This window comes from Crotalus tigris, unplaced genomic scaffold (assembly GCF_016545835.1).
Source record: "Crotalus tigris isolate CLP2741 ecotype Arizona unplaced genomic scaffold, ASM1654583v1 scf7180000017933.3771270, whole genome shotgun sequence".
Lineage (NCBI taxonomy): Eukaryota > Metazoa > Chordata > Lepidosauria > Squamata > Viperidae > Crotalus > Crotalus tigris.
In genome coordinates, this window is record NW_024096726.1 from 801836 (window position 1) to 1090193 (window position 288358).

General features: G+C 36.9%; 2 protein-coding genes across 2 annotated transcripts in view; both read left to right on the forward strand.

Moving 5' to 3' along the window:
• The window catches only part of CALCB (calcitonin related polypeptide beta), a 7968-nt gene extending 5830 nt beyond the window's left edge, over positions 1 to 2138 (forward strand). Inside the window, exon 4 of the mRNA XM_039344585.1 lies at positions 1643 to 2138. The gene's annotated coding sequence lies outside the window, so the exon portion shown is untranslated. The remainder of the gene's footprint in view (positions 1 to 1642) is intronic.
• Positions 2139 to 22491: 20353 nt separating this feature from the next.
• Positions 22492 to 148612, forward strand: INSC (INSC spindle orientation adaptor protein). The gene is made up of 14 exons (XM_039344544.1): positions 22492 to 22717; positions 24083 to 24207; positions 62597 to 62652; positions 81440 to 81779; positions 83364 to 83416; positions 83997 to 84120; positions 85018 to 85131; positions 91288 to 91413; positions 129131 to 129302; positions 132874 to 133052; positions 140965 to 141031; positions 142283 to 142438; positions 143332 to 143408; positions 146995 to 148612. The coding sequence occupies exons 2-14, from the start codon at positions 24127 to 24129 to the stop codon at positions 147121 to 147123; spliced, it is 1674 nt and encodes a 557-aa protein (XP_039200478.1). The 5' UTR covers positions 22492 to 22717; positions 24083 to 24126; the 3' UTR covers positions 147124 to 148612.
• Positions 148613 to 288358: the final 139746 nt, after the last annotated feature.

The following is a 288358-nucleotide window of genomic DNA, read 5'->3' on the forward strand; positions in this document are numbered from 1 at the left end:
ATGATGTTGGAATTGTATTTATTTATTTATTTTATTTATTTATGAGACTTGTATACTGCTTTAAGTGCAAGCACTCTCTAAGCGGTGTACACCAGTAAGCAATGTATATATATATTTACATTGCCCCCAACAATCTGGGTCCTCATTTTATCTACCCCGGAAGGATGGAAGGCTGAGTCAACCTTGAGCCGGTGAGATTTGAACCGCTGACCTGCTGAACACAGTCAGCTAAAGTGGCCTGCAGTACTGCACTCTAACTGCTGCGCCACCTCGGCTCTTCTCGGTGAATATGTTATTTTACAAATATTTGAACAGACTCGTGATTTCATCTACTGTATTTTCCGGCGTATAAGACGACTCGGCGTATAAGACGACCCCCGACTTTGGAGACGATTTGAATGGTTTAGAAAGTCATCTTATACGCCAGAAAATACGGTAAATCTTTTAAAGGGATTATTATCTTTCTGTAAGCCTATAGCTATTACCAAGTCTAAGAGGATATTTAGTGTAGAGAGAAGATAATAATGAGAATTTTTTTAAAAAAAGATGTAACCTTTAGTTCAGACTTCCTGAACCTGGTGTCCTCTCAGTGCACTAAACCTCAACTTCATAATTTCATTTCTGAGCTCTGAAATCCAATTTACGTGAGCTCTGGCTCTTTTAGTAGTATTACCATAGTAGAATTACTCCTTTTAAATAATTGAAAATGAGGGTTGTGAAAACCAGCTATTCATTGTTGGACTAGGCTTTCTCCCTTATAACTGGATTTGGGATAGGAATCCAATGATTTTTTTCACTTGGAAAAAGAGTGAATATTGTATTAAATCTAAATATGTCACTCCAAAACCAGCATTATTTTGATTCAGATATCTTTTGCTTGTACAATGTAAACATGTATGCAGCCTTGTCATGCTGTCATTTTGTAATTTCATTTCCAATCCCCATATTAATTTTATTGCCATTTTAAAATGTGGCAAATGGCTTGGGCAATTTCAGATAATTAGGATGTTTTGTTTACAGAGACATTCCCCTCTTGCTTCCTTCTTTTCTCTGAGCTCTGGAGTGCCGAAATGGTTTTGAGAAGCTGCAGCTTCATTCCCCATTTTAAGCCCATGTGGAGCAGAGAGCATGGTGGACATGAAGGAAGCTGTGATGCAGTGGTGGGAACTGCAGAAGTGGGATGGGATGTCCTGTTTGCCAAGTTTGGCGGAAGTGAATCCACTTGCTTTCATAGATACTTGCAATTGGTCTGCTCTGTGACCCTTCAGACTGCGAGACAGAAATGTGCATCTAGCAGAGTCTCACTTAAATGTGGAAAACAATCTGTAATTATGCTATCCTTTCTACTCTAACTGCCCAATTATAGAGGCTTTCTTAAGATAAATTGTTTATATAGAAGAGAGTCAAACATTGATTTTGGAACCCTTTTAAAAACTTCTTTAAAACATATATATTTGGTAAATTTGCAAAACGTATGCCATCCTTATCTCATAAAATCTGATCCGGTTCCTCTTTATTTATTCAGGATATTATCCTATTTTAACTATGGAACATAAATAAGAGAGCTATAAGTCTAATGACCTGATAATTGCAAAGAAAAAAAGAATGCATCTTTAAGCTTGGATTTGTTTGTGTTTTTCAGCTGCCATGAAATCGAGCAACGAACACCTTTTAATTTGTCTTGAAAGCAACTTCCTTTCATAATTCAGTATGGCTGAATAAATTATTCATTTTCGCATCCTTCCACTGTTGAAGAAATGTTTTGTTTTAAAATTAAATTAACTTAGGTTATATAATATATATATATCTATATCAAATAATTATTCAATTATTGTATATTCTTTTTATAAGCAATTCTATTTCAAATAAAATGTGATAGCATCTATTTATTTATTTATCTTGTAGCATATCTGTGAAATTGATCCATATTATTTATCTTGGCAATGCTGTGTTGCCAAATCTCGGGGATTACACTAAATTGCTGCCTTTCAAGGTATATATGTGTGTAAGAGGCGGTGTGCTATGCCTTGATGTAAAACATTTAATTGACATGAGTGTATAATATGTTTAAAATACATTTACAATATTGTATTTATTTGTGAATTTATGCAAGATTAAAAAAGTATTTTAGATACACATAGATTGAGAAATGGATCTTTTATTTAAATCTTTTTTAAAAGGGTATTCTGCAGTTTTCTTTGAATCTGGATTCAAGAGAATTGAGATAAAGTCTAGTATGGAACTTTGATTTTTCTATGAAAAATGGTGCTATAGGAAGGTAAAGACCATAACATTTGAATGTACAGAATGAATAAACATACTTATTTTTCTAGAAACTTGCATACATGAAGCCAGATTTTTTATTCCATGACTTCTCACTCAGCCTAAGAGTCTTAAGCCTGCATATAACTATTATGTGCTACCCAAAGACAAAGTATTCTATAGTGATATAATGCAGAGAAACCCATAGTATTTATCTTCAGTATTGTGAATGTAGATTAACCAAGGGCAGCCTGTGCAATACTGAAGGAAAATTCAGGCTTCCCTGATCATCTCTTAGCTAAAATTCTACTGTATATGCACTTATCTTAGGATCAAACCAGGGCTTTTTTTCTCATAGAACCCCAGTACGGAGTTCCACCACCTTTTTTGGATGTTGAGTAGGCAAGGCAGGTTGTATGACACGTATGAGTTCCGGCACCTTTTTTTTTTTTTTTTTTAGAAAAAAAGCACTGGATCAAACTATGAAGTATATTAATCATAAACCACACAGTAACTCTAACTCCTGGACTTTACCTTTGTATAAAAATGTGCAGGTTGATTGGAGCAAACATTTTCCATTCCGGCCTCTTGATTTGGAATTTCCCATTTCTTCCATATGGGAATTAATGAAGAAAAAAAACCTTCCTTCCCTACTTAATTACCATCAAATTATTTTCAGTGGGGAATTTAACATAAACAAAAAGCTTTTCAGGGGAAGCTCTTGTGTCAAGGACTTTGCAAAATGGGCGGATTATCCATCACATCATAGTCTCTCAATTTAGAATTGTTGGGTTAATAAAACAGTGATTCTTTCTCTTCTTCCTATATTCTCACTGCCTTGTGCAATTTCAAATAATCTCTTGCCTCAAAAATTATTGTTTTATGACTGGTTGAAAGCTCTACACATTCCTTTTTAGGTCAGAAAAAACCCTTACTATCATACATTGGGAGATCCTGATTATTTACTGTACCCTGATTTTGCAGTCTCTGTAAGAACTTGGGGCTAACTTATATAGTCCTCATTGGTTGTTTGTGACAATACATCCCTATCTGTTTTTCTCTCCTGTGTTGCCTTTCTGCTTTGTCAATATCACCTCAGGCAGGAAACCTGCCCAAACTGAGGTGCTGTCAAAGGAAAAGAAAGTTATTTTTTAATTCACCATTTCAGATTTGCACCATTTCACCTTTATGCAAATCACAAACCATTCCTTCTTTATTAGTAGTATTTCTTAATCCTGATTGGGAGCCAAAAAAACTAGAATATTTCTAGATTGCATTAAGACTAGGTACTGAAACTGAGAATCTTTGGATATATAGACTTTTGAAAAGCTGAAGAAAGTGATCCATCTAATTTAGGGATGTCAAACTTCTGGCCCGCGAGCTGGGTGCATCATCCGGAAGCCGCACCCACCCCATAGCCGGCAATGGCAAAACCATCCTGATATGTTGCGCGATGTCACGTGATGTCGCGAATTTGACATGTCTGATTTAATTTGCTCCCGAAAAAGGACTAAGGTTCTTCTGGAAATTGGGTAGTTATGAAGATTAACATCAGTCTAGTGATTCTCATATTATTTGGGCCTCATAAAGCATGGTCATTTTATATAACATACATTCAACTTACTCTATCAATATACAGTCACCAAAGATACTGTCTCAAAGAGTAGAATCCTTGAAGTGACACCAACATACAACAACTCCAAGTCTTTGGGGGCTGAATAATAAGAATATTAAGAATTAATTAATTAATTAAATATCAGGAATAATATTATAAATCACTGAACTTTTCTAAAATTATTTGTGCTCCATTCTATTTATTAGCGTGCTTAGAGAAAAATATATGGATCCAATTCAGATTATTAATGTATCTTCTGACTTTCCCAAACACGAAGTTCTGATGAATTTTGGAAGAAAGTTAAATAACTACATGATTCATTAATGAATTCTGGACATACATACAACTGAACATAAGTTGAACACCATTGATTTAAGAATGTGTTCAGTGCTGCAATTTTATGCATTTTTGTTTAATATGGTAATTAATCTCACTGTGTTCAGTAACGTATTCCAAAATTGGCATCCATAGTCTGTAATACATTCTAAATGAAATCAGTTTGATATAATTCATCAGTGATTCATTCAAAGACTCAAATTTAATCAAAGAATTAAATGACAATCAGGTCTTTTAATAAATATTTGGACTTAATGATAAACATTAAGAAATAGGATTAGTGGAATTCTCCATCATTTCTGCATCTGGTGAATATTTATTTATTTATTTATAAATTTATATGGTTACCCAACACACTTTTGGTGATTCTGGTGGCTTTCATTTTAATAAATTGTTAAAAGGACACCTAATTAACTGAGTTCATTTGTTGGCAAAAGCATAATCCTTCAAGCTCCTAGTTTATCATTATAGTCTTGTTTACAATTGCCAACTGTTGATAGAAACATCACTGTAGGAACAGAGAAGAATAGACATTAGTGAATAATTTCAGTTATTGAATTTTTGCTGCTGAAATTGTATCAGGATTTTATGCACAGCAGGTTTTATAGTTATAAGAATAAATACACTCCTGCCATTATGCTTTATCTGTCTGCATATCTTCTTTATGTTGTCAGATTGATTGAATTTTCTCCTAGCCTTGTGATTCTTGTTAATAAGCAAAGAAAATGAAGAGAGTTGAGAGGAAAAACACTGCAAGAATGAATAATTCAAAAATAATATTTTGAAAGAACAGACATTCATAGTTCCTTTGCTTCAGTGATGGGATTCAGTCAGTTTGCACCATTTCGGCAGAACCAACTAATTTTTTGTTGCCCAAGCCCAGAATGGACTTCCGGAACCGGCATCCACACAGAGAACTGGTTGTTCACATATTCGAATCCCACCACTGCTTTGCTTGTGTGTATTCCAGCCAAACGGATAGAAAAGGTGAATGTAAGCTTGTTAAAACAATCTGCTGAATCAGACTGAAGATCAATGAGTTCGGTGTACCAGATACCTCTAAAGGTGGACATGAGGACTAAATGTCAATTCTGCTCTTTAGCAATTGGTATTAAGAAGCACATTACCTCTGCTTTTGTTCAAAGCCTACATCCAGTAGCCAGTCAGAACTTCCAGGAAAGTTCTGAAAATTTACATTATAGTTAATCAGTGCTGCAACTGGACAAAATTCTGATCCAGCTAAGCCTCCAATATTAATTTGCATAATTTATACACTCCTGGCTGATAGGCTTGTATCCTCAATATATAAAGAACAAAAATGAGGAAAGAACGGGAAAGTGCATCCAGCCTTGCTTGCTTCTATCTCTCTTCATCCTTCATACGCTTAGCAGAAAATCTTAAACAAATGTACATTCATGTTGAATGTAAGTAAAGCTACCTGGGGATTTGAAAGCCAAATCATCAAGATCACATGCCAGTTCAAGCTCACATTCAAGCTCCATTCAAGCTTTCAGTCCTGCTGTTACAGAAATGGCTAGTTGTTATAGAAATGGCTAGTTATAAAGTAAAAAAGTAAAAAAGTTGAGGTTGTAATGTTATTCTATACTGTGCTAAAAAGATTTGGAAGTCAATGCCTTTTTCTTTCTTCCCTTATAACTCATATTTTCTTTCCTCCTTTCTTTTTTCTTCCCTTAATTTCCTATTTTTATTTTTATTTGTCTTTTATACATTGATAAAACAATAAGAGTTATATAAGTCTGAAGAAAATATTTATTTTCAGACCTCGTGCTTGGAGCATGGAGAAAAGTGTGGATGAGGCCATGTATATGTTCTTATTCTCTCCTCATGGTGAGTTCACAGCACCTTTTATGACAGCTTAAGCAGGACTTGTGTCTGAACCTGAAGCAGCATGTAGCACCTGTCTGGCTTTAGTTGGACTTGGGTCCGAGTTAAAGTGAAGCACCATCAGAAAATCTCGAGGTTGTAGGCTAAACCGAAAAGTTAAAAACAAAACAGCCAAGTACCACATTCCTGGAAGGAGACAGTGGCAGAAATGTTTAAACGGATGTCAAGAAAACTGCAAGGTTGGGTTTCTGTAGTCAATCAGCAACAGGGCATCTTTTTTATGGCTTACAGTAGAAGATAAAAAGGGCAATTTCCCCAATTGCACAAATTCTACAAAACTTCTCCATCACTTCCAAGTCAATCACTGCAATAACAGACATATGTCACTATGCCATACAAGTTGAAGAGAAAACATCCTACCTTCTGTTTATGAATGGGTGACTCAGTGGTTTGGCAGAAGTGAGTCTTATACACTTTGGTCCAATAGTAATTATTACTCTCCTTTGCTTATCTCTTAATGGTGCCACGGAATCAAAGTTGATGTTGTGAAAGCTTCCATATTTTTTCTCTTATCTTTCTGGACAGAAATGAACACAAGGAGTACACAAACTGCTTCTTTCATGGAACCTTTGTCAAAACCAGAAGCCAACAGACACTGGTAAAATTTAGGATGTATTATTTAGTTCAAAACTACCAGGCACAATTAGCAGTTGAAAGGGTTCCATGAAGAGTGCAATTTTGAAAACTGGTTAGATAATAATGTAAGGCTATACATACTTTTATTATTTCCTGGATGAAACCAAATAATTATACCACTGTTGTTAGTTGAAAATTGCACCACACTGAAATCAATGAAAATGGGGTCATTGCCTTAATGGGGTCGAGATTTCACTCACATTATGGTAGGTAAATTTTGTTAAGGATTTATTTGCTGTCCTAGTTTTCAGAAAGGCAGACCTCCAACAGTTCATAGTTGCTTCAGTCTGAGTACTTATGCAAATAGTAAATATCTCTCCATTCTAACCTAATGGACACATGTTAATAATGGACTGTTGCAATTACTTCACCTAGTTAATATGAAATTACAAGCTCCCATTTATACAATCCATGCCTATTCTTGATAAGTCTATCTGTGGGTCCCGATTCAGTGAATCAGTGAGAATATATTTGAAAGCTAGAGAATATATGCAGAGAATGTTGCTATCAGGCTCATAGCCTTGTTCTATAAATCAGGGGTCCCCAACACCTGGGCCAAGGACTGGTACCAGTCCATGCGGGCATTGGGAACGGTCCACGCAAGTGGCAGGTAAGTGTGTGGAGCTTCATTTGCACATGCGCAGAAACTAAGTTGTGTGGGTGAAACCATCCCTTCTCCCCCGCTGCCACTGACACTGCTGCTGTTGCTGCCAGTTTGTGGTGCCAGCAAGGTTGGGGACCTCTGCTGTAAAGCACAAAATATTTACACTAGAAACTCAAAGTCAAAGAACTGGCTGGTTAGTTCAACTCACTATTCCCTACTCTTTTCCTTAAATGTAGTTTATCCATTCTGGCTATTTATTTTCTTAATTTGTTGCCTAGTTTGTATGTTTCTTTCTCTCACTTCCCTGTCCATTCACAGCTTTATTCTAATCTTCAGCATCTTGAAGATGTCTGCAATTTGTCTCCTCCAGTAAAGGTGTATGTGTGTGGGGAACATACTGCTGATTTTCATTTCTTAGTGCAGGATGTGAATTAGAATGAAAGTCTCAACCACCATGACTAAACAATGAAATGTGGAATTAACTCATTCATCAGGACATCCCAGAGACTATGTTTTCATTTGTAGCTCTGCCTCTCCTCAAGAACATCTGCCTGTCCCACCATACACGTTCCCTTAAATGATGGCATCTTATAGGACCAAGGAAGCATACCTTTCCTGTGGCAACCTCTGCCTCAGGGAACATTCTTCCCTCTGAGATCTTGTAGGCTTCTACCCTTTTAACTTTCCAGAAAACACTTAAGACCTGATTCTTCCTCCAAGAGCTGGGATATAGAATGAGATTGACATGGGACAAACTTGTGACCCGCATAGGAAAGTTTAGCTGTTACGCCAGGTCTGTTTTGTTGTTGTTTTAATGTTTTCATTTCATTGTTGATATTGTATATATTGTTCTTATTTTGGGGTTATGAGCTGCCAATAGCTTATTTATTTATTTATATTTCATAATTGTGAACTGCCCATCTCCCTCAAAGAGTTAATCTAGGTGGTGTATAATAAAATACCAAAATATAAAACAATATATAAAAATTAAAATGTTAAGAATTAAAATTTTAGAATTAAAAATTTTTAAAAGTGCAAACTTTTTAAAGGAGGCAGGAATAATTAAAACAATTAAAAAAATTAGTTGATAAAGGCAAAGGGAGGGCTCTCATGGCACCAACTGGGAAACTGTAAGCATCCTAGACCAAGCCAAGTCCAAAAGTACTAAAGAATTCCTGGAAAACTGGCACGCTGACGAATCGGCCATCACCAGGCACATAGACATAAACAATATCTACACACCATTCAAAAGAAACAATCAAAAAGCCAAAAAGGGAACAAAACTACCAGAACACCTCCTCACCAGCAATCAACAGCAGATTAGCAGAGATTAATATCAAGATTAATATTAGACCAACAATCAAGAAACAGCAATACCCCATCAAGGAACTATCAAATAAGTTAACAGTAAGCAGTGGAACTAAAGAGCCATCAAGACCAATACTGACAAGCCACTAGAATATAAAATTAAAGCAAACCCCACTCTCTACATAGCACTAATGATGTTACCTAGTTAGAGTAAGGGTCTGCAATAAAACAGCCAAGTGAGAGAGCACTAAGAACCCCTCCTTTCAGCCTGGGCTACATATATTCTCTTCTATTGGTATAAATACTTCTAGGGAAGGAATGCCCATCAGTTCCCAAGGCAACCCATTCCACGGTTGATCAACTTAGAACTGGGATATTTTTTAAAATGATATCCAATTCAAATCTATTTCTTTGTCATTTCATTAGTTGTTCCTTGCCTCTTGAACAAAACTAAATGAGCCTGCTCGATCTTCTAAAGGACAGTCTTTCAGATACTTTGGAACAACTGTCATCTCACCCTATAGTCTTGTCTTTTCACCTGATTTTGATCTGATCTAATTTCATCTTATCTCATCTCATCTCATCTCATCTCTCCAGAGTATCCAACTGTTGCTCATAAGATTTTCCTTCCAGGCTGTTTATCATCTTCTGGATGAACTCCAGCCTGTTAGTGTCCTTTTTAAAAATGTAGTGGCTAAAGTTTTGTGAAATATTCCTGGAGCACTGTGGCAAAAGCTGAAACAAATGAATAAACAGAAACAGTAACTTCTCTAAACTTAGCTCTATACTTCTATTGATGGGGCCTAGACTGCATTTATTACAGCTACCTTGGTTCATTTCTAGCTTGTAATGATGCCAGGGACACCCAGATAATATATGTATATACTGTACTGCTTCCCTATATGTTTTCCCCAACTTATACTTTGCTTTTGGCTTTGAAGCTCAGTTTTCAACATGAGAGGACCTTGAATGCTTTGGGAAGCAGCTTGGGAGGGGTAGCTTCTTAAATCTTCGAACACAACTGTGATGCATTTTTATAAACATTCTCTCTGGCTTGGAACTGCTGGTTCTCATGTTGCCACCATCATACCTTACTTCCCCCAACATTTTTTTTTTAAAATTCCTCAGGATGTTCTTTGCCACTTCAGAGTATCTTTTCATTTTTCTATACTGCTGAATGTTTGTGAAAAGGAAGTGCTGAATTGCAATCACCTGTCATTTTATTTTTATGAATGCCTCTGGGGAATAGAGGCATTTATGGCAATCATGTTAATGTACGAAGGTGTAAATGTTAAAGTCAGTGAAGTGGGAATTTCTGACTCTCATGCCAGACAAAGCCATTTCATAATGCACTGCTTACAAACCCCTTGTCTTAGAGAACAATAGAAATGCACAATAGATAGGATCACATTAAGCAAAAAACCCTGATATAATTATTTAACACTTAAAACTTAATACCCAAACAAATGTTTCATGTGAGCCCAGATTATTCACTTCCAGTTGATAGACACATTCTGCCCCTATTCTGCTGTCTTTCATTCACACATATATGATAAACAGAGAAAGAGGCAGGATAAGGCAGGGACAAGTAAAGGTGGGTAAGAGATTGTTACTCTTAGGCAGTGGTGAGATTCAGTTGGTTCGCACCACTTTGGCAGAACTGGTAGCTAATTTTTCATTGGCCAGGCCCAGAATGGACTTCTGGAAGTGGCATCCACACAGAGAACTGGTTGTTCACATATTTGAATCCCACCACTGCTTTTAGTCCATCAAATTTGAGCAAATAACTGACTCCCTAATAAGCTGGTATTCCCATGGCAGTCACTGTAAGCAAACAATTTCTCATTTATGAAAGTGGGTTGTTCTCTCCCTCCCTCCCTCCCTCCCTCCCTCCCTCCCTCCCTCCCTCCCTCTCTCTCTCTCTCTCTCTCTCTCTCTCTCTCTCTCTCTCTCTCTCTCTCTGTAGCCCCTTGTATGTCTGCCATATCTGATCAGCAGAGTGGTCTCTAGTTATCCATAGTGAATTAGGAGGATTTCAGGAACTTCAGGATGTAGGAGAACTTAATCTATCAACAAGATGGAGTCTGTTGGCAGAAGACCCCCAAATGGATGTTATGTATAAAAAGCACCAGCAAGCCACCATAACTAAATGGAATCATTAAATTAATCAAAGACAATCATGTCTGTCTACTTACATGATCATCTTGTGCCACACCGCTCTTCTCTTAACTCTGAGCCAAAGCAGCCCATTCACAACATTAAATCAGGGTGAGCTAATTGTCTTTCTTGGGACAATTCATTGATGCAAAAGAAACACTAACAACACTATGTTCACAATCTGTTTTCTGAAAATTGCTTCCAAACAATTCAAATAACATCTTAGAATGAATATTATATTTGCTATTCTTGGGAGGGGCATGCTAAGACACCCCAAGTTTCTGCACTACAGAGGGTATTTCCTCATTTCTACAAATTCCACTTTCCAATTCAATCAAAATTCCATTTTTCATTTATTGGCTGGTCGTACTTTCTAAATTTAAAAAGAGAAAAAAAATAAGCAGCTGCTACCAGGAGACACTTAATGGAGCACTTGACAGTTGAATCTGGATGGGGAGGCCTTAGGTCAGTGGTTCTCAACTTTTTTATAGCTGCGACCCCGGTCGTAGGTCGAGGATTACCTGTATTTCCCTGCCTGGGAGCACCGCGCATGCGTGGTGCCACCCCCTGTGCCAGCTGAGGCATAGCTGGCAAGGGGTGGTGGCAGGGAGGCCCAGGCGCTCCTGGGTGGCTGCGGCAGTGACGGTGCAGGGCGACCACCGGCTGGGCCACCAGCTGGCCCAGCCCAAGGTAGGTAAGGCACCCGCCGGGCCCCACGTGTGCCAGCAACCCTCCCTGTGCCCACCGGCCTCCCACCTCCCATCCCCGGCCCTCTTTTACTTACTTTTTAGTTGCTCAGCAGGGAGGGAAGCTTTGCAGAATGTTCGCCTTGCAGCACCGTTTGCAGACTGGGGCTTTTGGTGGGCTCAGCAGGGCAGAGACAGCCTGGACAATTTCTATTGGCTTTTGAAAGCCAATAGAATTAGACTCTATTCAAGAGAATCTATTCTATTGGCTTTCAAAAGCCAATAGAATAAGAGGGAGTAGCACAGCTAAGGAAAAGGGAAAAAAATGGCGGACTGCGTTGTTTGGCGACCCCCGTGAAATGGTCGTTCGACCCCAAATGGGGTTGCGACCCACAGGTTGAGAACCGCTGCCTTAGGTGAAGCTGGGTGTCAGATAAGACAAGCTGCCAGTCAGAAAATTGGCAGCCTGCAAACAATGCAAGTGGAAAAATAATTTTGTGTGCCTTAAATAAATGTGCTCAGGTCCTAAAAATGGAAAAAAATGTGAGAACACACAGGTGTGACATAGTTTCTTGAGCAGTGTAAAGATCACATCTCCAGTGTGAATGAAGATGGTTTTTCATGGGAAAAGAGATTTACATAAGGTGACCAACCGTCCTCCTTTAGGGAGGACAGTCCTCCTTTTGTGAGTTCTGTCCTCCCTCGAAAAGTGTCCTCCTACATATCCTCCTTTTTGATATTTGAAGACTAATCTGCAGGGCTTTTTTTTCTCATAGAACGCTCAGAATGGCGTTCCGGCACCTTTTTTTTGATAGTTTTTTTTTCAGCTTTTGCATGACCTGTGCTACTCCCCCTATTGGCTTTTGAAAGCCAATAGGAATTGCTGCTGAGTGCGCCAAAACACCCGGCCTGCAAACTTTGCACATGTAAGTTGTCTGCAGCGAAGGTGAATTGGCAGGAACTTTGCACCCCTCCCTGCTACCCAACTACACCATCTCCTAGTTAGTCCCGAAGATACCTGGAGGAGACTGGAGCGGTGACGCCACGATAACTTTCTCTTGATCTTCGGCCCTGCTAGGGCAAAAATGGCTGCAGGTGTAAGAGGCAGGGATGGCAGGGCTGCTGTGGGCGGGGGTGTGAGGGGCGGCAGTGGCCAGCTGCTTCCCATGCTGTGGGAGCCGTGGGGCCTGCTCTACACGGGGCTGCACAGGGTGGGCGGTGGTGCTGGCGGGGCGGCTGCAGGCGAGATGTGTTGATGGCGGGCTGCCGCCCAGGGCCAGAGCCAACACAGCTGGTGCTTTGGGAGCCGTGGGGCCCACTCTACACGGCAGGGCAACAGTGCTGGCGGTGCAGTTGGGGCGCAGCATGTAAGCATATTTACAATATAAAATGTTATTGTTACAAATGTTTTTTATTATGCATTTATCATATTATAGTGTATTCCGTATTATTGTTGCAATGAATAAAATATTTCTTTTATTTACAATATTTTTTCTTCAATTTATTTGTGTCCTCCTTTTTATTGTAAAAAAGTTGGTCACCTTAATTTACAAAGTGTATGAATATGAAATATTGCTTAATATATATCTATATGATGTCTGTTTTATTGCTATTTTAGTATATTTGACACCTTCCAAAAATTACCTTCCCCAGCTTTGTGTCTTCTGCACATATTGGATTTCGACTTCTTTTATTAATTGCTATCACAATTGTTGGACAGGTTGTCCTAACAGAGTCACACCTTCTACTGGTTAATTAAACTGTATTGATTAAGTTTCCATATTTTCTTTTAGCTCAATGCTTTTTATTGTTTTCAAGCTGTAAAAAATATTGAAAGTGTGAGGCAGAGCCGGTTACAAATTCTAATTTGTTTTTGGACTAGGTCAATCTGTTATCAATAGTTGCCTTGATATTCTTTTTTTTTTTGTGTGTGTGTGTGTTGTGTGTGTGTGTCTGTGCATGTGTGTAAAGAACAACAGAATAGATCATTTTCAATCATGCAAGGTGTTGAAATATGACAGGATTTCCCTGAGATCTAAACAATTATATGGCGGAAGGATTAGACAATCTGATTGTTCTTCAAGCTTTTTGAACACGAGGAGGCATTAATCTGAAAGGATCATACTCTATTTCACTTTAATTTTGTTACATCTATAGATTGTGGTTCCCTCCCAAAAGAGCATCTACTATTTTACAATCTATATCCAGGTGGCCAGGGTTAAGAAAGAACTGTGTGCACAGGTGGTCATAGATGACCCATGGACCAGAGATTGCCACCACTCTCTTGTTCCAAATCATGTTATCAGATAGGCTTTCTCTTATTGAACGTTCAGTTCTGTTTTATTACATACAATCATTACTAGGAAATTAAAAAAGCTCCAGATTTTACACTTGCATGCTAAGAATTGAGAAATGCAGCTTCTTAAAGCTAGAGGGCATAGGAGACACAGAATGTATGAGAGAAGTATTTAGTTAAAATGAGAAGGCTCCTTATGAGCCTTTTCTGATTTTATTCAGCACATCATGCATAGCTTATACCATAGTCCAGACACTCTATTTTCCAGAGAAAAATGCACTGAATTGTTTTTTGGATTTTTAAACTAATCTATCCTATGTAGTAAAAAAGTCACAAAGGTGTGACACAGTTTCTTGAGCAATGTAAAATCACATCTCCATATCTCTATTAGTTTATAAAAAGTCAGAGTGCAAGACTTAGGAGTGCCTGTGGTCTCTGGATTCATGTACACAGAACTTCCCAATTAGTTAAGGCTTATATGGCAAAAGAGTCTCTCTCTGGAGAAAATTTAATATCTCCTTTGTCCATTTTTCTATCTCTAAGCCTTTTTATGAAATGTTCCTGGCCTATAATTGTAATTCAGAATCTTTTCCGATCAAATGCACCCAAGCAACCTTGCTTCTGTTGGTTACTTTTTGACTACGTAGGATTACATAGAATTTGGGATTACATAGAACATAGGTCTACATAGAAAAAGTCAATGCAACATAGTCCAAAAACAAATTAGAATTTGTAACTGGCTCTGCCTCACACTTTCAATATTTTTTACAGCTTGAAAACAATAAAAAGCATTGAGCTAAAAGGAAATACAGAAACTTAATAAATACAGTTTAATTAACCACTAGAAAGTGTGACTGTTAGTTCAACCTGTCTAACAATTGTGACAGCAAATAATAAAAGAAGTCGCCAAGATACTCTCAATCTTACATGGGAAAAGACCCGAATATGCCAAGACCTGCATACTTGTACCCGTGAAAATGGATGACACTTTTGCTATCATTAAAAAGTTTCAAACGAAGTCCCACTCATCATCTTCAGGCTGGGGTCTTCGGCTTCATGCTTGTGCGAGCAAAGTGCGAGCAAAGTGTGATCGGAGCTGCCATCTCTCTATAAATATTGGTGGGTGACCATTACCCAGGTCGTTATAACACAAAAGACTAATGGGCACACAGCCAGCACCTTAACTACTTAGGATATTACGAAACAGCTGAACAATCTGCAAACAATAACTCCCACACAGCCAACCAATCCACCTACAGCAACTAAGCCAGCACTCCACACACCCCCACCAATATAATCAGTGAATCAGTAAGGAAAGGTTTCAGTCTGTGAACAATATGAATGTATTCTTCAGAAAATGCTTAAACCAATTCTATTCACAATCTCAGCAGAATATGGAAACTTTTCTCACTATGATACATGCATGATGCCTTCAAAGTTACCCCAAGAATAATCACAGGATTGAGAAGTAAAGAATTTATTATAACTTAAAGTAGGATGGGCAAATGTCTTATTTGTTGCAAGACAGGGAAAAAGACTGAAAGGAAGACAAAAATACATGCATTATCAGAGAAAACAATTTTTTTTTAAAAAAATAAAAAATACAAGAAATGAAAACAGGGTTGCAATATATCAATTTAGTTATAAATAGTTGCAATTCTATACATAATTATATAATGCAATTTTTACTCACATATTTTAATTAACATATTTTAAATTACTGTATTTTGTACAAATGAACCCCACATTTCATTATATTTGTCCATACAAAGTCTACATCTGTAGGCAATCCATTCATAAGTGGTAAGTACAATCAGGCCTTCAATCCATTGATGAAAGAGGCATGCATTTGTACACTTATCTTCAAATGATAGGTTTTAATGACTCCCATCTATTGATATCTGAAGAAGCCTCTCTCTATTTGTTCATTTACATTATATTTTATAGTAGAATCTATTAATAAAATTCACCTTGAAGCATTTAATGTCTTTGTGGAATTCATGAAACAAAGAGGAATCTAAAATTAATATTAATAATGTCTTTGCAAGACTTCAAAGATGTCAAGATAGGCGGGCTAATTGTATCAGATTATAGGGACCAAATAAACTATAGTTTTCATGAAAAGCCTTCTAGCTTTTCATGGAAAAACATGTGTTAATGCATACAGATAATTAAAACATTTCCTATCCAAAACATTATTTATTTATTCTGCAGATTTTTGTGGTTGCTCACCCTAAGCAGATAACAGACAAAGTGGCTAACAAAGGCATAAATACAAAAATAAAAATATAAACATGGTAAAAAAAAAGCAATAAAAGATATCAGGTAAAAATACTCAGTCAATGCAAGACAAACTGGGCTCCCCGTACATATTGTCCCTAAAGCTTGAGAGAACAGGCAAATTTTTAAGATGCAAATTTAATCTTGTGTGTTTATGATATGTAGTTACTAATGGGACATAATGCTAAGAAGTTCAACTGCTAAGGAACACAAAATCCTCCTATTTTGATATTTCAATCTTATATCAATATGATTAAAATATTGGACCAGGGTTAGGAATACTCAGGGTCAAGTTCTCATTTGCTCATGGTATTTTCCTTGTTGGTTTTTTCATTCCACAATCCTTCTGAGGGCTCTTCCTACATGATTAAGATAACAGGAGATCTCCATGGATTCTACTGAGGTGTAGGATTGCAAGCTCAAGTTGTGCATATAAAGGGAACTTCTTTTGGAAGACCTTGAGATACTCTATTTGAAGGTTATGTGGTTCCTTGCCATGTCTATGTTCTTGTCTATAATGACCACCTCCGTATTCCATGACATTTGCAGGAGATATATTATTTATTAAATAACACTCTGCTCAGGCTGATCTAAGTGTCATGGTTCCGACAGATGAAACTCTTCAAAGAACTTCAAGGCATTGTTTACCTTAAAGAATCTTTATCCGAGAAGCATAGCACTTACATAGCCAAAGCCAAAATCTGAATCCGCCCCCCAGTACAAAGCACAATTCCCTCCTCTAATTTACAGTCATAGATCACATTCTCCAATTAGTTTGAAATTTAGACTTTCCCTCCAGTTCTCCAACCCAATTCTTATCATCTCTTATTTCAAAAACCTTGGTTCTCACACTAGTTACAGTATTGTTATATCTAACTAAACTCCCATGCACATTCCTCCCTCTCCCAGTATCATCTAATTCTAACTCCAATTCTAAGAGTAAAACATAAGAAGGAAAATGGTTGCATTTCCATATGTTGTCAAAGCAAAAACATCCGATGTTAGCAGCGTTGACACTAAGTATTAAGGAAAGTGAAGCAGTTACTTCAAGGAACAGATGCTGACTGGCAGAGGATGTTGTGAAACGAGGGTGAATGAAACTGAGTGTGCAGCAGACATCCATTTTCTGACTTGAAAACTAACTTTTGTGCAGTGATAAGATGGTTTCACTGTTGTTATGGAAATAAGATGGTCCTGTCTACTGTTATTTAACAATGGTATACCATGAAAATGGTATATACAAAGAAGTTTTAAAATACAGGGGAAAGTTGTGTAATATATCCAGATTTTGTTTTGTTCTTGCATTTATGCTTTATGCTTCTGACAAATAAAATGACTTTAGTCCAAGCCTGTAATTTTACTAGGCTAGCATCTTGTAGAGAGACAGTTTATTTTTCAAGGGACAATTACTAAGCTAAGAAAAGAAAATTCTGTTCGATGCATTTATATTCGCTTCTCTAATTATATACATAGCACTTATACTTTTTTTCTTAAGACTGGGCTTTTTGCTTCTTAAAAAATACCATTGGGTGTGCCCCTGTCTGCCTTTAAGCTGGAAACCTAGAATTTCCACATGTGGTATCATTTACTTGTTTCAAAAGTTACAAAAACAAATATGCTGTGGAATATGCTTGAAAAGAAATGTAGATAAAGCTGCAGGGCCATACCTCTTCAATATAGTGTGTGAGTCTTGGCTTCTGGGCGTTTTCTTCAATGGATGTTTGGAGTATTTGCTACAGAGATTCCCTTTATCTTACTTTTAAGAGAAAGAAAAGGAGAAGGCTCAAAGAGTGAGAGGTAAAAAAAAAGGGCCCAGATGGTCAAGAATTTCTGATCCTTTGCCCACTCAGAGTGGCTTCTGAAACTTAATATCTTCAACTACCACTTTGGTCTTGGTGGGTATAGCTGATGTAAGTTCTGATAGCATTCCAGTGAAAGCCAGATTTGTAATGGGTGCACAGGGAAAGTCTGACCAGTAATTGTTAAGCTATGAGGAAAAGTACCAGTGGAATACGAAGAAACAAAGAAAGTAGTTGCTTCAAAGGAAGCAGTTACAGAAGTTGCTGTGAAGTGTTCAGAGGCAATGTAACCCACTATGTTTTACTGATTAGTTCCACTGTGTTGAACTAGCATTGATCTACCAGGTTAAATACAGAACTTTATTTAGAAGAGGGGGGGGGCTCTCTATCTAGAACCTGGGAGATTTTCCCCAAACAGTCCTTGTGAATTCTTTTCCTCCCACTAAACATTAACTTGGAATTAATTCAAATTCTTAACCTAAGGTTTGGGGAAAATAAGGGTAGTATCCAAAGTCAGTCTCTATTCCTATCAGAAGAATAGAGTACTTCCACCTTTCCCTTTTCTCTCCTTGAGAGAAACCTCAGAGATACTAACTTTTTTTCATCTGTTTTGCACTTTAAATTTCTGTCTCATTGGGCTTTTTTCAGCTTCCCCATAGACGGTTTGCTAAATACTGACTTCTGTAAATGAACTGGAGAATTATGACCAGGATTATTTCAAAACATACTTTGTCCCTTCAACTTGCTTCCTAAGAGATGAAATGTAATCTTCCTTCCTTCCTTCCTTCCTTCCTTCCTTCCTTCCTTCCTTCCTTCCTTCCTTCCTTCCTTCCTTCCTTCCTTCCTTCCTTCCTCATGAGAAGTGAAACTCAGTGATGCAGATTTTCTATTATAGCATATATATGGTATTTCTCAGTAAACTTTACTTGCTCTTTCAAACCTTAATCATCTAACTTCTAGATCCATTTAATAGCTGTGTTCAGTTTATAGAAAAACATTCTGCTAAATTTGGATTTCAGTGAATGGATAGATGAATTCTAATCAGAGTTATCTCAACATTTTTCTCTGTATAAGTCAGAATGGGAATGAGGGTGAAAAATGCATTCGTCAAAATTATGAATTGAAACGAGAACGGACTTTTAGCACTTGTGACACAAATCATGACCCATGTGTCAACAGTAAATGCAGGGGATGGTGAAAACTTTTAATATCCCCATTTGTTCAAAAGGTTGGGGCAATCAACGGTGTTTTAAAACAAACAAGACTTTGCATTTAAGGCTAACCTGTTAATGATTGAATTGACTACCGTATATCACTTTTCCCTCCTCTCCTTCTTTATCCTCCTTCTTCTCACCAAAGCATTGTACTTAACAAAGCACCATTTATTCATTTATTAAAAAACCCCTTTAGCATAGCTGCTGTGGCACCAGATCTTTGGAAATGGATGGAGTGACATATCAGGATTTGGATTTTCTTGGACATTTCTTCGTTCAGACAATCTGTGTTAGAGACTCTGTTTCACTTGCAGCAAGTAACAGTTTCTCTAAAGTGCCCTATGGGCAGAAAACCAGAACATACACTGAAAAAAATATCTGCACTGGTTTAGGGTTTACCTTGAGCTGAAGCTACCTAAGCTCTAGTCAGATCTTGGATGAAACTCTGGGTTCCCAGTGCACAGAGTGACATTCAGCCTTTTTATTACAAGAAAAAGTTTGAATTGGATAGTAATTGCTTATTTGGTCAAATGGGTGACAAAGAGTGACTATAAGTGTTCTAAGGCAAGGATTATGTTGGTAGCCAGCCGTATTCTATCACCAATAAAAACTGACTGGTCTGACTTACCTGTTTGCTGTTTACATGAAATAAACAGTCTTGTTCCAATATAGGATATTGGTAAAGTGTGGTCATTGGGTGGTTATTCTACAGAAACAGCATGAAGAGCAATTAAGTAATTCTCCATCTTTCGGTTGTTGAGGTGTAAAACAGGATCAGTAATGATGATAAGAAAAAGGGTGGCATTTCCTTTTCTTCAAACTCTAAATTACTGATTAAAAAAAAGAAGTAATACTTATTATTTTCCAAGTATATATTCGTAGGCATGGAGTTCTGGTGGAGACAGGATGGGGCCCAACAAGCAGGGCAATAATTCAATTATGTTATTTCCTTGGATGTCAGACAAGTAATATCAGCATAGAAATAAGTGGAAAGTTGGGAAAAATGAATTGTGGGTCAAGCTTGGTGTTGATGGAAAGTACTATTTTTTTTTTACAAACTGTGTTCATTTGCTCTGCCCTAGACAGTCTTTTGTTAACTTGAAATCCAAGAGAGACATTATTTTTTTGCTGAAGCCATAGTAAGAAAAATGTAATTATCCTGCAAATAAACTCTCATTGCTGCAGGATATCTATGTCAGAATCCATGGACAAACGTTTATAAGGCATGTGCATATACCAATTCATTTTGAGACTGATTTTTTTTTATAAATTCAAGAGTGGGAATGAGAACTAAAAAAAGAAAATTAACTTTTCCCCCAACGCAAAAGCATTCAGCAGAATCAAAACAGAAGCCAAAGAAGACCTAGAAAAGTAAATATAAAAAAATAAGGCGAATAAGAACAGAAATAACTACGCTGAATTAAGTAAAAGTATCTTGTTTCCCACTGTTGGCAACTAAGATATGTATGGAAAAACCACACAGGACTTGAGGACAAGAACTTTCCTGGGCTGTTGTTCCTTAGCAACCACATACTGCTTTTCATCCAAAATGCACTATATTGTGGCCATAACTTGCAATTGTCAATGGAGACAACTGCTGCTTAGGAAACAAAGGCTCTTTCAGTCACTGCTAGAACTTGACAAAGAGAGATGCTTTGCTTTGTCTGTTTACCCCAATTTGCTAAGGGATGAACCACGAATAATCAACACAATCTCATGACTGAGTTTCAGATCATTTCAGAAAAATCAGTCAAAAGAAACAACTGATGATCTATGACCTCCCTTAAAGTTAGGTGATAGACCTAGGAGTCATGGGTGCAATTCATGTGTAACATACATAGATCTTTAGTTCAGAATGAGTATTATTCTGGTATATGAAATACTTGTTTTCACTGTCTTCTCTATGAAGCTTCATTCACAAGCACAAGGCCAGGGCTGTTGTTATCATCAAGCAATGGACACGTTGGCATCAAGGAAAACTGTAAGATGTGTGGATGCTATCACAGAATTGGAATTACCATTGAAAGAGGAGCATATTTCATTTCTCATCCACATATATCTTGATACGTTGATAAGTGAAGGGATCAGAATGCATTTATTTTATTTTGAATTGTTTTGGTTTTTTCATATTAAGTGAACTTTACAAGAACCAATCTGGGTTAGTCACTGGGACCAGAGGTTTACTCTTCTGAATTTTTGGATTCATGCTGGAGCCCATCTTCATGGAACTTCTCTCTACTGGTCCCAGTGATCAACCCAGGTCGGATCTTGAAACATTATCCTGGGATACAAATATTTGCCTTCATTCGTAAGTCAACTTTAAAATTCATTTTAAGCAATGTCAAGTGTGTTTGCAGAGAAACTAATTGATCTATAAGCTTTCTATAATAATAGCTATTTATTGCAGAGGTAAGGAATTAGTCCCATAGTATTTGTTAGGACTCAGGAAAAATGCAGAGTCCTCTTGTAAACAAAACATCATGAAAGAGTGGAAAGAGATCTATGACAGATAATCAGAGCTTCCAAAATCCTGCCACTTGGCACCGGCCCAGATGGATAGGACATTTGATGGGCATTTGTTTTTGTTTTTTTCTGGGACTTTAATTGTCAAGTGATGTTCAGCAGGAAAACTTTAGCTTGATGTAGTTGGTGAACATATTTTGGAGGACTAGAAAAGAATCAGGGAATTACAGTCCAATAAAGTAAGGTATCACTCTTCCTGCCATATAAGAATATAAATAGTGATGAGATCAATGGAAGAAGCATTCCTGCGTATTTGCATTTTACTTTCCAAGTTCAGAAATTTAGTACACTAGACATATAATAATGGCCAAACTACTATTCATCAGATTCTGTTTCATTAGTTCTGAATGTTTCCTAATGCCTTCTTCCCATACAAAATATATTGCAAAGACATAAAGGTTTTAATGTTTTAAAGGCAGAGATTAAGGGGAAAAAGACAACTTAATATAAATGTTTATAAAGACTCACCTATAACATGATCTCTTACTGTGTATGTAAATTTGTCAAGAATATAATTTTAAACAAATTGAAATTTAAGATTTATGTGACAGTTATATAAATCTTGGGATTATAGCTGCAATAACAGATTATGACCTTTTTCTTAGCAATGAAGCCCATTCTTTCTATTGGTTCTTGCAAAGAACTTGCATTTTTTTTAAAAAACTTATCTTGCTCTTTAAAACTGTTCAGTCCTTTTTTCCTGGGCTGGTTTTAACCTTACCAGAGCTTTTAATTATATTTCTCCTCCTCTAACTGACCACCCTAAAAATTCAAGCCCTTGCCACAAATCTGTAAAAATGTTTCCACTGCAATGGGAGACAAAAATAGAATGATTCCACGTCTTTTTGGATTCATGCCTAGGAGAAACTATGCAATGTTTGATTGACAAGAGGATGTAGCCTTTACTGAAAGCCATTTCTTTTAAAATACCCTGCATTTAGTCTTCAAGAAGCTTCAAGCAAGTGTCTGGAGAAGGGGTTTCACCCTGTCTTGTGGCTGTTTTCATCTCTTGCTTCTGCTTGAGTTTTCCTGACTTATCATTCGATCGTTTTGGCTTTCTCGTACTTGTGGGACACACCGGCATTTTCATACTTGGGTGAGCATTTTCTTACTTGGATTTCTTTAAAAATGTACAGCTGGAAAACTTATAAACATCCTTTAGTAATTTGGCTTGTAAAGTTGCAATTCTGGATTACAGCAGATTTTCTTAAAGTGTAACTTTCTATTGTTCCCCACCTTTGTCAGTATACTCTTAAGTAGAGCCAAAGAGCAGAAATTAGTTGTAAGTGTTGCTATGAAAAGTTTTGATTAAGGATTCTCTAAAGTCTTCCACTTTACAACTTCTCTGTACACTCCCAATATCTGCCTGGGCTCCAATGGCATAAAAAGCCTCATAAAGCTAATTGAGTCATTAGGAGGGCACAGAAAACATAGTTTTTCCAGATGAGCTTGAGAATAATAATAATAAAAAAATGGACTAAAAGAAAGGGGGAGCCACAGCTTGGTCTTTTTCTATTGTACAATTTAATACAAAACTTCCTGGTAAAAATTCACAAATAGAGTAACAAGTTCAGTTAATGTTAACAATCTTTTCAAAATGCTGATAATATTACAAACCACTTCTGCACCTTTCTGTCTTTTTAAATATTTATCAGTATTGGAATAGATTGGAATAGGTTGTCATACGATTTTTCAAAAGCGTTTATTAATTTGATTTCTCTGTATTTTGGGGGGTGGGTTTTTTTGATAAAGGCATTTAAATCTGCTTGTTTTTACATGCACTTCATTATAACTTTGTGGACAACAAGAAAAAAGTTGGTTTTTGAAATACTGTATGTGGTAAATTCTTATAAAGGGGTCAAAAAATCAAACAGCAGTATGCTTTATTATTTTTTTTCTAAAATAAGCGAATAACTGTCATAGTCATCTTACTCACATGAATAGCACTGAGTTTATGTTCTGAACATCTGAAGATATTGCAGAAATGGGATTGTGTGAGCAGGATGTGTGATAAGTCAGAAATGCCACCATGTGTATGGATGACAGACAGTTTTGAATGTGCATGTGTGAAAATAAGACAAGCATGTGCAGAAAGAAAAAAAAAATATCCCATACAATTCACATCTATATATTTTTATAGAATTTTGGACTACTCAGCCAGGATCTTATCTCTTTGCAGTGTTTCAACTTTTAGCAAAATTTAGCTGCATACCAGATAATCACAAAAGTAAGAAGGGTCATCTGAGTCTACCTATGGTTTGATAATAGTTTGACAATCTTTCTCTAAGAAATCTGTAGCAGAAAAGAGGCTAATTATAGTTAAGCATCTGTTTTTTTCTTTCAAAATAAGTGTTTAAAATTCCATGCAGCTAATTCCTTGGAAAAGAGGAATTTAAAAATGCTGATTGTGTGACTTACATTTTCAGAATTTCAGAGAACATCCAGTTCTTTTTCTTTCTAGATGTATTCAGACATTCATTATGAATATGGGGAAGCAACATATGTATGGAGAACAGGGCAAACAGCTTCTCTGTGGCCAACATTCCTCTGTATTCGAGAGCTGGATCCTTCAAAGAGTTTAGAAAGGTAAAGATCAGCCCCAAACACCAAACCACTTTGACTTCATTGCTTGATGAACAAATGCTCCACACAAGACCTGCCCAAAATGCTGAATGCCCTTTTTGTTTTAATTTTCACTTTTGCCTACTCTTCCTGCCTTTATTCCTCCCACTTAATTTGCCCTTCTGTTATTTGAGCCGGGGGGGGGGGAACCCCTTCCATTCTTTCTATCCAAGATAAGTATTCCATCCAATCTTTCTTTTCTCTCATTTATTCACCTAGTCCTAGTGGCGCTACCTGCTACTGCTCAAAAAACCTCTATAAAAGATGACTTTGTTGAGGAATAGCAGAAAACCTGGTAGCAGATCTTCAGCGGACTGGGTGGCAGACAGACAACCTTGGCCAGAGTGCCCAGCTGGTGATGAGATCTCCATAGTCCTAATTTGGATATATCTAGAGCAAGGGTGTCAAATCGACAGCCCACGGGCCAGATACATCATGTGCAGACCACGTCCACTGTGGCTCCGCAAAAGTAAAAAACATCACAATATGTCACGATATGTCATGTGTCGTGATTGAATTTGACACCCATGATCTAGAGTATGTGGAAGAACTGTGAGACAGCCAGGGGTAGTCAAGAAGAAATATGCATATGTAATCATGTCCTATCTGCCATCTGAGTATCATGTCCTATCTGCCATCTGAGTGACATGTAATCATGTCCTATCTGCCATCTGAGTAATCATGTCCTATCTGCCATCTGAGTATCAAATATGCATATGTAATCATGTCCTATCTGCCATCTGAAATTCCACCTGAGTTATCTATAATATTTGTAATAAGATATGAATCTCAGCTTAAAAGCTTTCTTTTAAAAGCATGGGAAAAGCCAATCATGTAGAGCTTCAAAGATTTAAACCATTGTCTTGAACTGTCAGGTCAAGTGCAAAGAAGAGGCAATGAGATCCAATTAAGTCCAATCCTTTACTTGCTTGTGCCTAATGGACAGAATCTTGCCAAACTAAAGCTCTAACTTTCTAAGCTACTAGGTACATCTTCAAAGATTCTAAGGTTTGGCCACCATGATCCTCTTGCCCCTCCTCTATCAGCTCGGGGTTGCAAAATCTCTTGAATTGGGCCTCTTTCTGGGAAAGCTCTGAGTTGGCAAAAACCTTTGCTCTGCAGCTGCAGGTGCACATTCCATCACAAGAACTGTGCCTGGAAAATAACTGGCAGCTATTTGTGATTTTTCAATATATTCCAGTGATCACATGGTAGCTAGTAGTTTAGCATCAGCTGAAACTTTTGAATTCTCTTGCAGGATTATTTCAAATGAAGCACATTGCTCTAATCTCATCATGTCATTAAGCTACAGACATACAGTGTGTTGTTAGCTTCCTCTTGCTTCTTAATGCTTGCAGCGAAATCATCGGATTCAGTTATGGAAATACACCGCTTGGCAGTTTCTGGAAGTTCAAAAGTAGTTGAACTTCAGGAGATGCTGTCGTGTGTGTGTGTGTGTGTGTGTGTGTGTGTGTGTGTGTGTTAGTAGAAGTGCAACTCTATCTAGAATAGGCTAAAACCAGAGTTTCTTGTCTGGTTTCTTATTGACCAACATTATCTCTTCATGAGCTACATGCAGTGTAAGCTTGCTTATGCTCATCCAGCCCATTATCAAACTTAATCTGTAACTGTGGTATGAAACTAGATGACAAAACAGTATAGAGCCAAATGTTGTTAGCATCTCAGTGACATCACACTCTAGAAAATTTGCCCCAATGGTTCTTGAACATTATGGATGGAAATTCTTTTTTAGGCCAAAGGCTTCACTCTTTCAAAAGTTCCTGTGATGCTGTGGTCGTGTGATAACATTATTAGAGGGAACACAAATTAAACTTGAGTTTTCCTCCCCATTTTGGAGGTTTGGAATGTTTTTTTTTTAAAAAACCCAAGTATGTTTAATAAACATGTTACAGTTAAAAAGCAATTTAAATAATTAATGGACCTGCTGTTCATTTCCTACAAAAATATAGAAAATTGGCAAATAAAGTAATGCCATCTTTACATCGCTGTTGCTAAATTTTGACAATATAATGTTGCATGTTCTGGGAACTGGAAAAAAAGAAAGGGGGATGTGTGTGGACTGTAGTCCAGGATGATCAATGGCATTTGGAAGTGACAATGAGATATTGGAGAATTAATAGGGCTACACCATTCCCTTTTGTTTCTAAATACAGGTCACCCAACATTCAGTCTCAATTCTACATGCTGGCTGAAAGCCCAGTTGAAATGGGTCCATATAAGCAGTGTTTTCCAAATAACACCCTCTTGTTCATTTCAACCTTGATCATTCATACTGGAAATTGATTTGGCTTTATGACTTTTCTTACATCATTGCTATTGCTGCTAGGGGTATAATTTCAGCCCCCCCCCAACTATAATCTATTAGAAGCTTAAAAGTACAACTAAATTATACTAAACTATGGCATTAATCTTATCTATATTATTCTGCTTTTTAGCAATAAATTGAGAGTGAGTGGTACTAATTCATCAGCTTTACTATAAAATTCAAAAGATCACATTAAAATATCCCAACCCTTTCTTCTGACTGCTAGTATAAATTTTGTTTGCATCTGTCTCGACTGCATAATTTGGTTTCTTACTAGACAGCAACATAATTTTATAAGGAACACTTGCTATATTGTTTGAGTTCTAGAGAGTAGGTTGTACAATAATGGCAATGAATCACGCTATGAAATTTTCAAATTTTAAAATGAAAGACAGTAGAGCCTTTTAGATTCTGAAATGAGCAGATGTTGGTAACAAAAGTAGAACTGAGATTTCACTTATTTGAGATTGTGGAAAACATTCCATTGTAGGTTTCCATAGCTACACGTGGTAACCTATACAATAACAGCCTATGTCCATGTATATAGGCTGTGCTCTGTTCAGAAAAATTCTTTTTTCATAATTACAACAGGAAGCAAAGTGAAACACATAACAAATGTGGAATGATTCTAATAGCTTGACTTTACTTACTGGCTTAGCAGATAATAACTTTGAGGATATCCATAGTATGTGAGAACCCAGGTTGTTTATATGTGACTTTTGGCATTTATCTGCAGGAAAAGCAGTAAATGGAGCTCATAACCATTACTGGGGCAATGTAACATGTGCTACACAAACACCTTTCTTCTGTCTCTGATTTGAAAGACTGATCAAACACTAGGAGTCATGACACAGAAACTACAGATGACATCACTGGTTTCAGATGACATACACGAGAACAGAGATGGGCAGGATTCAAAATGTTCTTTCCAAGCATCAGAGCTAAGCATTCATAGATCCCTCTGAAGTGGCTTGCAGTTGTGCAGCTTAAAGAAAGAGATGCAGCTTAAAGAAAGAGATGCAGTTGCTATTGAGTGGTTCTCTCTCTGTCCCTCTATCTCTGGAAGGTGGAGATTAGGAAAGAAATAGGTTAAACATTAATTATCCAATTATTTAACAGTGATTAATAATGACTGATGGATGGAAATGGCTTGTTATAGCCAGGGGAGCATCCCAAAAATGATGCCCTTACACCTGCTTTTAAAAAATATATTGTGCACTGTGGTAAACTGTACCAAATTTCTCTAACGTGGAAAACACCCAATTCTTAGGTATAATTAACATGAGATACAAATATAATTTGCATTATTAAATAAGGTAGCAAAATAAAAAGATGGGAATGGAGGGTAAGAGAAATGGACTCAAATGATGATGGAATTCAATCAAGGAAATAGATGATCACACATCAGGTTGGCTCTTCACTGTCTCTCCCTCTGTTCCACCAGAATCATCTGTATCTGAGAGGGTGAATCTCAGGACTTTGCAGGAGCTGAATGTGGCCTTAAAGACAGAATAAACTTGTTCACTTTGAGCCCTCTGGCTGTTTGAGTTGGTGACTCCCACAATCCTTTGTGTCTGAAAGGCAGAAAAGGGCAGTGGTCTAAACATCTGGAAGGTCCCAGGCTGCTGCCCTTGACCTACAGCCTTTAACTAAGATAAAGATGTAAACAGCAGATTGTCTAACAAAAAGGACATTTATTGCTAAAATTATCAGCTTTATCAGTATAAGAAGTTGACAGAATGCTTTTTTTTTTTTTAAAAAAAGAAGTGGTTAAAACAATTGCAGTATTGTTTAGCCTATAATTACTTTTCAAGTTTAGTTAGCAAAACCCATATGTGCAATCTTTTAAATGTAGATTTTTTTAACATTAATTTCTTTCATGTATGTTTTTTTGTAGAAAGATGACATTTAAATATAATAAATGTTAGATCAAACCTTAGTATTAGCGTGGCTTCTGCAATGGGAGTTCTTATCAAGCTTTTAGAGATTATTATTGAAATTCTTTCATAAACATTTCCAAAACAAATGAGGTATGTTTATGTCTGTATGTGCATATGTGTGCATTTATATATTTATTTCTGAGAGGATCAGCAAGGTGTTAATCTTCCAGAGGAGATCTGGTATACATTATAGATCTTGGGAAAGACTTGACAACATGCCTTATGGTGGTTTCTGAGCCAAGACAGCTTTTAGAGAAGTGACCAGGCTGTCTTAGAGGAATAGACAGAAGAGGACAGTCCATTCTGGGCTTTTACATGATATTAATAATTCACATAATCCCAAGCAGTTTCAAAAGTTCCATACTGTGTGACTAAAAGGAAAAGGAGAGGGAGACAGAGAAGGAGAAGGAGAAGTCTTTAGAATCCATTTCAGTAACAAAAATTAGCACATACTGGTTCAACATTTTTCTACTCATAATTTATGTCAATAGGAAGTTCAGAAAGTGTGAACCTGCAGCCAATTACCCAATGAAACTGTTATATTTTAAAAGGTAAAATATTAGGAAAGAGAAAAATAAGAAACCTTCTTGTTTTATCTTGGCAAGTCTAGTAGACAAGGCTATTAAAACCATCCTTTTCATCTCTTTTCCCCCGTCTCATCATTTACTTCTCTAGTTTTTCTGACCCGCTCCCTTTGTGACTTGTTCATTGGAATCCTCTAGGGAGGATCACTATCAGGTCTAATCAGCTTGGTGTTACTTTACATCAAGCAGAGAGCAAAGGTTTCATCTGTTAAACTGGCAAATAGAAAACATTTTTGCCTTATCCTCATTATTCTTCTGACGGGAAGATGGCTTTGGCTCTCTTGTGACAGGACAGCAGATAAAATGGATTTGATGTCTTGGATTGGAATACCCTGAAATTACGAAAGGTTTGTGTAAGATTTTTCTCATTTTTTATTTGGTGGCCTGTACTGACATATGATAGGAAGAATACTCATGCTTTGTCCTATTGCAATACAGGATGTAAGCCCTGATGCTTGTAAAGCTGTAAGGCTTTGTCTGTACCATGTAAGAAGATTGCGCTGGAGGAAAATATTAGATTAGGAGCTGTGCTAGATTTCCAGGCTGTTTGTTTTTTTGGGGGTGGGCAGTTTTCTCAGGGGTTTCTTTTTCATTGACCTGAGTGCTGACAGACATGGGTCTATCATTTTGTAAGATCAGGGTCCCCTTCCCCACTTTATCTGTAACCACACTTCTTCTTTCACATGGCAATGACATTATTTAATACTTTATACTTTGTATAAAGTATAATACACTATACTTTAATAAAAAGGTATAGAATGTAGTAAGACTCTTTTTCATGTACTGATCAGAAGTACCATTTTAAGGTTTAAGTAGAGTAAACATGTATTCCTATGTGCTTGGAAGGTTCAAAGGCCTGGTTTTACTCTTTCCCAGAAGAAATTGTGGTTGTATAAATTGATACAATCATGTGATATCATTATTTTCTTTCTCTCCCCCCCCAAACCCAAGACTTAGGTGGCTTCACCTGCTTTCTAAAGCCCCTATTAGTAGGGAACCTGTTGAAGGGAGAGAAATTGGATGCTAATCCAGGAAGGGGATTGTACTCACACATTTCACATTACAATGCTTCAAAACATAATTAGAGGTCATGATAGATCTCTTTTCTGTGATGTTTTAAAGGGAAGGAATAAATAGCATGGCAAAAAAGATATTGTGATGAATTCCATGTAGCTCTCAAACATAAACCATTTAAAATAGATTTTTAAAAGAATAACAACAAGAAATAAGAGAAAAGTGGTTGTGTGATTGTCTGTATGTGTGAATAAGAGCATCCTTCTTTTTAAAATATATTTTATTGATTTTTTACAATAGCAATATTTAGTGCTTAGTAAACAGTCTGTTGTCTGGGTTCATATATTTAAAAACAATCAATAATAAATTTCTATAATTCCATAATCAATATATTAGTTAATGATATTTCTTTGATCTTCTCTTCTTCCAGTAGTATTCTCCTTTGTCAACATTAAGCGAATATAATTCTTAATACTTTCGATACATACAAGATTGGATATAAACATTTTTCTTGTGCTTGTACAAATAACAATAACATCCACATATAACATCTTTTCTGATTAGCTTGTTTCAATTGTATTTGTAAAAGTCATCTTATTAGGTCACTATATATCCTGTTTTCAAGATTCTTACTTAAGCTTAATTTCCCCTCAGTATTCAGATCATTCTTATCAGTCATAATTTTTTCAAAATTAATTACTTTTAAATACCCAAGTTTTTCATTCACATACACCATCCCAATCTTTTTATTCATATATTATAAAAGTCTAATACTACTTATATATCTTATCCCTCTTACTGTAGGGCCCCTTTATATTCAAAATTTATTTATTCTTTTAATCATATTCAAACAAGTGTTTAATTAATTATATAGTACTCCATCTGGTAAGTCAAATCGAATCTCTTGAACATAACTCTAGCCTTCTTCTTTTGCCATGTAGCTTTCCATGTCAGTATGTTCCGCTTGCCAGGGGAATTCTTCCTGTTTTTTTGTGAATATTGTTGGGAATAGGAAAGACAAGTTAAGTAGAATGTACATTTTTTGTCTTCTAAATTTTAATGATACTCCTGGCAGCTCTATAATCCATTTTGTTAGATCTTCTTTCTTATACTTAAGTTTGTTTTGAAGTCCTGAAAAATAAAATATCTTTTCCGTTTTCATAGTTGTGGCAAAATCTTGCAGATTTTCTTTTGTTTGTATTAAGCTGTGGTTCTCTTCATTTGCCACTTCCCCATTTGGGTCACTTTCCTCTGGTTTATGTTCTGTTATCTGATTTTTTGTTCATTCTTTATCTTCATTTTCTGAGAGTTTTTTAATTATAGGTTTTGGTTGGAGATGTGCTCATTTATGTCATCAATGTTGCTTTTATCTCATCATGTTTTGACATCAAATTGTCATTTGAATCTGTCACAGCATTACATACATTTCCTCTTGGAAAATATTTGTCTTGTCTTGGAGTATTGCTCCTGTAGATCCCTGATGTTCCAGGCTGGGGCCCTCAGAAGGGAATGTTAGGTGTGGCTTCCTGTCACTTTTAGTTAGGTATGCAACACCCATTTTGTCTCCCCCCCTCCAGATAGTCTTTCATTGGTACCATAGTAAGAGTATCCTTCCTGAAGTCCATATAGCTCTACTCTTTTCAGAGGACCTGAAAGATCCAATTTTCCACAATTACTAGACTGGATCAATAGTGAACCTGCTAAATGGTGTGTATTTGGATTTCTCTTGGTCTCCAACATGGTTGCATGGGTTGTTGTAATACTTATTTTTCATATCCTTTCTTAAAACCCTCTGTAAGCCAGTCAGAATCACTTGGCAAGTGGCTGATCTTAAACACTGAATTGGAGAGAAGTCCCCCATCCCATTAATGTCAGAGACACTGTTTAAGGTGCTTCCAGGTTGAAAGGATTAGCCAGTGACATCACTGTTGCCTGAGGGATATCCATAGGGGCTCCTTTCATGTCCTCATCAAGGAGCTGGACCAAGTGACAGGAGCTCACCACTCCCAGGCAGCAGCACTTGGATCTCAAACACAGGATTGCTAATCTCCAACCCAGTGTCCTAATCACATTAACCACTGTGATAGACTTCTCCCTTGTATCGTTCCAATTTCCCCTTCATCTGGAACAGTGTTTCTTAAATTGTTTGCTTTTAAAAATTATGCTGGACCCCAAAGAGATTTTGTTTGTATGTGTGCTTATTAATATTTGCTGTATTAAAATGGTGCATTTGTTGAATATTTATTTATTGAAGGAAGGAAATATAACAACATTATATGCATATTAACAAAAATATTTTTTAAACAAAAATAAGAATGAAAAGAAGAATGAAAAGAGTAGTATTATTTTAAATTTTTTTGAAAGTATCTTCAATATTTGGCAAATAATTTTGATTTTACACAACCCTGAGAAGGTCTTGGGGGGAATCTCTAAGGGTCTTCAGATTACAGTTTAAGAAATATTGATTTAGAAGCTGCTTTTAACTAGTAGAGAGACAATTTATTTTATTTATTTAAACATTATAATCTGCCCACTCCCACTGAGTTTTTCTATATTGTTTAAAGTCTCCTTTAAATAACTATATGGATATATCCATGTAGGTTTTTTGGCAACAATATTGAAAACAGTGGGTGAGTCAATTCACAGCTTATCTCATAAATGGCAACTTGGCCTAGATTGCAGGACATCTGGAAGGAAGCATTTCATATTATTCAGAGAGACTCCACCTTGATTAACTATCAACATGGGTGCAAAATTCCTCTTAGAATTTCCAAGATATATTTTTATGTACCTACAAGAAGCCTTAAAGAGACTTTCCTAAAATTGTGTGTAGTTCTTGCCCCCTTGATCTTTCCCACCTCCATGGGTCTTGATGGATGGATTGCAAATATTCATATAGAATAAAACAAACCATTAAAAACCACCAGCATAAAAGCACTCTAAAAAAACTATAAAAGGCCTGACAAATGAAATCTTGAAACACTTCTCAAACTATAAGAAGGAAAAAGGACTGTTTCAACTCAAGTCCTGCTTTAATGTTAATGGTAATGAGTTAAAGCTATAAGAATACAGGTTATTTCAAGGTAAATAGTCTATAATCTATGCACCAAGTCATTAGATGCCTAACATACTAATATATATCATCAGATTCTTACAGCCCAGGCATTAAAATTTTTATTACGTTGGTTTATATAACATTGTCCTTGAAGGTTTTTGGAAGATATTCTTAGTTGAAATTCAGCTAGTCCACATCACTATCTGACTTTAGCAAAAGCTTTCAGAAGGGTTATTATGACCTTCTCACAAGCCTTGTTTTTATAGCATTTGCAGTGGTTTTGTTTTTACACTTTGGGAAGATGGATGGGTAGAATGTCTACGATACTCCTGTCATAGGCTTTGAGTAAAACTGGCCTGTATTCTTTGCATTGTTTTATCTCATGAGCCACATTATTGTCCTAAAAATAATTATTTTAAAGAAATCAGCAATTTAAGTACATTGAATTGATTAAATAAATAAAATGATCAATTAACTTTCCATTAGTCAATTTTAAAATAAATTTGTTAGCTTATTTACCCTCTGAAATTAGTACTTATACAGCTTGTATAACAACATTTTCATACTTTTAAATCTTGTTTTTCTTTATCTAAAACGGTTTCCCTCCATTCTTTCTTCTAAGTGATACCAATAGTGATAATAGCTTTCTTATTGCAATAAGAAAATTGTTTGGTGCAATTACAGCTAATACTTAAAGCTACAAAAATAATTGCAAACAGAATAACAACAATGTAATTATTAGCCCTTACCATTAATTGATGTAATATCCAGCTGAATGTGCTTGAAGATATAAACATTAGCTGTATTTAGTCTAATCTCATGGAAAGCGGTTAAGGCAATTATTTTATGAATAAAATTGTTTCCTCCAGGAATGATTTGTATAGTGGATTTCAATACCATTTATATAGCTGTGTGCCAAAAAAGGCTTATAACTCTTATGCTTTGAAGACTCATCTTTTTCCATAATTCCGTTTTCACATTTACTAAAAGTTTTTAGAAATAAGTGAGAATAAGACATCCCTCTTCTATTTTTGCTAGCTAATATTACTTTTGGAAAAATGAATATGGTTTAGAAGTGCGTTCAAGAAAAATTAATAATGTAATGTAACATAAGAAGCAATGTAACGTAATGTAACATAATGTAATGTAACAAAACATAATATAATATAATATATTAATATAATACAATATACATTAATCATAACATAACCTTTTTTATCATTATCATTTTAGTCATTGTCTATCTACTGCAGGATGAAGGCCTCTTCTGTATGTTTCAACCAATATGGACCTGACTTTTCTTTTGCCAATTGGGCCTTTAATACATGCTGAATAACCTTTATATGAATAGGGTAATTGCAATTCTTTCAATATGATTAAAGTATTTTTTCATACAATCAAAAAGACTCCCTTGGAACAGCCCAAACAATACTGGAAAGAATGCCACTTGCATTTGCCCTGTTATATACCAAGGGCAGTCTGCTTCAGATGACTTTACTCTGTCTGAACCTTTTTCTGTTAGATAAAACATCCACCTGGATCATTTGGTACATCTTTTCTTAATTCTTTTTTTCCAATCTCCATAAATAATAATTCTCCAAATGGAACTCAGATGCTCACTAATTGGATGTTTAAATAGTTAGCAGGCAAATAGCATTAAGCATGCAGTGAAATGGAAAAGGCCTGATGACCTTGGATCTGTGAAATACAATGAGACCATATGCTAACAGCTTCTTACTAGACCTCACTGGTTCTGGCAAATGGCTAAATCTTTATTCACTTCTCATGATGATGCCAGGCAGAACTGTGGAACAGATGGTGTTGAGCACTGATGAAAGAGTGCATTGCTTGGGAGATGCCAGCATGGGTTTATCAAGAGTAAGATATACACAGTCTGTTTGGATCAAGGAACCAGTTAGTTGGACATGGGAATATGGTAGTCATAGTATGCTTTGTCCTTAGTAAAGTATTTGACAAAATCTGCCATTAGATCTAGTTTTCTTGACTTTCCTTGATAATATGTGGGCTAGGCCGTGCAACCACCAGATAGCACCAATGGTTGTATGTAAATCAATGGATGCACTTCAAGTTGAAAATAAGTACTGAGTATACCACAGGGATCTGTTGAAGGAAACATGGTGTAAAACATGGTTATGATTTGGCTGGTTATCAGTTTTGAAGATGACACAGATGAGGATAGTAAACACCTTAAAGGACAAAGATTTAGGAGGGTTTTTTTTAAAACAAAATTTTATTAAGTTTATATAGATGAGGAAAAATAGGAACAATACATGTATGGCAAAGGGAGGGGTGGAAGGAAAGGGGGAGGGGAAGGAAATAGGGTAAAATAAGGATAGGTACAATCACATATTTCAATAAACAAGCTACCGTCCGGATCATAATAATGAGTAAATATCATATTCAACCATTTTTAGTGAAGCTTAGACTGTAACATATTAAAAACAATTAGTAAACAAATACGTTGATCTATTAAGTAAACACTACTAATAAAATCTCAAAAAAATCCTAACAATCAAAAGTAACAAATGAAAATCAGTAAATCAGGAAAAATAATCATATCATCAAAATTTTGACATTTTGATTTAGGAGGGTTTTGACAAGTTGGAACAATGGCTAGATATATGTTAAGTGGGATAAATTCAAAGTCCTCCAGTTGAGGAATCAATGCTGCTTATGAAGAAATGCAAAATAAACCAGTTGTAGTAAAGGGGCTAATATTGCACAAGCACAACCAAAGCTTGAGGTTATCGAAGTACACTGACATTATTTCATGCAGTCTAGAGACTCTTTTGCAACAAGATATTGCTGTTCACACAGCCTCGCCTAGGAGAAAGATGAATGCACGACACACTGTTCAGCTAAGAAGCCATCATTTAGAGCTATTTTGGGGTTTTGCCACATACACAGATGAACAGAAGAGCAAAGGAAAGTTTTACCTTTATCTTTGGAATAATTGTGGGCATTCCTATACAATCTTTGTTTTCACCACCAAGGTTTCACAATTACACTTGTGGTATTCTGGTGATTGCCCTCATTTTGCTGGTACGTTACTCCTTGGGTATGTCAGCACCCCCCCCCCCAGTCATCATTCTGTTCTCATCTTCATGCTTTCCTCAGGGAGTGCCTTTATTCAGTTTGAGAAAGGGGTGAAGCCCTGCCTCAGTTTTTAGAATTAAGGGCAAGGGGCAATAGTACTGAATTCAGGAGACAGAGGTAAAGAAAAGAGCATGAGGCAAGAGTTAGACAAACTGAACTGATCTAAGTTGCTGTGAGACTGGATTTTAAATACATGCACCTCCATAAGCTGTAACATCACAATATCTGCGGCTAGTTAATTTTTTAAGGAAGAACAGGATGAACCTAATACAGACAGTAGGCACTCAGCCAGACATTAACCATGCTAAGTTTCAACTGACTCTCTTGAAAATTTTCAGAGTGATAATTTTTGAAATATTCAAAAATTCAAAATAGCATTTCTCAGGCTCATTTAACCCAGACAGCGGACAATCATGTCTTCTACTCACTGCAAATATAACCTTCCTTTGTATTTTTCTGCTTTGAAAGTAGTATTTTTCTGCTTTTCTGTAAACATATTTCTGGCATGTGCTGGCTGGAGTATTGCTGCTGATTGGTTTACTTGCTATTCTTTACTAGATCGGTAAGTCCCTGCATTTTGATAGGCTACTGGGCCGAGACAGGAATGCCCCTTTCACCTTATCTGCCCAGCTTTGGAAGAAGTATTCATTTTATTACTATATAAGTACACTAATAGATTTTGACAAAAACTCAGTGAAAAATTCAGTAGCTGAGCAAAGAATAAATATTAAAAAATGTTTCTGGTGGAATTTCAAGCAAAGACATGCTGCACATCAAACAAATACAACTTACAATTGCTCATTTAGTGACTTTTCAAAATTACAATGACTGTTTTTCCAAAATTAGAACCTTTGCAGCATACCTATGATCATGTGATCAAAATTCAGCAGCTTGGCAGCTGGTTCATACTTATGACCATTGCTGTGTCCCAAGGTCATGTGATCATCTTTTGTGATCTTCTGACAAGCAAAGTCAATAAGGGAGTCAAATTCACTTAACAGTTGGCTTGCTAATTTATCAACTGCAGTGATTCATTTAACAGCGGTGGTAAGAAAGTCATAAAATGGGGCAAAACTCACTTAACAAATGTCTCACTTAACAACAGAAATTTTGGTCATATGTTGAGGACTATCTGTATTAGAATCATTGAAATATCAGTAACAAAAGCAGTAGCAGTAATAGATTTTGAGGAAAATCTCAAGGAATATAAGGAAGGAGATGTTATTTTAAAACTGGTTGCTGTGCCTGCAATCATGTACATTTTGATGCTTCAACTTTCTACAGTATACATACATTTAATGTAATTTCACATATATAAATTTCTACACATATACATCTCCAGACATGCTAGAGAGCGAAAGAGAGTGTGTGTCTAAATTTCTAGAAAGATCCTAGCCTAGAAAATTTGGGAGGACATTGCAGCACACAATTGTCCCAGTCAGGGATCATAGAAGCTGGTGGCCTAGACATTTGCCAACATGCTGTCAAAGCATCCCAGTCTGGACAAAATTTCTGTAAAAATCCAACTGGCGCCAACAAGGGAGAGAAACAACTTAATGTTATAAAGTCTCCAAATTGTCAGCAAGGAGCCTCAATTGTCTTCAATTGATGTACCCAAAGTATGCTATTCCAACTGAACAACAAATGCTTTAAAAACTGTTTAAAAAGCAAGCTCTTGCTTTTCTACTTGCTTTTCTAGGGTGCCAAGCTTGGTATGGCACTGAAAAAAAAAGTCCATTCATTTGCTGCCATTGAAACTAGAATTTCCTTGATGCCAGGAAGGTTGGCAGGATTGGCACCACTTGGGAAAGACCCATTCATTGCCAGGGTTTTAGTGTGCTGACAATCATTGATGCTTGTTCATTTTCTTAATTTAGCAGAGGCAACAGAAGCAAGCTGGCCCAGTGAGGCAGACAGGCCACACACAAAAAAAATCTGGGTTTGTCGATGCTGCAAATATAGATAATCATTAGCTGGCAGCAAAGATACAAAGAAAACCCTCTTTGCTGGACATTGATGGTTGTCTGGATTTTTGCAGCCCAGTGATGCCACTCACTGTTGCTTCGTATTCTGAAAAAAGTCTATTAATTCAAAAGATGCAGGAATCCCCTCTCAAATCTTGAAATCTATACCAAGTATGTTCAAGGTCTCTTTTTTCAATGCTTCAAAGGCTTAATTCAATTGTCTATACTGAGCTATTGCCCTAGCTACATATTTGCACACTCCTGTAACAATCTGTCCAGTCGTATATGTGTCAGCTAACATCTTGCGGTTGGTTCTTGCATTTTACCTGAAGACTTAGTTCCACGACTGCAGCCAAAGCTTACTGGATTATACCCTCCATCTATAAACTACCCCCATGTGGTTGGTAATGGCAGGTTCCCATGCAGAGCTGAGGTTAAGAGCTGTCTTTCATGTACTATGAGTCAATCCTTGATTAAACAAAATCTAAGTACCTATGAGCTGAGAATTGAAATCCTTCTTAAGGCAAAACTCAGTGCTGTGAGAAGAATCCAAAGAAAGAAATATTTTGGGAAATATTAAAAAGGCAGAATATATTTCCCCAAAGGATTTTAAAGGCAGAAACCACCTCCCCCCCCCAAATCTCTCTGCTCCAGACAGAAACCAGGTCTGCGGAAATGCAGATATGATAATTTTGTTAGAAATATTGGAGTCAGGAAGATGGGATTAGAAAGAAAGATCCCTAGAATCAACAATCCCTCACACCAAAAATTCCAACAGTCATCAGCCAGAGCCCCAGGGAAGCAGGATATGATATTTGGGACCTGATAGGACTAACCCACTACCATCAGAATACCAGAAGGGCACACTCAGATTCAGGTCAAAGTACATGACATAGGAAATACAAAGCCTCAAACAGGAACAGGAAATAACTTCAAGAGCCCCAGAAGGTATAAAATCCCACTCCCTGCTACATGTACTCAGTTTTTTTTCCAGAGCCATCTTTCTGTCTGGTTCTCCTCTTCAATAAAGTACAACCTTCTTTCTAAAGCAGTCTCCATGTTTCTTTATTTCTGGCTCGGACTGGACCCTGATGAAGATTTTTCTTTCAACAGTGCTTTGGGGATATACCAGGAAATAACTTTTAAACATCTCTCTAGTTATCCAAATGTCTCTACACCATAACAGGAGGGTATATGGCAAGGAGAGCAATATGCTAGCTATGCAATTGTTGGAATTCCAACCAGAACTTCTGTAAAATGACCCACCACACAATCATTCTGGTTACAAATATGTAATCTTAATGCTAGATTCCACATTTATTTTTGGTTTGTGTATTCTGTGTATTCTGAGCAGGTGTTTCTCACATACAACATTCTCTTCTTCTCGAAGGATTCTTAGGTCAGTTTTAGACCTAGAAATATCAAAATATGGATGAATATTCTCAAACGGTAATAAAGGTGCTGGCCTAGAAACCAGGAAACTATGTCTGTCTTAGGTATGAAAGCCAGCTCAGTGACTGTGGGCCAGTCACTTTCTTTCAGCCCAACCCATTTTGCAGAGTTGTGGAGAAAATAGGAGGAGGAAGGATCGTTATGTAAGTTCACCATCTTCAGTTACCTACAAAGTAATACAGGTGGGATAAAAAAAAACCAACCAAACAAACAAATAATAACATTTGTCTTCCTTGAGGAAGATGGCTTTTTGCTAAAACCAAGTTGCTTTTTTTTAAAAAGACAATTTGGCTTTAAGAACAAATCCTCCTGTTCAAGTTTACGTGAACAGGGCTTTGATACATATGGATACACATATATTGTAGAGTACATCTATTCCACTCGATAATATAGATTTATAAGACTCAGGGGGACTGTAGTATTCGTCTTCTCAGTGCAATCATGATACTATTGTATTGTCCACAGTTTTGTCCCTTAAAACCAGAAACTGAGCTTGTCACACAAAACTATTTTAACCCCTGAAAGTGCTAGGCAAAAACAGAAACAAATGTTTAGATTGAAGTTGGATGTTTTAAAATATCAAACATCATATTGACCAACTTTCTTTCTTAATTTAGCAATGGATTTTTGTAAATATGTTTTAATTTGAAATATTGATTAAGTAGATTTCTTCAGCCTTGGATAAATGACTTTTACTGCTGTTCTGGAACTTGAAAATGATATTAGAGTTTGTGCAATTACAGTAAATATATGAATCTATATTTTATTTAGTTTTCTTTGTTCTGTTTCAAAAAAAATATACTTCGATTTTAAATTGAGCACTCTAGGCTATGCAACAAATTACAACATAGAAATATGGGATGCAACTCCCATACAGTTGCTTAATATTTTTCACCCTCCTCCACCAAATTCTTGGGTTCTAACTAAATTCTAATTCTTAACTCCTAGGGTTAACCCTGATTGATTGGGTGCAATTGATTGGAATAACTACATTTAATTAATTTAATTTATTTATTAATTGAATTTTTAAATTTATGTGTCCCCTGACTTCCAGTGATTCTGCATAATGGTCACAACTGTACCTCTCTGTTTTTTTCCTTCAACTCGGAATGTGGATTGGATCTTGGTCAGGACTGTCACTGGACTTTTTTGTCTGATATAAGCAGATTTTCAATAGTAATTAACTTGTTTTAAAGTGCTTTCATAGCATAGCTATTTTTAGATTATATTCCATTTTTATTGCCTGCATGAGTATCTGTTAAGTAACCTTGTACTACTGATATATTAAGTTATACAAATTCTACCTATACCTATGTATTTCTGAGAACCTATCTATTATATGATAAAAAACCCAGTGTTTTATTTATGCATGTTGAAATGGAAAAGAAATGTTGACTTACACTGGCTTATGACATTGTTATAGAGCTGCCCGTGAGATTCTGTGCCCTTCCCAATGGGCAACTATAATAATAATAATAATAATAATAATAATAATAATAATAATAATAAAAAGTTGGAAGGGACCTTGAAGCTCATCTTGTCCAACCCCCTGCTCAGCCATAACTCTACAGATATGGGTGAAGAGGCAAGTTTAATATACTGAAAATTAATCTGTTGCCTTCCAGACCTTTTCTTGAACTGATATGAAATTACCTAGAGATTTTTGAAAAGCAGCAGGGTAAATGTGTTCAGGATGATGACAGGTTAGTAATGTATCATCTGGATCTTAAGTGCTAACTGAGAACTCCTAGATATGCTACACAACTTCCTTTTACACAACCACAACGCTCACAACACTTAAAAGCTTGAGGTCTTTTAGAAATTCTAAAGTGCTTCGCAAATGATTACAGTTGCCTAAAGTAGTCAATATTTTAAACAATAACAATAATGACACATTTTCTAATGCAATGTCCTATTGTCACCACAGAAGCACTTCAACTAGGCCAGACATCTAATAAATTATTCATTGCTGTTTATATTTGGTAGTAATGTCACTAATGCTAAATGTGAGATTGGATAAGGAAGGAAGAAGGGAACGAAGAAATTGGGAGAGGTTTTACAGAACCAGAAGGACCATTTTGTGCATTAGTTACAAATAATTGTTGGACAACTTTGTTGGGCTGCGTTTAGGCCATTAGCTGGTCTTTATCCTGAGTCCAGATTGCAGTGGCTTAAGCAGTTATGAATACAGTTATGAACACGCTGGCTAAGGAATTCTGGGATTTGAAGTCCAAAAGTCATAAAAGGGTCAAGTTTGAAGACCCCTGACTTAGATTGTGTCACCTACAGGATGTCAACGCTGCTAATATTGGCTAATATTGAATATTCTTGCTTTGACAAAATATGCAGAACTGTCTGGTATTTTTAGAGTTAATTCAGATGACAGAGAAAAGGGAGGGGAAATAACAAAAGGCAGAGAAAAGGAAGGGAAGTGAATCTCTGCCCTCTGGGCTAATTGGAAGATGTGACTTGTGACTACAAGATAAGGGAGGGGTTTAGCAAGAAAAGTTAGATGCCAGAATCTGAATTCAGAAGAAGATCTTTCAACTGTGGTCTCCTTCTTTGAAGCTGCATTCCAAATATATTGGGCTTTAGAAATGGAATTAATCTCTGGATTTTCCAGCAGATCTTGAGAACATATTATGAACCGTTGTCCTTAGAACAGGGCATTCAGTTTTGACTTTGTTTATGGTTGCAACAAAACATTGGAATCTGTCAGGCTCCAAAGACCAAAAAGACAAGGGGTGATTCTTCCAAGCAGGTTTCTTTATTGATCCATATTAATAGACAGAATCTTGCCAAACTGAAGCACTCCACTATCTGCATCTGCCATGTACTCTGAGAACTATTAGGCAGGGGCTGTCTTCGCCCTCTTTCTCACACACAGACTATCTGAACTGTGCTGTCTCTTACTCCTCTGGAATGCACCTCCTCTTTTCTGAGAATCCATACAACATTTCATTATAGAATCTCTTGTTTCTTTTGATTTTTCTATATTTTTTTAAAATCTGGTTTTACAGCACAAGGTATGTAAACACTTAGAGTTAGTTATGATTGAAGAGGCATATAAACTTAATAAAAGGCAAGAAAAGTGTCTGTCATTTTGCCATGCTACATTGCCTTTTAATATACATGACTAGAACCGAGTAGGTACATGTCTTTCTTTCCCTTGAGAACTTTCCTTCTATATATCTGAGCTGCACTGCACAACAGTATTCATCAACTGTTTATCTTTATTGCTGTTTTTCTACTTGGAAAATCCATTGCTTATGCTACTGGCTATGGAAGCTTTCTGTTTAAGTATTTATTTTGTTTCTATTTCTTTCCAAAACTGAAAAAAAGAAAGGGAATGTAATTATAGCACACTTCACACACACATACATGCATACATGTATTCATATATACATGATCCACAAAACATGTACTTACTTACCTCCTTTTTTTTTTTTTAAAAAAAAAACCCAAACAGACTGTATGTTTCTCCATGATGTTTTCTTGAAGTCTGGAAAACCCATACTTTATACGTTCTGTCAAGTAAACCTCTCACCCAGAAAATTTATATTAATGAAGATCTTTACTCATCCTGAATAAATTAGTCAACAGAATTACATCATCTAGTTATGATGTTTTCATTTTGACAGCTATGGTGATATACTTTTTGGGTGCTGAGGTATTGGGCCAAAAATGCTGACATACAAATTTGCTCAGGAAATATTCTCTTAGCAGTTTGCTTTTTGTCCACTGGCTTTAGTTCCTGTTAGAAGAGTACACAATTATTTGGCATCATAGTTTGTTAGAATGAAAGGACCCATGCAAGACATTAAGCCATTATATGGTTTGATTTTAGGTCAGTTCCTATGATTGGTAAACCACATCTTATGACTTAGTGTGCCAACCCAACCAATGTGATTTATTTGATAAAACCATATTTAAACAAATCAGGACAATATAATGTATAAATCCAACTGAAATCCAGTAAATAGTATAAGTATTTGATTGACAACTTTATTTCTCTGACTGCAGTACAGTACATTTCAGAAACTTAGTGGATGATAGTTTCTTTAGTAAGGTTGTTGACATGACAGCAGAAGCTTTGCTTGCTTAGAGTGCCTGGATCTAGGCTGTAAAACTCTGGACAACCATTGGATGGCAACAGTGTGGTACAAAAAGCTCTGATTCATCTGGTACCTCTTATAAAGGCAATATGAGTAGATTTATTTATTTATTTATTTATTTATTTATTTATTTATTTATTTATTTATTTAACGTATGTCATATCATACCTGGGCTTGGAACATATCATCACACCTAGATTAAAAAAAATAAAATATGAGTGTTAAAAACTAATGAATAAATTAGTTAGTCCAAAGGGATGGATGTGGCTTTTTCTTGACACATTTAGAGAATGTGGGAGCATGCTTTCTGAATGGAGCTTTATTCAGTACGTAATGATCTTCCCTCCACTAAGATGAGCTCTATCCCTTAGAATTGGACTCAACTGGACCGGGAAAGCCTTTACTTTTACCTTTAATGGTCCTTTGTAGCAAGCAACAGGGACATACTAGCTTAGGTTCGTCCTTCTCATCTCCAATATTTGGAGCTCTAGCAGTGGTAGAGTTCCATAATCACTTTCACTGGGGATTTACATCAGATTTACTGTAAAATTCTTCAAGCAGGGTAATTGAGGATAGACACTTAACTATACAGTTTTGCTTTCAACATGTTTGCTGTTATCCAGTTATCATAATTTGTGCAACTAAGACTAATAGCCCACACTTGTTAAATTTCTTCTTTGTACTAGGGGCTAAACAATTATATAATAAGCTGGCAACTCTACTTATTCTTTTGGGTCCAAAAGGTGAGATTTAAAAATAATATAAAAATGAACCATATGAATATGAAAGTTTTGCTTCTAATTTGATAGAATTTCCTTTCTATCTAATAACAGCTTTCTAAAATTAGAATATAATGAGACAAATAAATGGAACTATTTAGTATAAGGAAGTGGTTTCCTTGGAAATGGTAACCATATGAAAGTTTTCACAGCTTCCCTGATTTGTAATATTATTTGGACAACAACCATTGATATCAAAAGCCCTTATTTGAACTAATGGATGGGAACATAACTGAGAGAGAGAAACACTATATTTTCCAGTTGGTGATTTGCAGGGTGTTGGCTGAAATGTTTGATTGTAATGAACCACATCTCCTATTATTTAAAATGAAATAACCAACTTCCTAAAATTCCCGTCCCTGCAACTTTCTTGAACGTGAGTGATTAAATAGTGACACTGGCATGTAATGTAAAATTAGGCATTGCCCCGAGTGAATAGATAAAATGATAAAAGATGGATTTGTCTGTTTCTTGCTGTTGTATGATACAGGTTTTTCTCCCTCCCCTTCCCAATTGGAGAACAGGCCATGCTAATCAAATTGGTGTCATGCTAATCAAATTGGTGAAGACTTCCATGCTGAGATTTAATGCTGGAGGAAAAATGCTGGCTTAGATGCCATGTCAAGCTATGGGTTGTGCCAGAGCAGGAAATAACAAACGGGTAAAGAATGGAAGGAAGAGGAAAGGGAGGGGTAAAGGAGGGGTATGTGCACAAGCCTGCCCTCATTCTATTGTTTGCCCGGTACAGAACCGGGCCTCATCTAAATATCCTTATGACCAATTGTTTAGGCAAGGATCACCAAAATAAATAAATAAATCCAAAAGATAGGAGAGTAAACTGAACCAATTTGATGTCTGCAAGTGATTTGATTGGAATTCCCCTTCTCTTCATCTTCTTTGGATGCATGAGCTTGCTTCATTGGCAGAAATTAAGCTTATGAGTCAGGGGTGGGGAACTATGGCTCTTTTATGACTTGTGGGCTTCACCTCCCAGAATTCCTGAGCCATAATAAATAAATAAATAAAAGAAACTGCCATGAAGCAGAAGCAATGTTCAAAATCCAATTCCTCTGTCCTGAGAATGGACATACTTTCTGGGTAGAAATGCCTATCGCCTGCTTCTGCCTCTCATTTTTTTTCATCCCACCTTTACTTCAATAGTGCAAGATAACTTCTTTATTTATGTATCACATTGAGAAACTGCCTATTGGGCAGCTAACCAGCTTAGCCAGATGCCTCCTGTAATAATTATTCCACAACTTCTTCTACCACTTGCCACATCATGGGAGGACATGTCTATAGGTAAACAATAGTTTGTTTAGTGACCTTTTGAAATTGCAATAGCACTGAAAAAAGTGATTTACGACCATTTTTCTACACTTATACCATAACAGTATCCCCATGGTCACACAATCAAAATTTAGAGTCTTGGCAACTGACTAATATTTATGATGTTAACAATAATAAGAATTGTATTGCCTAATGTGGAAAAGTTTGTTATTACCAGAAGCAGAGAGGTTGTATTGGCGGGTGTAACATTGGACTTAGTTGGAAAAACTTATATGTATCACTGAATTATTAATGGACTCAGTCACCACGTTGTTTACTGAGCACTTGTTTATGAAAATAGAAAATCTATCTGTCTGTCTATCTATCTATCTATCTATCTATCTATCTATCTATCTATCTATCTATCTATCTATTTTCATAGATTTTCACGGGTATAGGTATGTAGGTCTTGGTGTATTCGGGTCTTTTCCCGTGTAAGATTGAGAGTCACCAAGATATTCTCAATCTTACACGGGAAAAGACCCGAATACACCAAGACCTGCATATACATACATATATATCTGAGGTTTTCGCGGGCGTGTTTGTATGTAGGTCTTTGGTTATTCGGGTTTTCTCCCGCATCAAATTGGAAGTGTCTTGGCGGCGTTTCGACAAAGTCCCATTCATCATCTTCAGGCTAGTGTTTTCAGCTTCTTGCTTCTAGGAGCAATGTGTGATCATAGCTGTTTCTTCCTTTTAACTGTCAGTGGGAGTATGAACTGATTGGATGGGAGCCTGGCTGTGTTCTGATTGGGTGGAGGTATGCTCTGATTGGCTAGGGGCTTAGCTGTGCTCTGATTGGATGGGGGGTTGGCTGTGCTCTGATTGGATGGGGGAGTGTTCTGTTTGGGTGGGGGCTTTCTTGTGCTAGGGTTAGTCTGAGTTGCAGGGGGATTTGAGATGGTGAGCTATATTGCTTGACCAACCACTGCCTATCTGACCAACCACTGCCTATCCAACACATATTTCATCTATAACGGACAAAAATACAAACAAATAGAAGGAGCACCCATGGGATCACCCCTCTCACCTGTCATTGCAAACCTCTACATGGAACACTTTGAAGCCCAAGCTCTAGAAAAATCTGATCACAAACCCAAACTCTGGCTCAGATACGTAGATGACACCTTCATAATCTGGCCATATGGGAAAGAAAAACTGGACAACTTCCTCACACACCTCAACAGCCTACACCCCAAAATACAGCTCACCATGGAAAATAAAGCTAATAATCAACTTCCCTTCCTGGATGTCTTAGTCTACAAGAAATCCAATGGCTCCCTAGGACACACTATCTACCAGAAGAAAACACACACAAACTGCTATCTGCACGCTCTCTCACACCACCACCCAGCACAGATCAACTCCATAGCCAAGATACTCATCTCCAGAACAAAATGCTTAGCTGATGAACAACACCTAAAAACCGAACTACCACACTCTCACTAATGTACTAACATCCAATGGATTCCAAAGAAATAAGATTACCAAACTAATCCAAAAAGAAATCCCCACTAAACTCCAAGACAGAGAACAAGAAAACGGCAAAGCCCTCCTCCCATACATAAAAGGCACCACAGACAAAATAAGCAAGATCCTCGACAAACACAACATCAAGACAGCACTTTGCACAAACAGAAAAATATCCACCATCCTAAGAAACCCCAAAGACAAAATTGAGTTAGAAAATCAAGGCGTATATGAAATCCCATGCACCGCTTGTCCCACTACATACATCGGACAAACCAACAGAAGAATAAGTGCACGCATTGAAGAACATAAGAATTCAGTCAAAAAAGAGGAACCAACTTCTTCCCTGGTCCAACATCTTAAAGCCACAGGACATGAAATTGACTTTAAAAAGACCAGAACTATCACCAAAACTGAACACTTTAATAACAGAATAATCAGAGAAGCCATCGAGATAGAAAAACGCCCACATAGCATGAATAAACGAGATGATACCTCCCACCTACCAGCCATTTGGAAACCCGCCCTTATTGACAAACGAGTCCCTAACACAAAGAATGACACCAGACCCACACTCACGAAAATCACACATGATGTCACCACCACACATCCACGCAAAAAGCAAACCCAAACCCACACCAATGATGGGGCACGACCACAGACCAGGGGCCAGACCACAGTTGCATCATTGGCCACTTTAAACCCCTCCAATCCATACATGAAGCAAACTGACACCCACCATGAAGATGAGGCACGACCACGAATGCGAAGCCAAACAAGAGCAATGCAGCTCACCATCTCACATCCCTCTGCAACTCAGACTAACCCAGTGCTTCTTAAATAGTGGGGCGTGCCCCCCAGGGGGGGCGCGAGGCTCCGTAAAGGGGGGCTCGTTTGACCTCGGCAAATACTGTCATATTGGATTTCTAGATCGGATCATCCGACTCACTCGCAAGCAGCAGCCCGACACGGAGGACAACATGACCGCCAACGCACGTGACACATGCAAAGGACCCGATTGGATAGACATGATGCTCTATCCTGATTGGCCAAACCCGCCCATGTGACTTTTAGACCCGGAAATCGGTCCTCTGTACAGAAAAAATTTTTTTACAGTTGTGCGGGGGGCGCGAAATGTTTTCTTCTTCCTAGGGGGGCATGACAGAAAATAATTGAGAAGCACTGGACTAACCCGAGCACAACAAAGCCCCCACCCAAACAGAACACTCCCCAACCAATCAGAGCATAGCCATGCCCCTGGCCAATCAGAGCACACCTCCACCCAATCAGAACACAGCCAGACTCCCATCCAATCAGTTCATACCCCCACCGACAGTTAAAAGGAAGAAACAGCTATGATCACACATTGCTCCTAGAAGCAAGAAGCTGAAAACACCAGCCTGAAGATGATGAATGGGACTTTGTCGAAACGTCGCTAAGACACTTCCAATTTGACGTGGGAGAAAACACGAATAACCAAAGACCTGTGTGTGTGTGTGTGTGTATACACACATTTATGATGGATGGTCCTGGGGTCATGAGATCATCTTTTGAGATCTTCTGGCAAGCAAAGTCAATGGGGAAGCCAGATTCAGTTAACAATTGTGTTACTAACTTAACAACTGCAGCGATTCCCTTAACGACTGTGGCAAGAAAGGTTGTAAAATGGGGCAAAACTCACTTAACAACTGCCTCAACTTAACATCAGAAATTTCGGGCTTCTTTGTAGTCATAAGTCGAGGGCTACTTGTATGTGATGCCCCAGCCATCAAAAATATTACTCAAGTTTTGTCTGATTGGAAGTTAAATGCCCCTCTTAGACTCAGATACGTATCACCCCTAGTGGACAGAACAGCCACTGGGATCTAAACAATAGATTATCTTATTTCCTCCTGAGCTTTAATGTATGTATTATAATCAGCACTGCTGAGTTTATAATCAAGGCAACTAAGATAAAGGTCCCAATACATTCAATTAATTGAAGTTCCATGTAAAGAGGGATGCACTTATCTGTTTGCTGAGTCTTTGTATCACCACATATGTATTTTATCGCTGTATTTTCTTTTATCTTTTTAATCCAGATCGTGTATTTTAGTTTTTTGTTTTGTTTTATTTTGTTTTATTTTATTGATATAGTTGCAAGATTGATCAATGAATAGACTATAAAATAATCTATGCTCTTGTTACTAATAACTGGTAGTGCTAATTTTACAGTTCAGTGCTATATTCACCCTTTAAAAAGAATCTGCCGGGTTAAAAACCAGAATTTTACTTCTCTGGCAGAAATATTTACAGCTGTATTTTGAGGGACTGCAATATTAATAAAATATACCTAATACGTAATAGGAAAAAATGTGCTCAGTTTTAAAAAAAGAAAAGGTTTCTTAGGAATGTGTGTTGTGTTAATGTTGAATGTTGAATATTGAATGTGGAATATTAATCACTGATTATGATAGCCTTATTTCTGGACTAAGAGTACAACTGGTATGTATGAAATAATATGGGACAGTTTTGCACATGCTCATGTAAAATACTAGAGGAGATTAAATAAAAAAATGCTAGGGAGTTCCAGAAAACATCTACTTCTGCTTCATTGACTATGCTAAAGCCTTTGATTGTGTGGTTCACAACAAATTGTGGCAAGTTCTTAAAGAGATGGGAGTACCAGACCGTCTTATTTGTCTCCTGAAAAACCTATATGTGGGTCAAGAAGCAACAGTGAGAACTGGACACGGAACCACTGATTGGTTCAAAATTGGGAAAGGAGTCCGGCAAGGCTGTATACTGTTGCCCTGCCTATTTAACTTATATGCAGAGCACATCATAAGAAAGGCAGGGCTAGATGAAACAAAAGTTGGAATTAAGATTGCCAGGAGAAATATCAACAACCTAAGATATGCAGATGATACCACTCTAATAGCAGAAAGTGAAGAGGAACTAAAGAGCCTCTTGATGCGGGTGAAGAAGGAGAGTGCAAAAGTTGGCTTGAAACTCAACATTAAGAAAACCAAAATCATGGCATCTGGCCCTCTCAATTCCTGGCAAACAGATGGGGAAGAAATGGAGGTAGTGACAGATTTTATTTTTCTGGGCTCCAAGATCACCTCAGATGGGGACTGCAGCCAAGAAATTAAAAGACATTTGCTCCTGGGGAGGAAAGCTATGGCAAATCTAGACAGCATACTAAAAAACAGAGACATCACCCTGCCAACAAAAGTGCATATAGTCAAGGCCATGGTTTTCCCAGTTGCAATGTATGGCTGTGAAAGTTGGACCATAAGAAAGGCTGAGCACCAAAGAATTGAGGCCTTTGAACTATGCTGGAGAAGACTCCTGCGAGTCCCTTGGACTGCAAGGTGTTCAAATCGGTCAGTCCTAGAAGAGATCAACCCCAACTGCTCTTTAGAAGGCCAGATCCTGAAGTTGAAATTCAAATACTTTGGCCACCTAATGAGAAGGAAGGAATCACTGGAGAAGGGCCTAATGCTGGGAAAGATTGAGGGCAATAGAAGAAGGGGATGACAGAGAATGAGGTGGCTGGATGGAGTCACTGAAGTGGTAGGCATGAACTTAAATGGACTCCAGAAGATGGTAGAGGACAGGAAGAACTGGAGAAACATCCATGGGGTCGCGATGGGTCAGACAAGACTTTGCAATTAACAACAAAACAAACAGCCACTAGACTTTTCACTGCTTAATGTAACAAATGAAATTAATGCAGAACTTCTAAGGGAAGAAGTTATAGAGGCTCTCTGAAGATTGTTGACGACACATTGCTGCCTTGCAAATGAATTGGATCAAAACTCCTGTTTTAGTAGAACATATAAGTATATTGGTTGATTTATTTGCCTATATTACTATTTTTACAGCCACCCCAACTCAAAATAGACTATTTTGTATGGAAAACATGAATTTGTGGAAAAGTATGAGTTTACTGTAACTGCAGTTAATTTGACAGATACATTCAATCCTCTTTGGAAAAAAAAATCAAATGATGAAGGAACAAATAATATGCAAATAACTAAGCACTTTGCTCCAGAGGCCTTCTGGTTTGGTTCCCATAAAACCTTAGTGGCCAAAAGACCCCGATTCTTCATCTCATATTACCATTAGTTCATTTTTACCATGACAGAAATTCCTGGCTATTCCTCACTCTTTTTGACCTGAATGTTGAAACTCTTGGCAGCCTTTGATTTGAATAAATGCCAGTCTGCATGAATTTGTCCAGATTGCTTTACAGGTCAAGACATTGTTGTTACGTACTTCCAAACAGGGGCTCCTAATGGCCCAGTCATTCTCTCTCAGCCTTGTCTTCTTTGCTGTTATTGTTAGAAAGACCTCCCCTGAAAAGCAATGTTGAAGGATACAAGTCATACAAGCAGACAAATAATAAGGCTATCCTGCAGCATGTACCAAGTGGATAGTTAATATTTTTTCTATTTAATGCATTTATTCTGAAAAAGAGGGGAAAAAAAGCAGGAAATGGGAGTGTTGCTATCAACCTCCAAGTTAAATTGGACAGGAAACATGACAAAATGAGTTAATTCTACTTTATTATAAGGATATATTAAGAGAATCTTGCAAGTTGGAAGTCCCAACCCTCACGCCGTCTCTTTTTAGAGCCTTATCAATTAAGGCAGGGCTTTCCTAAGCTTCTTTCTGTGACTGTTAAGCAACTGTGAGCTTCTCCACCTCTTGTCTGAACATTCCTTAGGCAGCATCTCTTCACCTTGACTCTCAAAATCATTTTCATTACAGTTACAACCTATTATGGTCCCCATAAAACCTTATGAACAAGTGTGACTCCATGATAAAAACATTTGTTAAACAGAGTAGAATAAGACCCACAATGTTTATTGCAGGGGCTTCCTACCAAGATGATTTTCCTAGCATTTTGTAGGCTGATCTCCATATCATGTTTAGCAACCTTGACAACTTTAAGATATACTATGTTTCCCTGAAAATAAGACACAGCTGGAAAATAAGCCCTAGCATGATTTTTCAGGATGCTCGTAATATAAGCCCCACCCCAAAATAATTCCCAGTTAAGATCATCAGCCAGACAGACACATTTAGTACTGTATTTCCCTGAATATAAGCCCTAACCAGAAAATAAGCTGTAATGCATCTTCTGGAGCAAAAATTAATATAAGACCCGGTCTTATTTTTGTGGAAACACGGTATTGATTTCAACTCCCAGAATTCTCCATGTTGGTTGGTGAATTCTGGGTGTTCTGTAAGTCCACACATCTTACAGTTAATGACATTGAGAAACTCTGCTGTAGAGGAAGTGAAGTACCATTTCTCTATCAAAGAATGTGACTTAGTCTTTAGTGCATTTTAATGTCCAGATTCCCTTCACATCTTGTCTTTTCTATTAATCTGATTTGGTCTCTTTTTTATTGGTATTCAGACTCTGTAAGAACTAGTCAATCAGCAAATTAGAGTAAGGAGCTCACTGGAAACGGTCACTGTGAAGGGCAGAGCAAATAAATGAATTCTGGTTAGGAAACAATAGGAACCCTCCCATGTTTGTCCTTAATTTCACTAGTAAATAATAATTTATTAAATAAAACAGAATTTTAAAGGATTTTTTTAACAGTGTTCTGCACTGGATTCATTTTCATGTTTCTTCAGCTCTGTACATATAAATATAATAAGTAAAATGCAAGAAATAATAATGCATGACAGTGAATCTATAATTCATGATAAATATGAATACCAAAATAAATAAATAGAAATGTTTTTAAAAGATATCACTGTGGCTCAGATATCCAGTCTTTATTTAAATTAATTCCACTAGGAGCTATAGATTGCTAATATAGAACATAGGATTGCAAGTTACATTCAGTCATTTTGGTGGGATTCTCTCATCTGAAAATTAGATTCTTTGGGAGAACATTACTAGACATAATTAATACATCAATAAAGAGTAAGGGAAAATCTAAGAATCCCCTTAGCAGTTGGAAATATATGTATGGAATAAAAGAAAAACCCCATTTTGTGCATCATTCTTGTTTGCACCAAAAAATGTCACTAGCTTGATTCCTCAAAGCTGAAAAAAATTGATTGCCACAGATAAAAAATATAATATATTGCTTTTACAAGTGTTCTACATGCTTTCAATAATGCTGTGGAAAGAAAGTGTTTTGTGTTACCTAATTTTTGCGTACACAATGCAGTCCTACGTGCGCTCTCTCAGGGCCAAAAGATGTTCTCTTTATATATCTGGCTGAATGCCAAATATTATTTATCTAATTGAACAGGGAAGCTAGAGGTAACCCTTCCCTCCCTGGTAAGATCAAAGCCAAATCCCTCCCTACTAATGTGTGTGGGGCAACATTAAAGGGAAAAAAGTACAGACTGAACTTCTTCCATGAGTGTCCTAGCTGTGAGAGAAAAATGTGATTCTGATAGCACTGGAAAAGAGGGAAAAAAGCCTCCCTTTCTTGTGCATGGCATTCTTCCTTACAGGAAGAGCCCCCCCATCAACCTTACCTCACTTTAGGAGCCCTGGCTGCATAGGATTGACCCCCCCCCAAGGATTAACAAAATCTCATTTTGGTCAATGTTGCTTTCTTACTAGTAACTGTGAATAGGAATGGAGAGCCATTATTAAACACTTGTTTTGTTTAATACTTGTTAATTGCTGTCTCATCCCTTATTCACCAATTTTTTGGAGAAAATAGCTGAATGAGTGTAAACCTAACCTAAAAACACCTAATGATAGAAATATCTGTATTTATAACATCAGCTTGTAATATACGTAAATATGTTACATCATCTGCTGGACTTGAGTTTCAGGGATTTTGCTGGGCTAATTTAAGTATGATTCTGTCTGGATCCATGGCTATGCAATACAATTTTGAAGTTTTCATTGGAAGCTGTTGAATAGTATCTATCAAAGAGGGTGAGCTGGTGTTTAGATCCTCTCTTACCTTGATCTATATTCTTGCCAGTTTCTTAAAAACCTACTGTGATTCACTGGTCATTTCAAAGTCATTTTAAATAACTGTTGCCCCAAACAAGTTATACCAGATCTTTGCTTCAGAAAGAAAACAATTTGTTTTCTATTGCATACTTTTGTATTTTATTTCATTTTCATTACGGCATTTTAAAATGTGTTTATAGTTATGTAATAGCCAGTGAATGGGATGGGAATCTGTTTATTTTGTTAGCCATAACAAGGGAAGGGAATTGTCTAGCCTGTGGTTAGCATTAAATTGCAAATAAACTTCAGCATCTCCCACCTTCTTTGCTATGGTAATTGGATGCTGACACCCACACGTGGGAGTATATTTATTTACTCCCGGGTTGTAGATTAAACAATTGATTCTGTAAGATTAAAATGCCCCACCTGCATACTTGCACACTTCTGTTTTTGCTACATCAAACAATATAAAATGAACACAGCACTTTTCTCTCCAGCTAACTGAATAATTTACTGTAAATAGCTGTCATTTACTTTCAGAGGAATAGAGTATCATTAGCCAAATGGATGTGAGTAAGTCATGGCTTTAATGCGTTCAAGGGTCTAAAATGGAATAATTTTAATGGGACCATCAATACAGCAAGCTGAATAAAGCTCATAAGCACTTAAAGCTCAAAGTCCCCTTTCTTGTAAATTATATAATCAGTCTGCAAAAAAGAGAAAGGAAAAATATCACACAAGTGTGGCATTTCCCTTCCCCCACCTGCTTTGTTTTTAATGAATACAATAATGCTGTTTTGGATCCCCTTAATTTAATTATCTCCCTCTACCCTGAAGTCTCTGCAGGCAGAGCTTCTGTTGACCAATGTAGGCTAAATTCTCTGAGTAAACAGTAGAGAGAAGCAGGTAGTTAAACAGCCTGGCCTTGTAAATGATCCAGTTTCAGCCTTTATGCAAAACTGCCTTGTATTAGCCAATCTTTCAACACTGTAAGTTCAGAAGCAATGAAATTTCTTAAACTTTTTTTAAAGAAAATTTCATTTGGTTTCATTAGCAGTAGACAGAGAATCCTGAAAGAAACACAAGCTTAATATGGCCTGCCACTTAATACATAATCCAAAGCCTGCCAAAACCTCTCAAAATGTTTTTTTTTTTTGGAAATGTATGGCTGGAAGACGACCTGGCAAGAATGCATCTGGACCTGTTTTAATGTGATGGGATTGTTTGTCAACCATAAATTATTTTTTTTGCTCAACTCTCCTCCGACCATTGAAAGATTTTGGTGTTGAGCATTAGTAATTACAATCTCCAGTCAGCCTGGCTATTGTTCAATTAGCAAGGATGAAAGAGTTATACCCTACTTCTTTCTGCCATATCTCACATGTATTCATATTTTAGAGTCCACAAAATAATTAAATGTCAGATGGTAAAAATCTTCAATATTTTGGTACTCCTCCTTAGAAGAGACAAATGATAGGTTGCTCCTAGGAGTGCCATTAATAATAGAGAATATTTGTAAGAAATACTGTATATTTGAGCTATTGCATAACTGGCCCCTCTATTTCAAGTTAAAACTGAAACTGAAGGAGGCAGGAGAGAGATTTATTTTTCCAAGGTATTCATCATCCCTTCTCTTATTTGTATTTTTCAGATTAAAATGTGTAGTAGGTTCTTGTCTATGGAATTATGCAGTCATCCAAGTCATGGTTATCCCAAAGATGTTTTTTGCATGAGGAAACTGGACTTTCTTGTTTTCCTTTGAAGATGTTTCACTTCTCATTCAAGAAGTTTCTTCAGCTGAGCTGAAGAAACCTTGGATGAGAAGCGAAATATCTTTAAAGGAAAACAAGAAAGTCCAGTTGCCTCATGAAAAAGCATCTTTGGGTAGTAGGTTCCTATAAAAGTGGCTAGTGAAGAAAAATATTTTTTGAGGTTCTTAGTGCAATCAGCTCAATTTTCCATTTAGGCTGTGCTGAACTTGTCATTAAAATTGGTGCCCTGGATGTAGTATGTAACCCTCAACATATGACCACAATGGAGCCCAGAATTTATGTTGTTAAATGAGAAATTTGTTAAGTGAGTTTTGCCCCATTTTATGACTTTTTTCACCATAGTTATTAAGTGAATCTGGTTTTTCCCCATTGACTTTACTTATCAGAAGGTCGCAAAAGGGGATCACATGACTCTGGGACACTGAAACCATCATAAATGTAAGGCAATTGTCAATCAGCCGAGTGTACATCATGTGACCATGGGGATGCTACAACGGTCATAAGTGTGAAAATGGTCATAAGTCACTTTTTCAGTGCTGTTGTAACTTTGAATGGTCACTAAACAAACGGTTGTAAGTTGAGGACTACCTGTAGTTCCCACCTATTATAATTCTCCTTCCCCTATTAACATACATTTAGCTCTTTAGTGATGTTATTTCTTCCCTCTGTCCTTTTTATTCTATTTTTTCCTTCCATCCTTTACACTGAGGAAAAAGAGCATGGGAAAATTAAAAGTAATATTTTTGGAATAATATTCCTGGATAAAAAACATCCTGTTTATTCTCTTGAGAGACATAATCTCTAAGACTTTTCCATGTGTCTGTCTTGTTGTGCTATATATTTCCAGAGTACCAGTGTTCTCCTATAGGGCCAATAATAGCTTTGGAGTTCTGCACAATGTCTAAAGCAGTAATCTGGTTTAATCAATTGAAAGATGAGGAATAGTTGTGATAGCTTGCAAGTAATGTGAAATGCCACCATTGTTTACCAAGCCATACCTGAGATACCTCCAGTAATTGCAATCTGGGCATGCAACTAAACCAGTATTTTAAAACTTTTTAAAACCCTAAATAAACTATCCCAGCTATGAGATTTTCAAGGCTACAGATGATAAAATCCACAAAACCTTTGACAAATTTGCTGATCTTTAAGTTGATTCTCTGTTTCCATCTCTTTGTGTGTGTGTGTGTGTGTGTGTGTGTGTTTGTGTGTGTGGCAGAGAGAGAGGGAGAGGGAGAGAGAGAGAGAGAGAGAGAGAGAGAGAGAGAGAGAGAGAGAGAGAGAGAGAGAGAGAGAGACAGACAGACAGACAGACAGACAGACAGACAGACAGACAGACAGCACTCAGACTTCGTCCAAAATTCCTTTTTTGGGTGACAGGCACATTTGAAATCTTGAGAGCACATTGTGGGTACTATAGGATGGTTGCCAGGATAATTGCAACATAATCACTTCCAAGAAACCAAACTGTGAAATTGCTTTTCATCATCTTTTTTAATTTCCCCAAATGTCCTTTTATCACTTCAACTGATCTGTCCTTTTTCCTGAAGATTTCTAACTGAGCCTTGGGTCAGTCCTATGTTCCTGTATATAAAACATTTAATGGTAGTGTACTGTGTGCATGATCAAGTGAAGCAGGATTCTGGATATAACAAGGACAGAAACCAAATATCTCCTATTTCACAAAACATTTTCATAACTCTGAGGAAAAGCATTACAACGACAGCTATTATGTAATCTAAACCTGTACCACCTAGTCTTTAAGATTCTTCAAACCCTATCTAACGAAGACAAAGTTAGCACTATGTTATTGCAGCACTCTAGTAATTTATTATCAACTGACATTTGCCAACATCCATAACAAATATAGATTTCTATTCCATCAGAATGTTAAAACTCATATAATAGTAAAATGTCTTCAATTTATTTTTATTTTATTTATTGATATCCCATCTTTATAATTTTTATAAATTTACCCAAGAAGGTGAACATATCCAACACACCTTCCTCCTATTTTCTCCACAACAACAACCTTGTGAGGTGGGTTTGGCTGAGAGAGAGTGAGGGGCCCAAAGTCACCTAGCTGGCTTTCATGGCTAAGGCAGGACTTGAACTCACACTCTCCTGCTTTCAAGCCTGTGCCTTAATCACTAGACCAAACTGGCTACTGGTTACTTAGAAAATGCTGCCTGTAAACTAAGGGATTGTATTATTGAACAACTTCATTTGAAACTTGAAAAGATATTAGATATTGTAGTGTATTGATTGATTATAATCTGCTAATGCATTCCATAACCATAATTCTGGTGGTTCCACCAGAAGATTTGCAAGATTGGTATATTTTATTCTCCTGTGTTCATGGCACTCAGAACACTATTTAATTTTATATTCTCTTCTGGTGGTTCAGTATTCTAGTGCAGAATTAAGAGAACATTTATTTTAATTATTAAAGATTCATTCAGTGGTTGTAACTTTCCTCTGCCTTGTCCTGTATGCTAAGTGCTGCGAGGATACTCTGTGCATCTTATTATAAGGATTCTGGTTCCTTTCTTAAATTTTATGTCAGATTTATTTTTTTATACTCAGTTTCAAAACCATTTCTAGATTGCAGTTCTAGATCACCATATCCAAAATGTGGGTTTCTCTTTACATAAAGTGTTTACATCTTTCAGATTTAAAGGATTTCTTAAATCAGAACAGACTTGTAGTAATGCCAAAGGAGCAAGAGAAAACACAGTTTGATAGCATGCACAAGAGAAAGGGGATGAAGATTGGGAACTCTTAGGAAGTTCATATCCAGTGACATAACCAGGTCTCAAGAGACTTCCAGAACATTGTCAGGATTCTTGTTCCTATGTAGTCTCTTACCCAGCACACACAAGCTGGTTCTATATCTTTACAGCATCTTATTGTGTATCTAAGAATCTATCCAGAATTTTTTTTCCTTACATATGAGCATTTCAAAGAGGGGTCTACATCTACAAATACAAAGTATATGATAACAGTATTTTGAAAAAAACCTAATTATTTGAAAAAAAAAAAGATTCTTTGTATGTGATTTGTGATTGGTTTTAAAAACAAAATCCAAGTATTATGTTTTCTTGTTTTTATGACAGGAGAAAAGCAAAGCTATAAATGTGAAAAAAATGTTTTTATTTTCCAATTCAAAGTATTACTTTATCAAAATGGTTGATCTGGAAAATCTTAATTACATTTTATAAAATGTCCAGCTGTATTATGAAATGGGACTGGCAAAGTGTTTACTAATGTGAATTTAAACCACAAGAGCTGCTTAGATTCAGTTGGCACTATTATATTCAATTTCTAATATTCCTGTTGTTGTTGTTGTTGTTGTTAGAAATACATATCTTAATAAACAAGCTCATTACTTCCAGGAAAGAGCATTTCCAAACAAATATTATTTTGTGAGTTATAAGTGGAATGACTAAGTCGATTGGACAACACTTTTGGCTTCTTACCTGCAGATTTTGGAGCAAAGCAAGGAAAATGTTTGCCAGAACACTCTCCCAAGATTTTGTATTGGGAATTTTTTTACATGTTAGTTTTATTTAATATATATTTATTGTAACTAGTAACCATTAACTTATATTCAGAAATATTCCATTTTCAACAGAAAAGTATATTACATTTCTATTCAAATAATTTTTTACTTGAGAGCTACCAGAGTCAGTTATAAGATTGGCAGCTATATAAATGTGTCAAATAAAAAAATAAAGAAACACTTTTCTAATCTCTTAGCACTGCCAGTTGTTATTTTTCCAATTATAAAACTAGTATTTTCCTACTTTTCCTCTACAGTGGCTCTATCTGTCCTTTGCCTATTAGAGCAAAAACAAAATGATCACTTGGTTTCTTAAGGCAGTCTTTCCCAACTTGGTTCCTTCCAGATATATTAAGATAGGGCTTCTGAACCGGTGGTATGTGTACCACTAGTGGTACTTTGGCACGTGGCAGGTGGTATGCAACACTCCTAGATAAGTATAGCAGGGGAGGGAAATGAGCTGAAGCAACCCAAGCCTGAGGGACAGGCAGCTGGAGCTGCAGGACTGTTAGGGCTTGGCAGAAGCTCCAGGAGTGCCAGCAGGGCTCCAGCTGATTTGCGCTTCTGGAAGCAGCACGGAGCTGGAGGTGAACTGAAGAAAAGGGGGGGTGAGGAGAGAATATAAAAGGAAGTGGTTTTGGTGGGAAAGAGAAAAAACAACAGGGAAAGAGAAGGGGATAGAGAAGAAGCTGTGGAAGGAGAGCTCAGCAGGTAGGGAGGAAACAGGGACAGAGAAGAAGCAGCAACTGTTGTTGGAAAAAAGGTCCCCTGGTTAGTTTTCTCCAGCCAGGAAAAGCAATCAGCACTGATGAAATGAAAAGCCGGGAGACCAGCATGTCGGAAAGGAGGTGGGTTTATTTTGGAAGCCAGTAGTTCCTGATCAGCTGGCAGCTTGAATGGATTACCATAAGGATTTTTATACAGTTTTTACAGTGTTTTGTAATTCAGAGGCTCCGTTTGGAATATAATAGTCTGTTTCACAAAGGCTAGCAATGAATCCAAAATTTTGGCTTCTATACGTTTAATCCCTTTAAACAAATGTAATTAGTTTTACCCCCTTATCTTGAATCTGTCTATAGCTTTTAGCAAGTTTTCTTTGTAGGTAAACAGGCTTAATTTAAAGCTATAACTTTTCGCACTTGCTGGAGCCTGGTTGCTACATTGTTAAACTGAGACACGCCTGAGGCAGCTTAAAGAACACCCCCCCCCCAAATTCAGTGTTTCTTTATTCTGGGAGGTTTTTTTGAGCCTTTCTTGCTTTGCACTTGATTCCTGTTTCTTTAAGGGTAAAGTGAAGGGACTGGGGTGGGGGTATATTCTTACTACACTGTGGAAGGAGAGCTCAGAAGGCAGGGAGGAAGAAGAGGAGAGGGAGAGAGGAAGAAGGGCTGACCAGCCAGCTGGTAGTGGTGCATATTAATAAACATGGATAAATTCATCATACATTTGTCAGCGCATAGGGAAAATGATTCAGCAAAGGAACCGCCACCAAAGAAATTAAAACTGGTACTTTTTTTCTTTTTTTCTACAGTTTGTAAAATTTTATTAGATTATAGAATAAAATACAAAAATACAAAAGCAAACAGTAGAACACATTGGGGAGGAAAAGGGGAAAAAAAGTAAGGGGGAGAAGGGAAAAAGAACAGATTTCTTCTATTGCCGTAGAAAGAAGCATTAACTTTGAACCTTAACTTTTTACTTTTCCATAATATTATAAACTAGCCATTTCTATAACAGCAAATGAATCTAATCAGTAAAACCCAAAATCTTTTTTTAGTCATCAAGTTTTTGACAACCTGCTAAGCACTGGTGGTACTCAAATATTGTCATGTCCTAAAAGTGGTACAATCTGTGAAAAGGTTGAAAAGCCCTGTATTAAGACACTTCCAGGTGACCAATTTTTCTATCTTCTTAGTCTTCACATTCCAGTATAAAAGGTACTTGAAATTAATCCAGACTGTTACAACTGCTGGGAAATCAATTTCCCATCTCACCATCCTGACCACAATTCTGAAGTTGGTTTCTTTTGAATAGAAAGAATGGCTGCAAATTTACCAAAATGCAAAACAGCAGGCTCCTTCCTTCCTTCCTTCCTTCCTTCCTTCCTTCCTTCCTTCCTTCCTTCCATCCATCCATCCATCCTCCCTCCCTCCCTCCTCCTTCCTTCCTTCCTTCCTTCCTTCCTTCCTTCCTTCCTTCCTTCCTTCCTTCCTTCCTTTCTTTCTTTCTTTCTTTCTTTCTTTCTTTCTTTCTTTCCAGTTTTAAAGAGTGAAACAGTTTTGAAACAGATTTTAACCACCCACAGAAGCCACGGAGGTGTATTGCAAAGCAAAATCCTGGTCATGATATCGTTTATTCACTGAAATTCATTTGCCACCAAAACTAGAGCTATAAGCTTCTTCTAGTAAGCAGTCATCACTCACCTGTGATGAATGGCTGGACAATGTTAGAAGTAACATCACCTGTAAGCTATCAGGTTGGAATATTTTTTTCTTATGAAAAATAAGTCGTACTTCCATCAAGTGTTTCTTGGTTATAATCCACTTGTCAGTCAAATCTTGCCTCTCTGGATATTTAACCCGTTAGTCAGGAATAGGTTTATTGGGCAAAATGCCCTCAGATACAACTCAGTATGATTCATTTTTTATTGCAGACAAGAATGATGGCATATACAGAAGACTGTCTATAAAAATCAAAGCCCTTATATAGGCCTGTGATGCAGAGTTTAAACTTTAGGGATTTTCTTTCTATCTAGTCAATGGGTACTTGATATTCTTTTGATGGGCTTGGAAGACACTTGGTCTATATTGATATATAGTTCTCTGTTGCCTAGGAATTCTGGTTCTTGCCTTGTCAGGTTCATTCCTTAAAAAACAAGCAAAAAAAAGCATCTCATAGTCAAAGTTTCAGAATTATAATTTTAACTGTTTCTTTACCTTTCAGGCTACATGCAAAAAAGCTGAGATAATCATGGCTTTCCTTGCTTTGGCAGTTCAACGGTAAGTGTTACAGATAAATATTCTGCATTTTCCATTTCTGAGATGTATGTTTATTTATAATCTTAAAATGCACAACAATGAACATATATAAAGTGCAGTTAATGGGAGACAATAAGGACAAAATATGCATTAAGGAAAAACTGTCTGCTCAAAATGATTACTCTTACAAAATTGCAAATAGAAAGGCAATCAAGGAGGAGAAATCTACATAAAAATATGAATGGATTTTCATATAGAATGTTCTTTGCTAAATTAAAAACCCTGTTGCTGAAATTGGAAATCAAACTCCTGCTCATTTAAAAGGGAAGTTGACCAAAAGCATAATTGAGCTGATAACCCATCCATACTGCTTAGTTTAGTATTTTATACCCTGATAACTAATGTCTTCCTAGGATTCAGACAGAATCTTTTCTGAGTTGTATCTGGAGATGCCTGGGACTCTACTTGGCATTCTTTATATGAAGCATCCTCTCTGCTCCTCAAACGACCCTCTTCCAAAGTTTGATGCATTTCCTTCAAATAGATAATTGCACTGGATATTAATTCTCAATTCTTGCTTTATAGGCTGCAGCTCATTTTTAATTCCTTAGGTCAGGGGTGTCAAACTCAATTTCTTTGAGGTCCGCATCAGCATTGCGGTTGCCCTTGGGGGGGGGACTGGGGGTGTGTGGCCAGGGTGGGTATGGCCTACTGGGTGGGCATGGTTGGAGTGGGTGTGGCCTACTGGGTGGGCATGGCCAGCTCTACATCACTCGCATCAAGGGTGCCTGTGGGGGCCTGGGCAGGAGTGGGACAGATCTGAGGGTCTCTGGCAGAAAGGGGTGGGACCAGGGCAGAGCCCATCAAGCCGGATAGGTGAAGAAGGCAAGGGCCATTTGCTGGCCACTTTCAGGCGATGGTTCATTTCTTCATTCCTCACAAAGAGTGACACCTCCCCAGCATGCATCCAGGGGGTGGGGCCGATGCAGCTGGGGCTGGTTCCTTGCTGTTTCCAGATGGCCTTGTGGAACTAAGACTGAATGCATTTCAGCATAGATGGCCACCACAAAATTGTACATTGGCTCCCGGCTGGCTTGGGCCAGGGCCAAGGCAGTGGGGGCCGTTCCCTCACTGTTTCCAGGATGGCTTCGCGGGCCACATGAAACCACTTCGCGGGCTGTATCCAGCCCCAGGCCTTGTGTTTGACATGTCTGCATTAGGTTTTTCTTTCAAAGTATGGCAATTCATTTATTGCATGTACAGTATATCCCACTGCAATCTGGCCCCTCTTGGCTCAAATGGTTATTGCGTCTAGTGCCCATTATTGCGTCTAGTGCCTTTGCTGCCAAAACTACAAATTATAATTGGCGCCTAGATAACAAACAAACAAAACAGAAGAAATCAACCCCGTGCAATAAAATCTAATATTTTATAACAGAGATATAATAACAGACAATAAATTGTTTGGAAATGAAAGTGTAGATGAATGGCTTTTCTTTTTAAAATACTGGACTAATTGCATATGATTTTATTCAGAATGAAAAGTGTACATTTCCAGAGGGAAAAAGAAAATCTGTGAAAGGTTATATTAGAAAGTAGAACAATACTGTTGGCATCTATATTAATCACTCACAAGCATCACACACAACCCCTTTTGTGTAAGTAGTATAATAAGGAAAACAAAGGCATTATTTGCTAGCTGGGTGAAGAAAAATGAATGAAATGTATAAGCAGCATCAAAATTGGGCTATCTGGGGAAAGAGATGCATTCTGTATATTAAAAAATCTTGGTAACAGCAGTTCGAATAATAGGAATTCCATTATGTATGCTGAGCTTATGAACACATAATTTCATTATACTTCCAATGTTTAGCCCTACAACCTGATTGCAAGGAACAATGAGATCACTGAGCTCTCTTGTAAAATCTCATTTACTCTTGAAATTCCTTGGTATGGACAAAGAAAAGAAAAGAAAAGAAAAGAAAGAAAAAGAAAAGCCTGATTATTCCACTATGATAGTGAAACCACTTACTATCAAATCGGTGGTTTGATGAGAAAACATTTCTGTATAATGGGAATTAAGCGCAAGTGGAATGCTGATATTTTCTTCTCTTGTAAAAAAGTTATCTGGTGAAGTGGCTGTTTCTTATCTTTTGAACCCTCTGTCTAGGTCAGGCTACTATCTCTTTAGGGACCTCCCTGGATTCCTTTTTTGAAGAGCAATATAAAAATAATTTCAAGATTATTCAGTCACTCGTTCAGCCCATTTAGTCAGTCGTTATTCAATCAGACTTTTAATGGATGAGCTAGTTTGTTGGGTGGGTATGTTTTGTTTCACTGATACATTTCAGTGTTTTAATGCATTTTATAAAATGTTACTTTTATTGTTGAGTGCTTTTTGTGTCAGTCACCAGGGGAAAGATGAGTTGCCCATTAAATAACCAGATAATATATCTTAGTGATGGAGGGCAATTACAATCTCTCTCTTCCTCTGAACTTTATTTTTTTTTAAAGTTAAATCATATTGGCTGAAAGTGATTTTTTTAAAAAAGCAGACAAATATTTAATGTCTATGACGGTGCTTATTTTTATTTGGTTATGGAATAGCTTTGTATATATGTTTTATAAAAATGTGCATTTCTTTATGGAAAGCTGTAAAGAGCTGACTCTTTCCCCAAGCGCTGTGATAATATGAAGTTGGAGTTGGAAGACAAAACCGTTGGCTGCATCAAGGAAGTTGGATTGTGGTGCCACTTTATTTGTTTCTATTTTATTTTTGGCTTTCATTTTCTGTATGATGTCAGTTTTATATGATTGTAGGGTTGTGTTGTGGTTCTAAGATGGGCTGCTGTACAAGTCTGGTAAACAAATAGATCCCAATAGATTGCCTGTAATACTAGGAACTTGCTTTAAAAAGCTGTAACATTTAATGTTTAAGGAGCAAACTAACATTGCTGGCTGACCCTTTTGTACTATTTTTTAAGCACAAAATTTTGCAAAACTAGTTGACATATAGTATTTCCTGTGGAACTGAAACTTATCCACGAATTATCTCCTTTTGCTACATAGAACACTCTGAATCTTTACTGATTTGGAAGGCAATATTTTGACATTCAATAGATGATACATGCAACAAAGATGGGTCTAGGTAAGACCGGGTAATAAAGATAAAAAGTCAGTTTAGAAATTAAATGAGATACTCGGGAAAATGAAATTCTTCAACTGACACCTAACATAAAAGGTGCGGTAAGAAAGATATTTCAGAAAAATACTAACACTGAAAACATCAACAAGGAACAAACAGAAGCGTCTCATTATTTAATTAGCCTAATTTGAGCTGCAGAGTGGAATCAGCCCAGTTCAAAATATGTGGCTATTTGTGAGCTGACAGAAACTTGGAGGAAAATATAGGGCTAGTCAGCCATTTGTCCAAAATGGTGTAGTGTTTCCTGCCTGAGCAGAGGGTTGGACTGGATGACCTCCAAGGTCCCTTCCAACTTTATTATTATTATTATTATTATTATTGTTATTGTTATTATTATTATTATGATTATCATTATCATTATCATTATCATCATCATCATCATCATCATCATTATTATCATTATCATGGACCATCGCACAGTCAGCCAGATGTTCAGACTGGATTTGGCATTTTGTCTACCTATTGAGTCCTTACCCAGGACCTGGGATAGGCAGATGTAGATGTTTGATGGTATTACAGGTATCGTCGCAGGATGGAAGCAGTTCCTAGTAATTGCAATTGACTAATAGCAAATTTGTCAATGCCAATGGTGTTCAAGCGGTGCTCCAGTTCTTTTGGGATTGCACCCAAGGAGCCTATTACTATTGGTACTACCCTTGCTTGCTTTTGCCACAGTCTTTCTATTTCTATTTGTAGGTCTTTGTATTTTGTTATCTTCTCCAGTTCTTTCTCTTCTATTCTGCTGTCTCCAGGCACTGCCACGTCCACTATCCAGACTTTTTTGTCTTTCTTATCGACAATTGTTAAGTCTGGGGTGTTATGTTGCAGGTGCTTGTCTGTTTGAATTTTGAAGTCCCAGTGCAGTTTAATTTTATCATTTTCTATGACTTTTTGTATTTTATGATCCCACCAGTTTTTGCTTACAGGCAAATGATATTTTTTGCAGATCTTCCAATACACCATTGTTGCTACTTTGTCATGCCGCTGCTTGTAGTCAGTCTGTGCAATCTTCTTGCAACAGCTTACCAGGTGGTCCACTGTTTCTTCAGCTTCTTTGCATAGGCGGCACTTACTGTCTGATCATCATCATCATCATCATCATCATCATCATCATCATTATTATTATTATTATTATTATAATATTCAGATTTCCTCCTTCTCTATGTAGTGCACTAAACTTACTATAATCTTTCCTCCCTTTGTCCTACTGTTTTTCCTTCCTTTGTTAGTTTCAAAGTTTGGACAAAGCTGTGAATCTGCTTGAGGTCAACTCATGCATATTTATAGCCTCAAATAGTTTTCCAGTTTGCTTGAAAGATAATTTATCTATATAAGAAAGCTGTTTATATATAATGTCCCATGCATTAGTATCTGTTTGACCTCTGGCACTAAGAACAGTGTCTTAGAATGGCTTTTGTTGTTGTTGTTGTTGTTGTTGTTATTGTTATTATTATTATTATTATTATTAATATTATTATTATTGGATTAATGCATCACTGTATTGAAGCATGTGTATATTTGTATGACATCTAAGTGGATCAGTTACTGTAATATGCCAATTACTGTAGATATAAACGATTCAAAGTTATCAGCCTTGGGAAGTATTTAAGGAAAAAGTTAGCATCATTAAGAAAAATATGTACTAAGAACTCCTATTTTGTGTACAGAAGATTGCCAATGGGATTTATGTTACATCAGCATGATGTATTTCATTTTTAAAACCCTTATTTGTACTACTTTAAACTTTTTAGCTGGAACTCCAATTTCCAGAAGACTTTTAATTTTATGTAAAAAGCAGAATCCAGAGATAGCCAAAGATGACCCATTACTGTTGCTGTCATAAACATCCCAAGAAGTGCCAGGATCTTGACAATTGCTCTTATTATTATTTTTTTAAAAATGCCATTGTTGAATTGTGAGGCTGAAGCTCAGTTTTGAGGGACTCATAAGATTGCTCAAATCCCTACCAATAACCTCTCAAAGAACAATAGGTTATGAAGCAAAAGTAAAAATGTCTTCCAGTTGAACTGATCATGTAGGCATCAGACAGTCCATATCCCATGGTGACAGGGCTATATTGAATCCAGGTGAGCAACAGGACTCCTCCTCCTTATTTTTCTTTAAATATTTTTTTTACTTTATTGTTTTTTAGTTTAAAAATAGGTAATTTCTTCCACAATAGTGCGGCTAAAAAAATCTGCCCAGAATCAATGGCAAGCGGGCAGCATTAAAAACTGAAATTAAAAACAATAAGCTTGGCCATCAATAGGCATGCACAAATCTATAAGTTAATTAAATGCAGGTTCTAAAACTGTCTACCTGTGCTGGTGTCCAGTTCTGGCTTAATGGTGAGCAAACCTTTATAAGGTAAGGCAATGGAAGAGCAACTTCTGCTTGGTACTCCATCTGTGTGGTTGCAGAAATGGGCTGGAGGGAGAAGCAACTTAATATGTGGAGGTCTTTAATATAATGAGGGTAGTGAAGTCTTTCTATGCCTGCTGTCCACCCATCCAATAGGGAATCAACAAGGACAACAATGTCCCTATATCAAATTGGGTGTTGTTTTTTTGTTGTTTTGATATCGCATCCACAATGGCAGAAGCAGGATACTGGCATACCAATAATGAACAATTGCTGATTGAGATACTTGGAGACAAGTCATATTCATCGTGTTGTATATTATATCAGCTTAATCATTTTACTAAGCTTAGTTTTTAATGGAACTTCTACAGAAGGAAGTGACGAGAAACAAAAGATTGCCTTCTCTTGAGAAATAAGAAAGTCATCTTGTGTCTATTGATTTCAATATTATTTAGGATTTAGGTGCTTCATGAATGTTGGACAAATGTATATCTGGGGCAGGAGAAATGGTGCGACATTGCTGAAGGAAAATCCCTTTTCCAACTTGCTCTGTTTCCGATCTGCCATAAAAAGAATATATAAAATAATCCATACCTCTCTGGATTTGTGAAAGCACTTCCTTTAGCGCAAATGCTTCCAAATGCTTTAGCTATCAACACCCATTACCTGTAGTTTGAGAACTTGCATTGCTGATTTGTATGTCAGATTACAAAAATCCTGTTCCTCTGACCATCCAAATAGAAAGGAGAGGGGGAAAATATGGCTGCATTGTGAAGGCATGTCTTTACCAGGTTACATTCTATGTTGGAATGAACTTTAAAATAATATTATGTGAGGACAAGAAGTGAGGTATAAGGTTCTGGGCAGTAGAAGTGTTGGGAATGGCTACAGAAGCATTAGAACCAATCCTTTACTGTCCAATCTCAATTATATGAATTAAACCAAGGTGTCTAGTTTTAAATTGGGATTTTCCCCATTAAAAAAGATAGTGGGGGGGGGGGAAGAGGAAGTGGTTGTAGTTTCTTGCAGGCTTTCTGGCAGCTGAAACAGCACTGAAGTGCAGGCAACAAGCCCAGGTACTAGACTGAAGGGGTGGTTCCACAATAGGCTTGTTGTGCTAACTTGTTTTGTGCAATTAGCAGAGCCAATGTCTGATGCTAACTCTAGGAATTTGTTATAGTCGTAAATCTTCAACTGTAGCAACAAACGTATTGCCAGCTGCAAACTTTCATTTAGAGCAGTGTTTCCCAAACTTGACAATTTTAAGGCATGAGTACTTCAACTCCCAGAATTCCACATCCAGCAACGCTGGCTGTGGAATTCTGGGAGTTGAAGTCCTCATGCCTTAAAATTGTCAAGTTTGGGAAACACTGATTTAGAGTATGAAAACATGAAAGCTTATTTTTCAGATACTTCAGAGAAAAATGATTGAAGAGCAGTCAGATCTCAAGTTCAGCCAAGTAATCTAAGAAATTCAAGATGCTGATTATCACTTTTAAACCCCTGCATGGCAGGGTCCAGGCTACCCAAGGAACCAATCCCCCCCAGTGGGATTGACCTTCCCCTCTTGTTCCAGGAGAGGGACATCGGTCCCCATTGGTCAAGGCATTCTGATTGGCAGGGTGCAGGAGAAGACCATTTGGCTCCCGCCTTCTGGAATATCATGCCCCCGAGATGAGATCTGCACCTACCCTCTTGGCTTTCTGAAAAAGCCCCAAAACCTGATTCTGCCATTTGGCCTAGGGGTTCTGAGTGAGTTACCCCCCATGCTGGAGGTGGTTAGTGAACAAGGAAGAAGATCCACCTCTTTCCTGTTGTATTTTGATTTTTAACTTATTTAAACTATTTATTTTAAAATGTTAATGTTTTAACATTTTAGACTTGCACCCTGAGTTGCTTGACAGTGAGATGGGCAACATATAAAGTTAATAAATAAATACATAATAAATCAAAAGCAGGGTAGTGATAGAGATGCAGGCAGATAAGGGGGTACAAAGAGCTAGTTAAGCCATTGTTACATTCAATGCTTTTTTTCTAAAAAATAAAGGTGCCGGAACTCACACACGTCATACAACCCGCCTTGCCTACCCTACAAGGTTCCATTCAAAAAAGGTGCCGGAACTCCGTTCTGGGCATTCTATGAGAAAAAAAAGCCTTGGTTACATTTATGTAGTCCAGACATCCAGATGAGTTAATTTGCTGATTCATGCTTCTTTCATTCAAGTAGATGGCTTGACTTAATTTGCTCTTTTCTTCTTAACTTGTGAGATATTGCTAGGCTGATTCAGTCCTTGTTGCAGCTGGCTCAACCCGCCCTGCATTTCCTTCATGTGTTTTCTTTCACTAACTCCTAGGGTATAGAACAAGACTTAAACAGGCAACCCAGTTTGCTGAAGGTGATGCAGTTTGGAAAATAAATGCTTACAGGAATAAACTCTTGCTTGTGTTTGTCTTTCCATTAAAATAAATCTAATTTACTTTTGAAAATATATTGGACTTTTGGACGGCTTTTCTTTTCACAGCAAAAATATGCTACATGTACATAGCATTACATGGATTGTTATAAAGGCTGATCCTTTTTTGCCACATTTTCTGGAATGAAACACCACTCTGAGTTGGCAAGTATAAGTTCACTTTTCAAGAAAAATAATAAAAAAGCTTCCAGGAACAGAAATCTTCTCACTTGTTTTCACATTCGTAGACACAGCAGGGATAAATTGAGAGGTTGGCTACACTTGGCTCTCATGTCATGTTAAGCCAGAGTTTGTTGTGGGCAGGCTCAAGTTTTCCTTCTTGGTTTATTCTGTTAGAGCAGAGGTCCTCAACCTTTTCAACACCAGGGACCTGTTCCGTGTAGAGAGGTTTATCTGCAGACCGGAGGGGGTGTGTTTTTATGTACTGCCTGCATCCTGTGGATGGGGCTTTGCTTGTTTGCGCTGACTGGTTTCTGGCATGCCGTGACCTGGTGCTGGTCCACAGACTGGGGGTTGGGGACCCCTGAGTTACAGTAATATTGGGAGAAATCTACATGAACTTTGGAGGGAAATAAAGCTCTTGATTTGCACACAATGCTAAATAAACCAGAGGAGCCAGTTGAGACTGATTGAGCAGCAATGTTGCTACATCTGCTCTCTAGAATAAACTTAGCCCACATATTTTGAAGCCCTTTAGGCAAAGGAATCTTTTCATTTTGGCAAATAGCACATATTAGCAATTTATCCTTTGACTCATATCTGCAGTAGCTGGTTCACACAAAAAACACTTTATAAATATAAGCATGCAAAAAAAAAGTCACATGAAAATGACTTATTTGGGAAATTTGCCTACAGGACTTTTTACAATATACACCCCAAAGCCCACCCACCCTAACCCCCCCTCTCCCTCCCCCACTTCCCAGAGCTGAGTTCAGGGTTACAAATATACTAATCATACTCTAACTAACATTAACCAACTATATAAATAACCAAGTCCATAATGCACTTTAACGCTAAACAAATTAAAAGTAAACATAATAATATAAACAAGTTAACATCCTAATTATTAAACAATACAATATTCAAATTGTTAAACAATACTAATACTACTACTACTAATAAAACTAATAAAAATTTTACTATAATAAACTATTAATAATAATAATACTCTAAAATTTATTCATAAACTAGATGGAACTTTTTAGACCCATATTTATTCTGAATATAATCTATCCATCTTCTCCAGACCGAAATGTATCTTTCTTGTAGCCTACAGGACTTTTGATTGAATTAATTCTATTGAATTAATTCTAACGCAGGGTGAAGCATTCAATGATTATGAAGCATTACCCCCTCAGAGGCCACTAAAGCCCAGCCCCTCCCAGCCCCGTTCCCCTCCGTCGTGCCCAGCAGCTGTGCTCTTAAGGTGTTAGTAAAGTATCCTTTCTAGCAGAAGCTCATGCGAAGTGAGGAGGTGGCAGACGCTCATCGTCAAAGGGGGGGGGGCTTTCAGGAACAAAGATGACCAGCCCCTAGCCCTGATAGTCAATGCGTGACAGTGTTTAACAGCCCCAGGCAGTCATAGCAGTAATAGTTAATGATTTCACAGTGACCGTTTGGAAACAAGTGGGGTGGGGAAAACCCTGGCTCCAGGCAGCGATAGGAACATGAACGAAGGGAGTCAGCATTCTGCAGTAACAGCTCGCCAGCAAGGGCAACTCCCCACAATGTCTATAACTTGCACAAATAACAATAATTAAAGTTCGGATGGCCACTGGTCTCCAAAGCAATAATGATCAGCCTCTCCTCTTATGTCATCACTTGCAGACTCGGGTCTTTTCGATGTCAAAACCCCTCCCCTCTTTCCTTTATTGTTAAAATCTGAATTTAGCAAGCCCAGCAACTTTCTCTCTCCTCACTCTCTTCTTGCCTCCGCTCGGGATATCCCCCCCTGCAAAAGAAAGCAGTAATATTCTACCTTCTCACTCTCTCTCACTCTCTCCTTCCCTCTCCTTCACAGAAAGGGATCAGCTAAAACCTCAAATCCCTCTTCGACTTCACCTGGTCTCTCTCCGGCAACAGCAACCACCCCCCCCTTTCTTTCCTCCTTTTTCTTTCCTTCCACTGGATCCATGCCCGCCACACCCAAAACCGGCAGCAGCTGTCCCAGCTTCCCTCTCCCTGGGCAGGCTCCTGCAAAGCCTTTCAGACAGCCCTGCTACAATTAGAAAAGCAAAAATGTTTAATCAATAAGCCAACCTGTAGTAATGTTTTTTCAATTCATTTCATTTATTTGAATTTATTATAGCCACCCAACTCCATTGGTTTTTATACTACTTAATATAGATAATGTAAATCAATTTAGATTGATTATGTGCCATTAAGTCAGTGTTGACTCATAACCATGTAGATAGATTTTTCTCTATGTGACAATCTCTTCCTAACCTGAATCTACAGGTCTTCCAATGGTGCACTCATCACCACTGCAGATGAGTCTATACATTTTGCTGTTGGTCATCCTCTTCTCTTTTCACCAATAGAGCTTTCTCCAGAGAGCTACATATCTGCATAATATGTTTGAAGTAGGTTATTTGTGCCTTGAGTGAAGACTCTGGGCTGATTTGTTTGATGATCCATTTGTTTGTTTTGATAACTGTCCATGGAATTCTTAAGTGTCTTCTCCCAATAATTCCAAATAAATAATGTGCATCCAGGGGCTTTGAGTATGATGACACTGAAAGGTAAATGGGATATTGTATCCAAAACATCCATTAATGGCTGTAAAGACTCCTCTTTTCTTGACCTGAGATCACAATTGCAATTAGCCCCAAAGACATATTGGATATCTGGGAGGACTTTTGCAGTACTGGCTTAAAGAAAGAGAAAGGGCAATTTTACAATGATCAAACAAGGACTATGGCAATAATTGAAGATACCTGCCAGGTATGTTTCACTGCCTCCTTATATTGTAAGCGTAAAGATCTTTTGAGATTGAACTCAACTGGACCTAATGTAGTGAAAAAAACTTACTCAAGAAATGCCAGCAAATGCCAACAAAAAAATTTCCTATTGCCAAAGCTGGCAGGATACATCAAATGTTTTATCTCTTGAAAGAGAAGGGAAAAAGGGAGCATTAGCGAAAACAACAATTTCCATGCATTTTAGATTCTAAATCCATCTATTCTCTTCCTACCACATGGCCCTGAAGTAATTAACCTTGAAGAAATACAGCTGTCATTCAGCAAAGTCCACAGAAAGGGTGAAAATATGAAAAATGGCGGGCACATAACAAGCAGAATTATATGGCGATGCTATGCGTGTTCTCTTGCAGATTAGGACACCTCTGCCCATGATGTCTCTAGTCTCAGTGCACAAATACATTGTCTACCATTAGTCTGTTCTTTTAAAATATGAGAAATAGGCTGCAAGTAACCTTTAGTGTTGCACATCTAATGGCAAAGGCAAACCATTTCCTAAGAACCTTGCCAAGAAAACTGAGGGACTTGTCCAAAACTGACTAAAAGGCACTTATGCATGTGCGGTGCACAAAAACATAAAGGCACAAACACACACAAACATGCACACATACAAAAGGAATCTGTATGTGCTTAGGAGTACTAGAAATTCAGTACAATACTTTAATTTGGTTTAAAATTAATGGAGAATTGATCAATAAGCTTTGGGTTCCTTTTGTGAAAGGAAATATATAAAGCCTCTAACTCTAGGTTCCATTTTAAACAAGTTGTAATATTTTCCTACTTTGACAAAAGATCTGTCTTATGCTACTCATTCTTTTTTCTCTGTTAATGTTATAATATAGACTAATGTATACTAACTTTAATCTGTTTTATATTATATTGTGGCTGTAGTTCTAAACACTAATTTCAGCCTCTTTAAACAAATGCTATTTATTTATTTATCATTTAAAAATGGCTTTCTTTCAAAGTTCGAGATTTGTAACTAATTTTTTTTAAAATAAGGTCCTGGTGATGAGGTGGCTTCAGGAGGTGCAGCTTTCCTAATAATTTATCTTTTCCTGAACAAGTGCATCTTTCAACGTCTGCTTGTCTTCATGAAAAAAAAACCCACCTGGAATAATTGCTCCCTCTTTTCTTCAGACAAAGCGTGGAACCCCCACTCAGCACCCATATAGAAAGAGTTTGAGTTCTGATCTTGTTATCTTTGATCAGTAGCTGACCAGGAAATAATACACTTTTAGCTCTAGAAGGAGAACCGATTAGCACTGAGTAATGAAGCATCTTTGGTTCTGGGAGGGAAAAATCTTAAGGAAGAGCAGCCAAGAATAAGAGACAGGATTTGCAGGGAGAGGCAGAAACAGAGGCAACACTAGCTAACGCTGGACTTTTGCAGCAAAACTCCAGGACTCTATCAACCAAAATATTCAAATGACTTGTAAATGAGCAACAATGAACATGATTGGAGCAGTTCAACCAGGTTATCCATGTCATCTCTAGATCAGTTAAGAAAGAAGCTTGTAATGGATTCTGAAAAGCCACCATATGATGAATGGCATATACAGTATTCCAGATATATTCCAGGAATGTCATATGGGATGGTTTCAGGGTAACAACTGGAGATTCTCTGTCTTTGTTTCCCTCCCATTCAGCATCATCCATCAGAAAAGATTGGACAGCCATTTCTTTTGAAATGGTATAGTTTTAGCAGGAGGTTGGACTAGAGCAGTGTTTCCCAAACTTGACAATTTTAAGGCATGAGGACTTCAACTCCCAGAATTCCACAGCCAGCAACGCTGGCTGTGGAATTCTGGGAGTTGAAGTCCACATGCCTTAAAATTGTCAAGTTTGGGAAACACTGGACTAGAGGACTTCCAAGGTCTCTTCCTACTCTGTTATTCTGTGTCCTGTTCTCTCCTGAAGGTGAAGTAGGAAGGGTTGGATTACTTTTTCCTATTTATTGATTTACTTACTTATCTTTAATTCCTATGTAGTCACAAGAATCTTTGTGACTGTACTGAAAGCTAAGTAATCAAGTGAGGATTTTCCTGATTTCAAACTGAATGTGGTCTTTCCAGTTTGAAACAGTAGAGGCATCTTCAACATAAGCATGGTGTAGTGGATCAATATGGGTCAAAAGCTTTATAGAATTACATGGATATTAAGAATATTATTGCATAAATCATAGTTAACAAATGTAAGGTATTTTTGTTAACGGTTTAAACTCTACTGGACATACTAATTTATTTATTTATTTATTTATGAGACTTATATACCGCTTTAAGTGCAAGCACTCTCTAAGCGGTGTACACCAGTAAGCAATGTATATATATATTTACATTGCCCCCAACAATCAATTTAAGCAGTGGACTCGGATTGAGATACTTAGGTTCAGATTTACGTGCAACCGTTAGCTCTCTTGGCGACCTTGAACCAGCCACAGTTTTTCAGCATATCCTATCACATAGAGTTGTTACATAGAAAGAATAAGATGTGGATATGACACTGAATTCTTTGAAGTGAATATGATCACTCTCTCTTTCTGTCACTCACACACCATAAATGAGTATGCTTTTTTTTTACTTTTTCTATATCTTAAGGTGCACACACAGTAAAATGAACATATCAAAAATGGCACACGTAGAGATAGTATGTTTTGTAAATGAATGTAGTTTCAAGCTTTTAATATTTACTGCAGCTTTGGAAATCTTTTTCATTGGCTTCACTTGTGCGCCATAAGCATTGCATGGAAATTCCATGAAGGCATGTGACTTTGTCACTTAAATGTTTGTGAGTTTAAAACTGTCAAGAATACAAAAACATAAATGAAAAAGCTGAATGAATGAATAACTAGGAAATGATGTTCTAGTGTCTTTTTAAGAAAGAAAGAGATCAACTAAGATACAGTGGATTTGTGCAAATAAAAGCTCACAGTACAAATTGTATGACCATAGGGGGGAAAAAACCTCTAACCATTTAATTGGCAGGATCTGTTAGCGATCCATTAAAAATAATGGGAATAAGAGTTAAAGGAAGCAATGGCATTATACCAGGGAGAAAAGATATTATTACTGCCTCATATATCTGATGCCTATTTCCTGACTGTGCACTTTTTATGTATTTAATCAGTAAATTCCATTGAATTCTGCTCCCAGAAAAGTCAATATAGGATTGCAGTCTATGTGATTTAAGGCATAAACTAAACACCAATTAAAACTGAACCATTACTCATAACTCAATTTAGTGCAGCTGTCTTTAATGAAAAGTTCAGGCTTAATAAGATAATAGGTTATGATATTTTCAGCAGTCCAACTGTTACATATAGCATACTTTTATATGACATAACTGGATTAAAGATGGAAACCTAAATTGGGCTGTAAGACCTACCAGTTTTATCTCTACTTTAAAACTATAGTTATTTTTTAAAAACAAGTAAGGAAATAAATAGAAATATATTCTTAAATTGAACAACTAGAAAATTGGTCTAGTAGTGTTCTCCTACTTAAATAAAAGAAGTCTTTCGATAATTTATTTCAATCCATCCCTTTCACTTAATTTGAATTTCATGCTATATATTTTAAAAGATACTTATATTTTGTCTTCAGAGTGCTAATCTAAATCATTACAAAAGGACAAGACATAGGAGCTCTTTACACCCAAAAGCAATAACACTTTAATTCAACAAGAAAATGTGACTGCCTTTGTTCAGACATATAATTTACTTTGTTATCTAAAGTGTTTTGGAATGAATTGCTTGGCATACATTAGAAATTTTCAATTTTTAAAGACTTTTCTATAGTATAATACATATGGATCTGAGGATTGAGTAGAAAAAGTTATATTTTAAATGTATCTCGACATCTGTCAATGGAAGCTGAACATATTCTTACTGATATGCACTTTGGAATCATATCCAAATCAAACTTACCTCAAAATATCAGCTTTGTTATAAATAAAAAGGAAGGGAAGACTGAATATAAATATATTATTATTATTACAATATTGTTTTTATTATTAAAATGTACACTTTCCATATCTGCAGATGTGAAGTTAACCAAGTGAAAGCTGGTTCATCAAAAATTGTATTTAGGGTATATTGGACTCTCCAAAGAATGCATTTGAAAGGATGGACATCACCTTTTCTATATTAGAGTTGTAAAAAATGTGATGATATTAGGCCTCATATGATGTGGTCATGTAAAATGACAAGAAAAACATAATACATTTTTAAAATTTAAGGTGCAACTCAATTGATAATGTACCAGCAATATTTTGTATGAAGATTCTTTCTTTCTTTCTTTCTTCCTTCCTTCCTTCCTTCCTTCCTTCCTTCCTTCCTTCCTTCCTTCCTTCCTTCCTTCCTTCCTTCCTTCCTTTCCTTCCTTCCTTCCTTCCTTTTCCCTCCCTCCCTCCCCTCCCTCCCTCCCTCCCTCCCTCCCTTTCTTTCTTTCTTTCTTTCTTTCTTTCTTTCTTTCTTTCTTTCTTTCTTTTTGCTTAATGAAACCTAATTAAGTTCTGAGTCCAGAGCACTACTGAGGGGAACAATAATGGCAATGCTCTTTTTACTGCTGTCAGATTGGGCTCAGAATGACTGCCAGCATGTCTAACAATTATAGCTATTCTATCCTTGTAAGCTTTCTGACTGCTAGTTCACATATTGATTTTAATTTTAAGGAAGTAATATAAAATATTGTTAAGCCTTAAGCTATGAACTTGTAGGGTTTTTTTTTAAAAATGAGATTTTTTAAAATGGTGTGTGCTCTGAATAGCAGAATTATAACAGTGGTTAGGATTTCAGTTGGAAGTATGAATTACACTTAGTGCAGCTTGTGAATTTCAGCCTAGGCTTTATAATAGGCGTTTGTGTTCTTCTTTTACACACACACAAACACACACACACACACACACACACACACACACACACACACACTCTTCAGGCCATATGTAGGTGAAACACTAACCTGTTGAGGAATTGGGAAGGCAATATTCATGAACACCCTTCCTCTTGTAGGCCCTTGTTCATTCCCCCAAATCTGCTCTGGGGATTCAATAAGACAAGTTATTGGGATTGTAGGATTTAGGGAATATGATCATCTATCAGCTTCTCCCAGCTAGAGCTCTATTGGATCTTGTTGCCTCCGTAAACATGAGCCTTTCTATCACCAGGTCTGAATTCAAATATATGATGTGATAAGAAATATTTGAATGCACCTTAAACCACGTATCAGTATTTGTATACAACTCATCTTATTTAAGTGCAACACTGAAACTGCCAGTTTCATAGGAAGGCTAATTTGGATTCTAATTCTAGAATACTTAGAAATATAATCCACTAAGTTCATAGCAATACATTCCTAGGTCAATCCATTTGGAGGCTAAACAAGAGCAATTTGTAAAAGTAAAACAAACCCACCAATATATTGATAGAGAGGACAAGAATACAGGCCAACCTTTTCAAGAGTGTTGTAAAGGCTATAGCAAGTAGGAAAATCGCATGTGCAACCCTATGGTTGCTGTGTAGTCAGTGCAAGACAGGAAAGGGGGAAAGAAAAGTTAAACTGAAGAATGAAGAAAATGGGGCCTATGGGGATGACAAGTAAATACTGTAGAGAAACAGAATTTGAGGGGAGAGAGAGAGAGAGGAATCTTTACTTAGACCTGCTGCCTTCTGGTTATAGTTTAACGGGTCACTAAAGATAATGGGGGACTGAATTGAGCAAAACAAAAGTAGCTCAGGGAGGAGACAGGAGACTAGGTCATAAGGCTCCAACTATGGGTGTGGCAAGGGATAGAGGGAAAGAAGAAACAGGTTTGGATGCAGTAAGGCAGGAAGTCCCGTTGGCAGAAAGACTGCTTCTGAGCAAAAGGTAAAGAGAGAAGGCACAAAACGTCCTGCAAAGGATTCTGGACCATTGGTCGACTGTTCAGTTCAAGTGGAACCTAAGAGGTTGGAAGTTTCACTTCTGAGAGAATTGGCCAGAGGATTTGGCTGGGAATGAACCATGGAGGGCCAAGAAGAAGAGAAACTGAGAGAAGCAGACTGGAGACCTGCCCCAAAGGAAGGGCCTGGAAGAGAGGGAGGGAATAACAGAGTTGGAAGGGACTTTGGAGGTCTTCTAGTCCAACTCCCTGCTCAGGCAGGAAACCCTATACAATTTCAGACAACTGGTTATCCAATCTCTTCTTAAAACCCCTCAGTGTTTGTTGAACCGCTATATTAATCTTTATGTCAAGGTAAATTATAGTGAGTGGTAAATGGGCTTGTTTAAACAAGATACCGAGGGAATCATCTCCCTTGAAATCAGTAGCTTCACAACATCTGATGATAACATTCTACCTTTGTTATATTATCCATACTATATCTATATACCATTTCCTAATGATATAAGTTAAAGCTATAAAAAGATTACATTTGGGGAGGGGGGTATTTCTCTCTCTCCCCCCCCCCCCCCCGATTTGATGTCCCTAGGGGAAAGAAAGGATATCCCTCCATAGAGTTCCCTCTGCTGGTGAAAGATTTGATATTTATTTGATGGGAATAAATTCTGGAAGAGATTCTGCTTTGAAAATCCATGGGAGAGGGGAATCAACGCCCAAACTCAGGTGTAGCATTTGTGTTTTAGCAGGGGCTATTTAGAATATGCTGGGGGGGGGAACAGAATTTTGTGGATGCTTTTGACCACATTGTCTCATTTGATTCAGGCAAATGTCAAATTATATCCATAAAATTTATTGCACACTATACTCATCTGCCATGTCATATGTAGTTATAGCTCAGCAAAAGACTAATTCTTTTTTTTAGCAGATAGTTTCACCATCTCCAAACTGGAAAAAAAATCCTAATTTCTCTTTATAATCATTTCATTCCTTTCCTTTCATATCATCATATAAGCTATTTCAACAGCTGCTTTTTTTAAGCAGGGGAAGAAATGGTCTTGCAAAATTGTTACCTCCCTTCCTACCAATATCATGACTAATGTCTTCAGTCAGCTTGCAGAATCACAGCATTAAATAACCTTTAATCATGTTAGCTAATAATAAACTGGACTAAGTCTAAATTCAATTTTCTATGCTACTCGAAGTATATCAGTAGATTAGCTGGGCAGAAATACAACTTTTCGTTATTTGTTTATCTTAAGCTTTATGTTGAAGGATAAGAGAATATCCTTAAACTAGTTTATCAGGATTTCAAAATCAAGTGACTCCATTCCTGTTACTCTGGGTTAGTGACAGATGAGGGTAGAGGCTACAATGAAGTACAAATGAAGTCAAGGAGGATTATATCGTAAATATAATTTTACTGAAAGTTAAAGAGTGAAAATTAATACAAATTAAAATAGAATAAGAAAGAAAAACACTACATGTTAACTCATTGTAATATATACTCACTTCTGTTCAGCAAATTGAAAGGAACACTCCTCAAACTTGTAATGAATCTATGAGCTTCACTCACCACTGTGTTTGTATCCTACCTTTGAAATAAATTGATAAGAATTCATACAGAATGCTAGGCTCAAAACAGAATTACACTGCAACTCTCTGGAATTTTATATCCATGCATATGAAAATCAACTCAAGATCTTCTGCCCATGCTTTTGTAATTATTGATGGAATAGATTGTACCAAAAATCCATCTATTTCTATCAGTAGGTAACCAAATGTCTTGGCTGAAACAAAACTGGTTTGGCATGAAGAGTCGTGCCAAATACAGCATAACAGAAATATAACTGTTATATTATTATTTACTAAATATTATTTTGCTAAAAGTTTTTCTTTTCTTTTCTCCTTTTAAGTATGCATTTAATTCAGATGGACTCAGTCCAACGCTGGATGGAAGACTTGAAGCTCATGACTGACAGTGAATGCATGTGTATCCTTCAGTCTAAACCAATCAGTTTGGAAGAAGATGGCGAATTTTCCGTTTCATCTCAACATGGCACCTGTGACAACTTGCAATTGTTGCTGAAAAGAGCTTGGATTATAAGTACTGAGTTGACCAGGATTGTTCAAAAGCTGGAGAAGAATAGATGGCAGAGGGTGCACAGCATGACAGTCCGAGTCAGCTGCCATGTCCGATCAATGATCAATGAATATAATATACTCACAAGGAATTCTTGGGAAGAAATGCATCAGGTAAAATCAATGTAGAAACCAGTAGTATTATGAAACTATTACTTACAGTCTAGAATAAACATAAAAAAACTACCTTTAAAACAAGGAAATCTAGAACTCCATGGAACTGGAAAGAATGTGTCTGTGTTTATGTGTGTACATAATACACAGTATATAATAATGATGTCAGAATCATTATTTTGGCAGGAAGTTTCGGAATTAGCTTTGTACCAGATCAGATTCTATGAACATAATAATTATTGCAGTTTGTGCCTGGCATAGTACTTTTATTGCTGGAGAATTTTGAGTTTTTTCCCCTTATACTGATGATCTTAATCTTCTTGTATATCACTCAGAGTAAGTTGGTGAGGGTGAGGTTTTAGAAATGAAATCAAATTAGACATTTTTTTAAAGCTAATTCAATTTGCCTGATTTGATTGGCATCAAGAACTCGGTTCAAAGGACTTTACCATAATCTGTTGCTTGAACCATTCAGCTGGAGATACCAAGAAATAAACCTGGGATTTTCTATATGTAAATCATAGTCTTACCTATTGGGTCTATGGCCTTCCTCTTTATGCTACAATTCCTTTTTGCTTTAACTCTGGACACAAACTTTGCAATGTATATAATGTGTTATTCTGCTATAGCACATCCTACTTTTCTTACATGGTTGGTAATACTTCACATTCTAAAGTAAGATTGCCATATATAAGAATAGGAAACTTTAATTCAGCCCTTCCACTTGTCTGCTCATTTCAATAAGATCGCTCAATAGAATTTCAGAATGAAAAAGTGCAGGTCATTAAGTGTATAATTTTTTTTTAAAAAAACCCGAGGACTTGGAAAACAATTAGCTGTGATCCCAATCCAGATCAAGCTCCTATATGTTTATGAGCAGTATGGATATCAGGGATGATAGAAAAAAATAGCATCTTAGATTCACATAGCAATGTGATTCTAATATCAACAGAGGAGTTGTGTGTGCTGTGATCCAGAACATCAGCCTGGAGATGCTAATCTATTTTGGATTTCAAATGAGTATCTTAAATCTTGGTTTTAATGGAATTTTGCTTTTGTTTATTTTGATTAGCTGCTCTGGGTACTTTTGAGAAGAATGGGTATTACTTGAATTTAGCAATCAGATAATTCTTCTCTAACCACCTGCAAAAAAGAAAGAAAGAATGAAAGAATTCTCCTTTCCCAATTCCATGTAGTACACCACTTCTAGGTGCAACTGATGCTTCTGAATATTGGAATTTTGATTTTAGAGATCACAAACAAGTTAACTCCCTACCCCCCCCCCATCCAAAAACAGGATTAAATGTGACAGGATGAGAGACATCCCATGGGGTTCATTCATCATTATTATTTGACATTAAAAGGGAGGCGGAAAATAGAATTCCACGTAGAGTAAACCTTTGATATCCAACTCCCTCACCAGAATAAAAGGTTGATCATCCATTTTCAATCCAACTTGCCATCAGCCGTATTTTTTAAGATTTATATTTTGGTTATCCACACTGTTCTGCTGAACTAAGAATGAGTTAATAAATCTCATACAAATAAGTTAATGCAACACATCTCTGTTCCTATTTTCTGCAGTATAAAAAAATGCTGGTGGAAAAGTGCTCGGAGCTTACAACAATTACTGAAAGGTAATATTAAACATTATTGATTCTTGTACTTTTATCTTATCAAACCTATATTAAAAATTGTGGACAACCTTAATGGGTCGAAGAGCTATAATATTATGGTAGGTTTGAAACCAATAGGCCTCTTCCACCTGCAGAGAAAGCCTGACCTCTACCAAGTCTAATATGTATAAATCTTCCAGTGGTGGGATTCAGCCAGTTCGGTAGAACCGGTAACTAATTTTTTGTTGCCCAGGCCCAGAACGGACTTCTGGAAGCGGTATCCACACAGAGAACCTGTTGTTCACATATTTGAATCCCACCACTGAAGTCTTCTTTTTGGATTAATAGCTAATATTGTGGTAGAGGTTTAATATGTGTTTTGTGGGAAAGTATGTATTTAAAAGAAAAGAATGGGAAATCTTTAGGCTACAGAATTATATATCGGTGGTTCACAAACTGTGGCAATCATATTAATTATGAATTTTAATTTATCTTTATGTTGATGCTATAGAGCTGCTATTTAGTGTTGCATCTTGATTAGATCTTGGATTATAAATTACACTACCACTGGACTGAAACGTTGGTATCTTTTTCCTTCCAGGTGCATACAGATTGAAGATGAACAAATGTTAAAATCAATGAAATCTTGTATTAATGATGCACTAACCACAGTGGCACAGTATTTTGCCCAATTGATAGAACTAGCTCTAACATATGAAATAAAGGTTAGTATGTTTTTCTTTTCAGTAGTAAAAACATAATTTGGCAATGTTTCTATTTTTATCTCTTTATATCTCTTAAAATACCCAGAAGTATTTTGTTGTTTGTTGTTTGTTTGACATTGGAGGCTTATACTTATACAAAGACTAAGACCATGTCACCACCCTGTGCAGTCTAAACATTCTGGTGCATTAATCTTGATTTGCCTGTAAGTCCATGCTGTTTTCTTGGCCACAAATCTGAACAATAAAGGAGAATATTTGTAACTTAGTATTGAAATGAGGGATCCTCTCTGAGATTGGTAGTTTTCTTGCAGAGATTTCATTACCCAAACTAGATAATCCATCATCAGTGCTCGTAGGGAGAGCTAGTGGCTTGCCACTAGAACCATAAACCCTAGAGGATCAAGAAGCTGAGCAGTATTTTCCAATAAGGAGACCCTCTGAGAGAAGAATGGAATACAACATAGAAAAGGAAGAGTCTTTTGTCCTCTTTCCCCACCCCAAGTAGTTGTGAAATTGGAAAACAAGTAGTACCAAGGACACTAGTGGTGAGTAGCCCCGGAAGACTGGGGGAGGAGGAGAGAAGAAAAAAGACAGTAAAGATTCACTTCAATAGACATATGTAATGGGTCTGGGGCCTCTACAGAGCTAAGGAATATTTAATCATACCTTTGACATTATCCAAACATTCTGAATTTTGGAATATACTCTATGCCTTTCCAGATACTTGTGTCCTAATAAAGTTGCTTCTCTATGAAAGTTAGCACTCTGAATATAGTACTAGAAGAAGAGCTGTATGCTTCTTTCTGGTTTGAATGTATGTCTGATTCACTGTCTAAATATCCTAAGAGATAAGTCTTACAATTACTTCTTTTTGTCTGTTTTTGATTTGTTACACAGAACTTGGTGAAGGAGATAGATTCATCAGATAACATCTATTGTGTAGAATCAGCTGTAAGCAACTTATTCAGTCTTACTCAAGAAGGATCTCATTTGTGTCGCATCATTGCAAAGGCAAGTTACACTTGGGATGATTCTAGAACAACTATTTTGTTGAGCTCCAGATGCGGGTAGCCTCCTTTTGTAATGTTTTGTCTCTCCCCTCCCAATATTAAAATGTAAAATTTTCTTTCCAGGCAAAATAATCAATATCATAGGCTGTTGTTCTTAAAATTTAAGAATTACTACTGCATTGGTAGCATTTTATCTCAAAATGTACATTTCCCATCTCTCTATCTTTTCATTTTTCATCTGTGATTATGAGAATGTGGGCCAAAATTATTCAGGCTAAAGATATTGTAATATTATAAATGTGACTTTGCATTGCACATCTAGGAATTCTCTCTTACTTTATCTGGATCAAGCATGATAGAAGAATTTGTTCAATAAAAACAGTTAGAATGAGAGGACATCTAGTGCAGTGATAGCAAACCTTTTAAAGACTGCCCCAAAACTGGCCCTGCCCCACTCCACTCCCCTGCCCTGCACTGTTCTGCCCCCATCCCCCACCCCACCTGCCCACAGGACCACTCACCGCCTCCAGGACTCGCTGCAGATCGCTCAGGCAGCCTAGCAGCGCTATGGTGGCTACACCCCCTGCCCGTGCCCTGCAGCATCAACTGCATGATGGGGTGTGAGGGCAGAGTCTTGTCTATGCTGCTGACTGCCATGTCCTTGGCTGCGCTGCTCCATGTGGGCCACACTCGAGGGCGACTCTCCTTCAGGGGGGCTGCTGGAGAGAAGGGGGTTGCAGGGGGAGGCAAGGCTGGGGCAACGGCACATGTGCCCACAGAGAGGGCTCCGAGTGCCGCCTCTGGTCTAGTGGAAAAGCTGAATTGGAAAAAGAAGCTAGCTCCCCAAAGAGGGAAGAGAATTTAAAGTTGTTGACTCAAAGAGCTTTAAATTCTCTTCCCTGCTCAAAGCCACTGCTGTTTTGTTCCTTAGCTCTTGTACTTCATTATAGCACTTGCTCATTCTTCACACATTAGTTCATTTTAAAGAACTAAAGTAATATAAAAAAATGGGTAAAAGCTTTGAGATCAAAATTGATAAAAGTTAAGAATGGATTGTTTTCTTCTAAATTCTTTGTTAAAGTTATTTAGCTTTTATCACAGGTAAGATCAAAGTACTCTCTAATACCCACAATTATTTTTAGGATACAATTTATATCACCAATTCTTTTTCCAAAATTATTGATTTTTTTTTAAAAAGTGAAAGCTGGCCTTATGAATGCCTATATATCTATTTTCCTCACCAAACATGGCTGATCAAATATAGATTTTAAATAAATTAAATTAACTTATGTTCTTTCACAGAGAGGCACAAATAAATTTGTCTATTATTACAGGCAACAATGTGAAAATCAATGGAGTTTAATAAAAGAAATTGAATAGGTCACCATCAAAATCCTTCTTAGTCTGATAGTTAGAAGTCCTCTTTATTACACCTGCTTTTCCAACAAAACTATTTAAAACCTGAGAACAAGAAGTCTTTAAAATGTTAAGCAATTTATTTTTTCCAATAAATTTTGGCTTAGGTTTATGAGAAGGTTCAGCTTCTTCTCATCTTTAAACTGTATGACTACATAACCTACTGTCCTCATAAATCTTAGAATCCATTTCCAAATTCCAAAAATTTTACTTGAGGTCTATGTTTTTCAGCCCTCATGACTCTGGGTATTAAACCTGTCATTTGATTTGTACAGTATTGGAAATGTGAGATTCAGAGGAGCATAAATCAGTCTGTAAACTAAGATTGAATTTGACATATTTAATTTTTTTATTAAGATAATAGTATAAAATACAAATGAAAATAAAGGTAGTAGGAAAATAGGAAGGTGAAAGAAAGGGGAAAGAGAAGTGTAGAGTGAAGGGGGAAAGAAAAAAAGCGTTGACTTTCAACTTTTTTAGCTCAGTAAAATACAAAAAATATTTTTTATTTTTACACATACTAGCCATTTCTATAACAACAACTAATCACCAAATCGCAAGGTCAAGATTTCAGACTAAATTTAATTTGAGCCACTTTGAGATTGAAAGAGATTATCTGAAAAAAAAGTATCCTTAGGCTGTAATAGGGAAGTATTAAAATACTTACAGCTATTTCATTTTTTTCCCAGAAAGAAATCAAAATAGCTATGATAATAACCCTTTAGTGCAGGGGTGTCAAGTTGCCAGCCCGCAGGCCGGATGTGTCATCCAGAAGCCGCGCCCACCCCATTGCCAGTAATGGCAAAACTGACCCGATATGTTGTGCAAAGTCACGTGACGTCGCGAGTTTGACATGTCTGCTTTAGTGGTTTATACCAACTTTCCAACATTATGATGACTGTAAGAGAAGATAGATACAGCAGTTTCCCCCTTGCACATACAGTAAGTTATTTTCTACGTGTGAAGAATAGTGAGGATGATGATGAAAAGGGACAAAGCAATTATGTTTATCCTTACTTCTTACCCATGAATAAAGTGTTTATCTGTGTTAAGCAGTATTGAAAAAAATTAAAATTATGAACTTGGCTGTACGTAGCATTTCTGAAAGGGCTTCTGGTATAATTGACTGGCTCTCTTAACATTATTCCAAAGATTCAAGCCTCTTTATTTGCTGAACAGATGTTTGTTTGAAATCTTCAGACTGGTTCTTGGTGGAGGCAGATCAGAAGGAAGAAGGTGCTGCTCTACCATGGCCTAGATTAGAACATGGTTTGCAGTGCCAATGCAGTAAGGTACCCACTCCCTTTCCAGTGATGATGAGCTGGCTACTCAGATACTTGCTTTCTCCCAGAATAGAAAGTTATTAAAAATAATGTCTCTCCTGGCAAGCAGATCCTTCAACATTCATTGTTTTAAAGCTCGTTTGGGAAGATTTTTATTCTAAAAGGGCAAGATATAAATTATCCTAATAAATAATAGAAAGGCAGTTTGGTTAAAGGCCCCAGGCCAGAAACCAAAAGACTAAGTTTGTAGGAACAAAGCCAACTGGAGGCCAGTGACTCTCTCTTTCTCAGACCTAGGAAGAAGACAAGACTTCTGAAAAATCTCCAAATCATTTGTCTACATAGTCATCAGGAATAGTGATCGACTGAAGGCATTAAATAAATAATCTATTATTCCCATTTTTCAAGATTAAAAGTGGCATAAAAAGAACCATCAAGCTATTTTTATATGTAACAATGTTCACAGCAATTGTTGTTATTTTGCCATTGTATATAGTGCCCAACTGCAGTGACTTCAAGAGTGAGTGATTTGAAAATAAAGTCTTTGCTTGTGGTATTAATTCCAGAAATCAATAGAATTTCATTCACATTTTTTATTGTATCCATGCCAATAAAGCTTTCTGAATTGCTCTGTAGCCATATGCTACAAATGAAAAAGGATTATTTCAGAAAACTGAAAACCATTTAGGTCAAAATCCTAATTAAATTTATCTGCAAATAATTCCCATCTAGTCAGTAATAAACTTTCTGTAGGGTTAAGCAGATTTAAGATTATTTCTGCACTAGCCAGTTGATGTATTGAACATTCACAATTATATATTGCCTGAGACTGGCTTGGAGCTTAGAATGGATTGGATCTAATTAGTTTTTGAATGAAAGACTATCTGGGAAAGACTATCTAGTTATAAACTAGATTGTAAAATAATAATAAAACAAGCAGAGGAACAAAAGTTCAGCTTCTAATTAAAAAGCTGATTTTGGAAAACTGCAAGACCAACCTGAATATAGTTTGCATTGACTATAAGAAGGCTTTCCAGTCCCTGACACATGATTAGATAATCAAGTGCCTAGAAAAACAGGAAGAAACATCAGAAGATTTGTGCGAATGTAAGGCACAGTTGCTGGTCAATGCTAATAAACTGAGAGCAGTTAATATCAAGAGAAGAATCTTTCAAGGAGATCCACTCTCACCACTGATGTTTGTCACTGCACTGATTCCTCTATCAACTATACTGAACAAGTTAGATTATGCTACCTAACATTAAAAACATATGCCAGGCTATCTACCTCCTTTACATGGATGACCTGAAGCTATATGGAAAAATACATGAAATGGAATTTATTTATTTACAAATATTTATATGCCGCCCCATCCCAAAGGACTCAGGGCGGCATACAAGGTTAAAAACAGTCATAAAAGAATAAAATAATCCAGTCATACCGCGAGTCCGATCATATCCTGCCCCCCCGGGGACATCAGCCCCAGGCCTGCCGGAACAGGAGAGTTTTAACGGCTTTCTTAAAGGCCGGCAGGGTGGGAGTAGTTCGAACCTCGGGGGGAAGTTGATTGCTGCTCAGTGCTGCATGTATACACAGCCAAAATATTGCAATGAAGTTAGGACTGGATAAGTGTGTGTCACTTTGGCAAGGAGGCACATAGATTTTATTGGTGGGATAAAGGAATGAAAAGAACCACTTGATTTAATGGCTAAAGCATCAGACTAGAAACCTGGAGACAGTAAATTCTAATCCTGCCTCAGGCACTAAGCCAACTGGGGGAATCTTGAGCCAGTCTCTGTTCTGTCTGTCTGTCTCTGTCCAGGTCTCTCTCCCTCTCTCCCCCTCTCCCCCTCTCCCTCTCTCTCTCCCTCTCTCTCCCCCCCTAGAGGAAGCAGGAAACAGCAAACCATTTCTGAAATCTTAGCAAGAAAACTGTAGGGACTTGTCCAGGCAGTCACCAGGAGTCAAAAATGTATTGATAACTCATGAAGCTTTCCTTTTCAAAACTATTCTACAAACAGCCATTGTTACAACATATCTGCCATCCTTTGGGAAAGAAATGGGCAGTCTTTCTGGTCTTAAGATGATAGAGAATACACTAAGTAGAAAGTAGGGTCAGGACCCAACAAACTGACCATGAACAACTACTTCAACCTTACTTTTGCTCTGGGGGCTAATGGGGAAGACGAGATTCCCAATGATTACCCATTCCTGTTGTAGGATAAATAAAACTTTTCTTTAAGGATATTTAGGGAAGAATAATGCATCATTATTTGAAGAAGTAAGCAATATTCTTGGAAGGAATTGATTTTATTAATGGCCATTAAACAGCTCCTTGAAGTTGACCATAAGACTGAATAGCAAACGACAGCTTGTTTTCCTTCTCATGTAATTTACCTGCTAAATGTTTAATTGGTTAAGAAAGAGGGACATATGTTTGATTACAACCATGTTAACATCCACTTGGTGTTGTTTGCTTTTCCTGAGGACTAATAAAATAATGTCCTCTAGAGAGAGTTTTGTTTTAGCATCAATTTAGAGACATTCAAGCTACCAGAAGCTGATTAATTTTATTTTGCTATAAGCAGCTATGTTTCCAATGCACCAGGACACAAGGACTGGAACTTTCTCATATTTTTTAAGAGATGAAAACCTAATTGCTGAATAAATTGTGAACTGGGTCTATGCAGGCAGTCACTAGGCAAAGAATTGGCCTGGGCAATGTTAAGTATTTTGCTTGCCTGGCTAGCTTTCTTCATGGCTTTCTTCGTGTGCTTGTGATAGGTATTTACCAGGAATTACTAAAAAGACAATGACACAATGATAGAGTTGGAAGGAAGCATTCAAAATGCTGCACAAAGCCCCCTACCCAAATCCAAATTAAAACACTTGTGATAAATGGCTGCCTGGTTTCTTCTTCAGTGTGATCTGCATTTTTGGATTAATCCACACATTTGGAATTTGGAGACCATTTTATGACTACAAAATATTTATTTAGCAGAAGATGAATTAGTGAAGTTACTCTCCATCACTCCATCATATAATCTTTTAGTTACTTTCTATTGCTATTTTTTTTTCTGAACTTGAGGCACACTGTCAAAGAAGTACTGAGTCACAGCCAACTACCATTTTATTTTCTAAAAATGCCTCTGGGGTTTACCTGGAGTCCAGAAACATTCCTGGAAATAAAGATTATGCATGAGGACATTTTTGTTTTGCAGAAGGCTGTATGTCATTTATTTTTAATTAAAATATTGTGTGTGTGTGTGTGTCCGTGTGTGTTTAAGAAGGCAAGTAGAAAGCCTGTTGGGACATTTTGATACAGATGTTGCAGCACAGAGGGACTGTACTGGAACTTGATTCTAGAACATTGCTTCTTCACTTGTATTGTTGGGAAGTTTTCTTCTTCTTAACTTGTAGACTTACTTCAAGTTTTTTCTGATTTTTTTTTCTTGCAGGAAGGAGGTATTGTTGCCTTGCTTAAAATCTGCCGTCAAGATTGCTTCAGATGCCTATATCCTCAAATACTTCGAACACTGGCCTCAGTATGCTGCGTGGAAGAAGGAATCCAACAGCTGGAAAAGGTATCTTCATGTCATGTGTCTGCAAAAAAATGTGCTGTCCTTAGCAAATTGCTAACACATGCATTATGCAACCCCAAAGTCCACCAATGACAAGTATTGATTATCCAAAAGAGTTCGTCACAAATATGTTATTGCTGGGGATGGATTTTTAAACAATTCTTCATGTTTATTTGTCAGCAGGTGGGTTGAATATTGCAAATATTGTTCCATCAAATCAATATGAAACTTGCCATTTAGTTCAATATCTGGGAACAGCCTGTTCATTGGGATAAGAGGTTGTGCCTGCAGATTCTAAACACCATGTATAATCCTGCTGTGCAGGATGATTTCTTTTTGCAGATTTAGAAAGTTGTTAAGATATTTAATTTAATAGCTGGAGCAGTGAAGGATTGGACAATGAACAAGAACACACAGTTATAGCTAATTGGTTGAAGAGAGCTGACTACTGGATGAGGCAATCTAAGCTGTGATTCATTGCTGTGAGTGTAAATGGGGGAGTTTCCTTGTTTTCCTCTGTGTGCTGTGCATGCTCTGTAATTTACCTGATGATTAGATTGCTAACAAAGAATAAAGGGAGAACTGGAATAACTATTTTGAGCTTCTTTTTTATTGAAAAGTTTTATAAAAATTACAGTATACACCCCAAAACCCACCCACCCTAACCCCCCCTCTCCCTCCCCCACTTCCCAGAGCTGAGTACAGGGTTACAAATATAATAATCAAACTCTAACTAACATTAACCAACTATATAAATAACCATGTCCATAATGCGCTTTACCTCCCCTTTAACATAAGTATAAACAAATTAAAAATAAACATAATAATATAAACAAGTCAATATTATTAAACAATACAATATCCAAATTGTTAAACAATACTAATACTAAAAATAATAATAAAACTAATAAAAATTCAACTATAATAAACTATTAATAATAATAATACTCTAAAATTTACTCATAAACTAAATGGAACTTTTTAGTCCCATATTTATTCTGAATATAATCTATCCATCTTCTCCAGACCGAAATGTATCTTTCTTGTGAATGATCCTTCAAGTAAGCAGAAATTTTCACCATTTCTGCTAAATTTGACACTTTAAGTGTCCATTCTTCTATAGTAAGCAAGCAATCCTTCTTCCAATATTGCCCTACCAATAACCCTGCAGCTGTTATCAAATTCAACATCAAGTTAATTTCTTTAGCATCACAATCTACAATAACACCCAATACAAATAATTGTGGGGTAAACTTTATCTTTCTCCTAAAAATCTTTTGAATGTTCCACCAAATCTTAATCCAAAAAGCTTTTATATTTCTACAGGTCCACCAAATATGAAAATAAGTAGCATCCAAGCTACCACATCTCCAACATTTGGGCTGTAAATTGGGATACATACAAGACAACTTTTTAGGATCCAGATGCCATCTATAAAACATTTTGTAAAAATTTTCTCTTAAATTTTGGGCCTGGGTAAATTTTACATTTCTAACCCAAATTACCTCCCATATATCCAATGGAATCGGTTCTTGAGTATTTTGGGCCCATTTTACCATACAATCTTTAACTAAATCCATTTCTGAATCCAATTCTATTAAAGCATTATAAATTCTCTTTATATGTGCTCGATTTTGATCTTTAATCTGTTTTACCAAATTCTCATCCATTAAGGTAATACCAACCTTTTGATCTAACTTCCACCTAACGAACAATTGATTATACTGAAACCAAGACTGTACAATATTTTCTTGCTTTAACTCAACTAACGGTTTTAATTGCCAATCATTCCCTACCAATCTAAGTAATTCCTTATAAGAAATCCTATCCAAATTCACAGCCATAGATACCCTCTCTATCACGTGTCCAGGAATCCCCCAGATTGGTATTTTATAATTTAACCTATAATAATACTTCTTCCAGACACTCAATAAAGCACTTCTTAAAATATGAGATTTAAAAACCTGGTCAACTTTTTTGTTATAAATTAAGTATGCGTGACACCCATATAATAAATCCCATCCCTCAAGGTGAAGTATACTTTTATTTGTTAAATTAAGCCAATCACTAACCAGTGTTAAAACCACTGCATCATAGTATAATTTCAAATTAGGCACCTTAAGTCCTCCTCTTTCCCGTGCGTCTTGTAAGATCTTAAATTTAATTCTTTTTCCCCGCCCAAATAAATTTATTAATACCCTTCTGCCATTCATCCAAATTGACATCTTTTTTCAAAATAGGTATCATTTGAAACAAAAAAAGAAACTTTGGTAGAACATTCATTTTAACAGCTGAAATTTCCCCCCAACAAGGATAATTGTAATTTTTTCCAATTGTTTAAGTCCTTTTGTACTTTTAACCATAATATCTCATAATTATTTTTATACAATTTTACATTAGAGGCTGTAATATATACTCCCAGATATTTAACCTTTTTCACTATTTCAAAACCTGTCTGTAAAAATTCTTGCTTTTTAAATAAATAACCAAAGTCTAATACATTGTTTAAACTTTGTTTCCAAATGTCTTTCTTAACACTTTCCTTTCAAACAAAGAAACAACATTCTGGTGCCATTTTTTTCCTTTAAGTCGAATTAAAATATGGAGAAGATTATTTCTCCCAAGTTAAAGTTTCAAGCATTCACAATTTTAACTTCTCCTGGTCAGCTCCAGCTGCTTTTAAATTACTCACAAGTCCCTTTGAAATGCAGATGTGGGTGTGGTGTCTTGCTTTGCTCCTGAAGCTCGGAGCAAAGGCGCCCTGGAGTGCGGAGAATGCCTCTGGCTTTGAGGGAACTCACACCCTTCGACCTCCAAATAAATAAGGAGGTCTAGGGCAGTTCTACCTCTACCTGAGGTAAACTCTTCCCCCCTCTTCTCCCGAGGAGGAGATTTCCAAGCCGCAGGACAGTTGATTTTCACTGTCTCCACGTGCTTTTACACATTCACAGGGGTGGCAGCTCAAAGAAAGCTGCCATCAGCACAGCATCCCCACCAGAAGCTCGCTATTTTGAGCTTCTTAACCCTCTTCAGCCAGACATATCCTTCTGAGATTCGAACCTGGGCTGTGTGCATGTTAGGCAGCTGTATTAACCTCTAGGCCACAGGCTCTTTCTCACTTTGTCAGCTGTATCAGGGAGGGAAAAGACAGGGGGAGAAGATTTACCTTGAGTGTTTTTTGATGTACCCTGTCAGCCCAAATATGGAAGAAAGAAATCTTCTTTCTTTTTATTTTTATTTTTCTTTTGCTTCGACCGTGCAATTCCCTGATATTGGTCGTAGCAGAATTCAGTAGCATAAGATCCAAGAGAGAGAGTGCTGTGACAAAATTTTGCCTTTACTCTCTGGGGTATTAGCTTAATTATTCCTGTCATAATTTATATGTAGTCATATGTTCCTGAGATCATGCCCACTTTATTCCAACACCTGCTTTCCTCCCAGAAATACAAGGTTGCACAAATACCTTGATTCCACTCCATAGTTTCCAAAAGAAAACTTTGTCTGAAAGACTGGTGTTCCAAGAATAGTCCATGAGCTAATTAGCTGGGTGGTGACTTCAAAAGGCATCTCTCAAATTCTTTCTCATGTTCTAACTACTAGGCCTCACAGATTCTGAGAGGTATGTAGAATGCTACTGTTCCTGAGATATTTAGCCTCCCTACAATTTTAAGTATCTCCCAGCACAAAAGTATGCACCGTTGTGCACATTTTGACATCTGACAGCCTGTAGTGGGCATTGGTTGAAAATGAATATTATTGATGATGTAAGAACTGGTCCATTCATCTGCATGGCCAGTCACAACCCACCCAGTTGTAGGAAGGCTAAGTAATGAGATCCCTTATCCACATTATTGAATCCCTCCAATTAGTCACCACTTAACTAACATTCCTTTTTCTCCTTTATTTCCTGAACGAATGGTGCATCCTCAGACATGGATTGCAACCAACCTAAATATTTATTTTCTAGAAGTACCTATGGAGTATACTGAATATGGAGCTTTCATCCATTTTGAAAATAAATATGATATCAAATGTATAATTCAGTAGCATTTCAATATCCAATTAATTATTTTTAAGCAAAAGCATCTAAAAAAAGACAAGGGCCTAGTAATCATACCATGTATAGGTAAGTACCTATTGAACTTAACTGCTTTCTATCGCCTTGTGCATATCTACATACATTTGCCTAAGAGCTGCACAATGGCATATGAATTGTAATAAGCTATTATGAGGAGTCTAAATATGAAGCATCTAGAAGCTTTCCCTGTCCACTGATGAAACTTGGCCTTGAGGTAACAACTGTTCAGGTACTCTCAACTATCTGGGTTACCTTCAAAACTGAAATTATGAATTATCAATTTTTGCTCTTCCATGTTGAGTTTACGTGAAGATAACAAATTATATTTTCTGAGCACCCAACACTTTAATCATTTATACTCTCCTGTTAGAATGGTAATCCATTGACTTGCCTGTAATAATACTTCTGTGTTTACCATGCATTGGCATAAAGTAAATGCAGAGTGTCTGAAAAAAGGTATATGAAATTACAATATATGAATTTGTAAGATTATTTTGTGTAGTAATGTATGCATTCACAAAAAAAACCACTCACTGAAATGGTGAATGTTTTCTATGGGTTCAGGTCCTTTTCTGTTCATCTCTGAAATGTCACCTTGGATGGTAATGAGATGGCACATCACCTCACCACCACACAATTTACCATAAAGTGTAGATTTATAGTCATTTTGAGACAAATATAACAACTGAGTATCAGAAAAAGGTGTTGTTGGTTTTTTTTTTTTTTACAAAAACTAATTTTAACTCTGAGTGGTAGATACTTGACAAACTCTAAAGCATGTCATTATCACCATTGTTCATTTGAGTTGTTGATAAGGTTCAATTCTTCAGAAACACATTGTTAAACAAAGGAAAACAAAGGCTACTAATAACTTCCTAAATCATGATATTCTTCGAATTTGAACAATGTGTCTCTTCAACAAAACAATATTACTTCATTTCTACTTCACAATGACATACTTTGTAATTCAATGATTAGAATGGAAGAAAAGACGAGTGACAGAACATCTTTAATCAAAGTACAAACCAATTTTGAAAGGAAATTCCTCTCCCCTCTCACATTCACACACATTTAGAAACTCACTGAATGAGATTTCTCAGTTTTTCCTTCTCGTCTATATTTGTAGTCTATGAAAGATTTATAAAGACTTGTTGATAATATTTTAAGAATCTGAGCTGCAGCAGGAGTAACTGATAGAATGGAACGTAAATAAAGAAATGTGTGAATTATGTAAATGATTCTACTATAGTTCTTGCAATTCTTTGGTAATCATTTGTAATGAGAGTCTGATTTGGGCACGCTCTGCTTTCTAACTGCATCCCTTCCTGCTCCATCCTTACTTTTGTTTTTGAAGAAAAAAAATAGCAGAAGAGAAACAATCATTCATATTTGTGTTCCTGATCTGGTGATCTGGCAGCCCAACTCTCCCATTTTATTAGCCTTGTGGAAGGCCATCAAGACCTGACTATTTACCTGGGGAGAGTGATGGGAGTTTATAAGAGATGATTGAGATGCTAGTCCCCCCCACTTGGTTTTACTTTTAGTTTCTATGGTTTGTAGTTTTATTTTATATATAAATTCTGCTTTATGGTTATTTATAAATGTACACAGAGGGTGGAAATAAGATAGAGGACCATTTTTTGCTGGCATCTCCCCAGCTTTGAAATGTTCTTCCAAGTAAAGATCATCTGACACCTGCATTCAGTAGTTAATAGGCAATAGTGTTTGTTTTTAGATGCTTAGGTTTAGTGTTTTTAATGCTTAAAATGCAATCATTTACTCTTAGTAGCATGGTTTTAGTTTTTCTGTTTGATCATTGCTTTGATTTTTGTGTTTTATATTAATTTTTGCTCTGCTGGCATGTTTGTTCCATATATTTAGTATATTTTAAATTATCATGTACAATGCTCATAAATGTTTTTCTGAGGCATATAAAATAAATAAATTAGCAGTGAAGAGAAAAATTGTTGGTTATGTTACATCAGTGCTTCTCAATTATTTTCTGTCATGCCCCCCTAGGAAGAAGAAAACATTTCGCGCCCCCCGCGCGACTGTAAAATTTTTTTTTCTGTACAGAGGACCGATTTCTGGGTCTAAAAGTCACACGGGCGGGTTTGGCCAATCAGGATAGAGCATCATGTCTATCCAATCGGGTCCTTTGCATGTGTCACGTGTGTTGACGGTCATGTTGTCCTTCGTATCGGGCTGCCGCTTGCGAGTGAGTCGGATGATCCGATCTAGAAATTCAATATGACAGTATTTGCCGAGGTTAAACGAGCCCCCCTTTACGGAGCCTCGCGCCCCCCCTGGGGGGCGCGCCCCACTATTTGAGAAGCACTGTGTTACATTAACAGGCAACATTCGGGGGGGGGGAGGAATTCAGTAAAATACATATTTTGTGCACTGATAGATTCAGTTTCAATCCTTCATACATTTAGACACTAAGTGCCCAAGAAAGAAAAGTATTTTTTCCTCTCTAATTTTACTTATTTTCTGTAAATTTTCTTTTTTTGGGGGGGAGGGTAACTTTGAGTCAATGCTGACTCATGGCAGGATTTTGAGAAGCCATTTGCTATTGTCTCTTTCCTAAAGCTGAGAGTGAGGAACTGGTTCAAAATCTACAGCTGGCTTTGGGCCTAAGGCAGGACTAGAATTCACAGTCTTCTGGGTTCTAGCCTGGTGCCTTAACCACTACACCAAACTAGCTCTTCTGTAATTGTGGTTTGCTAAATTAAAATAATTTTCTATATTAGATGTATAGATGTAGCCCTACAGACAGTTTGCCGGGTTAAAATATGGTTGACCACAAACAAGACAATCACATTGTAACTTGACAATTCATAGCATAGGATAAGTTAATGTGTTATGCAGAGGAAGGATGATTGTTCTTGTTTCTCTTGTTTTACATGGAAAAACAAAACTAGCTCTAAGCGAGGGGCTGATATTGTCCTCAAAGCACACTCTTCAAACAACATGGCCTGTTCCTCTTTACCTAGTAAGCAAGGACCTGAAGAGGGTTGCAACCATGTTCAGCTAAAGGCAACCAAATACCTGCATTTGAGAACTCCAATTAGGCCTTAATTCTGTAGATGCATTCACACAAATAGGTCTCTACACTTATTTTATACAAAATGGGCAAAGAAAAATAAGTCACCATGTTCATAGAATATTGGAAATGGGGCTTGTACGAAGGGGCCCGCAGCATCTTTTAGTCCTCACATGATCTGATATAGTGTCTACATAGATATTCTCCAATTGAGGAAGCAATTGAGTTCAGCATTTATTATTACAGGTAGTCCTTCACTTACAACGGTTCATTTAGTGACCATTCAAAGTTACAACAACACTGGAAAAAAGTGGTTTATGACCTTTTTTCAACTTACGACCACTGCAGTATCCCAATGGTCATGTGATCAAAGTTCAGACAATTGGCAACTGACTCATATTTATGATAGTTGCAGTATCCCAGGGTCATGTGTTTATCTTTCATGACTTTCTGACAAGCAAAGTGTCAATGCTGCTAATTGGATATTATTGCTTTGAGAAAATATGCAGAGCAATGTGGTATTTTTAGAGTTAACTCAGATGATGGTGGAAGGGGAGGAGAAAGAATATATGTGGGTAATTATTTTAGATAAAAATCCCTGCTGCAAACAAAAGGGAACCTTTGGCCTTCAAACTAATTGGAGAATGTGATTTATGACAGCAAATTAAGGGAGGGAATATGCTAGCAAAATGTGTGCTGGGGGGGGGAGAATTTAGATCTTGGCATCCCTCATTCAAGCCATGCGGACATTTTGTTACATGAATAAAAGACTTTTTTGGATAAACAATGCCTGGAAGTTCTTTGAAGTGTTTCATTAATCGGAACCATGACACAAAATCAATGGGTAAGCCAGATTCATTTAACAACCATGTTATTAACTTATCAACTGCAGTGATTCATTTAACAACTGTGGCAAGAATGTTCGTAAAACAGGACACTTAACAAATGTCTCACTTAGCAACAGAAATTTTGGACTCAACTGTGGTCTAAACTAAGGACTAGCTGTAATTACATTTAGATATCCACATCAAAACATCAGTATTTAATTGCTGTATGATCTAATATTGCTTACATTTCCCTTTAAGAGGTAAAAGAACATCAAAGCAACTAAGAAAGACTAGGAGTGATATGATAGCAATGTTATATGATGTATAATAGCAGTGATAGCAAGAAGTACTAGGGGTGATATGATAGCAGTGTTCCAATATTTGAGGGGCTGCCACAAAGAAGGGGGGGGGCAACCTACTCTCCAAAGCACCTGAAGACAGGACAAGAAACAATGGATGGAAACTAATCAAGGAAAGAACCAACCTAGAACTAAGGACAGATTTCCTGACAATTAGACCAATTAATCAGTAGAACGGCTTGCCTTCAGAAGTTATGGGTGCTCCAATACTGGAGGTTTTTAAGAAGAGATTAGACCAGGGGGCTTCAAACTTGGCTCTTTTATGACTTGTGGATTTCAATTCCCTGAATTCCTCAGCCAAGTATGCTGGCTGAGGAATTCTAGGAGTTGAAGTCCACAAGTCATAAAAGGGCCAAGTTTGAAGACCCCTGGATTGTCTGGAATGGTATAGTACAGTGATGGCGAACCTTTTAGAGACCAAGTGCCCAAACTGCAACCCAAAACCCACTTATGTATCGTCGGGTGCCAGGTGGGTGTGGCCCATTGGGTGGGTGTGGCCTATTGGGTGGGCTTTGCTGCGGTGTTAACAGCAGACTGGGTGGGATTAAAAATTTCAATCAATCAATTCCAACTTTGCGAGATCTTTTTTTTTCCCCGCGAGAAGTTGAAATTGATTGAGTGAACCTTTTTTTTTTTTGCACAAGGCAGCGGAGGCCTAAAGCGAAAAGATTTTATAAAAGCCAGCTGAAGGCCTAGGACTGGGGCGATGGCGCATGTGCCCACAGAGAGGGCTCTGCGTGCCACCTGTGGCATGTGTGCTATAGGTTCGCCACCACGGGTATAGGATCTCCTGCTTGAGCAGGGGGTTGGACTAGAAGACCTCCTAGGTTATTCTGTTTTATTATTCTGTTGTTAAATTTATTTTTCCAGGTATAATCTAATTGTAAATTTCATCATTTTGATTAGAGCTACACTTTCTGAATTGCTAAGATGCAAATGTCAGTGGATGGTAGCAAAGAGAGTTTGTGCTGCCATCTAATAGTCTGGATGTTTGCCTCCTAATTATGGTCACTTTATGAGTTATCATTGGTAATGCTGGCAAGGAAATACAGGAACTTAAAGCCAGCTGGGTGACCTTGGGGTAGTCTCTTGTTCTCCCTCGGCACTAGAGAGAAGGCAATGGCAAATCACCTCCAAAAGTCCTGCTGATAATTGCAGAGACTTCTCCAGGCAGTTGTCACTGACTCAAAGATGTGCATATGTGCACCTCTATTAACATCTGGGAAGCTTCAAAAAGATTGCTATATGCTCTCACCTGACATTTAAATTCAGTTGGATATTTCAGAGCAAATATGAACTAGATTGTTAATCCTCTTCTTAAAAAAAATATTTTTCTGCAAAAGAGTTTTGCTACAAAGTTATAATATTTTGTATCTCTAGGCACTAAAGAGCTTTTAGTATAGAAATTATAGAGATCCCTTTTTAGAATTCTCTGTAATATATAACAGTGGCAATTAATCAGGTTTCATAAAACCATTTTGCAACTACCATTTTTCTTTTCCTTGTACCTTTATGTGTTATTTAGTTTGCTCATTCTTTAGTCTATTGTGATCACATCATGTGATACCTAATAGTACATTAGATTTTTTTTAAAAAAAAACCTATTGTTTTAAAGGACAGAAGCATCATGAAAATGGAAGTTGTTTGGTGACAAAGTAATGCAATTATCAGCCTATCAAATGATTTTATTATCAATTAGTTGTCTAAGTTAAGAAAGTTTAGACCAGCATCATTTCAGAGGATAAGGCAGGCAGTATCACCTAATGGATAGTCAATGCTGCATTGCAGTTATTGGGACTCACACTCAACAAAAATATTGTGACACTTTGTTGCAGAAGATAATAGCAGCACATTGCACATGTTTCTCACATGATAATGTAGCTGATGTAGTTCCCATCTTCAAAAAAGGAAAAAAAAGGACCCAGGAAATTACAGACCTATCAGCCTGACCTCAATACCTGGGAAGATTCTGGAAAAGATAATCAAACAATGAATCAACGAACACCTACAGGCAAACAAAATCATTACTAAAAACCAACACGGGTTTGTCAAAAACAGATCATGCCAGACAAATCTTATTGCATTCTTTGACCAAGTGACAAAATTAGTGGACCAGAGGAATGCTGTGGATATAATTTACTTGGATTTCAGTAAGGCATTTGGCAAAGTAGATCACAATCTACTACTTGATAAGATAGAAAAATGCGGGTTAGACAGCATCACTACCAGATGGATCCATAGCTGGCTGACTGGCCATACTCAGCGTGTGGTCCTCAATGGAACTGCATCTACATGGAGGGAAGTGTGTAGTGGGGTGCCCCAGAGCTCTGTTCTGGATCCAGTGCTCTTCAACATCTTCATCTATGATCTGGACGAGGGGATAGATGGGGAACTCATCAAATTTGCAGACGACACTAAGCTGGCAGGAATAGCCAACACTCCAGAAGACAGGCTTAGGATACAGGAGGATCTGGACAGACTTGAACACTGGGCACTATCTAACAAAATGAAATTCAATGGTGAAAAAAGTAAGGCTGGATGTAAAAAAGATGTTGAGACTCTAGAAAGAGTACAGAGAAGAGCAACAAAGATAATTAGAGTGCTGGAGGCTAAAGCATATAAGGAACAGTTGCTGGAATTGGGTATGTCTAGTTTAACGAAGAGAAGGATGAGGGGGGACATGATAGCAGTGTTCCAATATCTCAGGGAAGAGGGAGTCAAGCTATTTTCCAAAGCACCTGAAGGCAGGACAAGAAGCAACGGGTGGAAACTAACCAAAGAGAGAAGCAATCTAAATCTAAGGAGAAACTTCCTAACAGTTAGAACAATTAACCAGTGGAACAACCTGCCTCCAGAAGCAGTGAATGCTCCAACACTGGAAGTTTTTAAGAAGAAACTGGAAAGCCATTTGTCCGAAATGGTACAGGGTTTCCTGCCTGAGCAGGGAGTTGGACTAGATGATCTCCAAGGTTCCTTCCAACTTTATCATTATTATTATTATAAAAGCAAGTCTTTCCCAGTCAATAACAGTGTTGAAATAATGAAAAACTCTTGCTTTGTTATTTTTCATCGTAATGACAGTGCTTTCAAATTACTTAGAGAAAATAAAAGGGATTAGTGGAAATCTAGCATGCATGCCTGTATCTTTGAGAAATGAAATCACTTTTCTCAAATCCCTACTTATCAAGTAACCTCAATAAAAGGCACAACTGAGTGTCAAGCAAGATCAGATTCAAGATATATCCATTATCAAATCACATTCTGGTGGGAAAATAAAGATCCCAAAATCATCTTTCTAGTACAATTCTAAAAATATTTCTATGTGGAAATTATGGGGACATATTTAAAGTTTCAAAAATTCCAGATGCAGGCTGCCTATTTCTTATTTAATACCTCAGAATACTTTGGAGAATAGTAATAAAAATGTTTTTTCTTGTTTGATATATAGGTGTTACTATTATAATAATCACAATATTACTTGTGAATTGTCTCCTTAATCAAATAACTCTTCAGAAAAAGCTGATCTGAAGGGAGGTCTGCACCAATTTACCTTACGAGATTGTTGTGAGACTAAAATTGGGATGGCTTTGTCATATATGCTACCTTGAATTCTGGAGGAAGGGGAAACACAAGAAACAGTCACTTGTGTACTGTCCATCTAAATCTATTACCTGTTGCCTTGGTCTGATTGTGATTAATTCAAGGCAGTGTCTAGCTTAGCAGTAAAATGCTGGACCTAGGAATATCAGATTCACAATAGTTAAAACATTCTTTCAATTGTTTGTATTTGGTGCATTTTAACATTACATTTGCCCATTTAATGTTCTGAACAGCACACCATATGGTTATCATATGGGCTTCAGCTGTAAGACTTAAGAAAAGGTCCTAAGATTCACGGTTTTAAATGAGATGAATGAAAGGCCCATGTAATGGTAAGATTGGAATTCTAAAAAAGAAAAAAAAGAATTAAATATAGTTACAAGCAGCTTGCATCCCTAACCTCTTTCATATTCTGAGAAAGCAGCTATAATGGAAGTTAGCAAAATTGGTCTGAAGGATGGGGTACTCTGGCTATCATGCTTTCAGACAGATGGGATGCAGACAAGCAGATTGTTCTGTTATTAAAATGAGGGCATCTGTCCAGAGCATTAGACAGCCACAGCAAATTCTGGATGTTGCCAGTAGGTTCAGCTGAAAATTTCTTACTCAGGGATAATGTTTAATTAGAGTGAGAGATATGCAGCACCATGCCAGTACTGAATATCAGTTGCAGCAATATAAATTAACACTTATGCTTTGCGTCATAGCAGACAATGTATTAAATAAATCTACTTCTTTGGAACTTAAAGGCAAAGAAGAGGCAGCATTTTATCATTCTGAACATTAATGCAAATAACTGTCCCAATATTAAGATCGGGCAAGGTCTATTTGCTTAAAATATGATGAAGAATATGGATTAGGCTCCCAGGAAATTCAGCTCAAATAAAAAACAGATAAAATTATGTACCACATCTTTATAACAATGTGAAGCAGACCTTTATATGACCATAATTGAGACTGGAAAAAGATAAATTATGCATCTTGAAGGTGGGAGATACTTCTAATGTAAGATGATCGTGTAACTGCAAGATGCCACAATTGTCATAAGTACAAGGTAGTTGGCATGTGACTGCGTGGGTACTGGGTGTAAGTGTGACAACTGGTCGTAAATCACTTTTTAAATAATTTTGAACTTTTTAGTAACTTTGGTCACTAAATGAAAGGTCATAAGTTGAGGTCCACCTGTATTGTCAGTTTCTAGACGTAGTTTACATGTAGTTTTTTCTACCAATAAAGCTCTTAATAGCCTAAGACGGGATGTCAAACTCGCAACGTCACGTGACGTGTCGCGACATATCGTGACTTTTTTGCCATTGCTGGCAATGGGGTGGCCGTGGTTTCACTATGATGCATCCAGCCCGCAGGTCGGCAGTTTGAAACCCCTGGCCTAAGATCAGTCTATTTGAAAGTTTGCCTTTGGATACACATATCCAGCTGATCCTGAGAGCTGTCAGTTCTTAAGATACTTAGCTGGATCAAGCTCAGTTGCTCCGAAAGACAGAACTTTCTCAGTGATGGTGCCTAGACTCTGAAAGAGTCTCCTGAGCATAGCTCCTTAGAAGCTTATTTTTCATTGTCTTCAAGGCCTTATTCAAAAAGGCCTTTTAAACAAGTTGTGTATTTGTTCTGAGAAAAATCTCTTAAAGACTGGCTTTAAATAAAGCTGGCTTTATTTTCCAATTAATTAAAAAGGAAAGCTTTTTAGCAATATTGTGTTGCTATTTTTAAATATTATATTGTTGCTTTTAATTCGAGCTGCCTGCAAAACTTATGTGGATGAGCAAGCGTATACTTTTGCTAAACCCATTTTAAAAATAAAGCAATGTCATATCCCGAGTTTCGACAAATTGCTTCTGTTGACCTTGCATCATCATATATAACTTTATAAGGAATGGCTGAGGATAATCTCTGTTCTCTTTTGACGCTAAGAATATTACAATGAATGGTTGGAGCTGACATAATAGCCAGTTATATTACCATACAATGAAGTCTTTCTTTTATTTTGTCATGATCATATTCATGAAGCCTGGAACATCTCAGACTGATAACCATCCACTCTGATAACCATTTACATCTGGTTAATGAATCACACAGCTTCTTTTATTCAATGATAGATTATAATTGCAAATAAAGCATGAGACTGACAGATCTAAAATGACCACAATTCATGAAGAGAATGGAACAACTCTATTTAAGAACTGGATGAGTATATGTGGCATAAACAGATGATGTTAAAATACTAGCTTCATGACTTTACCTACCGCTGCCTTCCCCAAAACTGTTCAATTAATTAGCACTGAAAGATAGTTGGGTGATTTATTTAACTTTAAATAGCCTGGAAGTTCATTTCTGCATTTTCACAACTGGTTTGCACTAGATATGGGTTCTGTGGATTTTAGATTTCATTCTTCTAAGTTGGAACAAAGTTGAAATAATTTGGTGAATTAATCTTAAAATACTTTAACAGATTTTTGTTACAGAAATATGATACTATGAAAATACATTTATTACATGCACAGACATTGATAACTGGAAAAACAGATACCTTGCTAAGAGCTTGGACAACTTTGTGAAATGAATGTTTGGAATTACAGTGTAGCCAAATTGGCAATGTTACTGAGAGTATTTTATATTTCGTGATTGGTGAACTTCAGTTAAAAATGTACCATCTGAAGAACTAATGCCTAAAGCAGTTCATTGCTATGTTTTAATATTTGCTATAATTAGTTTAAAAAGACCACAGGGGTCCATTATCCACAGTTTCACATATCTACGGTTGATAATTATAAATCAGAAGTCATCTTCAATAAACAGCTTCTCATACTGTGCTTTTTGGCATGCAGTTCTGATCTGTTTACCATGTTTTGTGTTTGTGTGGGAATATGTATCCAGTCTCCACTCTCTCAATTTCCCAGCATGCAAATTTATGCATTGCATTCTGACTTGATATTGTCATTCCCTTCATATTGTACTTCATCCACAGAGAAACTGAGCAAGCACGCAGAGGAGAAATCTTGTGAGGGAAAAAGTAAATGTTCACCCAGAGTATTGCCCTTTGACTGAAACATTAAAGGTCTCTGAGCTACTGCTGCTTGAACATTTGAACTTGACTTCCTCATGGAACACAGCATCATGTTCAATAAGCAGGCAGATCCAACTTTGGGACCCTTAAAAAAGCACTCACCAGGCTCTGCAAAGAGAGTTATACCCACTATAATTGTGGGCATCAGTGTGACAATCATTAGACACATTGACACGTTACATGGAGGAAGGAGGAAAAAGAAGAGGAGTACTCCACTGCTTCCTTACTGATTTTGTACTATTTATAAACTTTGTATTTAACATCATTCTGGTTATTTTTGTTCACTTCTGATGATACCAGAACACTCACCCCCTTCTTACAGCTTCCAAATGTTGATATATGTGGTTTTCTTATTTGCTGTTGTTAAGTTAAGCTTGTTGAAAAGCTTCTGAAATTCTCAACTACAGTTTTACCATGAATGAACAATATACTCTGGTCTCTGCAGTGTGCTGCAGCTGCCAAAAAAGCCAACTCAGTGCTGGGCTGCATTAACAGAGGGATAGAATCAAGATCATGTGAAGTATTAATACCACTTTACAATGCCTTGGTAAGGCCACACTTGGAATACTGCATCCAGTTTTGGTCACCATGATGTAAAAAAGATGCTGAAACTCTAGAAAGAGTACAGAGAAGAGCAACAAAGATGATTAGGGGACTGGAGGCTAAAACATATGAGGAACGTTGCTGGAATTGGGTATGTTTAGTTTAACGAAGAGAAGGACGAGGGGGGACATGATAGCAGTGTTCCAATATCTCTGGGGCTGCCACAAAGAAGAGGGAGTCAGGCTATTCTCCAAAGCACCTAAGGACAGGACAAGAAGCAATGGATGGAAACTAATTAAGGAGAGAAGCAACTAAGGAGAAACTTTCTGACAGTTAGAACAATTAACCAATGGAACAACCTGCCTCCAGAAGCGGTGAATGCTCCAACATTGGAAGTTTTTAAGAAGAGACTGGACAGCGATCTGTCTGAAATGGTGTAGGGTTTCCTGCCTGCCTGAGCAGGCGGTTGGACTTGATGACCTCCAAGGTCCCTTCAAACATCATCATCATCATCATCATCATCATCATCATCATCATCATCATCATCATCATTATTATTATTATTATTATTATTGATCATCGCACAGTCAGCCAGATGTTCAGACTGGATTTGGCATTTTGTCTACCAGTTTTTGCTTACAGGCAAATGATATTTTTTGCAGATCTTCCAATGCACCATTGTTGCTACTTTGTCATGCCGCTGCTTGTAGTCAGTCTGTGCAATCTTCTTGCAACCGCTTACCAGGTGGTCCACTGTTTCTTCAGCTTCTTTGCATAGGCAGCACTTACTGTCTGTTGCTGTCTTCTCAATTTTGACTTTATATGCATTTGTCCTTAAGGCTTGGTCTTGTGCAGCCAGAATTAGTCCCTCGGTCTCTTTCTTCAATTTTCCTGCTCTTAGCCATTGCCAGGTTTTATTATTATCTGCTTTCCCAGCTATTTTTTTCATGTATTGGCCATGTAGTGCTTTGTCTTCCCATGCCTCTATTCTGTTCTTCATTTGGTCTTTCTTGTAGGCCAGTTTGGTCTCTCCAGTAGTTAGTAAGCCTTCCTGATATACTAATTTCAGTGCATCTTCATCTTTGTTCTTCAGATATTCTTCCAAAGCCATTTTTTCTTCTTCAACCATCTGATGTACTTGTAGCATTCCACACTCACCTATTTGCCTTGGTAGATAAAGTCTGTCAATGTCACTGCGTGGATGAAGGGCATGATTCATTGTCATTATTTTTCTGGTCTTCCTATCCATTGCTTTTAGTTCTGCTTGAGTCCAGTCCACTATTCCATCTGTGTACCTAATGACTGGGATTGCCCAGGTGTTGATTGCCTTTATGGTATTTCCTCCATTGAGTTTGGATTTTAAGATCTTCTTCACTCTCTTGATGTATTCACCTCTAATCTTTTTCTTGACTTCAGTGTGCTTGATGTTGTCAGCTTGAAGGATACCCAAGTATTTGTAGTATACTTCCTCATCCAGACTCTTAATGTTATTTTCGTGGGGCATCTTGATTCCTTCAGTTTTCACTATTTTTCCTTGTTTGATAGTAAGTGTGGCACATTTGTCCAAGCCAAACTCCATTACAATATATTGGCTATATATACAGACAGTGTTGAGCAGCGATTCTATTTCAGATGATGTTTTTCCATACAGCTTCAGATCATCCATGTAAAGGAGGTGGGATAGTCTAGCAGATGTTTTTGATGTTTGATAAACATGTCCTGAGTTATTCAGTATTGTTGACAGAGGAAACAGTGCAATAACAAATAGTAATGGTGATAATGAATCTCCTTGAAATATTCTTCTCTTGATATTAACCTCTCCCAGCCTCTCACCATTGATCTGCAACTGTGTCTTCCATTGTGCCATCGATCTTTGCACAAATTTTCTGATGTTTCTACTGACTCCTGTTATTTCTAGGCACTTGATTATCCAGTCATGTGGCAGAGAGTCCAATGCCTTTTTGTAGTCAATCCATGCCACATTCAGGTTGGTCTTCCTTCTCTTGCAGTTTTCCAAGATCATTTTGTCTATTAGGGGTTGATCTTTTGTTCCTCTGCTATTGGGGCGGTTTCCTTTCTGCTCAGGTGGAAAGAGATTGTTTTCAACTAGATGCTGTTGTACTGCATCAGCTACCACACCAGTTAGTAATTTGAAAGTTGTTGGTAAGCAGGTAATTGGCCTGTAGTTGCCTGGTGTTGCCCCTTTTGCTGGATTTTTCATTATTAGGTAGGTTTCCCAGTTGTTAGCCACTTTTCAATTTCTCCTCCTTGTAGTATATTGTTGAACTGTTTGGCAATGAGTGGGTGTATAACAGTTAGATGTTTCAACCAAAACCCATGCAGTTCATCTTCACCTGGTGCTGACCAATTTTTGATTTTCTTTGCTCTTTTTTTCTACCATTTTTGTTGTTATTACTAGTTCTTTCATTTCAACTTCTGTTTTATTTGCATCCACCTCTTTTAACCAAGCCGCATCCTTGTTGTATTTCTTTGGGTTATCCCATATCTGCTTCCAGAACTGCACTGTTTCTTCCTTGTCAGGTACTGACTGATTCCTTGCAGTTTCTCCATTGATGGATTGGTAGAAACATTTCTGATTGGATTGAAATTGGAGGTTCTGCCTATAGTTTGCAATTCGAGCTTCATATCTACTGATTTTCCCGGCTATAGCTGTTATTTGTTGCTTTATTATTTCCAGTGCTTCCTTGATCTTCCTTGTTTCTAAGTGGTATTTCTTGATTAGGTATTCTTTGGTCTTTTTGTTCTTCAGCTTCTTTTCTTTCATCTGTTCTAGCTTGCTTGCATGTGATCTTAACTTGCTGATCTTATTTTCTAGTCTAACCTTCCATTTTTGTGGTGTACTGTTTGTTTGTTTTTCTTCTTTGTTGATTTTGCATCCCAGGTATTCTGTTATAACTGCAGCTGTGCTGTACATTAGTTGGTTTGTTTCTTGCAGTGAGTTGGTGCTTATACTTGCTACTGCAGTATTTGCATCTTTTAATGCTTGTGCTAGCTGTTTCTTTGGAACAAGCTTCAATGCAGGCAGCCTTATTCTGTCATTTTTGTGCTGTTCTAGATGCTCAGTTATTCTTTGTTTCAATTCTTTTATTTCTTTAGTTAGAGGGTTTTGTTCTTCCTGAGGAAGAGGTGCCTGGTTTCCAAATGAGAACAGTTGTATATCTCTACTGGATTCTTTCACTGCCAACTCCCCCTGGTTTGCCTCTACATTCTGAATTACTTCTGGTAAGGCTTTGATTTCTTTGCCCTGGGTAAACCTTTGCAGTTCGTCCAATTCTGTTTCTGTGAATACTTTATTTCGTGTTATAAATCGGCATTTGATCTGCTAGTCTCTGTTCTGTTATTTCTGATTCTGGATGTTGTTCTTTCCAGAACTGGTGCATTCGTTTTAGATATCCTCTTCTTGTTGGACTTGATCTGTAGTAACAGATCATTATTTCTTTGTTTTCCATCACTGTGTATCTGCGACGGGTAAACACCTTTTCTTCCAGTAGTTCTGCAGCTGCTGGCCCTGGTTGCTCAGCCAACAGTCCTGAGTCCTGTAACCCATTTTTCACCAGATATCCAGGAACTCCAATATCTAGTGCGGACCTTGTTAACCCGGGCGACGTCCGAGCCGGTATGGCATTCTGCAATTTACGTCTCACCATATTTTTTATGGGAGAGACACTCTTTGTCTGACTCCTCTGATGAGACCTGTCCAGTATGGTTGAACGTCTGGCATAGCTCTCATCTTCCTCAGAGTACACAAGCCCCACAACCACGTCAAGGTAGTGCCTCACTGGGGGTTATTATTATTATTATTATTAATCATCGCACAGTCAGCCAGATGTTCAGACTGGATTTGGCATTTTGTCTATCTATCGAGTCCTTATCCAGAACCTGGGATAGGCAGATGTGGATGTTTGATGGTATTACAGATATTGTTGCAGGATGGAGGCAGTTCCTAGTAAGGCCACCTTTTGCAATTGACTAATAGCGAATTTGTCAATGCCAATGGTGTTCAAGTGGTGCTCCAGTTGTTTTGGGATTGCATCCAAGGCGCCTATGACTATTGGTACTAACCTTGCTTGCTTTTGCCACAGTCTTTCTATTTCTATTTGTAGGTATTTGTATTTTGTTATCTTCTCCAGTTCTTTCTCTTCTATTCTGCTGTCTCCAGGCACTGCCACATCCACTATCCAGACTTTTTTGTCTTTCTTATCGACAATTGTTAAGTCTGGGGTGTTATGTTGCAGGTGCTTGTCTGTTTGAATTCTGAAGTCCCAGAGCAGTTTAATTTTATCATTTTCTATGACTTTCTCTATTTTATGATCCCACCAGTTTTTGCTTACAGGCAAATGATATTTTTTGCAGATCTTCCAATGCACCATTGTTGCTACTTTGTCATGCCGCTGCTTGTAGTCAGTCTGTGCAATCTTCTTGCAACAGCTTACCAGGTGGTCCACTGTTTCTTCAGCTTCTTTGCATAGGCAGCACTTACTGTCTGTTGCTGTCTTCTCAATTTTGACTTTATATGCATTTGTCCTTAAGGCTTGGTCTTGTGCAGCCAGAATTAGTCCCTCGGTCTCTTTCTTCAATTTTCCTGCTCTTAGCCATTGCCAGGTCTGCTTTCCCAGCTATATGTATTGGCCATGTAGTGCTTTGTCTTCCCATGCCTCTATTCTGTTCTTCATAAGTTTGTACTGGTGCCTGTAGTGCGTCTTCTTGCCATTCCTTCATTTGGTCTATCGTAGGCCAGTTTGGTCTCTCCAATAATCAGTAAGCCTTCCTGATATACTAATTTCAGTGCATCTTCATCTTTATTCTTCAGATATTCTTCCAAAGCCATTTTTTCTTCTTCAACCATCTGATGTACATGTAGCATTCCACGCCCACCTATTTGCCTTGGTAGATAAAGTCTGTCAATGTCACTGCGTGGATCAAGGGCATGATTCATTGTCATTATTTTTCTGGTCTTCCTATCCATTGCTTTTAGTTCTGCTTGAGTCCAGTCCACTATTACAGCTGTGTACCTAATGACTGGGATTGCCCAGGGGTTGATTGCCTTTATGGTATTTCCTCCATTGAGTTTGGACTTTAAGATCTTCTTCACTCTCTTGATGTATTCACCTCTAATCTTTTTCTTGACTTCAGTGTGCTTGATGTTGTCAGCTTGAAGAATACCCAAGTATTTGTAGTACTCTTCCTCATCCAGACTCTTAATGTTATTTTCTTGGGGCATCTTGATTCCTTCAGTTTTCACTATTTTTCCTTGTTTGATAGTAAGTGTGGCACATTTGTCCAAGCCAAACTCCATTGCAATATCTTGGCTATATATATAGACAGTGTTGAGCAGCGATTCTATTTCAGATGATGTTTTTCCATACAGCTTCAGATCATCCATGTAAAGGAGATGGGATAGTCTGGCAGATGTTTTTGATAGCCATGTATTATTATTATTATGGATTATCGCACAGTCAGCCAGACGTTCAGACTGGATTTGGCATTTTGTCTACCTATCGAGTCCTTACCCAGGACCTGGGATAGGCAGATGTGGATGTTTGATGGTATTACAGGTATCATCGCAGGATGGAAGCAGTTCCTAGTAAGGCCGCCTTTTGCAATTGACTAACAGCGAATTTGTCAATGCCAATGGTGTTCAAGTGGTGCTCCATTTGTTTTGGGATTGCACCCAAGGAGCCTATTACTATTAGTACTACCCTTGCTTGCTTTTGCCACAGTCTTTCTATTTCTCTTTGTAGGTCTTTGTATTTTGTTATCTTCTTCAGTTCTTTCTTGTCTGTTCTGCTGTCTCCAGGCACTGCCACATCCACTATCCAGACTTTTTTGTCTTTCTTATTGACAATTGTTAAGTCTGGGGTGTTATGTTGCAGGTGCTTGTCTGTTTGAATTCTGAAGTCCCAGAGCAGTTTAATTTTATCATTTTTATGACTTTCTCTATTTTATGATCCCACCAGTTTTTGCTTACAGGCAAATGATATTTTTTGCAGATCTTCCAATGCACCATTGTTGCTACTTTGTCGTGCCGCTGCTTGTAGTCAGTCTGTGCAATCTTCTTGCAACAGCTTACCAGGTGGTCCACTGTTTCTTCAGCTTCTTTGCATAGGCGTCACTTACTGTCTGTTGCTGTCTTCTCAATTTTGACTTTATATGCATTTGTCCTTAAGGCTTGGTCTTGTGCAGCCAGAATTAGTTCCTTGGTCTCTTTCTTCAATTTTCCTGCTCTTAGCCATTGCCAGGAAAATTGAAGAAAGATGATGATGATGATGAAGAAAGATGATGATGGTGATGATGATGATGATGATTGTTGTTATTATATGCTCACTCCTAAGAGTGACTCCTGGTTTGCATAGTAGTCAGGGCTAAAAACTAAACACTGTGAGTTCTAGTCTTCCATAGGCACAAAGACAATTGGATGACTTTGGGCCCCACTCTTAGATCTAGAAAAAAGACCCAGGCAAACTGTTTCCAAAAACTTTGCTAAGAAAACGGCATGGACTTGTCTGTTGCCTGGTATCAAAACTGTTTTGAAGGCACAAAATACGAGTTTCATAACTTGTTTCATGTAGCTGTGGACTACTTCAAATCTTTTTTTATTCAAATTTAAATTCTTTTGCAACTTTAATCAGACAATTTAATATAGTTTATTCTTGATTAGCCAATAGCAGTTCAAGAATTATTTCTAATCTGAATTAGAAGTTTGTTAGAAAATTAATTAGTTGATGCTTCGAAGAAAAGGAAAATTAATCAACTGACTGTTTCTGTGATCTAGATTTTTCTGTTTTGGGCAATTACATTTTGAAAAAATCTAAGCACGTGAGGGAAGAACTAAACCTATAGAATAGAAACAATCAGTTAAAAGTTAGTTAAATTTAAAGACTATGGAAGGAGTGCAGGGAAGAGCAACAAGAATGATGAAGGGGTTGGAGACTAAAATATACCAAGAATGGTTACATGAATTGGGTATGTCTAGTCTAATGAAAAGAAGGACTAAGGGAGACATGATTGCAATGTTCCAATAATTGAGGGGCTCTTACAAAGATGAGGGGGGTCAAATTATTTTCCAGAGGACCAAAAGGCAAGACAAGAAACAATGGATGGAAACTTACCAAGGAGAGAGGCAATCTAGAACTAAGGACAAAATTCCTAATAGTGAGAGCAATTAACCAATGGAATAGCTTGCCTTCAGAAGTTGTGTTCAAAGTGTTCAAAAAGGCTTTCAAAAAGAAACTGGCAACCATTTGTCTGAAATGGTACAGGATCTCCTGAGCAGGGGGTTGGACTAGAAGACCTCCAAGCCCCCTTCCAACTTGGTTATTCTATGTTCTATGTTCTAAAGATGAAATATACCCTATAAAGCCACACAATGTCCATGACCGTGATTGTGGGAGCCAGTTTGACTTTTTATATCCCACTTTCTGAAAGCTTTGGATATAGCTTCTAGAACTGCTCCAAAGCCAGCCACTGCATTGCAATATTTAATATAAATGAAGAGGAAAATCAATATAATGGAAGTGCTCATATAGTCATAAGGTAATTTTAATTCCATTTAAAGGTTACTTTAATCAAATTTTGATACCACTTACACTTTGCCATTCAAAGACCAAATGTAGCCCTCACTCTCTGAGAAGGGGTGTGTCCTTGGGCAGTCTATTATGAAACTTTCTTTTTCCTAAATCCCATTTTGGGGAGCTATACTATGGAATGATACTAAGGTTCTCTTGTGAATGAGAACAGGTGTACCATCTCTTGACAATGTTTTGGGTTTTATTTAGGGATTTATGATAATGGACAAAGGGAAAGGCAGGCATGCATTTGACAAATGATTCAAAATCAGCATCTGAGAAATCACCTCCAGTGAGACTAATGATAATAGTCTAGATTATCCACCTAGAAAGCAAACAGATGTTTTTTTCTTAAGAGAAAAGAAAAACTTGCTCAGCTTTTAAAGTCAGGGCAGTGTTTAATGAAAATCAATAGAGAGATTTACAGCAGTGTCATCTATATCTTTCCTTCCCTCTTTAGTAACTAGAAGAGAAAGCTGAAAGTGATAAGGACAATTAGGAGAATAGATCACTTTGTATCAAATGCTTTTATTTTCTTACCTGTAGATTTTCTTACCCAAAAGCACAACAGGGTTTTGGGGTTACGTATTTGTGTGTTGAAAATTTATAAAATGCTTGGGGTCATTTATACGTGAATTGAAATATTTATAAAATCAAAACAATAATTTTAAAAGTATATAACCAGATACAATTAGCACATGCTAACTATCTATTTATATGGAAAATTGCCTTAGCATAATTTCCTTGCTATTTGGCTCAGATGAACTCAGTTTGTGCCTTAAATTCATGTCCCACTGAAGATATATCTCTAAATGTTAAACCCAAACAGGCACTGTTTATTGTCCTTTAAATTTCCTCTGTGTGGTGGGTTGTATCATGACACATACTGCCCCTTGTACATTGCATGCCACACCTATAACCTATCTCTCCAGCTACACAAGGAATCCCAATTTTGTAAAGAAACTGCTGTTGATGTCCCATATTGCAGATAGGAGGTGGAACACAGCTATTGTGGCAGGAAAGACAATGCTCCTGCCATATGCATGCTGGTTCAATGTATGGCTGAGCTCAGTAATGTGTGGACGAAGCTGCAGCAAATGTACATTTAAGCTATTCTAATAGTTTAAATGGCAGTGGAGCACACATACCCACAGATTTATAATTGTTTAACAGGGTAGTCTTGTAAACTCTCTGAGCTTGCATATCACAGATCTTTACAGGCATCGGCTAGCAGCAGCCAATATGTTTAAGAGCTGATTGAAATAGTTCATAAAGGAAAAAGCAGGGTAATTGGCACAAAATCTCTTTGTTGAAGTGTATTCTGTATGGGAGCCAAACACACTACTATAATGAAGTAGACTTGCTGACACGCTGGCTTTGTCTCCTGTTACAAACCTTGCTGCTGACTTAGGGATTTATCAATTTTTTTTTTTTTTTTTAAAAAAACGGGATGCTGAAGGAAAGTGCAAGCCTTGAAGTTACTCAAATATATCTCTAGATCTGGAAAAGAACCCCCATTCAAAGTTACTGCAATCAATAGTGGTTGTGAATTGCTAGCACTAAAGCATCTACCAGCAGGTAAAGCCATATGGCTGTTGTTTTCTTCTCTCCCAAATCTTCCCAGTATGTGTTACTACCAAAAGAATGGCAAACTTACTTTCTCTTTCCTTCCATTCCTTTTTTGAGAGTTTCCTCTCACCTGTGGAACTCACCTTCATTGCTGAAGAAGTGACTTTGGCCACATGAACTCCCACATTTCCAGAGTGAGGTGCGCAGCATATAAATTTAATAAATAAATACAAATATTGAATTAGTTTGGCATGTTCTTCTTTCCATATATTGGTCTCCCACTAACTCTTCATCAGGCACAAACATTTTAAATTTACAGTATGTGATGTCTGCCTGCAAAACATGCTCCTAGATTGGAGCGAAACACAGAACAAACTGATTTATCTTATACTTGGTAGACCGGGTGCTTCAGCCAACACACACACACACACACACACACACACACACACACACACACACACACCTTACATTAACAAACAACCTCAAGTTAAAATTCTCATTCTGATTTTTAAAATTGTAAGTTTGCCCCAAGAAATTGAAAGACTGCCTGCAGGTATAAGTGACAGCATTATTTTAAGATCATCAGTGTATACTCCCCTTGCTTGTCTTTGGGGTCAGATGCCAATAGCAGTAGCAGTAGCACTAGCAATAGCAATAGCACTTAGATTTATATAATACTACTCAATAGTGCTTTATAGCACTCTTTGGGCATTTACAATATAAACATATTGCCTCCAATAATCTAGTCCTCATTTTACTGACCTTGGAAGATAGAAGACTGAGTCAACCTTGAGCCCATTAGGATTGAACTATTGGCTGTGGGTAGAGTTAACCTGCAATACTGCATTCTAACCACTGTGCCACCAATGCTCTTGATAGGCTGAAGTTGCTATTTATTGCTATACTACTTTTCTTTCCAAAGTAACTTAGCGTGATTTTTCAAAGAATAATAAAGACGAGAATGAAGAGCTGATGAATGAATGTGGATTAAGCAGTATAAAAGAAATATATACAAATGAGGTTTGAACTGCAAAACAAATATATGAAGGAAAAGTGAACACATTGAGCTGAAGGAGAAGAAGAAGAGCAGGGAACTGGCAAATTCCTTTAAAAAGAAATGTTTAGGATTCTATGTATGGAAATGGTAGAAAAAAAAGTAGATAGTGATAGAAGTTATGAAGTGATGTAATGAATTATGTTTCTCTAAACTAGATTTAATAGCTGTCATTTTCTCATACTTCCTGTTTCTAAATTAATTTGCTCCCTACTACTTATTCTTTTTCTCTGTTTTGAATAACTTTGCTTACCCTGAAAGGTAATAATATGATGGGTATGAATCAATGTAATAAAAACAATTAACAATAAATTAACAATGGATGGATTTGAATGAGTCTTTCTACTGCCTGTCCAACACTTAATCACTATACCACTGTTTTTCTGTTTTATTTTTATAATTAGTATTAATATTTCAAAACATACCAATTTATTTTGTTTTTATACTATTGCAATTAAATTGCAATGTCTGGTAATTCATGTCTATGATGAATTATAGACAATAAAACATGCAATTAATAGCACATAAACACAATTAATCATCTTTATTAGTTTGAAATTATTATATAATTGTCTTTATCCTTAACATGGTTTAAAATTATTACTGTGTGTATCCTGTGTAAAACAATAAAAAAAAATTCAGACTAAAGAATAACCAAAATGCATATTTTCTTAAGGACATTCTGTACCAAATCCCTTTCTTTCCCCCCCCAGTGTGGTCAGAACATTTAAATATATTTATTTGGCTTAATCCAGCAGGAAAACTTATTATAGTGCACTGCTCCAAAGAAAATAAGAGACTACATTATATTTATCAGTGTTTTCCATTACTTTCAACATTACGCAAAATGTAATTCTTATTATGCCACAATCTAGGGCAATTACGAATAGGAGGAAAACTGCTATGCAACCCTATATGTTTGCTTTTATTACTCCCTATATCCATCATGATATAAACACAAAGAAAGTACAATTAATAGAATCTATAGCATTATTGAACTGAAAAATCTTTTCAGTTCATTAATTCTAGCTAATGTACTCCCAGAGCAGCGATGAAAGCTTCAGAGAGAACAATCCCAAAACTCAATATAATGCATCCAAAATTATAGGACTGTATAATAGTGACATCCAGTGGTTATAAGAGCTGCAACAATTGTTCTTAATATCCAGCTAGTTAATAGGGATTTGTGCTAACAATATTATCAAGGTACTGTAAAAACAGAGTCTAGGATAGTCCGTTCCAACAATGAATAGGATCTCTAACAAGGAACTAATCAAGGAACTACCAAGAAGAAAAACCCACCCCCACCAAAACTGCATATAAACAGACAAAAAATTCCTAGACTGATTCACACTGAATATGTTATTTAGTTGGGTAATGAAACATCTGTGAGTAAACAACCAGGCTCAGAAAACATCAAGAACTCTCATATGGATGCTCTGGAGTGGGGGTTCTAAAATAAAAAGAAGACAAAGATTTATTATCCCCCCCCCAAAAAAAAGTGACAGAGGAAATTACATTTTTTCCAAGGTAGAAATAAATGGAGAAGCAAGCAATAACAGTGACAACTGAAAACAAGAGACACAGCTATTGCTATTAACTTGTTCAGTACTGAACAGAGTGGGATGCAGTACTGATCATTGCATTTTTCCTGTTTCTCTTCTGAATTTTGTAGACATTATTTTATTTTTAAATATACATAAGAATGCAACCAGAGGAGAAAAAAGAAAAAAAGAGAGAGTTTTACAAACTGTAAAGATTAGATAAGAATTCACAAAATGTTAAGAAAAATGTTCCTCTATCAGTAATATTGAATTAAGAAATATATAAGGATAAGAATACATTAATTTGGCACCTTAAAAGCTATTATTATACTCAAGTTACATGTAACACTAATAACAAATCCCTAAAATAAAAACAATCAATAAAAATAATACAATTTAGGAAATATGTTAGTTAATGTGAAATAGCCAATCCTTAACTTACTTTTAATTTGGAGTTTTAAGATTTAATGTTACGTTAAATTAAAGTTAGGATGGGATTCTGCAGCTTGTTGTGCAGATAGGTATATCTCTTGATGTGACACACACACTTTTTCTGTGTGCATAAAACAATAATAATAATAATAATAATAATAATAATAATAATAATAATAATAATAATAATAATGATAAAGTTGGAAGGGATCTTGGAGGTCATCTAGTCCAACCCCCTGCTCAGGCAGGAAACCCTATACCATTTCGGACAAATGGCTGTCCAGTTTCTTCTTAAAAACTTCCAGTGTTGGAGCATTCACCACTTCTGGAGGCAGGTTGTTCCACTGGTTAATTGTTCTAACTGTCAGGAAGTTTCTCCTTAGTTCTAGGTTGCTTCTCTCTTTGGTTAGTTTCTACCTGTTGCTTCTTGTCCTGCCTTCAGGCGCTTTAGAAAATAGCTTGACTCCCTCTTCTTTGTGGCAGCCCCTGAGATATTGGAACACAGCTATCATGTCACAAGATTTATCACCTGAGAATATTCATAAGTAAAAACTTATAATCAGCTAATGGAATATTTTTTTCCTAACTTCTAAGTATTAGGCATTAAACAATGATCAGCAGTTTTATCTAAAACTGAAAGATTAAAAGACATGTTTATAGTGAACACATCTAATTTTAAGGAGCATAGTTACCCATGTGCACATGGGTACGCATACACATATACACATACATACATGCATGCATACATATACAGAAAGAGATTCCAATTGTTAATCCCTGTGAGTCATTAAAAATGAGAATAGTGTTAATAATTGGTTTATTTTCATCTTGGGCTTAAACTTATCATTATTACTAGTTGCCTGACAAAGGTATTTTTTCAAAAGGCAGCTGGACTTTCTTTGTTTTTCCTTGAAGACATTTTGCTTCTCATCCAAGAAGCTTCTTCAGTTCTGAAGGAAAAACATCTTCAAGGAAGAACAAAGAAAGTCCAGTTGCCTTTTGAAAAATCACCTTTGGGACAACCATGACCTGGATAATTGAGAATCTCCACAAAGATTTAGTTGCCTGACAGTTTCTGTCCTTGAATGCTCATCTACCAATGGATGAAGAGGCCTGGTAACTTCAGCCATCTTCTCATTGTGAGTATCTGTCGAGGATATATGCAATGGCCTTGAAGAACAGGAGGAAAAGCCACTAGCAAGGCAATGGTTGGATAAGTGGCATTTGAGTCCAATGCAAGAAATTAATTTGAGAAAACATCTCAGCAAGCCCTTTCCTAGTATAGATATAGATAAAGTGAGGAAGGGGGTAACACATCCAGACTTGTAAGATTCTGTTAGTAGAGTTGGTCCAGTGAAAGTAGTTTTAGACATATATGTTCTTTGTTTCTTAGTCTGGTCTACCTTGTAGGTCTGACAGTTTCTGAAATGCCAAGGAATGTGTGCACAGTTAGGAAGCCTTGATTAAAATAATTAAAATTCATTAAAATTAGGGAGGCATCTCGCAGTATTGGAAAAAAAATTGTTTTACCATTAAATAACACAAGGATTCATAACCTGCTTCTTCTCTCTCCAAATAGTGATGAAGACCAACACTGTGTAGCTGTCCTAAGTTTAAAATAAAATGGGAGAGAAAGGAAAATAGCCCGAGTGCCACTGACAGATGTGTTCTTGTGGCATTTCCATGGCTTCCTAAGAAAGGAGGGAGGAATAGCCTGTGAGGCTTGGCATGTTACAACTTGCCTTGCTTATCTGAGAATTTTAAATTAGAATTGGGTGCATTTATTGCATTGAGAGATGATTTGTTTTACTAATACATGTTGGACAAAAGGCACTATAGCAATGGCACTATTTAAGCTGGTTAGAAGTTGTGAATTGAAATCACTAATGGTTTCTTACACACACATACACCCCACCTGAGATGGGACAGATATCTTTGATTCACACTGTCAGTGACTGTATTCAGTTTTGTGATTCAAATTCTTCTGTGGAGTTTTGCCTTCAAACAAAGGCTTGAAACTCAGTCCGTAGGCCGCTAAACATGAGTGAATGGGTGAATGAGTGAATGAAATGATACCGTTTAACATTTATATAATACTATGCTGAAATGGGGAGACAGAGTGGTATTGGTATGCACTCATATCAAAAAGACACTTGCAAGCTTTCTAACTTTCTATTGCTCTCCATTCCATTCCCCTCCCTTTTCCTCCTTCTTCAAAACATATTATTATGCAATATATTATATGATAATTCTTTATTTTGTTCCAAGGCAGTAACTTTCAATTATTATTGTGTTTAGACCTCCTGTCTCCTTCATTTACCCCTCATACACATCATACATTAGATTATCTTTTTTCTTATCTTGTACAATTGTAAATAATGCAATATTGTGTGTGTATGTGCGGGGTTCTGGTCCTACTGATAGGGTTTTATCTGTGTTTGCATGAGTATATTAGGCTGTATTATGGGAGAGCTGACAACAAGGAGAGCAGGGTAAAATTTATTAAAGTTGTGATACTGAAGGAGTATGGAAATTTGGGGATATTATTAATGCAGCTGAGATCTGGTAGGCTCTGACTATTTCATTCCCATAGATGCTCAGTCAGCTATGTCCTCTATGATATCTCTAGAAGCAGTCTTAACTTTATTTTATTTTTATAATACTATTATACAATCAAATAATAAAAACTGAGTGCATGGATAATTCAGACCAGGTCCTTCCTTTCAAGATAGGGCTACATGCCTCCCAGTCTAAATTGGGAAAAAGTCCTCCTGGCCTTGGCATTAATCTAGACTTCTCCAGTTAGCACAAAGTTTAAAAGATCTTCCAAGGTTTATTGAGGTTTCAAGAAAGCACAACCGCTTCTATCCCTGGCTAACCGCCTCTGTGTAAAATAGGGGAGATGATTTTGAGACTGCCTAAAGATTAATGTGTCCCCCAATGTAGTAAAGGCAGCCTCTAAAGGATGATATCAAATTATAATTATTAATTGACCAAAGGAAATTAATAAATACACAAAAAATAAACTGTCTCCAATAAAATGAAAATTTAATCAAATTTAATTCTACCCTGGGACTGTCAAATCTTTGTCCTGGCCCCATTGGCTTCTTGTAGTGCAACTCTAGCATGCAGTTCAAAGGTTAACGGCAACACTCAATATGAATATGTTTGTGCGTCCCTAATCTAGATTTCTGTAGTTTAACATGACAACAGGAAGGGACCTTGGAAGTCTTCTAGTCCAACCCCCTGCTCATCCTATACCATTTCAGACAAATGGTTGTCCAATCTCTTCTTAAAAACCTTCAGAATTGGAGAATCCACAACTTCTGGAGTCATTTCACTGATTAACTGTTCTAACTGTCAGGAAATGTATCCTTTCTGGGCCAGGCTTCAGTTTTTTTTTTTATTATTACTCACTATTAAAAAGGGTCAGATCTTTGTTTGCAGTAACAACTTGTGTTCAATTTCTGATACCTTGCATATTACTGACTTGCCCACTATGACCAGTGAACAGTTACAATACCAAACTAAATATAAGAGGAGATAAGGGATGCAATTGATTCCCTGAAATATCTTAACTGGAGGGAAAACCATCTTCATTTATATTCTGCATAAATCACACCTTCCTAGGCTGTAGTGATCTGGATCTCAAAGTGAAAGGGTGATCCAAAGCATGTGTAGATTTCTGCTGCCCAATTCTCTAAGATCTATATCTATGTGTTGTTTAAAGACACTAATTTACTTTCCCTGACAGTCTTTCAAACTTCCTCATCTAAAGCTAAAAAAAATTAAATGGGAAGTTAATGAGCAAAACAAACAAACAAAAATGAAACAAGACAAACATCTATGTACCACACAGATTACAAACATCTATGTACCACACAGATTCTTTACGAATTACAGATGTTACTTTCTTTGGAGGTGGGTCTGCTTGTTGAAAAAAAATCTATAAAATTAAACTGGCAACGATAGGAAACATCCTAGAACCAAGTTTTGTAATTTAGTAGCCTTCATGATATGCGGACTTCAGAATTGTCAAAACAATTGTGTTCACTGGAGAATTGTGGGAGTTGAACTTTACATAGGTTGGGAAATAGATAGAAAAAAGACATGAAATTTTCAATAGTTTTTTTCCCCCCCCCTCTGGATAGGAATTTTGTGATTCAATGCCCTTATCATGAGAAATGTGAATTTCAAATCTGTCAGTCCAATGGGCAAAAGCTCTCTCTCTATTAAATGTGGAACTATGAAGTCAAATGAGCCTTTTGTGTGTGCAGCATCACTAGTGTGGCATTGTGCATATATGAACTATAATGTCTGACAAATACTTTTATTCAGATAAAGGGACTAAGATTGCAAAAAAACCATTCACTGCATAGAAAAGTGAATTGATTTGATGCCTAAGAAGATTGTCCTTCAACTGGCTATACTTGACAAATTTTACCAAGCAATTTCCTTAACTGGAAAATCTTAAACTTTACAGTTATGATTTCACCACTCAAATATTCCTCAAATGCAAAATCTCTCTTGTATTATGCTGCATTCATAGAATTCTTTTGTTTGTATTATCTAGCTGACCCATTCTCTTGTATTGCCAAGATATTGAACATGTTTGACATTTTAGCTGATTACTTCTCCAGAATTAAGCGGAAAGCAGGGCAACATTCCAAAGTTCCTTTCAGTGTGAAAGCTAATTATATAAATGCTTGGAGCAGCAATTTCTTTTGGGATGTTAAAGTGCTTTTATTAGATTGTTCTCCTGTCCTTTTAAAATTTATTATTGGACACTTATAAATGGTGTAGGCTGGTAAGTTTTATTTCCCCTCCCACACACTTGCACATACTTCCACATCAGGTCAAAACAGTGTAAAGTACATTTGGGTTTATTGCACCACAATGATAAAGGAGAAGGAAAATTGTTGGTGAGAGGAGCAGTGGTCTTGCCTCAGTATAATATAAAACACTTCCATTTCTGGACAAGCCATGTAAATTCACATAGTTTCATTCTCACAATTCAATCAAATCCTCCAAATCCAAGATATCAGCAAATTTCTCACCTTTATTTTGTTCTTCTGTTTCTAATAACTTACTCATAATCAAGGCCAGCAATTCACTGTAAAACAGACCTGGAAGTAAATAACATTCCAGTTTTATATTGTGAAGCAGTGAGACAGTAAATGGCATAGACCAGTGGTTCTCAACGTTTGTGTGACGGCGACCCCCGTCACACAAACGTTCTGCGCATGTGCGGCGGCGCCGCCCCCATGCGCGGCGCGCATGTGCGGCGGCGCCCCCTGAGGGGAGAAAATGGCGGATCGCCTTCTTTGGCGACCCCCCAAAAATGGTCGATCGACCCCAAATGGGGTCGCGACCCATAGGTTGAGAACCGCTGGCATAGACTAAAGATGATGAGAGGAGATATGGCTTATCTTTGGCCCCAAAGGCAACTGGACTGTCTTGGTTTTTTCCTTTGAAAACATTTCACTTCTCATCCAAGAATCGTCTTCAAGTTCTGACTGTTCAGTTTAGTTCTAACTTCTTCAGTTAGAACAGAAGAAGCTTCTTAGATTAGAAGTGAAACATTTTCAAAGAAAGTCCAGTTCCCTTTTGGAAAAAATACCTTTGGGACAACCATGATCTGGATGATTGAGAATCTTCATAGACACGGCTTATCTTTGCATAAGAAGAGTTAAACCCACTAGGCTATTTCACTGTGAATCACAACATGATCTGCATCATAACAGGAGTTTGTGGCTGCAAGGTTAGAGTGCTGGACTGATGATCAGCAGGCTCCCATTTGAGACCCGGTTGCTGCCACAGGACAGGGTGAATTCCCGTTACATGCGCTAGCTTGTGCCAATTCAGCAGTTCAAAAGAAGGCGACTACAAGTAGATAAATGGGTGCCATTTCAGTGGGCAATTTAACGGGGACATGAAATGAGCCTTCACCTGGGTGTCCCCCAAACAAGGGTAATGTCAATCCTTTCAACCTGGAAGTGCTTCCGCACTCTCAACATGACTGTAGTAGTAGTAGTAGTAGTAGTAGTAGTAGTAGTAGTAGTAGTAATCCTAACTCCCTGAAAATAAATCCTAAACTCTGTCTCTGAACTGGCTGCTACTCCTTCAATATAAAACTGTGTGTCTTTTCTTCTGGTCTGCCTCTATTTCCTCAACCAATTTCAAGAGTGTTGGGAAGCTGAGAGAGTTCTGGGTAAGAACTCTGGCCTTTCCCCTTTCAGAAACATGGACACTCTATCCTATGTTTTTCCCCAAGTTTTTATCTCCCAATAATAAGCCTTACTCAATAATAATAAGTCTTATTCTGTAATATCTTCCTAACACTGACACTCCATAATGTATCATTTGGCATCAATTTCTCCTTTTTCCTTAACTAAGAATATAAGAATGCTTCACAGCAAAGCTGCAGTCATAGACAAAACACAATATTTGCTGTTTGTGTGTTGAATTTGGGACTTCCTTCTTGCTAGTTTTGGTTCATGGCTAATACTTTATGAATACATGCAATAAGCAATTTGGACAACTGGTTCAATGCAAAAAAAAAAATCTAGATATTGCTGTTGTAGAATTTAAGGGGCTCCCTATTACAGGTAGTCCTTGATTTACAACCATTCGTTTAGTGACCATTTGGAATTACAACCACACTGAAAAAAAATAACTTATGACCATTTTCACACTTACGACTGTTGCAACATCCCCATGGTCACATGATCAAAATTCAAATGGCTGTCAACTGGTTCATATTTCTGACAGTTGCAGTGTCCCAGGGTCATGTGATCACCTTTTACAAGCTTCTGACAAGTAAAGTCAATGGGGAAGCCAGATTCACTTAACAACTGTGTTACTAATTTAACAACTGCAGTGATTCACTTGACAACTGTGGCAAGAAAGGTTGTAAATTGGGCAAAACTCACTTCACAACTGTCTCACTTAGCAACAGTAATTTGGGGCTCAGTTGTGGTCGTACATCGAGGACTACCTGTAACTGCCATGTTTTTCAGCCAAAACTGGGCAAAACCACAATGTAAGTATGAAGATGTCAACCTGTTCAAGCTAAACATTCAAACTAAATGCAGTTTGCAAGTCACTAGATAAATTCTGTCTTGGCGAGTTCTGTTATCAATCAACTGGATCCATGTTGATAAAACCAATATGAAGTTTGAACTTTGTATTCGCGGCCTTCTTGACACCCTAAGTATTTCTACAGTGTTTAACTTCAAAAAAGTGTTAAAATATTTTAAAATCTGATATTTTGATAGTGAATTATTTTTTTTTAGAAAATACAGATTGAAATACTGCTTTAAATATAAATATTCATATTGACTTATAATCATATTGTTCAAGCAGAAATATATTCCCTGTAATAAAGTGAGTTATGCAAATGATTAATGTCCCGTGCCAGGGAGATTCCGGCAGTTCAAATGAGTATAAAGATTTATTGCTTAAACTCTCTACAAGAATCTGAGCTACTAACAGTCAAAACAAATTGGCAGTAGATAAGAGTCAATGGAATTGAAGGTGGGCTGGACTTAGATCTCTTGTGGGCACGCAGGGACTCATGACTTATGACATGACCCTTCCCTCAGGCTCAGCTTGGTCATCTTCTCCAGTTACTTTTCGTATGATTAGAGAAATATAGATCGATGATGATTCTTGTCCAAAAAAATAGACATTGGGAACATAACTTTCATTTCCGAATAGTACATGCCAAACATTGTGTTCTATAAAATAAATAAACCTGTGTTATATTTATCCTTGCTATAATCATAATTATTTCTAAAGATAATAGTAGCGTTTATTTTTGTAAACTTGATGGCACTTCTCATAAAATGCTGTTATGGATAACAGAAAATCAAATGTATTAATTTACATCCAGATAGGGATAGGTAAGGTAATTTAGCGTGGCTTATTAATGAATAATAAAAGTGACAGCCCAGAAAAAGCTTTAAATAGGTCGCTTAAGGCATCAGTATTAAATATTAACAAGAACTGAAGACATTTTGAACATGTGAACCGAATACTCTATGATGAACAACCCAATACATTTGATAACAAAAATGTGATAATAGAAAATTGGGATAATAGATAAAAGTACTGTATTAGATACTACTTTTTGATATCCTAAAAGGAAAACTCTTCTTTATAATTTAATTTTAGGGAGAATACTGACTTCTGGGATATTTTATTTATTTAGAAAATTTATGTAGCATCCCACACACCTTACAAAATGTGATTCTTGACCCTTATAAACATAACAATAATTAAAACTATATAACAATTCAGGAAACATCAAGCAAAAATAAAACAAAAATTAAAAAAATAAAGACAAGAGAAACATGAAAAAACCACTGTTTTCCCCCATAGTAGAAGAAGAACAGTGCCTTAACTTCATAAAAATGATCCTTGCAGGCTTAAGTTTGATGGAAAAACTCACATATTCAGGGCTTTCTGTAAGGCTAGCAAGGATGCCACTAATCCATAAAAGGATGCCATAAAAGAAAAAGTGCATGTCCTGGATCCCATCAGATAGCACTTTTTAAGAGGCAGGATTTAAAGCATAACTCTTCCACTTGACCTGATGGGAAGGGGACATGAAACTGAGAAGAGGCAATCCCTCAAATAATCTAGTCCCAGGCCATATAAGACATTAAAGTTCAAAATCAGTGCCTTGAATTACATCCAGAATCGAACTGTCAGCCAATGCAGCTTGAGGAACAGAGGTGTAATGTGTGCCATGCTAGAGAGCACATAATTGTCTGTACAGTTGCAGGCTCACCAGCTGAACGTCCGGATGCTCTGTAGGAGTAGCCCCATGTAGAGTGCACTACAGTAATCCATTCTGGAGAGGACCAAGGCATGAATGACAGTTAATAGATCCTTATGGCCCGAAGGATACAATGGGCAAAACCATGAAGCTTTTCAAAGGCCCTCCTAGCCATTACTTGCTGCTCCTCAAAAAGGAGTTATGAATTTAGGGAAAAAACAACAATCCCAGATTGTGCACAGTCTATCTGGGGTAGTGCCATTCCATCCAGTACCAAAGATGTTAAAGCCCCAGAAGGCCCCAAACCCCAGAGCTACTCAGTCTTGTTGGGATTCAGCTGAAGCCCATTGTTCCTCATCTAGACCATCATAGTTTGTAGACACTGTGACAAGATATCAACAGCATTGCTGAATTTGCCAAGAGCAGAGATGTATAACTGGGTATCATCTGTATACACTGATCGAACTTCACTCTGTGGTGATGGATGATCTCATCCAGTAACTCCATATAGATCAGAAGTGTCAAACTGCTGGCCCGCAGGCCGGTTGCATCATTCGGAGGCCGCGCCCACCCCAGCTCCGGCAATGCAACAAAAGTTGCAATATGTCGTGACACGTCATATGACACGGCAAGTTTGACACCCGCTATACAGATGTTACATAGAGAGTACTGAATCCTTCAGAAGCCTACATAGCATGGCTCAGGCTCCCAGACAACCTTGATCATAGAAAGAAAATGAATGAGTGCAATACCGTGTTGCTCATTCCCTACCCACAGAGCCAATTCATGGTTGATGGTATCAAAGGCTACTGAGAAGTGAAGAAGAGCAAGCACAGATGTACTATCCCTATCCTGCTCCAGACAGAGGTAATCCAAAAGGACAACCAATGCTGTCTCTCTCATACTGCTAAAATTGATAGAATAAGCATGTATTACCGCCACTCACAAAACGTCCAGTACCACTGAGTGGTAAACCCAGCTTGAAAGACTGTGAACATTGTTTTACTTATATATCCACTCCTATAATAAAGAGTCTTGACTGTGTACATTTTACACAGGGATAGATAAAAAAATAGGGGCTTTCTGTTTTTTTTACCTGACTAGCTTTCAAATAGGACTGCTACCTTCAACTCAAATAATTCTTAATAACCCTTATCATACCAAGGTTTGCTTTGTCAAAATATGCTGTAATACTTTCCCCCCTCCTTCTCTCCTTAGGTTGATGGAATATTATGTTTGGCTGACATTCTTACAGATGGTATACATTCCCAGGCTACTCATGCTGAAGCAGCTGCAGTAATAGCTCAGATCACATCTCCTCAGCTCACTTCCACTCAGCATCTCAACAGCTTTCTTGAGAACATGGAAGAAATTGTCACCGCGCTTCTCAGTATGTATATCCATGGAAATTTCATGTTTGAATGTTGTTAAGATACAGAAGGCTTTGGGAATTTTTAGACTAATTACCACATGCTACGTCTGATATGTTAATTGTGTAATCTTTCTTTCAACTCTGTTGTTTTTCTCATTTTTCTGGGTCAGTCAATCATCTGTAATTGAATTTAAACGTGCTTGAGATAAACACATGTCTATCATCTGACAAAAATAAAAAAGTTAAAAATAACAAATTAATAAATTAAAAAGAAAACAGCAACAAGAAGAAAAAACTCCCAAAGGGCTCAATGGACCACTGGGTTATTTTTTCCTGCTGTCAGTTTCCTATATTTTTGTTTTAGAGAGCCTGTCTGGATTGACAGACTGACTCTTAGCAGGAATATTTCTACAGATTAGGAGAAATTTCAAATATCCTACTCTCAGATTGCTTAGGAAAGGAAAGGGGTGAAGAACTGTTTTTAATCAAGACCTTATTTCATTGTTCCTTAACTTCTATCTCAGTGTTTCTCAACCTTGACAATTTTAAGGCATGTGGACTTCAACTCCCAGAATTCCACAGCCAGCAATGCTGGCTGTGGAATTTTGGGAGTTGAAGTCCACATGCCTTACAATTGTCAAGGTCGAGAAACACCGTTAATCTTAACGAAATAACAGAGTGGAAAGGGATCTTGGAGGTCTTCTAGTCCAACCCCCTCCTCAAGCAGCAGACCTCATACCATTCCAGACAAGTGGCTGTCCAGTCTCTTCTTAAAAGCTTCCAACGATGGACCACCCACAACTTCTGTAGGCAAGCCATTCCACTGGTTAATTGTTCTCATCATTAGGAAGTTTCTCCTTAGTTCTAGGTTGCTTCTCTCCTTGACTAGTTTCTGTCCATTGTTTCTTGTCTTGCTTTCTGGTGCTTTGGAAAATAGATTGACTTTGTGGCAGCCCCTCAAATATTGGAACACTGCTATTATGTTGCCCCTAGGCCTTCTTTTCACTAGACTAGACTTACCCAATTCCTGTAACCATTATTCATATGTTTTAGTCTCCAGCCCTCTAACAATCTTTGCTGCTCTTTTCTGCACTCTCCAAAGTCTCAACATTTTTTTTTATAATATGGTGACCAAAACTGGATGCAGTATTCTAAGCGTGGTTTTCTGTGTGTATTTGTCTATGATGCCTCTTTCTCAGAGATAAGGGATTCAGAGTTAGTGATGCAATGTCTTTCTTTCTTTCTTTCTTTCTTTCTTTCTTTCTTTCTTTCTTTCTTTCTTTCTTTCCTTCCTTCCTTCCTTCCTTCTTTCTTTCTTTCTTTCTTCCTTCCTTCCTTTCTGTTTTATATATATGCCCATATGTATTCCATATATAATAATACGATAATATTTCCATCCATCCATCTTTTCGGTTCTCATATTGAGGTATTCTCATTGTATTACTTTTTTCATTGTTTATTTTATTGTACTATTATTTTACTTCTGTTTACACTCCTTTCATTTTCTTCCTTTTTATTATTTTTATTTTTATTATTGTAAGCCACCTAGAGTAGACTCATTTTTAAGACTATGTTTTTTTTCTGTTAAAATTGGTTGGAAGCAGATTATATTTACAGTACATCAAGTCCAAAGTCACTTTTTCTTCTGTGGATGGCTTGCCCAATGTTTGGATCATGATACTGCATCAGCCACCCACATGCTTTGCAAGCTTCTCCTTTTATTCTTGTAATAGTAAAGCTCCAAAATTGGAAGAAATGAAATTATATGATTATTAGAAAGAAAACTGAGAGGTCAGATCTTTCTTTCTTTTTTTTTTCTCATGGTGGACATTAGTTTCTGATCTCAAATGAATTTAAATCGGTTCAATTCCTCTTGGCTTCTGGATGCCCTCTATAGTGTTGCAATCAGCATCACATCAATGTTATTAATGATGCCACAAAATTTGTGGCACACTTTCTGGCAAAAATTGCCATCCAGTGGATACTTTATAGACAGGAAGAAGGTTTCAAATAGGCTTGCTTATGCAAAAAGCCACATTTTAGCTGGAAAAAAAAAAAGCCCTGCCAAAATATAGAAAAAATCATCAGGGGAAAAAATAGTGTTTTGTTTTTTTTTTTAAAAAAACAATTTTTATTTAATTATCTCTAAAGTTAAAATGCCAAATAGAAGAAAAAAATCAGCTACAAACAAAATAACCAAACAACATATAGAAAAATAATAATAAAAAATTTTGTACAACAACAAATAACAAACATATTGCTAACATTAAATATAAAATGTCCACCCTGGTGGAATGCTGAAAAAAAAATAACTCAAATATCTGATGCATTCTTCCCCTTGCCTAACAGTTCTGCAAGTAGTTACAGACTATCCCCCATCTATTTTTATTAAGAATGTTAGGCTAAAAAGATGTCACCAATGTGGAAATCTATGGTCTATCAATCAAGTAGAACCACCATTTATTTACAATAAAAAGAAACAGGTAACAGGTAATGCCAAAGGCTTTTACATGAAATATTTTACCTGAGAAAAAAAAGCTCTTCCAAAATATAGAATGAAAGAAGAAAATAATGTTGAAGTTGCTCCAGAAGTTCCATGATGCACCACAAGTGTTCCTCTGTCTTCATATTTCAAACTAGGAAAACAATCATGGTTTAAGCACTTGACTTACTACCATGTTGGAAAATGAGGCTCTGCTGTTAGAATCATGATTAAGAAGTAGAAAATTATCTGTTATTGCCATTAAAGCATCTACTTTTTACATTCAGGTCCAGCTATACCTAAGCACATTTAGAAAGAAGAGACTGCAATAGGGAGTCTTCCCTCTAATGAATCTCTAATTTCTCTATAATATTTATAGCTAAGTAATTGAATTACTATTCTGATTTATTTAATCCCAGAACCACAGACAAATCAAATTGCTGGGTGAGTCAGACCTTAGTTAAAATAGATGTGTACAGAAATTAAAAGACACTTAGAAGGTTATAATAACAGCTCTGTCTGCAGCATTTTAAGAGGTCTTCAGCAGGAAAGGAAAAGTTATATAGCACAGTCTTAGATTAAATATATAGCTGTAATGATAGCAAGATATACTGTAAAATTATATATTCTTGTGAATCAATTAGTTTGTGCATACGGTTACATTTTATCTAGCAACCCAATCTACCATCTACAGCCAAACTCTATGCTGCAACCACATTTGTATTGTGCATTTTTATTTGAAATAAACAGCTGCTCAAGGATCTTCCCTCACGGCCATAAAAAGTTTTAGAACATGCAAGCAAACAAAACATGGATGGAAACTAATCAAGGAGAGAACCAAGCTAGAACTAAAGAGAAAATTCTTGACAGTTAGGACAATTTATCAGTGGAACGAGTTGCTTCCAGAAATTGTGGGTTTTCCATCACTGGAAGTTTTTAAGAACAGATTGGACAACCATTTTTCTGAAATAGTACAGGGTTTCCTGCTTGAGAAGGAGGTTGGACTAGAAGACTCCAAGATCCTTTCTAACTCTGATATTCTATTATTCTGTTAAATAAATGGACTGGTTTTAATTTAATATTTTAATTAGGCTTTCTAATGTCTAGAACTGTGCCAAGAGGCTGCCTCTGGGGAAGTTTTCCTATTGGCTTCAGCTGCACTTGCCAATATTACATTCTTGGACTCAAAGGCCTGTGAGATGTTGCTTCAGCTTGATGCCATGAACATTCTTATTGCAGCTTGTTCTGACAAACAGAAAGTAGACAGTTCCTATTCTCGAGATCAGGTAAGCATATTTAACATATGTCCAGAAAAGTTAACATGAATGGCTGTCATAGTAGAAGGAAAAAAATATAGATGTGGAAAAGAGTCCAGAATAACCTTGATTTAATAAATCTCAATATAGCCCAGCGTTCCCGAATGTTTCTGGCTTTGTGGACCTGTATGGGATGGTCCCGCGGGAGTGGTTGGCAAGCACACGCACACACAACTCCACTTGCATGAGTGGCATGCATACGCATGTGCCCCTCATGCAAATGGAGCACACATGCACATGTTCACCTGGTGATAGCCAAGTGAGGATGCCCATGCGCAACCTCACTGATTGTTTCCGTGGCCCGGTTGCACTCCCCTCATGGTCCACTAATGGGCTGCAGTCCACAGGTTGGCAACTCCTGTTGTAACCGATTTTGGATTTAATGGACAAAATCTTCTGAACAGGATATGCCCAAGAAATTTGAAATAACAGCTTCATCTTGCTGTCCTGTTCATTAAGTAACCATTATGATCAGTTTAGTGCTGATGTCCCCAGAGTTTTGGAATTCTCTTTCATGGCTTTTTTTTTCTTATTGTAGCATTTATTAAAGCTGTTCTCATGCAAAGCCAGCTTCGTGGGGTAACATAGCATTGCTTATGATGATGTAATAACTTCAGTAGCAATTCTGGAAATCTATTTAGAAGTGAGCACCTTTAAATAATGCCATGGTGCTATTAGTTTGAAAGGTTATATAGCCTAGGAAAGAAAATAAATCAACTGAAAAATAATTAAAATAATACCAGTTTTCATCCTTATTGGGAATCGTCTTATTGGGACATGGGTAACAATTCCCAGTAAGGATCAAACTGATAACATGGTGCGTCCTGGTGGTCACTATAACAAAAAACAGGATATATGCTGTGCAAAAATAAAGAAATTTCTCTGTCTTCTAAGCCCCTTTTTGGGAACTCATGTAACCCTTGTCCACAGTGGCATGACATAGAATAATATATGTATCTTTCTGTTCTGTGGGAAGGCGGAGTGTATATACCATTCTGATAATGGTCAGAATATTTTTAAATAGAAAGTGTTCTCTTTGATTGACCAAATTGCCCCATTCAGTAAAATGGATGGATTGGCTATGGCAAGCTCCAAATAAACTGTAAATTAGGAATGATTAAAAGAGCAAGTAGATTGAAATGACATTTGTATCCAATGAGTCATCATGCCAAAAATGGAAGAGGGATAATTTAATTGAGATCAGAAATTATTCAGTATTTCTCAAAAATAGTATTGTTCCTACAAAGATGATAAATTCAAATAAATTCATTTTTCTAACAGAAAATACATTATTTTGGTTTTGCTCCTTTTCTTACATCATTGCTAGCTGTGTTAAAATCTCAAAAAAATCATATTCATTTTAGGCAGCACTTTATAATGGTTAAATCAGATGGGTAGTCTAACTTCTCACTTTAATCCACAAGTAAAAAATGTTTGGATTTAAATTAATTTTGCTTATATTTCTTTGCTTTTTCTTTCTTAACCGCTCTTCCTCACATTTACTCATTTATTATAGCCTTTAAAACCTCTAGGTCAGGGTTTCCCAACCTTAGCAACTTTAAGTCCTGTGGAATTCTGGGAGTTGAAGTCCACTGGTCTTAAAGTTGCTAAGGTTGGGGAACCCTGTTCTAGGTATTAAAACTCAAGCACTCTGTATCAGAATCTAGTTTTCTGTCACAATTCTATAAAGGATAATCCCAAAAGCCAGCCAGAAGGAAAACCTACTAGACTTCTAAAAATCTGCTAATGTTTGACCATGTTAAGGGGAAAAAAATCCATATTAATGGAAAATTTCTTAGAAATGCTATTTCATATATGATCTATCTGTCTTTTTATTGATCAGATTTACCTAGTAAACTATTTTTATATAGGTGGAGGTTTGTCCTCCAAGCTTGCTGCTTGGCTCCCAAATGTTTTGTTACCAAATTAGGTAATATCTTCAGTGGGGTTTTTTTGGTGTGAAGTGTCTTGTTTGTTTATATAGGTCCTGGGTGGTCAGTTGGTTTTGTGATTGGTTGAATCACAAGACTGACTGAATCACAAGAAAAACAAAAAAGTCCAGTTGCCTCATGAAAAAGCATCTTTGGGATAACTATGACCTGGATGATCGAGAATCTCCATAGACATTACCTAAGAGAACAATATGCAGAAGCCCTTTCTTTTTATTGGAATTGTCAGTTGAGGCTTTAATGTAATCTGAAGTTCAGGGTCAGAATCATGTTGCTTCTTCATATTGCTTCTTCTACTTGGTAAGATGGGTAGTGTCACATCTGCTCAGAAAAATTGCAGTAGGGCTGGAAGCAAATATTTTCTATTTTATATACTAAATAATTTTGTAAATTTCTGCATGATGTGTGTATATGTGTGTGTGTGTGTGTGTGTGAGAGAGAGAGAGAGAGAGAGAGTGAGTGAGAGAGAGAGAGAGAGGAGGAGAAGAAGAAGAAGAAAGAGAAAGGAGAAAGAGAAGAAGAGATTATGGTGCTGGGTTTTCCCTGTGTTGGGATGCTTTAGACGAACAACCTTTCCATAAAAAAGATTCATTCATATGACAGTCAGCATCTTTATTAACAGTCCTTTATTTATTTCAATTCCCAATCAATATATGGCATTTGGAGATTAAGAGCTTGAATTATGTCCAGAAACAATACTCTTTTTTTGTTTAGTTTTGTTTTGCAAACGTCACTGCATGGCTGAAGTTTTTTTTTGTTATTTCTCTTGAATGCTTTGCATAATAATATATCCTGGCATGTGTGACAGTCATTTACAAAGTGACTGGACTTACATTTAAAAAACAACTTCAGGAACAGAGTAAGAAATGAGGTAATCAGTTTGTCTCTGTTAGCAAAGCTGAAGATGATGAATTGTGTAATTAAATTTCTCAAAAATACTTAAGAAATTAAAAAGTGGTACACCAGTTCATAATGGATATAAAAATAAATGCAGGAAAGAGTTTGGAAGGTTGGCTTTTAATAACCCTAGCAATGTGGAATCCACTTTCTTATTCTAATTAGTGTAGTATATCAATTGGTCCCTTGTTTGTATCTTTTGATGCTATCAACTGTTTTGTTTACAAACATATAAGAAGCTTCCAGATATAAGAATTCAATTCTTCCTTTGTTCACATTTTCATATATATGAATGCATATATGCAGTTTTACAGAGGATTCTTCAAGGAATAACTAAGTAGAGTCTGATTATTTTACCCTTAGATATCTTTAGTGATCTTGGAGAAAACTCTTGAGAGTCCCTTGGACTGTAAGGAGATAAAATCAGTTAGTCATAAAGGAAATAAACTCTGACTGTTCTTTGGAAGGACAGATGTTGAAGCTGAAACTCAAATACTTTGACCGCCAAATGAGAAGAGAGGACTCACTGGAGAAGACTCTGAAGTTGAGAAAAATTGAAGGCAAAAGGACAAGGAGACAGCAGAGGATGAGATGGTTAGACAGTTCCATTGAAGCAATGGGCATGAGTTTGGGCAGACTCAGCAAGAGAGTGGAGGACAGAGGAGCCTAGTGTGCTATGGTCCATGGGGTCACAAAGAGTTGGACACGACTTAACAACAACAATCTTTAGTGAGATCATCAATTCCCTATCTTTATTTGCTGTGAGGAAAGATCATTAAGCAAATAAATGGATTTTTTTCTTCCTTAAAAAGAAAGCTTTGTCTTTCTCAGATAAATCTAAGGCCAGGAGTGGCTTTTCCTTTGTGCTGTAGGAATTTCCCTTCTCTTCATCCCTGAAATATTCTCGTCCACTCATACAGATTTGCAGAGCTCAAGAGGAGCATTAGAGGAAGGGGGAATTCCCCTTTCCCCTGCTTTGTTGACAGAATCCATTGCATTGATAAAGCAGTTAATTGAATCTCTCTCTCTCTCTCTCTCTAATGGAACTAATGCATCAAAGTTCAGCTATTTCTAGATGCAAATAATGATCCCTCATAGTCTTTGGCAACCAAGCCACAACAATGCAAATATCTACCATCAAATTAAATAAAAGAAAATTAATGTGTTTCATAGCATATTTAGGTCATCATGAAATGACTATTGGCACTTTCATGTTTAGGTACTTTGCCACCTAACGAGATGATGCTATATTTTTTGTTTTATGATTCATTTTTTTTCTACTCACGTCAGCAATCATAATAAAAGTGCAGAAAAACTGTTTTCCTATGAATATTAAAAATTAATTAACATAATACCCTACAGTGTAATTTGCTGACCACTAGAAAACTGGGGTAGTTCTTTAAAAAGAGAGATTGTAAGGATGAAAGAAAATCCCATTACTTTTTCGATTTCCAAATGCTTTTCTTCATTGTTTCCTGCACTTTCTCCCCTTTTCTTATTCTCTCCCTCAGAAACCCTAAATACTATCGTTTTCAATTCTGCTAAGTTGTTATTTCCCACATTTAAGTCTTTTTCTTCGGTTCTCTGCATAAGTGCACTTCTAAGGAAAAAGAGCACTTTTCTCATTTTCAAAAGCTTTTCTGATATGTCTTCCCTCTTTTGTGCTTCTTCTCATATCCCTTGTCCATTTGCTTAATTTTTCTTTTGCTTAATTTTCTCCATGCCATAGCTGCTTCCTTCTGTCTTTGCAAACCTTTTGAAAGATAATCTTTTTATGCGCAGTATCAGCTAAAAGCAAAAGAAATCTCTGCAAGCCTCTGTCTTTTTGCTGCAGAAAAGACATGGTATTTTTTTTATATATATATTCTGGACACTAAAACTTATAATATGGTTGCTTGGAGACCTGGTTGCTAAAAGTTTATACTTCTGCTTATCGTTCACTAAAATTATTCTTGTACACCTATTGTATTGTCATTGCTTATTTGTTTCGCAGAAAAGCCCAACCCGGAATGAAGCAGAACATTTCAGGGTGCAAAGAGTAGATTAATCAGAGGTTTTTGAATGTACTGTGACTGACAAAAAAAAAAACTAATGACCCTCAAGCACAATGAATGCTTAAACATTCCAGCAAATTGATAAAAAAAATTCTACGGAATTAATTGAGGGTAAAATGGGTTCCTAGATCAAGATATTTTGAAATTGGAACAATAGGGAAGTCTAGGATTGCCAAGTAATTTATTATGGGAATATTTGAACACTGGAGACTGTCATATCTCAATTAAAGAAAGACTTAGACTGATGAGGAGCCAGTATGATGTAGTTGTTAAGGCATCAAGCTAGAAACTGGGAGATGGAGAGTTCTAGTCATACCTTAGGCACAGAATCTGCTGGGTGACTTTGGGCCAATCCCTATCTCTTGGAATTAGGCAGCAGGCAAGGGCAAATCACTTCCAAGAAAACTTGCCAAGAAAACTTCAGGAACCAGTCAAGGTAGTCACTAGGAGTCAAAAACTGACCCAAAGGTACACACAGAGACTGAAGGAGGAGAATTTGGGATAGTTAGCACAGTAATGTTAAAGTAGAACCAGGGACACACATATTCAAGTCCATCTTCAGGCATGGAAGCTCAATGGATTACTTTGGAAAATCATTTTCTCACTACTATCTACTTTACACAGTTTTTGTTCTAAGGAAAATAGGAGGAACGACGTGCCAGGTATATCAAGTAATAGTGATGAAAGAAAGACAAGCTATATATTTCATATATGAATAAGAATAAATTACATTAAGGAAAAGGAATGGGCTAATGTAGATGAAATAAACCACCATTTAAATTGAGATACCTTTGAACTTCCCTAAGTACAGTAACAACTTCTCTGGAAAAAAGAACAATTAACTAATAAAACATATTGGGATTAGCCTATGGGGTGTGACTTTTGATATGCCATACATATATTTCTCTCAGCCCTAGGAAGAGGCAATGGGAAAAAGAAGCCAAAAGAAAGAAAACTTGTCTTTGGTATATTGTTTCTATTACTGAGGGTGGTTTGGTTGAACTCAAAAACTAATCTGGCTTTATACAAGTGCTTCCATCTTGTGAATATCCCAAAGGTGCTTTTTCAAGAGGCAACTGGACTTTCTTTGTGGACTTTGTGCTTCTCATCCAAGAAGTTTCTTCAGCTCTGACTAGATGTAATATAAATATAAATCCTTCCATTCCTCATTGTCCAGTAAGAGCTGAAGAAACTTCTTGGATGAGAAGTGAAACATCTTCAAAGAAAATCAAGGAAGTCCAGTTACCTCTTGAAAAAGTACCCTTGAGACAACCATGACCTGGATGACTGAGAATCTCCATAGACATCTTGTGAACAGTTTTCCTACAGCAGCATATCTGTATTTATCTCTCTTTGATTATTAGAATTAGAATAGAATAGAGCTGGAAGGGACCTTGGAGATCTTCTAGTCCAGTCCCCTACTTAAGCAGGAAAACCTATACCATCTCAGACAAGTGACTGTCTAGCCTCTTCTTAAAAATCTCCAGTGATGGAGCGCCCACGATTTCTGGAGGCAAGCTGTTCCATTGGTTAATTGTCCTCACTGTCAGGAAGTTTCCCTTAATTCCAGGTTGCTTTTCTTTTTGTTCAGTTTCCAACCATTGTTTCTTGTCCTGCCCTCTGGTGCTTTGGAGAATAATGGGACCCCTCGTCTTTGTGGCAGCCCCTCAAATACTGGAATACTGCTATCATGTCGCCCCATTTCTTCTTTTTTTTAGACTAGGTCTTACCTTTTTTAATGTATAATAATGCCTTTGTAACAATATTTATAATTTATTTAATGTGTCAATGCAGTGGGCACTGAAAAGAATCCAGAACGCCACATTCTCTGGTTCTTGGCTTAGTATTGTTCTTTTATTCCTGGCAGGTTCTTCAAGAAAGGTCTCCATGAATATGAAGGACAGGAAGGACACCAGTTTTCTAATCCTCTTTGTCTTCTCTAGTCTCTATGCATATTCTATGACATTTCACAAGACTCCTCAATGGGAAGCTAGTTTAGGGGGAAGTGGAAGAAGTTGAAGAGAAATTAGCAAAAGATGTTCCTCCCTTTTCTATTCATAAAGTTTCCGATAAGAATGTCTTTCATCTTAGGCAACAGGACCCAACTATTAAAAACAAAACAAATAAAAAATACAGTAATTTCTTCAGTTGCATAAATTTTTTTTTTCATATTTATGTGTTGCTCATGCTGAAAGGGTTGTATGAACCAGGAGCACCTGCACAGGATAAGCAAAGTTAAAATGATGGTTATAATTGCATAATTAAAACTGCCATATTGACATATCCCTACTGCCTCTGCAGAAATCTCTGATGTGAGTATTACAGAAATTTAAGCTGAGGAAAACAAAACAAAATTCATCGTCCAACATAGGACTGAAGTACTTTTGGGAGCCAAGGCCACTATTTTTACTGTTGTTCTGCTGTTATTAATATTTTTAGTCTTTGAGAGCTGCAGAAAGTATGGCAATCATGCAGTTACACTCTGTCATTAAAGTGGGTTACACAATTTCCCCCCACCCTTTTAAAAGTGTCTTTACACAAAATAGTTGCAACACATATTCCAGTCTGAGATTTTTTTTATATTTGTGTTAAGATTCAACCATTTTTGCCTGCAGATTTCTCAGTGAAATCTGGGCCTGAGGAAATGTGGGCCTGAAGTGAAGACCAGTACACAGTGTTTTGGCTGCCTATCCCTGTCTACAGTCTTTAAAATAAAATATTATGTAGATTCCTAAAACCTTCTGACACAAATCAAAACCTTTTGATTTTCTGAATTTGTGTCCAACAAAGGCCCATCATACTTGCACAATTACAGGTTATGGGAATATCACAATAAGAATAGAAGCATATGTGCAATGGCAATAAGCACAACAGATCTAAGGAGAGGAGTCATTTCCCAAGTAGCTGATCAATGATTTATAAGTCATTATAATATCAGTTGTATAATGTAAAATTCCAAACTGCTGCCTCTTTTTAATTTAGATTGTAACAGTATTAGCAAACCTGTCTGTCCTGGACCAGTGTGCTTCAGAAATAATGCAACAAAATGGTATGTATGTTTTGACAATGCGCAAAAGAGTTATCCATGTGAAAATAAAATTGAAATGCCATCCTTTATTTAGCTAAACAGCATTTAATGTAACACTAGGATTACTAAAGATCTAAATTTATATGATTTTGAGACAAAATTCTGCATTTTCACCTCTCCAAATCTCAGAATCCTGACCAAAAATGTGTCAGGATGCAAGTTTATGTCATTTTCTTTCTGAAATACCTGCAGGTGGCACCTTGCAATTTCAAAATCATAGCTTTTTTTCCTATTTCAGATATGGAATGCTGATATTGTTATATCTCCCTATTTTGAGAAGCGTGCCAGTGAAGAAATAGAGAAAGAGCCATCTCTCTATACTGCTTCACTGTAGAATTCCTCATATACTGTCATTCAAGATGCTTTTGAACATAGACTTAACTTTCTTCTGGAGAGTTAAGTGCTCTCTTACACCCAAAAGTTGCTCTGACAACAGTTGACCATCTCTCTGTGATTGTTGCCTGGTGAAATGGCAGAGAGAAGCAGCTTGCTGTTGTTGGACTGTCAGCGAGTAGGGCAGGGGTCTTCAAACTTGGCCCTTTTATGACTTGTGGACTTCAACTCCCAGAATTCCTCAGCCAGGCATGCTGGCTGAGGAATTCTGGGTATTGAAATCCACAAGTCATAAAAGGGCCAAGTTTGAAGATCCCTGAACTAGGGCTTATCCAGGTTTCCAAACCAGGGATCAACTCCAGTAAAAATGCTGTATCTCCTCCTTGCCTGCCGTCTCTTCTAGCCTAGAAGAGAAGTTCTTGAGGCTAGGAAAAGTGGGAGGTGAAAAAGGGGATGAGTTCTGACAAATAATTACACTGAAGTTCTAACCATTTGTCAGAACTGTAATCCATACTATTGATGGATGATTTTTACCTCTTGCTTGTGACATTACTGGCTGAAGTCATCCTTTCCTAAATGGGAAATGAGGATGCCATTCTCATCCCATAGCAGAGGATTGACAATAGAAACAGCTAAATCTATGCTGGTTAAGTAAGTTACTTTCTTAAAATTACCACTTCTCCTTTTTGTATTTGGAATAATGATGGGGGATTATACCTTTAGGTAGAATTTGAAAGAGCAGTGTTGAGGGCATTTGGCATTTAGCTTTGTCCCCTGCAATTATGCTGGCTTGGCTTCATCTTCAACTCTAACTTTTGTACCAAAATTCTTTTTACTGTGTTTTTGTATAATTGTCAGCAATATTTTACACTTTTGTAGGTATTCAGGTTTTAATGGAAATGCTATCTGAAAAATCACCATTTGGGAATTCCCCCGAAAGAGCTGCTTGTGAACAAGTTCAACAAAAAGCCGCAGTGACACTCGCCCGGCTTAGCCGTGATCCTGAAGTAGCTCATTCAGCCATAAAACTCAACTGTACGTATTTAAATGATTTTATACGTCAAAGGGACATTATTTAGCCCATTATTTGCTGAATGCTACTTTTCTCTACTGCATGTCAACTAAGAACCAGTCTGTTCTCCAGAACTGGTCATTCATTTTTTAAAGATTTCTGATTTTACAAATCAATTGATGATTGCCCCAATTGGCAGCATGGAGTTCAGTTAACAGTACAGATAATCCTTGACTTATGACTGTAATAGAGCTTGCCCATTATGGTTGTAAGCTGGACAGTCGTAATGTGGTCATGTGGCCAACCTGATTTTATAACCTTTTTTTGTGGTGGTCATTAAGTAAACAAACTATTTGCTATGGACTAGTTTTGCAGAAAATCCCATTTTTTTTTTTAGCAAAAACACTGTAAAACCTGGCCGAAATACAGCCAATTGAAAAGCACCTAAAGAGCAGTTAGGGTTTGGGGGCAGCCATCATAAGCAGTCCTGGGGAGGTCTTTGAATGAAGTATGAACCTTTTATGTTGATCATGACAATGCACTTGTCCATGCTAACCCAGCTGCCTAAGAAAATGATATGTTGTTCACAGAAAACTCAGTACTAGCTTTCAAAGGTGTGAATGGGATTCTTCTAAATAAAGGGGGAAAAAAGGAATCCCTTAAAATAGCATTCATCATTGAATAAACTAAGTCTGATATGCCTGGGTAAAGATTCACTGGCTTTGCAAAGAGAATTATGAATTCTCTTAGTGTTTATAATTTGAGCTATGTAAAAAGAAGTAGGTTTTTTTCTTTTCCTGTTTTTTTTAGCATCACTTTTTATGGCATTACAACATTTTCACTGAAATGGATAAATCTAGAAAATATGCCACCTAGAATAAATTGTTGATCAATGTTCTTTTCAAATCATTTTCAGGTATTCCACGTCTCATACAACTTTGCAGGTCTCCAGGTGAAAGAAATAACAGTGATTCTGTTCTTGTTGCTTGTCTGGTAAGAGCATCTAATTGTTCCCTCTTTCCTTTCATTTTATTCTGCTGATGAGACATCCATGATCAAGAATTTCTGTTGCCTGGAAAAATAGGAGAGCTGATCTTGGCAGATTTCAATCTTCTGATTCACATTCTTCACTATTGAGAAGATTCCTTCCGCTATCCAGATCAGATCTGCAACAGACAGGAGCAAAGCAATATAGCAATATTGTTCTGTCCCAGCCTACGCGAGTACTGCTCAACTGCTTACTTGTGAGGAAAACCCCTTTGCATTGAATAAGGCAGGACTTTGTAAGAAAGTAAACCCCTTTTATTTTGACACAACTTTTATGGAACAAACTCCAACAGTCTTTTAGCTGTAGAAACGAACAAGATCAGTCTCCGAGTTCTCATCAGGAAAACTCAATGTTCAAGTCATTCAAACATACAGAAATCTGACAAACCTGGTTAAATATCCAAGAATCCTGAGGCAAGAAATCCAATGACAGAAGCACAAAGTTATAGCATGAACGGTTGCCTTTGGCAACCAGCCCCTCCCACGCATGGCTTCTTAGAATCTTTTACTTTTCCTGGAGAGCTGCCCCACCGCCATCCATTGTCCCACACGTCTTTCCTCTCTGCACATGTGCATCTGGAACAGGCCCCAGCTGTTCCTCCTCTTCTCTAAGTTCAGGCCCCCCAACCCAGCTTGAGCGTGAGTAGATGGGCCTGGTGTCACATCTAGCTCTGAATCTTCTTGCTCTTCAGAGCCTTCCACAGACTCCAATGTGAACCCAGGCAACCCTTCCCCCTCATCCAATTCATGTGATTCGGCTGCCGGATCTGCTGGCAGGCGAGGACTCACAACAAATATATTCAATTCCATATTATCAGCTGTTGCAAGAGTATCTCCTCTGTCTATTGATTTCTTTCTCCTGCAGTGCCTCAGTTATATTCCATTGAGGCATGTAAGTAAAAAGGAGAAAATACACTTTATTGTGCAAGCAAACATTTATTTCATAACATCAGATGCTAATCTTTTTGGCACATGTGACATCCTGCTTTTTAATAAGTTGCATCTGCAAATTTTATTGTAATCTGGCTCTTTTCTGTCCTTAAAACTTGTCCATTTTAGACAAATATGTCTTCAGGATATTATCAGGAATGGAGGTTTCAAAGTTAAAATCTTGAAGCTTAGTAGGCTGAGATCATTTTCTTTTCAACGAAAATATATTTGATCAGATTCCTGTATGCAACTTCTGCAACCTCCTATCTTATAATATAGTAAAGTAATTTCTGTAACAGCTGCCTTATTTTAATGAAGATAAGTAAGTAATATTTGTTTCTGCAAAAGAGATTTGCATTCAATTTTTTTGTCTCCACATGGCTGGAAATCAAATGATTTATCAGTTGTAATATCATAAACTTGCTGACATCCATTAAAATAATTCTTATCTTAATTTTAGGCTTGCCTAAAGTCGCATTAGAAATCTATGATTCACCTTCATTGGCACCAAGCATCTAGAAACAAAATTTCCCTTTACTAGAAAGGTTGTTGGGGTTTTGAGGCATGGAACTCTTTTATATAACATGGTTTAAATTTTGAAATTATATTTCTTTGTTAAAATGATTCAGTTTGTTTGCTTGTTTGTTTACTGAGAACAAGCCATTTTCCATTCCATCATTAAACCAAGGAGTTTGAAGTATAGAATTCTTGTACACAATACTGAGACATAATCAATGCATCCCAAGTGGGCGATAGGCTGAAGTTACTCTGTGGGGTTCCTAAATATATTGGCAGTAAAAAGAATGGAGGTGCAGTGATAACTTTAGTTCAGAAGGGAAAGTAGGCAGATTCTGAGAATTATGTCGGCCTGCTGCAATATAAATCTATCCTTTATTAGCTTCCTTTTAGGATGTAGATCAGTGGTTCTCAACCTGTGGGTCGGGACCCCATTTGGGATCGAATGACCATTTCACGGGGGTCGCCAAACAACGCAGTCCACCATTTTTTCCCCCTTTTCCTTAGCTGTGCTACTCCCTTTTATTCTATTGGCTTTTGAAAGCCAATAGAATAGACTCTCTTGAATTGTCCAGGCTGCCTCTGCCCTGCTGAGCCCGTCAAAAGTCCCATTCTGCAAATGGTGCTGCACCAGTTGAGTAGTCCTCAACTTATGACCAGTTGAGTAGTCCTCGACTTATGACCGGTTGGGGTCGCGGCATTAAAAAGGTTGAGAACCACTGATGTAGATAAAAAGGAAAAGAGATTATGAAATACGAATCCATCATGAAATAGACTTCAGCATGTCTGCCTGTCAGAACTGGTTCTTCTATTTGACAGTTGCCTCACCTGAAAATGTAGGGGTGTCAGGAAGACCAACCTTAATGTATTATTTAGCAATAGCAATAACACTTAGACTTATGTACTGCTCCATAGTGTTTACTCTCTGAGTGGTTTACAACATCAGCCTATTGCCCCCAACAATCTGGGCCCTCACTTTACCAACCTTGGAAGGATGGAAGGCTGAGTCAACCTGGAGCCCATCAGGATCGAACTCCAGGCTATGGGCAGATTTTGCCTGAAATATTGCCTTCTAATCACTGTGCCCCAATACTCTTGACTGCGCCAGCATTTGACTTTCCTGACTGAATTAAGGGGCCTGCTAGCCTCAGTTACTGGAAAATGCTGCAACATTACTAATGTGGAAGTAAGATGTTCCTGGAAGTTATGGTAATTGTGGAACTTTTCCTTGCCTAAGGCAAAAACATCCTGATCAGTCCTATCTCTCAAACTCTATTAAGACAGGGTCTCAACAAGATATGATCTATATAAATGAATCCAGTAGTTACAAATAAAGTTACAATTTATGACCCAAGTGATTTGAAAAGTTCTCTTTTGTGAAAAAAGTAATTTTTTCAATTTCTTTAATTAGAATAACATTTGTGTTAGCAATTTCATATGGACATTTAAAACAAACAAACAGATGCTGTTAGGGAAGGGCAGCATTCAGTGTGGGCAGAGCTGAGGAACTCAGAGATAAGTCCTTCCTCTCCTGCCTTCTAGATTCCCCTGAACAATTGCTGCCCATTTCTAATTAATTCAAGGGAACCAACTGGTCAAGCCACCTATATGCATAGCACCCAATTTAGCCTTCATTGGGAGGTAAACAGAACAAGGAACTTTCACTGAATTTCAGAATATTAGTCTTTTCCCAATTAGGTTTGTTGTATATAGCCGGGATCCGCAACCTTCCAGTGGGAAAGGGAAAGACAGGCACCTTTATGCATGCAAATGTGGCTGTGCACGCATGTGCATGAATGGGGCTGTGAGCATGTGTGTTCCACAAATGGGGCTGCTAGCGCCAGTGTGAGGCTCACACGAGGCTAGCACTGGCTTGAGGCTTGCGGTGTGCTGAGTGGGGCTAAGCGCATGCACAGGCATGCCCGCAGTGGCCAGCCACTCACGTGGCCCAGTGGCCAAGAGGCCATGGCCCGGTAGTAGGCTGCAGCGCATAGGTTGGGGACCTCTGGTATATAGCACTGACTAAATCAGGAGTCATTCCAATTAAAAATTAAAATCTGAAAAGTGTTATCACATTTTCTTGTAGGCAGCTTTACGGCGGTTAGCTGTGATGAGCCCTGATGGTCTTCAAGAGTCAGATTTCCAGCAGTTGGTGAAGCCCAGGCTTGTGGATTCCTTCCTGCTTTGTACGAATATGGAAGAAAGCTTTGTTTAAACAACTGCAATTTTATTATTAATGTTATTCATAACTGATTGACTGCTTATCATTTATTTATTATAAGAGCTAACATAGAAAAAAAATGCCACTTCACATTTCTGATCCCTATGAAAAATTGTCTCTACCTCTTCTAGGGTTTGCACATTATAAATATAATAATTTAAATAAAATAAATAAATAAATAATACAGAATGGGAGATAGGTCCACTTCCACAGCCATTCCCCACTCATGGTTTGATATCGGACATCAGTGACTTAATTTTGGGGGTGGAAACAGCAGTGTGATTAAGGGATGGAAGGCAAGCAAGGGGCAGGGATTGGTAATCCATAGTTGTGGGTCTATAAGCAGATTTCATACTTCTTTTTTATATCTTTTGGGACCTTGACAACTGTGGAAAATTGTTGGAATATTTTTAGAGAAAAACAGAAGAAAGTGAATATATAAATAAGGGATAGGTTCACATAGCATGGTGCAAAGTGGCACTTTGTACTGTGAATTCAGTTGAATTTCCTCAAGTAGAATATTACTTTAGTATTAGTGGCTAACATGATTGCATGGTACACATTAGGATATGCAAAGGTTCATCAAAGTGTCCTTTGATGTTGCTACATAAACCTGAATAGTCTCAGGTATTTACCAAAGCTTTATGATGGCCAAACCATGTTGCAGCAATGCTTCCAGAACTTTCCATGATCTTTCTATGGCCTTATATCCTGATAAAGCAAAGCATAGTTGCCCATTTTGAAAGGAGCTTGAGGTGACACTTGCTTTTTCAAGATGAGGCATTGCTCCTTCAATCATATTTAATGTAGCCCCACAATATACAGTAATTCCATCTTACACAGGCCTGATAGAGAGGGAAACAACATTTGGAGGGGAGGGGAGCAAAGGGGAATTGAATAACAAAGCTTCTGTCATGAATTTCCAACTCAAACCCCACAAGTTACATACCTGTGGCAAATGCAGGATGCAAATATGAATGGAAGGGCTTTTCTATGTACATGTTTGATTTTCCAACATTTTAACTAGTTGAGGATGCAGATGCTTTTGGATCTCTAGATGCAATCTCCAGTTTCTTAGTCATTAGTCATACTGTTGAGACTGATAAATGTTGAAATCCAAAACATCTGGATAACATCAGGTTGCTCACTTCTTGTAGTCCTCAGATATACATGTACACATTTATATTTTTTAGAATTTTGCAATTCTGTTTACAAGTATGAAAATCTATGTAAAAACACACCTGTTCATTTCTTGAATACTCTGCACCCAACAATAATATATTAGATAATAATTACATTGTAACAAATAAAAATCACCTGCAGGAAATGCATAATTAGGAAAAATACAGAATTGCATATAGAATTATTATTACTTTTTTGCTGAATTAGCTAAGTCATGTACCAAATCACACTAGTACAGCGGTTCTCAACCTATGGGTCGCGGCCCCATTTGGGGTCGATCGACCATTTCACAGGGATCGCCAAGCAAGGCTGTCTGCCATTTTTTCCCCTTTTCTGGCTGGTGCCTTACCTCCCTTGGGCTGGGCCAGCTGGTGGCCCAGCCGGTGGTCAGCCTGCTCTGTCTCTGCCGCTTGCCAGCTACACCTCGGCTGGCGTAGGGGATGGCACCATGCATGCGTGGCACTCCTGGGCAGGGAAAATCCTCGACTTACGACCAATTGGGTAGTCCTTGACTTATGACCTGTTTAGTCCTTGACTTACGACCGGTTTAGTCCTTGACTTACGACCGGTTGGGGGTCATGGCATTAAAAAGGTTGAGAACCACTGCACTAGTAGATGAAGATAAGAAAAAATAATTGGAATCAATTGACAGATTTGCTAAAATAATAGCACTATATACAGTAGTAGATAAACAGCCATGTAGGCCAAAATAACTCTAAAATATTCAATCCAGCATACTATAGTATTTCCTAGACTGGCCAAATGCTTTTCTGGCAATGATGGGGAAAAAAATGGAGGATGATATTCCTTTGAACTATTTCATAGATGCTTTTCCTTTCACAAAATTTGATATATGAGCATATAGTCCTGAAATTGTATTGAAGGAAGAAATTTACAGTAGACAAAGTTTTAGAAGAACATTTATCCACATAAACACACATATGGAGTTCAGCATTATAAGATTCTTTTAATTTTTTTTAAAAAATATGAATTTATATAAATGACTTTTTATTTGTAGCTTGATTGCAATCACATAGCAGCATATCTGATATTTATACTTATGATTTGATATTTGAACTAAAGCAAATTAATAGGTTTACAAAAAATATACATATACCACGTAGTATGATTTTTAAAACAACAGCTTAATATAATTGCAGCGCAAGTTGGTTGATTCAAATATTTTAATCTCAACAAATAAAAAGAAGCCAAAATTCATCTCTTATTAAGCCAACTTCAATCTTTAATGATTAACACTGGACAGTTTTTAATATTCAGAGTTTAATTTTATAGTTGCAAATGCAAGGCTTGATCTAAAAAAGAAGAGTCAAGCTATGCATGTCCTGTAGTGATAGTTTTCCAGTGGTTGATGGAGCACATAAATGAAACTCAAAGTTTCTTCCAAGGTCTCCTTTGGTCTTGTTGACTTTGGTAGAATTGCCAGGCAACTTTAATTAAGGACCTGATAGCCAACCCACAGCTCATATATTCAGCACCACTGATGATGATTAGAACTGAAGCATGAAAAGGAGTGTCATTTCAAGGTCAGTGCTTCAAAGGCTTGTGGCAAATTGCCAGGCAACTCCTAGTTGTTTTCTTGTTTTCTGAGGCACATCTTTGCCAGAAATAATCTTGCATCTCTAATTTCTTCTCAGGTTATCAGAATCACATTAGATATATATTTAATCATGCAACAAGCCTGAAAGCATTTACATAGCACATTGTAAGGTTGAAAACTAATCTTTTTTTTAATCTTAGCATTTATTTGTACTGCTTATATTTGGTTGTGTCTCCAGTATTATTAATTGCATTGAATTAATTTGCATTAATTGCATTGCATTGAAAATCCATGGTCTAATATTCATTTAACTGATCTACAGCCTGAAAAAGGACTTTTCCCAGTCTCCAACCCAATTTTGACTCTTAGATCTGATCATAAAGCTTTAAGGATTGATGTTCTAGGACTGGAAATACAGGTTTAGCTCCTGAGGCAGCCAGAAGTACTCAGGAAAGTCATTAATTCTTCCAGATGGATTCATAACATGTCCTGCAATTATAGTGTAGATCTGTAGTTAAGACTATATTTGGAACTAGTCAAGTCAAGTCCACAAAGAACATGCATTTTAGCAATGTAATAATATAGTTATAATTTTACTTATACTAGTCTACCCTGCTTGTCGTGGCAGAAGGGGCCTCCTACAGACTCCCTCAGCCAAGGAATTTCAATTGTGTGATTTAGAAAAAAACACTTGTGGACTATAGCCTACCGATCTTATGCCAGGGCCATTTTTCAATTTTTTTAAGGTGCCATGAGATGTTTTATTATGTTTTTTTTATATAATTTTATCTCAGTATGCAATAACCTATTGTACTAAGTAACATTCAATGGCCAGTTTTACAAAAATGGCCATTGAATATTATATTTCACAATATGATAGTTGCATGTTTTTTTACATTGCATGCTATTCCTTTTATGCTTAAAAATTCTGCCCACAATAGAACATGAATAAAGGGCAGGACTAAGAGGGCAGGACTGCACTGTGCCCCTAGTTCAATATCACCACACCCTGGTAACAAATTCACCTTCTCCTTATGTCACCTTCCCTGGTCTTTGCCATCTTCCTCACCCCAAGGCACAAAACATGCTGCTTATATTCTTAACAGACATAACGAGAATCAGGAAGTACAGCATAAACTGTACGCAAAGCAAATTCTGGGGTCAAATTGACACTGGAGTATCATTAAAATGCATCCAAATTTAAGACCTTAATACCACACATTCAGTATAATGTTTATCCTCCTCATTTAATCAGAATTTTTCTTGGAAGAACTTTGAGGTACGTGGCTGTTAGGTCTATTTATTAACTAATGTATCTAGGAGAAGGCTGCCATCAAAGCATGGAGCATTTGTAAGGTCTCCTGCTGAGAGACTGGTGTCAAGCAGATCATACCTCAGACAGGCTGCTGCTGCTGCTGGGATCAGTCCAAATTTAAATTTGCCTTGAAAGATGAGAGAGACTGGACGTCATCATAATGGCTCCCCACCAAGGCAATGGTATGCCACTGAAGTTGTAAATGAAAACTGAGTTAAGTTCTCTTTAAAAATGTTGATATATAGTAAAGTGCTTTTCAAATGTTGAGGGCCATTATTTGCTTTTGGGGAGTTTAGTATGTTGTTAAAACAGGGGTATCTATGAATATACCTTACGTCAATAAATCAGGGTTTGACACTGTAATTTGCTGCTGGCTTTCTGACCTCAGATGTGGTCATACTAATAAAAAGGAAATAAATAACAACAACAACAACAACAACAACAATAATAATAATGTTGTAAGGGACCTTGGAGGTCATCGAGTCCAACCCTCTGCTCAGGCAGGAAATCCTACACCATTTCGGACAGATGGCTGTCCAGTCTCTTCTTAAAAACTTCCAGTGTTGGAGCATTCACCGCTTCTGGAGGCAGGTTGTTCCATTGGTTAATTGTTCTAACTATCAGGAGGTTTCTCTTTAGTTCTAGGTTGCTTATCTCCTTGATTAGTTTCAATCCGTTGCTTCTTGTCCTGCCCTCAGGTGCTTTGGAGAATAGCTAGACTCCCTCTTCTGTTGCGTTCAAAATTTGTTCTGTCACAGTTTGCCAAATTAAGCTTCACTTTTGTTTAAGAATAGTCTTAATGTACAAAGAAAAATCTGGTAGTGGTGAAAATTTAAGAAGTCTAATTATCACTAACATGTGACTACAGAGAGCAAAGGCAACAAGCATAATGAATATGACAGAATTGTCTCTAACACACATGAAGCATTTTGAAAATGTCAACATCTCCCTTATAGGAAAGCTACAAACTTTTATGATTTCTAATATTAAAAAATGAAAAAGGATTTAATCATTAACCATTATCCCTTGCTATCTGTAAACTATCAGTCTAAGATTCTCAGTGTAGTTTTCTCATATTGCCTAACATTATAGCAAAAGCTGATGTGAGAATGATTGATTGATTATATACCATCAAGTCTTAGTGACCATATAGATCAGTGTTTTTCAACCTTAGCAACTTTAAGACAAATGGACTTCAACTCCCAGAATTCTCCAGCCAGCCATGTTGAAATCTACACATCTTAAAGTTGCCAAGGTTGAGAAAAACTGATATAGATTTTCTCTATGAGATGTGAGAATGACATGTCTTATTTACCTTAGTCTGCTCACTATAACCTCGAAACAAAAAGGCCCTCATTTTCCAAGATTTATGGCAGTTATCATATATCATTTGCAACATTTTTTTTAAAAGAAAGATAAATACATTTATGAGATACATCTTCAACTTTTTAATGGATATTGTACAGTTCTTGCCAGAAGAGCTTATGGGGTTGTTAAGAGATCAGTTATCCTTTGGGTATTCTTTTGTATTCTCTTTATGAGAAACTGCACTGAATTCCAGATATACTCAAATAATCACATAAATCACTCAATAACTTGATTGCCCCACTCCAAAAAGATAGTAGTGAAAGCTGATAAACTAAGTGGTTTGTCATTTCCTTGAAGCCCCCATTTATTACTTTCTTATGTCTGCAAGGAACTTCTGGATTGTACTTCCATTTGCATTTCATTTCAGAGTCAATTAATTCTATTCAAATTTGTGATTCAGTTCTGAGTCAAGACGAGCTAATTCACTTCGACTTCAGTTGTCAAATCAAGCAGATTTTATTTGAAGATATATTCAAGTTGATAAGAATATATGTGTATATACATACTGAAAGCAGATACAAGTTTATGAAGGCACTTGATTCAACTCAATATGTCAGATCATTTTGATAATTCAGCTGAAAGATTCAGTTTGGAATTAGCAATTTGAATCATTTTTCAGTCAGGTTGTTTTTAATACAAACATCATATATCCCTATATTAGCAAGAAGTAATTCCATCAAATTTTGTGAAATTTATATACATTTTATATATAAGGCCCAATGTTGCATATAGAACAAATGTAACACTATTTCCACCAGTGCATGAGTTACATAGGATAGCTATATCATGGCAATTTAAAACCATCCACATGATAGGATCATTTTATTAACTTTATTAGACTCTGTAGTCACTTCTGCATTAACACAGTCAAAATGAGTATGGCCCATTTTCTAGAACTCTGAAGATATCAAACCAGGTCACATAAACTACAAAAAGCAAGCTACAGTATGATGCCAGAAGGGAAAAACAGCTAATATTTAGATTTTTGAAAAGTGGAAGATGTTCATAACAAAGGTTAGAATCCTTAGAACTAATCGAATTCTACCAAGTAGTGATCATAGTTCCCAAAGTACAGAACATAACTAATCAACTCTTGTTTTATGTATATCATAAGTTCTTTGGTCAATTTTCTCCTTTTATGTCCAATTTCCCTACAAAAATTTCATTTGTCTGGTTTTCCTCTATGTAAAAGGCTGCACATATTGCTAGTCCTCCCTATTTTTTATGAATGAATCCATCACTTAATTTCTTAGGTGGTCATTTCAGTTATCACAAACCTCTGGAAAGAAACCAATGATTGAAAGGACTTTTCCATCCCCCCTTCCCTCCCTCCCTCCCTCCCTGACCTGTTTATTTTAAATATTTGTCTGTTACCCTTTACTGATTCTTTGAGAAAAAGTGTAAGTATATGAAAAATAAAATTATCCTTCCCTTGCTTTTAATTAATATAAATATAAATGGATTTCTTTGGGAAAAATGTTTTCACAGTTAGAGATAAATATGTGCTGCACATTGCATTCAGTGATCTGCATTCAGAGTACATAGAGTCTTCCTAGCTCTGGATTTGGCTTAGAGTATCAAAATACTTCCTCAAATTCTACTATAATTTAATTATAATGCTGCAAATATTTGAGAGAAAAGCACTGTGTTGTATTGATAAGAAGCTATTAGAACAAAAACTGACTATGTGTAAAAATGAAATAATAAAATGAATGATTAAATGATGAATTTGTTCTCAAATATAATATATTTATAAGTAATTAACTTGGATCCAGCCAAGTTAACTGTCATGGGCCTGGTCACCAGCAACAAATGAAGTGGTCACAATTAAATTGATACCGAAAAGCTGTTTTCAAGATTGAAAATTATGGACATTTAAATAGAATTGCATTCTGAGATGTCATTGAAACTTATATACACAAAACATGTTATTAAAGAATAATAGCATAATTTGTTCATATGTATCTTAATATTTGAAAAAAGCATGGGAACAGATTTCAATAAAATAACCTTAGTAACACAAAGGAGTGCTGCAAATTTACTTTGTCAAGGTTTGCTGCGTAACCAAATGAAACCCTTTATTTTTGTACAATTTTGTCAATTCTCCTAAGCAAAAACATCCATAACCAAGAAGAAAGAAGGAAAGAATTTACTAACTAGAAGCTTTAGAGCGCGGGTGTCAAACTCGCCACATCACATGGTGTATCTTCTTTGTTATATTCTACCAAGCCAATAGGGATTGTTGCTTTGATTTTTAATTTCTGCTTCAGTTCCTCTTTTTTTAGTGCAGTGTTCAAACTACTCTTCTGAAGTGGGTGGATGACACCATAATCCCATGCACATCTATTTAGAATGAATTATGAACTGCAGTTTGAAAATGTGATAGTTTTATACTGGGAAAGTTCTTTGTTCTTGCAGTTTACTTTGTTTCTTTTTTTTTCTTAGTCAATATTTATATATCTGAAATTCCAATAATATTTCTTCTGAATGTTGGTGACCACAAGCTGTAATTTTATTTGCTTCTAGTCCTTGTTGCTTGCTGGGCAGATCAAAATATCTTTCCTAGGAAAAAAAAAGTTAAAAATATTAATGTAATTTTCAGCCTTTCTTCTTTTCTTTTAAGTATTGTTTGAGACTTGAACTGTATCAGGTCTCCAAAACTATTTCTGGTATGCCCTTTTTATTAACTCTGCGCAAAATATACGATCCAGACCAATTTTTAAATTGCAGTTATAATTATTAGCTTTTTGCAGCTGCTTTAATAGTTATTCTAATTAAAGAAAACTCAATCAGAGATTAATTTCCAAGACAAAACTTACCAAATGAGGTCATATCTCAAAGTTGTTTGCAATATACAATCCTATTTTCCGTATTTCAAGTATCAGAATTAAAGTCTTCTAGGCACTAAAGATCTCATAGAGTGAATATAAATTCCAGAGCAAGCTATATCACCCAATGAATAGTGAATTATTTCGATAGGCATTTTTTTTTCTTATGTGCTCCTGGACAGCCTTTACTAAGGTGCCCTGTAGACATCTGAACTTTCTCCTGGAACTTGACAAGGGCTGCTTTTTCTCGGTCTACTTCAAGGCAGCTACGAGTCATAGCTTTCTGGAGAGCTTTGACCTTCTCAGCGTACCGCTGCTCCTCACCACGATTTACCGTCCTAGCCCATTTGAGAGCCATTGTGTCCTCAACTTTTGTAAGAGTCATCTTCTTTGCTTTCAATTTATTCATGATGGACATTTCTTGGTTTTAATAAAAAAAAATATGTATAACAATCAATCCAGGTAAAGAATAACCTCTACCAGACGAATGCTCCCTTTTGCTTTGTCTTCCTTCTCCTCTTGGGTCTCATTCAAAAACAATATTGCATTCTTTTTTCTGGAAGCTCTTGAGATTAATAATTAGCTCATTTTCTCTACATGGATTGCATTGTGTCCCTACAGTACCATCCTTCTTCTTTAATAAACTGCTTGGAGTGTTCAATAGGAAGACAATTTTTCATTTTGTACCTGGCTTTGAAAATAATTCTTAATTCAAAGGCTCTGAAAGAGAGCAGTTCACTCTGGGAAAAGTCATTGTTCTTTTACAAGAACTGACCAAGAGGAGTTTCCACCAGCTTTGGGGAGGAGTCAATTCAGAACATTTCTAGTTTCTCCCAACTTTTTATTCTTGAAGAAGAAATCTTTGTCAAAGAATGCTATATAATAAAATGCAATAGTACAAATAGGCTACATACATACAAAAAAGAACCAATTGTAAAAATAAGTTAAATTAAACTGAGAAAATTAAATTTACTAAAAAATGAATTAAAATCATTTGGTCCACTAGCTGCATGTTTTCCACAGTATATAGCACAATGTAGCTACTTTTAGAGTAATAGAGTATTATTTAAGAAATATCTGAAAGTAAAAAATTGCAAGCAAAATTAACTAGGAGGATCAGGAAATTTGCTAAAGTCTGCAGTTATCGACTCTGATCATGTGCCAGCATAAAAACAGGGAATATAGTAAAACATATTTAATGGTTTTGATAAATCCTTTGTCCCATGGGCAAAACTGTAGCCCAAGTGAGAAAGTTTTGTATATCTCTACCAGGACAGCAATAAGAAGGGCACCAAATCAAGTCAATGAAAATAGTCTCCTATATTTTTTGATTGTGATTTGACTTAAGCTGATCTATATCCTTGGGAAGTGATGGATGGTATAATTAGATCTCAATAGTTTTAATCTGTTTCCTCAACATAATAATATTACTATTGCACACCAATATTTACCAAATGTGTAAAATTGAGTTAATAAAAATCCAAAGAGCTCCAATTTCTTGCCCGTGTTTTGGGCCAGGATGATACAAAGCTATCCATACGGATCCAAGATTTTAGGCCTATATAAAGTGAAATGTATTTTGGTCAATATGTGAAAATATATAAGCAAGTAGAATTGCCTGTCGAAGTTGCTTATATTATCAGAAATAAATATGACAAGGTATAAAGGCTCTTTTAAGAAATATCTGAAAGTAAAAAAATTGAGAAAGAGTTGACATGCATTTATGTCAGATTTAGATTTATTAATTTCTACTTGGCATATAGTGCTTAATTAATAAGTTCAATGAACTTTTCAGAAGTCTGTCTCATAATTGTCTTCAAGTTTCAAAGATGAATCTAGGAGAACTCTATTTGTGCATCAACAACTTCAGAGAAGAGCAATAGAATCCATCAACTCACAGTACTCTGTTTGATCAAGATTCAGTCTCAGTTTAATTGCCCTCACCTTACCTATTTCCATGGTGGTTTTGGCTAGAGATTGTGTATCAAATATGGCTACACATTTTTTTTCCTTCCCCATCCTTTAAAAAATATATACAAAACCAAACTCTGATTTCCTTCTTTTTTTCTTTTAAATTAGCTAGACTTACTTACTAATAGAGATGTGCTGACATCTTCTGGACACTTAAAATATTTCACTTTACATGTACAAATCAACTTAGCAGAAATCTTTGCTTTACATCTAGAGTCCAATGGCAAAACAGGTGGTTGCTAGAAATGCTTCCAATGTCTTTTTCTTTGTATCATTTTGCCCCCGTTCCATATGCTAACTCTACATCAATATCAGTTTAGAGACAGCTAGTTCAGTACAAGGAAAAATACAATAAACCTATCCTAGTGGGGAATGTAGAATCCAAGTAAACTACTGGTATGTGCCTTCAAAGTCTTTTTCTTAATATTTGGTGGTTAATTATCCTAATTTAGTGACAAAAAGGAAAGGAAGAGGAAGACATCAGGTTCACTGATAGAAAATGTAATTTATTATAGTGGTCATTAATACTGGGTTAGCTTGGCCTTCAATTGTTTTGTAAAAGCTAAGCAGGCTCACCACTGGCTAGTAACTGGATGAGAGATCCCCAGGAAATTCCACTGCTATAGATTAGATGGACATGTTGAAAAAAATCCCAGATGAAGGTTATCATAAAAGACTTCTTTCATGTCATTGCAAAGACTATATGGGCATCTGGTTACTAGGAAGGTTACTCACAAGAGACTTTATTAATAATGAACCATGTCAGAGCATGCACAGTCTTATTGCATGAGGTAACCCAGGAGTAAACACGGTAAACAGTGGTCTATATTAAATGGTGGTTTATCTTATACTATCTACAATCTTTTTAGAAATATTTGGCACTTTTTCTATGCAATAGCTGCCATATGGGGATGGAACAGGACTTTCTAAGGTCTCCTTGTTTATCAGTGGTTATGACACTAAGTTCAATAGCAGATGTCTGTATTGTAAGCATGTGATCAATAGACTCATATGACTCAATTCTTGTGGAACTCTGCTTCAGATTAGGTTGGACCATTGAAAAATTGAAATTCCTGTCCACAATATTTCTTCTTCACCCCAGGCTGGGAATGTGACATGCCAGGGAGCTCCACACATGATGCATTTCAAATATATGGCAGAGGAGTGCGAAGAAAGAGAAAATCATGCATTTCTTGTTATTTGGTACATGGAAAGAAATGGGAGATATGGGATTTTCAAAGCAGAGAAAGTAGTAAGAAACAGTTTATCAGTTGAATTTCTCTTCCTCTACCTTTGTGTGTTCTTCTCTTTCTTTTATAGATTTAGACCTGATCATAAGGTTTTAGATGACATATTGTTTCAAATCTACAGGGCCACCTAGTTTCTATCCACCAATCAATATAATTTAATCTCTTAGATAATACAGATTGTTCATGTCACAAAAAAGTTCATCAATATTCACACGTTCTCATACAAATCAGTGTTTGCATTTCCTGCTGACCCTGCTGAGGACTTTGTACCTTCATAGACCTTGCTTTGAACTCAATTGTATCTCTTTGGATGGAACTTTATGGATATATTTTATAAACCTTTGTCGGAGTGTGCACAGTCTTATTGCACTGAGATAATCCAGTTCATTTAGTTACATGCAAAGTTACAATGGTACTGAAAAAATGACTTATGACCACTTTTCACACTTATGACCATTGCAGCATCCTCATGGTCACGTGTATCCTGGGGTCATGTGATCAGTTTTTGCAACCTTCTGACAACAAAGTCAATGGGGAATCCAGATTCACTTAACTGTGGCAAGAAAAGTTGTAAAATGGGAAACTTCTGGTTAGGTGTCACAGATGCAGGAAGATGGGGCTTCGTCTTCCACATTCAATTTTGCCCTGCTGGGGACCCTAAAAAGGGTTGAAAGTTGCCCTGGAGAGGTGATGAAGAAGGAGGGGACCTCATTGATCTCAGAGGGGTAGCAGCCCTTCCATTGGATCCGAGGAAGCCTTCTAAACTGGTGGGGGAAAGACTGGCTACATTCATGTGGCCAGTTAAAAGCTGCTGACAACCAAAGATAAGCACTAACTAGCAATTTTTGAGCAACGTGGATGGAACTGGGTGAGACTTTATCTTCTTTTATAACCTTAATACTACTTTCCTGGAAAAAAGAATGCCCAAAGCAAAGAATCCTCCCCAATGAGAGAGGGAAGGGAAGTTTTTGCCCTGCTCCCTCAGGAAAAGAAAAGTAGTGAATTAATTGCTTTGGGGGAAAATAGAGAAAACTACAGGATCAGTAATCCTCATTGTATTAACAGTAACAAGAATTGTATTTGCCCAGTGTGGAAAAATGTATACCACCGGAAGAAGACCAAGGAAGCACTGGATGGTGTAGTATTGGAATTAGATTGAGAAAGTTAATATGTACCACTGAATTACCAAAGGACCCAGACAGCATGTTGTTTATTAAGTACTCATGATTGTAAAATTAGAAAATTAATAAAATATTTATATAAAAAATAAAAGTTATAAAATGGGGCAAACTCGCTTAACAAAGTTGTAAAATGGGGCAACTCGCTTAACAAATCACTTAAAAATATAAATTTTGGATGTCGTAACTCGAGGACTACCTGTAATTCTCACCCAGTATCACATTCAAGCAAACGGTTTCAGGTTTGTTTACTGAATATGTGAAGAAGGGGGATGGAAAGGGGTGGGAAATTCTCTACGTAATTTGAAGCTTCCCTGTATTTGGGTGAATGTTTAAAATGGCTCTAATAAAAAATATTTCAAGATCACTCTGGAATATCCCAGTTCAGTCACTGCATTTCAGTCAGCAAAGGGAACAGACATCACTGTGTTTAAAGATCATTAAGATGCTTAAAATGCAAAGGATCAAGTACTGCTTTTTGTTTTTTTAGGAAACCTGTATTTATGGATTTTCAATTTTCATGGTGAGGAAAAAGTAGAAGGCTAATCCCAGAAGCAGTTTGATGGAATTGATTTCTTAGATTCAATTCTGTCTGCTTTAAGTTGATTTTTTGGGACTAGATTTTCTCTTGGACAAAGACTACTTCTGAAATAACAAAGGATAGGAGAGCAAAACATTGTTTTTATTGGGCTTTCAGTCATGTTTTCTTTCCAACTGGCAGTCTTTTGGAGAACTGCCATGGTTTTACAGCACTTTCATTCCTATTTGTCTGGTCATTCCCATGGCCAACATTATTGTTCTAAAAAGAAAAAGACTAATTTGAACTGAACTCCTAGTAACAATATCAAAGTTGTATATCATGTTTACTAAGGTTTGTTCAAAATTCCTTTTTGTCCCCCATTCAGTTGAACATCTAAGTGGAATCCCTGGGAGAGGCTATCCTTCCTATGTAAATGATGCCCAGCATCACCTTTTTTTGTTCTTAGCTCCATTCATAGAAGCTTCTGCTCCCAGAGGCAAGCTGATGTCTCGTTGGTTTTCAGTTTGGTAGCATGGAAAGGCATTCATTTTTCCTATATACGTTAGACATTTAAAAATTTCACAGCTTACTCTTCACATTAAATGTATGCATTATAATGGATAGTAGTGTTGATATATTAATAAATTATATTAGTTACATTATAATAATTATTATAGAGAGCCAGTTTGGTCTAGTGGTTAAATTACCATGCTAAAATCTGTCAGAGTGTGAATTCTCATCTTCAACATGAAATCTGGCGAGGTGATTTTGGGCAAATCACTCTGTCAACCCAACTCACCTTACAGCAGACATATCAAACTCGCAGCGTCACATGACGTATCGGGACAGTTTTGTCATTGCTGGCAATGGGGTGGGCGTGGCTTCCATGTAACGCATCCGGCCTGTGGGTCGGCAGTTTGACACCCCTGCTTTACAGGGTGGTTGTTGGGAGAAAATAAAAGGAAGAAGGAATGTTAGTTTTGTGCACCATCTCGAGTTATTAGTAAAAGTAATAAAGGCAAGACTTAAAACAATTAAATCTAAACTCTAATTATTATATTTATAATAGCTATCTATCTCAAAATGAGACTCTGGATGGCTGATAAAGATTAAATATACAATATAAATGTAATATAAAAGAGTACATTTCACAATCAATGGAGACATAAAGTGGCTTCCAAAGTTACTACTCACTAACAGTGTGGGCTCAGATCCTCTCCTGGCCCCATATTGACAAAGGCAACTTTTAAAAAGAATTTATGAATCAATTGCCAAATGTTTTCATATGAGAATTTGGGTACTGCTATGAGATTGGAATAAAGTTGTTTTTCTGCAACTTGATAGAACTTCAGCAAAAGGAGTCAAACTTAATCAAGAATTAATAAGATATCGATTTCAAAGACTTTGGTAAATAAGATCACTAAAATGGATACTTTATCAAAGACATTTTTGGACCACAGCCCAGTCAGTTTAAAACTTAAGAATAAAACCACAACTATTAGATGAGATTAAATGAAGTGATATTACAAAAAGAAAGAGTTATGGAGGACTGCAAAAAAGAAGTTGCATGAATTTTATGACAAAAATGTGGACAAAAGTATGCATATAAAAACTGGGATGTTAGTAAAGCTGTAATGAGAAGTTATTTTATTCAATATAATCATGAGTTTTAAAAAAAGAACTAAAAGAAAATGCTGACTGTATTAAAGGAAATTAAAAGAAAAGAGGACAATTTATAAACAGTGCCAACATACTCTGCTGTTTTATTTTAAAATTTTACATAAACAGTTATCTATGTTAACTTTGAGAGAAATAGAGACTAAATTAAAATGTGTGGAGCGGAAAAACTTTGAATCTGCAAATAAACTAGGGAAATGGTTGTCATGTAAACTGAGCAAAAGAAAAAGTTTAGGAATGTGACACTATTTTAACAGATAATGTGAATGTCCAGAAATAATTCCATGCTTTCTACCCAAATGTGAAAAAGAGACAGGAAGGAAAAAAGTGATGAATATTTGGAATTATAAATATCTGGTATGGATGGAAGATTGAATGACTTTGAGAAATAAGAGAGTATTGGAGTTGGAAAGGCATGATTTGAGATTGGGTGGCAAAGCTACTTATTATATGACAAAGTTAAGGTTATATGGATTTTCAAAATATTTTGTTAGGTGTGCCATATTGAAGAGCTGGAAACAAGACTGATTACCCAAATTCCTCTTGGGCTATTGCCTTTGGCTATTAAATGGGCAAAAATTGGATATAATGCTTGACCAATGGGAAAATAAATATGTGAACTAAAGGAATGAAATTTACAATTTGAAAAAGAATTTTTATAAGATGATATATAGTTGACATTTAACATATGATAAATTGCCAAAAATGTGTGAGGATGTGCTAAGATATTTATCACCTCTGGTGGAATCTAAGAAAGCTAAGAAATATATGGGATCAGATATGTACTTTGATTCAGATAATTCTTAAAATAAAGTTATAATTGAAACTAGAGGTTTTTGTTTTGATGAATAAACAGCTTGAACAAAAATCAGATTCATATGTATGAGAATAGCAGCAAGAGTGTTGTATGCAAAGAGATGGAAGGAACTAGAAACGCCCACAATCGAAGACTGGATGGTGGAACTAATACAGTTATATGAGATGGTGAAATGGACTCTTTCAAGAAAATATTTTCGGAGCTTCCGGTGGGCAGCGACGATGATGGCGGCTATTCTGTAGCCGTCCTCCTGGGACGGCGTTAGATCTGCGGAGCACAGCGCACACCAGCTGGCCCGCGGCTCGAAATCCCCTTCCCGGGCGAAGGGAAGGGGTAGAGATCACACGAATAGACGTAGAACCTCTTAACCCCCCCTGGATTTCTTTTTTTGGGGGGTAGAAAGAGTGTTCCCTCGGAGTTCGTGCTTTCTCCGCCTCCCAGCTGTCTTTGTTTCTTCGGAAACAAAGTGAAACGCCGCTACCATCTCTGCGCTTAAAGTTTTCTGGTGAGTGACTTTTAAAGCGGACAGAACTGTTTAAAGGATTTTACTTAGAGTGTAGAGTTTTATTTCTTTTTATTTCTCTTTTAGTTTATGTAGATTCTTTTTCTTTTGTTTTTTTTGTGGTGGAGAGTGAGAGTGAAAGTAAGATGGCGTTTTGAAAGTGCCTTTTTTTTTTCCGGAAAGAAAGAACGGACTTAAATGAAATGTATGGACAGCACAGTCCTTTTTTCTTTTAAGTTTTCTTTTTCTTTTAAAGTGTTTTGGAGGTTTTGAAGTTCTTTTCTTGCACTCTCCTTGGTTTTTCTTTTTTAATTTTAAGGATTTTAGTATTTTTCTTTTTTTTAAGAAGAAAGAAAGAGAGAATAAGATTTTTTTTTTTTTTTTTATTTTTTTTATTTTATTTTTTATTTTTTTTTTTTATTTTTTTTTATTAAAAGAGAGAATAAGATTTTTAAAAAATGGCTTCAAAGAGACAACCAGCTTCTATAGTTTCTAAGGTGGTTTCCTCTCCTGCAATTGCAACCGTACAACAACAACTTAAAGCTACACTACCAGTGCTGCAACCTAAGGTTACACCTCCACCTTCTCCTCCCTTGCCAGGCTTATCTGCACAAGACATTAAAGATATAATGGGAAATGCTGTATCTCAAATCAGGGAGGAAATGAAGCAACTTCTTGAACAGAGCAAGTCTGAAAGCAAAGAGGAAATGAAGGATCTATTTGAACAGAATAAATCTGAAACTAAAGAGGAAATGAAGGAGCTTTTAGTGGAGAATAATATTATTTTGAGGCAAGACATAGTTACAGCTTTATCAGGTTTGGCTTCTGTGGTTGTGAAGTTGGATTCCAGAGTGGAAGAGGTTGCAGAAAAAGTAGACCTCCTTGAGGACAAATTTCAAGATATGGAAAAAAAGATGGAAATCTCACAAGAGGATATTCTTATATCTCAGTATAGGCAAATGGAATATGCTTTGAGAATTAGGGGTCTTAAAGAAGACATGAATCAAGATCTGATGGAGATGGTGATTAATGATCTAGCTCTTGTTCTGAATAGGGATAAAGATGGATTACATAGAGAAGTGGAAAAAATTTACAGAGTTAATTCCTGGATTGCGAAACAAAAGAACCTGCCAAGAGATGTGGTGATCTACTTTGCAAAGAGATCTCTGCGTAATGAAATTATACAAGCTTTTTATAACAAGAGATTCCAGATTGCTGCCCAAGATGTTATCATTTTAAAGGAAATCCCATCTAAAATTTTAAGAAATAGAAAAGACTTCGCTTTTCTAGCTAATGAGCTTAAAACAAGATTGATGCCATTCAGATGGGAGATCCTGATGGGTATTGTTTTGAGCCATGCGGGGACACGTTACAGACTTAATACAGTTGTTAAAGCCAAAGAGTGTTATAATACGGTCCTGGGAGCAGGCTCATCTTCATCTATGACTCAGAAAGCTCTGGGTGGCAAGGAGGTGGAACAGCAGTCTGAAGGATTAGGTTTGATGGTTGCTGGAAAATCACAGGTGGAATGGCTGCGCCAAACAGAGGTTAACGAGCAAAGAATGACTCGTGCAGCATATAGACGTAAGGAAAAGGAACAACAGAAGAAAGAAGTTAAAGAATCTTCTCATGAAAGTGTCTCGTTGCCGGTGGGAGGAGCAAGACCCAAGAGTTCTGCAACACATTCCTCAATGGCAGAGCTTCAGGCAGTCTTCTCCAGGCTTTTGGTTAAGGGAGATGGCAAAGTTCCTGACCTGGAATGTTAACGACTTTAACTCCCCCCAGAAAATAAAGAAAATCTTTTACTATTTAAAGCAACATAATAATGACATTATTTGTTTGCAGGAAACTCATATTCAACTTAAAGATCAAAAATATTTAGTCAATGCTCGTTTGGGATCTCACTTTGTATCTCCTGCCCCTGGGAAAAAAGGGGGTGTGGTTATTTATGTTAAGCAAAATCTACCAGTTCGTCTGGTAGAATCAGATCTTCAAGGAAGATACGTTATGATTGAACTGGGTTTATATGGTAAGAAAATACTTATAGTGGGATTGTATGCACCAAACCAACAACAGGAACAATTTTACAGACTGTTACATCAGAAAATAATTTCGTTGGACTATAGATCTGTGATATTAATGGGAGATTGGAATGGTGTTTTAGATACACAAAGGGACAAAAAAGGTTCTTCCATTTTTTTTAAACAGGCTAAATTACCCAAAGCTTTTTTTGATCTGAAAGAGGACTGGGAGCTGAGGGATTACTGGCATGAACGTAACCAAGAGGAGAGAGACTTTACCTTTTTCTCAGATAGACATCAATCTTTTTCAAGAATTGACTTTTTCCTGATTACAACTGATTTATATAACAGGGTAAAGAATGTAAAAATCTTTCCTAGGTCATTGACAGATCATAGTCCAGTCTGGATGGAACTATTTCATGAAAAAGAGGAGAGGAGATCCTGGAGGCTGAATGAGAACTTATTTCGACAAGAAAGGAATGTTCAAAAATTAAAGGAGTGTTTAAAGGATTATTTTGCTTTAAATATGCATAAGGGAACATCAATATCAATGGTATGGGATGCAGGTAAAGCTTTTATGCGTGGGATTCTGATAAAAATGAATAATGTCCATAGACAAAAGCAGATCCAGAAACGTAAGGAATTGGAAGATGAGATTAAATTAAAAGAAAAATCTCTGATTCTAAATCCTACAGATGAAAAGATTACAGAATCTATAAAGTTGTTAAAAACACAATTTAACATGCTGATGGCTGATCAAACTGCAACTAACTTATTGTTTATGAAACAAAATACATTTTGTAATGCTAATAAACTAGGGAGATGGTTGGCCTATCAATTAAGAAAGAAACAGAGACAGAGAACTATAGATAAAATAAATTATAATGGTAAATTAGTGTATCAGAAGGAGTTGATTAATAAATCCTTTTTAGATTATTATCAAAAACTATATAAGAGTACTAATGTACAAATTTTAGATATAAATAATTATTTAAGTGAGGCTAATTTTCCTAAATTAACAGAAGATCAGAAACAAGAAATTAATGATTTAATTACTAATGAGGAAATTGTGACAGTTATTAAACAATTAAAACTAGGTAAAGCGCCGGGTACAGATGGTTTGACATTTATTTATTACAAAACTTTAGTAGAAGAGATGACCCAACCTTTATGTGAGCTTTTTAATAACATATTACAGGGTTCAGAGATTCCTCCGTCATGGCGCAGTGCTTTTATATCCTTGATTCCAAAAGAGGATCAAGATCTTACCTTACCAAAGAATTATAGGCCTATATCCCTCTTAAATGTAGATTATAAGATTTTTACAAAAATTTTAGCGAATAGGCTTATGAGGGTTTTGCATCAGCTTATACATAAGGATCAATTGGGTTTTATAACTGGTAGGTATATGAAAAATAATGTTAGACAAGTTATTAATTTATTAGAATATTTAGATAAAAATAACCAAATTTCTGCTGGGTTGATATTTTTAGATGCTGAAAAAGCTTTTGACCAATTGAATTGGCAGTTTATGCTAAGAGTAATTGAGGAGATGAATTTTGGAGAAAAAATATTACAAGCTTTTGGTTCTATATATCAAAAACAAACAGCACAAATTATTGTTAATGGGGGTTTGTCAGAGGTTTTTGCAATAGAAAAAGGTACAAGACAGGGATGTCCATTGTCACCGTTATTGTTTGTTTTAACATTGGAAATTTTGTTGATTAAAATTCGAGAGTCGCAGGAAATAAAAGGAATAGAAGTAAACAAAAAAGAATATAAGTTAAGAGCTTTTGCAGATGACTTGGTGGTTACTTTGTCTCAACCTACCTATTCTGCAGTAAAGTTATTACAATTGATTTATCAATATGGACGGGTTTCGGGTTTTAAAATTAATAATAATAAGACTAAAATATTACCTAAAATATGACCAATCTGGATAAGCAGATTTTGGTTAATTTGACTGACTTTGAGGTTGTTGATAAGATAAAATATTTGGGGGTCACTCTGTCTGTTTCTAATGCAAAATTGTATAAATATAATTATGAAAGGCTGTGGGTCAGGGTACAGAAAGACTTGAAGAATTGGGAGAAGTTACAGTTATCTCTTATGGGAAGAATTGCAGTGATTAAAATGAATGTTTTACCAAAATTTCTTTTTTTGTTTCAAATGCTACCCATTTTAAAGAATGAGGTTAATTTAAATGAATGGCAGAAAGGTATTAATAAATTTATTTTGGCAGGGAAGAAACCAAGGGTAAAGCTCAAAATTTTGCAGGACTTCCGTGAGAGAGGTGGACTCAAGGTACCGAATTTGAAATTATATTATGATGCTGTGGTTTTAACATTAATTAGTGATTGGGTAAACTTAACAAATGTAGAAATATTCCATTTGGAGGGTTGGGATTTACTTTTTGGATGGCATGCCTATTTAATTTTTAATAAAAAAGTGGATCGGGTTTTTAAATCTCATATTATAAGGATTCCTCTACTTTGGGTTTGGAGGAAATATTATAAAAGTGACTTTAAAATACCATTATGGGCTATACCCGGGCATGCGATAGAGGGGATAAGGAGAGGAGTTAAAATGGATAGGGTCTCTTATACACAATTACTTAAATGGGATGGTCAAAATTGGCAGTTAAAATCTTTGGAAGATTTAGTACATGAAAATATTACCTATTCATGGTTTCAATATAGACAAATAGTGGATAGATGGAAGATGGATAGCAATATAGGCTTGCTTAGAGAAGATGAGAATCTCTTTAAACAAGTAAAAGATCAAAGGCGAACTCATATTAAGAGAATTTACGGGGTTCTAGTGGAACTGGATTCAGAATCAGAATTAATCAAAGATTGTATGATTAAATGGGCACAAAATTTTGGTGAACCAGTTCTATTTGATACCTGGGAAATTATCTGGGTGAGAAATGTTAAATTTACGCAAGCCCAAAACTTAAGGGAGAATTTTTATAAAATGTTTTATAGATGGCACCTTGATCCACAAAAAATGTCTCGTATGTATCCTGACTTACAGCCTAAATGTTGGAGATGTGGATGTTTGGATGCTACCTACTATCATATCTGGTGGTCGTGTAAATATATAAAAGCTTTTTGGATTAAGATATGGTGGAATATTCAAAGAATTTTTAGAAGGAGGGTAAAATTTACCCCACAATTATTTTTGTTAGGTATTGTTACTGATTGTGATACTAAAGAGATTATATTGATGTTAAATTTAATTACAGCCGCAAGGCTGTTAGTAGGGCAATATTGGAAGAAGGAATCTTTGCCTACCTTGCAAGAGTGGTTTTTTAAAGTTTCTTATCTGGCGGAAATGGCAAAGATTTCGGCTTTTTTAAAGGAGCAATCACAAGAGAAATTTTTTGCCATATGGGAAAAATGGATAAATTTCATACAATATAAATTGGCTATAAAAAAATACCATTTAGCTTTTTCATAACTTGTATTTAAATTTGATATTTTATAGATTGTATTCTTTCTTTCTTTTCTTTTCCTTTATTTCTTTTTTTCTTTTTCTTTTTTTTCTAAGTATTTTTTTTAATGTATATGTTTTTATTGTTATATATATTTTATTGTTAATTACCTTATAAGTTGATTAATTCTTTTTAGAATTTTTAAAATTTTAATTAAGCCTATATTCAGCTCTGGGAAGCTCGGGGGGGGGGGATGGAGGGGGGTGGTTTGGGAGGGTTTGGGGGAGGGTTGTTTTATTTTTTGTTGTTGTTTTTTTTGTTTTTTGTAAAACTTTTAAAAAATTTTCAATAAAAAAAAAGAAAATATTTTTTCTAGCTTTGTTTATATATGTAAACCAAAAGTTTAAATTAAAATTTAATTTTGAGATTTGATAATTAGAAGTGTGCTACACTACACTGTACTGTAACAAACTGAACTGTACTTCTAGATTGTAGAAATATTGTGTACTATTATGAATTTTAGAGCAAGAGGTTAATTGGAAAAATTACTTGGAAATTGGAAAAAAATTCTCTCCTGGTTCCCATGCCTGGTAACACAGCAATGTCTTTGAAGCTTTCTGCAAGATGAGCAGAATCTGAGCTAACCTAATCTCACACAGCAAGGTGTTCCCGAGGGAGCTTCATTTATCATTATTGTTTACCAATTGATACATTTTGTGAAGGTCAACAAGTGTTCATTGTTTTACTGTATAACTTCTCTTAATCTTTTACAGCATTATTTTCTTTGTAGATTTGTAATCTGGACAAAGAGCTGTTACCCTGGGTTATTAAAAATACAATTAACTAATAAGAATATACATACACACTATCATACATTCACTTCCTTTGAGGCAATTATCATTATGGAAATACTATATTAAAATATTTCAAACTTATCCTTTTGATAAAAATCCAGAAATATGGGATGGGGAAGATTAATTTACAGCATGTAAGTATATTCCCCTGCGGTCCTATGAAATGGATCAAGCAGATCTCAAATTTCTTACATTCTTATTATTTTAGAATATCATATCAACATATGAGAAACTAAAATTCCAAATTTCATGCTGCATGAGCATGGTTACACAGCTGGGTACCCAGGTATTTTTTTTGTATAGATTTTATTAGTTTTTAAGGGTTAGGAATAAGGCGGGGTCGGGGTTGGGGTTAGGATTTGGGTTAGGGTTAGGGTTTTTTCCAAATAACATTCTCAATATTTAGCAAATAGCATAATGTCTGGGTTCATGTGTTTAACAAACAATAATAGATAATAGTTAATTATCATAAACAATATGTTAATTAATTGCTCAATAGCCTTCTACTTGCTAATATATATTCAAAATTACATCACATTCGTTTCTCTCTAACTCGTTTTTCTAGCCATTGATAGAAATTATTCCATGTTCTAAAATACATTGAGTTTTCTTTCTCTTTTATCTTTAAAGTCAATCTATCTATTTCTGCACACTCTAGAATTTTCTTAATTAGTACTTCTTCAGCTGGTAAATTTTCATTTTTCCAATGTTGGGCAAATACAATTCTTGCTCCCCTTAGTACGAGTAGTATTAAATATCTGCAATCTTTCTCATAATTAGCTCTATTATTCCTAACAAAAATAATTCTGGTTTAAAGTCTATTTGTTTTTTAGTCATTTTCTCCAACCATAAATGTATTTTAACAGCAAATCCTTTTGCTTTAGGGCATGTCCACCAGATATGATAATAAGTACCTAGTCTTTGTTTGCATTTCCAGCAGTTGTTTCAAAGTATTTTAAAACATTTTTGCTAATCTCACTGGTGTCATATGCCATCTGTAAAACATTTTATATAAGTTTTCTTTATATGCCAGTGCTTTAGTTAATGTAATATTTCTTTCCCATAACTTTTTCCAATCTTCTAATTCTATATTATATCCAAAGTTCTTTGCCCATGTTATCATTGTTTCTTTTACTTGTTCTTCCTCCATCTTTAAGTTTAACAGAAATCTACAGAGTTTCTTAATCAACTTTTCATCTGTTTTTAGCAGTATCTGATCAAATTCTGTCTGTTCTTTATAAAAACCTCTTGAATTGCTTGTAGGGTCGCTTGAGTGTCCTTTTGGAAGGTATTAGCCTTTTCTTGTTGAAGCATTGTATCAATTGATCTTTGATAGACTGGACTTACAGAAGCCGAAGAGGAAGCAGAAGATCCTTTTTTTCCAATTTTAGATAAGTTAGGAATACTCATCTTTATATTTAAATCATACGTTGTAATCCACCAAGTAAGTCAAAATTTATAATCTAATAGGCTCCTAACAAATAGGAGAGATAACAATAAAAATAGTAAATGATAAAAAAGAGCAAAAGGGAAAAAAGCAAAAAAAAAGCAAACAAAAACAAAAAAAACCAAACACTAAAATTTGTAATCCAAAGTATTCTGTTAGGAGGGATTTCTTGTTATTCACTCTTTCAAAACAGCTTGTAAAAATTCCAGGTCAAGCTGTATTTATAATCCGATGATTTCAAACACAGGTTTTATTTATAATTGTAATCCATTCTGTAAGACAGGACAATCCAAAAAGAGTCTTTCTTTTCCAGCCACAATCTTCAGGACTTTAAATTCCAAGGACACCAAAATGTTTAAACTATAAGCTATGTCTGGGCATACAGCCAAGTTTTACTCCAATCAGAGCAACTCAGTAAAATAAAAACAAAAAGAAAAGCAAGGTTGCATGTAGTTCTCAGTTTTGCCACTAGCTGTCATTAGATGTCCATTCCCACCATACTTTAAAAAAAGTTTAAGAAGTTAAAACCCAATGGTTTCCAAACAAGAAATAAAGAAAAAAAATTGTAAATCCAAAAGTTTTCCAGGTTATCCTTTTTTTATACCTCAGTCATCTTCACAATATTGTTATAAGTCAGTTTTATTTTCCCCAAAGCTTAAACCGCTGTTTATAGTTCAGGAGGGAGGGGTAAGGAAAAAATTGCCCCCCTCCCTGGAGCTTGGGGATGCTTTTGAATGCTTTTTCCCAAAACCAGTATTTCCACTTGTAGAGAGATAAAGAAAGTAGTCTCACCCAGATCGGCTGTTTTGCCTTCCACTTTAAAATTTATTGTCTCCAACAATCAGCTGCTTCTGGCAGACTGCATGGGTGTGGTCTTTATTCTTGCTCCTTTGGATCATGTGGGCCAGCTACTGCTGGCCTGTGATCTGCAAAGTTTCATCCTTTAGCCAGTCGCCTCTATGGGGCGACTTTTGGTCCTATTGGATTCCCCAGCTGGTAGAAATCAGGCTTGCGGAAGGGAGATTCATTCCCCAGCGCCCATCTTGCAGCGATGTCACCGGCACCCAGGTATTTTCAAGACCATCTCTTACAAATAAAGTAAAATCTACTCGCTTTATGTATTCAGCACAGGAAATGATGCTCTGGGTCCTTCTCCCCAAGAGATCGGGGACTTAGAAACCAACCTTCTCACTTATTATGGTGCCAACTCTTTTAAATAGCCTCCTTCCACAGATTTGCATCAGCCCAGACTTGCTGTTGTTAGGAACACAGGTAGTTCTTGTTTAGCAATTGCATGAAGGTATGAAGATAATAAATAGTAATAAAGATTCACGTGCTGCAGAGAAAAGTTGCTCAGGAAGAGATAGCTTGATTACGTAATCTCTGTGCCTTGTGAGGAGGCAAAAAATGGGGGGAGAATGGGTACAGCACAGTACAGTGTATGAGGGAAATTTATTGAGCTGGCCGCAAGCAGTGATCTTTGCAGCATTTCTCTCTTTCCCTAATGTGGCTTGCTTAGTGACCAAGATGTTTAGTGAATCAATGCAGTCATTGAATGAGGACTATCTGTAAAACTATACTTTTTCACAGGGGCTTGTGACTGATACACTATCCCTTGGTGGGGGTGCTGTCTATTTATTTATTTATTTATTTATCTATCTATCTATCTATCTATCTATCTATCTATCTATCTATTTCTATGATAATTTTCTTGAGAAAGTATTTAATGATTTTATTTTATTATTATTTATTTTTATTATGCAAACTACCTCAAGCCATTTGGAGTAAGTAATATACAAAAGATAAGAAGCAAGTAGACAAACAAATATTGTGAGAAACAAATCTACACCCATGTGCTTTATAATTTTCATGGATAAGCTATGCAATTGAAGAAGATATGATTCTGAAAAGCAATGGTTCACAGTATCAGCCTATGCTTGGAAAAATGCCATTTAGACTCCAATTACTAAAGTTATTCAAGTGCTAGTGGAGTCAGGAGCAGCATTTTTATTTCACAAAATTGTTTTCAGAGAATGAGGAAATTGAGTGGGTTTTTTTGGGTGGGTGGGGTTGAAATGAATGGGGAAAAAGGAAGTATAATTTACCCAGAACTCTACCTCTATTTTGATCATACAGTACCTTGTTCCTGTAAGAGACACAGAGTTAATACAGTGGACAATTTGGCATTTAGTACTTCCTAACTCAGATGGTTTTTTTCTTTCTTCCTCCTCTTTCTTCTTCAGCATAGGACATTTTGCATTGCTCTTTTGGGGTTGTTCCTTTTGAAATCTTTAAACATCTTTCATTGTTTTTCTTCTCAGTGATGTTCTGTTGATTTAGACTTGTGTAGATTTCAAAACCAGAAGCACAAATGTATTTTAACCTGAACCAGAGCTGACAATTCAAGAGCAGATTTGCATCAGGTTCCAGAGAAGGAGGTGGAGTGTCCTCCACAGATACAGGGTGCATTTTTTTTTGCAAGTGGGCTGCTGAGGGGAACTGACAGTTACTGTCTGTTAGGTACAGTACTTACAGAAACCTGGGCTCTCAACAAAAAAGAGATTTGTCTGCTTTTCTAATCATTTATTCAGCTCACTTTAATAACATTTACAAAATGAAATGTGAAATAAGGAGGCAACAAACTCTATTAGAGCCATGGTAATTTCCTAGAAATAACAAATACAATCAGCAAACTACTGACTTCTTTTACTACATAATTGTGTTTTCAGGGAGTCACTCAGTCTCTCTGGCTAAGCTGATGTCAGTTCTAAAATATTTGTGTCTAATAGGTTTTATGCCTCTGTTAAATATAAATTTTATGGCTAATATTAATGCCAAAGTAAATTCATTGATTAACACTTTATGCATTGAAAGGGATGATGCATAGATGTGAGCAAAGCTGATGTGTTTGTTTTTAAAAAAGTAGCCTGAAGGGTGTAAGCTGTGGAATTCCTGACAGTTTAATGACTGCCACTTTAGTACAGGTAGTCCTGAATTTACAATCACAGCTGAATCCAAAATGTCTGTTGCTAAGCAACACAGGTGTTAAGTTTTGCCCCATTTTATAACCTTCCTGGCCACAGCTGTTAAGTGAATCACTGCAGTTGCTAAGTTAGTAACACAATTTTTAAGTGAAAAATTGACTTGTTGGAAGTTTGCAAAAAGTGATCACATGACCCTGGGTTATTGCAACCACCATCAATACATGCCAGTTGCCAAGCATCCAAATTTTGATCATGTGACGATGAGGATTGTGCAATGGTCTTAAGTGTGAAAAACGATTGTAGGTCCATTTTTGCAGTGCTGTTGTAACTCCCTGGGTACTCCAGATAGCAACTTGAATGCTCTTCTATGATTTCATTCTCCTTGGAAATTAAAGTTCTTCTAGTACAACGTCACGTGACGTGTCACGACATATCATGCCTTTTTTTCCATTGTCGGCAATGGGGTGGGTGAGGTTTCACTATGACGCATCCGGCCCATGAGCCGGCAGTTTGACACCCCTGTTCTAGAGTTTTGCACAGAGTTTTGACTGATCAAGATTGCTTGTATCACAGCAGACAATTCACTAGAATCAGGACAATAAGAAAGTTGTAAATTTTTTTTTACACATTTTGGTGGATTCTACAAAGGATGGAAATATGTGCCCAAGAGTAATTTAAATCTGAATCTGGTACAGTTTCACTAGATCCTCCAAATGCCCAGTGACTTTTGAAAAATTAAGGATTGGTTGATTTTCTCTAGCTTATGGCTGCTTGATATAAGTTGATAGCCAGGAATTACACTAAGGTTGTGAGGTTATCAAATTCCCAAGTGCTAAATGCTCTTCCAAATGATTTCCTGTTCCTGTTGTAATAATTTGAGAGTTGCTCTTCCTTGAAGGACTTGGAATTTTGAGTTAGAACAGAGCTAGTTGGCTATGACTGCTGTAAATAATGTTGAGTTTTATTAATAAATAGTATAATTAATGTTTCACTAATGCCTGCAATTATTAAAAACAGGGATATCAAGTGGCTTGGGATAAATGGAATGTTTTTATCATCCTTAGTTCTGGATGGGATTGCACTATCCCATTCAGACCCAGTTTGCAACTTAAGAGTTCTCCTGGACTCACGATTGTAGCTCAAAGAATAGGAGGTGAGCGTGACTAGGAGAGCCTTTGCACAGCATCAGCTTGTGCACCAGCTGCGATCTTTTCTGGATTTGGACTCTCTGTGCTCAGTCAGTCAAGTCCTAGTCATCTTCTGGGCTACCACAATGCACTTTATATGGGGTTATCCCTGAAAGCCATTTGGAAGCCTCAGCTGGAACAAAGTGTGGCAGTGGAAGCAGTCTTTGGGGCCCAAATGGCCCATATTACACCTCTGCTCCTCAAATTTCACTGGCTGCTGGTCTGCTTCTGAGTGTAGTTCAAAGAGTTGGTTATGATATTTAAAGCCCTGAATGGCATGGGTCTAGGCTACCTGATGAATCTTCTCAACCATCTAGGTCAGGCCTGGCCCCCTTGTGCTGGCAGAGAGGGACTACTGCAGATCCTGTCAGTCAAAAAACTCCAGATGTTGGGATCCAGAAGAAGAGCCTTCTCTGCTATAGCACCTGCCCTCTGGAACATCCTACCCCCAGGCTGAGATCACCCCCCCCCTGCATCCCTGCTTCCACCCACCCATCTTTTAATCTCATATTGCTATATTTTCATTGTTTATTTTATTGTTTCATAATTTTGCTACCATTACATTTACACTTCTTTTCATGTCTCTGTTTTTACTGTTGTAAGCTACCTAGAGAAGTCCCACAGTGACATAGGTGGCAAATAAATGATAAATAGAATAGAATAGAATAGAATAGAATAGAATAGAATAGAATAGAATAGAATAGAATAGAATAGAATGGAGTGGAGTGGAGTGGAGTGGAGTGGAGTGGAGTGGAGTGGAGTGGAGTGGAGTGCAGTGGAGTGGAGTGGAGTGCAGTGGAATGGAGTAGAGTAGAGTAGAGTAGAGTAGAATAGAATAGAATAGAATAGAATAGAATAGAATAGAATAGAGCTGGAAGGGATCTTGAAGATCTTCTAGTCCAGCCCCCTGCTCAAGCAGGAGAACCTATACCATCTCAGACAGGTGAATGTCCAGCGTCTTCTTAAAAGACTCCAGTGATAGAGCGCCCACAATTTCTGGGAGTAAGATGTTCTACTGGTTGATTGTCCCCATGTCAGGAAGTTTCTCCTTAGTTCCAGGTTGCTTTTCTCTTTGATCAGTTTCCAACCATTGTTTCTTGTCCTGCCCTCTGGTGCTTTGGTAAACAACCTGTCCCCCTCTGCCTTGTGGCAGCCCCTCAGATACTGGAACACTGCTATCATGTCTCCCCTATTTTTTCTTTTCTTTAGACTAGCCAAACCCAAGTCCTGCAGCCGTTCTTCGAATGTTTTAGTCTCCAGGCCTTTGATCATTTTAGTTGTTCTTCTCTGATTTTTTTTCCAAACTCTCAACATCTTTTTTGTGATGAGGTGACCAAAATTGGCTCAGTATTCCAGATGTGATCTTACTAGGGTTTTATAAAGCAGTAATAATACCTCACGTGATCTTGATTCTATGCCTCTGTTTATGCAACCCAGGACTGAATTAGCTTTTTTGGTTGCTGCTGCACACTGCTGGCTCAAAGTCAAGTGATCGTCCATAGGACTCCAAGGTTCCTTTCACATGAATATCATTTTCACATTCCAAAAGTAAAATTGGCTACAGTAGTTGTATTTAATAAATGATATTATAAGATGGAATCTTTGAAATTTCTACGTTCCTACCCATAAGGCCCTAGAGCAGGGGTAGGCAACCTTGGCTCTTTTATGACTCGTGGACTTCAACTCCCAGAATTCCTGAGCCAGCTTGAAGCTGAAGTCCACTAGTCATAAAAGAGCGAAGGTTGCCTACCCCTGCCCTAGAGACTATTTTTTTGTTAGCTAGTTGGCTGATACATCAACAGCTCAGAAAATAGCTCCTCTTCCATCCCCCCCCCCACAAAATGAAGAGTATCTGGAAGCTTTAGCTGGTACAGAATCCAGCATATGCGCTCCTAGAAAAGCACATGTTATACCTCGACTTCATGAGCTACATTGGTTACCAGTTTACTTTCGAGTCCAATTCCAGGTTCTATTTTTGACCTACAAAGCCCTTAATGGCATAGGACTGGGCTAACTGAAGGACTGTCTCTCCTCAGTTACACAAGCCTGCTCCATTAGATCTGCCAGAGAAGGCATGCTGTGAGTACAATCAGCTAGGGATCTACATTTGGTAGGTCCCAGGAGACATACTTTTCCCTGAAATTAGATTAGCTCCATCCTTTTTGATATTATGAAAGGCCCTTAAGGCCTAGTTATCAGGCCTGGGGCTCCCAGGGAATCAGGGACATACTTAGATGGCTCCATTGCTGAACTGACTATTTTTATTCCCTCTTCACCTAAGTTTTGTTTCTCTGATTTTATAACACTTACTGTTAAGTGATTTTTATATTTTTTATATCTGTAATTTGTATATATGGTTTTATCCATTTGTTGTGCGTCAACCAGGTTGCCTATATAAATTTGATTAAGTAAATAAATACATATACTAAATGCATGATATATTTAATAGGCTTTATCTCTTTACTATTGATGAGCCCTAAATATATTTGTATATGCTACATTCTCCTGCCATTAATCAACTAAGAAACAGCAAGACTTCTTTCGAAATCATATGAGAAGAAAATGTGATCATCCTCGCTATAAATACATGTCCTACCATATATAGAAGAGGCCTTTAGGCACCAATTCATTGTTAAAAATGTAGTTTCCACGTTTTAAAATAGTTTGCTCCACCAAATCTCATAAGTTGCAATTACCTCATATGTTGACCTTAAAAATAATAAGTCTGTGATTTCCCCCCCTTCCTATGATATTATCCATATAGCAATATCTTTTTTACCCCTTTTGGACCAGAAAAATACATATTCCTCACTCTTCCTTTTTGAAAATCTTAAAGAAATATTCCTGGCTGTGGAAATGGTTCATTTTTATAAACTTCTTTTTAACTTTTCATGTCTCTGTTCACTCCCCCCCCCAAATGAGAACAGCACATCTTCGAGTTTATTTGTTTATAGCATGATATTAGTTTGGCTTTCAAAAACCTCAGCATCGAACTAGATATGGCAGTGGACATATCCTTTATTTTTTACAAATGGAACAATTAACTGTGTGGATTGCATTAGGCTGATAATGGAGACATCTGAATAAGAAAAACAGGCATTACAGTACATCGTCACACAGATCAGAAAATTATACCGACTAGATGCAAATATGGAGAGATTCAGATGCAGGATTGTTTTGTGATCAGTTTCCCATTACCGCACACACAGGCAGGTGGTATTTTCTGAAGAACTCTCCACAAAATACGCTTGAACAGGCTGGGAAGACAAAGATTAAAAAGCTGCTGTCTAATTTTCTGCAATGTACAGTAGCTGATAAAAGGATTTCCCACTAGAACAGTGGTTCTCAACCTTTTTAATGCCGCGACCCCAACCGGTCGTAAGTTGAGGACTACTCAACCGGTCGTAAGTCAAGGACTACTAAACTGATGCAGCACCTTTTGCAGAATGGGACTTTTGGCGGGCTCAGCAGGGCAGAGACAGCCTAGACAATTCCTATTGGCTTTTGAAAGCCAATAGAATTAGACTCTATTCAAGAGAGTCTATTCTATTGGCTTTCAAAAGCCAATAGAATAAAAGGGAGTAGCACAGCTAAGGAAAAGGGGGAAAAAAAATGGAGGACTGCATTGTTTGGCGACCCCCGTGAAATGGTCATTCAATCCCAAATGGGGTCCCGACCCACAGGTTGAGAACCACTGCACTAGAGTTATCTGCCTCAGAACAAATCAATGGTTTATTTTATTCTGAGTCAATGAATAATAGCCTTGTTGGTAATACGTTTATAAACTGTGGCAGTTGTTTTATAAATACCTGTTACTAGAGACAGACGCTGAATAGTTGGTAGGAGCATCCCATTGTTGTTGAGTTTGTTTTCTTCTTTGTAACAAGCTGAGACATCTTGTCTGAAAATGGAATTTTTCTGCCTTAGAATAAAAAAGGGAATTGTTTACCACAGGGAGAGAAAAAAAAGCTACAGTTATGTTAAAGCTCATTGTTCTATAGAGCTAGTTCATTAAACTGTAATGTCAGAAGATGTCAAAGTGAAATGGAACACTCACTTTTATGAGTTTATCTTATGTCATATGGCTAGAGAAAAATGCACCCCCATGTAAATATTCATTGTATGACTTAATTGGCTTGATAGACTGTAGCTGCATGTGTTGTGTCAGGGGCTTGTTATGTAGGTCTGCATGTTTTTTTCAAAGTCTTTATTATAATGACAGCAAAGTCTTGTTCATTAAAGTTTCACAATCCATTTTCATTAGGAGGAAACTGATGCTGTAAATGAACAGTTGCTCTGAAAAAATCAAACCCTTGGAGGTATCGCGGGGGAGATACAAAGTCTGTATTAATTATCAGGAATATGGTGTCGATCGAAGATGTTAATTGCCCTGATGGTTAGTTATTTGGGGAATTGCCATGTATTTCATGCAGGGATAATAAAAATGAATTTTTAAACAAAGAGATCTTAAAATAATATCTAATCTATGGAGAATACCAACATCAAAGACTTCTCTCAAAGCTTTGAATTTTATCTTTGTGGTCCAAAATGTTAAAGATGAACCAAGCGGTATTTCAGTTGGTTCAAGTTTTTGTGACAAAAACAAAACAAGAGTTAATTAACTGTTATTACTAACCTTTTCAACTTTAATTTGACTTTCAAATATTAGCATTTATCTCTGAACTATGCTTCTGGGTTTGACAAATTAACTTTCACAGAACAGGTCTAATTAAGCTTCATTGTGCTTTTCTGTCGCTTTGCACAGCTCCAAACAATGAATGTATTAATTTATTAAAAGTCAGATGCTTAAAAGATTTTGTTGCATAGTAAAAAGGTTGAGCTTATGAAAAAAAAAGTGTTTGGGTTTTTTAATTATTTTTTTCTTGCTGACCAGATGTGGAACGATTTATTTAGTTTAAAATCACAGTGTGTGTTCTTCATAAAGAACAGCTGGCACCAATGTAGAAAAGTTATTGTTGGATTCCCATGAGACATTCTGCTGACATGATCCTTTGTAAAGTGTGGGATATAAGTTTACTACCTAACTTTAATTTAAGAAAAACAAGGAACAGCTACTGGTGCTCCCCACCTGGATAAGTGATTTATAACCAGAAAATATGTTTTCATTCTGTAATAATATTATGATTTTGCTATCTAGCTGTATTTCTCCATCAGTTTGTCACAATTGTAGTAGTACTTTTTGACTATAGTTCTAGAGATATGCTGTTCCTCCTAAATTACAATATACCATGGGATTTAGTTTTCAATAAACATGCACAGCATTCTGTTGTCCTATTTTCATACAGACAGTCATTTATTCCTTCACTTGCCTGAGGAGAACATACAATTCTCTTCTAATAAGGGTAAAAATAAGAAGCATAGATCTAGCCCTACAATGTTCAGGCTCCAAAGATTCTAAACAACTAAAAATTAATGACTGCCTTGCAGTTAAAACTCCATCTGAACATCTGAAGTCTCTTAACATCAAAGATATTGCAAACAGATCTGTAGCCTGAACTTAGCAATCAGAAGACATTGCCAAGGCAAGATATGGTTTCCAGGGCAGGAGAAAGCAATGTGAATACACAACTATCAATCAGCAAAAGAAGTTATTAGAAGACAATCACTGCTCTTGCACTTTACATGTCTTATTTTCATATAGAAAATCATGTTCATTTAGGGAGCCATTAAACCTGGAAATAAAATGCTAATTGAACTATTTTTGGTTTTAAAACCAAGATGTTTCTATACCCCATCAAATGGAACTTGAAGAACGGCACACTCCATGTGTTTGGAATGACTGTCCTTTTCCACCAGGCATGCAGCTTTGGGAGAAATACACATGGAAAGGAGTGTCTATCTAGACAAATCAGATCAATCAATCAGCCTTAGCAATCAATAGATGAGAATTTTTTTTAATCTTCAGCAATATCTAAAGTGAACATCCATGAAGGGATTGGTTTAAGGGTTAGAAACCACAAACTGGGATTGTTTGCTTACCATGCTTTCCTTATCTATTGTGAAACATTGTATTGGGTGGGAAGTAAAGGGTCTGTAAGCATGCATGTTTTTATACGTTCTCTTCCATTGTCTAGTAATCTCTCCACAGCTGTCTGTAGCCCCCTTGATTTTGCAGCCTTCTAATTAATCCCAAAGCAAATCTTCATATGGGAACTCATCTTGTTCTTCTGGGAAATTTGGGCTTCCTGGGAGGGAGTCAATGGGATGGAAAAATATAGCACTTAACTTTAGCAGTATCAACCACTAGCGCCTCCTCCAATGCAAATTCAAAAACATTAACAAGAACAGTTAAAAAGACATATCCTCAAATCTCTGAGAATAAGATTTTAAAAATCCTTCTTTTACAGGGGAAATTTTTGTCATAGCACTATTAAAATTGGTCCCACTTTCCCATAGGGGTTTCAGATATCACCCTCTATTAAGGTGGGTTGAAGAAGTTTAACAGGCAACCAGATAGAGCTACAACAGTCTAGATGGCCGCTAGATGGAAGTAAAGTTCCTCTTTGCTCCTGTCTAGAGATCAAGTACACAGATCTGGTAGCCCTGCTTTCCATAGGAACAAACTAAAAAATTATTACATACTGAGATTCTTGCTGATTTCTTACAAACTCTCTTTTTAAGGTGGTTTATTTCTCCTCATTATTGTCCTACCCACTTACTTATTGGCTTCCTAAGGATAACTGATCCTTAGAATACACAACCTTCTTGATCTGATGTAGCAGGTACTTACTTTGTCTATGTTTAGTGGTCCATTTAGACATAGCAGAGAATTTATTTCTGCGAAGATGCAACATTTATTGAAATTGCCTCTGTGATGAATCCCTTATATCACTGGCTATGTGTAGAAAGGATGGAGCCTCTGTTGCCCAAGGTTATGTTTTGACAGCAGATCAGGATTTCCAAAATTATACTTTGCATTAGTTGACCTTTTGTGGCTTAGGAAGAGAGTGAAGAGAGTTTTTTGTAGGGTTTTTTAATTCATAGAATTTAACTGTTAATATATGGTGGGAAATTAATTTGCTGTTTATATATACATTGTTGTTTTGTTTTAACAAGAACAAGTTCCCAGGAATGGTTAAGCAAGCAAAACCAAAAACACCTCCTGTAACCTTCTGGATGTACTGGACTTGCAAGAAATCTGGAGCATATCAAATGCATTCACACACATGGCCACTTTGGGGCACCATTGTTCCAAAGACAACAGTGACAAATCAGCGCATTGTACATTCAGAAGACACGAATCTTCACCTACAATATGACTTTTTTTTTCAAACACCGAATAAACATTTACAATATTTGTGAATATGTACACATATGTACACAATGTCTTCCTTCAAGTACCAGTTGAAATTTGGATTTCAAAATCTGATCTTGGATTATCCTTCTGGTTTGAGGAAAGATCCCTTGTTTTCTCATGCTAGGAATGTAAAGTGGGAGAGGGGAAAAGGGTTCATAAATGGCTGGATGTCAAAGGGCTTGTCCATCTTCAACATGAAATAGCTTTTTATCACTCTTATAGTTTGAATAAATGCCTGCACACTCTCATTATTTATAAGGAGAAAGGGGGAAACTGGCAACCTTTATTCAATCTCGATCAAGGGACAGCTATTATTTCCTCATAAATGCTCCACCAGAATAAACTCAATAGCTTTGAATATTCCAGAGTTGTTGGCTTTTTTTATTAAGAACATGGAAAAGATTGCAAAAGATTGTCCTGCCAAATAATCAAATTTCATCTGCTTTTAAAATATTTGATGTAAATCTGTGTGATCATTGCTAAATAAACATTTAAGTCATCACCTTCGCTATTTAAAAAGGAATCCATAGAGTTAAATACAATATAAACTGTTTCAATATGGACTGAATGGAAAATGGGAAAAATTGCCTATCAGTATCATTCATAAAATACTCCTTTTATATATTAAGATTACAATTGACCTTGTCAGTTGATTTGAACAATAAGAATATATCTTGGCTCTCCTATTTGCTTCTCCCTCCTGCCCCTGTTCCTTTGACTAAATAATAAGGTATTGCTATACTGGAGGGTGATATCCTTCCAAACCCAGAAACTGCTCTGTGGAAACTAAAAAAGAACAGAATGTTCTAATGAAGTGGATTCAGGAGGCAGCTGCATACTGTGGTGTCTAAATATAATAGCCACATTCATCTACAATACCGGTATAGTTACAGTGGGAGCAATTCTCTTTGATTTTCTGCATAGCAGCACTAAATATTTTCCACAAAGAAAAGCCAGAAAAGAAGGGGAAACTCCAGTTAAACCAGCATTGGGGACAGAAAATTGAAAAATGATAGTTAAGAAAGGAACCACAAAGAAACAAAGTGAAAGCCCCAAACAGGATGCCAAGCAAATTAGGTTTTATATATGAAATACTTGGTAGAAAAGACTATGATGTAGTCATGGGTGTTTCCTTTGGAATGCTGATATTTTCAAGCAGTCGTTGTGAATGTGAGAAACATTATGACAACCATAAAAGCAACAAACCTCAATCAGATGTGCACCCTTAAGCAGGCTATGTTGACTGAGAAGGTGTAAGTTGGAGTTTAAAGCTTCTGGAGAGCACCAATTCATGCTACTGCCTTTAGTAACATACCCAACCAACCCGTTAGACTATGAGATCTTTCTGGAAAGAAATGAAAGCAACCTTCAATAGGGAATCTGTGCAGAAGTTGCCAAGAGTAGATGAACTCCTGATATCAGATGGGAGGTTCTTGAGCCAAGAGGGGAAAAAAATACACTTTGTGGATTTCTTCTCCTTCTAAAGCTTTCTATAATTGTTAAATAAGGGTTGGAGGATGGGGCACTAGAGAGAAGGGAAATCAGTGCAAAAAGTTCCTGTTTGTTTTCCACCATTCCATCATCATGGAACCTTCTAAGAAGACCTTGGTTTAGAATATTCCATCTGATAATAATGGACTGAAATTCTGGAGTTGATACAGTATGATCAGATGGCAGAAAGGCCCCTATTCCAGAACATCCCAGAAGAGCAGTTTTCAGCAGCTGTCATTGGTTGTGAAAGTGACACTTCTTGCAATATCCTTCTTGCACAAATTTTAAAGATACAGACATTCTGATTACTTTGGCATCGGCCTAAAAACAGATGACATATTTTTCTTGCCACAGTTGGTTTTATTATAGCCTATTTGCAAGACTATCTCTCTATTTGACAAAATCCAGAGTGGCAAACTTACCAACAGCAATAAAAGACTGAGAGCCTTCATTAAGAACCCCAAACATCTATGCTTTATAGCCACACAGAGCTCCCAATAGCCCAGCCCCAATGCCTGGGGGAATAACTAGGTTTTCACAGTCTTCTGAAAGGCTGAAAGTTGGGGTTGTCCCTGTCTCTGGGGAGAAGCTGTTCCATAGGACAGGTGTCCTTAAAATCCAGAGATATTCAGTCTTGTCACCATTGAGTGGAAGCCAGTTCCTCCCCATCCAGACTTGTACAGACTCCACAACTGGGAAAGCACTTGGACGGCATCACTTGGACGGCCAGAGATATATAACTGAGTTATCAGCATGCTGATAAAACTTCACTCTGATGGATAATCTCACCCAGTACTGTAGTTTCATGTAGATGTTAAATAGGAGTGAGGAGTAAGTTGAGCCCCATAGCACTCCAGAGGCTTAAGGTTTGATGTTCCCCATCTTTCTTCTCATAATGGAAGCTCTGGAGTTGCTTTATATTGGGGATGTCACATGGGAAAATGGGCTCAAACCCAACTTACATCTCCATAGTGGATTTTAGGGGAAAAAAAGAGATTACATAATTCATCTGTCTGCCCTGTTAAAAAGAAATATCCCTTTTCACATTTCATTTCAGTTTATTCATTTACATACTTACTTTCATCTACTACTTCATCTATCAAAAGATGGAGGAAGAACTGGGAAGCAAAGGTATAATTTTAAATATTCATGGTGTATACTATGAATGTTAATGTCAATGTTTCTAGCCATTCACAAGGTATATTTTTCCCTAATTTGTAGAATGTGCTATATCAATGAAAAATTCGGTCTCATTGCCATTTTAAAAAATACTCTAATTGAATGATTTCATTCTATGATATCTTTCAGAGTATATAGCATTCCATAAGGTACTTGCAGGATCATTGGTTTATATGGAACTAGGTTTGTTGAGTGTAATGACTTGCTGTGAGTCAGGACCAACCAGCTATGAACATCCACACCATAAAGGTCAATATCTATGCATCATAACACACCATTTCAAAAATTGAGATTAATTCCCCAAAAAAGGAAACAATACCACAGAACAAAAAAATCTAAATGATTCCTCAGACATCATGTTATATATTGATGTCATTCATAAAACATGAACAAGTATCTCATAGAATGGAGAATGGAAATTAATATAAAGCCAGATTACAATTTAAAAATGAAATATTTATATTTAAATGGCCAAAGTCTGAACACCTCAGTATCAGAATTTGATGGCTTTTTGCTTTAGTTATAACTTCAGCTATGACATCAGATATCCAGTATTTCCAGGAAAACAGCTGCCAAAATATTTTACCAGTGTCCTCTTTCCCTTAGGAGTTTATTTATCTATTTGTTTAACAAATTTTTACACCATCCATCTGACCTAAATAACTTTTAGATTCAGTGATAGAATGATTGAAATTTAGGCTTTCAGCATCTTACAGTAAATTTCGCATTGCAAACAATTCTGTGCATTGCCCGTGATCCATTATGGAAGACATTGATCACTCCATAATAAAAGTTTGAAAATTTACTCGACAAGCCTTCCCATTTCACTCTGATGCCACACTTGAACATTAAATTAAAAGGAACACATTACAGAAACTTCTCATCAATTAATGAAAATATCACACAATGTAATTGTTACTTTCTAAGCATGAAAAAAGGTAGCAGAAGTCATAAGGAAGGCATACAAACCTGGATCCAACCATGACACATTATTATATTTCAATTCAAGGTTTTTGATACTGTTTAGATCTAACTTTGATATTATGCCTAGATTTACTTTTTTCCATAGGAACAATATCTTTGCCTGACAGATTTCTTTTCTTTGCCAGTTTTCTGGGTTCATTTTACTAAACTGTTTATATATATATATATATTTCCCTTTTTCACATAGCTAGTTTTTCAGTGTATCAATAAGCATACAGTATATATTGTTTTCATTCCCTAATTTATATCCCAAAGAATTTATTTATATCCTTCTAGATGATGATGATGATGATAGATAGATAGATAGATAGATAGATGAATATAAATGATAGACAGACAGATAGATGTAGACATCATACCAGAAGACTGAATGCTATTATTTAATTTTGCTTGAATGACATTGCTTTTAATAATTATTAGGATTTTTAGTGTTATTTTCCAATGCAATCTTAAGAAATTTGTTCTCAGCATTTGACATATTTCTTACAATTATGCATAGGATTAGAGCACAAGTAATTTTGAATTTTCTTTCCTTTTAATGTGACATGTATGTGTTTTAAGATGGAAAGTCAAGGCATCATTTATTTTAATCAGTAAATATATATATATTTGGATGCTAGCAGTATTTGCAATGTACTTCTGGATGGATTGTTTGGTATTCTGTCATTAAATTTCTGTTGTTTCTGTCTGTGGCCTATAGGGGCTAATATTGTGCTATGTAATATTCAATCCTAGTAAAAAATAAAACAGGATCAGATGTTCCTTTGTGTAGTGGAGATGCATATCTAAAAATGGAACCCACAGTGGTCTGCTTCCAAATGTAGCCAAGTGTCCATAAAGTGAAAACCACACACTCCTCCTGCAACTTTGATCATTAAGCCATTTTCTCAGAAATAGTTCTTTTCATGTCATTGGTCTTCAAAATAGTGATGTTTTAGTCTTCAATTTTGGCTGGATTTATTTCCCAATCAGTATAGCTCTTTAAGACTAGATTGACTTCTTACAAATGGAAAGTCCAAATCCCTAGCAATTTTCAGCTGAATGAAAATATGGTCTAAAATAGTACCATATTATTAATGTCGCAAGTGTTACCAATTTACCATTATCAGTTCTCTCATTTATTTATTTTAGATGTTGTGTATTCTGTTTAGGGTTTAAAAGTCTTCCCAAAGATTTTTTAAAAATAATTAAACTACTACAAAACAAAACGAACGAAGAACCTAAGGAGATCCTAACTAAACTTTTTTCTACTTGTTCCGCTTCCAACATTTCTCCTTTGTGTTGCTTTCTCCTTAGCTCACAGCATTTTTTTCCAAATACAGCTATGAGCTTCATATAAAATGCCAGCTTATCAGAATGCAGGTATTTTTACTACAATTACTCGTGTAATTATGTTCAGATTGTTTGGAATCTACAGCTGGTCCAGAAAAAGTTCACAAGGCTAGGCAATGTGAAATTAGGCAATATGATCATGTCACGTCATGTCACATCATGTCACACTATCCTAGCTCTAACCTAACTCTAACCATTTCATTTTGTCAGCTATACTATTTTGTTTACCCAAATGTTTTCAATACTGCAATTCCAAGTCTTATTTAACATCTATGTTTTAATTATTTTAATTCCTGAGAGTGAGTGCCCCCAAATTACCGAATAAGCTTCCATGGCTCAGGCTAGATTTGAATCTGGGCCTCAGTCTTGACCCAACAGTTTAAGTACCATATGATATTGACTCAATTTTCAGGGTGATGATTTATTTATTTATTTATTTATGAGACTTATATACTGCTTTAAATGCAAGCACTCTCTAAGCGGTGTACTCCAGTAAGCAATGTATATATATATATATATATATATATTTACATTGCCCCCAACAATCTGGGTCCTCATTTTACCTACCCCGGAAGGATGGAAGGCTGAGTCAACCTTGAGCCGGTGAGATTTGAACTGCTGACCTGCTGAACACAGTCAGCTAAAGTGGCCTGCAGTACTGCACCCTAACTGCTGCGCCACCTCGGCTCATGATTCATCTCAATGCCGTGAGATACTTCATGGGATGCTATTGCTATACCTCAATGAAGGCTAAGATGGGGCTGATCTGCCTCCCTGAAAGAGTACAGACACGTGCTGCTATACACATGCAGAAGGTGCTGTTAGTCATTTAGAAATGGGCTGCCAAGTAGTTTGGCTCAAAGCTTCAACAGAGCAAAAGATCCTTTTGGAGATCTGTATAGCCTGGTGCTATACAAATTTAATTAGTAAGCTAAAATTTTAAAAGGCACTTCTCACCTGTCATGGATATGCTCATTCTGTTAGCCAGGAGCCCAATTATTGGCAAAGTTTCAGGATTCTTAAAGAATAGATTTCTTAAACTATTCATCCATTTTTGCCTCTTGGTTACATCCTAATTCTCCAAAATGTAAAAAAAAAAAAAAAAAAACAACCGACAAATGTGTCATCCTGATGGCTCTGTGGACTACTCAGGTCTGCAAAAACAAACAAAACAAAACAAAACAAAAACAAAACCCTGTTGGTTTGCTTCAGGTAGCCTGCAGCTGCACTATATATACCTCTATGCAAAAAGAATAGATTAGGGTTTGATTTTTTTTTTTGCTTTGGGAACAGTTGGCCTTTGCATGACTGTTTATTAAATCCTAGTAATGGGAAGGCATAAAAAGGAATATAACTTTCATATCTGCTGTAGTCCAAATCCAGACAGATGCACCTCTCTTGCTATCCATGCTAAGAGAAATTAATCTAATAAATACATTATTCTGTAGAACATATTGATAATTCTAGAAATAGGTGAGATGAAGTTATACCACTCAAATCTTGTTGCATATGTGACCCTCATAAAAATAAGAGCAGTGTTGCTCGCCCTGAAGATATTTTGTTCCCAACTGCATTTATTTAACGAATATGGGAATCTCTTCAACTAATTTCTGATGTCGCTGAAAAGAAGATATTTACGTGCTATTACTGCAATTCCATCCTAATTAAACCAGTTTAATACAGACTGCCAATAGTTCTGTCCACACGGAGAAGCAGGTAGAGGGAGATGGATTTATAATGTGTAAGAATACTTCTCCCCCAAAGTAACAATTTCTACAGCAGTCTGTTGGCCCCGGGTGTAGAGAACAATAAATCAGTCTTGTTTATCTAAAATGTAATTCACATGTCAAAATCTTACTCTCTTTGGCAATTCATATCTTCATACTATCTTCCATAATCAGCCCCAATATTTTTAGAAGCCCCGGGCTAAGTGGAATTGAATGCCGTGAGCATTATGTTCCTGATTATTTCTTATATCCATTTTCACATCCAGGATGTCTGACCATTGCCTCTGGGCAATGGCACTATAGGTGGAGGCTGACTTGATATTGCTGTCTGTAGCCATATTTGATTAGCTGTTGAGCACTTCTGGACTTAAAAAATGTCTGGTGACAGTTAAGAAGCATAATAATCAATTCAAATGCAACACTTCATTGTTTGTGGGACAATAAGTGATCCTAAACAATAGGCAGGCTCGTAAGATCCCACATTTCCACCTCCTGCTCAAGCTTTCTTTAAAAAACAAATGTAACTCCTAATTAAGGCCAATTTCTTAAAAAGTAATTAGTACAGTTCCAATGAAGCAATTCCTACTGGAATTGCCATCCTTTTTAAATCTTAACATTATTTATAATAGGTGTTTGATTTTTTTAGAAGAGTAATTAGACTTCACTAAACGATATATGTGATTAGCTCAGTATCGGTATCAGTGAAATAAACTTTTTCTACACTAACATAGAGAATACTGTTAGCAATTCCTAATGTGAAGAAGAAAATATATAGAATGATAAAATAGTTCTTTCCCAGCATATGCATATCTGTATTTACACATAAAGCATTTCTCTTTCCATGGATTCTTGAGAGGGGTCACTTCAAAATACACCTGGTAAATTTTGAGAGGACATTTTCCTAGACAAACAATGGGAGTTTTTTTTCTCTTATTTTACAGACTTTATTCCTTTTCTTTTACTTTATTACCAGAAAGTATGCATGGATGTATCTAGAGTTCTTAAGGGAAAATATTCTTATCTCATACCTCAAAGGAGAAGATTCCTTTATTCCTATAATTTTTATTGCAAAGGATGCAGTCCTTTACTGCATCCTTTGCTATAGCGATGATTTGAGAATTTGCTTCTCCAGCCACTTTTGACGAAGGATTCGTGTTTTTTGTTCTCCTTATCATCTATTCCTTTTTTCTACTTTCTTTGTCTCATTACTTCTTTGTAGTCATCACCTCCACATTTATTTTTTTCTTTTTCTATCTTCTCTCTACTACTGCAGCCTTCTCTGTTTTTGGATTTCTCTACCTATTATTTATTCTTTCCAGAACTGACTCTTGTTTTCATTCTTGTTTTCACTTTTCAGGCTGCTAAGACTAGAACCAAGGAGCATTTAATTGCTACAGCCAACCATAGTTTTTAGTGATTTAGGGATTCAGAGAACAGAAATCTACTGTTGGTATAGTCAAAGAGGCAACAAGCTAACAAGATGCATGGTTGGATGGCAGGTAAGAGACAAATAAGACAATTTGTCCTTTATTAAAAGGCAATCTGCTTATGATCAGGAACAAAATAACTTTACTGCACAGCTGGTTCTTTAATCACTGTTAAACTAGCAAAATTCATCTTAAGTTTGGAGATAGCAAATCCATTATGAATGTAATTCAGGGCACCTTCTTGCAACAACACCTCTTCTTCTACTATGGGGTCTTCTTCAACAGAAAAGGCCTGTTTTGTATCATGCTTATCTGATGGTGTCACCCTGGCACCAAAAACTATGGACAGCAAACATGAAAAATCTGTGACTCCACATGTACTCTTTTAGTATGATGAGATAAAGAGCTGAAACTAAAGTTGAGTTTCCAGAATTCTTTGTTTGACATTTATGAATCCCTAGTCACTGCCTTCTATGTTTTATTTATTGTATTTATTCATTCAAAAAATTATATCTTTCTAACTAAAAGAATTTGAAAGAATGAATAGTTGTTTGTTATCTCCATATTGATAAATCTGAAAACAGAAATTCACTTGGAAGCATTTGTATTTTATTTATTAAATCTATCCCATAGCAAAGAGAGAGCAATCCTCCTCCACTTTACTTACTTACTCCTAGTACTTAATTTTGTACCTTCATGCTACATCTTGCATTAGAATTGCTTAACATAAAAAATATTTCAATACCAAAAATAAAAACACATTATATTGAAAGACAGCAGATTAAAAGTATTACAAACTTTAAATATGCAACACATTTCTCCCCTCTACTTAGCTTTATCTAAAACAGTGCACAGCCAAGCTACAGATGTAAACTAAATGAAAATTTCATATGAATTAAAAATCTAATTTAGGCCTCATGTTTGGAATTCCATATTGTTTCATTAAAAAAAATCATAAAAGAATATTTGTCAAATCCGAATCAAAGCAAATTTTAATTGGTTAATTCAAAAACAGACATTGTGGAGTTAGATCTTTGTATTGCTAGGTGCTGCCATATTGTTTTTTTTCCCTCAGAGAATCTGAAATGATATTCTTTTTGGAATATTCCAAAAAGACAAAATGATGGTTACCAATAGGGATAATATCATTTTGTTTCAAAGTGTCCTGCAAGTACAGAAAAATCAAGATACTTGGGGTAAATGAAATATTAGAAACCAGAAATAGCTACCATAATAAGATGTGACAGGGTATTGTAATAAGGGTACTAAATAATGAAGGGACACAAAAATAATGTGATTAACCAAGCTGAACAATGAATAAGGAAATAAATAAGATTTAATTAAAATTTTAATAATGATAATACATAAAGTAGCAAAATAAAAAATAGTATTTGTGCCATTCCTATCATACTGGGAATACTGACCACATTCTACATAGAACATGAAATTAAAACTTTCTTTTCACTCTTTCTTTAAGCAGCGATCTCAAGCATTTTCTCAATATCATTTGGTTTCCTCACTTACTTATGAAAAAAATCATTTACTTAGATTAGCTGTGTTTATTTCAAGTAATTTCACTGCGTATTAGAACCATTATACATTATCTCCAGTAATCTTAATCTATATAACTAATATTGTGACTTGAAAGAGGTGAAATTATAAGGTAAACTACAGGGCAATTCTAAACAAATGCCCTTAATTTTGGAGATTCTTTCCTAATACAGCTTTTTCTTCTTCTTCTACAAACTGGAACTAGAATTAATTAGGAATTAATTAATTAATTCCACAAACTGGAATTAATTAATCAGTGGAACGACTTGCCCCCAGAAGTTGTGGGGGCTCCAATACTGGAGATTTTTAAGAAAAGATTTGTCTGAAATGCTATAGGGTGTCCTGCTTGAGCAGGGGTTTGGACTAGGAGACCTCCCTTTCAACATTGTTCTTCTCTGGGCCAGATTATCTGGGGATTGTGGGTGTTGAAATTGACAAAAACTAGAAGGCATCAGGTTTAGGGAAGGCTGAGCTAAAGAGCTTTGCAGTCTGAAAATGTGAATTGGAATCCTTTTCCTATGATGTTCTCACTTCTTGCTTCTCCCTACAGACTCTCAGATATTCCACCCCCCCCCCATTGTTCTGGAAGGTTGGGACGTTCAAGAGCAGCATTCAACACAGGGTGAGAAGATGCAGCTGCCGTGTATACATGGAAATGTTTTCCACTTGCGAATGGGGCTGGTTGGAACTCAGCCATGAAATACATACAGATATACAGTAGCCCAACAACACAGTTGCTGTTATTAGCAGTAAAAATAGGCTCAACGAGATATTGTCAAAGCTTTGTTTCTATGCAGCTGTCTACTGAACTATGATCATTTTTGAATGCCATGAAAGTTGTAACAAAACACACTGAATTTATTAACAGTTTGTTACCATAAAACTTGTTGGGGGAAGGGGAAATACAGTGAAAACATCTGATATCCTTTGTTCTTTTTATGCTGGTGACATCTTTGGAGTTGCTTTTCAGTGAGAGTGCTGTAATCTAATTTTAATCATACTTATGGGGACTGATATATATATACACACGCGCGCGCATGCGCACACACACACACACACACATTCATTCCAAGGGAAAAATTCAACACAAAGAATGTGAAACTCATTTATGCAATATGTATTAATTCATATTTTTTTTCCTGTTAACAAAGAAAAGGCTTTTTTTATTTCATATTCCCAGAGGAAAGGGCATCATAGCAGAGTATCTGAGTTCTGCTTTTCAATACTATAATTAGCTACAATCTGAGAATTTACATACAGAATATATAGTGTATTAATTTCTTACTCATTGCATACTTTAATGTATGCACTTTGTATTTGTTTGTCCTCTAGCTCATGCGAGAGAAACCAGATCCATGCTTAGGGATCCTGAGGGTATTATAATTAAAGCTAATTTTTTTTGCTTGCAACATCAGCATGTAACATGATAAGAGTTGATTGCATCTGAGAACAAACTAATCGGGATTCATTAAAATAGAAGTGGGATTCTCCTCTTCATGTTTATCAGTGTTCTTTGGATGTCTCTAAATATGTAGCCAGAATTACCCTGATGACTCTATGACATGCTATGCAGTATAAGCATGCATTTTATAAGAAGAAATGGATGCCAGGTCAATAGCCAAGTAAATGGAATCAAGGTCATTCAAGGTGAGAGGACCCCTCAAAGTAGGACTGTGACTCACTAATATACTTTGTATATGCGATCTTAGAACTTTTATTTGGGAATGATGATGATGATAACCATGATGACAATAACATTTCAGGACTATCCAACAAATACAGCTCCTATAGGGTAAAACATACACTTTCTTATCTGAGACATATTCTTTCCTAATCTTCCTTGTGCAAATAAGTTAGATACATTGTATTATAAATGATATCAGAAGATGTAAGATACAGGAAAAAGTGGTATAGTGAAGTTGGCAGCCCAACTTTTCCCAATTTCTCCCTGGAATTGTCAATATACTCTTGATTGCTATCTTGGACTTTGGTGTCTCCTCCCTGAAAGTGATTTCTTATATTTGTCAAGTACTATGATTTGGGCACAATATTGCCCCAACCTCGCTAGCAGCTATAAACTTCTAATCTACTGGATTCAAGATGGGTTACAATAAGCTTTCTAAACAGTTCATCTTCCATAATTGGTTCATTTGCCTTAGCTATGATAACAAAATAGTAAACACATCAGCCCCATAAACAACAAAACATTTTTCTGGGGGAAAATGACAAACATGTTCTACCACAGAAAGTCTGGTGGATATGAAGAAACACTTTGTCAGTTTTCATAAAGATTCAAGATGCTCACTCTATTAAAAGATTATAGGTTGGAGCACATTGCCAGATTTTCCCGTGATTTAATTGCCATGGATAGATACAGCTCCAAATATTGTCCTTCAGCCTAGATTTTTCATGATGACAGTTAAACATTACTTTCAATTTTTTGTGATCTAAATCCAGGGGAGAAGCATATGGAGAAATTATCTGTATTGATCACAGTTGCTCCCAGACATCTTTGACATAGGCATGAATTAAGATGAAACTTCCCAGAAACTTGGATGAACATAGCTAGGAACTAAATCTTGACTGCTTTTGAATTGTGGTGTTGGAGAAGACTCTTAAGAGTCCCTTGGACTGTTGGAAAATCAAATCAGTCAAACCAAAAGAAAATCAACCCTGACTGTTCTTTGGAAGGATAGATACCGAAACTGAAGCTCAAATATTTTGGCCATCAATGGGGAGAGAGAACTCACTGGAAAAAACCTTGATTTTGGGCAAGATTGAAGGCAAAGGGAGAAAGGGACAGCAGAGGGTGAGATGGTTAGATAGTATCATCAGCATAGTAGGCGTGAATTTGGACAGATTCAGGGAGACAGTGGAGGATGGGGAGGTGCTGGTGTCCATTGGGTCACAAAGAGTCGGATACAACTTAGCAACTTGAACAACAAATCTTGATTGGAATTCCAAAACAGTAATTGACACAGGGAGTGGACAGTCACAGAGTGGGTAGTAGAGAGGGAACAGAATTTATTCCCAGCCCTACTTCAGATCCTGCATACTCTTTTTCTGCACTCTCCCACTATGCACTATGCTTTCTTCCTATTCCCCCAAGTCTTGACATTTGAAGGCAATTGCATGTTTACATTTTCTGCATTCTTGTTTTTCTGTCAAAATAAAAAGAGCCTTGACAATGCCATCTCCCTACCATTCTGCAAGGTGCCTAAATAATGCTTTATTCTAATAATAAGTGTTCAGCCTTCTTCAAAATGCATATCCCTCACTGTGTCAGATCACCCTTGATGGAACTAAAAATTACAGAGAACACGTGACTGGTGTCAAAAGAGCAGCCTCTACATGCCCTTCTTTTCTTTCCCTATTGTTAAGTGTCTGTTGCATCTATTCTACATTATATATTCAGAGTTAACTCCCTTCCCCTCTACCTAACAACCAATGAATCAGAGCAGGCAAGCAGAAATCTGGAATAGGTGAATTCATATTATAATGTTTGCATTGCCAGATATAGTGAGGAGGAGAAGATAACCGCAAAGCTATTTTTGATTCTAAAGATATATATCATTGCTAACATCTACCTAAGTCAAATGTGCAAAGCCAAATATCTTTTTCAAAAGCATTATCTTTGTTCTGGTCTATCAAAGGTGATAAATGTGTGATAGCTGATTCACAAATGCAAATTGCCATTTGCTACCACACTCAGTGGACTGGTTCATCTATCACATTAAACATAATATGGTTTGCTTGACTTTAGCTTTGGCCTAGCACAATATATGAAGCCAATTACATGCTATATTTATTTATTTGCAAATGTGCATGGTAGCCATTCCACTAAAATGATCCTATAAGATGTATATGTAGGAGCATAAAATAATCTAATGTCTCAAATAAAACCTCTAATAAGGATGAGACTGGTCTCAATTCCATTAATGCTAAACAACTTGGAACAAGAGAACTTGACAGACTCCCTTTATCACTACAGACCTCATCTGTTTCTAAGATCATCAGGAAATGTCTGGGTGCATGAGCTGAGATGACAAAAACCATCTTGCAATTATTCACAAGAGGTCTTCTTTTGGGGTGGCCCCCGCATGCTGCAAAATCTCCCCTCTAAAATTCAGAGCAGCTATTATCAGTGTGGTTTCATGCTTGTTGACAACCTGCCTCTTCCTTAAGGCTGAGTGAAAACATTTTAATGATTTTTTAAAACAAAGAATTTTCTATATTTGTTGATTTTATCACAGCATTTTTATTAGGGGTTGAGATTTATAAGAAGTGATACAAACTCCTGCAGTAGTTTTTTTTTTTACCATAAAGGCCCTATCATGCAAAAGTGGAATGTGCTGTTAATATTAGTGGTGGGCTAGTCTAAGAATGATGGATGCAGGAATAAGGGGCTCAGAAAGGACTGAATGACTAAATTCAATTTTAATTTTCTTCTCCCCCATCCAGTTCTATACAATCTGGAGTTATACTGAAATGTTTGCAATATGCAAACTTGAGTTTGCTGGTATGAAAAAAGTACAATAGGTATCTGAGCATTAGTTCCGACCTGTTCCAAATCCACATATGATCCCTATATAGACTTTCTCGTTAACATCGTATGGATATCAAATAACATGAGAGATATAGTTGCATTTCACAAGATCTTTCCCATTGGAATTGTAAAGCACAATTTCTTGAAAAACTTAAGATTGATCTAAGCCATTATGGTTTGCTTAAAAAAAGAAAAAGGTTAATCCTGAATGTAGCTTCCTGGGTTATATGAACAAAGCCAGGAAATTCCTATGAAGATTCTCAGTCATCCAGATCATGATTGTTCCAAAGGTGCTTTTCCAAGAGGCCATTGGACTTCCTTCGTTTTTCTTTGAAGATGTTTCGCTTCTCATCCATGAAGCTTCTTCAGTTCTTGGATGAGAAGCAAAACATATTCAAGGAAAAAAAAAACAAGGAAAGTCCAGTGACCTCTTGAAAAAGCACCTTTGGGACAAAGCCTAGAAATAAGGAGAAATTTTCTGGCAGTGAGAACAATCAACCAATGGAACAGATTGCCTTCAGAAGTTGTGGGAGCTTCATCACTGAAAGCTTTCAAGAAGAGACTGTACTGGCGTCTGTCAGAAATGGTGTAGGGTCACCTGCTTGGGTGGGGGATGGGGGTGGATGGGCTAGATGACCTACAAGATACCTTCCAATTCTGTTATTCTATTCTATTCTAAATTTAAAAAATGGTGAACGAGAATTTTGACTACTGTACTGTTTAGTTCCAGTTTTCTCTACAAGAATTAGTTTACATGTATTGTAAAAAAATGAAAGGAGTCACGGTATTCTTTCTCCAAATTAACTGAGTTTTTTGCCTTTATTTTAGGTTTTGTCTGTCCTACATTATGAACTGAAACAAAGAATAGAAATAATAACAATAAGTAAATATCTAAGGTAAATAAAGGACATATAAGAATACTAACGAGAGCGGGATTTGTAACAAACTGTAGTGACAATAAGCACACCACCCCTTAATTGCATACATGTTGTCATTAGTTCTCTCCCCAGTGCTTTCCCTGCAGACATCCACAATCAATGAATATCAAACTTTTTTTTAAAATAAATTTCAGTCTACAAGGGAAAACTGTTCTCTTGTTTTAAAAAAATGAAATGGAAAAATGAAAGTTGAAATATATTGGCTTGGGATTCTCAGCACAGTTTAAAAAACTAATTAAATGGAATTGCAGGGTAGAAAATGTTAAAATGTGCAGTGATTTTTAAAATAAGTATAAAGTATCAGTATAAAAGATTATTTTAATTAACCAGTTCTTCTGAAATAAGATACGGGGGTCAATAAAAAGATTTTCAGAAGACATTTGGAGATATGCAGAATTAAAATATTTTTCCAGTGATTGGAAATGGAAATGGAATACTTAAATGAGAAATTATTTGAATTAATAGAGCTATTATTTGAAATAATCATCCACTTATAGCAATGGCCTCCAATGTCTGGGTGAGGTCCCACCATTAATCCATCCATCCATCTCTTGAAATGTGTCTGTCTCTCCCATTTTAAAATAATAGCTCGTAATAACAGCTTAATTTTTGTCCTTAGGAATGATGTTACAAGTTAATAGTAGTGTTAGGAATAGCATTAAGTATTTTCATAATGCATATTTATGCTAAAAAAAAAAACCCTTACAAATAAATGACATTTTGCAGTCCACAATCTAAGAGCCTAACACTGAAAGAAAGGACAATGCAGGAAAGACATGCTCAAATAATTAATGTGGTAATTAATAATTTATATGAAAGAAATAAAATGACAGCAAACAAATACTTTAGCTGATAGTGAGTGCTTGTTTAGGACTGAGAAAAATGATTTTTTAAATTATTTTTAAAAAGGAAGGAAAATAGAGGGCTAAGCAGAATAAAGAGAATAAAGACTGTTGAAAGGAAAAGATCTATTCTTTTTGTTAAAGTATGCTTAGAAAAATCAGGCAAAAATCAGACAAAATCTGAGCTTCTTTCAGACAATGACTGCAGAAATAAAGATGATATGGAAATTCCTTTGGAGGTTAAGGAGGAAAGAGTAGACCATTCACAATGGAGCATTCTAACAATGGAGCAGGAACGGAACAGGAGAAATTTGGATTTACAAGATTCCCTCCCTCCATCGTTTCATTGCAAGATTCCCTCCCTCCCTCCTTGATGTCACTGGATAATAATAAACATAGGACAAGGTAAAAGTTAAATTACACAGCTTCATTCATTCTGGCTAGTATGAACTGGCTGACAGGATATGAGTACCTGTGGACATGGTTACACCTTCCAATAATTCCACATAAGGTTCACAGAGGGGAAATCTTGTCCGTGAAGAAATATGGTACAAAACACTTTTCTCATCATCGCTAGATCTCTTTGTGACCTCAAGCAATATCCTGTCCCTTCTTCTCTCTGGTATTTAAATTTCTCATATCTGCTTTAAATACTGTCTGCCTCTGCTCACATCTAATAATGAATTTGAACACGGTGCTTTGTGCTCAGCATTATTTTTTTTTTAAGCATAAGATGTTCACCTATATTTCTCCGCAATCATCTCTTTGACCTCCAGCTATCAAAAAAAAAAAAAAAAAAGCTCACAAGTGTTTGGTTGTTGTAGTTTATAGGAAGAAAGCAACTATGGCAAATGTTGGTGTTTTAATTTATTTGAACTCCGCCACCTTGCTGGAACTCTGTAAAAACTGAGCTAAAAATAAATCTATTTGGTTTGACAGAAATGAAATCAGCAATATGCTTTAAATATTCAGGACAATTATCTATAATTCTGATAAAAAATTGTGGGGTTTTTTTTCTGAGGGGGTGGGGTGGAGGGGTGGGAATACAGCAATTTCTGTCTGCATTTCTGATTGTTACCATTGGGTGGTGCCAGACAATCAGAGAATTTAGCATAAGACAATGGCTTCATTTTATGCCCTGGGAATGAAATAAGACTGAAAAACATTACGAAAAAATTGCAGCGCAATAGACTGAGACACTAGTTCAAATAGTTGACTGCTTTTTAAAAATATGTTTTTAATGATTATGATAAAGAACACCACTCTCTCATTTTGGCATGAGCTTTTTTTTTTTTATGATTAGCTAGCCTGACCCAAAATGTTTTCATGCCCCTACGATACGGCTGTCTATTTTTATTACTTTTATTGAGTTGTGCCACAGTAGCATAATTAATTAGGCCATTTAATATCATGCTAATATTACAGGGACTTTTGTTCAGTAAGTTTTTAATAAGCTTGTGTTAAAAGTCAAAGCCTACTGGAAATCAAATCTATTTTGAATAAAAATATAATTAGAAGACAGTTAACTGAGACAGATTTAAAACAAAAAAAAATGTGTCCTTTTAAATTCAATTCCCTTGTCAAATATGTACTAAGAGGTTAAACACATACACACACAAACACACAGACCACATTTTAAAATAAAAAATTGAAATATGTTTGGAGGTTTTTTTTCCTCCATAGTATGTTATAGTAATAGAACAAATCCTCTAAAATAATCCAACAGTGTGGTAAACTTGATTTATGAAAAGTACTTGCTGAGATTTGTGGAATATTTAGACTGAAATTCAATCTGCTTTTGGAGAGAGATGAATTTCCATTGTACTGACTGGAGTTTACTTGCAATTCAGTTTGTACAAGACTATGTTTTCAGCTTAAAAGAAAAAGAGAAAGAAGAGTATATAACCTTTTTGTTATCTTTCCAGATTATCTTCTGTGTGCAATTGTATTACCGGGGAATTAAAATGTGTCATAACAACTCTGATTACATATTGACTGGTTGAAATAATTTTAGAAACTTTCATTTTAATTGTGGAAGAAAATGAATTATTTTATAAAAAGCACAGGGGCAAAAATAGACATTGATTTTGTTTCTTTTTAACAATAATTAACCCATCAACCTTTTTTCTAAATACTGATAGTTATTAATTACAGTAGAATTACATGTTCATTGAAATAACGGGAACTGCGTTCATGCAAATGTATACAGATCTGTTATAGAGATACATTATAAAGTAAATGTTATGTTTAAGCTTCAGTCTGCAGTTTCTGCCCTATTTCCAAAACCTATTTAATTGTCAAATATTACTAGCTCTTGGATATTTTTCAGCTGTGGATACACTAAATGTGAACTGCTTTACATTGACTGGTTTCTGAAAACACACAGGAACCTATTATGTAGGCTTTATCGGGTTGCCAGATTAGCATGTGTGGTCCAAATAAATAAATCAATTCAAAATGGAACAGAAAACAAAACAAATCATCAAGAACCACATGAGGCTAAAAAGTGTGAATTTTCTTATCTTATATTGTTTCACCAAGCTAGGTCAGGCCAATTCTGTAGTTAAAATGACCTATATTCACTGAGAATTACATTTTCCAACTATTCATACTTACATAAGCAGCAATAGTGATGCAACCTTTTTTTAGTCTCCTTTGTGATTTTTGACTATATTTTTATAAGGTAAAAATCACTTGACATATATAAGTACCTGCAAAATAAACTTTCTAAAAAACTGTAGAATACCATGAGGACACAAATTTTAAGTGCCAAATAAAAGTATTCTGAATTAGTCATCTCTAATATTGACTTATTTGCTCTTGCTTGCTGGCCTCTCTCTCTCTCTCTCTCTCTCTCTCTCTCTCTCTCTCTCTCTCTCTCTCTCTCTCACACACACACACACACACACACACACACACAGAGAGAGAGAGAGAGAGAGAGAGAGAGAGAGAGAGAGAGCAATACTTAATAATTTGTATAATAATTTGAAGCCTGATATAAATATTGATCTTTATTTTTCTTCAGAATAATCATTAATTATTAAGTTACATCAAGACAGCTGGATTTATATGCTCCACAGTTATAAGGAAAAAGGTTATTGTATGTACATAGATGGAAAGAAATCCCTTCCACAAACTGTACAGATACAAAAATGTTAATCAATTTAGCTCAGGAAACTCAGATTATGAGCAACTAAACAGGGGTGGGAAAATTCGCATTCTGGTGGACATTCAAAGCAGATGGCAAAACTCAGTTTTATCTTTGATCTCTTGTTATCCCATCTCTTCTCAGACTGGGTATTGTCAAATATGAATTGGGCCCTAATTCAGAAGAATCAGAAACAGCAATGAAAATAAGGAATTAGGTTTGAATAAATACACATTTTTTAAATATATATTATGGATTGATCTGAGTTTTTTTGTATTTTCAGTTCTATTTCATTCCACCAGTAGTGTGTGTGTTTGTGTGTGTATGTGCGTGTTTATGCCTGTAAAATTAGTTATGTGTTAAAGCCTTCAGAATTCATTGTATTTCTGTTTCCTATTCTCTCATTGTCTTAAATCCTCAATTATTTAATAATCTTAAGTAATAAGATAAGTAATAAGATAATCTTAAGTAATAAGATAATCATAATAAACCATTTTTGTCTTCTTTGAAATCTCATCCTAACAGGCAATTTAGTATATCACCCATTTTAGCTATTCTACTAACTATTCAAAAAGGCAAACAAGGTGAAAGGGGTAAACCTTGTCCACTCTTTTCCTCCTGAATCAGGCTAAAAAGATCCCTTGTCTTTGTAAAAGACTGGATTTTGGCAGCAACTTGGGAGTCTCTGAGGACTGTAAGGACTATGTGAGAAAGTTTAGGGATCATTTTCAGTATAACCAAAGAGACAATCTACCATAGCATTTGTGCATGTAGAAGCATAAATTCCATCAAAATGGTATATTAACATGAAATAAAACTGAATAATTACAGAATTTTTTTTAGATTAAGGTTTCAATATTATTATTTTTTTTAAAAACTGCTCCAGCATTTTTTCTTGCCTTCCTCCACTATCACTCTAATCCCAAGCAATCATATCATTTGAAATACAAATAAACTCTTTTATTGAATAGAAAAATCACTGCAGAGAATTCTTTGGGATTCATAATCTTGGATTAGGTACCCAGAAATACTGATTTTATAAGCCAAAATTAACCAAACCATTAAATAGTTCACTAGATACTGAACTCTGATGCTATTCATTAAAAAGTAAATATGCTAAATTGATTACATACTGATTTTATTGTATGAGTATGAAAATATCAATTCCGTTAAATAGGACCAGTCTCATTTCTAATTATTAATGTATCTAATCTTAGAATCTCCTTTATATAAGTAAGAAGCTAAGGTAGAACCTTATTGGAACAAGATTTAATTCAGAATAGCTTAACATTTTTAAAAGTTTGTTACTCATTATTATATAATTAAATATGGCAGTATTCAAACTTCTATCTTTCCTGTTGTAGATAATAATGACTCTATACTATCTTCTGTTGATAGAATAAGTCCTCTAAAATTATATTATTCTGTTATCTGATACACTGATAAATATTGAAGAAGCAAATACTTATATTGTATTAATTTATTTTCTTAGAGGGTGATTCCACATTACTTTAATCCAGATTACTCACTGAAGGTCTTCAGAATTTTAATCTTAATCAAATTAAATATATAGTTCCAGGTCTGTTAGTTAGAAACAGTATCCTCACCATGCTGGGGTTGAAGTCCACACATCTTAAAGTTGCCAAGTTTGAAAAAAAGTGGTTTCAATTATGAAAAATAATTCCAGTTTATTACTTAGGATCTTCCACATGGAAGTATAAAGTTAGATTTTTTAAAAAAGTTCTCAACATCTAGTTAGGTGGAGGAGAAAATACAGAAGCACTTTTAATACAACTTCTAATAAAGTAAATATTCATCTGATATTATAAAATATTCTGAAGCAAAATGTGGCTTTAAGACTTTTTGGTGGAAATGCTGTAAATTTCATCCTTGAGTTTAATGGAGGCAGTCATTATTAATATTTAAATATTTCATAACAAAAGTATTAACCTAGTGCAGGAAAATGACTGTAGTATAGTTTTTGCCTTTCAATCATTAGATAGCAATAAAGATTCTGCCAATGTGTCTTTTCTCATAGGCAGTTTCTCTCTGACTTGGATGCAACACGGCCTCATACATCTTTTTATGCAGCCTCACTCACCCTGTTTTCTACTTTTCATTTAGGGGGGAAAAAAACCTTCTAGAGCTTAGAGACACCAATCTTTTAAACAGCACATTGCAACTATGCAGTTGTCACGTTTGAAGAAAACTAATTGCATGGTAATTTCTCTCCTTTTATAGCTCAAAATAAGATGTGCCTTCAGTTCAGCATTTCAACCCTGATTTAAAAAAAGCAAAACCCAGGGATGCTGGAGCCCATGACACAATTGTCTACATCAAATACTGAGACGGTTTCTCAGATGGCTGGGATTTTCGAGGAAACTTACTCCTTATTTTGGAAAGTTTACCTCAGGCCCTGTTTCCTTTACCTGGTGCTGCTTCGATTTAAGAGTGACATCCTTTTCGAGCACTCCAAAGGGTTTGTGTTATGTATGTGTGTGTGTTTTTACACTCTGCAGTATTCCCTCCCTCTTTCTCCCTTAGCCCCAGATGCCTTTGTAAAGCAGTCTGGTGAAGCAGCGAACAAAACCTTGTGGGATAAGTCTGACACTGGAAGTTAATGATTATCATTTGAAACAAAACACTTGTTTACATGTTGTAGTCATTAGAGGATCTAGGCAGTCATACCTCGACTGGGATTCCTGCCAAATGTTTTGAGGGTTCTTTCACAAGCTGTGCCGTTTTGTAAATACAAAAGCACTCTTATTAAGCCTTTTTAGTATTAGACTGAGCAATTAAGATGATGGTTAATTAAATTCCTTTATTTGGAGTAGGATGTGTCCGAGACAACACACTCCTACAACTTTTTTACTTCCAGGAAACCACCAGATTCTTTACTGGATGAGGTTCCACTGCAGAGCAAAACACTAAAGGACAAGTTTCACAGATCACACTTTTTTTCAGAGGGATTTAAAAAAATATATCCCTAAATTGACATGCTGGGATATTTGTTCTCATCTTTCCCCTTTTCCTCAGCAGTGGTTTAAAATTTTCCTTTCCTATTAGTAGGCACACATTTTCTTGGAAATGCCTTGGCATTTTCTCGGTTTTTCTCTCTCTGGTATTACAATTAGAATTAAAGCAGTGAATTAACTTTGAAGGAATTTGGAAACCCTTCTAAATTAGCTAGGGTGCTTTTAAGGTAACGTGCTGTCCATACCTTTACTGGAACTTGAAATTTCCTTGCTGTACTCAGGTATTCCTCTGTACTCAGAGGAATAATCTTAATCCCATACATTTTGAAATCGTACAACTGGGATAGAAATAACTCTGACAGGGCTTCATTTTGTAAAAGTCTTTAACTAGGCTTCGATTGCATTGTGATATAAATAACGGAACTATTTTTTGCTCAGGCCTCTATCATGACAGAACCCTCTGTTTTTTTCACAATAGTAAATTATTCCAAATTTGGGAAGGGATATTTTGTAACCGTGATATTGGGAGACAACTTAATTGTCCATACATATTTTATCTCTAGGGTTCTTCTTTTTTTTCAATTTGCCAAAGAAGACATTAGTCTGAGAAGCTCCTATGGAGGACTGCTTGCTTTGACATTTCCCGGTTGTCTATAGTGCTAGGCAATAATTAAATATCAGGTGCATAAGCTGCTCTTTAATTTGACATGTGTGCTCCAGGCAATAAACACATGGAGTGCAATGTGGGAGTGTAATTGCTAAGGAATAAAATCTTGTACCAAGTGAGATCATTGTATCAGGTACTGTGTGACAGCTCATTTGATCATTATGCCCAGGCTAAAGAGGTTGCCTAATTAGTTTCCATTAAAACTCACTCTTTAATCAGGAATTATTCTTGCATAAAGAATGTCACTTGGTCCAGATGAATGAACAATTGTTTCCCCTTGAGATGCAGCTATCTGTTACACTTGGGATGCCATATGTCTTTTCAAACCTTTGGTGACAACAGAACTCTACAAAGGTGATTCTTACATCACGAAACAGTGCATATGTTTTCTTCTGTTCCAAAGACACACCCCAAAAGCAGACATTTCAGAAAAACATCACATCCTGGACTTTGAAAGCACATAGCAGTTTGAGGAATGTACTTTTCACCAAGAAAACCAAGTTAGGGCCAGTATACAGTTCATTTTTCCTGATCTGTAATCATGAGTGGTAGATGTAGCTGCTGTTAGCTTTAAAAATCAGAAGAAGATAGAATTCAAAGACATGCTTTGTGTATAGTTATTCTTACCATAATGTTCACTATTACAAGACATAGTTGCATTATGTTGAAGGTAGTACAGAAAGAAATTTGAAGTGGCCCAATCCTTGATTTTGTTTTCATCCATTGCTTTCCTGAAATAAAGTACTGCTAGATAAGACCAACTTCCCTTCTTATCAAATAGTTTCTTCAGTTTGGGACCAGAAAAATGCTTTTCATGAAACTGCACAGCACTATCCAGCAAAAGGCATTCAGGAGAATATTGCCTCTATTCAAAAATTCCACTTAGCTTTCCTGATTAATTAAAAACCTGTTCTGCGTCAATGTGTATAGTACAATTTTAAAGCCGTCTGAGAAGCTTGTGTCCATCAATATGTGGGAAATATCTTCCATAAATTAAAATGTCTACTGTTCCTTCATTCAGAGTTTATCTCTCCTTAAGAGAAAGAAACGTACTAGAAGGGAAAAAAAAAGGATAGAAAGTAAATTAGAAAACCTTTGAAAAGTTTGAGGCAATGTGAAATAATTTGCATTGTGCATCATTCTTATTCTAAAGGTAATGTAAAAATAGTTTTGAATATTCTAAAGAACAATTCATTGGATTTTGTATGAAAATGTAATTAACTGATTAATATTCAATATGTACAACAGGCAAAGTTTTCTTTAACTGGAGGATGATTTCATAACCTTGTCAAAAGTGGAAATTTCTGTTTCCCCACATAAATAAGCTACAATATATTGCTTTCCTGTCACTAGATGATGCTCTAGTGCTATTTGCAGCAGCTTATAGAATATACAATCCCTCCTTCTTTCACTTTTTATGTATATTTGAACAGTAGACATCTTTGAGTAGAAAAAAATGACCAGTTAACACTATACTAATACATTCATAAGTATTCCTATCTCCAAATTTAAATCAACTTTTTCACATTTGCCTTTCCATAACCTGAAACACAGGTGTTTTTTTTTTAAAAAATAAACTATTGAAAGCCTAATAACTTTGAAAAAGAACCAAATCTATTCAGTTTTGTAAAAGTTTCCTGATCTGGTGCCTCAGATGCCATTCTTATTTATCATAAATAAGGCAAGTTGATGTTTACAGATAAACAGAGCCCTGGTGGCCCAATGGTTAGAATGCAGCATTGCAGGCTGACTTTGCCAACTGTCAGGAGTTCAATCCTGACTGGCTCAGGGTTGTCTCAATCTTCCATCCTTCTGAGGTTGGCAAAATGAGGACCCAGATTGTTGAAGTAAATATGCTAACTCTTTAAACCTCTTAGAGCCTGCTGTAAAACACCATGAAGAGGTATATAAGTCTAAGTGTTATTGCTGGTGCTAGAGTGCTTATCAAGGCATGTAAGGAGGTATCTCAGTAAACCAAAAGTGACTAAACTGAAGTATTTTAAAGGCAATTTAGCTGATGGAAGACAGAAACCAGTACTTGTAGAATGGTCCAACAGTCTGAAAATGGTTGCTATCATGAACACATGATTGAAGCCTTGCTCCTTTTTACATCATACCCACATGTAAGAAGTGATGGGATGTCACATCCTCCCCCTATGCAAATGCAGCAGATTGCAGTGAAATATTGCAGATGTTTCTACATGGGATTAAATAAGTCGCAATCCTATTGCTTGGGACCTACAAGATTAAAATTAGAGGAGTGGGAAGCTCTAATTAGAATGGAGAAATCTTATGCTTTCTTAGTTTCTCACTTCTTCTGCTTTATGTATGAATAGCCCAGTGTCTTGTCCCACCTGGTTGATCTGTTGACCACTAAGTGGCAACCAATTAAGTTTTTTTTTTAGGGAGTGGTATCTTTTGGCTACCATCTGGTTGTATACAGGATTTGTGCAACCACTGGATAAGTTGAACATCTGGAGTATGAAAAAGGAATTTAGCTGTGAGGATTGTGTGGAAACTGTAAACTACCCTGAGAACAATCTATGGAAGAGTAAACGGGTGGTTGGAGCTGCTGGAAGCAGCAGTATAAATTCATTAAGAAGAACATTCTCTTCTAGGCAGCTCTCAGAATTATAAGAGATGAGTTATTTCAATTAAGCTTCTAATTACTTGCTGTAAGCTATGGACCCTCTAGTCCACTTCAGGGTTCTATACTCTTAACTTGGCCACACATTTTATTTATTTATTTATAACCTTTATTAAAAATTATAAGTAAAAGATAAATTTAAAAGAGGGATGAGACAAGAAAAAAGAAAAACACACAAAAGAGAATAAAATGCAAAGCAAAGAAAAAAAGGTTTCCTGCTTGAGCAGGGAGTTGGATTAGAAGACGTCCAAGGTCCCTTCCAACTCTGTTATTCTATTCTATTCTATTCTATTCTATTCTATTCTATTCTATTCTATTCTATTCTATTCTATTCTATTCTATTCTACTCTACTCTACTCTACTCTACTCTACTCTACTCTACTCTACTCTACTCCACTCCACTCCACTCCACTCCACTCCACTCCACTCCACTCCACTCCCACTCTACTCTACTCTACTCTACTCTACTCCACTCCACTCCACTCCACTCCACTCCACTCCACTCCACTTCCATTCCATTCCATTCCATTCCATTCCATTCCATTCCATTCTATTCTATTCTATTCTATTCTATTCTCAAAACCTGGCTAGATATTTTAGAATGACTAACCTATTACAGGTAGTCCTCATTTTCTGACTACTCACTCAGCAACATTCAAAGGTACAACAGCATCAAAAAATGAGACTTACAACTGGTCTTCGAAGTTGTGGCATTCACAGTGTCCCTGTAGTCCCAAGACTGTGATTTGGGCACTTTGCTTCCGGTGTGTATTTATGATGTTCAGCCATGTACTGTGGCCACATGTGATTGCCTCTTTCAACCTTCACAGCTAGCTTCTGATAAAGCAAAGTCAGTGGAGAAGCTAGCAGTAAATCACAAGCTGTGGCTAGATGATGTCGTGCTTAACAACCCACAGTGATTTGCTTAACAACTACAGCAGGAACTTTGTAAGTCATTATGGTCACTTGATGATGTGTTAAAAACTGAAACGAGCACAAAAGTTCCATCTTTCTGATTGCCAAACCACGGTTGAAAACTAGGAACTAGATGGAAGGATGCAGTCCTATTGGCAGAAGCTACTGCAGTCCAAAATTATTGACAGGGGCATTTCATTTTAGACCTCTCCTAGACTTATTAGAACACCCTATGTTGTCTTACACTGTATCTGGTGGTGAGGGAAAAGGAAAAACTAATCTTGCCTTGTCCCAGTAGCTGGTTAGCAATGAGATGCAGGCATTAGCACAAAGAGATTAGTGGGCTGTCCTTGTGCAAGGGCAAAAAGGTTGTACATTGTACAAAATATACAAATGTACAAAAATACATTTTTTCTGTTCTCATTCTACACTGATAGGAATTATGGCTATGCAGGAGTTCCAGGTTGCATCAGAAACTGCCCCTGGAAAATGAAGACACAGCTCATACTAAACAGAAGTCTTTGAGAAATGTCACATTTGCCAGTTTTATTCTGAACTAAATAAACAAATCTTCTGGGTTATTGTGTGATCTGAATCACAGTTATCCAGTGGAGTTTGCATTTCTCCAAATATGTGGCATGCTGAATGACTTCAAATAACATATCTTGAAATAAAGCTTATTTTAGAAATGGCTATCTACATATGTACATAAATTGATTGACTGATTATGTGCCACCAAGTAGTTTTCAACTCCTAGCAACCCTATAGATAAATTTGAAATATTCAATTTCAGCATACAAAATATTATGTCTTTAGAGTTGACTTCATTTTCAAGGTTAGATTGATGGATGCACAATCTTCATGAGGCCACAAAGCAACTTGTTCACAGGGACAAGGAAAGAAACATCTCTCCACATTCCATTTTAACTGGTCTTAACTCCTAAAAAATTGATTTTCATTGATTCAAATTAAACTTTGTTCTCTATTCTTTGTGTGTTTGAGTGTGTGTGTGTGTGTGCGCATGCCTTTGATTCAGTCTTGACTCTTGGTGATTGTCTGGATGAGTCCCTGCAATTTTCTTGGCATTTCAGAAGTGGTTTTCCATTGCTCCTTCCTAGGGATAAGAGTGAATGACTGAGCCAAAGTCATTCTGTTGACTTCATGCTTAAGCAGGACTCCTGATTTCTAGGTTGATGCCTTAATTACTATACCAACCTTTTTTTAAATGTTCTATCAAACAATATTATAAGATCTTTCAGCTCTTAAAAAAAGCCCAGGTGGTTCAGTGGTTAAAATGCACCATTGCAGGAAAACTCAATTGGGGCTCAAGGTTAACTCAGCCTTCCATCCTTCCAGACGTCAGTAACATGAGGACCCAGATTGTTGAGGGCAATATGCTATTATTGTAATCCATTCAGAGAGTGCTGTAAAGCACTGTGGAACAGTATATAAGTCTAAGTGCTATTGCTATTAAAGACATTATTTTATTATTTATTCATTATTAAAGCAAGTAATTTTCAAATGAATTCTTTTATCACATGCCATTATTTCTCCAGTTAATGCAGATGATAGAGATAGATAGATAGATAGACAGATAGACAGACTTAGCAAGAAGAAAGTGTATCATGCAAAGTAAAGTTTTTGGTAGCTTTCATGTGAAATATTTCTCTTATAAAATGGCAATAAAAGAGATTTTAAAAATTGAATAAACTTGGGTAACTGATAAATATTACAAAAACATGTGACTTGGATTGACTATTTCTATGGATGCATTCACAGCAGGTTCCAGTTAGATAAGGTGACTTTTATCAGATGCTTTTCCTTTTGCAATGTCCTTCTGCACAATCCCTTCTGCTAATGACATCCCCTCTGACTGGAGAAAGATATTTCTAGATTGTAACCTATACATCTGAAGAAGAATGTGATTTACTAGATCAGCTTTCTGCTAGTAGTGATGATAGCTCATAATTAAGGGACTCATAATGACAAATTAAAGCTGTTTATAGGGGATGGATTGTAAACAAGAATTTTCATAAAGTCCTTGATCAAGTCCAGATGAAGTTCAAATCCAACTATAAGTGTAGAAAGTAAGGAAAGTAACCTTGGCAGAGATATGCAAGCTTTGTTGCCAAGGTTACAAGGGATAAAACATCATGTAAGCCCACCACAGACAGATAACATTAGGAAGAAGCTCAGACAAACATCTTCTTAATTCATTCACCCATTAAAAAGGAGAGGAGATACAACACAATTAGACTTGCAGGATTCTGTTATAGCCAATCTCAATAAAGGTGGTTTTAGCCTTCTGGTGGGATTGATTTCTTGGTCTGGTCTACCTAAAAGGACTGATGTTAGTGAGGCAAATGGGCAGGCCACTGCAATCACCATGTTAACACACCCCATTACCTATGGATGCTGCTATTTGAATTTGACAGCCAGAATCTGAGAGACTTGCTAATAATCTTTGAACACTTGCTAATAATCTCTGAACACTTTGAAAAAGGCTTTATTCATTTTAGAGTATAGATTTGTGAGTGGCTATATGTAAGTAACATGTGATATTTCATAATTGCTTGATGTTTAAATTAATGCTTCCATGGTTGATCTCAATATGAGCCCTTGGAGCCAATATTCATCTCTTCTGGATGTTTCACTCCTATTATATCTTGATGTTCTTTATTTCTTTTCCTAGACTTCTCTCCATTTTTCTCTTTTCTTTCTCTTAGGGAGGCACCACAAAACGTTTTGCGGAGCCTAGTACTCCTCAATATTTTTATTAATGATTTGAATGAAAAGATGGTACAATATCAGCAGGGGTAGCCTAAAGACAGAAACAAAATTAAAAATATATTTTGATTTTCTGATTTTGATTTCAGAAATGGGCTATAAATAGCATAATTAAACAGAGCAATAAATGCAAAATTCTTAACTGAGGGGAAATGGGATAGGCAGCACTAGTTTAGGAATTGAACATGTAAAAAAAAAGATCTTGGAATTATAGTTGATCGCCATGTTTTAGCAGCACTACAGTTTAATCTGAGTGCCTCTCAGCTGTAAACAGAATCCTAGCTACAGTTGTTTCTGAAATATTTGTTTCGGTAGGCCCAAGATAAATATTGTGTATGACTGTCAGAAGTGGGACTAGGAAATCAAAAAGGAAAAAATAATACATGTCTGGGATGAATACATGCAGTGCTTTTTTTCTAAAAAAAAAAAAAAAAGGTGCCGGAACTCACACATATCATACAACCTGCCTTGCCTACCCTACAAGGTTCCATCCAAAAAAAGATGCCGGAACTCCGTTCTGGGCTTTCTATGAGAAAAAAAGCCCTGAATATGTGTTTATTTTGTGCAAGATCTTCTGATGTGATTTCCTTACCTAAGATGCCAACTTTTAAAAAGTCAAACTAAAGCAAAAGCATCTTTAGAATGGCGTATAACTAGAATGGTGTAAAGCTGACTTTTCTAGCCAGCTGTGAAATACAGTGATTAGGGTTTAGATTGGGGGGGGGGGTGTTAAATGACTTCTGGATTAGATTAGGTTGGGATATGTGAAGGGGTAAGAAAACCATGATTAATTTAGACAGCCTTTTGCTACTTGCACAAATATATTAGGCTGGCTGCTGGACGGTGAATAGGGAGCAGAATGTTTTATGAGAGCATCTCTTTCTATCTTGAGAGGAAGTGATTAGTTAGAATGATAGGACAGATATAGAAAATAATAATAAACAGTGACTCTCCAATTACAGGTGGAAACTAAGTGATTTTAATATGTGAATGCAGCCTTTAAGTTTTGCCACGCTCTGTAACAATTTTGGATAGTTTCTTTCAGAAACTCTGTCTGTGTGGATCCTGTTCTCTTCAGTCCTTTCTACAACATTTTACATGTTTTTTTTCTTTTGCTAGCAATATCTTCACTAGAAAAAAACCAACCAGTTTTGCATGGAGAACACCATTAATAACGAAATGCAGTCTGTGTGCTTTTAAAAAGTCTATTTCTTTCTTATAAATAAATGGTAATTTGTTTTAAGGCGTCATTGCACATAGTGTTCTGCCAGATCTCATGCTTTCGATTATTTTAAATAAATGTACCATAAATGGAACAAGTTCTTTCTAATTTGCAAATGATATGCAACATTTTTCAAAAAAGGGGGGAAGAGAAGAAAAAAAAATCTGTAAAATTTCTCCTTAACTACTTCTCATTAATGGGAAACTGTTCAATGACCTGTAAAGATTAAAGAATTAGTGAATTGGTAAAATTATCAGAATGAAAAATCTGTATAATTTTGATTTCATTTAAAAATCTGCTAAACAGTCTAGAGGCTTTAGAAAAGGATATTACTTTTTAATTTCACACTCACATATGCCCTCGTATCAGTATTACAAATGGGCTGAAATATAGGCAACAAATAGTATGCTTAAATGTACAACATTAGAAGAGTCGATTTAAACTCAGATTTCCTACTATGCCCCCCCCCTCTATTTCATTAAAACAACTGAAGACATTTAATTAAGTGACCACTCTGCTAAGTGGAGCAAAAATTAATATACATAAATGAATTTATGTATGGGTGATGATGCATAATTAAAAATATGCTTCAGATGAGAGGCTGAGGATAAAAAGAAAACATTTTTACAAGACTTTATCAAGGCTACTAAATTCTGCATTTTAAAGATGTTTGATATTTATATACACAGAGATACATACTATGCTATATACCATGCACATAGATGCACACCCAGGCACACAAACACACAGACACAAACATGCAATATAAACTAATTGGCTGTAATTTCTCAAACAAACTATTCCACAGTTGCCATAAAGTTTAACATATGAACGGAGCTGTAAGCTCCATTTAATTTAATGAGATTTACTACTATGTAGGTAAAAATAAGGACTGAAGCCTTAAACTTGAGTCATAATCATACTGAGGTACAAGGAATCAACCTTAGCTAAAGCTTAACTTTTCCATAAAAATTACTTGTTATTCTACAACATTTACTATGTCATGCTACCAATATGGTGAAAATGATACTTGAAATGTATTTTATAAACATATATGATGAGCATCAGAAGCCAAGAGTAAGAGAAAAATTTGAAACCCTAGATGTAACCTCCATGTTTCCTTGTGAAAAACCAATATGAAATGTACCTTTGACACAAAGCAGTTTTATACAGATGTAGTTTTGTTTGCCAAGTAAATAAATGTGCCACAGTGGGGGCGCATACATTCAGCCCACATCAAACCAATGAAGGAAGAATGCAAATAATCAAGAGGATGACCAATATTGTGCAGGAAAATAAATTTAAGATACTTGAGATATTGTACTTGGGATACTTGGGAATTTCCTTTAATTTATGCAATTCTTTTTGGGCCATTTCTTTTAATATCCATCCTTTATTGATTTTTTTCAGGTTTTTAAATTCTATCCTTTGCATTTATCATCTGGATGAAAAGAATTTTTTTTAATTTCATTAAATCCCTAGGAGAACTGGTTCTTCTAATTTATTTAAATCACAATATAATAACATGAAGAATATGTTGTTTCATGCTCCTTTCCCAAAATATATGAAGGAAAAAGTGCAAAGAAAGTGAAGAAAGAAAGAGAGAGAAAGAAAGAGACACACACAGAGAGAGAGAGAGAGAGAGAGAGAGAGAGAGAGAGAGAAAGAGAGAGAGTGCTACCACCAAATAGCACCAATTGGAAATGTACACAGAATTTCTAAAAAGGGAAATGATTTTTTTTTTTAATATAGTTTGCTATTCCAAGTGTAATGAACTAAATTGTATTGTGATTTAATTGCATGCTTTTAATACTTTTTTAAATAATGGTTATATGTTTTGCAATTTTTTGTCATTTAGAATTTATTGTTAGATGCTGTTTGGTAGTTTTCAGAAGCAAGCTGCCCTTAAAATAAATACATGATACTTGATAAAGTATTTGAAACAATAAGTAAGTATTTGTGTATATTTTGTGATCTTTCTCACTCTTGTTCTTTTTATATTCAACTATTATTTCAGGGTGCAAACTGTATATTCCAAGGTGCATTTTTGTAAACTAAGAGTCTCAACATTCTATCGTATTCAGAATTTAAACTGTTAACATTTACATTATCACATTGCCTTCTCTACCCTGTTGCATCTGGATGACAATTCCCACAGTTTTATATCAATAGGAACTTCTGATGCTGTAGTCCCAAGGTATGCATCCAAAAGATATCAGGTTGTAAATGGTAGGTGCAGAATTAGAGAAGTTTTGATTGTTTTGGCATTATAGAAATTGATTAGGAAAGGAATTCAGAAAGCACAATTGCATCAGTTCCAATTAAAAAAGAAGATGGAACATACCGTAGGAGAAGAAGCTTATGTTGAGATTACTGGGGACAAGCCAATGGTTGATGTGGAAACAATGAACTCTTGAGCCCTTCCCAACCCAATCCTCAAGGACCTGGAGATTGAAGACAGCCAAATTGAAAGGTGTGGGGACTTCAAATCCAAGTCAATTTAGTATCTTAGATGAAGACCCTGATGGGCAGCATGTTACCCAATATATTAGCTGTATCCTAATTTTTTCCCCTATAACCCAAATACCTTCTTTTACCTTAGGAACAGAGATCAGCACTACCTCCCACTCCTAGCCTTGGCATCTAGAATATTGAAAGACAAAATCCAGAAGGGCAGAACTTCACAAAGACCACATCCTGGCCCTTGCCTAACCAGGTCTTAGTAATACATATCCACATATTTCTCCAGTTCCATATCATGGGAAAATAAGATTGTATTTCATAACAACCTGGTAGCTATCATCAGCAGTTTGAACTAAGGTCATCAGCAGTCCAATCTTTAAGATCTAGTTGTAAGGCAGTTGAGATAGAAATGGAGACTGATACAAATTTTCAAACTCCCTATATAAAAAAGAGGAAATAGATGTGGAGAGTATTAAACAATATCTAAAGGTTAATGGTTTGCCAGAGAGAAATACTGAATGGGAAAATAATAGCCCTGGAATTAAAAACTGCGGTGCAAAAATAGAAAAGTAGACGGCCTTCCAGGGGAAGTATACAAGATGCTTTACGAGGACTTTGAAAAGATATTATTGGAGGTGTATAATGATGTGTTGGAGACAGCCAAATTACCAGACTCCTGGATAGAAGCCACTATATCCCTTATCCCAAAAGAAGGCACAGATCCCAAACAAATTAAAAATTATAGGCCAATCTCGTTGTTGAACACTGATTATAAAATTTTTACTACCATAATTGCAGAAAGATTGAAACTAATATTACAGGATATAATACACCCAGATCAAAATGGTTTTTTACCTACAAGACAAATTAGAAATAATACGAGAATGGTGTTAAATGTCTTAGAATATTACGAAGCACATCCGGGAAAACAGGTAGCACTAATTTTTTTAGATGCTCAGAAAGCATTTGATAATCTCAGTTGGCAATTTATGTTCCAACAGATTGAGGACATGAAATTTGGAGGGAAATTCGAGAATACGATAAAGGCAATATACAAAACACAAAGAGCCAGCATGATAATTAATGGAGATAATAAGGGGGTAAGACAGGGATGCCCAATGTCTACTTTTTATATTGACTTTAGAAGTACTATTAACTCAAATTAGAGCGAATAAAGAGGTAAAAGGGGTACAGGTTAAAACTGAAAAATATAAGATACAGGCATTTGCGGACGATTTGGTCTTTTTTATTGAGGAACCAATAGAGAGAGGAAATATTTTGATGAATGAAATAGAAAAATACGGAATAGTTGCAGGATTAAATATTAACAGAGAAAAGACCAAAATGTTAGTTAAAAACCTAAATGAAAAACAGAAAAGGAAATTAGAAGAGAATTTGGAATTACAAATTGTAAAAAAGATTAAATATTTAGGAATTTGGCTAACTATAAGGTGTTCCTCAATAAAAGAGGATAACTATAAAAATTGATATTACAAATGAAAAAATATTTTGAGACCTGGGGGAAATTACAATTATCATTATTAGGTAGGATTGTGTTGATTAAAATGAATGCATTACCAAGATTATTATACTTATTCCAAACAGTCCTGATAAAATTAGAGAAATTTTTTTTCGAGGAATTGGACAAAATAATAAACAAATTTATTTGGTCGGGCAAAAAAGAACGGATAAACATGAAAATATTACAAGATAGTAGAAGCAGAGGTGGACTTGGGCTCCCAAAATGGGAAATTTACTATCAAGCAGCTGGACTACTCTGGATCAAGGATTGGATAAACCTAGATAATAAAAGGGTGTTAATGATAGAAGGGCATGACTTACAGGCTGGTTGGCATGCCTTTCTAAGGGGAAAACATAAGAAAACACACACATATTTTTATCAACATCAGATAAGAGAGGCACTGATTCGGACATGGGAAAAAGTTAAAAAAAGACACTAGGAAAATCCCAAATTGGACTTCACTGATGGAGGCAATGATCCATCCTAACACCCTGGATAAAAAAAAAGATGATCAGATACAAAGAACTATTAGACAATCAAGGAAACCTCAAATTAAGAGAAGAATTAGAAGAACAAGGAATAACCATAGACTGGTGGCCATATTTACAGATCCAATCTAAATATAATAAGGATATGGAAGAGCACGGAATAAACCAGACCCCACATCAATTGGATACAATTTTAACAGGTAACTTATAAATATTTATTAAAGGTAGATTTAGAGGAAGAAATAGTGAAAGGGCCAATGATAGCGTGGGCACAAAATGTGGGCCGAAATATAAAACTGGAAGAATGGGAAAGATTATGGAACATAAATTGCAAACTGACACTGTCAACTGCTTATAGGGAAAATCAATACAAAATGTTCTATAGATGGCATTTAGCACCAGCGAGATTGGCCAAAATGTACAAAAATATGAATCCGGAATGTTGGAAATGTAAAAATAAGGAACATTTTATCACATGTGGTGGCTGTGCCCTAAAGCAAAGACCTATTGGGAACTGATTAGGAACTGGATACAGGAGATAACTAAGGTGCAAATTGAACTCAAACCGGAACTATTTCTTTTGGGTATAATAAATTTAAAGATGGGAAAACAACTCCAATACATTATTATACATATATTAACAGCAGCCCGCATAGTATATGCCCAGTGTTGGAAGGGTGAAAATATACCTACAAATGATATGATCATACACAAAATTCTAGAATGTGCAGAAATGAATAAACTTACTCTAGAATTAAAAGACAAGGAGGCAACAGAATTTTATGAAATATCGAACAAATGTTATAATTGGCTAGAACAGAGAAAGAGAAAGATATGATTACTGATGTAAATAAACTGTAAATAATATATAGGAGATGTATAACACAGTTCTGTTAAAAGAAAAAAAATGTATTTTTTCATTTTTATTTTTTTTTGTTATATAGTGAAAAAAGAATAAATAAAAATTAAAAAAAAAACAAATTTTCAAACTCCCCTTCCTTATAAATGCAACTGATACCTTGGATAATATTTTCCCCAACTCAGTCTAATCACTAACTTCTCTTGAACTGAACTTTCCCAACATAGTATACACTCAAGTCTGCTTCCTTGCAACCTGTAATGGTATGTGGGAATGACCTAGGGAGACAGGAGAAAGAGTTGCAGACTGAGCAGTGACAGATAAGAGATAGCCGAGCCTGAAGAAGGAATGGGGACATAGCAAACCTCTCAGTAGGGACTTATTTTTTGCACTGTGAAGGCAAAGCTTTTTCACGAGGCAACTGGATTTTCTTATTTTTCTTTGAAGACATTTCGCTTCTCATCTAAGAAGCTTCTTCAGCTCTGACTGGATGGTGGGGAATGGAAAGATTTATACTCCTACAGACAGCTATTCATTTCCATTCTTTTAGCGAGTCGTTAAAACTACCTGGAGGCTTATCTGTGTCTCCAGGGTCACTTGAGTAGTGCAAAGGGGTGTGGAGCCTTCTTGGAACTGGAGACACAGATAAGCCTTCAGGTACCTTTAACAACTCTCTGAAAGAATGCAAATGAATAGCTGTCTGCAGGAGTAAAAATCTTTCTCCCAGCCAGAGCTGAAGAAACTTCTTGGGTGAGAAGCAAAACATCTTCAAAGAAAAACAAGAAAGTCCAGTTACCTCATGAAAAAGCATCTTTGGGTAAACATGACCTGGATGCAGTGGTGGGATTCAGCCAGTTTGCACCACTTCGGCAGAACCAATAGCTAATTTTTTGTTGCCCAGGCCCAGAATGGACTTCCAGAAGCAGTATCCACACAGAGAACTGGTTGTTCACATATTTGAATCCCACTACTGCCTGGATGACTGAAAATCTCCATAGACATGTGAAGGCAAGGGGATGGGAAACAAATATACTTTCAGATTTGCAAGTTTGTTACTGTAACCTTACAATACAGCTAGTACTTCTGGATATGCTTCTTCTCTGGACTACCTTGCAAGGCTGACACAACCTTAATAGTCATCCTTGGTACTAACAATTTGAGCAAGCCATCCATACTTGCATCCACAGCACATCTCCCTTGACAACAGAACTTACCACCTATTAAACAAAGGGTGAAACCGTAGATTCAGATATCCTGTCAAAAATCCACTAACTAAAGCTCCCAACTATACTTGCACTACAAATGAGGGCCAACCTCAGGTTGTCTTCTCCTGCATAGATAAACCAGTGGCTACTGGCTGAGGGAATTCTGGGAGTTGAAGTCCAAATCTTAAAATTAATTAAGTTGAAAAACACTGGTGTAGAGAATAGGGAAGATGAAAACAAAGATCAGGGGAAAACATATCTTAAGTCCACAACACAGAGAAAACACGCAGAAGAAATCCAGACAAAAACCTTCCAAATTCACAGTATAATAAGAGGAAGAGGAGGTATAGTTCCATCAGATTTGCAAGATTTTCTTATTATAGTGCTTTAGCCTTCTTGTAGAGTTGATTTCCTAGTCTGACCTATTTTGTAGCATTGACACTCTGCTAGATCACCATATTCTCTAGGCAACTTTACTAATTAATCCCATGTAATTTCCCATATCACCAGATTCCTGCTAACCCTTTCTAGGTCTTCAGAAAGCTGATCCATGAAGCTGCCCTTAGTTTTTCTCTAAGCACCCAAGCTCAACAATATCTGTTCAGCAGGTTTCCATCAACAACCCTATTGACAACATCCCATCAAAAGATATTTGAGGACCAGGAAAAGGCAAGGGACTTCATCCCTAGCTCTTCCCCCCTTCCAATAGAGATCCAAGCTCATATACCAGCAGTGCAGCCATTCGTATGACCTTTTAAACCAGGTCTAGGAGGAGCAATCTCAGGGAGAATAATAAAGTCTAGACTTATTTTCAACCTTTGCAACCACAAACACTTCATAAAAATCCACACAAGCCATCCCTTCACTTCTTCAGCTGACCGTTCTTTTAATAATGGAGCCGCCACATTGTTCAGATTCTTCTATGCTGTGGTGATTGTGCTAACTGGTGTTTTCCTGATTTTATCCTATTCTATAGTTGGGGAAAAATAGATGAAGTAGAAGAGCAAGCTTAAGTCCATCCTCTTAAGCCCTCAGCCGACTTCCTCATTCTCTGTAGTTCAGTCTTTCAAATCATACCCCAAGTTCTGATCTCTAAACTTCAATCCATATCCACCTGATCCAATGAGGTTTTTGAGTGGTTCCAAAGTGAATCCACAACATTTACGGTTCAAAGCTGACAATTCCAGATTCATCTTCTAACGCTAACATCCTAAACCCATATTCTAAAAATAGCTTCTTGAAAAAACAAACAACACAACAGCAAACAAGGATGCCCAGAAGACTGCAAATTAAGTCCTATGAAGAGAGACTGATGGAGTTTGTGTTTGTGTGAGAGAGTGCTGTGAAAGCACATTTCAAGTACCTGAAAGAAGGGAAGGACATAGAGAAGTAGTTAAAATAAGATTGCAATTAAATGTTAGGGGAAAAAAATCCTACCAGTAAGAGCAATTCAACAGTGGAACCAATTAACCCAGAGAGGTAGTGGGTTCCCCTTCACTGGATGTGAAGGCTAGACAACGTCAGGAATACTTTTAATTCCTTTTCTGCACTCTGCAGAGAATTAGAATCAATGATCTAAATTGTTCCTTCCAAATCTGGTTTTATAAATGTATGATTCTTGATAGTGAAATGATCTAATGCCTGCACCAAGCAGCCTATATCACCGATGCCCTTGAGTGAATCATGCTTCATATAAATTAGAAGGGTTGGAAGATTTTTTAAAATAGATTAAATAGATAAATAAAATGTACAAAATGAATGAGTTAATGACCTCCATTACACAAAACACTTTTCTCTAGCTGAACCTGCTTTCACAAGTATCTTTGTCCTTTGTAGACTTTCATAGTCAGTTGATATGATTATAATAGGGATACCCACACACATGCATCCATACATGGACAAGTGTAATCACTCCTGGCAAAGAAACGCCAGGCTGCAAATTATATGCTTAGCGGTTGTTTTTATTGCTTTCATGAGTTTTAAAAAATATCTGCAAATAAATAAATTCCTAAATAAATCTCTTGGTCAATTTTTCTATGTAGAGAGTGATAGGCTCTCTACATAGTTCTCATTTTTCTTTAGATTAAATATTTGAAATATTTTGAGGCTTAATCTGTTGAAACAATGAAATTGCTAAAACCTCTATGTTTATATTGGTACTCTGAGCATCAGCTATATAAGCAAGACATTCAGAAGCATTAAAAGAAATTAGCTGATAGAATTCAAAACCTTCTTTCTTAATTAAAGAATAGTCCTAGGCAGTGCTTTTTTTCTAAAAAAAAAAAAAAGGTGCTGGAACTCACACACGTCATACAACCTGCCTTGCCTACCCTACAAGGTTCCATCCAAAAAAGGTGCCGGAACTCTGTTCTGGGCGTTCTATGAGAAAAAAAGCCCTGGTCCTAGGTTCTTAAAACTTTTATTTACAAAATCTGAATAGCTAGAAAATGATGCACAGGAATCTGGCTTTCAAATGCCTTTTCTTAGCAATGTTAGTGAATATGACATTTCAAGTGATATAACAGGTTAATATTACTATTTAATATGAGTAGCGTAGTAAGATACATCAGTTCCAGTTTACATCATATTTTTGCCACAAAGATTTCAGCATTAATGTTCTGTAGAATATTGTCTCTGAAATTATAAACATCTCTCACAGGCCATTGTCATTAACAATGCTGTCCTTTGTTAATTGGTCTAATGTTCTTTTAAGGTCATCTCAGATAATATTTTTAAATCGATGGTTTTAAATTCTCAGTAAATGCATGGAATATCTTATCTAAATTGTTATTCAAGAATCTGTACTAACACATGTTCCAGAAGTGATTTCTTATACTTGCAATTTGCATTGTCTAGATAGTTTCCATGAACTTTAATATATCATTTTTAGGTGATCATCAGTAAAAGGTGAGAGATATATGACTGGAGACCAGAGACAATCTTTTTACATAAATAGATTGATTATAACACAGGCATCCTCATTTAGTAACTTCTTCTGGCAGCAATCATTTGCAGTTATGACAATGATGAAAAAGTAACTTTTCAATCAATACCCACGTTTTTGACTTTCACAGCATCTCTGGCTCCATCGTTACAGTCAACTAGTACACCTTGTCCTGTGTTGTATCTGTTTTTTTCTGCCTGGTCCTGCAGAGCAGAGAGATTGCCTAAAAAGGTAACTCTTCTCAATCTGCTTTTCTTCACAGCATAGCATGTCCTCAAAAGTGCTAATCTCAAGTTAACAAGATCAGTTCTGGGACCTTAATTATTTGCTTAGAACTGTCTCCCCAGCAGGCAGCTGCTGCCTGAAACTGACATGACCCTAATCAGTTTCACATCTTCAGTTTTCTTTGACCTTCTAAGTGGCTTCTGGCTTACATTCTAGGCAAACAGCGGGCCCACGTGTATTCCCCATTATCTGTGCCTGTTTACTCTCTTGTAATCCCTTCTTCTCCAATGAATGTAAATACAAACACTAATTCCCTTCTTGCTAATTATCCCTGTGCCAGATTCCAAAGGAAGAAGGAATGTGGAAAAAGGCCTTTAAGATTTCCTCTTTTACCTGTCTTCCTTGGAAGTTGAGTACCAGACCCGATTGTCTGGAGTCATAATTTCTGACACTGTAAATCAAAGGAAAGATGAAATAAAACTGTTGGCACAATCACAGTCACTTAATTTTTCACTTACTGATTACTTTGCTTAATGACCAAGTCACTAGAATCAATTGCAGTCACAAAATAAGGATTGTATTGCTAGAGGCTCCCAATGTAAGAAAGAAGGAATAGAAAGGCATTTTCAGTTTGCCTGGATAAACTAAAGTTATCCAGAATTAAAACCCACCAACCAACCAAGACTGCCAGTCAAATTGCCAAAATGCTCCAAACAAAACTGTCACCCACTCCCAATTTTTCCAAGCTTACTCCATGATAGACCATGTTTGCCTGATTCAATGTTGTAGATTACCCCATCAGTTTGTAGCCTATTCAGAGCAGAACAGAGCTGGAAGGGACCTTCAAGGTCTTCTAGTCCATTCTCTTGCTCAAGCAGGAGACCCTATACCATTTCAGACCAATGACTATCCAATCACTTCTTAAAAACCCCCAGTGATGAAGCATCTACAACTTCTGACAGCAAGCTGTTCTAATGGTTAATTGTCCTCACTGTTAGGAAGTTTTTCCTTAATTCCAGGTTGCTTGTCTCCTTGATTAGTTTCCATTCATTGTTTCTTGTCCTGCCCTCTTATGCTTTAGAAAATAAGTTGACCCCCACCTCTTTGTGGCAATCTCTTAAATACTGGAATACTGCTATCATGTCCCCCCTAGTCCTTCTTTTCTCTAGACTAGCCAAACCCAAACCCAAACCCTGCAGTCATTCTTCATTATGTTTTTGTTTCTAGGCCTTTAATCATCTTAGTTGCTCTTCTTTGCACTTTTTCCACAGTCTCAACATCTTTTTTGTAATGTGATGACCAAAACTGGATGCAGTATTCCAGGTGTGGCTTTATAAAGCAGTACTAAAACTTCATGTGATTTTGATTCTGCCTTGATACTGCTGCCTTGATACTGTCAATTAATGCCTCCCCATTGCCTCATCTAGTATAGTCACACCTTTCATAATGGTGGAGTAAAAACTCACATTTTAATTCATAAACAAGACACTGTAAGACACTGTGATCTAGCTTCCTTGATAACATTGCTGCTGAGGGAAACATGACCATATAACCCTGTAATGCTTCCTTCCCAGAACTGATTAGGACACCTTTGTCATTTTCACATCCCTCCACCTCAGTGTTCTCCCATCATCTTCCACTTTTCTGCCCCCTGTTAACCACCACTCAACTAAATTTCCCCAATGAGTCCAGTGTGCAAGGAACAATAGGCAGTTTGAACATGAAATGTACATAAAAGCAGAGGAGCTTTGAATGAAAGATCTGTATGATTGTGGGAAGAGAGGGAGATCTATAAACAGATACACAGACTTGCCTATAGCCAGAGTAATCTGCAAAGCCTTTGAAATATTTCAGTTTCATGTCTGTGATAATTAAAGAGCAATGACCTTCTCATTAGTGCTAAGAGGCCTGGTGATTATTGTTACCCGTTTTCTTAATGGATGCAGGCTACACACATGAACTTGGAATATCAAAGCAATTCTCCAAGATATTTATTAGAGTCAAAATTACAAAAACACATAGCAAACCTTTAGTTTGAATTTCAAGTGTTAATATATGCAGAACCAAATGAATAGCTCATCTTTCCTCCCTTCTTGTATCTTAAATTTTTCATTACAAATTTCCAGGGCTTCAAAGTAGCATCTCACAGTCAGCCTCCTTTTTTCTTTCTTGCATGACAAAGAGCTGTCAAAAATTGTTCCTATGTTTGTTAATGTTTTTTTTTCTCTTCCCTCTTTTTTCTCTCATCTAAATGTCAAACAACTTAGCTTTAATAAAGCCCAGCATTCTTCATCTGATGCTTCTCAGAAAGAAAACAACGCCAAAGAAGGCATCTAAAAAGGCCCTAATTAATGTTTCTCATTGATTTTTGTTTTAGTGTGATGTATTTTATGAAAATATATGAATCCAGAAGGCACTCTCATTAAAATCATTAGCAGCTCAATGTTAGCTGAAAACAGCTCATTCTTTGCATGGTAGTGTTTAAAAGCACACTCTCACACAGCTCCTTATTAACATAGCAAGCTTGTGCGAGCTGAAAACTAGCATTATGTTTGTCAGGTACTATTGAGCTGTGATGAGCACAATGTTCAAAAAAGGCTCCATCAAGGTGAATAATAAGAGCCTATAGTAGAGGTATTCTGCTTATCTTTTCAGGACCTCCTTTCACGCAAGCGAGCATAAAAATGTAACATCTCAAAGCATGCTTTTTCTGCATTTTTTCTCTAAATTATAGTCATGACTGAGAGGGGGGGGAAAGCAACATATTTACCTTGTGGGCTCTGCTGTGTCGGCACAAACAGACCTACACTGAATACTGAAAGAGCAAAATGACATTGGATTAAGCAACGGTTTCTACTTTGACAAAATGCATAGACTTTATTCAACTCTTGAGAATTGTCTGTCTGGAGAGCAATAACTAAACATTTCTGCCAGCTTTGGAGTCAAGGCCTAAGATGCTGAAACTGAATCATAATGAACCCAAAGTTGTTTTACTTGCATTCTTTTTGAGCCACCGAGTGGATGAGTCTTTGATATTAAGAAAAAGTATAGATATGTCATAGTTTCATAAAGGATCGATTTCCCCAGAAGCTGAGGATTGGGAAACTGTCTGCAACCTGAGAATCTAATTTGGAAGTCTGGAAGCTCTAAGGAGAAGTACAAATTTGATTTAAAGGATTTCTGCAGACTGATAGGAGCTGCTATCGCTTCCAAATGTGCTGGCTTAGTTGAGCAGTGCAGCAAGGGGAGGGTGGGTGCCTGAAGCCCACTGAGGTAAATTGCTTCAAGGACAAGTGGCTTTGTCAGAGCTTCCGGATCTCGCTTCCAAAAATCCAGATGAGATGGCAGCAAAAAAATGTTTTCTCTGTTCTCTGGAACTGGGCAGCCCAGGTCAACTTGCTCTGATCAATTCTTTTGTGGGTGGACCATAAAACATGCCCCAAAACTTTAGATGGACTTGAATCTTAGCTCTGGGCCCAACGTTGCCTTTGCAGATAGTCCTTGACTTACGACAGTTCATTTAGTGACAGTTCAAAGTTACAACAGCACTGAAAAAAGTTACTTATGGCCATTTTTCACACTTATGACTGTTGTAGCATCCCCATGGTCACGGGATTTACAGTCAGATTGTTGACAACTGACTCACATTTATGATGGTTGCAGTGTCCCTGGGATCATGTAATCCCCTTTGGTGAACTTCTGACAAGCAAAGTCAATGAGGAAACCAGATTCACTTAACCACTGTGTTACTAATTTAACAACTGCAGTGATTCACTTAACACATGTGGCAAGAAAAGTCTTAAAATGGGTCAAAACTCACTTAGCAAATTTCTCATTTCACAAGATAAATTTTGGGCTCAGTTGTGATCGTACGTTGAGGACTACCTGTATTTATGCTTTGGAGATCTAGAGCTTGCATTGTTTCATTTGCCTGAAGTGCCCGTCTGCTCTCCATTTCTGTTCAATGGTCTGTTTGCTTATTTTAGTTTATAAGGAATATAAAAATTTGTTATCTCACATCCTTGGCTGCCTCCCTGCTGACTATTAGGTGGAGAGAGGAATATGATAAAATGAGCCTGGACAGTTTACCCTAAACCATTTCTTGTCAAAGGAAAAGAGATTCTAAAAATTATCCCTTGCACTTATCTGATATATTTATTTATTTATTTATTTATTTATTTATGAGACTTATATACCACTTTAAGTGCAAGCACTCTCTAAGCGGTGTACACCAGTAAGCAATGTATATATATATATTTACATTGCCCCCAACAATCTGGGTCCTCATTTTATCTACCTCGGAAGGATGGAAGGCTGAGTCAACCTTGAGCCGGTGAGATTTGAACCGCTGACCTGCTGAACACAGTCAGCTAAAGTGGCCTGCAGTACTGCACTCTAACTGCTGTGCCACTTTATAAAGTGTTCTCCGACCACTCTTTGGTAAATGTAACTGTGGTTGTTGGTAGCTTTGTTTGTTTTTCTCTTCTGTGTTGATGAGAGGCAAAATTAGTCACAATATTGTATATTTTGTAAGATCTTCTTGGAATTGCTTGCGCTGAAAGAAAAGTCATGGCAGGAAAAACAAATCACAGGCAAGAATGCAATAAACCCAACCCACACATCTTGTTTTCGGACTCTCTATTCAATTTTTCAAAAATATGCAAAAATGTCTATATAGATTAATATTAACATAGGCATCATCACGTTTATATAATTAAGAAAATTAATAAATATTTTAAATTCATAATTTGAATACTGTATGTTCGAACTGCAAATCTTATCCGGCCTATATATGAAACAGCATAACCAGGATTCAGGTTAAATTATTTTTTGTTCCTTGTGCAGTTGTATAATTTGATCAAGATCAATAGATAACTTAGACCTGCAAATTTATGATTATTTTTTCCTGTTACAAGAAAAAAAGGAAAAGGAACCTTTACACAAATCTTACATCAGTATTTTAATTTAAGTACAGGGCTACTTAGACAAGCATGTAAGCAGCCTGGTTTTAATATTTCTATTTAATAATAAAAAGCACCTTTGGGAATACAGAAAATTATTGTGCAGTGCTTTTGTAGAATGTTATGCATTACTATTTTTTCTGGTTCCTGGAAATATTAAATTCACTGCAAAATTTCTTGTTGCAAACCTGACAGAGTTTAATTTATATTTACAAACACCATGATGGACTGCAAAATTCATACTCTTAGTATTACATTTCACTAACTTTTTTTTTTTTTGGCCTGATATTTGCTAATGGGGTTGTCAACCAAATTATCATAGAAAAATAATTACATTGCAAGTAACAAAATTTAGATCCAGATATGAACGGTAAATCAACCTTAATTTAAGGGCTCAAATATGTTAATGTTTTGTCATATTTTTTCTTTATAGGGAGCACAATAGTGAGGTCATCTGTAATAAACTTGTTAATACTGAACCTTGGTAGTTTTACCTCTCAAATTGGTAAGACATTTATAGCTGAAATATGGGAGGCAGATCCTTAAAATGTTGTTTTATGGCCACCTCTCTGCAGGACTATAAAACACTCCTATGACTGATGAATATAAACCAGATATGATCTATGTTTTACTAAAGGGCTCAGTGGTTATCCTTGTAGTAATATGATTTTTTTCAACGTTTAACTTACTTCCCTTCATGAGGCCAGATTTAAATTTCTTTATACCTGCCGGTTCATTCAGTGTTGCAATAGGGAATGCAGTATTGTACAAATTGGGAAAGATGGTTATTAACTTGGAAATTAAAAATGCCTGATTTTTAAATCTTTAATACAGGTAGTCTTCAACCTATGACTACAACTGAGCCCAAAATTTCAGTTGCTAAGTGAGACAGTTGTTAAATGAATTTTGCCCCATTTTACAACCTTTCTCGCCACAGTTAGCAAATCTGGCTTCCCCGTTGAGTTTGCTTATCAGAAAGTTGTGAAAGGTTGCAAAAGATGATCACATGACACTGGGATCCCATCATAAATATGAGTTACTTGCCAATGACTACCTGTTTGCAGGGGAACCTATTCTAAGTATTGTATCTGAGTCCACCCACCATTCTTGAATGCCCCCTGGCTTGCTAAATGGCCTAGCAAGTCTCTGTTAAAATGGTCATTAAAAAAGCACTTTCTTTATTGTGAGATAAAGTTTTGAAGATCATCTAGTGGGAATTGTATTTTCATTCCCATATGATTCCAGATACATGAGTTCCCATGTGGGGAACATCAGTGACAAAAAATAGTCTGTGAACTGGAAGTAAGCACTCTGTGGTAAACTAATGTACATTGCCATTTAACTATCATGGAATGAAATAGTGTCTTAATTTATAGCAGTAAAAGAAGCCCAGAGACTCCAATTAATCTGATTCGGAAGTATCTTAAATCACAGCTAATTGGACTGCTCCTATTGTTCTCCATAAATTGTTGCTGTATGCTGTACAGGCATATTTTCATATTTTTTTCCCCAGACTTCTAATTGTATGGGAGTAATTTGTGGAAGAATTCTATTTACCTCAAGATAATTGCTTTAGATTTGATTGGTTGTTTTGATTTGAGACTAGCTTTTAAGTTTCCTGGTTGGTTGTATTGGCTAGACTTGCTCTTCCATGGACTAAAATACTCTCATCTAACTTCTCTGTCTCATTGAAGTCCCCACCCTTCGGAACAGAATCCAGTTGCAGGTCTGTGCAGTTCCCACTCTCCAAAGGGAAGACATTCTTCAGACCAATCTCCATTGCCAGGAGTGTCTGGGAACCCCCTGTCAAATCTGTTTTTTAATGTTGGGAAATGTTGCTTTAGTTGTGTGTTTTTTAAACTTAATGTACTGGATGTGTTGAAAGCCACCCAGTTGCATTTTTTTTTAAGTTAGATGGCCTTAACAAGTCTAATGAATATCATTAGATAAACAAATATCACAAATCCAAACATTTGCAATAACCAGGAAGTTACTAGAAGAAAATTGGGGTATCCAAACAAAGAATCTTAGTTTATTGTTTGCCTAAAGCCAGCCTACAAATTGCGTTTGTTTGAGAGGAATAAAGCAGTAACCCAATCTGAACACATTGCTAAACTTTTTCTTGATAGCAAATTCTAATAAAACTTCTATCCTATCTGAATATATTGTATTTATTTCTGTATGTTGTATAATGTAGAACATATTTTTTGATATACAACAGTTAACAGACTAAAGCACAAACATCAGAAACATAGCACTACAGAGAATATGCAGGTGACAAAAGCTTAAAAAAAAAAACTGAACAAAATTGGAAAAGTCACATTATTAAGCCAAGTGTAAAATATAAGAGATCTTTGCAACTATATTTACAATATTTTCAGCAGATAATAAAACACAATTTACCATCAAAATAAATAATTCTAAAAGGCCTAGGAAAACAATAATCTAATATTCTTAATACGATGCTGAAGCAACTGTGCTGCTAATAGAAATGGCTCTCCAGGGTAAGTATATTGTAGAGAAGGGGCCATTATCAAGGCCTTTTTAGTTAGCTAATATAGAAATATTAAAATGAACCTCAGTTAATGGCTAAAAATATCCAATAAAACAAGCACCATTAAAGCAGTCAGAGAAAAATCTTACCAAATAGCTCATGGAATTCTTATCCTCTCAGGACTTCAACGCTCCTTCAAGAGGACAGTTTTCTCCTGGAGTTGGAAAACTGAAGAGCAAAGAGACTGAAAAAAATGCCAAGGACACAATTTCAAGAGTTTTGGTGCCATCAAAATGGATGCCCTACTCCAGTTGTTCTTCAACCCCTGATGCAAGGGAAACAGGAGCATGACCCCCGGAAAACAAAAATGTTAATACACAGGAAAGTAGATCTGTTGTTTCTACTGCAAAACCAATGCTGAGCTCTTTCAATGTCCATCATTTTCATCCATTCAAGAAAGGCAGTAACCAGGGACTAAGTGGGGCAGGTGGCCTCACTCCAACATCCTAAACCTGTCCATAAGTGTTGGATAAATCCCAGCTCCTCACCCAGGTGGGGGAGGTCATCACTGAAGGTGGTTAGTGGACTGGGAAGAAGTTCCACCCCCTCAGTTGCATTCTGGATCTTCATTTATCTTAATTTATGTTCATTTTAATATGTAATATTTTAATGTTTTGTATTTTTTGCTTTTATGATGTTGTAAGCTGCCCAGAATCACCGGGCAGTGATAATAATAAATTTAATAAAAAAAATAAGAATCAGTAACAATACATTTAATAATTTTAAATTAATTTAAATTTAATAAATAAATAAATTAAAATAAAATAAAAAGATCATGCCAGTTCACAACCAGAGCAAGCAATTGTTCCAGAAGAAGCAGGAAAATATTATTTTCAAACTGGAACAGCTTATAATGATGCTAAACTGCTTCTAGTATGAGATGGAAGGGAATAGTGGAAAAGGTTCATAACACATCTGCCTCCATATAGATGTCTCTCTACAGTTTATGAATAAATAGAAAATTTTGTAACCTCCTGTTACTTTAAAATATCTTTTCAATGTTCCTAGCTAAACTTTTTCCAAAAATAAAAATGCCCCAAAGTAGTATTCGACTCTTTGTAGATGAAAGATCTTTTCAGTATCGCACAACTGCAATACTTATGCTTATTGCTTGTGTAGTGGCAATAGATGAGAGAAATGCACTGAGGAAGTGAAGCTTCAGAACTCTGCTTTTAATTAACAAGGGGCAGGATTTAGCAAGTCACAGCTTTTCTTTAAATACTTTTGACATAACTCTGCTGTTAGCAGCAAAATTAAAACTTAAGTCCACATTAACAAAAACAGATGGCTTTTGCAAGCACTCTCTCTGTCTCCCCCTCTCCCTCCATCCCTCCCTCCCTCCCTCTCTCTCTCTCTGGAAAATAGCTGCCAGATACAGGTCAAGCTGTGAGCTTCATCTGTGTACAACATCTGTACAATTGCATTATCACTCTCTATTATGTAAGAAAACTATCAAGCAGATTACATTCAAAGCTTCCTTTTCTTTCTATCTGGGATTTGACCTTACTAATTATGTTCTAAAATTACACACACTTGTTAATTGTTGTATGTCCAGCTGAATCTTTAGTGCATTTTTAATGGCAAGCCCTTATGACCTCTCCTTTGCATTACTGCAATGCTCTCTTCATGAGATTGCCCTTGAAAAGTACTTGAAATGTAGTTGCACAGGTAAGTACATGGTGTGGGATATTTGATACATGTAACACTATTACTGCATGACCTATATTGGTTGCCAGTGTGTTTCTGGGTCCAATTCAAGGTGCTGGTTGTAACCTTTAAAACTCTCCATGACTTGGCATTAGTTTATCTGAGGGGGCATCTTCTCCCAGCTGTTTCTGCCCATCCAAGTCTGGGCATGTTATGGGTCTCATCAGCTAAGGAGTAGGAAACATGCCTTCTCTGCTATAGAACCTGCTCTCTGTAACATGCTCCCTTCATCAGCATCAGGATGACCCTGACCTCATGAAGGCCTGGCTATGTGCTCATACCTGGGTCACGAGGGCATGACTGACATGCCGTTAAAAATGCATTACAGATTCACCTGAACACATAACAATTAACAAGTGTAATTTTAGAATGTAGATTAGTAAGGCCCATTTCCAGGTTATATTAACATCCATGGCAACAGTTTTATTGATGACCATGTATATTTATTCTATATTTTTTTAATGTTTTGATGATGTATACTATCAGAAGCACTGCTTGCGATGAGCAGTTATAGAAATAAGTAACTAAGTAAGTAAATCAAAATCGTAAGCATAGTTGTGATCACATAAATCTTCACTTCATTGCTTCACTTAAAGTCCAAGTTGCTGCTCTCAATTGTGATTGCTAAATGAGGAGTATCCATAGCCAATCCAGGAGGAAACACTTTAAGTTTTTTTGTTTGTTTGTAATGCCTTCTTTCTTTCTTGGGCTTAATTCATGTTTTGCTAACTGTCTCATTTCTTCTCCATTTCTACAGTGGAGAAATTTACATACTTGCTTACCATATCACTGAAATCAACGATAGATAGATAGATAGATAGATAGATAGATAGATAGATAGATAGATAGATAGATAGATAGATAGATAGATAGATAGATAGATAGATAGATAGATAGATTACCTCAGGGCTGCTTATTTGTGTGGGTTGCTTATTTATCTGAATTTATCTGCTGTATTTGTATAAAAAAAACCCCTTTCCTTTGCAAATTCAAGGGAACTTATACAGAGATTTCTCATAAATCTGTTACCCACAACCTTTTGGGATAGGATGGGCAAAGACAGAGTGATTCAAAGTTTGCCAGATATTTTGTGGTCAGGTATGAGCTTGAACCTAGACCACTGAAGTTCTAATTGAACACCTTAATTGCTGTGGGTTCCCTGGTTCCTATAGTGTTAATTCTTACAAATTCATGAATTGTTATGAGTGGAGCCAGATGTGGATTCCTGGAGATAATATTTTTGAAAAGTGACACGTGTACAAGATTTTCTATAGAAAGCATGGGAGCTTTCTGTTCAGCCTCGCTGCTTACATGATTGTGGGATGTTGCCATTTGCTCTGTCTCTGTTACTTGTCAGCAACAATTTTCATTTCCTTCATTCCTTTAGGCTGTTGGGCTATAAAAAACACACTTAAGTCTCAAATCAATCTAGACATAGTTGCTCTGGCATTTACCACATTTGATGTTCTGAATACAGCTTCAAAGATAGCTAGCCTATTCAAAAGATTAGTTTAAAATCTATTACTTCCATGTCAGAGAAAGCTCAGCATAGTTTGTATAAATGATTCTATAGAGTATGGGCAAAATCGAAATGGAGATCTGAGGATGGATTACTGGAAGCCCAACACCAAAGCTGACCAAGATATAAGCACGGTTTTAGAACCAAGTAAGAAACAACACCCAGCTGAGAGAAAGAATTAGAGCCTATATCAGGAGTTGTTGAAATTAAAGTTAGGGTAACTATCTAACAGTTACTTAAGTAGAATGAGGATCTATAGATAAGGGTCTCAAGGTGTGGAGGGAATCAGGCCTTATTAAGGAAAAAGAAATACAGGTTGGGATATGCAAAGAAGAAGATTAAAACTAGAAGTGGAGAAGTATATTGCAAGAGAAAATCAGGAAAAAACTATTGACCACTCTCAGGGATTAAAAATAGTGAAGCTTTGATGGGGCTCGTGTGTTCTTCTACCATTAACAGGAGTAACATTCAGAAAAGGCAAGGCAACAAAAATTACAATGCCCTGGGTGTGAATTCCTATTGATCCTCATTGAGCCTACTTTTGCACGTGTGTGTGCATGTATGTGCACCATATTCTGTGCAGTTATTTATCTTTTGAGACAATCTGGCAATAAATGAACCAATAATAATATCTGGCTCTCAGCAAGTGATATCTTTCCCTCAGTTTAACTAGGGGCAGGTTTAATCAGAAACCAACAATTTCTTATTAACAGCAGCACGAACTGCTCACTGAAGGAAATATATTTAAAATAATTTAACTCAATATAATAAATACATTGTTCAGCATTTCTGGTTTACCTTTTGGATTTGCTATGTGTCCAACTTAATGAATCTCAGTAATGGGCAGAGCAAAGGAAGAATTCTTTTCTGATTTTTTTTTAAAGGTAATAGACAACTAATGCCCTCCAGATGCTTGGAGACTACCAGCCCCTGCCCAAATGGCTAATCTCCAGAGATTATGGGAGCTTTGTTCAAAACATCTTGAGGGCACCAGGTTGCCTATCCTGATGCAATATTTAACCAGCAATTAAAAACAAAACCAAGGGGGCTTTTTCATTCCGATGGATTTTTATCTTACTGACATTCTTCCTTCTGGGAAGAACCTTGAGTAACCCAATGGTGTACAATAAAGTGCAACAGAGGATAAACAGCAAGCATTTTCTTAAATAGCAGTATCCACTGCCAGAAAAAAATATGATAAATTTGTCACTTTTTTTTCTCTCGGCTATTTTCCTACTCCTGTTCAGTGTCCCTCCTCCATCCCTTGCCCAAAAAATCTTCAAAAGGAGAAACAAAACTATTGGACTACCATCTGCACATATGAGTGTAATGGGTATTTTGGACTTTATTTTCCCGAAACAGTAGAAGAGTTAAGAAAAACTTTTCTCTCACATGTACCATTTCAGACTGCAGTGAGTGGAACACTTATTGAAGCCTTATATATTCAATCTGTTGCATATTTCTTTAGAGGCAAATTCAACTGAGTTTTATCCTTGAATGAGATAACACTACTTATATTATTTAGATATCTTTAACTCTTAGCCCTCCCTTTAAAAAAAAAAAGAAATCATAGTGTATGAAGAGTCATGGTGGTGCAGTGGTGGAATGCAGCTGACTGGCTCAAAGTTGACTCAGTCTTCTATCCTTCTGAGGTCAGTAAAATGAGGATCCAGATTGTTGGGGGCAATGTGCTGACTCTGTAAACAGCGTAGAGAGAGCTGTAAAGCACTATGAAGCGGTATATAACAGCTATTGCTATTCCTATTGCTATATTAAACAAGAGTTTTTTGGATATAGCATGGCTTTTAAATAAGAATCCAAACAGATCTATTTGTATGTAATGTTGAAACTAAGGAGAAGGACCATTACTAAAAAAATTTTGTTGGAAATAATTTCTTTAGCAACAGGATCATAGTAGAAGACTCTACCCTCCATGCTTAGTGGGAACACAAACTACTGATTTCACAATTCTAAGTTCAATTTTCTATTTCCTTAGGCAAACCATTGACTGTACTAACAAGGAATTCTGGCTATTGAAAATCCAGAAGCTGTGCAAAGCAAACATTTGCAAAATATTATGCTCAGCAAAGCTATTTATTTTTTGGTGGGTGAAGGAACAGTAGACTAATTCTGCTTGGAGAAATTCATGGCTGGGTGTTTCAGTCCCTCCTGCTTCAAAGTGGGCAGCTCCTATCTCTTCTGTCTCCTTCTCCCCCATCATTTGTCTGGGAGAAGGTAGCAAGAAACCACAGTATCTCTTTGTGTCATAGAGCAGAAAGTTCAGAAGAAGTTCACAATTCTTTTTACCCCAAACTCTGTGCTTAGACTTTTTTTTTTTTAAGAATCCACAAGCATACATTTATTTTTGAACATCAGAACAAGGCTCTGGAGTTCTAGGAGATTCTGTGATTTATTTTTTGGAGGGAGGGGAGGTGTCTACTAGTGTAATGGGTGCTTATTTTCTGCCATCTCCATGTTTCTTGGGAAAAGCATCAGGGTTTCATTGTAAATCCATTATGTCTTCCTGGGTCAGAAATTATAAATGACAACTAGTCCCAAGGTAAAGAAAAGAAAGTATTATTTTGTAGAATAAAAAGGGGTTAAATCACTTTTTACCATGACTGTCCTCCTGGTTATGACACATTCAATGTATTATTTAGCTTAAGTGCATGATTAAGAAAGAACTGGGATACTTGTAGGGAGCATTTTCACATACACTATACTTATAGGATCTCAATCTGCAGTAGAAAAGAAAGAAAAATGACATGTCCCTTTGTGAACCTTTCCATTTAAAATTAGGCTATAGATGATACGGTGGCAGGGGCTCCTGAAAGAAATTCTGGGTCAGAGGTATTTGCACTTGTATTCTTTATTCAGGGGAAAAGAAAAGTCTACTGTTATATGCAACATTATTAAAAATATATTTTTCCTATCCTCCCTATTTTTATATTTAATGAGGTCAGAATTCCCATAGTGACATATAAATGTGATAATGCAAAACTTAAAGAAAATAAAAGGAAAAGAGCATTTTTGTCAGAAAAAAAATACTTATTCTTTTTTTGTTCTAGGAATTTATCCTCAATTAAAAATTTAAAAAGGAATCCTTTCTGATCTGCTAATGAAATGTCTGCTAATGAGGTTTATTCTCTGTTCCAGCATTCAGAGGCTGAAACTTTACTCCATTCTTCAGCGTATTAATAGTGCCCTTTGGCTGCAATCAAATTTGTCTTCAGTTAAAAATATTACAGTTTATTCAATTTTATTATGGTTTATTGTTCTCAAACCATGGGAGCACAAATCAGGAGTATTGGCAGAATGGAGAGGACAGGAAAGACAGGTGACAAAGACACAAGCCCCACCAAACCAAAGCATACTATAGTGGATCAATTAGCATAGTCTTGGAATGGGTGTAAACACATTTTCACATCCCAGAAATATTTGAAAAGTTTGAAGAAGTTGGTCGGAATGGGCAATGGCCCATATGAAAAATGGGCTCCACTGGAAAGCAATAACTCCAGCCCTATGATTAACAGATCAACTATGAACTCTTATCACAATGAATTCAAAGGAACAGGAACAATTTGTTTGCTTGCTTGTTTATTTATTAAACAGATTTATATGGCTGTTTATCTCAGATACTGTATATAATGACTCTGAGTGGCTAAAATATTTAAATGGTAAAAACATATATAAAAAAATTAAACTGCATAGCAGCCAGGAAAATTATAAAGACAACAATCAGCATTCAGCATTAACCATTGACCCCGGCTCAAGAACAGAGACAAGTCTTCAGGGCCTTGTGAAAAGTCAGTAGGGAGAGGGGCAATCTGATCTCTGGAGGGATCATTACCATGGTGGTGTTGAAGGAAAAATCTTCATCAGGGTCCAGTCCAAATCGTGAATAAACAAAATGGAGACTGCTTTAGAAAGAAGATGGTGGTTTATCGATGAGCAAAGCCAGACAGAAGCGTGGCTCTGGGAAAGCTGACCACATGTAGCTGGGAGTGAGGTTTTTTTATACCTTCTGGGGCTTTTGAAGTTGTTTCCTGTTCCTGTTTGAAGCTTTGTATTTCCTGTGTCATGTACTTTGACCTGAGTCTGAGTGTGCCCTTTTGGTATTGGTGTGTTAATCCTATTATGTCCCCAAAGGTCATGTCTTTTAGAGTTTGGGTGGGGTATGTAGATTTTAGAGATCTTTGTCTTCCTAATCTCATTGGCTTCTAGCTTCCTGGCTCCAACCTTCCTGAATGGATATAACATCTGCATTTCTCAAAGCTGGTTTCTGCTGAGTTTTCTGATTGGGGGAAGGGAGACTTTTCTGCCTTTTTAAAGATCTTCTCCATTATTCCTTTGGAGAAATATATTCTGCCTTTTTAATATTCCCCAAAATATTTATTTCTCTGAATTCTTCCCACAGTGGAAAAGGGTCTCCTGCTGGGCCCCATCAGCCAGCACACCTTGGCAGATGGGACTTGACGTATATGCCCCTCCTGCCTGACCAAATGGGATGGTAGAAACAGCCAGGAAGAAAAGATCCTATAAATTGCCATCTTTTGTTCAGACTTCCTGCTCTCTCTGGACAGTAACATTTTAATCTTACTTAAAGCTTGGAAATATAGACTCAGGAGAGTAGAAAAAGGGCTTTTTGCTGAATTCATTGTATGCTTGGTACTTTACTTTATTTAATTTTTAATGTCAATCTTGCAGACCATGTTTTCCTATCAGCGTATTTTACTGCATTGTTTATCCAATACCCTGAGATATTATACAGTACTATTTACATTTTAAAGCAAAATCAGTTTTCAGCCTTGACATTCTAAAAGCCATCAGATATTGCATTACATTGCATTGTATTGTAGTTTACAAAATGCTAAAGAAACATTTTAAACATGAAAACAACAAGACAAAACAAAACAAGAAACAAAAGCAAAGATGGCAGAGATAATAAACTCAGATGGGAACAAAGAAAAATAGGAAAAGGGGACTTCAGTCATGCCCACCAAACCCTGGAAGAAGAGTCATATTTTTAGCCCCTTCAAAACATCATTATTGTGGGCTCATTCCAATCTTGGAGGGAACCTCATTCCAGAATGAGGGTGCTGTTACACAGAAGACAAGCATCTAGGGTCCTGGTAGATAGCATCGTTTAATCAAAGGAACCTGGCATGTGCCAAATCCTGCCAGATTGGATTGGTCAGGCAGATATTATGGAAGATAGAGAGTCCCCTAAGTGGCCATGCAACTATTATAAAGAAAGCTCCATCCATAATCAGTATAAAATTCTCATTAAAACCATTGTTCTAGTGATTTGCTTAGTAATTGTTCCAGTAGACTACCCTATTAGATCTGGCAGAAGAGGCATGTTCTGGGTCAGGGAATATCTATCTAGATTCAGAAGGAGAGTCTTCTCTGCCATGGCACCCTCCCTCTGGAACATTATCTATCCAGAAAGTATACTTGTCTTGACTCTGCTGGGGTTTTGCAAGGCACTAAAAATCTGGCTTTGGCATCAGGCCTGGGTCCTGATGGCATAAGCAAACTCATGTCATAGCTTGTTTGAATGATTGTGAGTCTTCCCAGCTGCTATTTTAGTGTTACTTTTGTTGTTTTTAATTGTTTTTATTCTAATTGTGAGCCACCCAGAGTCACGTATATGGGATGGGTGGCCTATACAGTAACTAACTAACTAACTACATTTTAAATAGCAACAGGGTACATATTTCAGTCCCATTTTTAAAGATTTTATTCTTTTTGATAGTTAAGGGTAGTTTCCAGTGGAGAATAAAACAATAATGGCCTTATTGAAGTTAAGTGATGTGCAAGATATTGTCACAAAAGGTTTTGGAAATGTGTCTGATGCAATGATAGATGGTCTAGCCATCAATTCATGCAGATTATTTTTTAATGAATGCTACTTTAAAAGCATATGCAAAATTAAGTTCAGCTACAAAAATACATTTGGATATGGCATTGAAATAATGATATACATAATGTATTGGTAGTAAGATTTATAACACAGAGATGGAAAAGAATTCTAGTTCTATGGTCTTTCCATTTATACAAGCTTTGTAAGTGAAAATATTACTTTATGGAAGTAAAACTATATTTTGGATCTTTACCTCTTTGAATCAGGGCTGCAAAATAGAGTGATAATTTATCAATCCTGATTGTGTGTTAAAAACAGTATGTGATCCTAATAGAATGACTTTGAAATGGAATGTTATCACCTTACACTAAAAAAGTTGTATCATTCACTGCTCTATACCACGAGTGTCAAACTCGATCACGTCACGTGACATATCGTGACATTTTTGCCTTTGTGGAGCCGGGATGGGCATGGCCTGCTTGTGATGCATCCGGCCCACGGGCCACCAGTTTGACACCCCTGCTTTATAACCTGAATTTTTTTCAACCATCTACCTTATTGCACAACAAGGACCATTTTGTAGGACAGAATGGATATGAAACACACATACCATTAGGATGTGTGTTAAAGAGAATCTACTATATCTTGTAACATATTGCTGGAGAGCCACTTCCTGAGACCCTTACCTCTTAAACATTAGTCTGTTCTAAAGAGCATGACTCACCAAGCTAGTGAATTCAATATATTCTTTAGTAGCTGGTTGCATTTTCCTAGAAGGATTCCTAATTGTAATTTTATCCTGTTTTGCCAATCTTTGCTTTGAATTTTAGTCTTCAAATTGGCACTAACAACTCATTCCCAGTAAGGGGAAGTGGGCACCAAAAAAAAAAAAAAAAAAAAAGACTTGCTGAAGTATTTGAGATCCATTTGGTCTTCATGCATAGCTAGGAAAACAGAGAAGATGATAGAGAGGAAGAGAGGTTTTTAAAATGCCATGTCAAAAAGTAGAAAAAAGAGATATTAGTGACAATTCTCATACTTGTTCCTTTTTTGATTATCCGTCATGTTATGTGCTTTAGGCTGTTTTCCTTCACAACCAGTGGCAAGTTCGCCTGGCCAATAACCAGCCAAGACACAGTGAAGACCTTTGTTTCATTTATTGCAACAAATGGGGAGAAGCTACATAGCTTGATTCTCTCCAAAGTTCCAACTCAAACTATTCCCTTTTTTATATATCCCTGCCCCTGTTGCCACATCCCTCCTCATTCCCCATTGACTGAGGTACTATGAGGTTACACTCTTTCCAACTGCCTTCTACATGTTTCCTGACCCCCCCCCCAAACATATTAGCCTATTAAGCATGCTCAGTTGCCCACTATGCTTGTCCTTGTAGTTAAACTATAGGTTCTTGGAACTGCAGGTACTTTCCTATTATTCTATCTATTTAATTTTGTGGTTAAGCTAGCTATTTCCTCTTGACGTTTGGTACTTTCTAAAGACCTTTCACTCATATTCTCTATCAGTTAGGAAGAATCCAATAGCATCTTTCCACACTAGTCCATTTTATTCCTTACTTTCATGGATTGATTGTATGTTTAACAATATCAATCAGTTTAAAAAGATGCTACTAGACTTCTGATTTTTGGCTTTAAGCTAGCATGGCTCTCCTCCTACAATTTGTTCTGATTGATGCACAGTGTCCTTCCATTTTCAGTTAGGTTAGGTTACAGTACAGGTGAAACCTACAATTTAAACTTTAAGATGTAACATAGTGAAAAGCCCCTATAGCTGTTTTTGTTTATTTATTCGTAATTGGATACACATTCCAGCTCCATATCAGTGTAAACATTCAAGGCAGCTCACAACAATAAAAAAATATAAAATATAAAACGTAACAATAAAATCCATGCCATTACTTTCTAAAAAGAGCTCATATCCTTTATTACCCACCAGATTAAGCTTCTACAGAGGCAGTTATTCAGGTTAATAGTGAAAATGATGGAAATCAAGATGAATTATGCAAAACAAAGAAATTCTGAATTTTCAAATAAACTAGGGAAATGGTTGACACTTAAGTTGCGAAAAAAGAAAGGGATATTAAAGTTACAAGAAGGAAATACTGTAATAACAGACAATGTAAATATGTAAAAAGTGTTTTATGAATATTATTCTACTTTATATAAAGGTCAGGAAATTTTCTTGAAAAATGTAGATGAATATTCAGTAAAGAGAATTTACTGACGATCACAGAGAATCAGAGACAAATGTTGAATAGATCTATTAAAAATAACCCAGTATGACTCGCTTAGCTTTTTGAGATTGTCATCCACTAGATATCATTAATCCTATGTGAGTGATAAACATTTGATATTTGTATTAATTAATGCATAATCGTATTCTATTTATATTTGGCAACTTCAACTTACATTTAGCGGTTTTTGTCCTGGTTACAATAATTAACTTGTGAACTGCAATCTCAGCATTCTATCAAAGGTTTTCATAAAAAATTACATGTAACTTACATTGCACTATGCTTTGAATTCTACTCCGTATAAATATGAGTCTTCCCTACTAAGTCTGCAATTCTATATTCAATTATATGAGAGTAAAGATTATAAACTCAGTATCATTTACTTGAGCACATATGTAGAAGGCAGTACAATATCTTTCAATGATCGTTGAGGGAGGAAAAGCTGCAGAAGTTGCTTCTCCTAGAAAGCATTACATTTCCTGCAAGCCCTAACATCCGAGGTTTTCATAGCAGGACAGGAGCATGTCTCATTAGCGCAGTTTGGCACTTGGCCCTGCTGAAGAATATAAAGGATGTTTGCTATGTACCAAAAAATATCACTCCTTTTCTGCTAGTGAACCCAAGTTGCTACTGATTTCTACTTGTTTCTATTGGGTGCCAAATAACATCAATAGAAATGCCCTGGTCTAACCTTTCTAAAATTCATTTAATCTTTCATTTGGTTTTGCAATGATGCTACAGAATACTTTTACTGTGTGTTTTTTAAACTGTGTTTACCTTTCTACAACATGCTCCTGATCGTCGTTACCCTTTGCCTCGTAATCAAATTCAATATTTCTGTGCTTGGAATCCTTCCAGAAACAGATGCTGTTGCTGATCTACAGAGTATCGTTGAAGCTTAGGCTACTGGTCATAATTCTCAGACTAAAACTCTTTTGATTAAGTCTTCTGATTAGACATCTTAGTAAACAAATTGCTGTAGGAAGCTTTTAAGCTTTGGTGGAAGGCTACAGCAGTAGCATAGAATATCTTTTTGCTCCTTGATCAGGCTGACATTTCAGGTTGGTGAAAGTTCATATTATTTAGGATTAAGAAATAAGCCAAGGTAAGTCAAATTTACCTGACCACTGTTGATGGTATACCATTTCTAAAACATGTTTTTAGTTCCTCTTTCACACAAGATGCAAAAGTATTTAAAGATTTTGTTTAAACATATGATTGACAAGATCCAGAACCATAGTTGAGTAGATTTGTCTTTTCACTGCTTTGAAGTTATATTTTTTTCCACCCATAAGTGGAGTTCCCACTTTACATGAAATGGTACATAGCTGGACTTTTAAAAAGCTATTCTTCTCCAGTGCTGGAGAATCTTGCTCAGATCCTTTAGGCATGTGGCTTCTGATCTGGGTGTATATGCATGTCTGTGTGTCTTCAGGCACTGAATGCCTTCCCCTGAAACATAGAATAATCGCAGCCAGAGTTCCTGTAGAAGGTTTCAAAGCTTTACAGCAATGACAACCAGCAAAGTAACTCTGTTTTGGGTGGCCTCTAATTTTAATGAAAGTCTTGCCTTTCAGTGAGAGAGCAAATGTCTTGTGCACAAATGATCTTGGGTCAGCCCATGAGTAGGAATTGATCTCTGAGTAGGATTAGGAAAAGCCCTGTTGAGAAATTTCAAAAAGCAACAACTAATCAAAGTAGTTTGTCCTGCATCAGGTGGAAGTATTCTCTGACTTGTTATGTAGAGCTTCCTACAGTCTAAAAATTCAGAGATAGGAAACAAAATTTCTGAGGAGAGTAGATTGTTACTGCTATTGTATTCTCACATTATTTAAGATTATATTCTACCTTTATACTTTAAGTGCCAAGGCAGTCAATTGGATGTAATATAAAATATAACTTTAGGAACAATACCAACCCAGTGAGGTAAAAGGTATATGTTATTCCCCTCTCCCACAAGCCCTCTGGATTTATACACTCCATATGTACCCTGTAAGTATTCTGCCTCTGCCTTGATGTAGCCCTTTGATGGCTACTGCAGCTACCACCAACCTTCCAAAGGGATGGATTTATCTGGCAACCTCCTTTCTAACTCTGATATATGAGAGAGGTAGGGCCACCTCAGTCTGTGTCCTTTATGAGGGAATAAAAAAAGAGGCAGGAGGGAGAAGAGATGATCAAAATGAAATAAATTATGTAGTGCCACATCCTGGTCCTCATATCCTAAAGCATATGACTACAGGTAGTCCTCAACTTACTACAGTTCATTTAGTGACTGTTCAAAGTTACAATGGCACTGAAAAAAGTGGCTTATGACCATTTTTCAAACTTATGACTGTTTGCAGCATCCCCAGGGTCACCTAATCAAAATTCAGACACTTGGCAGCTGACTCACATTTCTCATGGTTGCAGGGTCACAAGGTCATGTGATCACCTCTTGGGACCTTCTGACAAGCAAAATCAATGGGGAAGCTGGATTCACTGAACAATCACGTTACGAACTTAAGAACTGCAGTGATTCACTTAATAACTGTGGCAAGAAAGGTTGTAAAATTGGGAAAAATTCACTTAACAAATATTTCATTTAACAACATAAATTTGGGGCTCAGTCGTGATTGTAAGTTGAGGACTACCTGTCGTATTTCTTGCTTTTGAAGTGTTATCAATCTCACAAGATATAAATAAAATCAAACTTTATTCAAAAAAGAAAAAAGAAAGAGAGAAGGTCCCTTTTCAGCTTTAAGAATGTACATGTAAGTAAAATATTTAGGGGCAAAGAGATAAAAATATATAACCCCTAAAGTCACAGCTAATGTAAAAGAATCTCCTATAGGAATAACTGTATAAGGAAATATAAGGCTCTGAGCAAATACAAGATGTAATTGATTTGTGCATAATTTAGAAGAAAACTGTTGCCCAAAACTTTCTAGTTGTATAAAAGTACAAATGTTACTAAGCATGTACAGAGGACATAAATATTAGGAACAATAAAGCACCAAGAAGAAATTGGACTTAATTCAGTTGGTTTTTTCAATTCCTTTAGAGATTAGTTTAGCTTTGGAAAATATGTTATTTCTGTGCTAATTTGTTATTTAAAAATTCTGTTTTCTGTGATTTTTTTCTCTGAACACGTAATAAATACTGGAGATGTCAGGGACGTTACAAAACTTAGCTGCAAGAAATGTTCCCATGCTTGATATAAAAAGAATAAGTCACGCATGCATTTGTGAATCATCCAGCACAGGTAAACATATTTTTTAAATCATTTGAGAGTAACAGATATTATAGATATTAATGAAAATAGCTAAATACTGAGCTGAAAGGAAAGAGGTGGAAGAGCATGAACATTCCTCATTCTAATTTACTTTTGCTTAATCTGGATTGATTTATTTGACTAATTCATAATACAAGTTCTGCTCTAGAAAACACTGGACTGATTTGCATAGGCAGTTTTTAGACTTCTGCCTAGTGAAGCTGTTTCTCTGTGTCCATTTTCAACTTCCAGAATTGTACTTCAGTGCCATTTTAACACATATTGATATCACATGTAAGTTAACAATGAACAAGAAGAAGATTCTCTAGAAAAACAAGAATTTGGTTGCTAACTCTGAAGCTATTGTTAAATTAAAGTTCATGTCACCAAATGTTCCTAGGGTGTTTCTGCCACTCTGAAGGAAAGATTGCATTATTTAAATAATGATTTATTCCTGCTTTTATTAGAACAATTATTGGTTATTTCAGACTTGAAATGAGCAGATTAAGCTCTATAAACCTCACAGATGAAACCTCACAACACTGGCAATTTTCAGTGATTAAAGTAATTTATTTTATAAAGTGTAAAGATATTCCATAATAACCATACTGCAAGTGTAAGGAGGTGTAGTTTTCTTGGAGATAATCAGACCTCTTGGGGGTAAAGGGTCCTTGTTATACCTCATGCATTGCAAAATCCAAAGGACTTTATTATCTGATGATTTTGTGTCTTCTTGCTTAATTAATCACAAAACATTATTGCCCAACTTCAGAAAACAAAAATAACAAGAGATGCTTGAAAAGATTTGGAATGAGGAGAAAAACAAGAAATCCCAAAGGAAAGAGCTCGTAGTAAAATGGAGGTATACAAATAAATATAACTTACATTTCATGAAGTGTCTTCTTTAGTATAAATAATACTCTCTGTGTATATTTTATGGCATATTTTTGGTTTCCCTACACATACATAGGATCAAAAATACAGTTTTTAAAGCTTTCCATTTTTAATATATGGAACACATGTAAATATTAATTCTGCCTTTATTCTTTCATATATCAATTAATATTCTCTTGAAGAAGAAAATACTGGATAGAGTACACATTGTCATTCCTTTTATTGCCACAACTTCTGGTTGAGTCCTTCGGTACTCAGAATTCTCTACCCTACATTGCTGGGAATTCTGAGACTTGAAATCCATAGACCTGAAAGTTGCCAAAATCATGAAACCCTAATAAGGGTCAGTTAATTTATAACTTTGTTTTTTCAAAATAATAATGGCAAAGTTGAATAAAAATTGAATCTGCAACACTGTCACAAATCACTTCCCTGCTCAGAAACTTTATGTATAATATCGATAAAAGATCAGTTGGGATTCTGTTGACAGAATAACTGGGCAGCTATGCAGAAGGAAAGCTCTCCAAGAACATTACAAGCCCATGTATACAGAAAGTAACAATAATTTGCCATTCCATATTACCATCCCAATGAAGGTTTGCAAATTAACAAACTAATAACAATGTACATTTCTTAAAACAATTAAGTAAGAGAGAGAGGAGCAAATAAATAAATAAAAAAAACAAAAAAATCAAGTCCGAGCAGGGCCCAGAACAATGAAATAAAAGAGCCCATTAAAAGTTTTCCTAGACTTAGTGCCAAGAAACCCAAGTCAGCTTAGCAAACCTCTGAAACTCTTGCACCAACTGTAGAGACCTCTAAGAGTGTACAAACCCAGGAAACACCTTTCAGAACAACAACAATATATAGGCATGGTCATATGGGAGAGGGTGATATTCAAGTACTTGAAAAGCAAGCTGAACATGGCTTGAGAGGCACCTGTATTTATGACTCAATATGTAAAATATTTCATAAATGGGACCATATCCTAAGGCATGCAACATGAATGATCCCTGTTCCTTTTGACAGAACAAGACTTTTGTGACTTTGTACTAAACTGTGTAACTATGTAACAATGGAGGTAGTGGCAGATTTTATTTTCCTGGGCTCCAAGATCACCGCAGATGGGGACTGCAGCCAAGAAATTAAAAGACGCTTGTTCCTGGGGAGGAAAGCTATGGCAAATCTAGACAGCATACTAAAAAGCAGAGACATCACCCTGCCAACAAAAGTGCATATAGTCAAGGCCATGGTTTTTCCATGTATGGATGTGAAAGTTGGACCATAAGAAAGGCTCAGCAACAAAGAATTGAGGTCTTTGAACTATGGTGCTGGTGAAGACTCCTGCGAATCCCTTCGACAGCAAGGTGTTCAAACCGGTCAGTCCTAGAAGAGATCAACCCCAAACTGCTCTTTAGAAGGCCAGATCCTGAAGTTGAAACTCAAATACTTTGGCCACCTAATGAGAAGGAAGGACTCATTGGAGAAGGGCCTAATGCTGGGAAAAATTGAGGACAACAGAAGAACGGGATGACAGAGAATGAGGTGGCTGGATGGAATCACTGAAACAGTAGGCATGAGCTTAAATGGACTCCAGAAGATGGTAGAGGACAGGAAGGCCTGGAGGAACGTTGTCCATGGGGTCGCGATGGGTCGGGCATGACTTTGCAATTAACAACAACAACAACAAATGTAACAATATATTGCTTTGAATAACTTGAGTAGAGTTCTATCATTTCAAACTGGTTTTTTATGAAGTTTACCTGCCCATATATGAATCATGCCTACCAAAATGGATGAGATTTGATTCCAAATAGATACTGTATAGTTGGCCTAGTATGTTGAAGTTCAGAGAAAAGCTGTATCTGCAAAAGATGAAACCGATGAAAGTCCTGAAAAAGAGCATAACCTATGTCTTAGGAACAAATGAAGAGGGTGAAGGGAATGATTTACCATACATGCATGCTGAAGAATACTTTAGGCAGTATATATGGCTACACATGAATGTTGTCCAAATTCAAGAAAACACGTCTTCCTCACTGACAATGATCTTAATTAAAATCTTTAGTGGCCTAAGGATAGAAAGAATATAAACAGAAATGCTGTTGTTATTATTGTTGATGATGATGATAACGACAATAATCATGCATAGAATATATAAGAACTAGTAGATTTAATAGGATTCAGTATCCTGAACTCTGCATTGGAAAATAAGCCCTTAATTTCCATTTCTTTAAAGACATAAGGCCAAGCTGGGCAGTTTGTAGTCATTCAGAACATCTCAGTTTCAGCTTTAGTTTACAAAGGAAAAAGGCATGAAAGGTATGCAAATTTCCCATAATTATACTTTTAGATTGTTATTTAAATAACTGTCTTTTTTGCACTGCAGGCACAAAGGGATATATATATATATATATATATATACTTCAGATATGCTAATAAAAATAAATGTCTATGGTTTCTGGCTATAGATACAGACCTCCAATACTTTGCTACATGTGAACATCTATCTCTTAGGCTTCATCACAGGGCCTACTGAGACAAGCTTGGTTAAAATAGCGACAATGTAAAGACTGAGGCCATTTCAGCATTTTCTTTGATTTTCATTTTAATGTTCCGTGCATTTAAATGACTACATTACTAAATTTATCTGCTATTGGTATTTATGTGTATGCTATTTACATACAGTAGGGTATAAAAACCAGCCTAAATAAAATATTGAACAGGCTAATTTGTACTTTTTGAAACCAAATTAAAAATATAATATGATTACTGTAATAAGGATCGTAGTTAAAAAATACTGAATGCTCAAGCTGACCTACTTTGTCTCGAATAGTTAGTAAAGTGACTCTTATAGTAATTCTAATTTAAAGTGGATTGTTATCTTTCTCAACAGTTACTGATTACTACAGAGTGTAAGGAATAATGATTCAGCACAAGGATCCACAATCTAAAACAGCAATTTATAATGGGAGGGAAACAAAACCTTAAATTAAATTAAATTAAATTACAGTACAACTTCGTTCTTGTTGGATGGCATTATAAACCTTGTAAATAAATAAATACTTATTAGGGGGGAAAGAACTTTCTGGTATATTGTGAATAGCATCAGTTTACATCAGACAGAATCAAGTATACCCCTAAGAAATTATTTGCGTGCATTGTGAACCTGATGAATTTCTACCTGTACCATAGCTTACTAGATGGAAGGTGGGACAAACACTATGCCATATATAGAGAATCTAAATCATGTAATTAAAGAAATTGAATTTCTTCAATGTTGGCTTTGGAAAATTACTTCACAGCCTTGGGCTTGGACATAAAAAGTAATATACACTGAGACTATAGGGACTCCAAATTGTACATTAAATCTCACTTAAACTTGGCATTCCCAGTGTAGAAAATTCCAGGTCTGTTTCAAAACCTAAGACTGCTATATTATGCTTTGTCTCTGTTATACATGTTTTATTACTTTGCAAGTATTTTATAAAACTAGAAGATCTCTAAAAATATTTGCAATGCTACATGAGGATCTGCCATTCAAATATTGTATAAGATCATAATGTTTCATTCAAGAAAGCAAAGCAAGGAAATTTCAGTTAGTTTTTTGCAGCCACACTCTGCAAAATAGTTAGGAAAATGTTAGGAAAAAAACCTCATCCAAGCTAGTCATGTCATGTATCATGTGATCTTTTAAATTGTTGATCCTTCTGATGGAAGCTGGGGAATACTGATGAATATAAACAGCCATGGTGGTGCAGTGGTTAGAAGGCTGCAGGCTAACTCTGCCCACAGCCAGGAGTTCAATCCTGATAGGGCTCAAGGTTGATTCAGCCTTATATCCTTCTGAAGTCAGTAAAATGAGGACCCAGATTGTTGAGCGTAATAAGTTGACATTGTAAACTGCTCAGAGAGTGTTGTAAAGCATTATGGGGTGGAATATAAGTCTAAGTCAGTAGTTCTCAACCTGTGGGTCGGGACCCCATTTGGGGTCAAACGACCATTTCACGGGGGTCGCCAAACAAGGCTGTCCGCCATTTTCCCCCCCTTTTCTTTGGCCACGCTCCTAGCACCCGGTGATGTATAAGTGGTTGGGGGTCACCACAACATGGGGAACTGTATTATGGGGTCGCGGCATTAGAAAGGTTGAGAACCACTGGTCTAAGTGCTACTGCTACTGCCAGTGCTTTTTTTGTAAAAAAAAAAAAAAAAAAGGTGCCGGAACTCACACATGTCATACAACCCGCCTTGCCTACCCTACAAGGTTCCATCCAAAAAAGGTGCCAGAACTCCATTCTAGGCGTTCTATGACAAAAAAAGCCCTGGCTACTGTTATAAAATATCTACCCAGCTTCTGAAAATGAGACTGTCTCTTCTATAAGTGGGAATATTTTCCATAGGGCTTGACTATCTAAAACTGCCACTAGAGTGGAAACTGCCTATGCCTTCATATCTTTCCACAAGTCTAAAGATATGGAATTTGATTCTTTTCTTCAATTCTATTTTTTTTCCTGGCAATGAATCTGATGATATGCTGATATCTTTCATTACAATTTCTGTCTTAAGTTAGATCTCTCAAATGAGAGACAAAAATACGGGGAAATTATTTTTTTAAATAAATCAGGAACTTGCTCAGAAATCTTATCGTAGGGTTTATAGTGTAAAACTTTGATAGATGGTTTATGGAAGTGCTTGTAGGATTCACTTCTATCAGCCACACCTCTGTATTTTATCTTCTCTATAATTTTACCTTTCATACATTGGATTAATCAAGACACTCATTTATTGTATTCATCTGTATGTGTGTGTTAGGATCACCATGCTGCCTGGTGAAATCATCCATTAGGTTAAGTGTATGTACTGACCTGACCCTCTTCAGTATAATTATCTGATCACAAAACTTCCAGATTTCTTAGGGTTGCCTCGTTTGTAGCCATTCAACCTCTGGTTATAATACAGGATAATTCACATAGCTATCAAGCCTATTATTATACTTTTCAAGTAGTTTCAAACCTTTTTTTTCCTGAAATGATTTAACTCTTTTGAAGCTAGCATCCATGAATTTGACAGAAAGATTAGTGCTCTTCAAAAGCTACAGAGCATACGAAGGTAGAGTATATATGCAATGAAATACGGAAAATTCAGAGATGAGGAATATTCAAGGATTTAATCTCTCTGTCTGTCTCTCTCTCTCTGACAGATAATTTCTTCCCTTCTTGACTTTATGATACAGCCTGCTAGGATCTCACCCAGAACCAGAAATTAGGTCATGTATGTATGTTTGTAAGTATTTACTTATGATTAGAATTAATCTTTTTTGATAAGATAAGGAAGAAATCAGTGACAAAAGATTGTGACTTGGAACTAATGTGTACTTTATAATAAATTTGTTCAGAAAATTTATACACTACTAATCTTAAGAACTTACATTTTTTTAAAATATAAATATGGCTTTTCACTCTTTTGGCCTTTGAGAGAAGAGTTAATATGTAGTTCCATATAACCTTTGGTAAATAAGCAGGTAGAAGAAGGTCCACACCATTATTACTTATGGCATTTTTATTTTTATTATGTTGTTCCTCGTATTATTTTTAAAGCATTGAAAGGCCAGTAAGTTTTGGCCTTTTCCAAAAACTCAATAAAATTTATTCTAACTTCAGGTTAAAGCCTGGAGAAAAATTCATAGAGTATTCTGGGAAAGTAAAATAAAGATAATAATTGGACAGGCAGGGCAGAACGTATAATAATACATAGTGTAGGCAAAAATTTGATGGCTAGAAGCCTAATAGTCCACTGAGTACTCTTTATTATTACTCATCCTAGGTCAGGTTTAGGATTTCTAACTGCCATAAATGGTGAGTATTGAATAAATTTATAGATCACTCACAAGAGATTTTGAAAGGGACACTTACCTCAAGTATCAAAGCTTCAATGAAGAGCTATCAAACCATTTTGCCCCAGATACTATATACTTTTTTATACTCAAAGGTTAATTTCTGGTTCGAAGAAACAGCTACTCACTTAAAGTTAGCCTACTTTAGTGTTTTGAGGTTGTGCAAGAAAATAGACCAACATAATGTTTAGAATTGTCTGGAGTTGGGTTGGATTGAACTGAAGTCTTGATTTGCAGCAATCCTTTTGCTATGGCAGTATTACCAGTTCCTATCTACCTAAAACAAAATAATACATAGTTATTGTTGAGTCCGTGGCGGGAAAACAGACACGAGAAGCAGTTGAAGTTCTCAGTTTCCTTTATTCAGCGTTCAGCTTACAAGTAGATGGCTTCAGCAGCTCCCCAAACCTCCCAGCTTCTTATATAGACGCTTCCCGGGTAAATGTGTTACTTTTCCCGCGCCAGCACCCGCGCATGCGCACGGCGCTGGCGACAGCCTGTCTGGTCCCGGGCAGCTTTGCACCTGCCCGGGACTGCCTGCAAACGCCCGAGCCGTTTGCAAGGCTCGGTACATAACACCCCTTTCCCCCGGGCTAAAACTACTACCAACATATAAACATTTATTTTATGCAGTGTTCTGCTTCTCAGTGCTCCTATCATTACCTGGCTTTTGTTTAGCCAGCAATGTTATGTAATCCTCTAAGTATTTAGGAGACTTCTTTGCTCTCTGTGACCTTCTCAGCTCTGGGTTACTAGCATGAGTTCCCTGACTGGAGGGAGATGTGAGCCTGTTCTCCTTATTTTGCCTTGGTGCCTTCCAAGGACTGTGCCCCAATGCCTGGCCTGCTTGCTTGCCCACCGGGCTCGTCAGGCCAGGGCTTCTGTCACTTTGTGACCTGGTTGACCTGCCTAGCTGTAGACCCTCGGGCCCCTTGAAGTGATAGCCACTGCTGGGCGTCTCTGTTGAACCTCCTAGGTCCGTCCAAGACCTGTCAGGAGGCTGACCATTCCCTGAACCCCGTTCTGTGTCCGGGCTTGTGTGGGTTCCTGTACTTTCCCAAAACTCAGTTACTCCTGATTTGGGCTAGAGGTGTTGTAGTCGGGACTTGGTTCCTCGACCACCTCCCTGTATGTTTGACCCCCTGTAGAATTTGGGGTAAGGTCAGGCCAACCTTGGGGATTGTGTGCCAGCTCTCTTGCGGGGAATGATTTGTTGGGATGCCCCCGGGTATCCTCCGTGACTGGAGTGCTGTGTGATGTGTGTGGAAGGTGAGTATGCCCCCGGGGTGACTCCCTGGCTGGAGTAGGCGTGAGTGCCTGTTGTGTGGGTAAGCTCCTTGAATTCCTTTTCGGAGCAATTGCGGAACCCTGGGATGGGCCGTTTGTGGCTCCATCAGTGGAGATGGGCAGCAGCTCGTGCCCTTCCCTTTGCTCCAAAGGGTCCCCCTCCCCCCCTGGAAAAGACCCAGGAGTCTCATCTGAAAAGTCCCGCCTAGGGCGGAGCTGGTCGATGTGCCGACGCAGGACACGACCGTTGTCCAGGGCAACCTCGTAGGAGAGAGGACCTGTGACCCTGGAAATAGAAGCGGGGACCCATGGTATGACCAGGCCCGTAATTGCGAGCCCAAACCGGGGCACCCACAAGTAGTTGTCTAGGTGCCCTAGGATGTGAGGTAGATGAAGGCAGTCTGTCCGGATGCAACCGGTCAAGTTTAGTAGTAAGTTGACGCCCCCAGCGAAGTTCAGCTGGGCTTCTCCCTGTAGAAGTGGACGGTGTGGTGCGATAAGAAAGGAGAAAGTCAGCCAACCTGTGATGCCAGTCCCCGTAGGTGAGTCTTTCAAGGCGTCCTTTGTGATGCGCACCATACGTTCAGCCATACCGTTGGTGGACGGGTGGAAGGGTGCAGACGTGGCATGACGAATCATGTTAGCCTGTAAGAAAGCTTGGAATTCGGAGGAAGTGAATTGAGGGCCGTTGTCAGACACAATGACATCTGGAAGCCCGTGTGCAGCAAAAATCCCCCTCAGTACCTGAATAGTCTTTGCAGTGGTGGTGGATGAGACAGGTACAACCTCAAGCCATTTTGAATGGCTGTCAACAAGGACCAAGAAGAACTGGCCCTGAAAGGGCCCAGCGTAGTCAATGTGCACCCTAGACCATGGGGACTGCGTTTCCTCCCATTTATGCACGGGAGCTTGGGGCATCTCTGGGCGAGATCGTTGGCACAGGTGGCATGCATGCACCTGAGCCTCAATATCCTTATCTAAAACAGGCCACCACAAGTGGCTGCGTGCAAGAGCCTTCATACGAACAATGCCAGGATGACCCTCGTGGAGGGATTCTAAGACCCTAGTCCTCATTGAGGAGGGAATGACAACTCTGTTTCCCCAAAGCAGACAACCCTGAGAAAGGGACAACTCGTTTCTTTTGGACCAGAAACTCTGAAACTCAGGACTAGGGCAGTGCTCAGGCCAACCGGACAAAACCCAGGAACGGACACGTGAAAGTGTGTGATCTGTACCTGTTTCAGCGGCAACATCCCTGGCACAAAGAGGGAGCTCGGGCAAGGCTTGGATTGATAGAATGTTGACAGCTGGCGCAGGGTCAGCTTCTACTACTGGCAGAGGCAATCTACTGAGGCCATCAGCATGGCCCATTTCTTTCCCAGGCTTGTGGAGTAAAGAAAAATCATATGCAGACAAAAAATAGACCACCTAAGCATTCTAGGGGAAATGATTTGGGGAGTCTGCTTACGTGTGGTAAACAGTCCCAGCAGAGGCTTATGGTCAGTAAAGACCGTGAAATGCCTGCCATAGAGAAAATCGTGGAATTTTTTAATTCCAGCGACAACAGCCAGAGCCTCCCTGTCTATCTGAGCGTAGTTGCGCTCAGCAGAAGACAATGTTCTGGAGTAATATGCAACAGGAACCTGAGTTCCATCAGACCTGAGGTGGCTCAGGACAGCTCCTACCCCGTAAGGGGACGCATCACATGCGATGCACACAGGAAGAGATTCGTTGAAATGTGCAAGTACACTGTTAGAAGTGAGCAAGGCCTTGACTTTGTTAAAGCAAGCCTCATGTGTATGTGACCACTGCCACACTGCTTGTTTGTCTAGTAGCCTGTGAAGAGGCTCAGCTACACTAGCTTTATGTGGAAGAAAAGAATTGTAGAAATTCAGGAGGCCCAGGAAGGCTGAAGTTCGGCCTTGGACTTTGGCCTAGGTGCTTCTAAAATAGCTGTCAGTTTGGATTCAGCAGGGTGAATCCCAGCAGCATCAATTTTGAACCCCAGAAATTCAGTAGAAGGCACCCCAATCTTGCATTTGTCTTTTTTGAGCTTGAGGCCTGACTTCCTGAATCTTAACAGAACAGCCCTTAGCCTTTCAGCTAGAATGTGTGTGGAGTCTCCTGCAATTAAGACATCATCAAAGTAGGGGCAAACCCCTGGTATACCCCGTAGTGTGTTTTCCATTACGCTTTGGAAAATCCCAGGAGCGACATTCACTCCAAACTGCAGCCTTTTTACCTTAAAGGCTCCCCTGTGGGTCACAATAGTCTGAGCTATAGCAGCATCATCATCAACAGGCAGCTGTTGATACGCTTGAGCTAGGTCAAGCTTTGCAAAAACGCGCCCCCCCTTGAGGGAGGCCAGAATATGACTGACCACAGGAACAGGATAGGCATGTTGCTGCAATGCCTTATTCAGAGTGCATTTGTAGTCAGCACAAATGCGAATGTCCCCATTTGCCTTTAGAGGCGTGACAATGGGGGTCTCCCAAGGACTGGAATCAACAGGTTCTAGGATTCCCTGTTGAATCAGTTTGTCTAACTCAGTGTCAATTTTACTCTTTAAAGCAAAAGGGACCCTTCTTGCTTTAATTCTAATGGGAGTGACAGTGGGGTCTAGCTTTAAGGACACAGGGGGTCCTTTGAATGTGCCCAGCTGGGGGCTGAAAACATCTGCAAATTCTTTGCAGACTTCCTGTAGGTCGAGTGTTTGTAAGCTGTTGAGTCCTGTGACGTGTATCCCCAGGGCCTCAAACCAATCGAGTCCTATGAGACTCGTTCGTTCACCCCCTACTACTAATAAGTCTAGTGGACCTTCAAAACTCTTGTATTGCACGTTAAGGGTGGCCTCCCCCTTAACACACACTCTTGAATTTTGAAAATCTGTTAACACAATGTCAGAAGGCCTTAACTTGGCCTGAGTTCCACTACCGGAACAAATCTTCCTAAATGTATGCAAGGAGATAATTGAAAAGGCAGACCCTGTGTCTAGTTCCATAGATAATGGAACCCCTTGTAGCTTCACCTTGAGTGACAGCTTTTTCTTAATTGGCTTGTGTGTGCCTGTCCTAAGGATGCTTCTTCGTGAAGCGCAAAACCCTACCCTATTCTGGCTGGGGAATCTGGTACCTTTCAGGCGCGGTTCTTCCTGAGGTTGTACCTTTCGTCGGCCCAGACACACAGCTGCAATGTGTCCTTGTTTGCCGCATGCCCGGCAGGTAGCGGAGCGGAACTTGCAGTCGGTTCTCCTGTGGCGACCTCCACAGCCGATGCACTTGAGCGGAGCTGAAGAGCTTCCCTTCTGTTTTTCTTCCGTCGTGGGGTGGAGACGGTCGACTTCCTCGTCCGGATCCTCCTCGGAGTTCCTTTGGGCGTCTTCCTGGTGCACGGATGCAACCTCTGGACTGTTTCTGATCGGCCGCATGTTCTTGATAGCGCCGCCTGCTGCTTCTTCTGCGTTGACTTCCCTTAAGGCATCTTGGTAGGACAGTTCTTCTTTAGCGAAAAGTCTCTGTTGTAGATCTCGATGCCTTAATCCGCACACGAATTGGTCCCTCAGTCGTTCTTCGAGGTCTTTGAACTCGCAGTGCTTGGCGGCCTTCCGTAATGCGGCGATGAATTCTTTGGCCGACTCGTCGGGCCGTTGATCCCTCTGCTCGAAGGTGTGGCGCCATGCGATGACGGACATCTTGGGGTGGAAGTGCTCTTTCAGTAGCTTCTTCAGATCTGCGTAGCTGACAGACTCTACTGGAACAGGTGCTGCAAGTTTTTCTGCGATGTCGAAGGCGTCTTGACCGCAAACACAAAGCAGGGTGGCAGCCTTCAAGCTCTCTTCCCTCACTTGGTTCGCCTTGAAGTAGTTCTCCACCCTGGCTACGTATGACTCCCACCGCTCTGGATGTGAGACGTCGAATTCCGAAAGCCTTCCGATTTTTGCCATCTTTAGATCTTCAGGAGACGGGTCTATCAGCCAGCCTACCCCCGAATGCGCACCGGATTGGCGGGCAGCTGCCGAGTCGACGCCGTTCCTTTCCGCCGCTCAGGACTCCTTGGGTAAGCTTACACTTCTTCCTTTCCAGGTAGTGCAAGGCATCCCACCCTCGTCGCCAGTGTTGAGTCCGTGGCGGGAAAACAGACACGAGAAGCAGTTGAAGTTCTCAGTTTCCTTTATTCAGCGTTCAGCTTACAAGTAGATGGCTTCAGCAGCTCCCCAAACCTCCCAGCTTCTTATATAGACGCTTCCCGGGTAAATGTGTTACTTTTCCCGCGCCAGCACCCGCGCATGCGTACGGCGCTGGCGACAGCCTGTCTGGTCCTGGGCAGCTTTGCACCTGCCCGGGACTGCCTGCAAACGCCCGAGCCGTTTGCAAGGCTCGGTACATAACAGTTATGGTTTCAAATCCTAAAAAAGAATTAACTGTCATACATCAAGAATATCTCAGAAACCACCACATGGAATCAGCGTAGCGCACAAGTCAACTAAAGCACTTCAAAACTTCCTAAGCAGACCAAAAGATCCAGCAACCCCAGAAAAAAAAATACAGGGATCATCTACAACATACAGTGTAAGGACTGCAACAACCATTATGTAGGACGCCAGGCAGAAGACTGGCAGAACGCATCCATGAGCACCAGCTGGCAGTCAAAAGGCATGATGAAAATTCTTTAATTTCACAACATATACACAGATTTAACCATAGTTTCAGCTGGGAAAATGTGACCATCCTAGACCAAGCCAAGCCCAAAAGCACCAAGAAATTTCTAGAAGCCTGGCACTCTGACAAATAAGCCATCAATAGACACATAGACATTAACAATATCTATAGTCTATGCAAAAGATACTATCACCCAGCCAGAAAAGGAGCAAAAAGAACCAAGCACTTCTCCCGCCGCAATTGGCACACCCAGATCAGCATAGGTTAACTCCAGGCCAGACCAACAGTCAAGTAAACAATACTCCAATCAAGAAACTGCCAAAGAAGCCAACAGCAAACAGCCCAACCAAAGAATCTCTAAGACCACCACCACCACCAACAACAACACTGACAAACAAGTCATTAGAATATAAAATGACAGCAAACTGCACTCCTTACTAGCACTGATGATGTTACCTAGTTTGGTTAATGAAATATCTGCAAGAAAACAAGCAAGCTCACAGAGCACCAAGGACCCCCTTAGTGATGGCTTCTGTAAGGCAGAAGTGATGAATATTTGGCTATTATCACAATATAAAATTTAACATGTGAACATAATTTAAGATATTTTCATTGAGCTTATAGTGGTGGGTCAATTATTATAGCCTTAACAAAGAGCATCTTGGTGTGTATATTTATGTGAGAGGGACTATGGAGGAGAGGAAAACAAACCAATACAGGACATCATTAGTACTTTTCAAGATTGTGCCTATGACATCACAATTTCATAATCAGATCATAATTCTATGATTAAATAGTAGTCAGACAGAAAATGCAAAACAAAGAGATGGAGATGGAAACTTGGAGCATCATCTGTAAACTACATGATGGGCAATGAGGTAGGGAATAGATGGTAAGTGGTATATAATCATGTCACACTATTCCACACTTTTTTTTTTGCCCCATGTACAAATAGCTGGTCAATGTACATGACTCAGAACATATTTGATATCTTTTGGGTTGAAGCAGTACACTGAAATTTCAGAAATGTATATAACAAATATTTGTTCAGCAGTCTTAGAAACATTTAATAAATTAATTGTATTAATTAAAATATGGTTAATATGCTAACACACTTTCAGATCTGGTGTATTAATTCTACCTATTGCTGTACCTTGCTATCATAAATTAAATTATTAAAGTTTGCAACATATAATGTAGAAAGTTTTATTGAAAGTAAGAGAAACCACATTAAGAAATCTTATAAACAGATGTGATCTCAAATTATTTTTGACCATGCAGAGGTTGGGATTTTTTTTTCCCTGTGAATTGTCTTATGGGATAATTGAGACAAAGATATGTGATTACTCCAGGCAAAAGTTGGCATGAAAGTGTTTCCACCTGAAGCAGAATCTTCTATCTAGAGGTATACCTTTGCCATGCCTGAGGCTTTCTGAGCCTATTGTAATGCCTCAGGCACACCATTATATAGAAACAACCCATTTTGAAACAAGTTTGTCCATTGCTGCTCTGAAAACTCTCGTGTAAACATACACAAGGTAGGTGACTCTAATAAACCAATTACCTGCACCCTGTTTCCTCCTGCACTGGTTGTATTTGGTAGCTTCTTAGTTAAATTGGCAGCTGCTGGATCCTAGCAGATACATAAACCTTCCTAATCAAAACATGGCTTCTAGATAAGCAAGTCATTACATTAAGTGAGCATTACCATATTAAGGCAGCACACCTTTATAACTCCGGGAAAACACAAGGAATTTCACCTATGTCTTCTCAGGGTCATGAGGTCTTGACTAATCAAATAATCATGCTGGAACCACATTTTCGAGTAATTAAGTAAATAAACAGTCTGTGTGGTAGACTGTGATATCAAGGGAAACCAATAAAAAAGATGGATTGCAGTGGTATAATGACAGAAAACAACCTAGACAGAATTAATTTATCTTCCAAAATTGACTTGCATTGGTTGTAACTGCTGCATTGCATGGCAGTTGGTCCAACTCATATTAAATGCTAAGGTTGTAAGGCTACTTGGGACTCTAATGATGGGTAAATCCAAGATCACTCTAAATGAATCTTTAGAGAATATTGGAGTCTTCCAAAATACATTGAATATCATTTTAGTGGTAGACCAATCGCCTAGAGTTTGGATCAAACCATGTCAGATCTACATCTGCAATGAGTAGGTGGAGAGACTATTGTTTTCCCTTCGTATGTAATCTTTTTCTCATGTAGGTTGCGAGAAAGTAGCACAGAGAAAGAAACACAATGTGACCAACCCAGTCAGAGTTGCCTGCTATCTGATAACCAACAAGATCCACCAATTTCCATTGGAAAAGCAAGCTAAAATTGGCTAAGAATAAACTGCAATCAAATTGTGTTCATCTCTTTTATCTCTTCTTGGTAACATTATGAACTGTGTAACTGTCTGACTCATCTTCAAATACAGATCTTGAACTACATTCAACAACTGTCCTATCTTTTCTTTTTAAAATCAGACCTGGAATTTATTGGTTTAAATCTCAAAGGGGGTTGATCAACCTTGATATTCTTTCAGTAAAGGGCAGCGTCTTTTCCTTTGGTGATTTAGGATGTCATTATAAAAATGCACTTGGTTCTTTTAGGCCCTTAACTAACATTTCTCACACTCCTTTATTTCATATAGATCTGTAGTATAGGAGACAAACACAACACTCATCAGTGCGTTACCCTCACAGTATTAGAATCCAAATGTAGAAACAGATTCTGAGACTCCTGTCAAATAAGTATGATGAAGTTAATTTAGCTCAGTACAGTTCCAGATTAAGACTTTCTATTTTATTGTACAGCTTGCAATAATTCAACAAGAACATACCCCTTATAAATTGTTCTGATTTATATACCTATTTATTTTAACAATTTATGAAACTTAAATTCTTCCAAGTAGATGTCAGGGTAATAAATGTAACAATTGTAATATCAGTTCAGATCACAACCATCTAAAAGATTGGACACCTGTTTAAAATGGAAAGTATATTACTGCATCAAACCAGCTGAAAAATCCGTACTTTAGAATGCCTGGAAAATTTCAAAATTTTAACTTGATGCGAAACGGTCCTAGATTCTGGTTTTTCTTCATGATTTGTGCTTACATGCCAATTGTAGGTATAAGACGATCCATATTTCAGGACTTATATTGGAAGATGTCATGCAATGTCTAGAAGCCATAGCACTTCCACAAATACAACTGAAAATATGGATCAGATTATATAGACAACACCTTTACCATAATAAAAAAGGACCAATTAGAGAACACCCACAGAACCATCAACAACATTTTTAAAGGAATCCAAAACTAGCACTGATGATGCTACCTAGTTAGGGTAATGAAACATCTGCAAGAAAACAAGCAAGCTCAAAGAGCACCAAGGACCACTCATTTCAACTCAGAACTACAAATAATCTCCTTTGCTGATGCATATTTACTTTATTTACCAATCTTTGGGAAGCAGAAGATAAATTTTGGGGTGGGGGGATGATCTATACAGTGTTTCTCAAGCTTGGCAACTTTAAGATGTGGTGATTTCAACTGTCAGCATTCCCCAGCTAATAAGAGTAATGATGTAAGCTTTTGTAAACAGAAGAAACATTTGATGAGGATCTGATTCTGTCCTACTCATTTAGAAAGTTTTACATCATAACAAAAAACACCCACCCTCTATCAAATGCATGGTCTCCCAGAGTTATGGAACATAGGCCTTGGATCTACAAAGTCCTTCAATATATACAATGAGGATATATTTAAACCATTTAAGACATTACAAGTTAAAAAATCAAGCTTATCCCTGACCTGCAAAATACTGGTAAATAATAACCAGTGCAAAGAATATGTCTTTTCTGCAATACAGTCCATTAGTCAAGACTGAATAAAGATTCAAGCATCTGTATTCTAGGGCAGCTTAAGTTTTCCAAGTCATGCTCAAGGATGGTTTTATATTGTGTTAATTTTTGTCACATTAGAGGTATTTTGTAGATTAATACCAAATGTACTTTTTGTAATATTTCGTAAACTAAAAACAAGTGTGTATGTGGGGTATATTTTATATAATAATAATAAAGTTGGAAGGGACCTTGTAGGTCATCTAGTCCAACCTCCTGCTCATGGCTATCCAATTTCTTCTTAAAAACTTCCAGTGTTGGAGCATTCACCACTTCTGGAGGCAGGTTGTTCCATTGGTTAATTGTTCTATCTGTCAGCAAGTTTCTCCTTAGCTCTAGGTTGCTTCTCTCCTTGATTAGTTTCCATCGGTTGCTTCTTGTCCCTGCCTTTAGGCACTTTGGAGAATAGCTTGACTCCCTCTTCTTTGTGGCAGCCCTTGAGATATTGGAACACTGCTATTTCTGAATCATTCAAAAGTTATTGTTCGATTGCGCAAAAAGTTAGTAAAGAATACTGTTGAGGAAATAAGGAAGGATAGAGAAAATAAGTGATTTACTTATTAGGAAATGCACACATATACATGTTTAAAACAAACTTTGGCCACACTGTCTTGGAAGCTCTATACAAAAGATATATAGGACTAAGGGAGAGATGAGAATAACTGATTAAAATTTAACCAGCTGCTGGGCAGATAGTTTGCCTCAGGCACATTTGTCAGTTTCAAAGAGTCCTTTTATTAATTTTGCATTTTGTATTTTGTTAGTGGAAAGAGCTTACTCTGTTGGGACTGCCAAAAGCTATAGGCTGTGAATCTTACAACAGAAAAAAAAAAAGGGAAGCTGTAGAGCATGCCAAGTAGTTATAGCACAAGGAGCAGTCTTAAATTAAGTTTGTTTGATCAATGCTAAAAATGTATTAACTTCCAGGTCGCTGTTCTGAGAGTGTAGCTGGTACTCTGAGCTTTCCTGCGCATCTATGTACGAAAATAGGTAGATCCTCAAATTCATCTAGTGCCTTGGCTTCTCTCCCCACCCTGTAATTTTTGTCCTGCTGGAAATGCTTACCTATCAGACAATTTGTGAGCACTCAGGGGTTAAATGGAAAACACAAACCTCTCCTGCAATGCTGGGAATTTCACAAGTTTCACTCAAGCAGCTTCAAACAGCATTAAATACAAAGTAAAAAAGTATAGCCCCAGGCTAGAATTTACAGCCAACTTACCTGTAGGAGAATGAAGCTAAATTTAAGCCTGAAGACAAAGCTTTTGGCTAATGCTGAGAAAAAAATGAATGAAAGGAACATTTTTTCCAATGCAAATCATCACTCTCTCCCCCATACACCTACCTTTTGCTAGCAAGAAATTTTATGCTCAATCAATATATGATGGGGATTGTTCTGAATTATTTAGCTTCTTCAACCACCTTGTTTGTCAGCAAACTTCTAATGGCTAACTTCATTGTTATCATTTTCAGTATATATATATATGCTCTTGCTAAACTAAAACAAAAATGATTTGTGATGTCAGTGAAAAACAAGATTGTATCTCAAGGTTCTATTAAATATGTTCAATGAAAGTCAAACTGTCCTGATTTGACAGAATTGAAATAAAAATTAATGTTTTCCTTGTTGCTTTTGATTGTTCCGATTAATGTATAGGGTACACTAGCATTAAAATGGTCCTATTGAATCATCTAGGTTGTTTTTGGCTGTAGTGATTGTTTGGAAGCCATTTTATAGAATAGGAAATAAAGCATTTCTCAGTCCTATCTTGAAATGAAGACCTCTAAACTTGGGAACGTCAGCATGCCAAGCATAGGCTCTGCTACATTAGTTGATTTAATGGCCATGATCCAAGACTCTGCCTCAGTAATCATTACAATCCACTGCCACAACTCGTACAAACTATCATCACCACCCCCAACATGCAATGGGCCCCAATCTATTGGCCTTTAGTAAAGCTATTAAGACTTTTCCCTCAAGAATTATGAATGGGCCCTTTTCTAAGACTTTCTTTAATGCTCTCATTTCAGTCATCCTGAATGGCAGATTCCAAAACAATGCCCATGTGGATGGAATCCATGGAGTATGTTTTTTTTTTTAGATTGTGCTTCTTATTCCAATGTAAAACCATTACTCCACCCATTAATAAAGTATATTCACCTGTTAAACTGACAAAAATCCTAAAATCATCTATTTTACTGTAAAATGATGCTATGCCACAAGAAAGTCACCATCACTGGACAAAAATATCATTTGAGTGGCAATATTATTTGTTTAGTTATGAAATTTATATGCTACCCATTTACCCATAGGATGGCTCTAGGCCAGGGGTGTCAAACTGCCAGCCCATGGGCCGGATGCATCACGAGGAAACCATGCCCACCCCAGTGCCGGCAATGGGGAAAAAGTTCCGATATGTCACGCAATGTCATGTGATGTCATGAGTTTGACATGTCTGCTCTAGGCACTTACAGAACATAAAATGATAAATAGAAAGCAATTAAAAAATTAAACTATGTTCATTAAAATTTTAAAACTATTCAGAAAACCAGAATCAAAGAGATGGATGGGATGGGATGAAGTGTTCTTACCTCATCAACTATCTCTAGTGGTGAGCATGTCCCTTGGGCCCGAAGCCAACCAGCAAAGCCAAGATTTAACACCCTTCCAGAAGGCCAAAATGGTGGGTGCAGTTCTCTCTTCTAGTAGCAGAGTGTTCCACAAGATCAGAGCCACAGTGGAAAAAGCTCTTCTCCTTGACCCTGCCTGCTGGAATTATTGTATGAAAAGTATTGAATGTATCTGGTTTTATTTATTATTGGCTTTCTGGTCAATTATCAAAATAAAGTTCTTATTTGCTTTGGTTTAAAATCTAGGTTGATTTCAAATAGGTTTATGAACCCAAAAAACTCTCTTATTCCATCATGCCCACCTTAGCCAAGTTTTGTATATAAAAAAAAATAAAAAGATTTTTTTAAAGATGGAAGAAAGAGATGGGACAATATGGCAATACTACCTGCAAACAGGTATATGGGGTTTTTTTGCAGTTACATAACAAAAGCTTATCTTAAAATGCCCTTATTTTGATGCCCTCTGAACTGAAATGATTTTGCCAAAATTCTCAAATTACAGCACTTGGGAGTAGATTGTTCAGCAATCTTTACTAGTTTTCTCTCTTGAAGACAAATATAAGTGACTGAAAGATTCTGTAGGACTTAAGACAATGCTTGGGGGAAAAATGGACTGCCAGACCTTTCAGCCTTTGCTGAAGAAGGCCAGATCCTGAAGTTGAAACTCAAATACTTTGGCCACCTAATGAGAAGGAAGGACTCACTGGAAAAGGGCCTAATGCTGGGAAAGATTGAGGGCAATAGAAGAAGGGGATGACAGAGAATGAGGTGGCTGGATGGAGTCACTGAAGCAGTAGGCATGAACTTAAATGGACTCCAGATGATGGTAGAGGACAGGAAGACCTGGAGGAATGTTGTCCATGGGGTCGCGATGGATCAGACATGACTTCGCAATTAACAACAATAACAGCAAATAGTCCCTTAGCTCTTTGGACAACATTTAATCATCCTAATGCACAACACTAATATATAGATAGATGCTGGGGGTGAGGGGCAGAGTTCTCAAATGGCCAGGCTCAAAGTATTCTACTTTGGATACATGTGAAGACCTAGCTCTTTGGAGAAGGCTCTAATGCTGGGAAAGATGGAAGGAAAGAGAAGAAGATGACTAGCAGCAAGGGGGACAGACTCAGTAATAGTGGCGATGAATACAACATTGGAAGTGCTGAAGGACCAGGTTAGGAACAGATCATCATGAACAAAATCTATCTATTTGGTCAGTAAGAATCAATAAATGACTTGATGGCATGTAATCAATCAATCACTCAATCAACAGGGACTTTTCACAGTATCAGCTTCTAAAGACTTGTGTTAGGTCAGAATGCATGTCCAAGTGACCTAAGGACAAACCCTTTACCTCTAACAAGCTAAGACTACTGGTTGGACAAATCCATCAGCAGCAACAATTTCCTTTCCTCTGAGATTAAATACCGTAGCAAGGGAGAAACTTGCTGAAGGCTTTTTGTTCTTTTGGATTTCTTTGGGAACAGCTACCAGCTGTGCAAAGGAAAGGAAAGAATTTTAAAACATATGCATGAAATTGTGTGGAGAAATCTTCCAGGACACAGGAAGGGATCTAATTCACACAAGTTTCTAGGTGCAGTGAGTAATTAAGTATAACAGTGGTGTTGTCTGGCTTCTTATTGTATGTGCTCAAGGCTGCTTTTCTTCAAAGCTAATCTTTCTTTGCAGCGTAATCTTAGATGGGCCTACTCATTGTTCCTTTGTTCATGTTTCATCTTTTGAAGTCTAATCCTTTTCTTTAAGCCTGACATACATATTGGACTTCTTCTTTGCTCTTGTTTGTCCATAATACATTCTAAATACTGACAGTTTTGATGCCAATTTCTGTAGTGAGGAGTTGCAATCTGGTAATATGCCTTAGAAGATTTAGTCTTCTTCAACAGAACACCAGATCCTGAGCTTAAGACCTTGTTCCTATAATCCTGGTTGAAGGGAAGAAAAGAACATGATAGCAGCTAGTACCAGCTAAAGGCACTAACTATTGCATTAGTTAAGTGAGTTTGAACTGATGGTACATATAGAGTTAATATGTGAGAGTAAACAATAATATTAGATAAACCATAACTAAGAAGTCTGACTTGCTATATCCTACTACTAAAAGGACAATGTAGAAAGCAAGAACATATAGGACACAATTCTATGAATTTTGTATTCCTCAAATGTATGGATCTTTAAAGATCAAAGCCAATATTTCAATCAGCCAAGAGACACAAGCAAATCAGATAGCGTGTGTAAAGATGTTACAAAAACCTTCAGGTGCAGGACATGAACAGAGTTCTCGCTCTGAATGAGTCAATACTTTTTTCTGACTTTGTAGTCCCCCACATATTTTAAAAGGCATATATAGAGAGTCAGTTTTGACTCTCTTAAAAAACTTTTTAAATCTGTATTGCTATATTTATTATGACTGGTATGTATTTATCATTGATACCTGGGGGGGATACATCTATGGAGAAGTTATGAATGGAAATACATATTCTGAATGACTTAGAGAAAAACCAGTTGATACAGTGTCTAACAGTAATATTCTTTAGAATTGTGCATGCTTCAATTATTATTCAGGAAAGGTGATTTAGAAGACAGAAGAGCATGCATGAGCAGACTACTTTTGTAGAAAGGCTGCTGTAATTTTTTTCCAGCTTCTGCATGTTTCAAAAGACATCTTTCAGATCATTTTCAAAACATGCTCACCCCTAAAGGATAGGTATATAGATATAGGTATAGATATATACATGTAAATATACATATAGATATCTTTTAGGGCTGAGCATGTTTTGAAAATGATTTCCCAAGTCCTCAGAATATATAGAAATGTATACATTAACAGTGAGATAATCAGGAAAGAATATAAAATACACACGTGCACAGATATCTATCCTCCCGTTAACAATAATACGTCTGCATTACCTTATGAACAAAAAGTTTTTAAAATGGATTTAAAGTCAGGAAAACCTGTGAATGTCTTTCTACATCAAGGGTTTAAATCCATATCAGTGCAGCACAATGTGAATATTAAATCTGTGTTATCATTGCAGTGAATGAATCTTTCAGATTCTCTTGGATAACTCACTTATCTGTAGAAGCTGATTGTATGAAACTAATGAATGGAGGTATAATGGGTCAGATAAAAGAGAAAGGGAAAGTTGTATGTAAAGGTAATACACACATGTATTGAGATGCAGGAATTTGAGCATGAGAGTAAGGATAAGAAGAAACATTTGACTAAGAATATAAGGAAGGGGAAAACACACAGTCCTTATTATAAGGAGGTGCCTTATGCTCCTCAATGATCTTGCTGATAGTTTCATTTTCCAAAAGTATGAAGAGAAAATAGGAATTGGATGTCCTAGATATGATCTTAACCACAAGAAAGAGCTAAAGGGAGAGGTAAGATAAGGCAAGGCAAGGCAAGGCAAGATAAACTTTTTGTCATTTTTTTTTTACTGTGGGCACAACAGCACACATCAAAAATGAAATTTAGTTGCCCGCTCTCAAAGTGAAACACATACATGACACACACCTAAACACATTATATACAACGTATGTATAGAATCACACCCCTATATATATATAACAAATAAATATTAAATACTGTCCATCTTGAATATATAACGGAACGATGAAGCTTGAGAGTTCACAAGGTTAATGCTGTATGGAATGAAACTATGGCTGTGGGGACTTTGGAATGAAGTTGCCACTTCATCTTGGAGTTCAAGACACCTACAGAAATTGGATCATAGTTATACACACATACACTAGATTTCAAGAGAATCAATTTCAGCAAGGTAAGAGAGGTATTACTATACGTAGGACTCCATGGGTAGAAATCCTTAAGTGAATGGGAGAACAGGAGAGTTTGGGAAATTTTCAAAAATAAGACACCAGCAATAGAATCCCACATCCTTCCAATGATGCAAAAATTGGAAGCAGCTTAGGAACACTTATGGATGCATGGAGAACTTTTGACCAAGTTAAGGGTTAAACAGGACAGGTATGGAATATGAAGGTAATCATCATAGAAATATATCATCAAGTAGCTCATAATTCCATATATATATTTAGAAGAATGAAAGCACAGATGGAACTTGGGTTCACAAGAATAGCTGAAAGCAACAACAACATGGGGTTTAGCTATGCCACATAGGAAATGTGGGCTGACTGCTGGATGATGATGATAAGACAGTAAGAGCTGATAGGGAGAGGGATAGCTGCTTAATTCCTGTTTTATGTGTTGTTTGTTTAACCCAGGGGTGTCAAACTGCTGATCCATGGGCCGGATACGTCATGCTGAAACCACGGCCACCCCAGCTCCGAAAATGGAGAACATGACGTTGCGAGTTTGACACCCCTGGTTTAATCAGAATCTATTTAGTAATAGAAACTTGAAGAAGTTTCAAATTGTGTTGTAGGCCACATTAGTGTAGGATTAGAAATGAGTTCTAAATGTTCATAAAAGTTCATCATTGTATAAGTGGTTATCTCTCTCACACACATGTCTCTTGTGTGAAGTGGATGAGGCAATGGTATTCAAATAGAAAGGCACCAGGAAGAACGAGAAAGGTATCAATCTGAGATTGGTCAACACTTGTCTGAAAGCTATAAAAGTGATGGGAAATGTAGCATTTTGAAGCCGTCACACTGAATTAGGTTCTGCGCGCGATGAGTGTCTGGGTTTATGCAAAGCTTTTAGTTCAGCAAGTGATCAATAAAAGTTCTAAACCTGAATTTGTTTTATGTGTCCTGAGTCTTTTAATAAATAAGAACAAATAATACTGGAAGTGCTATAAAGATCTTCTTTATGTGACAGTGGGATTTAAATGAGAATTACAGTTTCAGTCAAGAAGGAACCTTAAGACTTTGTCGTTAGGAGTGATATATTTAAAAGCCATACAGGATGGGATCAATACTTTGTTCTTAAATACGCTGGATTTTTCAGACGTTTCATTTTCCAGTAAAAGAATTTATTCGCAGCACCAACAGGTGGAAGCAACAAAACCAGTTTCTACTTCTCTTCCTGGGTTCCCTAGAGCAAAGATGCTAATGGAGAAGCAATCCATTAGCTGTCATGCTAATGGAGAAAGCCCTGTTACCCTTCCATGTTTGTGATGCCTGACCTGCAATAATTGACACTGCTCATTTTAAAATACGTTCCTCTGAATGCACTCAAGCAAATCCCTTGAAATGTGTACGCAAGGAAGAAAAGGCTTAAAGCTGTTGTTCCCTGTTACTGATAAAAACATCACAGATGGGATAATTTGTTTATTCTTCAATCCTCTGGATTTCCATAACTGCCCCTGTGCTTCCGTTTATTAAAAACCCTGGAGAAAGCAAAATGAGCATTGGTCTGCTTAATGGACATCGAAAGATCCCAAGAGAGACATTTATATCATCTACAAATCATGAAGGTTAGGTCACCTACTCAGTGACAAGCAGGTAGAATCATAAATCAAAACTCAACATAGTAGCCCAGAATAACCACAGCAGGGTAAGTGATTTACAAAGGAAAGACACTTTTTAAAAATAAAGTTTATCAGACAAGTCCAAGTTTTGAAAGATGCCTCAAAAGATTCTAGTTCAGCAGGAATATGAAGCAAATTTAGTCCCAATTATAATAACAGGTGAGTGTTTCTTTTAAGAGAATGGCTGTCCTTCCCTATACACATGCATGGGTGATTAATAACACTGACTGTTATAATACTTACAAATAAGGAACATGCTAAAATATCCAGAAGAAGGGATGGTTATGAATGCCCAATGCAAAGAAATCTCAAGGTACAGAGTAACAAAGATTTGTTGGTATAACATACTGTAATCAGAAATTACTTGCTTTGGACACTTGCAAACAAACATGCTACAATCTGTTATGCCCAAAGAATGGAAATGTGGTGGTGCAGTGATTGAAATGCAGTATTGCAGGTTGACTCTGCTCACTGCCAGGAGTTTGATCCTGACCGCTTCAACTTCAACTTTCTATTAAAATAACGACCCAGATTGTTGGGGGCAATACCCTGACTCTGTAAACCACTTAGAGTAGGCTGTAAAGCACTATTAAGCAGTATATATGTATATACATGCTATTGCTATTTTTATAGAACTAATTTTCTATAAGAACCCAAAAGAAACAGCTGGTTATTACAGCACCTCCATTCTTACGATGTGATTTATTAAGAGACAACCTGCCTTGTTGCTAACAATAATCTTAATCATTTTGAATTGTTCAAATCCCTTTACATTTTTTCATTAGCAGTTCCATGTTTCTTTCCTTTCCTAGAATAAATATTAACTTGCTTGTTGAGAGCTAGCCTGCAATGAAGCTCTTTATTCACAGTCCTGAGTTCAAAAAACTGTTCCCAAGGGAAACGTCTATCTGCCTGGTCTCAGCAGTTTCTTTTCTGGTTCCTATTTGGCCTCCTTCATCCAAGACTGATGCTATTGTCCTTCCCAGTAAAGGGCTCTGCAAACGTTCCCCCCAATCAAATAAGTCCCAAAAGGCTTCTAGTTATGAATAAACATCACTGATGCATTTTGTTTACTTGAATCCAGAACCAAAGTTAAGAACAGTGCTGTTGTACTCCTTTTCATAAAAGAATGACCACACAGGTCTACAACTGCAGATAGATAGATAGATAGATAGATAGATAGATAGATAGATAGATAGATAGATAGATAGATAGATAGATATACATACATATATACATACAGAAAACGACAGAGATATAGAGCGTTTATTTGTCTAATTACACAATAACTTTTAAACTCATCGGAAATACTCCTGACCCCAACAAAATCTTGAAGTTTTCTTGGAGAACGCAGTCTCTTTCTGTCACCCAGCAATCATGCAGGCTCTTTTCATAATCAATTTTAAACCCCAGGCCTATTCACACAATTCAACATTTTGCAAAAGTCTCTGAAGATGTTTTCTCTCCCTTCCTCTTGGCTCTTACTGATGTCTCTTCACCATCTGATGCCTCAATCATCCTTCCAGCTGATGCCCTTCTCCAGTGAGATTTGCCTGCCAATTCCCCTTCTTGATCCAAGCTGTGGGCAAGCCTTGTTCATTCGCCTTTTGCCTAGTCCTCACAGTTCATCTTCTGGCCAGTTCCTCTCCTATCGGTAACACTTTGTCTCTTATCTCTCTTTTAATTTTTTAAGCTGCCTAACTTTTAAATAATCTTAAATCTCTGATTCCTTTTTATTTCCTTTGTTTAGAATTTTATTTTCTTTTTCCTAGCCATTGTTCTCTCTGGGCCAATCTGCTCTGTGTGATATTGAATATCTCAATCTGTTCCTTGTCAGTTGGTCCGAAGGCAAGTTTTGCACACCCAGCTCCAAATATTTTCTGTCATTTTCAAACTTTGTGGTTTGTTTCTTCCTCTCACCTCTTCAGAGTGATCTTCCTTTCTCTCTTATTCTGCTTTTCTCACAGGGTACCTTTATCTGTTAAGGATTTTCTTATTTTGTTTAGAGATCCAGCTACCTTATTTCCTATGTTCCCATTTGCCTTTACATCCAAGGCATCATTCCTACATTTACCAATTACCAATGTTGGGCACCCAAATTCCTAGCATACAAATTATTATCTTTATTCTCATGACAAAGTCCTACCAATTTATATTAACTTTATTTGTTTCTCCAACTGTAATTCAATTCCCTGAATTCAGAGGTATAGCACATCTTCCTCAACCTCAAGACCTACACTCCTTCAAGATGTCATAGCAAAAGTCTAAAGAAGCTAGTTTAAAGATCATTCATGGGAATATATTTTCTCTTTCTATGCTTTTTATTATCCTGGCCTAGGGAGCATCCTGAAGAAGCTGTCTATGGATTGGGCATTTATGGGATATGATTTATGAATAGAATTTGGCCTCAGAATCTTGGAACAGACATTGAAATTGAAAAATGATGTAGCAATCCATTCAGATGGTTGAATAATGGTACAAGCATCAAGTCTAAGGAAGTTAGTTTAAAGATCATCCATGGGAACATATAAGGTTACAGAATTTTCATGTGAGATCACAAGAGATATAAGGGAAAGATTGTAGAAACCTTATAAAATGTGGTGGTCTTATGAGTTTTCAGCTACATAAGATAGAACAGAACATAACAGAACAGAACAGAGCTGGAAGGGACCCTGGTTAATTGTTCTCACTGTTAGGAAGTTTCTCCTTAATTCCAGGTTGATTCTCTCTTTGATCAGTTTCCAGCTATTGTTTCTTGTCCTTCCCTCTGGTGCTTTGGAGAATAATTTGACCCCCTCTTCGTTGTGGCAGCCCCTCAAATACTGGAATACTTCTATCATGTCACCCCTATTTCTTCTTTTTTTTAGACTAGCCAAACCTAAGTCCTGCAGCCGTTCTTCATATGTTTTAGTCTCCAGGCCTTTGATCATCTTAGTTGCTCTTCTATGCACTTTTTCCAAGGTCTCAACATCTTTTTTTATAGTATGGTGACCAAAGTTGGTTTCATTATTCCAGGTGTGGTCTCACTAGGTTTTTATAAAGTGGTACTAGTACCTCACATGATCTTGATTCTAAGCCTCCATTTATTCTATGCCTTCCATTTAAAAATATTAATTCTTTGATGCTTGTACTATTATTCAGCCACTTGAATGGATTGCTATATCCTTTTGTAATTTCAATGTCTGTTCCAGGATTCTGAAGCCAAATTTTATTCATAAATCATATTCCATAAATGTCCAATCCATAGACAACTTCTCCAGGATCCTTCCTAGGCCAGGATAATAAAAAGTATAGAAAGTGAAAATCTCCATGAAAAAGGAGATCTTAACAAAAAAAATGTTCCTTTCATATAAGAAGTTCTTCCTCTCAGATAAATGTAAATGGAACCCACTTGCTTCCCCTCTTCCATGATAATACTGAAAATCAAAAGGATGTCCACGTGTGTCTATGGAGATTCTCAGTCATCCAGATCATGAATACAGACAAACCTCCAGGTGGCTTCAATGATTCTCTAAAAGAATGCAAATGTCTGTCTGCAAGGAACATAAATCCTTCCATTCTTCACCATCCAGTCAGAAATGAAGAAGCTTCTTGAATGAGAAGCAAAACATCTTCAAAGAAAAACAAGAAAGTCTAATTGTCTCCTGAAAAAGCACCTTTGGGACGTCCATGTATACACCAAAGATTGAGTCCAGGTAGAACTCGACTTACATCCATTTGTTTAGTGATTGTTTGAAGTTACAACGGCACTGAAAAAAGTGACTTATGACCGTTTTTCACATTTAATAACTATTGTAGCATCCCCGTGGTCATGTATTTAAAAGTCAGATGCTTGCCAACGTAGTTCATATTTATCACAGTTGCAGTGTCCCAGGGTCATGTGCTCATGTTTTGTGACCTTCTGACAAAATCAGTGGAGAAGACAGGTTCAATTCACAACCCTGTCACTAACTTAACCGCACTGATTAACTTAAAAGTTGTGGAAAGAAAAGTCATAAAATGGGGCAAAAGCTCACTTAACAAATGTCATGTTAACAACATAAATTTGAGAGTCACTTGTGTTTGCAAGTTGAGGCCTAACTGTACTCTGCTTAATGCCAGAGTAAAGCTACTTTTCGGTGCCAGACTTCAGTGGGGAAAAAAAATGAGGGCCTCAAAAACTCTTAAAGATGATTATGGTAATGATGGATGTAAAATGGGGAAAATATTGCCCTGATTATTTCAGTATATTATTTTGGATGTTTTCTTGTGTATGAGAACTAGATAGAATATGTACAGGTCCTCAGGGTTATTTGAGTTAAGTCTGTTTCATCTCTTTTCACCACTATTCATTTTCATTTATTTAAATTTTAAATATCAGTAATAAAATTAAACATTGGAGCAGTGATGTGTGTTCAGGCAGGGGAAGGCAAGATAGACATGGACTGTGTACACTGGGAAAGCTGATCCCTGTTCTTTGTTTCCTTCTCATGCAGCAGATGTCAGTGTGGTGCAGATAGAGGCAGCTGCATCAGAGAAGACTGTGGAGAGACATGTCTATTTCCTCATGATAAGTGCATCAGACTGCCACACACATACAGAGGCCCTGATGATGCTTTCTGTACAAGAATCTCACTACAGAGATAAGGAGAAATGTCATCTTCCACTCCTCTCAGAGGTCTCTTACATCTCTGTCAGTGGACAATATATGGAGGTAGAATATGATCCATGTTTGGCTCTCTGTTAGTATAAGAATTCAAAAGATCTGGACTCATGGTTTTCCATGTGAGGAGACAATAGCCATAAGTCCTAGGACTTTTCAGGTGAGTACTAATGCAGGAAAGGTGTGTGTGTGTGGGGGGGGGGGAATCCTCCTTCCACTTGCTTCAAATTACTCCTGGATAGGCCTCACAACCTATCCTTACAGATCACCTTTTAGTAATGGAGCTATATACTAGACCAAGAGTGAGAAATTCTTAAGATGAATGAGGCAACCAAGAAGAAAGAGAAATGCTTTCATTGGACAACCAAACCTTCAGTTTGATGAGCATGAAAGGCTCGTTTTTCTCATAAATCCAGTAACTCCAAAGGATGTTTGTAAGACAATGTCCCTATAATTATTTTCAGCCTTATGGTGATGCTTCCTTGGATGCAGTGAAAACTTGATGGAACTACACAGGAAGTTAGGCTATGCATGACTTTACTTCTCTCTTCTGATATGTGTTGCAGCAGGTATGAAGTTATATGTACCTTTCACTCACAAGTCATTGGAGAGAGGCCTAAAAGATAGGTCATTAGGAGATACTTCTATGTGAGGAAGAGTTTATAGACACCAAGAATTGACAGTCTAGTTTGTAGGTCCGGACAACTTCATCCTAGTTTCATGATGATTAAAAATGCTGCAAAAGGTTCTAATAAGGGTCTGCTTTATAGGTATCTGTGGCTTTGCTCACATGCTCCATCTGTTCATCTGGAAAATGTTACTGATGAATCAGCCAAATTGATAATGCAGATTATCTAATGGACATGTGCCACAAAATATTCAGGCTATTTTTACAATAGAAGGAAAGGCAGCAAGCTGCCATGGGAGAAATTCGTGGTGATGGCCATCTGCAGTATCACCTTTTTAATGATGTAATGATTCAGTTTGGTTGAGCAGCAACAGGCGAAATACAAGGTGATATTGTGGGGAAAACCAGTATCAACGGGCTACTCAGCAGTTTTTCTCTTTCTTCTTGTTTGAGGCCATTGAACAGAAAGGTACTGGATGACTTGAATCAGCCAAGGGCTTTCTCCTTATGAAGTGTCTCCATTGGGCAATGGACAGTTTCATTATGCCTATTCCATTCAGAGAGTTACTGAACTCACCGTTATGGAATATGCTGAGGTGGTTTAGGAGAATTAAAGAAGGCCATTAACACATATATAACCCTAAGCTAAAAGGGTTTTATACCCCTTTAAACCCTAAGTTTCTATGTAGAAACAACACATTTCCACAGCAATGGAAGGAAAAACTAGTCACAGTTGCCAGAAAGTTTAAGATCAGAAGATAAGATCAGTGGAAAGAAGGCTTCATTTTTGTCAGATGGCAGTCCTGGCAGCAACGCTGGCTGTGGAATTCTGGGAGTTGAAGTCCACATGCCTTAAAATTGTTAAGTTTGGGAAACACTGTTCTAACCCAGCACAAGTGATGTCCAGCCAACATATTATTCCACACTCCTGAAAGAGGGATGGCTTTTCTGATTTCTACATAAGCCACCTTGTGGGAGTCTCCAGGCTCCTATTTCTTAGCAGTATCATACCATTACACCATAAGCTCTGCCCTTCTGAACATAGAACATAGAATCCTAGGCCTGGAAGGAACCTCAGAGGTTTTCTAGTCCAAGCCCCCGCTCCAGACTGCAAAAATGTTGATATTTGCCTCATTATAACTAGTGGTTAAAAAAAGAAACAACAAATATTAACATTCCCTTCCAGGACTAAAAATATCCTTCTGTAGAAGGCATTATGTCTTATGCTGCATTGATCATTGTATTATACGACAATCTGAATTAATGTTGCCCATTCTGGTTAAACACATTTACACTGGCTGATAAATCATCAAAAATACCAAAAAAGTGGCAGAATATTGTTCAGTCACGATCACAATAATAAAATGTTGGAGGTAATTATTGCAGTCAGCCAGATGTTTAGACTGGATTTGACATTTTAATAATAATAATACTATTTAATAATTTAGTTACAATGGTTCATCACACAGCCAGATCTTTAAACTGGATTTGGGATTTTTAGGGAGAATAGGGAGAAAGCAGAACTATTTAACCCGTTTTTTGCATCTGTCTTTACACAAAGGTAAAAAACAGACCAACCTATCAAAAATAGTGCCATAAAAAAACAGAAAAACAAGTTAAGATAGACAAGAAAATGGTACGTGATGAGCCTAGACGAGTTCAAATCACCAGGACCAGATGGATTACACCCCAAAGTTCTCAAGGAACTGAAAGATGTGATCTCAGAACCACCGAACTATATTTTTCAAAGATCCTGGAGCACTGGGGAACTACCGGAAGACTGGAAAAGAGCTGATGTAGTTCCCATCTTCAAAAAAGGGAAAAAAATGGACCCAGGAAATTACAGACCTATTAGCCTGACCTCAATACCTGTTTGATTATCTTCTGGAAAAGATAATCAAACAACGAATCAGCAAACACCTACAGGCAAACAAAATCACTACTAAAAGCCAACATGGGTTTGTCAAAAACAGATCATGCCAGACAAATCTTATTGCATTCTTTGACCAAGTGACAAAATTAGTGGATCAGAGGAATGCTGTGGATATAATTTACTTGGACTTCAGTAAGGCATTTGATAAAGTAGATCACAACCTACTATTCGATAAGATAGAAAAATGTGGGTTAGACAGCATCCCCACCAGATGGATTCGTAGCTGGCTGACTGGCTGTACTCAGCATGTGGTCCTCAATAGAACCGCATCAACATGGAGGGAAGTGGGTAGTGGGGTGCCCCAGGGCTCTGTTCTGGGCCCAGTGCTCTTCAACATCTTCATCAACGATTTGGATGAGGGATAGATGGGGAACTCATCAAATTTACAGATGACACCAAGCTGGCAGGAATAGCCAACACTCCAGAAGACAGGCTTAAGATACAGGAGGACCTGGACAGACTTGAACACTGGGTGCTGTCTAATAAAATGAAATTCAATGGTGAAAAAAGTAAGGCTCTACATTTAGGCAAGAAAAACCAAATGTACCGGTATTGTATAGGGGGTACCTTGCTCAATAGTAGTAACTGTGAGAGGGATCTTGGAGTACTAGTGGACAATCACTTAAATATGAGACAATCACTTAAATATGAGCCAGCAGTGTGCTGCAGCTGCCAAAAAAGCCAACACAGTTAATGCTAGGCTGCATTAACAGAGGGATAGAATCAAGATCACATGAAGTATTAATACCACTTTACAATGACTTGGTAAGGCCACACTTGGAATACTGCATCCAGTTTTGGTCACCACGATGTAAAAAAGATGTTGAGACTCTAGAAAGAGTACAGAGAAGAGCAACAAAGATGATTAGGGGACTGGAGGCTAAAACATATAAGGAACGGTTGCTGGAATTGGGTATGTCTAGTTTAACGAAGAGAAGGACAAGGGGGGACATGATAGCAGTATTCCAATATCTCAGGGGCTGCCACAAAGAAGAGGGAGTCAAGCTATTCTCCAAAGCGCCTGAAGGCAGGACAAGAAGCAATGGATGAAAACTAATCAAGGAGAGAAGCAACCTAGAACTAAGGAGAAACTTCCTGACAGTTAGAACAATTAACTAGTGGAACAACCTGCCTCCAGAAGCGGTGAATGCTCCAACAATGGAAGTTTTTAAGAAGAGACTGGATAGCCATTTGTCTGAAATCGTGTAGGGTTTCCTGCCTGAGCAGGGGGTTGGACTCGATGACCTCCAAGGTCCCTTCCAACTATTATCATTATCATTATCATTATTATCGATCATCGCACAGTCAGCCAGATGTTCAGACTGGATTTGGCATTTTGTCTGCCTATCGAGTCCTTACCCAGGACCTGGGATAGGCAGATGTGGATGTTTGATGGTATTACAGATATTGTCACAGGATGGAAACAGTTCCTAGTAAGGCCGCTTTTTGCAATTGACTGATAGCGAATTTGTCAATGCCAATTGTGTTCAAGTGGTGCTCCAGGTGTTTTGGGATTGCACCCAAGGAGCCTATGACTATTGGTACTACCCTTGCTTGCTTTTGCCACAGTCTTTCTATTTCTATATATTTTGTTATCTTCTCCAGTTCTTTCTCGTCTATTCTGCGGTCTCCAGGCACTGCCACGTCCAATATCCAGACTTTTTTGTCTTTCTTATCGACAATTGTTAAGTCTGGGGTGTTATGTTGCAGGTGCTTGTCTGTTTGAATTCTGAAGTCCAGAGCAGTTTAATTTTATCATTTTCTATGACTTTCTCTATTTTATGATCCCACCAGTTTTTGCTTACAGGCAAATGATATTTTTGCAGATCTTCCAATGCACCATTGTTGCTACTTTGTCATGCCGCTGCTTGTAGTCAGTCTGTGCAATCTTCTTCTTCTTCTTCTTCTTCTTCTTCTTGTTCTTCTTCTTCTTCTTTTCCTTCTTCTTCTTCTTCTTCTTCTTTCTTCTTCTTCTTCTTCTTCTTCTTCTCTTCTTCTTCTTCTCTTCTTCTTCTTTCTCTTCTCCTTCTCCTTCTCCTCTTCTCCCTTCTCCTTCTCCTTCTCCTTCTCCTTCTTCTTCTTCTTCTTCTTCTTCTTGGAGATCATCGCACAGTCAGCCAGATGTTCAGACTGGATTTGGCATTTTGTCTACCTATCGAGTCCTTACCCAGGACCTGGGATAGGCAGATGTGAATGTTTGATGGTATTACAGATATCGTCGCAGGATGGAAGCAGTTCCTAATAAGGCCGCCTTTTGCAATTGACTAATAGCGAATTTGTCAATGCCAATGGTGTTCAAGTGGTGCTCCAGTTGTTTTGGGATTGCACCCAAGGAGCCTATTACTATTGGTACTACCCTTGCTTGCTTTTGCCACAGTCTTTCTATTTCTATTTGTAGGTCTTTGTATTTTGTTATCTTCTCCAGTTCTTTCTCTTCTATTCTGCTATCTCCAGGCACTGCCACGTCCACTATCCAGACTTTTTTGTCTTTCTTATCGACAATTGTTAAGTCTGGGGTGTTATGTTGCAGGTGCTTGTCTGTTTGAATTCTGAAGTCCCAGAGCAGTTTAATTTTATCATTTTCTATGACTTTCTCTATTTTATGATCCCACCAGTTTTTGCTTACAGGCAAATGATATTTTTTGCAGATCTTCCAATGCACCATTGTTGCTACTTTGTCATGCCGCTGCTTGTAATCAGTCTGTGCAATCTTCTTGCAACAGCTTACCAAGTGGTCCACTGTTTCTTCAGCTTCTTTGCATAGGCGGCACTTACTGTCTGTTGCTGTCTTCTCAATTTTGACTTTGTATGCATTTGTCCTTAAGGCTTGGTCTTGTGCAGCCAGAATTAGTCCCTCGGTCTCTTTCTTCAATTTTCCTGCTCTTAGCCATTGCCAGGTCTTGTTATTATCTGCTTTCCCAGCTATTTTTTTAATGTATTGGCCATGTAGTGCTTTGTCTTCCCATGCCTCTATTCTGTTCTTCATTTGGTCTTTCTTGTAGGCCAGTTTGGTCTCTCCAGTAGTTAGTAAGCCTTCCTGATATACTAATTTCAGTGCATCTTCATCATTGTTCTTCAGATATTCTTCCAAAGCCATTTTTTCTTCTTCAACCATCTGATGTACTTGTAGCATTCCACGCCCACCTATTTGCCTTGGTAGATAAAGTCTATCAATGTCACTGCGTGGATGAAGGGCATGATTCATTGTCGTTATTTTTATTATTATTATTATTAGAATTATTATTATTATCCACCTATTGAATCCTTCCCAAGAATCTGGGATAAGCAGATGTTGTTGTTTGATTGTGGTAAAGGTATTGTTGCAAGATGTAAGATGTTCCAAGTAAAGCTGCCTTTTCGAATTGACTGATGGTGATTTTATCATTATTTTATTTATTAATGTCCAGCTTTTATTATTTTCATAAATAATCCCAGGCGGTGAACTAATAGTCCTTTCTCCTCCTATCTTCTCTATAACAACTCTGTGAAGTAGGTTGGGCTATGAGAAAATGACTGTCTCAAGGATACCCAGCTGGCTTTCATGCCAACGTGGCACTAGAACTCACAGTCTCCTGGTTTCTAGCCTGATGCCTTAACTACTAGATCAGACTGGCATGCTAGAAGATAATTAATAATGCTTTTTTAAAATATTTTAATTCACAGACTGTTGTTAATGTTTATATTGCATTTTGGTTTATGACCATAAATTTGTATTTGAATACATAGAAAAAGAGATCTTGATTCTGATCCAGATTTACATGTGATTTTGAAGTGCCCTCAACTAAATAGCACTAGGTCCACATCCCAAAATAGGAAATTTAGATGGAATCACATCACCTCCAAATTAACCATTCAGTTCAGTTCAGGGCTGGTATGCCCAAATGTATTATTTGCTTAGGTACATCGTTTCTAGCAAGTGTCATCCAGGCATCTGCTTCCCTCCAGGGTGATACACATGATATACAATGCCACAGCATGCCCTCCATTAACTTGAAGCATTTATCCTGATGTTCTCTGGAAAGATACAGTGCATCAGAAAATTAATGTAAGAGACTATACCTGTTGCAAACTTCTCTTTCTCCACTTAAAAGTCTTCATAGGTCAAAGGCAAATAGCTTTAAATGTTCCCAGTCAACCACAGTATTTAAAGTACTATACAATAAACCCTGTTGGGTGCCTTTTACACCCTCCTGAGTGCTTTTCTTAAATTGATCTACTATTGACTTCCTCTGATTTTTTTTCTTTTTCTTTTTGGTATATGTGTGTTATTGTAGTCAGGAACAGCAAAGTACATCTTACATTAATGGTGATTAGTGGTTAAAACCATACTTTCCAGTTAAAGAAAAAAGAAAACCAGCCATAGTGGTTTGTTCTTGGAAATATCAATAAATACAGTTCTGGAAGTTTACCTGGTGCAGCTATAAGATTTTGCCTTTAAAAAATGCAAAGCATGACAGAAAGAGGATATACAATAAAAATTCAGGTTGTCCTGTCAAGTGCTAATTTGTCACAGATATTCATATACAGCTTGAATTAATTGTTTTAACATTATTCAAAATCTTTGAGAAGTCTGATAAGCCATAAACTGTTTTCCTTAGAGATTGTCAGATGGATGGGAAGTGCGCCATTTTTAGAGTTTTATTTTTGGCATCACAACTTCCCTTCAAGAGTGAGAGGTCCAGTTATGAGAAGCACTGATATTCTTAGGCATCTATCCAAGCTTTAGGACCAAACCAATTTCACATATCTGGTGCTGGTCATTGACCGAATAAATAAATAAATTCAAATTCACATATCAATTTACACAAATCACAACTTCTAGCCTTTGCTCCATTATTGAAGCAAGGATGTTGAAATTTAGTTTGTGAGGAGTAACTTTCCAATGAAGTGTACTTTTTCCTGACCAATATTTCTTTATAAATTGGCAACAATTCATTCAACAAAGTTTCATTTTTCAGTCAGTAAGTGCTTCATGGTTATGTAGTGCACTGTCTTGGGACATGTTAAGCTATTATCAATAGAAGGGAGAGACTTCATAATTCTCCCTTCAGGCATTTAAAGAATGAATTTCTAAAATTGGGGATAGGGACAGGAGTCTCCACCTTAAAGTTGTCCTTTATGGTCACTCTGGATCCCTGTTTGGACTGGCAAGGGAGTTAAATACACATGAAACTGAACATTACAAAGCACTCTGTTTAACTGGGTGTCTTTAAAATAACATATACAACCCCCTCGTAGTCCCATAAGATGCTTGCCGCATTGCATTGTTTTAATATTGCATTACTTTTCAGTTCCTGAGTCAGCTTTCTGTCGTGATGTGCATTGGCATTTTTAACAGCAGTCATGAGTCAAGATGCAGTTTTGTTGTTACAGGCATGGAGCAATGAATGTTCCATGTTATTTTTCTTGTTGCATTTATATAAGGAGTAATTTACATGGAGAACATTACTGTATCTGTCATGTTCCATCCAGATGCACTGATGCAGAACCACTTGGAGACAGGCTGAGCAGTACTATTGATGCCCATGGCTGAAAAGAGTCAAATACCATGAAACACTAATGGTGTTAATGACAGAACTCCTTAGTTACATCAGTGGGAAGGGAGCATTTAAAAGGGCAACTCATTTAAAAATAAGTATGTCTGTGTGGAGGAGGGAGGCTGTTTCCATCCTCTAAATGGAGAGGCGTGATTATTGTAGCAATCACAGCTTCTCTTCCTAAACTGCTGCAAAGCCAAAGAAAGTTCAAGTTTACAAATATCATTATAAAGTAATTCGAGCCTAGTCTTTGATCAGATATAAGAAAAGTATCCCATATATGATGTCTGTGTGAGTGAGATTCCACAACATTGGTTTACAGCAGCCAGCATGGCTGGCTCAGGAATTCTGGGAGTTGGAGTCCACTAGTCATAAAGGAGCCAAGGTTTCCCACCCCTGGTTTAGGGAGAACCACTTAACAAAGGTCCCAGAGTCCTGAGTAATGAATCTGTCCTTTCACATACCCCCCCCCCCATTTGTTAGATTCCCCTGACCAGGACTCAACAACAAAACTTAGCCCTTGACTTCACATGGCTTCAGTAGGCTGCTATATCACCCAGGGCAGCTAGATAAGACAAATAACACATGATTTTTTTTTTTTTTGTAAAAAAATTTTTAATTTTCAATTTTACATTACATTCATAAAAAATACTTCAGATAAAGAGTAAAATAAATTTATACACACAACTTTCGGTATTGCTCACCCATTTGCCCCCAAACCGCATCCAACCTCTAACCTCTTCTCTCACTTCCCTCTTTCCCTCTTCTTCCTCACTCTCCCCCTCTCCTCCTTCTCCTCAACCTTCCTACTTACTTCTCCCCTTCCTCCTATCTTCTCACTCCGGATGCAGTCCAGGGGAAATGCCCGAGCAATTCCTCTCTCCAAATTAAAACATCAATATTATATACAATAAAACTATTTCTACTTATCTGAGCTATTTAACCTCCAACCCATGCTCCCCTCACCCCCCTCCCCCCATCCCCCCCGACTTCCCAGAGCTATACAAACATATTAAACATAATCTATTTAAGTTTACTAATTATACAATAACCAAAATCATACTAAAGTGGGAAGCTGGAAAAATACTGATTGTCCGACAGAGAATGTGGGTGAAAGGGAGGTTTTCCTGCTTACTAGACAACCCTTAAAATTAGAATGGCCAGACATCCTGTTCTCAACTTTGCACATGATATATTGCAAACTGTTTATCACATGGTGTATTGAAAACTGCTTGACACTTGAAATATTGCTAAAAGCATTCCTATGTTAAAAGAGGAACTATAGATTATAACCATGTCTAGTAACTTTCCTATGTTAGAATAAGGAACTATAGAATGTAACCATGTATGGAATATGTCTTGATCAGGAAATAACTGACGTATTACGGGTTATAAAAATGATCATCTACGCCCAGTCGGGTGTTCAGATATTTTTAGCTGTGTGCAGCTCTCTGAACCTGCGCAATAAACTTCCCTTTCCTTGAAAGAGCTGACTCAAGTCTCTCACTTCTACAACAATACTGAACCTTAGCTCTCTTCAAACTTTAACATCATAATTTTATAAACAAATCCATTACTCATAAAATAAATGAAACTTTGTAGTTCCATATTTCTTCTGAACATATTCTATCCATCTTCTCCATACAATAATATATCTCTCTTGTGAATGGTCCTTTAAATAAGCAGAAATTTTAGCCATTTCTGCTAAATTAGAAACCTTAAATACCCATTCTTCTAAAGAAGGCAGAGAGTCTTTCTTCCAATATTGACCCACCAATAATCTTGCTGCTGTTATTAAATTCAACATTAAAATAGTTTCTTTAGCATCAAAATCCACAAAATACCCAAAAGAAATAACTGGGGAGTAAACTTAATCTCCCTTTTAAAAACCTTTTGAATGTTCCACCAAATTGTAATCCAAAAGGCTTTAATATTTTTACAAGTCCACCAAACATGAAAATAGGTTGCATCCAAGCAACCACATCTCCAACATTTAGGTTGCAGATTCGGGTACATACAAGACAACTTTTTAGGATCCAGATGCCATCTATAAAACATTTTATAAAAATTTTCTCTCAAATTTTGAGCCTGCGTAAATTTAACATTTCTAATCCAAATTACCTCCCATAAATCCAATGAAATCGGTTCCTGAATATTCTGGGCCCATTTAATCATACAATCTTTTACTAACTCTGTTTCCAAATCCAATTTTATCAACTCATTGTAAATTCTTTTAATATGAGCATATTTCTGATCTTTAATCTGAATTACCAAATTTTCATCTGCTAAAGTAATTCCCACTTTCTTATCTAAGGTCCACCTCTCCACTATTTGCAAATATTGAAACCATGATTGTAAAATATTTTCTTGCCTTAGCACATCTGAAGACTTTAGTTGCCAATCAGTACCCAACCAAATAAGTAATTCTTTGTACGAAATATTATCAAAATTCACCCCCTTAGAAACCCCCTGAATTGCTTGTCCAGGAATCCCCCAAATAGGTATTTTATAATTTAACTTATAATAATACTTCTTCCAAACTCGAAATAAAGCATTTCTTAAAATGTGTGATTTAAAAACCAGATCTACTTTCTTATCAAAAATTAAATATGCATATAATAAATCCCAACCTTCAAGAACAAGAATATTTTTATTTGTTAAATTAAGCCAGTCACTTACTAAAGTTAAAGTGGCCGCATCATAATATAATTTCAAATTAGGTACTTTAAGTCCACCTCTTTCTCGAGCGTCTTGTAAAATTTTAAACTTTACCCTTGATTTCTTCCCACCCCAGATAAATTTATTGATACCCTTCTGCCACTCATCCAAATTAGCATCCTTTTTTAAAATAGGTATCATCTGAAACAAAAAAAGAAACTTTGGTAGAACATTCATCTTTACTACTGAAATTCTTCCCAGTAACAATAATTGTAATTTTTGCCAATCATTTAAATCTTTTTGTACTTTTACCCATAAGCGTTCATAATTATTCTTATACAATTTTCCATTAGATGTTGTAATATATATTCCTAAATACTTAACCTTATTAATTACTTCATAACCTGTTGCTTCAACTATAATATCTTTTCCCTTCATAGACATATTTTTCAATAATATTTTAGTTTTATTCTTATTCACCTTAAAACCAGAGACCTGTCCAAAATAACACATGATTTTTGAGTCTAGCAAAAGCTACAAAGCCAAGGTGTGGTGAAGGTTGGAGTAGCTGCTGTTATCCAGAAAGACTTAATGGCTTTTAGAGGCACTGCACCACACATATCCATAACAGCTTGTGATTGAAGTTGGGGTCTATGGATCAATTGGTTGCTGCTATACCAACTGCTCTGTTGCATAGTGAACTTCCCTGTAGGAGCTGTTCAATTCCATCACTGGATTAACAATGGTGTCTTCAAGACTTTTAGGAGGCATGGTGGTGCAGTGGTTAGAGTGCAGTATTGCAGGCTGACTCTGCCCACTGCCAGGAGTTCATTCCTGACAGGGCTCAAGGTTGACTCAGCCTTCCATCTTTCTGAGGTCAGTAAATGAGGATCCAGATTGTTGGAGGCAAAATGCTGACACTGTAACCTGCTCAGAGAGTGCTGTAAAGCACTGTGGGGTCCTTTATAAGTCTAAGTGCTATTGCTATTACTATTTTATTTCTTGGCAGTTTTAATTTGCTCTGGTGTGGTGTTAGATTGGGAGTGATTTAGGAGTTTGTGGCTGAGTTCATGGCCCTCAAGATAACTAGGTCACTGAGGTCATGATTCATTATGTTGGTCACTCATTAAATCTGATTTTTGTTTTGAGACAGTTGCAATATTATGAAAGATATTACTGTGTCATCAATCCTTTATCAGTACATTTTCTCATTGCTTTTTGGCTTGCTAGTGTTACTTCATCACTCATCTGTAAGGCACACAGCTCTATTAGATCATCCTGCACCAAGAAACTAATAGACCCTGATGACTTTCAGGGGTTTTTCCTTAGAAACTATTTGGCAGTTTGACTGAGTCTGGAAGGGGTAGGTTTTGATTTTTGGATTTGATGATTAGAATTATATGAGATTATAGAAATAATGTAGATTATTGTGAACTTTAGAGTAAGATTTAACCAGTTTTTCCAGTATCTTGGATGTCTCAAAAGCTAAAAATCCTGCTAGTCCAGATGTTATAGCTGTAAATATTGCCATTGAGTTACATCTGATAAATGACTTTTGTCTCCTAGCACAGCATATGTTAAAAATTCATCCTCATCATCTATTAATTGATCCAAAGTCAATATCCCTGCTTTCATCCAATTTTTCCATATCACCATCTCTTTTCCCAAATTTTAATGTAGGTTTTATTAGTTATACATGAGTGTATAACTAAGCAGGTGTTAGTTTATTTCTGAGCAAAGCATCACATACATCAAAATATAGTCAGATAAAAGCACAAGAAAGAAAAAAACCTCCAAGAAATTTGGTAGAATTGCATACCATCTGGATAAAAGTAAATCAGCCAGGAGGCATTGCCAATGTTAAACCCAAAGCCTTCTCACAGCAATCATAATCAAACAAAAATTGGAAACCCTCCTGGATAGTCCTATGCACCTGTCTGCTAACAAAAATAGAGTACTCTCCTCAGCAGACCAGCTCAAACTGGAAGTTAATAGGAGCATTAATAATTCAGAATTCCATGGTTAATAGAGAGGATCCTATAGAAGTACATGCAAAACTTTTTCAACCACCTTGTCTGGAAAAGGCCATAGGCAATCTTGTTGAGGTAAATTATTCAATTTTCCTTCTCAGGACCAATAAAGGTAAAATCTTGAATCTGGGTAATGAAAATGCTTTTTGGGGTGTGTTGGTACCAATATTACAAAATAATAGGGTAAAGTTCGACCATAGAAGTAGGAATTGCAGTAATGAAGGGCTTTGATCCTTGATCTCTGCAGATTTAAGTAAACAGATTCATTGTTTAAGTTCTAGGATGATCTCCTTGGGCCCTGACATCATAAGAAAATTGGAGTCAAATACCACAGTATTTCAGATGTGAGGCTGAACTACGTTTCTAAGAGAAAGTAAATTTACTGCTAGGAGTAACTGGGCCCCAAACTATGTGAAATAATACTCTAATTAACATGTACACTTCTACATAAGCCAAAACAGACTTTAAAATGAAGAACACTAGAGACACAGCAAGGAACATACAGCATAATTTAATAGAATTTAAATTATGTTGTTCCATGTGCTTCCCTCTCATGGTGCACAGCTGATATCTGTGAAGTACAAGACATAGCACAGGCATGTCAAACTGCCGGCCCGCGGGCCGGATGCATCATGCCAAAATCGCGACCACCCCATTGCTGGCAATGGGAAAAAAAATCGCGATACATCGTGCAACATCACGTGACATCGCAAGTTTGACATGCCTGACATAGCACCTTGGCTCTGAATAACTGAACTGCAACTAGGACAGAATTGTTGCCTTGTGACTGGCAAATCGGATTGTGATATTGGAAGCCCTCTTATGTTCAAGCAGTGGTTTTATTTTTAAAAAATTACCTTCGAAGCAATGTATAACTGGAAGAAAGTTCCCAGATCAAAGGGTCCCCAATCCCCGAGCTGCAGCCCACTATAAGGCCATGGTCCATTTCGGAACCAGGCTGTGCAAGTGGTGGGTGCTTGCGCGCAAATCTCCACTCAAGCTAGTCATGGGTAATTGTGCTTGCATGCGAAGCTCCATTTGTGTGAGTGGACCTTCACATGTGAGCACAGGCATCCGCCGCTTCTGCAAACCCAGTTCCGAATTTTATTTTCAGTTATAAAGGCAGTTAGAATGCTTCTTGGTGAATAGAACCATCAGGTTTTAGAATAATGTATGCCTACTTTTTCTTCACTATACAGTTCTATTGGTGCTTGCTGATCCCACCTGTTAACCTTTCCTCTGCCATGGGCAGAATAACTTCATTAAGAGAAATGGACATGGGTTTATTGGCCAGAATCAGAATTTGAAAAAGAAAAGAAAAGAAAGTGGAGCACATGGACTTCAGCAATTGCCTTCCAGAAACATTTAGTGTCTAGGTAGCCTTCCAGTGAATCATATTCTCCAACCTGCTTCTCCTGTGCCAAAAGTCCAG

Excerpts from the sequence above, each read along its gene's own strand:
- INSC (XM_039344544.1), top strand. The coding sequence starts at position 24,127 with ATGGAGAACAGGGCAAACAGCTTCTCTGTGGCCAACATTCCTCTGTAT. Across the intron at positions 84,121-85,017 it reads CTCTAACATATGAAATAAAG|AACTTGGTGAAGGAGATAGA; the intron begins GTTAGTATGTTT and ends TTTGTTACACAG. Across the intron at positions 143,409-146,994 it reads CTGTTCTTGTTGCTTGTCTG|GCAGCTTTACGGCGGTTAGC; the intron begins GTAAGAGCATCT and ends ATTTTCTTGTAG.